The sequence below is a fragment of the Onychomys torridus genome, chromosome 2, assembly GCF_903995425.1.
Source record: "Onychomys torridus chromosome 2, mOncTor1.1, whole genome shotgun sequence".
Taxonomy (NCBI): Eukaryota; Metazoa; Chordata; class Mammalia; order Rodentia; family Cricetidae; genus Onychomys; species Onychomys torridus.
Genome location: NC_050444.1, coordinates 21,574,375 through 21,845,049, shown reverse-complemented (window position 1 = coordinate 21,845,049; position 270,675 = coordinate 21,574,375). Strand labels below are relative to the sequence as shown.

General features: G+C 38.8%; 3 protein-coding genes and 1 pseudogene across 8 annotated transcripts; 1 reads left to right on the top strand and 3 right to left on the bottom strand.

The window, feature by feature from the left end:
* Positions 1-28,732: 28,732 nt before the first annotated feature.
* LOC118578101 (zinc finger protein 431-like) lies at positions 28,733-60,068 on the bottom strand. Of its 3 annotated transcripts, none has more exons than XM_036178755.1 (4): positions 59,913-60,068; positions 31,852-31,978; positions 31,597-31,657; positions 28,733-30,477 (listed from the first exon to the last, which is right to left on the bottom strand). In XM_036178755.1, the coding sequence occupies exons 1-4, from the start codon at positions 59,913-59,915 to the stop codon at positions 29,436-29,438; spliced, it is 1,233 nt and encodes a 410-aa protein (XP_036034648.1). In that variant the 5' UTR covers positions 59,916-60,068; the 3' UTR covers positions 28,733-29,435. The 3 variants fall into 3 exon arrangements, with proteins under 3 accessions (XP_036034648.1, XP_036034649.1, XP_036034650.1); XM_036178756.1 differs by having other exon boundaries at positions 28,733-30,465; XM_036178757.1 differs by lacking the exon at positions 31,597-31,657 and having other exon boundaries at positions 30,226-30,465.
* A 23,992-nt stretch (positions 60,069-84,060) lies between these two features.
* LOC118578098 (zinc finger protein 431-like) lies at positions 84,061-230,629 on the bottom strand. 3 transcript variants are annotated; one of them, XM_036178752.1, is made up of 8 exons: positions 230,477-230,629; positions 205,999-206,111; positions 202,398-202,513; positions 199,299-199,425; positions 90,727-90,763; positions 86,971-87,097; positions 86,719-86,779; positions 84,061-85,664 (listed from the first exon to the last, which is right to left on the bottom strand). In XM_036178752.1, the coding sequence occupies exons 4-8, from the start codon at positions 199,376-199,378 to the stop codon at positions 84,299-84,301; spliced, it is 1,671 nt and encodes a 556-aa protein (XP_036034645.1). In that variant the 5' UTR covers positions 199,379-199,425; positions 202,398-202,513; positions 205,999-206,111; positions 230,477-230,629; the 3' UTR covers positions 84,061-84,298. The 3 variants fall into 3 exon arrangements, with proteins under 3 accessions (XP_036034645.1, XP_036034646.1, XP_036034647.1); XM_036178753.1 differs by lacking the exons at positions 90,727-90,763; positions 199,299-199,425; positions 202,398-202,513; positions 205,999-206,111; positions 230,477-230,629 and adding an exon at positions 146,884-147,473; XM_036178754.1 differs by lacking the exons at positions 90,727-90,763; positions 199,299-199,425; positions 202,398-202,513; positions 205,999-206,111; positions 230,477-230,629 and adding an exon at positions 120,036-120,080.
* Positions 144,107-149,538, bottom strand: LOC118578099 (annotated as a pseudogene).
* Positions 230,630-243,927: 13,298 nt separating the features above from the next.
* LOC118578703 (signal-regulatory protein beta-1-like) lies at positions 243,928-270,206 on the top strand. Of its 2 annotated transcripts, none has more exons than XM_036179870.1 (5): positions 243,928-243,967; positions 256,566-256,919; positions 261,978-262,295; positions 262,743-263,057; positions 268,070-270,206. In XM_036179870.1, exons 1-5 carry the CDS (start codon positions 243,943-243,945, stop codon positions 268,180-268,182), a joined length of 1,125 nt encoding a protein of 374 aa, XP_036035763.1. In that variant the 5' UTR covers positions 243,928-243,942; the 3' UTR covers positions 268,183-270,206. The 2 variants fall into 2 exon arrangements, with proteins under 2 accessions (XP_036035763.1, XP_036035762.1); XM_036179869.1 differs by lacking the exon at positions 243,928-243,967 and adding an exon at positions 253,231-253,350.
* The last annotated feature ends 469 nt before the right edge of the window (positions 270,207-270,675 follow it).

Sequence of the window (270,675 nt, the reverse complement as noted above, 5' to 3'; positions counted from 1 at the left end):
CCTCTCTCAGGTATTACATTATTGGGATCCAACAATGGACCTGACTTCATCTCTGAGGTGATACAGTCACATGTTAAGGTTATGGCGACAGATTGGAAACTCCATTGTACATATAGTCCCCAAGGTTCTGCACAAGTAGAACATATGAATTGGACCTTAAAGGAGACCTTAACTAAATTAACCCTAGAAAGTGGAGGTGACTGGATAGCCCTCCTTCCCTATGCCCTATATAAGGCAAGAAACAACCCCTATAACACTCCTCCATTTTTGGTGGGAGTGAAAACTTGTACAGCCACTTTGGAAATTAATATGGCAGTTTCTCATAATACTGGGAATCAATCTACCTCAAGAATTAACGATACCACTCTTGGGCATATACCCAAGGAATGTTCAATCATACAAGGACACTTACTCAACTATGTTTATAGCAGCATTATTTGTAACAGCCAGAAACTGGAAGCAACCTAGATGGCCCTCAATCAAAGACTGGATAAAGAAAATGTGATATATATACACAATGGATTATTACTCATCTGTTAAAAAACAATGGCATCAATAAATTTGCAGGCAAATTGATGGAACTAGAAAATATCATCCTGAGTGAGGTTACCCAGACTCAGAAAGACAAACATGATATATATTCACTCCTAAGTGGATACTAAATGTAAAGCAAAGGATAACCAGACTACAACCCACAGCTCCAGAGAAGCTAGGAAACAAGGAGGACTGTAAGAGGGATGTATGGATCACCTTGGGAAGGGGAAACAGAGGAGATCCCGATGAGTAAACTGGGGATGAGGAGGGGTACAATAGTGGGTAGGGGGTGGGGATTAGAACATGAGGGAATGGGATGGTCAAGCTGGGGAGGGATGGAGTGGGAGGGCAATGGAAGAGATATCTTGATAAAGGGAAATATTATAGTCTTAGGGAGAAACCGGGTGCTAGCAAAATTCCCAGGAATCTACAAGGATGACCCCAGATTAGACTACTAGCAATAGTGGTGAGGGTGTTTGAACTGACCTGGTAATAAGATTGGTGAATACCCTAACTGTCATCATAGAGCCTTTATCCAGTAACTGATGGAAGCAAATGCAGAGATCCACAAGCAAGCACCAGGCCAAGCTCTGGGAGTCTGGTCAAAGAGAGGGAAAAGGGATTACATAAGCAAGAGGGGTCAAGATCATGATGGGGAAATCTACAGAGACAACTGAAGTAAGCTCAAAGGAACTCACAAACTTTAGACCAACAGTTGTGGAACATGCGTGGGACCAGACTAGACCCTCTATGTATAGGAGACAGTTGTGTAGCTGGGTCTGTTTGAGGGGACCCTGGCAGTGTGATCATGATCTATCCCCTAGTACGTGAGCCAGCTTTTGGGATCCCAGTACCTATGACTGGACACCTTGCTCACTTCTGATAAAGAGGGAAGGATCTTAGCCCTGCCTCAACTGAATGTACCAGGCTTATCTGTCCCCACACAGAGGAACTTATGCTGATGGAGTTAATTTCAGAAAAAAAAAATTAAAAATGCACAGAAGCACCTATGGTGAAGGTGGCTGACTTGGTTTGTTGAGATTGTAGTAAACCAAAGGCTGAGGGCTTGGCTTTCCTTTGGTTGCAACATGCCATGAGCTGACCGGCAGGATTCTGCTGTTATGATTGCCAGCAAGCTATAGGGTTGGGGGTGAGACAGAGCACAGGGCAGTTTATTAGTCACAGTGTTCCTGCAGAGTTGCTGCAGATGTTTGGATGACCAGAAAGTGGAAGGGAAAAGTCTAGAACTGTAATTAGAAGTAGACAGAGACAGTCAGGGCTGAGTAGTAGGCAGGAACAGGAGGAGGCATAGGAGTTCTCAGAGAGAGGAGGCAGAAGACAGAGACAGATAGAGATCTGAGAAGTCTCCAAGAGGGGAAGGGGGCTATATCTCCTTGTTTCAGTCCTTGTGCCCATAGAATTGTAGATGTTTCTATGTGTTTGGGAGCACGATGATCATTTTTAAGTGTTAGGATATACCAGTAATTTTGAGTTCATATTGGAATTTTCAGTTGGAATTGAGAGGATGAATTCCCTGTGCTGATGGTGTCCTTGGGCAAGGGTTGAGAGCCTAGGGCTTCCTCTGGTCTGGAAAAGCCCTACAGAGACCTCTGGGAGGGAGACCTGTCACAAAGAGGAAGACAGTTCAGGAACTGTCAGACAGAACTTCCAGAGGGTTAGGAAAAGACTGGATTCTGGCAGTGTGGCCCTCAAAATAAAAAGGACAACTTTCAACCAAGGCAAACTGAACAGAATGTGCCTATTGGCTGTCCAAGAGAGTCCACCATAACCAAGGAAGTCTCCTGAATCCCACAGGAAAGAGCAGGGACACTGGATACTCCATGGTTGTCACTTGATAACCTGGAAATTATTTACCACAGCAAGAGAGGGGGAATTTACAAATCTACTGCTATTAGATGAGATTGGGCATCAGGAGGTCAAAATGTGCTAAAACTATGTTGGGGGAGCTATGGGAGTCCTGTAGACAAAATCCTGTGTTTCAGCACCAACAAAAGGAAAAGTATTGGCTCAGGACCTTCATGACTAAGTTCTCAGCACTTTATTTGCCAAGATGGCATAGGAGATTTATTTGTCCCAGAGGGTCAGATGGTAGGAATAAGGGAAAAGGGACAGGAGACAGAGTAAGGGGGAGAAGGGGAAGGGAACCAGGGAAAGGAGGCAGGGATATTTGTCCCAGAGAGATAAACAGAAGGGAGACAGATGTGGGACATAGAAAAATGGCAATTTATAAAGGTATAATGGGAAAGCCCATGTTAGGATGAGGTGCTTAATTTTCATTGGGCATGTTAGTTAGGTGAGTCAAAGAGGAATTTGGTTGCTGGATTTCAATATTTTGATAGCTAGGCCTTGGAAGTTATCCTCAGGAGGAAGGATTGTCCAAACAAGTGAATAGGTATTAAGAGGTAACTTCAGAAATGTAATCTGGTGGGTTTTTTTTTTATTTTTGTTTTTGTTTTTTGTTTTTGTTTTTATCAAGGCAGAGGGAATTTGGGAGAAGGTCAAGGTCCACCAAGGCCACATGCTCCAGTGGGCTAGTGCCCCTTCACTATGAATAGAACTAAAGGACTCCAGGCAAACACCAGGACTGACAAGGGAGAGAAGCTCAGAAAATTGTTCATTTTTTTAATTAAGAAATTTTTTATTCATTTTACATATCAATCACCAATCTCCCTCTTCTCTCCTTACACCCCTCCAGCCTTTCTCCCTAACATACCCTCCATTCTCTCTTACAAGAAGATAAGGTTTTCCATGGGTGGTCAGCAGAGAGTGGTATATTCAGTAAAGGCAGGACCAAGCCCCTCCACCTGCCTCAGGGCTGTACAAGTTGTCCCCCAAAGGTAGTGGGCTCCAAAACGCTAGCTTATGCACCAGGAATGAATGCTGATTCTACTGCCAGGAAGCCTCATAAGCAGATCAAGCCACACAAATGTCTCACTTATGCAGAGGGCCTAGTCCAGTCCCATGGTGGCTCCACAGCTGTTGGTATAAACGTCATGAGTTCCCACTACTTTGGTTTGGTTGTCTCCATAAGTTTCCCCATGATGATCTTAGTGCTCCTTGCTCACTGAATCCCTCTTCTCTCTCTGGACTCCTGGTGCTTAGCCTGGAGTTTGGCTGTGGCTCTTTGCATCTGCTTCCATCAGTTACTGGAGAAAGGCTCTATGATGACAGTTAGGTTATTCACAGATCTGATTACTGGGGTAAGCCAGTTCAGGCACCTTCTCAACTATTGCTAGTAGTCTAAGCTGGGGTCATGATTGTGGATTCCTGGGAACTTTCCTAACACTCAGTTTCTCCCTATCCCCATGATGTCTCCTTCTATCATGGTATCTCTTTCATTGTTCTCCCATTCTATCCATGTTCCAACTCGACCATCTTATTCCCTTATGATCTCATCCCCCATCCTCTACCCTCCATTACCCACCTCATGCCCAGTTTGCACATTGAGATTTCATCTATTTTCTCTTCTCAAGGAGATCCATACATTCTTCTTTGTGTTCCCCTTGTTAGCTAGCTTCTCTGGAGCTATGGGTTTTAGTCTGGTTATCCTTTGCTTTACATCTAGTATCCACTTATGAGTGGGTACATACCATGTTTATCCTTCTGAGTCTAGGTTACTTCACTCAGGATGATATTTTCTAGTTCCATCCATTTGCCTGCAAATTTTATGATGCCATTGTTTTTTTACTACTGAGTAGCACTCCATTGTATATATGTACCACATTTTCTTTGTCCATTCTTTGGTTGAGGGGCATCGAGGTTGTTTCCAGGTTTTGTCCATTATGAATAATGCTGTTATGAACATAATTGAGCAAGTATCCCTGTTGTATGATTGAGCATCCCTTGGGTATATAATCAAGACTGGTATAGCTGGGTCTTGAGGAAGACTGATTCCCAATTTTCTAAGAAATCACCCTACTTGTTTCTAAAGTGGCTGTACAAGTTTGCACTGCCACCAACAGTCGAGGAATGTTTCCCATCCTCTTCAACATAAGCTGTTATCAGTGTTTTTGATCTTAGCCATTTTGACAGGTGTAAGATGTTTTCTCAGTTATTTTGATTTGCATTTCTCTGATGACTAAGGAGGTTGAGCAATTCCTTAACTGTGTTTCAGCCATTTGAGTTTCTTCTGTTGAGAATTCTTTGTTTAGGTCTGTAGACCATGTTTTAATTGGATTGTTTGGTATATTGATTTCTAGTTTCTTGAATTCTTTATATATTTTGGAAATCAGCTCTTTGTCAGATGTGGGATTGGTGAACATCTTTTCCCATTCTGTAGGCTGTTGTTTTTTTCTTATTGACTGTGTCCTTTGCTCTACAGAAGCTTCTCAGTTTCAGGAGGTCCCATTGATTGATTGTTTCACTCAGTGTCTGTGCTACTGGTGTTATATTTTAGGAAGTGATCTCCTGTGCCAATGCATTCAAGACTACTTCCTACTTTCTCTTCTATCAGGTTCAGAGTAACTGGATTTATGTTGAGGTCTTGAATCCACTTGGACTTGAATTTCATGCATGGTAATAGATATGGATCTATTTGCAGTCTTCTACATATTGACATCCAGTTATGCCAACACCATTTGTTGAAGATGCTTTCTTTTTTCTACTGTACAGTTTTGGCTTCTTTGTCAAAAATCAGTTGTTCATAGGTGTGTAGGTTAATGTCAGGGTCTTCAGTTCAATTCCATTGGTCCAAATGTTGGTTTTTATGTTAATAACAAGCTGTTTTTATTACATAGCTCTATAGTAGAGCTTGAGGTCAGGGATGGTGATGGCTCCAGAGGTGGCTTTATTATATGGGGTTGTTTTAGCTATCCTGGGTTTTTTGTTTTTCCATATGTTCTTTCCAGGTTTATGAAGAATTTTGTTGAGATTTTGATGGAGATTGAATTGAATCTGTAGATTGCTTTTGGTAAGATTGCTATTTTAACTATGTTAATCCTACCTATCTATGAGCATGGAAAATCTTTCCATTTTTTGATATCTTTTGATTTCTTTCTTCAGAGACTTAAAATTCTTGTCATACAGGTCTTTCACTTGCTTAGTTAGAGTTACTCCAAGGTATTTTATATTATTTGTGGCTACTGTAAAGGGTGATGTTTCTCTGATTTCTTTCTCAGCCCATTTATCATTTGTATATAGTAGAGCTACTGGGTTTTTTTTTTTTTAAGTTAATATTGTATTCTGCCACATTACTGAATTATCAGCTGAAGGATTTTTCTGGTGAACTTTTTGGGTTCACCAGCCATGACAGTGCACTATCATATCACCAGCAAATAGTAAAAGTTTGACTTCTTCCTTTCCAATTTGTATCCCCTTGATTTCCTTTTGTTGTCTTATTGCTCTAGCTAGGACTTTGAGTATTATATTGACTAGATATGGAGAGAGTGGACATCCTTGTCTTGTTCCTGATTTTAATAGAATTTGAGTTTCCCTCCATTTCGTTTGATGTTGTCTGTTGGCTTGCTGTAGTTTGCCTTTATTATGTTTAAGTATGTTACTTGTATTCCTGATCTCTCCAAGACCTTTATCATGAAAGGGATTTGGATTTTGTCAAAGGCTTTTTCAGCATCTAATAAGATGATCATCTGGTTTTTCCTTTCAGTTTGTCTATATACTATATTACATTGACAGATTTTTGTATGTTGAACAATTCTTACATCTCTGGGATGATGCCTACTTGATCATGGTGAATAATTTCTTTGATGTGTTCTTAGATTTGATTTGCCAGTATTTTATTGAGTACTTTTGCATCAATGTTCATGAGGGAGATTAGTCTGTAACTCTGTTTCTTTAATGTATCTTTGTGTGGTTTGAGTATCAGGGTAACTGAGGCCTCATAAAAAGAGTTTGACAATGTTTCTTCTGTTTCTATTATGTGGAACAACTTGAAAGTATTGGTATTAGCTCTTCTGTAAAATTCTGGTAGAATTATATACTGAAACATTCTGGTCCTGAACTGTTCTTGGTTGGGAAACAATATTTTTTTCTCATTTCTTAGGGATTATGGGTCTATACTTGTCCAAAACATTTTCCATTTCTTTTATGTTTTTCAATTTTATGGAGTATAGATTTTTGTAGTATGACCTGATGATTCTCTGGATTTCCTTGTTATCTGTTGTTATATATCTCTTTTCAGTTTTGATTTTCTTAATTTGGATGTTCTCTCTATGCCTTTTGGTTAGTTTGGATAATAAGGGCTTGTCAGTCTTGTTGATTTTCTTAAAAAACCAACGCTGTTTCATTGATTCTTTGTATTGTTCCTTTTGTTTCTATTTTATTGATTTAAGTTCTCAATTTCATTACTTCCCAGATGCTATTCCTCCTGGGTGAGTTTACTTCTTTTGTTCTAGAGATTTCAGGTGTGCTGTTAAGTCACTAGTATGAGATTTCTTCATCTTCTTTAGGTGGGCATTTAGTTTATGAATTTTTCTCTTAGCACTGCTTTCATTGTCTCCTATAAGTTTGGGTATGTAGTACATTCATTTTTATTGAATTCTAGGAAGACTTTAATTCTTTCTTTATTTCTCCTTGACCCATTGGTGATTCAGTTGAGCATTATTCAGTTTCTGTGAGATTGTAAGCTTTCTATAAATTTTGTTGTTGTTGAAATCTAACGTTAAGCCATGGGTGTCTTACAAAATACAGGAGGTTAGTCCAATTTTTTGCATCCGTTGAGATTTGCTTTGTGACCAAGTATGTGGTTGATTTTAGAGAAGGTTCCATGGGGTGCTGAGAAGAAGGTATGTTCTTTTTTGTTAGTGTGGAATATCCTATAGATATTTCTTAAGTCCATTTGAGTCATAACTCTCAAATATTATTATGGATCAGCCTTAATAATATTCTTCCAAGGGGCTCAGAAGAGAGGCTAAGATTGGTGAGAATTATTTTTGGGAAATGAATCCAAGTACACTGAGCTTTTAGTCTGTCTAATTTATTCCTCTGGGATAAGATCCTATCTACAAAGCTTGAGTTCTGTTCTCATGTCTAGGTCCATTCCTGCCTGATTTCTGTCTACATTTATCTGCTGTTCCCTCTATGTTCTATCTTAGTTCTCTCATCTTAGTTCTCCCCTTTCTTGTTCTTTCTCATCTCATTCTTACCTATCTTGTTCTTACCCATCTGGCTCTTCCTCATCTTCCATTTCATTTTTCTAGTTCTCCATATAGTTCCCCAGTCAAAATCTTCTCCAGTACAAATCCTCAAAAATCCTAAGTCTCTGAGGTTTACAATTATATACCCATGCAATAGCAGTGCTCTAGCTAAAGCAAGTTCACCAGGCTTGAATTCTTACAGGGTCATAAAGACAGACAAGAGTTTTTCTCAGACAGTGACTGTCAGACTTTCTTTTGCAACATAAAAAGGGAGTGGTAAAGGAGGAGGTCAGCTGAGAGCTAAAATCAGTTAATATATAAGAAAAAGAAAATTTATGTGCTCAAAGTACATTCCTAGAAGTGGTTAAGTAAATGTTAGGAATCTATAATGTTAGTATAAATATCACTAAGGCTATAAAGAAAAGAGGGTCTGAGCTTAATTTACCTTAATTCAGGGGATCATTTGACCTTGGATGCTTGACAGGTATTTCAGAAAACATACACTGTTAGAAGTTCTTAGAAGCATACATAGAATACCAGAAAATCATTGTAGAAACCTATATATATATATATATTTATATACATATAAAAGCTAAAATATCATCAAAACTTCTTCAGCCATGGCTTGTCCATCAGAAATGTCCTTGATCTTTCCAAGTAGTAGCTTTTGTGATAGCAGTTGGATTCCAATACATTTTCCTGCAGCTTGCAGTACATAACATCTGTTAGCCCCCTTATTTCTATTTTAAGTTGCTGTTTGGCAGACCTGTCCAGTGATGAGAGTGGGGTGTTGAAATCTCCCACTATTAATGTCTGGGGTTTGATGTGTGATTTAAGCTTTAATAATGTTTCCTTTACATGTGTGGGTTGTATTTGAGGAATAAATGTTCAGAACTGAGACTTCATCTTGGTGGATCTTTCCTGTGACAGTATGTAATGTCCTTCCCAGTCTCTTTTGATTGATTTTAGTTTGAAATCTATTTTGTTAGATTATTACAATAGCTATACCAGCTTGTTGCTTAAGTCCATTTGATTGGAAAGTCTTTTCCTAGCCTTTTGCTCTGAGGTAGTAGTGTCTATCTTTAAAGTTGAGGTATATTTCTTGTATGCAGCAGGATGGAACCTGTTTTTGTATTCATTCTGTTGGCCTGTATCTTTTTATAGGTATATTGAGTCCATTGATATAATGGGCTATTAGTGACCAGTGTTTGTTAATTCCTGTTATCTTTTGGTGATAGTGTGCATGTATTTCCCTTCTTTGGGATTTGCTGCTGTGAGGTTATCTATGCCTGTGTTTTCATTGTTGCATTTGTCTTTTCCTTATGTTGGAGTTTTCCTTCTAGTACCTTCCCTAGGGCTTTATTTGTGGATAGCTATTGTTTCAATCTGGTTTTGTCTTGGAATGTCATGTTTACTCTGTCTATGGTGATTGAAAGTTTTGCTGGGTATAGTAGTCTGGACTGGCATCTGTGGTTTCTTAGTGTCTGCATTACATCTGTCCAGGACCTTCTGGCTTTCAAAGTCCTCATTGAGAAGTTGAGTGTAATTCTGATAGGCCTGCCTTTATAAGTCACTTGGCCTGTTCCTTTGCTGCTCTTAATATTCTTTCTTTATTCTGTATGTTTAGTGGTTTAATCATTATGTGGTGAGGGGACTTTTTTGGGGGGTCTAGTCTGTTTGGTGTTCTACAAACTTCTTGTATCTTCATAGGTATTTCCTTCTTTAAGTTGGGAAAGTTTTCTTCCATGATTTTGTTGAATATATTTTCTGTGTCCTTGAATTGGTATTCTTCTCCTTCTTCTATCCCTATTATTCTTAGGTTTGGCCTTTTCATGGATTTTCTGGATGTTTTTTGTTATGACTTTTTGGCTTTGGTGTTTTCTTTGACTGACAAATCTATTTCCTCTATTATATCCTCTAAGCCAGAGATCCTTTCTTCCATCTCTTTTATTCCTTTGGTTATGCTTGCATCTATAGTTCCTGTTCTGTAAGACAAATTGCTAAACAGTTTTATTAATAAAAAATCTGGAGACAGCTATTGTGGTGAAAACTGAAGGATCAGAGGAATAGAACAAACCACAGCCAACCTCACCATACCAACTCCTCAGCCTCCAGAGAGAGCCACTTCCTGTATATCCATGCCTGTAAACCTTTCTGTGCCCTGCCATCTTACTTCCTCTCTCTGTCCAGCTTCATCAGTTCATATTTCCATACAGCTCTATCACTTCCTGTCTGTCTGTCTAGACCTCCAGACCTCTATGGTTAACTAGCACTTGCTCTGTTCCCAGTATGGCCTTGAACTCTCAGAGATCTGGATGAATCTCTGCCTCCTGAATGCTAGGAATAAAGGCCTGTACTACCACTGCCTGGCTTCTATGTTTAATATGGTGGCTGGCTTATTCCTCCAATCCCCAGATAAACTTTATTGCACAAATAAAATATCATCATATTTCCCCTTTTTTGTCTAAAATAAAAAGTCATAACTAACATAAGAAAAACTATATACAATAAGTACAATAACTATATATAATATATACAGGCAATAAATACATCAACAATGTCTAACGCATTTGCATTTGACAAATAAAGCAGAATTATTTCATTATCTATCCTATCTTTCTTTCTTTCTATCTTTTGTTTTGTTTTTTGAGATAGGGTTTCTCTGTGTGACTTTGGAGCCTGTCCTGGAACTCACTCTGCAGCTCAGGCTGGCCTCAAACTCAACAGAGATCTGCCTGCCTCTGCCTCCTGAGTGCTGGGATTAAAGATGTGAGCCACCACCACCCAGCTATCTATCCTATCTTGGTGAGTCCAAAATGTACCTAATTCATTTTTTATCCTAACTTGTATTACCAACCAAAAACTATCTTTTGATGTCTTTCCAACTTATATACTTTATACCTCTTTAGTGACTTTCTTTACTGAATTTCTTAACAAGGAAAACTATAACTGTAACTATCTAATCTTCAACTCCCTCAGAGACCTGAGAAGAAAATAATATTACCTAGTTAAACAGGAAGTGCAAATAAGTGTCTTCCCCAAAATGTCAGTTTTGATAGAAACAGCTGGCTGCATGGACAGTTACTGAGGTTTCTCTGAAACATTGGGGCACCCATCTTTGGCCTACAGGCCTAGTATATCTGACAGACTCATCTTGAAGCTGGATTTTCTAAAGAGCCTTCCTATCTTGTCTTGGCAAAGGTCAGAAGTCCTTTCTTTTGGTTCTGCTTGCCCATTTTGGACAGCATACTGTCAGCAGTCAATGCAAGGGCACTTTCTTGCCCAGTGGCTAACTTTTGCCACCATGAAAGTAAGCTTTATATGGAGTTTCTTCAACACCTATCATCTTGTCTGATTTAGATTGGTGCTGCCAGGAGCAGACATGTCTCATTGTCATTTAAAAAAAAAAAGAAAAAAATCTATATTATTAAAACATCTAAAATGCCATATTCTGTAGATCTCTGAAGTGTTTGAAGATGACCTATCTAAAATATATTTCTGTTTGATAGTAAAAACATATCTAATATGACTACAAGTTTGATTGGAATGAGTAACTACTAACCTGTATTTCTTTATGTCCTAAATAGTTGGTAATAACTTTTAAGGACTAGAAATTTTCATTAAATTGTTAATTAAACTGTATAGATACAATACCTTGAACAAGATTAGAAATATATGTACAGTATTTTCTAACAAAATCAATCTCAAATTTATATCATTATACATAATCCAATCCAATGTAAAATATTTAAAACTTGCAGTTGCCTTCTAAAAGTAGATTCAACAATCTACCTTTTTATCTTGTAAATCAATCTCAAATGTACAGCAATATAAGTAATTTGTGTATAATATACAAAAATCCCATCTAATGTAATTTAAAGTTAGTAGATGCTTTTAAAAGCAGATTCAAAAATCTACCTATTGATCATATCCATATTCTCTCTTTTTTCTTTTCAGAATAGATTCAGTAATCTACCTTTTATTCTATTATTTATATATCTTTTTTAGAGTAGATTCAATAATCTACCTCTTTTCTAATCCTCTTTTTTTAAAAAACAAGAACCAGGAATCTAATTTGTTTTGTTTAACTTTTTCCTGACCATTAACAATAACAACTTGTAACTAACAATTCTAAATAATGACAATTATTCATAACCCATTGAATAACCAAAAAACCACCCTCCCCACATCTTGAGAATGTGGGTGTCAGGTTCTTAAAATTACTTCCTGATGTCTGAGGGCAAAAGCATCTGAAGGGGTTCTTGAAAAGAAAATTTTTGAGTGAATTGTCAAGTCTTTGGAGAGGTAGCTGTATCATTTGTTGTCTAGTCTCTGTATAATGTGAAATTGCAGGGCTTGTCTCAAGTCCTTGCTCAAGTATTCTATGAGGCTGGATAATCCCAGCTAGCCATCTCAAAATTGTCCTGAGCAGTTTGCTGTCTAAAGCTGATCTTTGGGTGATATTTGTCAGTTTAGAGGTATTATCATTGTCCTAATGGAATCATCTTTGTGGAGCCCCATCATCTTTTTGGAGACTTCAAATTTGCTGTTAGGCATGGTCATGATTCCCTGCAAAAACTGATAGAGACTCAAACACAAAAACATATACAGGCAGCTTGATGAAGCCTTTTCAAGAATTAGTTAGTACTCTATGTGACCATTAATAGCATGACAAAAGTTTTAAATATATATATTACAAATTTTAATATAATATTCATACCTTAAGAAAAGTTTTACAGAGTCAAAATACCACCAAAGAATTATGAATTAGTGGCAGTAGAATAGTACATTAATTTTGGTTTTTGTTCTGTCCCATATCAGGTGGCTTTTCTGACATGATACAGAGATTTTGCATTTTCTTTTGACAAGCATGCTTGGGTTTAGAGAAGGAGAGATCCATGCTCCAACTCCAAAGCCAGCTTTAATTTTTAATTGAACTGGGACTACATAAAGACAATTTGTGTTATGTGTCTGTAGAGAACAGCAGAAACAAACATTTAGGAAGATTTATGAAATTTTATCCTGCTAAATATGTGATATACCAATTGGCCAATTTATTCTTTCTCTTGGGATATTTTTTTTTCTGGATTATTTGTCCTTTTCCTTCAGATGTCTCATTTGTCTACTGTCTTTTAGATTCCTTATCATTAATTCTCCTGAAAAAAAAAAGCAAAAACCCTTCACCAACCCTAACTTTGGGGAAGTTTCCTTTTGGTAAGTTATGTCTGATTAAATGAAAATCATTAGTTAGTGGTATAAGTTAGCTTAAATTGAACGGTCATGCTGGTTTATAAACCATCACCTCTTTTAATGAAGAAGTCTCTCTTGTTCAAATAGAACCTTTATCAATTTTGATGGTATCCATAGCTTTTCTTCTCCTGTAGAAACAAAAGCAAAACCTTGTTCCCAATGTAGTACATATCCTGTTTTCCATTATGAGGTCAGCACATCCTTACAGTATATAGGCTGATTTAATTCTGTAGTTTTTTCTATTATCCAATATCTCTCGGCAGCTGTTGTTCCTGTCTCATTAGCACTGAGAAAATTCAAAGTTAAAAGAGAATTATGTAATCCATTTCTGGGGGTTTTGTTACACCTTTCTGTTTATTTAGCATATCCTTTATAGACTTGATCTTTCTATGACTGCTTGGCCTGTAGGATTATGTGGTATACCTGTAATATGCTTTATGTTGTAATAAGCAAAAAAATTGTTTCATTTTACCAGAGACATATGCCGGAGCATTGTCAGTTTTAATTTGTACAGATATACCCATGATGGCCATAACTTATAGCAAATGCATGATTATAGAATCAGCCTTTTCAGAACTCAGAGCAGGTGCTCATTGAAATCTTGAATAGGTATCAATGGTATAGAGTACATATTTCAAATTTCCAAATTCTACAAAGTGAAGCACATCCATCTGCTAAATTTCATTTTTCTGAGTACTCTTTGGGTTACATCCTGCTTGTAGTGTAGTTTGATTTTAAATGAACAAGTAGGACATGTCCTTATAATTTCCTTGGCTTGTTACCAGGTTATCAAAAAATCATTTTTTAAACCCTTACTATTGACATGATTTTTTTAATGAAATTCTGAGGCCTCCAGCACATTTTCTATCAACAGTTTATTGATCTTATCAACTTATCATAAGCTTTAAAAAGACTTACTACTGATAAGATAAAAGCCTTATAAAGACTAACTAATAAAAATAAAAATATGACTTATAAGATATATGCCTTAGAAAAGCTTTCTAATGAAAATAAGAAAAAATATTCAGACACAAAGGAATTTAGAGCAGAACCTACTGTACCACCAAAGAGGAGCAGCCCAAGGTTATTATAAAATCAGCTTTAATTTACCCAGGTACCATACAAGAATATCACCAGATAATAGACACCCCCAAGGCAATGCAGAAGTTGATTGGAATCCTCTAGAAGTTTTAGATTTGAAGAGATTTAAAGAAGCATCATTTCATATAGTGTGCATTCACCCTATGTGAAAATGATTTAAATTCATGGTCAGCTCAGAACAGAATTATTCCATAAGACTAGAAAGATGTAGCTATAGCAATATATGAACCTAGCCCTCAGTTACAATGGAAAACATGGTGGAAAGAGAAAGATAGGGTCATAGAACAAGGAGGTAGAGCTAGAGGTATGAAAATTTCCCAAGATCAGCCTCCAGGTCAAGTCCAGTATGCTAATTGGCAAAGTAGTATAGATTTGACTATCCCACCTTGGTGCTATATAATATAGCACCTTTGAATGTTTGGGACACAGTGGAAGAATCAATAAAAAGGACTGAGTCATTTACTAAAATTATATAAAGCCCAAAGAAGCCTAAACTGATTTTTTGTAAGATTAATTTCAGCTTTAAATAAAATGATATCAGATACAGAAGTTACACACAAATTAATTAAATCTTTGGTTTTGAAAATGCTAATTCAAAATGAAAAATGTAAATAGGCCTTTAAAGGCAAGATCATCACCTATATATGAATGAATGCAAAATACAGGTGATATTGGATCTCACACTTATGATGACACTTGAATAGGAGAAATGATTTATAAAAATTTTTTAAAAATCAAAAGTTTAGACGTTTTCATTGTGGTAAACAAGGTTATGTGAAAAGGGATTATAGGCAAGGTATTCCTAGAAATAATCTTTTTTTTCTAGTGATAATTCAAACAGAAGTTACCAGCCTTCTGAAATATACAAAAGGTATAGTAAAGACTGAAATTGGACTAATGAACGAAGATCAACAAGGGACAGGCAAAGTAACACTTTGCTATCTGGAAACACCTTAGGAGGTCACTCACAGGCCCCATTGTCCAATTTTGCTCAATCACCATTGGTGAAACTCCTCCACAGAGTGCTTAACAAATCTAATGCCTATTGTTAAAAACCATACTGCTCTGGATGACAGAACAGCTTCAGTAAACAAAACAAGAATTTCAGGAGAGACAATGACACAGGTGTTTTGGCAAACATCTATGAATGATCAAAGACTGAAGCTAAAGACATGAAAAATGGCATCATAGTTTAAGGTTTGTTAGACACAGAAACAAATACAACATTAATTTCACTGAAATATTGGCACCAAGATTGGCCTCCTCAGGAAGTAAATGTTCAGCTTCTAGGAATTGGAACTTAATCTCAGGTAAAACAAAGCACAAAGTGGACCAATTGTAAGGGGACAGAAGGATAAGTGGGAAAATTAAATCCATGTGTGCTTAACAGCAATGAATATATGGGGACCTGATTAGTTGCAGCAATGAAAAACACAGATTAATATTTCTCCAATCTCAGAAACAAACCATAAAATAAAGAATGCTTCTGAGAAAAATAATAAAAAGTACTATCAAGAATAGTCACCTACCGTTCAGGTTGTACTTATGCAGGACACAACAGATGGTGATTTTTCAAAGGTACCAATAGCCCTACCTTTGAAATGGTAAACTGACAAACCAGTCTGGGTGGAACAATGGTCTTTGACACCAGAAGAGTTACAGGCACTAGAGCAGCTGGTACAAAAACAGTTAAATGTTCAACATATTGAAGAATCAACCAGTCCTCAGAATTCTCCTATATTTGTCATTAAGATAAAATCTGGAAAATGGACAATGTTAACAGATTTAAGAGCCATAAATAAGGTGATCAGCCAATGGGCTCTTTACAGCCTGGGATTCCCTTGCCTTCCTTATTACCTAAAAGGTGGTCTACTATAGTGAATTATTTAAACAACTAATTTTTTACTTTCCCATTACAAGAACAGGATAGAGACAAACATGCTTTCATAGTGCCTACTTATAATTACCAGCCTGTTAAAAGGTATCAGTGGAAAATTCTTTCACAAAGGATCTTGAACAACTGCACCTATGTCAAAATTTTATACAACTGCCATTAGAAATAATTCATAAACTTTTCTCTCAATTTATGATTTACTATTATATGGGTGACATCTTACTAGCTGATTCATACACACATACCTTAGGAAAAAATGTTTAAAGAAGTAAAGAAAAATTTGCCCTGTTGGGGATTACAAATTGCTCCTGAAAAGTTACAAAAAGGAGATTCTATTATTTTCCTAGGATATAAGATAAGTTTACAAAAGATTCAATCACAGAAAGTACAAACCAGGAAAGATTAATTACAAACTCTTAATGACTTTCAAAAATTGCTGGGAAATATTAACTGGATATGGCCCATATTTGGATTGACAACTCCTGAACTAAGTAATTTATTTCAAACATTACAAGGTGATAAGGACTTAAATAGTTCAAGGAAATTATCAGCCAAGGCTGAAAGAGAATTGGTTTTGGTAGAAAAGAAAGTATAGGATGTATATGTGGATTGGTTGAATCCAGGACTTGGTTGTACCTTGAAATACAACCTTCTATGCATTCTCCCACAGGATTTCATAGGCAGAGAGGATATCTTAGAATGAATATTTTTACCACAGAAACAGAATAAAAGTTAAAAATGTATGTAGAAAATGTTTCTGAATTGATTCTGAGAGGAAAATTGAGACATTGTGAATTAACAGAAATAGTGTAAGTATTAGAGCTGGGATGGAAAGGTATCCTGGCAGTCGGGAACCAAAAAATACCACAATAAGCACATAGCACAAGAAACCTCATGCAAGAGATATATTGGGAAGAAAAAAACAGAATGATGGCTGCCTCTGCTCAGGTGAGAAACAGCAGTAAACTGAACAGGATATATGGCTTCTATAGAGTTTCTTGGGAAGATGGTAGAACTTTTCAAGGTGGAGCTTGGTGGGATTTCATGTCCATAGATTAGGCTTTTTACTCTGCAGGAAGGGGTCAGGGTCCAGCAAATAGGGCAGTTAAAGTATTCTGTGGGTGGAACCTGTGAGTTGGAGGTTCTCAGGGGAGGAGCCTTGCTAGTCATGTGACTCAAGGAACTTAACAATAGACCCAGCAGAAATTGTGGTACCTTTTGCTAATGTTGAAATTGCCTCATTATGGACAGAAAAATGAACACTGACAAAAAGCTTGCAGTAATTTTTTGGAAGAGATTAGCAACAAATATCCCAAGAGCAAGAGACTTCAGTTTATAAAATTGGATCTTTCCTCACATTGTATAGGATACACCACATTCTGGAGCTCCTACTTTCCATACTGATGCAAATAAATCAGGAAAGGCAGGTTATAAGTCAGGAAAAATAAGCAAAGTGGCCCAAAGCCCTTATGATTTAGTACAGGAATTAGAATTATATGCTATTCTCATGATACTATTAGATTTTCCATAACCTCTTAATATGGTTACTGACTCTCAATATGCAGTGTTGTTTTAGATACTGAAACTTCTGCACTTATGTTTTAGAATTAACTTTCTTCAATTACAAGAAAAAAAAGCAGAAATAGAAATCACCCCTTGTATATACTTGTTATACAATACATAGTAGATCCCATATGGGTCTACCATACCCTCTAGTATAAGGTAATGAAGAAATTGATCAGCCATTGGTAGGAAATGTGCTAGAAGCCTTAGAATTTCATAATAAACAACATGTTAATAAAAGAGGTTTGAAGAAAAGTTTTTCTATCACTTGCCAACAAGCCAAGGAAATTATAGGGAAATGTCCTACTTTTCCTTTGTATAACAAAACTGCACCACCTGCAGGAAGTAACCCAAAGGGTACTCAAAAATGACATTTTGCAAATGGATGTGTTTCATTTTGAGGAGTTTCAAAAATTAAATTATATGTGCCATACCATAGATACTTGTTTAGGATTTCAATGGGCAACATCTTTGAGTTTGGAAAAGGCTGATTTTGTAATTACACAATTATTAAAGTATGGTTATCAAGGGGATACCTGCACATATTAAAACTGACAATGCTATAGCATATGCCTCTAGATAAATGAAAGTTTTTTGCATATTATAATATAAAGCATATTGCAGGTATACCACAATCCTACAGGACATGCAATTATAGAAAGATCTAATTGCACTTTAGAAGGTATGCTTAATAAACAGAAAGGGGTAATAAGGGCCTACAGAGATAGATTGCACAATACTTTATTAGCTTTAAAATTTTAAATGCTAATGAGGAAAAAAAGATAGTTGCTGAGAGACATTGGATAGTAGAAAAAAATACCTGCTGAATTAAATCAGCCTGTATAGTTTAAAGGTGTGTTAACTTCAGAATGTATTATATTGAGGAAGAGGTTTTGATTTTGTTTCTACAGGAGAAGAAAAGTTATGGATACCATCATGATTTTAAAGATTAGAGTCAAATAGGGAAGACCTCTTGATTAGAGGAGGCGTTATTTCATCAAACTGCATGGCCATTCCACTTAAATTAACTTATAAGGCTAACAAATGTCTTTCATTTAATCAGACATAAACTTCCAAACAGGTAAACTTCCCAACATTTGGGTTGAGGCTGGGTTTTTGTCTTTCCAAGAGAATAAAATAATTCAACCAAGGAACTGGAAGGCTACAGAACAAATGAGACACTGGAAGAATAAATTATCCAGCGAAAATGTACCAAGATAAAGAGTAAATTGGCTTAATGGTATAACACATTTCCAACAGAAAAAAAATGCATAAATCTTCCTAAATGTTTTTTTCTGCTGTTCTCTATGGACATATATGGCAAATAATCTTGTTGTAGTCCTAAATCAAATAAAAATTAAAGCTGGCTTTGGAGTTGGATCATGGCTCTCTCCTTCTCCAAACCCAAGCATACTTGTTAAAGTGAAATCCATAGTCTCTATCTCATGATCATATGGGATTTAGACTCAGAATGACTAAAAGAGCAAGAAGAAAGGGAGAATGGTAGCACACTCCTCATGGGTTCCTTTACATAAAAAAAAAGGAGGAGACATATGGGAGAATGAGAGAAAAAGAGGGGAAGCAGAGGAGGAGGAAGAAAAGTAAAAGACAGAACATTCAGCTGGATGAATAGGAAGAACTGTTGGTGAGCCAACCAAGAATTCCAGAGACAGTTTTCAAGAATTGTCACATTTTTTAACATTAGATCTTTGATATTAAACAAGTAAAGATTAAGAGCTCCATGAAACAGTAAGGGAATTATTTGGAAGTAATTAACAATTTCATGAACTGCAGTTAACTTTAAGCTCCTAGCATACAGCCCACGATAATATGCCATTAGTACCTGACATTACATACAGTCTTAGAGTGTTTTGCGTGTCTATTACAAAATAGCCAAGGCAAGGACCTCACTGACAGTGCCACAACAGGGCCAAGACACAGAAAGAGAGGCATCTCTGTTCAGGAAGGTCTTTGTACATGAAAGTAAACAAAAACTGGAGAAGAACCAGACTCACTAGTTTACAAAAAAAAAAAAAAAAAAAAAAAAAACAACTGTTATGAGAACTAATAGACTGTGGGATCTTAGCCACTCTTCAAGACAACTATGAATCCTGTCATGAGTAGTGATACTGTCATGACCTACATATATTATACTAGATGACACTTTTGCCAAATTATACTACCTGACCTATAGCAACTTGAGACCAAGCTTCTATCATATGCACCTTCAGGGACAAACCACATCCAGACCACAAAGTACACTCCTTACCATGACTACTCATTGTCCTTGGGAGTTGGCACTTGACTCATTAACATAGAGATACTGGCTGATCAAAACATAAAAAGACAGTGTTTGGAGGAAGCTGGACTTGAGTATTCAATTTTCAGTGGAGGATAATAGGAAAATGTAGTTAGGTGTTTACCCCTTTCTACATAAATCAGGTTCTGGGTGGAAACTGAAATAAGACGTGGTAAAAGTTTCTTCATCAAGATGAGGATCTAGAAATCTGAAAAATCAGAAAGCACAAAACTGGGTTTCAGATCACAGTGTGTTTCAGACATGGACAGTGATGATGTATGTCTTATTGGCCTTCCCTGGATCTGTAATGAAATATCCTTATAAAAGTAATCTAAAGAAGAAAGTGCTATATGATGATGCACAGTAGAAGGGTATGGTGCATTGTACTGAAGAAGTCAAAATAGCAGGAATGTGGAACATGTGATCATATAGTATTCACAAAGTCTGGAAGAAAAGAGCAATGAAAGTTTCTGCTTTGGTACCTGTCTTTATGTAATTTAGTTCAGGATCCAGGACCAGGAAAAGGTGTCTCCCATTTTGGGGGTTTGTCTTCCTACCTCAAATTGCCAAATGATAGTAATATGTAACATGCGTGACTATGGTCAAAGCTAAAACAACTCCTCATCTGTGTGTCTGGAAGCCTCCCTCCTAGTGAATGTAGATACTGCCAAGCTGACAAGATTAATCATCATACCTCTTCTCATTCCATATTACCATATACAAACCTAGTCACTCACAGATGATGTGCTTAGAGATCCAGGCACAACACTGGCATCTTCACCTTTAACCTAGATGTGTCTGATTGAAATGATGATGACATGTGTTAACCATAACACAAAGGACCCATATGATGTGGCTGCCAACTCCAAGGGTTAATGAAGACTAAGGACAAAGAATCCTAGAGAAGACAAAAGATCTCAAAAGTCAGGGGCAATCCAGAGTGGCACATAATTAAGTGTCTGGAGAGGAGAAGAATGCCCCTGGTGTGGAGCTCACTCTAGGAGGTAGGGTCTATTCAATAGTGAAATTGGTTTTTCTTGTTTTCTCCTGGTAATAGGAGTACCCATTGGTTTTTCAGGTCAGCTACAATCTGTTTTGTCATTAATTCCCACTGAAATACTACACCAAACACTTCTTAATCCCTTGCATGGAGAAGGAAAATGTGACTTTAAGGGGCTTGATTGAATTGCCAAAATCCTGGGCATATACTCTTGGTTGGTCAGGGAAACCATCCTTCTCTCCCAGATCCCCATCTCTGCAGTGGGGGATAGAATAGAAGCTCTTGATACAGAAGCATTTAGAAATAAAAAAATACAGGCATGACATTCCATAAGAAACTTTCTACCCTATGTCCATCCCATTTGTGGTGGTTTGAATGAGAATAGTGAACTAATATGTTTACATAATTAGTCCCCAGTCAATGGAACAGTTTGGGAAGAATTAAAATGTGTATCACCAGGGGTGGAATTGAGAATTCAAATACTGATGTCATTTCCAGCATGTTCTCATCTTTTGCTTGAAGTTCTGACATGGGAGTTCTTAGTTGTTCCTGCTACTATGTCTTTGATGAACCATCATGGACCCTAACTCGCTGTAACCATATCCCATTTAAATTATTTCTTTTGTAACTTGCCTATGTCATGGTCTTTTAAACAGCAATAGAAAAGTAAACAACATACAAGTATAACCCTCTAATTTCCCATGCCCTCTATTACTAACTCCCATTATCTACATGCTTGTCACAGTGAAAATTTGTTCTCTGGAAGATGGCAGGAAGTGATTGCTGTAGGTGGACTTTTCTTTCCTGTCCCCCAATACCCAACCCAAAAAACAGAGACATTGCTAATTATGAAAGCTCTGGCAATAGCTTAGCCTTGTTACTAATTAGCTTTTATAACATAAATTAAACCATATCTATCTTTTATAACATAAATTAAACCATATCTATCTACCAAAAAGGCTTATGACTTTTACCTATCATCTAGCATGTCTTGTCTCTTTGCATCTGCTAGCAACTCCTCTGATTCTGTCCTTTTCTTTCCCAGTGTCCTAAGCCTGCTGCTCCTGCCTAACCTTATACTGTCAAGCTATTGGCCAGTCAGCTTCTTTATTAAATTAATCTTAGTGAAATTTATACATACTTACACAGTATAAAGGAATATTCCACATTTCCCCCCATTTGTCTAAATGAAAAGGAAGGTTTTAACTTTAACATAGTAAATTTACAACAAAAAGAATTATTAAGTAAGAATTAGTTATAATATCCAGTTCTTTTGTATTTGGCAAATTTAGAGACAAAATACTTTACTATTTATCTTACCTTTGTGAGTCTAAAGTTTTATATCTAATTTACCTTTTATCATAACTAATGAAAATGTTAACTATGACTATCTAGTCTTCAACTCCATCAAAGGCACCAGAAGGGTGAAATGTTATGTAATGATACAAACATTTGGGTGCCTAGACAGTCACCCATGGTCCTTCTGCAATGTTAGGGAATCCATCTTTGGGCTATGGGTCTAGAATATCTGACAGACATTAATGAGAATCGGGGAATTTTGCAGGACTGCACTACCTTGTCTTGGCAAAGTTTGGCAGTCACTTTCTTCTGTGTCCTGCTGATTCAGTTTAGACAGTATACTGTCAGCAGTTGAGGTAAGTGCAGTCTCTTTGCCAAAATGGTTAGCTTTTCTCATAAAGAAAACAAACTCCATATAGAGGTTCTTCAATGCCCGTCATCCTTTTTTAAGTAAATTATTGCTGTCAGGAGCAGACATGTCTCACTGTCATAAAAAGTCTTATGTTATTACAATATTTTAAATTTCATTTCTGTAGGTCTTTGAAGTGTTTGGAGATTACAAAATATCTAAACTATATCTATTTGACCTTGAAAACACACCTAACATGACTACAAGTTTTATTGTGATAGGTGAGTAACTACTAATCTGCATTTCCTTATTATCTTAAATAGTTCATAATAATAACTTTCCAGGACTAGAACTTTACATTTTTAAATGAACTGCATGAAAACAATATCTGAAACAAGGATAGAACCATATATACAATGTAACAAAAATAACCTTAAATTTGTATAAATATATAAAAGTCCATACCAATGTAAAATATTTGAGGCTAGTGGTTGTCTAATACTAGACTTAGCAATCCACCCATTTATCTCATTTCTATATTACATCCCACTTTTTTCCTTCAGAAAGAGATCCTTAAATCTGACTTCTTTGCTTAGCGTTTTTCCTGACCATGACCAATAACAAATTGTAACCACCACCCTGGAAATGATGACAAATACCTATAACCCACTAAATGACAAAAATTCATCCACCCTACCTCTTACAAATGTGGACTTCTTATTGTATAGACTGCTTCCTGTTGTCATGGAGTGCTGGAATATTTGAGAGACCTTGGGAAACTGAGATAATGATCAAGTCCTGGGAGAGTTAGCTGTATTAGGTGTTGTCCAGTCTCTGTGCAATGGGAAAATTCAAGGCCTATCTGAATTCCTTGCTGGAATAGTCTAGGAGGCTGGACCATCTCACCCAGCAGCCTTGAAGCTGTTTTGAATATTATAATTCTGAGGAAACTGCAACAGAGGCAATCTGGATGCTGAATCATCTGGGTCATCTGTTTTCATTAGTGTCTCATATCCTTGTTCAGAAAAGACATAAACTTTTAAAGGTAAAATGCATGCCTATATTAATACAAATATAGACCACCGTGCATTGAACACAAGTTAGTCAGAGATGATTTTTTGTTTTATGGTTGAGCAGATAAAATATACATTACATGTTTTGTTCTTTTCTTTTTTTTTTTTAGGTTAATTTTTTTATGTTTTTAGTCAGGATTTTCAGGGGTCTTCCTCGACCAAACCTGATCCATATCAATCTGGAATGAATCCACACCCTCTCATTTTCTGTGCAAATAAAAGCACAACCTCCCCTACAAAGCAACACACCCTTTGACTTCCATTTTGAAGTCAAGATTTTTTTTTAAATATATATGTTGGCTTAATCTAGCAGCTTTAATAATCCAGTGTCACTTAGCAGTCAAAACATTTAAAGACAGCACAATAACATACAGAATCCAGACTGTCTATTTCCCATCCTTACATGGCTCTTTTATATTACTTTACTTCCTATTTAAGGACTTTGTTATTTTAAAACTATAATTTTTAAAGACTGTGTATACCCTTTTTCTTTTCTCTCCCAAGTCTTTGTACATTTTTAAACACACTGTAACCCATTTAGAGGTTTTATTTTCCATCTCGATCTGTCTTTACTGAGGATCTGTAACCCTTTCTGCCTGCATGAACATAATTGCAAACCATCACACAGCACACTGGTAGGGCCCTCATTGGCAGCTCATGCTCACAGGCAGTGGTTGGATAGACACCTACCTGTACCACACCCCATGTAAAAGACTGTGAGAACCTACCATGCTGCTTAGTTCATGGCATGCTGACAGCTTCATTGAGAAGTGTCTCTATATTGCAGCCTGGCATGAGAGACACAAGACTAGGAATCTACATCTGGCTCAGTTTTTGTGTGTTTAGAAACCTTTTTAAGCTTTCTCAGGTCTTATGTTGATGTAGTTGCTCCACATTGGGTGCCATCTGTAGGTGTACTTTCCTTTCCCACACACCAGTTCATAAATCATGACACAGAGACTTATTATTAATAATGAAAGCTTGGCCAATAGCTTAGAACAGTTCCTAAACAGCTCTTGTAACATAAAGTAACCCATATCTTCAATCTACATGTTGCCACATGGGACATGGCTTTTACCTGTACTCTGGCATATCTTGCTCCCTCTGCATCTGCTGGTCACATCCCTGACTCCACCCCCTTTCTCACTGTCCTTAGTTTGGTTCTTTTGTCTAACCTTATCCTGTCCAACTATTGTCCAGTCTTTATTAAACCAATCAGAGGGACATATATTAACACAGTGTAGAGGAATATTGCACAAATTGTACTTGCTGGATCTAGGATTATGGAGTCCAAGTATCCTGTTTGACTATACTTCAATTAAATTTATAAGTATATCAGTAAAACATTGCCAAAGGGGGTCATTTTAAGAGTAGAACTTACTTCATTTCCAGCACTAACAATCTATCAGGAACTTAACTGAATATATCATGACTTAACTGGGAATCTCCAGAAGAGATATGGGAAGAATAAGCCACAAGTCAGGAACATCTAGACTCCAATGGTTGGAAATCATGGAAATACACCTATTTAAATCTGTCTCTAATTGGTGAGTTACTTAGACCTCAAGATGTCTTGAAGGGCCAAAGTGGATTCAAAGGGAACCACAGAAGGGAAGAAAGGTAATCTCTGCAAAGCTCCTCTGAGTCCCTTCCAAATTCACCATGAGTAACCTCTCCCTTGCAGCTTCCTCTATTAAATATTTCTCTTCCATAACCATGTATCTAACTGTTGTATACTTCTAAGACAGACACTCACTCCCTTTATACTGAAGGAGCCAAAGCATCCGTTCTCTCTAAAGGGCTAAATCTCGGATTCCAGAAGCACTGACACTGGACAGAAGATTCCAAAAGCTCCATGATACTGGCTGCTAATTCTTGGCTACATGCTTTTCACAATGTACTGTTATTGGATAATCCTACTGGAACTCACAGATGAATATGTTCCAGGAATAGAATCTTATATCCCCTTCCCTAGGCCAGCATGACTCATGGAATGGAGGGACTACCTGTGAAGAGATGCATAGAGAATAGAACATAGAGCCAGAGTCCAGAGCACTGGCATTATACATCAAATGTCTGTAGCAGGGGGCCAGAGAATTCAATCAGTTGATGCTTCAAATAACATTATTTCATTATATTCTCTCTCTCTCTCTCTCTCTCTCTCTCTCTCTCTCTCTCTCTCTCTCTCTCTCTCTCTCTCTCTCACACACACACACACACACACACACACACACACATATACATTAACACACATTTCATCTTGAAAATATTTCCCAGAAGAATTGTGTGTAAATTCTGCAACTTTGGGGCCTGAAGCCTTTAACCAAGCTCAAAACAGCTGATGAGGTTGCCTGGCTCTAAGCTCAGCACTCTCTGTTTACTGACTGAGGATGTCAAGTCTGACTTAAAGCCCCTGTGATGCTGGCAGAGGAGTGTTCTTTGTAGTACAGTCCCCATTACTCATCAGTTGGGTTATTCACTATTTCCTTTATCCTGCTGCTTGGTGTCCATCATGCTCTGAGTGAGTCTTCTCACCAATGCTTCCTCTTTGAGAGTTTGCAATTTTTTTCTTGCTGATACCTGTTTCATTGCTAGTTGCTATAGAGCAGCAGATATTAATTTGCTCACAATCCTGGAGCCTAGAAATGCAGAGTCAAGGAGTCCACAGAGCTGCTCTCTTCTGTGGCCCCTCTCCTTTCATTGTTGTTCACATCTTCTCCCTCTGTTTGACATATGAGCCCCCACAGCGTATATAGTCTCCACTTCATGCAACTCAACCAGTCATGTTAGATTGAGACTCACCCTAATGATCTCAATTGATCTTACCCTCCCCTATAAAGATTCTACAACTAATAGTCACATTTTGAATATTGGAGTTTGTGACTCTGACATATGACCTGGATGTTGTTCATCTACATGTCCACATATATGCTTGGTCCTGTTAACTTCCCCTGGGATCCTTTATTTCCCTGCTTCTTGTGGCAGGCAAGATTGGCCACATTCCAAGCCTACTCATCCTTCCCTAATACAATTCACTGTGTGTAGTCCTGTCCTGAATCCAAATCCGTAGCCTTATATCTGTACCTAACAACTCTCAGACTCCTCAGTTTCATCAGAGGGCCAGCATATACCTTTTAAAAACATTAACATTATTATTTTCATAGCACACAAGGCCACCCCTAAATGATGAGTTCAGATGAATTTAGAATCTTTTACTCCTTACTTGCCAAAGCACCTTCACCTCCCTGCAATAGCTTTTACTATTATCCTGTTCATTTGAGGAAGGACATTGAGACAGAGAGAGGGACTGCCTACCATTACTGTCTTTGTCACTAAGGAAGTTCAGAAGTAAATCTATGCTGCCCAACTTGAGATGTTTTTTCCTCTGACTCCTTCCTTCATGCCTTGTTTCCTTACTTTGACTTTAGAGTTGGGGCTTGAAATCATTGCCTCACACATGCTAAATTCATGCTTACTATTGGGTTACAAACCCAGCCCCATCACCACCATAGGTTTGTTTTTTGTTTTGGTTTTGGTTTTTTGTTTTTGTCTTTTTCTTTTTTTAAAGTATGCTACTAGGCTTTTTGGAATAAGGTAATTGCAGAAATAATTGTAAAAATGCATGAAAGCAGACAGAAATATTCACCCCACACCCACACAGGCTTTGTGTGTGAGGAACAACTGAGGTTCCAGGTTTAAAAAAAAAAAGTCTTGGCTCACTAGCTGTGCAACATGATTTCTGATTTCTAATACAAAGGAAGACTCAGAAATAGATTTACTAAATTGCAAACAATTGTCATTACAATCAGTTTGAAAACTGTGATTAACCATTATATGACATCAGTCAAACTTTAGTGTGCATACTCACATTCTTGTAAATGATGTGTTGTTTTTCTCTTAATGCATATACTTTAACAAGATTTCCATAGTGTTAAAGTTTCAAGTACTTTAAATGGCCTTATATAGTAGCATGGAAGGGTGCAATTTTACATGTTTTGTGTGTATAGAATCATATGTGTACACATAGACAGGGCTTTAAAAATATCTTTCCTTACTGTTACTTTAATTTTTCAATTCATACATTTACATAGGACTGTAGGTTCGAGTTGTTTCACTCAGAATTGTTCCCTATCCACTTCTCCTTTTCTTCTAACTCAAAACTCACCTAATTTTTACAGTAAGTAAACTCTCTTCTTGGGAAAATCATTTTTTTCTCAAGGCTGAACTTCTCTTCATTACTACCTTGGTCCTCCCCTTGCATTCATGGAAGGAGAGGAGGAATTAATAGACAAAGAATACAAATGTAATAGTTTGGATATGTCCCCTAATGGTTCATGAGTTTTAATGGGTTGGTCCTTCGTGTAGATTTCCTAGAATATTCTGAGACCTTTTAGGGAAGAGAGTGGAAAGGTCTTGTTATTAGGAGCTTCAACATCTCTCAACAGCAACTACTAGAGCTGAGTTCAAATTCAGTAGTCTGACTGTGGTCATAAATTCACCATTACTTTTTTTCAGATAATTTGATCTTTCCTATGAGCTTTCTCCAGTTCTCTCACAAGGTATTAAGAAGAGTGGACTGAGCATGGAGATTATTTTTCTTCTGGACTTTTTCAGTTTCCTCTCTATGTGAAAAATTATTTTCCTTCACAAGGCCATATACATAGAAACTGAGTTTTTGACAAGTTCCACATGATCATCAATTTAAAACGTACTTCAATGGCAAGGGGAGATGTCACTCTGAGCAATAAATACATGGTGCAAACATTTATTGGATACTTACTATGAGCCAGAGGTTATTATAGGAACATGTGTATCATTGTGGATAAAAGAGATAACATTGTTTCCCATATGGATCTTAGCTGCTACTAGGGGAAATGACAGTAATCAATAAATATGTAAGTATAATACTACCTTAAAAATGATACATGATAAGAAAAAGTGTCCAGATGGCTAGAGAAGTAAGGAAAATCTGTTGGTGAGTTAGATCCTGAAAACAGACAAATGTGTGTGAGCATAACTAGAAGAGAACCTTTGAGTAAAGACTAAAATAAGGTCTAAGGCTGAGCCATGTGGACATAATATAAGCAGGCAAAAAGAATTCATGCCCACCAAACCATCAATCAGTACAGAGGATATTGGAAGTGACACTTCAGATTGAGGAAAGGGATAAGTATATAAAGAAAATATATTATGAAAATAAAACTATAATTACTGAAGCACAAAATAGAACCAAGAAAAAAAAAGACAGCAATAAAACCACAAACAACACATGCTTTTCAACAGTTAAACATTTATCTTTTAGACTTCTCAGAGTCCAGTACAATTATTTTAACTAACCATCCAATTCTTTATTTTTTATCTACATGAAGTTTTTAAAGCTTTGTTTTTAGCTATGATACACACTGATACCTGTGAATAAATTTCCCAATATCAAAAAGAACCTGCCCAGCATCCTGACCATGTCATCTTATGTAAAGCCCCTTTTAAGAAAAACAAAAACCCTCCCTCTACTTCTATCTTCCTTCCTCTCTCTCTAGTTATAAGGTAGTGTGCATGTCCTCTCTTCTTTTATTACCTTTTTTCTTCTCTTCTTCCCTCTCTTCCCTACTCCCTTCCCCCAATATAATTTTCCACATGGATGCCATGTGTGCAAGGTGTATCTTTCCCAGAGGTTCCCAATAGCTGTGACTTCCACATGCTGTTTTAACATCCAGTATGTGTTCTTTTATGCATTGGAAGATCACTGTAGTGTGTAAAGGCTTTCCAACACTGATTACATTAATAGGTTTTCTCTCCAGTATGTGTTGTTTTATGCCAATGAAGAGTACAGTGATGAGAAAAGGCTCTACCACAATGATTACATTCATAGGATTTCTCTCAAGTATGTGTACTTTTATGCCTTTGAAGATGACATTGATGTGCAAAGACAGTCCCATATTGAATACATTCATAGGATTTCGCTCAAGTATGTCTTCTTTTATGTATTCGGAGATTACTTTGACATACAAAGGTTTTACCACACTGATTACATTCACAAGGTTTCTCTCCAGTATGTGATCTTTTATGTATTTGGAGACTTCTTTGTTCTGCAAAGGCTCTACCACACTGATTACATGCATAGGGTTTCTCTCCAGTATGTGTCCTTCTGTGCATTTGGAGATTACTATGACGTGCAAAGGCTTTACCACACTGATTACATGCGTAGGGTTTCTCTCCAGTATGCGTTCTTTTGTGCATTTGAAGACCACTCTGACGTGCAAAGGCTTTACCACACTGATTGCATTCATAGGGTATCTCTCCAGTATGTGTTTTTTTATGCCTTTGAAGAGTACAGTGATGAGAAAAGGCTCTACCACAATGATTACATTCATAGGGTTTCTCTCCAGTATGTGTTCTTTTATGTGTTCCAAGACTGCTGTGAGAAGCAAAGGATTTACCACACTGATTACATTCATAGGGTCTCTCTCCAGTGTGTGTTCTTTTGTGCACTTGAAGAGTACTGGGACGTGCAAAGATTTTACCACACTGATTACATTCATAGGGTTTCTCTCCAGTATGAGTTCTTTTATGCATCTGAAGATGACTGAGTTGTGAAAAGCCTTTGCCACACTGATTACATTCATAAGGTTTCTCTCCAGTATGTGTTCTTTTATGTATTCTGAGACTGCTGTGAGAAGTAAAGCCTTTACCACACTGATTACATTCATAAGGTTTCTCTCCAGTATGTATTCTTTTATGTATTTGAAGAGTACAGTAATGAGCAAAGGTTTTGCCACACTCATCACATTCATAGAGTTTCTGTCCAGTACACGTACTTATATGGATTTGGAGACTACTGTGATGTACAAAGACTTTATCACATGCATTACATTCACGGGGATTCTCTCCAGTATGTATTCTTTCATGCCTTTGAAGATGTTTGTCATATGCAAAGGCTTTAACACATTGAGTATATTCAGAAGGTTGCTCTCCAGTATGACTTCTTTCATACCTGTAAGGATAACTGACAGATGTAAAAGATTTATCACATTCAATTCACAGTTGAATCTTTATATCTGAATGAATTAATTTTACAATTTGGTCCAGTTGTAAAGAGGAATCAGATCTTAGGGTTTTATACTGTGCTTACATTCATGTTGTTCCCCTTCATTAGGGGTTGTTTTGAATCTCTGAAGATACCTGTGATGGTAAGTGCCTTTATTACATGGTTCACATTTAAAATATCCTTTTCTATATGAAAATTTTCACATATTTCAAGAGAACTGGAAAAACTCTGCTTTACCATACATATTGCTTTCATAAATTTTCTTATATGATGAGTCATATACTACATTTTCTAAGTGAACTATGTCAAACAGAACTATTCACACATTCCTAGTACTCATAGGGCTTTTCTGTAGTATAAGATTACTGATGTGTTAACAGTGAAGCTGAGAGTCCAATTACTTGTATACTTAAATCAAATTCAACATGTCTAGTCAACATGGGAACTGCTACATATATTCTAAATATTCTTAGAAGTATGTTACATCCTTCCATATCCATGTTTATGTGGCTTGTATTCAGAGTGACATATGATATACATGGTAAAGGAAGAATGACAAGAAAGTTTCCACATTGAATTCACAGTATAAATTTGTTTCTCACAGACATGTGGTATAGGTATTAATGTTTCTCCACAATGGCCCTTGATTCTTGATTCTAAGTGCCCCTCTCACTAAATTTAGCAAAGTCACAAATATATGATTAACACTAGCTTTACTATGGACTATTTGCTTATTAGAAGGTTTGACATATACCTATTACCTCTTCATTGTGTGTACCTTTTATAACATATGTGGAACAAAACTAAAGGGATTGGCAGTTTTACAGCATAGCACTCATGGGACTTTGATTCAAATGGTGACATGTGGTAAGGCTTTGCTTTCTTGTCTTCTTTCTTAAAAGAATGTCTTGTAAATGTAATTCACCCACCTGAAGTTGAGGTTTATAGTGCTGAGAATTTAATAACCATCAATGCATTTTAAGCTGTGCTTATTTACACTGTTGCTTTTCTTTGAAACTTTCAGGACACATTAGTTTCTTCAAAGGCATATTTGTTTCATTTTGCAAATGAAATTACCTTTCATGTCTTCTAGAACTTTTATAATATTCTTCAAAATTATGGTCTTCCCAGCTGTATCCTAAAATATAGTTTCAGAAAATGTATGGTATATTATTAAAAATTGCGCAATATTTACATTACTATCTTCAAGGACCCTTTGAACCATGCCTGATTTATTCACCCCATTCTTCTTTCTCAATCAAATTACAGGAGAGAATAAATAGTCAAGAAATAGTTGTCCCCTTACTTACATGAAAGAAAATTCAGTCTTACCTATAGTACTAAGGTTCCTGTAGGTCTCCAACATCACATCTTTGTAGAGATTCTTCTGGGAAGGATCCAGCAAAGTCCACTCTTCCCAGGTGAAATTGACATGCACATCATCATAGGTCACTGCATTCTGAAATATCCCATACATGTGTACAAAGGAAAGCATGATAGTGAAAATATTGCAAATGTATACTTCTTTAGTATACATAGTATATAATTCTGGTGCTCCACACACTTATTTCATGACACAGACATTATATTTGAATCACCAAGTCACTCTATGACTATACTGAATAGGAGGTTCAATTCTGTCATTACTATACTTTTTGAATGGGATAGCATCTTGCAACAGAAATGTCTATTAACAAACACTGAGAAACAAGTAAACACATCAACAGTACAGACTATGCATAAGAGAAATTACATTACTAAGCACAAAAAAAGAAAAATAAGAAGGACAAGCTGGGTATATTGGCTCATCCACTCTGAGTTGAGTGCTAGCCTAGTATATGCAACCAGTTCTTGGACAGCCAGAAGTACATATTGGGACCCTGTCTCCTATGCAAAAAGCAGTCAAACAAATAAAAAATATAGAAAGAACTCAGAGATTATTTACTGAGTCTCTACAAAAAGTTATGCATTCATTTCACTTCTGTATTCATATTCCAGAAAGCTGAAGTACCCCCACTTTAATCTGTAACATGAATAAGATCTTTCTAAAAGGAATTGAATGTTTAAACAGTTACCAATAGACAGATAAAAACATTAGCAATAAAATGCTGATAATAGGGCAGGACAGAAGGCTCTGTAGTAAAGAACTCTTGCTGGTCTTGCATGTAGGTGCAGTCAATTGCCAACATTTACATAGGGAATCAAAACTGCCCATTATTCTCAGTTCAGGGTTTCTGAGACCATCTTTTGATTAATGTGAAGACGAGTTACCCATATGATGCATATCCAAGCACACAGGCAAAATGCTCACATTCATTAAAAAATTTCAAAACAAATTCAACAGGCAGGAAGAATGTTGTGCATCTGAAATCCAATGACAGAAGTCAAGGGCAGTATTGATGTCATGCATACAATACATGCCATCATGGGAAACAGAATGATACCCTCTACAAAATTTCAAAATTCAGTATAGGGATGAAGCTCAGTACAACAGCATATGCTTGCCATGTACAAAAACCTGCTTTTCAGACCCATCACCCAATAATATAAAAACAAAAAAACACTAGGAATTTCAGCCCATGTTTAATCCGAGCACTTGGAAGCAAGAGTCAGATGGATCTTTGAGATCAAGGACAGCTGGGTGTACAGAACTGCTTTCAGGACAGCCAGTGTGACACAGACAAACCTTGTTATCAAAAACAAACAAACAAAAAAATTAAAACAGTAGGCTAGCAAACTGGCTTAGCACTAAATAGCAACTGCTTCTATTGTATCTTATGTGATTTAGGCATAGTCTATAATGGTGGTGATGGCATTATAGCACAAGAAAAATGCTGACTGATGAGTTTCAACCACAATAGAGTTGAAACAAAGAACAGGAAATCAGCTAAGTCTATAAATGCTCATAACCCATCCCCAATGAGGAACTTCATCCAGAAATAAAATCCCCAAGGAGAGAAACATGTTCAAATACATCATCCTATCTGGAAGGTTTTTCCTTCAATCAACTACATTATGACCCAGGACAATATAGGCTCATGGCCATTCATGAAAAATAAATGCATTTTGTCACTTCAAAGACACTCATAGCCTGCAGTAGCCTCTACAATGTTCATATGTCCAAAATCTACTCTAACATTCAAGATAATCTCTTGATGGTGACTTTTTTTAAATCAAAAAAATAAGTTATATCAACATACAGTGGCACAAAATATCATTTACATTCCAAAAGAGAGAAAAGGAGACATATTGAGGAAAGAATGAAGAAATGCGAGAGTGAAGCACAGAGGAAAACCATCAAATCCTGTAGCTCTCTCTCAGACACATGGGGTTCCAGTTTCAAAGGCTTAGTTGGCCCTAACCCTGCAACTTCTCATACATCTCTCTCTGAAACAACAGACTAAGGGTTCACTACCTGAAACTTTGATGTTTCCTTTTTTCCAGGGTCATGATGAGTGAGTCTGCAAAGTCTGACTTCTTAATTGTGATGGACACTAACATGCTTAGACCACAGGTGCAGCAGGTTTTGTATGAAGTTGCTTCCTGGGATTAGGAAGCACTTTGCTTATTTTCTCCATAAATTGAAGCGTTAGCTAGATGGTGTCTTACCCTTATGGTATCTTGCTAGGCTTCCATTGAGAGCAAGGGCCTTCTGTATAATGGTGATAAACTCCTTGAAAATTCCTGACTGTTTGAACACTTAGCTGCCAACTGAAGCTATCTTTTCATTTTCATTTTATTATCCTGAGTGAGGCAACCCAGAAGCACATAAACAAACATGGTATACTCACTTCTAAGTGGATATTAGCAGTTAATAAGGTATAATCACAATAATCACAGTTAATCATATAGAGTCCATATATGAAGAGGGGCTAAGTAACAAGAACAACTCTAGAGGAGAGATATGGACCTCCCTGGGAAAAGGAATTAGATTTTGTGAGTACACTGGAGGCAGGTGAGGATGGAAACAGGAAGGATCAAGTGAGTACAGAAGGGGCATGGGAGAAAATACAGGGAGAGGTGAGTGTAATAGGGTAGCTTTCAGCATGGGCTGTGGAAATTTAATGCATTGCAAACATCCTGGAACCTATAAGGGTGACCCTTGAAAGCACTCCTACTAATCAAGAATATGGATGCTGAGTCAGCCATCTTCTTCAACCACATAAGGCTCCCCATGGCAGTACTGGGACACCAAGCTAGCCACAAAACATGCAACTCACATTTGTCCTGTCTGTATGATATGCTGGGGCAATGGTGGCTCAGAGCTTCCTCAGTGGCCACCCAATGACTGGTCTAACTTAACCAAGTTGTGAGAGGAAGCCCAAGCCTAACATTGCCTGGATGGCCAGGAACCAGTATTTGGATGGCTCAGACAAGTAGGACAGAACCAAATACAAGAAACCAAGAAAAAAAAAATCAGTGAAATGATATGTAACTATATTCTGCTGTAAATATATACAGGTGCCTAGCCCAACTCTCATCAGAAAGGCACTGATGGGAACACATGCAAGGCTACCCAAACATTAGCTTGATCTCTAGGTATCCTGTGGGAGGAGGGGTGAAGATTGTAGGAGCCAGAGGGGTTGGTAGAACATGGCCCACAGAATCAACTAAGCAGGCCTCATAGGGTCTCAGAAAAACTGAAGTGGCAATCATAGAGCCTGCATTGCTCTGTGCCAGGGCCTCTCCATACCTGTTTTGATTGTTTAACTTGGAGTGTCTGTGAGACTCTTAATTATAGGAGTCGAGGTGTCTTGAACTCTTTTGCCTGTTCTTGGGACCCTTGTCCTCCTATTGGGTTACCTTGTCTAGCCTTGATATGAGGTATAGTATACCATGTTATGATGTGTTTGGTTGAAATCCAAGGGAGGCCTGTTCTATTCTGAAAGGAAACAGAGTAGCAGTGGATCTATGGAAATGGGGATGGGGGTTGGGGAAGCTGGAAGGTATGGAGGAAGCAGAGGCAGAAGTCAGAAAGTATTATTTGAGGTAAGAATTAACATAAAGAAAAACAACAAAAATGAAAAGGCATTCAGTCTAACTTCAATGATCCTCACAATCTCAAACAGCCCAAACAGCCCAAATATCAAGTCTCTTCTGAAACTCAAAACATTCCCTTTATTGTCACATCTTTTAAAATCAAGAAACAAATTAAGGATTTCCAAGATATAATGGCACAGGATATAGCTCCATTCAGAAAAAGAGGAATACGGCTGTATTCTAGCCCCCAGTTCATGAAGACATGCCCTGCTCGTGTGTCACAACAGCCAGAAGAACAGGTAGGCAGGCTACCAGCTCATAAAACTTCCACACTCCCTACATTCTCACAGACAGAATCCCTAACAAGTCATACATTTGCCAACCCCAAAACCATGTACACACCCCCAAATTGGATGGATATCCTCTGCTCAGGTGCAAGCCACACCAGCCAGAAGAATAGGAAGGCAAACTGAGGCAAAGATTCCCCTACTGGACCAGAGACCATGCCAACCATCAGAAATCCACATAGGCTGCTTACCTATGGACCTCCTCCATTCATTCAATTACCTTAGCATTATCCCCAATCCCACTTCCCTCCTCATCTCTGGGTTGTAACTTTTAACTTGGGTGAATACCCCTTGCTGAAGCAAAGTATACACCATCTGCCAGAAGTCCATGTAGGCTATCTGCCCACAGAACTCCCCACTCTCTCAATGGCTCCTCAACACTATCCTCAAGTTCCCTCCCCCTTCCCTTTTCAGTCCCAGTTTGGGGCAGATACTCCTTGTTGGAACAAAGGACACACCTACTGAAACATTTCTAGCCCCCAACTTGGGGTGAGAACCAATGTTCAACCATAGGCCACACAGATCAGAAGACAAGAGAACAAACAGAAACCAAGGAACAAAACACCCATCCAACAAAGACAAACTGAGAAATTCACACCTAGACCCACAATCACCACAAACCCAGATACCTGCACACAAATATAAGAACACAATCAACATAAGTGAGAGCAATATGAACTACCAGATTCCAGCTATCTTACTATACAGGAAACCCTGATTATTACAACACAGTAGAAGTACAATTAAGAAACCTAAAGACCAACTTTATAAAAATGATAGGAGTGCCTAAAGAGGAGGTGAATGAACCCCTTAAAGAAAGCAGGGAAAGGATTAATGAAACATTAGAGAAAAAAAAATCCTTAAAAAAAGCTGAAAAAAAAAAAAGAAAAGAAAAGAAAAACCAACCAACCAACCAAAGAAACAAAAAACAAGTGAAGCAAATGAATGAATCTGGTCAAGGACTAAAAATGGAAATAGAAGCAATTAAAAAATGCAAATTGAAGGAATTATGGAAATGAAAATCTAGGTAATCAAACAGGACTTACAGAGGCAAGCTAAAACAAACGAATACAAGACATGGAACAGAGAATTTCAGGCTTTGAAGATATCATAGAAGAAATGGATATACTGATCAAAGAACATGCTAAATCAAAAATATTTCCTAAAACATAACATCCAGGAACTCTGGAACATTATGAAAAGATCAAACCTAAGAATAACAGAAGGAGAAGGAGAAGATCTCAGTTCAAAGGCCCAGAAAATATTTTTTAAAAAATTAATAGTCAAAAATTTTCCTAACTTAGAACACAGGATAATATACCCCACAGAACCAACTAATCAGGGTTCATAGGTGATAACAGAACTGAAACGGCAATCATGGAGCCTACAAGAGTCTGTACCAGATTCTCTGCATATATGTTATGGTTGTATAGCTTGGTGTTTTTGTAGGACCCCTAACAGTGTGAACAGGGGTGGTGGTGTCTCTGACTATTTTGCCTGATTTTGAAACCCTTTTCCTCCTACTAGGTTGCCTCATTTAGCCTTGATGTGTGGGTTTGTGCCTTGTCTTTTTTAGACTTGTTTTGTACATAGCCCTAGGAGGCTTGCACTTTTCAGAAGTGAAATTGAGGAGTAGTGGATCTGATAGAGAGGGGATCAATGGAAAGGACTCGGGGGAGTGGAGGAAAGGGAAACTGAAGTTGGGATACATTATATGAGAGAAGAATAATAGTTTAAAAAAGAAAGAAAGCAAAGTGGAAACAGTGAGGAAAAAACTGGACCAAGGCAAGACTAAAACTTAGGACAGCAAATAACAAATCCTGTAGCTCAGTCTCAGACAGGTGTGTCATCATTCGCCAAGTGCTTAGTTAACTCTATTCCTGAAAAATACCATACTAGTTTTTCCTTTGCTACTTCCATCACTTTGTACAGCTTTCCAATGTATCATAGCTTGGGTATCTCAAGATCTTCTGATTTCAAAATACAACAGTGGCTTAATCTTCCAAGCTTCATGCAAAGACCTCTCACAGTCTCCTCACTGGGTTTCTGACTCCGCCTAACATAGATGGATGCAACAGTGTTCAACTTAAACCACAGAGGAAGAACCTATGACCTATAAATTTTGCATCTTTCTTGTTTCCAGAATCAGTACAACAGGAGTTAACCCCCCAAATTTGGCTTCTAAGTTGTGATGAATGCTACCACACTTGGACCAGAGTTGTAGCAAGTTTTGTATGAAGTTGCTTTTGGGGATTAGAAATCAACTTGCCTATTCCTTCCATAAATTGAAAGATTATATGGAGTCTTACCCATAGGGTACCTTACTAGTCCTCAAATTCTGAGAAGGGCCTTCCATTTAATGGTGCTAAAAATTTTTAAATTTCCTGCTTCTGCTTCACCACAGGACTATTTGAAACTACCTAGTTCTGTTTATCTCTACAAAACTGACATTTTCTTTCTTTTTTTCTTTTTCTTTCTTTCTTTCTTTTTTTTTTTCCGAGACAGGGTTTCTCTGTGTAGCTTTGCACCTTTCCTGGAACTCATTCTGTATTCCAGGCTGGCCTCAAACTCACAGAGATCCGCTTAGCTCTGCCTCCCAAGTGCTGGGATTAAAGGCGTGCGCCATGACCGCATCACTTGTTTCTTTTCCACTATAGAACTGATTGATTTATCAGTAATAAAAACCCAAACGAATCAATACTTTGTCCAATAAATCAGCCAATTACTTTTTAATTCTGCCTTACTCAATTTCTCCGGTAATGCACAAAATAAGATGATTTGTGGCCAAAATATTATACATATTACACCTAGCTGAATTTTTAATGGAGTCTACTTCCCACTGAAATCCTATGGCCTCAAACTCTACTGCCTGCATTACTTTCAACACTCCCATATTCCTAGTCCTACAAGGATAGTTGATTAAGGTCTGTGTGTAGCTTTCTATGGTATTTACCATCTAAAATCCTAATATCTTCAACATTACTCCAAAAGACAACATTCCCATAGTCTACCTGGCAACAAGATCACTTTTGGTGTACCACATTTTGTTTTAACTTTTTTTGTTTCTTGCTGTGATTAAATTGTCTAACCAAAAGCATCTCAAGTAATGAACAGTTTATTTGGGTAATATTGCCAGATCACAACCCACATTTGTGTGAGCTTAGGATAGAAACTCAAGCTAGGAACTAAAGGTAAAAACAACAGGGAACCTCAGTGGAAGAGCCTTTTCACATCAATCATCTATCAATACAGTTTCTCAAAAACATAATAATTAGCAGTTCTGATCTGGTCCAGTGCCTCAATTGGTGTTCCCTCAGATGAATCTAGGCTACAGCATTTTGACAGCTGAAGCTAACTAAGACAAAGAGACAGTAACACATGAAAAGGTTTTAAAAACACAAAAATAATGTATTAGCTATATCAATCACTTAAGCAGAACAAACTCAAACATGAAGATAGCAACAACTGGAAAACACAGATTATATCAAGAAATGAGGAGCAGTGAGCCTCTAAGATTAAAAAAGAAAACTAAAACTGTCTCTCCACAGAAACTTCCCAAACTATCAAAAGCTCAAAGAACACAAAGCAAAATATGTAAATTTTCTAAAAAAAAATAGGTGAAGTTTCATTTTCCAGAGAAACAATAAATTTAGATGACATTTAATAAGTTTAGCAACATAGATGACACCACTTACCAAACAAGACAAAAAGACATACCTACAAATACATATCACAATCTCTTAAATAAGACCTATAAGATTCTAATCAAAATTTAACCACAAGAAATCACTGGCCAGCATTCATCCTGTGCATTCCCATACTCTCCTTTGATAACAATAGAAAATGAATTCAGTGAGGATAGCTGTTCCAACTAAATTGGAGAGATCTGCTTGAAGTTTTCTGATGCTTTGACTTTTTAGAAAATAGTTTTGATTACTAAAAGGATTTCATTCTCTTATAATAAACAAAAGAATGTTTATTAGGGTCATTTAGGAATCATTTTGTTTCCTATAATTGATGATTGTCTATAAGTCTGCATCAGGCTAAGGAAATTAAAATTTTTCCAAACCAAATGCAAGATAACAGATTTTTAAGGAATAGTGTATGATATAAATCATACACCTAAAGCAACTTGTCTTGCTCTAATTGCTTTATAAGTCCCAAGAACTTTGAAAAGAAAATATATCCTCATATTTTGTGTTTGTTTGTGTGTGAAAGAGAATGTGTTCCATGTATATAAAAGTGACATACAAGAAAAGAAGGTGTCAGATCTCCTGGATCTGGAGCAGCAGGTGGTTACGTGTGGGAGCCCACAAAAGCTTTCCAGTGAGATTTGAGCTTGCTTTACATAGCAAGACTGCATTAGGGGATGGCTTGACTACATGCATGGTCACCAGGTGTCTGGGATGGTCTGAACTTGGCTGTGCTGGGGGGGAGGTCTTTTGTTCTACCCCTTAGCATTCCTTCAAAAGCCCTTTAGTAGAGACAGAAGGGGATGGTGGGTTTTGACCCAGGCCATCCCAAGGTATACTGTTTCTGACTGTCTCTCTCCTCTATATTTCTAACTAAATCTCTTATCTCTCACTCCTCAAGAGTCTGTGGGGTAAATAAATGTGGGAGCTGGTCTCCCACAGATGGTACCACTGAACAGGGAGCCAAGCACTTGGTGAAAGGGTTGACAGGGGCATCACAGTTGTAAGACATGCCAAAAAAGGATTTGATAAAGGTGATGGTATTTTATTCTTGGGTGTGAATGTTAGGCGGTGAAATGCTGAACATTTCAAAAAGCAAGGCTGCAGCACAGATTTCTCTATATCTAGGTTTCTTTCTTTTCCTTTATCTCTTAAAATTCTATCTATGAAAAATAAGGAAGATAGAGTGTAATAATATAGTGTAGAAAAATAAAAATCTGAGAAAAGTAGAATGCAGAAATATAGCATAAGAAAAAAAATTAGGATTAAGAAAAGCAACAAGATGGAGGAACTATGTCCTTAATTTTCCAAGTAGGAGACTATGAACGCAAAATCCTAGGGGAGAATCAGAGATATCTATCAAAGAACAAAAACAAGGAGAAAGATTCCTGTGGGAAGGTTTTGGTCACAAGCAGCAGAGGGAAGAATTTTCACTGAGACATATGCAGATGAAATAAAACTTTTCACTTTGCTGACACTACCACTGTATGGAAACACTTTACCAATAGAAGCAGTTTCCTCTTGACCATGAAGTCAAAAGTTTAGAGAACAGAAGTCTTGGGAAAACTTGGTAGTTTTTCTCTCTCAAAAACTGAAAGTTGTCTTGGAAAAAATCTTAGCAAGTTTTCTCTCTCTAAAAAAGTAAAAAGCCTTTCAGAACTTTCTTTCTCAGATTCTCTTTCTGGAAGGTCAAAATTAGATTCACCTGGAAAAGTACAGGAAACCACCTGTGGTTTGCTCTAAGAAAAAACAAAAAGACCTCTTGGAATTAGATAAATCCCCTGTGCTGATCCCTGTCTCTCTAAGATGGAGAATAACAGCAGCCAGAGTTCTCTGAGGCAAGGGCCAGGTGAGAAAGCAGAGGCAGAAAACAGAGCAGGGACAGATCCTCCCCAGATGGCACAGGACCTGGGGAAGGCTGCTAGTGTAAAAAAGCATGGTCTAAGTTTGGAGAAGCCCCTGCCTCCAGAAGCAGCTACCAGAGGAACAAAGCCATGGCCCAAGACATCTGAGGCTCTGCATCTGAGGGGGAAGGAGCAAGCAGGGATAAGACAAAGATCTATCAGGGGGGAAAGTCTCTCTGAAGGGCTGTGAAAAAGCTTTATCTTAAGTACTTTCATTTTCCCTCGATGACCTGGTAACATAGAAGAGAAAGCCCCAAGGGATTTTGCTGCAGGCACAAAAGGATCTCTGCCTGAATACATGCGAGTGGGCAGGTATGAATTAGTTCTGAGGACAGTATCAGGAAAGAAAAATGCCTAGTAACACCAACTCAGGCAGAACAGAAATCCCTCAATCTCCCATGATGAAAAAAGCAAAAAGCTTGACTCAAACCTCCCATGCTAAAAGCAGAAAGTTGACTTTAGCCATGTAATGAGAAATGGAAGTGGCATACTCAAAAGGAATTATGGGAAATGTAGCCCATAAGGTCATCCATAACATGGGGCTGATATAGAGAAATGCACTATGGAAAATGTAGTTTTTCAGATAAAAATGGTGGTACTGCCAATTTTAAGCTGAAAATGAAGTTTCTTTTCAAAGCAATGTTAGAAAGCTCAATCTTACCTGCCTCTAAGAACAGGAAAACAACTTGCCTCTAAGGAGATAATTAAAGTGCTAGTACCATTTTTCAATAAGTCACTTTGAAATCCTTAAGAAACCAAGGGAAAGCAGTTTGTACACTGGAAAATTGTGTTGTAGATGGAGATCAAACTCAAGAAAATCTAACTGTCTAAAGGATGAAAAGCTACAACTACAGTTTAGGTTAAATAACTCATGGTCAGAGTATATCACAGCTGCTAATAAAATTGGCATCAGGGGTTGAGAAGCTAATAAATGAAGTAAAACTACTAAATCATGAAAATATTCTTCCTCAGAGTAAACTAATGAAGGATGTGTTTCATGAAACAACATCTATGTTATTGACTCCTTTAAACAGTAGCAGCTTTGGTGAACAAATAGCCTTACCAGAAATATTGGGCTAATAAAAATCTAGAAGAAACATCAGAATTGTTAAAAGAACTCATGGCAAATACAGCTTTAAAAAAAATTAAGAAGGGGGAAAATTGTCTGAGAGTTTCGTGAGGAGTATGGAACAGAGGAATGTCAGCTCCAATGACACTCTAAAGGAACTGGAGTGAAAAGCAGCTAAACCAATACTCTGATATTGATCTTCAATCTTGCAGTTTGGGGATAGTAGAAGAATAAGGAGGCCTCCAGACTGCTGAGGAGTTTGGAATAAAATTTCAGCAATGTTGAAGGCTGCAGGTCTGAAACCCCACTCCAAGTTAGGCAATTATCTTCTCTTGATGGGAAATTGACTGTTGTGGAGTTACCAGCCAAGCAATTCAGAAACAGAATGTTCTTTAGGAAGTTTTTTGTCCTCATTCTCTTTTTTCCTTTTGGGGTTTGCTGTAAACTGATAGCTCTTTTTTTCCCCCATTTTTCTTCATTAAGAAATTTCCTACTCACTCCACATACCACCCACAGATCCCACCTCCTCCGTCCTCCCATCTCCCAGCCCTCCCTCCCAAGCCACCCCATATCCTCACATGCCTCAAATCAAGGTGTCCCATGATGAGTCAGCAGAGCCCATCACACTGAGCCTAGGCAGTTCCAAGCTCCTTCCCACTGTACCAAGGCTGAGCAAGGCACCAACACTACGGGCACCGGATTCCCAAAAGCCTGCCTATGCACCAGGGACAGATCCCAACCTCCCTGCCTGGGTGCTTCCCAAACAGTTTGAGCCAAACAACCATTTTCCGTATCCAGAGGTCCTAGTCCAGTCTTGTGGGGGCTTCACAGCCACTAGTCTACAGTTTGAGATAACTGTTAATACAGTTTTTATAAAACATCTGGAATGCATAAAGTATTGTTCAACAAGAGCACTCACTAAATCTCAGAGTTGAGAGAGCCAATGACAAATTAGACTTTTGTTTCCAACTGTCAGGAGAACTTTCATAATGACTATAAACTGACTATAAACTCTGAACTTTACTATAAACTCTGAATTTTAGAAATGATTGGTGTACTTCTTGTCTTGTTAACAGCTAAAAAAAATCTCTTCTAGATATTAAGAAATCTCTTAAATATAAGCTTGGTAAATAGTTCTTTTAAGAAATCTCTTCTAAATATGTGCTAAAGAGTGTAAAATAGTTTTCTTATTAATATAAGTTTGCAAAATAGATCAATAAGCTTGTATAAGGCGAATAAAATAAGCTTGTAAAGAGTTATAAATATGTATAGTGATGTAAGTTTGTAAGAAGTGTAAATATATATAGTAAACTGCAATGCTAGTTGTAAATACATATAGTAAATATTCATGATAGTTGTAAATATGTCTAATAACATTTATACTAAAATTGTGTTGGTGTTAATGAACCAGAGTTTGGTAGAAACTAAGGGAATCTGTAGTGGGCAGCCATTCCAGCCTTGGCCTGGAAGTTCCAGTCCCCATTGAGGCTTTGGTAATGGTCATGCCTACACGGCGGGGCTGAGAGAGGACACTGAAGACCCAGGATCCAAATGAGAGGGATCTCTGTGTGCCTGGACCCTGGACACTGGAGGTAGACTGAGCAGAGTTCTCCAGAGAACACTGCCAGACTGCGCCATACCTTTGCCAGACCCTACAAGCTACCTATCCCTTCATTTGTAAGTTAGCCCACAAAATAAACCTCCCTTTTAACTACGTGGAGTGGCCTTAATAATTTCACCAATAGGAATCTTTAAATTTGATGTAATTTATCTGATGCAGTTTGCATCAAGAGTTTATTGATTTAAAAAGGGCTTGGCACAGCTAAGGCTGTTACAGATACACATCTTAAGACTCATTTGAAAAAAGATATGCTATCTCTATCATCCTCTACTCCTGCACTGGGAGGTGTGGCCATTATAGAGATTGCTGTGGAGGTTGTAAACTCAATAGGAACCTGGGCCAGAGCTGAGTTAAGCTCAGTACCCCCTCCTGCCAGAAGCTGAGAGTCAAGATTGGGCACCTTTCTCCTGCCAGCTTTGCAACCTAAACCACAGGGCACTTGATGGAAAGTGTACCCCCAAGATGGGTAAGGGTTGTCTGGATGACAGGGATGAACTAAGACAGACCCAGCTTATCTGCGGGGCCTGAGGGGCTCTTTAAAAAAATTAAGAGAGACCTGTGGGAGTCTCCAAAAGCTTTCTAATGAGATGTGAGCTTGCTTTACACAGAAAGGCTGCACTAGGGGATCGCTTGACTATGTGCATGGTCACCAGGTGTCTGGGATGGTCTGCACTTGGCTGTGCTGGGGGAAGGTCTTTTGCTCCATTCTTTGGCATTCCTTTAAAAGTCCTTTAAAAGAGACAGAAGGGGATGGTGGGTTTTGACTCAGGCCCTCCCACACTATCCTGTGTTTCTAACTGTCTCTCTCCTCTATATTTCTATCTCAATCTCTTATCCCTCACTCCTTAAGAGTCTGTGGGGTAAATAAATGTGGGAGCTGGTCTCCCATACTTATGAGCCTACCAACGGGAATACTGAGATATGAAGTCAGGTCATCCTCAAAAAGAATACATGCTGGGCCACATGCCTAGCAACAGAACTTTTTATCCAATACATTAAAAGTCATTCACAGATTACAAACAACAACAACAACAACAACAACAAAACCTAAATAAGCACAGGAGTAAATAAATGATCCATGGGAACATGGTGCATCAATATTAAGATGTTGTATATGTAAATCTGTAGCAGGAAATGAATACAATCCAAAGAAAATCCCAACAATTTATAACAGGATACCCAAATCCAAAACTATATACAAAGAATATGCCCAATAGGATTATGAAAAAAAAATAAACATATTGATACAATCTGACTTCTATATTTCTCACAAAGCTAAAACAATCAAGAATATTTACAGTATTTGTGAAAGAATAAAGGAGTGGGAAAAAGCCAAGAACAAAAGCCGAAAAATATAGTCAACTTTTAATCAAAAGACCAAAAGAAATTCAGCCACAGAAAGTGTGATCTTGACCAATGTTACCAAACTTCATATAATTTTATGTATATAGAAATTAACACAAACTTCAAATTCACACAAAATTAACTCAAAGTAACCCTTACACAGTTATGTTTCTGACCCTCTAGCTACTGATCTTTCTTCAAAACAGAGAGGTCTCTGTTGTATAATATTATTTTAATATGTCTTACATTTGTTTATGCTGTGGAACATTTGAGTAATGATGCAAAGATGCATTGCATTCTTTTATGTTGCATTTGTTTACCTGTGTGAAGCCAGGCTTCTGCCTGGCTAAAACACTTGATAACCTAATAAAGATTGGAATGGCCAATACCTAGGCAGGAAAAAGGGTCAGAAGGGCTGGCAGGCAGAGAGAATAAATAGCAAGAGAGAAAAGAAAAAAGATCATGAGGTAAGAAAAGAAGTTGCCAGCCACTCAGCCACACAGCCAGCCATGGAGAAAGAGTGAAAGTAAGATTACAGAAGTAAGAAAAGGGGAAAGCCCACAGGTAAAAGAAAGATGGGATAATTTAAGTTAAGAGAAGCTGGCTAGAAACAAGCCTAGCTAAGGCCAGGCATTTATAACTAATAATGAGCCTCTATGTGTGATTTCTGTTGGAGCGGGGTGGTTAACACCCAAAAGAGCCAAAACAGCAAAGAATTGAAACAACCGACAACAGGCCCCATGCTCTAGTGCACTCTCAGCAAATGAAGGTAATCTCCTGCTACGGCTCTGCAAACTCTCATGTCGCCTTGCAGTTTCAGGAAAACACAGCCCCATTGATGCCCAATCACATGAGTGTATAAGAATATAATGCATATTTCCTTCACCTTGTGTTATAGCACATGTGGAATCTGCCCTATCCACCTGCCCAACAACATGCAAACCTGAAATATGTCTGCAGATTAGAAACTTTTCTCCCCTGAAACTGAACTTCCCTGAATCATGTCAAGCCTAGTATCAGAAATTTAAAAACATTCCAGTCATGTATTGCTGAAGGATGCCTGAACCACTTCTTTCTACCAGTTTCTAAATCACTTGTAACATTTAAGACAAACCTGAAACTGGAGTGCAGTGTTAAGAATTTCTAGAAACCAGATTTTAGTTATCCAATCCATCTTCTCACTTCCCACTGAAAGCAATGCCTGTGTGTGCACACTGGACACATATATTAAAAGCATCATATCCAAGAGGTGGTGGTGGTGCATGCCTTTAATCCCAGCACTCAGGATGCTCTTGAACTCTTTGTGAGTTCAAGCCCAGGCTAGTTTGCAGAGCTAGTTCCAGGACATCTAGAGCTGTACACAGAAAGACCCATTATTGAAAACAACAACAACAACAACAACAAAAAGCAGCACATCCTCCCACAGCCATTCAGCAGAGTCTCCCACTCCCCAGGGAATCTGCACTCAAGGAGTCTCAGAGGAGAATGGCAACAGCCCAGGTCACATCATATACCAACAAAACCAGTCTGGTCTGGCTTAGGATCCATATCAGTCACATCAACTGTGACAGCTCAGCAGAACTTCTCCTCTTGGTCTGGTGTCAGTTGTCTCCACACTCACTTATGGTCTCCCTCACAGCTCCCTACAGCAGAGACAGAGAAGAATCCTGGAAAGAACCTGCAAGCTACTTCCCACTGGTACTTCTAATAGCTAAGCCTTCCCAGAGACCCACATTAGCTAACGCCACCCTGCTGGGACTCAGGAAAGTAGCAAATTCCCTCCTGCGTGATCAGAGATTAAATGACAGACAACAGAGGTCTTCCCAGCTCTGCCCTTCCACTCTAGAGGCAGACTGGGCCCTAATCTGTGAAGTTGTACTTTAGAAGAAAGACTTCCAGTCTCCCAGAGCACTTCCTGTTCTTCTTCAAAGGTACACAGCGTTTTCTGTACAAATTTCGTTACACACTGATTTTTCCTGGGAAGCCCTGCAGCCAAACACAGGTCACATTCAAAGAGTAACTTTTATTACTGTGTAACTGTTGTTAAAGAAAAATGGGCCATAATTTAAAAAACCATGGCCCACACCTGTTAGGCTGGACTACACCATTTTACCCAGATCTTCTACTTTTAGATTTCACAATAAGGTCATTACTTTATCCAGATGATTGATTGCTCTGGCCTATCAACCCCAAAAAATGACCTGTCAGGACATTTATGGATCATCTAAAATTGATTACCTTACTCCACATTTGCTAATTTCAATTACTACTGAAGCAGGAAATCATTCACCTTCTTTCCTGCCCCTCCTTTGTGCATTGTCACTACAGCAGCTTCAAAGTTGGTCAATGAATTCAATTCTTGCACAGTTCCCTCTTCATTTCTAAGTCCCCCCACAAAAAGCTCGAGACTGGTAGACACTCATTAACAGAGACCTATCAAAGTAAAAGCATACAGAATACAAATAGAATGAACTAGAAAAAAAAAGTCCCCTCACCACATGATAATCAAAATATCCTCAAAGGCACACTAAAATCCAGAATTGTATTTTATTCTTAGTTCAAGGAGTCTGTTTATACAGTGATTATCCAGGTACAGACTCCGCTAAAAATATATAAGTATAAAGGTATATACTTTGATACTAATATCACTGCATTATCGCTACTTTTTACAGTTTGCCTCCATTTTATCATAAAAATACAAAGCCCCAACAAAATGTACCTCTAAAAATAATAGCAAGTACCTTGTAAGGTAAAAATAAAAAATTGCTATTAATGTATTATATGTACATGTACTGTAATTGCTCTAAATATGTAATGACCAAACATTAAAATGCACATTATCCAGAAAGAGATCTTAGATTTTATGAGCAGAGTGAGAAGCAAATGTGGTACAGTTGATATTACTGTACACCAGAAATAAGTATCACTGCTTTTAATAAACACACAGAAATGGAATTCATTCTCTTGAAAAATGTTTAAGTGTCTCCACAATGACCTATAGAAGAATGTTATTAGAGAAGGCAAAAACAGAATTATGTCATAAGCAATAATTTCAAAACAGTTTGATTCTGAAATTATTGAGGATATTTCTATGTATATATGATCACCAAGGCACTTGTATATGAGTACACAAATAATAAAACCACCCAGAAGCAATGTACAAGGTTATAAACTGTGGAACTCAATAAAAGTTAGCTGGACTACATTAAGTCCTGGAAAGGCATGTGAATCTATATATGCTTAATGCTTTAAGGATAGACAGGCAAGACCATCTGAGTCAGATCCTCAGACACACATGCAAATTATCCTGACAAATAAATAAAAGTAATAAAAGCATACGAGAGCTAAGGAGTTACCTCAGACAATAAAGGCAATTGCAACCAAGGCTAAAGACCTAGTTTGACCCACAAGACCCACATGTCAGAAGGAAACAAATTCCCTATAGTTGCCATCTGGCTTCTACAGAAGCACTGTGGAGTCTGTGTGTATGTGAACAGTAGAACATTGAACACATGTATTTACATTAACGATACAGGTGGTATGCTTTTGTTCTTTCATTCCTCTAATGATAGGACACTTTCTGGTACCCTATAGACATCACTCCTAACTAACTTCTGCCCCACTAATTTACACTTAAACATTCCTACTAAGGCTCTTAACTGAAATGGCTCCTCTGAATCTAATTCCTCTCTAAGACTTCAATCAGCCTATTTAAGTTACAAAATTCAACTTGCCTTCTAGGAACTAAAGTCAGTCATATTAACAAACTCCTAGACATTTTTACTTCTCACTATTCTAATCTTTAATTTGTGTGTGTGTGTGTGTGTGTGTGTGTGTGTGTGTGTGTATTCATATGAAGGTGCACATATGTGTATGGGGCGCAACATTCATGAGGAGGCCAGAGGACAACTTTGGGTGTTACTTAAGTGTCATCCTGAAATTTGCTTCAGGAATAAAGATAAAAATGTATGACATCTGGAGAAGGCCCTACCCACATCCAAAATTTCTGTTTTATAACTTTGAACAAAATCATCAAATTGGTTAAAAGCCAAATTTAAAAACAGGCAAAAATACTAGGTGCTTTCATAACTACATCTTGTGAAATCTCAGGAAGAGGGTCAAATTTTTTGAAAAGAGTAATGTTAAAACATAAGCAAATCATGAGGTTTATTTATTTATTTGTTTACATATTTTGTTACTTGGTTTTATTTTCAGACAGGGTCTCACTACACACCCCATGCTGGCCCTAAAGTCACAGTCCGTTTCCTGCTTGGGTTTTTTTCAACACTGCACAAGATAGGAATATTTGGGAAGAGGAACTTCAACTATACGGTGTTTTCTTGATTAGTAACTTCTGAGGGAGGGTCCAGCCCACTGTGGAGCTGCATTTTGGGCAGGTGGTACTGCGGTGTATAAGAAAGCAAACAGAACTTTTGGTAGACTGTTTGCTCTTGAGAGGGAGAAAAAAAGGATGTGGATCTGGATAGGAGGGGGAGATCTGGGAGGAGTTGGGGAAGGGGAAATGATAATCAAAATATATTGTGTGGAAATCCACTTTCAATTGACAAAGTAAAGAAAAGAAAAAGGAAAGAAAGCTGAATAAGCCAGGAAGAACAAGCCAGTAAGCAGCGTTCCTCCAGGGTCTCTATTTCACTTTCTGCCTCTAGACTTCTGCCTTGAGTTTCTGACTGACTTGCCTGCATGATGGACTGTGAACTGGACCTGGAAGCCAAATAACCTCTTTTCTCCCCAACCACTAAGTGAACTCAGTGAGTCTAAAATTAGCCCATGAAGTAGAGAAGAGGAAACAAAAGGAGGAATGGGTGCAGAAGGGGAAGAAATAAGGAGTAGATTTGATCAAGGTACATTATATTCATATGTGAAATTCTCAAATAATAAAAGGTGGCTAATGTAAGGCTAACAAACCAAAACACAGGTGTCTGTGAGTCAATAACACTAAATTTCTCAACATGATTTTGGTCAGTTATGAGCCTAGGTAGGAGAAAAGCAACTGTAACATGGTACACCACCCTAGCACCTATAAAGTAGAACGCTTCTTAAACCCAGAGCTTTCTCAGCAAGGAGCACATGTTCTCAGGGTCCTAAAAGAACATAGACTGACTGGGACTTAAGGAAACTTCATTCCTTACTTAGTATATGTCTGGACATTCCTGGTACATTGTTACTGTTATAGGAAAAAAAAAATAGCTTCACTTAGCATAAATATTCAAATGTCTCCATAATTCCAAAGGACTGAAATGTATCCTGCATTTAAGTAATCTGACCTCATAAATCCTAACTTCCAAATGAAGAATAGGAAACGTCTTTCCCAATGATTATCTACTTGTAAGCAGGAGCTACATTTGTTATCAGATTGCACATTTGCTGCACTACACAATTATTAATTTAGAAATATATTAGGGAAAAAATAAATGGAAGATAAATGAAATTTTACTCGGCACACACCTATAATCCCAGTTTTTGGGAGGCAGCAGGATTACCCTAGTATAACACCAGCCTGTTCTACATAGATGAACTCCAGGAAAGCTACCCAATAAAATTAGCTGAAATATATTGATTAATTCATTAATTACAACTTTAAAAACAGGGCAAATGTAATTTCGCTAAAACATCTATTAAGATTTGTGAAACTAAGAAAGGTAATTCTTTACACGAAGTCTCAATAATGAAGAATACTCAAGAAAAACTTGAGTCTTTATTCAAAGATAGGATCATGAAAGAAAAAAGGCCTAAAAACTCAGAAGTGATGTCATATAAGAATACAATTATCCAACTGTGAGAAAACCCACAGATGAAGTAAAAACTAATACACAGGATTTATTAAGCAAAGGACTTGATCTATTTACTGAAATCATACCAAATATTTTAAACATCAAGCAAGTATTTCCTGCTGGGAACTGCCTAACAGGATGCCTGCCTGGGTTTCACCAGCACAAAAATTATCGAGAATAATGGAGGATCTAAGATATATAAAGAAATCATAATTGAAAAAGCAAATAAGCTTTTTTTTTTTTTTTTGCAGGAAAAGCTGAGTACAAATGATGATTTAGAACTAATTCGTGTACACTTGGGCCAGAAAAGAACAAAACACAAACAGGAATCACACATATATAAAGGAAAAAAATAACATTATTCTTCAACTTTGAACCAAAACCTATGCAGTATAAACAGAGGAGCAACATTTTCACAGTTTACATATTTAAATCATAAGCTGGCTTGAGTGTGGGTAAGAACCTCAAGACAAGGTTTCCTCAGGTGAATATGGAATTCAAGGTCACTGTGGCCTACTAAAGACCAGTCAGCAAAATAATTAAGTCTGACAGGGATGGTCAATGACAGAGAAATGGATGAGATTTACATGAACAACTGGACGTGAGTGGGGGTAATGAAGGGCAAGGTTCTAGAGAAAGAGAGCTTAGGGGAGCAGGAGATCCCAGCTGGATCAAGAACAGAAAGGGAGAACATGGAATAACAGACCATGATAAATGAAGGCCACATGAGAACAGGAAGAAGCAAAGTGCTAGAGAGGTCCTCAGAAATACACAATGATACATCCACTGTAGACTACTGGCAATGGTCGAGAGAAAGCCTAAACTGACCTAGTCTGGTGATCAGATGGACAAACACCCTAACTGTCGTGCTGGAACTCTCATCCAATAGCTGATGGAAGTGGATGCAGAGATCCTCGGCCATGCCCCAGGTGGAGCTCCAGGAGTCCAATTGTTGATAAAGAGGAGGGACTGTAAGAGTGTGATATGTTGAGACCAAGACTGGAAAAGCACAGGGACAAATAGCCAAACTAATGGAAATACATGAATTATGAACCAAAAGCTGTGGGGCCCCCAGCTGGATCAGGCCCTCTGGATAAATGAGACAACTGAATAGCTTGAACTGTTTGGGAGGCACCCAGGCAGTGGGACTGGGACCTGTCCTTAGTGCATGAGCTGGCAGTTTGGAACCTTGGGCTTACACAGGGACACTTTGCTCAGCCTGGAAGGAGGGGACTGGACCTGCCTGTACAGAATTTACCAGGGTGAGCTGAATCCTCAGGGGAATCTTGGCCCTGGAGGAGATGGGAATGGGGGGGAGGGGCTGAGGGAAGGGGGAGGTGAGGGTGGGAGGGGGGAGGACAGGGGAACCTATGGCTGATATGTAAAATTAAAACACAAATATCCGTATAAAAAATAAAATTAAAAAAAAAAAAAGAAAAAGAAGACATTTAGAAGATGTTACATGATGATACTTGAAATTAAAATAACTTGGCCACCTTCAAAATAAAATTAAGCCGGGTGGTGGTGGCGCACGCCTTTAATCTCAGCACTCGGGAGGCAGAGCCAGGCGGATCTCTGTGAGTTCGAGGCCAGCTTGGATTACCAAAGTGAGTTCCAGGAAAGGTGCAAAGCTACACAGAGAAACGCTGTCTCAAAAAACCAAATAATAATAATAATAAAATAAAATTAACTATAAAATCCACATTGCAAAGTACTGAAGCTAATTAAGTTCTCACAGTGCATTCTTGGTATGTTATAACTAAAAGCTACAAAGAATTATAAACTTTAAAAATAATATCTTGTTGATGTTTTGATTTGCCTTTCACTGATAAATATGTTGGACATATTTTCATATCCCTGTTGGTCATACATCTCTTTTATTTTGAGAAATATCTGATTCTTTTGCCCAAATAATAATAATAATAATTAAGTCTCACCCAAAATATTTGGTCACATATGTTATTCAACTTTTTCAAAGCACAACAAACATTGGCATTTAGAGGTAATATAAAATAGATCTTAACCAGGTGTGATTTCACATACTTTAATCCCAGGGCACTGGAGTCAGAGGCAAGTAGATCTCTGAGCTCGAAGCCAACCTGCTCTACTCAGCAAATGCAGGCCCATCAAGGATACATACTGAGACTCTTTCAAAGAACCTAAAATGAATGTCAGACAGGTTGGTGTAAGCCTTCATTCCCAACACTTGGGAATCAGAGACAGGAGGATGGATTTGTCTATGAGTTCAAGGCCAGCCTGGTCTACACAGCAAGTTCCAGAACAGCCAGGGTCAAAACAACCCAAACCATAACAAAACAAGGTCTCTTTTCATTACATCAAAATATTAAAGTTCTTTATTACTGAACCACCAAGGGTCTTTACATTTTTAGTGTCTACAGTAGGTGCGTCCTTTTATGTTATTGATACAGATTAAAAATGATTCTTCTGAACCACTAATTTTAAATACAAAAATATTTTATACATCCCCCTCCTCATGGATGCCTAAGTACTTCAAGCATGATACTTTGCAAATATTTCTACTATGGCTACCAAAACAGACTAGTCCTATGAGATCAGAACTCTTCAGAACATACTGTTATATCATGCAAATAGAGAATAACAAATGGAAGAAAAAATTCAATCCTGTGTAACTTATTCACCACACATGTCCTAAATGTTCTTTAAATACTAATACTGTTTTTGAAAGTTTGGGTGTGTGTATATATTTGTGGGTGTGGTGTATGTCTGAGTATGTGGTTTATGTGGGCTTGTATGATATGTGTCTATTATGTTTGTATGTATGCTTGTTTGTTTGTGTATGTGTTGTGTTGGTGTTTGTGTGTATTTGTGTATGTGTTTATTTATGTGTGATGTGTGTGCATTTATGGGAATGTTCTGTCTGTATTTGTATATGTATGACTGTGCGTGTGTGTGAGAGTGAGAAGTGACTGTGAAGTATGTGTCTGTTTGATGTGTGAGTGCAGGTACATGCTATATCTCATGTGTACTGGCCAATGGACAACTTCAGGACTTGGTGCTTTCTACCGTGGGTTCCAGCTTATTGTGCTTGTACAACAATGTGCTGGCACCTAAAGTCAGTGTAAATATACTGTCTTGTGTGATTGTTTTTCAAATATATAAGAACTAACTCAAATTTACTACTAGGTAAACTTTATGAGTGAGAAGATTTTAAGGCTGAAAATAATTTTGCCAAAAGCAATAGTGGCTATATTACCCAAATTCACTATATCCACTGGCCCATGGAGTTGCTAACACCAGTTTAAAATGTTTCTAGTGCTAGATGTGAGCTAGGTGCCTTTGCCACAGGAGAAACTTGGCAATGTAAGACACAAATAAATTATAGTATCATCCATTAGTATAGGCAGGTAACAGGGAAGCCCTAAAACTTTAAAACATACAGAATAGATGTACTAGTAAGTAATTCCTCTAGTGTGAAGATTCCATGTGATGCCACATTGAGAGATCCATCTTCTGTGAAACTCTCTAGAGGTGCAGATTACAAATACCTACATTAAATCATTTTTATTTAAATTTCCATTTTCTAGGATCCATCTCCACCCTTAACAACTCAGGTGTTGTCCTGTAAAGTGTAGTAATCTCTTCTTGCAATCCTGACAAGCAGCCAAATTTGGTTACCATTACTCCACACTTGTTGAGATTTTGTTTTTAAATCCTTCCTATCAACCTCTGCAAATGTGCAAATGGCACAATGGATGTGAACAAATGTCCTCAGTCTCTGAGGCCTCTGTTGTATAGCTTTCTTTGGCTAAACCACTTTCCCCTCTAATGCTACAAGAAATAGTGAACCTAGCTCTTCAGATTTGACCCTAACTTTACCTATTCAGAGGAATACATAACATATCTCCCCAGCACTCAGAAGCTGGGGAAAAAAACAAAACTGCCATGAGTTGGTGGCCAGTCTGCACTAGATAACAAAACTACAACAACAACAACAACAAAATTCCATTCAGGAGAGTAAGAGCAGGCCTAAGAATTCAAGTCACTGAAAAATCTTTTAAACCTCAGACTGGCATGAGCTGAGCAACACTTTAATTCCATCACTCTGGTTCCTATATGGGAAATAACTTTTATAAACTTGTATAGTCACTATGAAAATCAAAATGGCAGTTCCTCAAAAAAGTAAGAATAAATCCACCCCCAAGTTGTCAGTATACCACTCTTGGGCACCCAAAGGATGCTCCATCCTACCACAAGGACACCTACTGAGCTATGTTCATAGCAACTCTATTCTTAATAGCCTGAAACTGAAAACAATCTAGATATCCCTCAACCAAAGCATGGGTACAGAAAATGTGGTACATTTACATAATAGAATATTACTCAGTTATTAAAACAAGGACATCATGAAACTTGCAGACTAATGGACGAACTAGAAAAATATCATCCTGAGTAAGGTAACTGAGACTCAAAAAGACAAACATGGTATCAACTTACATATAAGTAAATATTAACTGTAAAGTAAACGATAATCACGTTCTAATCAACAGACCCAGAGATGCTAATTAACAAGGAGGGCTCAAAGGGGAACATATGGACCTCCCTAGAAAGAAGAAATAAAATAGATTCTCTGGACAGACTGGGGGTGGATAGGGATGAAAACAGGAGAGAGCAGGCTTGGGGGGGGGGAGATACAAGTAGAGAATTTGGGGAGAGACTACTGGAACAGGGGAGGGGCCATTTGGGAGTCCATATGGAAACTAGTACAGTCTCTGATATATAACCCTCATTGGCTGAACCACTCTCCTTTCTAACTCTAAGATAAGCAGTAAAACTCACTCTTTGGATACTCCTTGGATTCTATGAAAATGACCCTAGAGAGGAATCTTAGGAGTGGGGGTTAAAAAGCCTGAACAGATTTCTCTCACTAGGCAAGGCTTTCAGTATTGGGCCTGGGACACCAACCCTGCCACAAAACCCACCACCTACAATTAGTTTTTGGTGGCTCAGAACTTGTGGTAGTGGACAACCAATGACTGGTCTAACTTTAGGCCCATTCCTTAAGGCCCATGCCAAATACTGCTTGGATGAACCTGAAATTCAAAAGTCCAGAGATCTAGAATAGAACTAAACAAGACTGGCAAAAAAAAAGTCAATGAAATGATTCCTAATGATATTCTGCTATACTCATAGAATAGTAGCCAGCCCAGTTGTATTCAGACAAGCTTAATCCCGTAACTGATGGGAGCAGATGCAGAGACCCACAACCAAACATTAGGAGAACCTCAGGAATCCCTGCAGATAAGGGGGAGGAAGAATTGTAGCAGCCAGAGAGATTAAGGACATCAGGAGAACAAAGCCCACAGAAGTGAATAACCCAAGGTTAATGGTGTCATGTTCTCCAGAGCCTAGGTATTTGTATGAGAGCACACCAAGGATTACTCACACCTTTTCTCTCAGCCTGTACATCCTAAATCTGGAAAATAACAGTCCTGTTAGGCAGAGCCACAACTTCTTACAGATTGTCTATTTCAGTTGAACTAATGTAACTGCAGTAATTTGGATACATGATAAGGTCAGTCCTTTCCTCAGATTCTTGGTTATCCTGGTCTGTAGATCTCAAGAAATGGTCAGTCAGGACATTTATGGAGCATCTAAAATTGATTACCTGACTCTATAATGCTAATCTCAACTACTGCAAAACCGGAAAGCTCTCATCCACCTTCCTGCTATTCCCTTTCTGTGCTGTGACTACATCAACTTCAAAGTTGGTCAGTGAACTCAGTTCTCTCATGGGTCCTTCTTCATTTGTAACTGCCCAATAAAAATCAGAGAAATTGGAGGACACTGGTCTCTTATCCTTCTCACTGACCAGTCGAGGCTGAGCCTGGAAGGAATTGCAGGACCGTCTTCCCAGCACTGGGCAGCAGAGGAAGGATTAGGTGTTCAAAGCAATTCTCAACGTCATAGCTCCAGGCAAGGCTGTGCTACAGGAGATATTACTCTAAACAGAAATAAATAAATAGCACTTGTGAAAGAAGGAATGAATTTATAATGACCAAGAAAAATTGGAGTATAGAAGCAAATAGAGATGAGCACTAAGGCACTTTAAAAAAGGTTAAAAAATGCTACCAATAAGTGACTTTTAAAATGATATAAGTGATATATTTTTAAGAGTAAAAACCTTAGCTAAATTGATTTGAAAAAGAATAGGCCTTTTCCTAGTAGAGGGAAGGCCATCAATAAGAGAATGATTTTTCCATATCTACATGTTGGCTCCTGAGATCTGTAACTTGACACAGTGAGTTAAAGTCAATGGCCTGTTCCTCAAAGCTCTAAGCTGACTTAAGTATGTCAAGCAGGATTGAACGTATCTGCACAGGCGACCTCCCTAATTGCAAATTCAATATTCACTGGTTCAAGTTAACTTTCTCAAATTGTACACCCACCAATCTGGTCTGTGTTCATTCATATGACAGGGAAGTACATGCTGGGAAACTATAAATTAACTCTTGCTGCAACAATCTGGTCCTTTTTCATAATGGTGACTCCAGAAGCTGACTGCCTACCCTGTTTCGCTCTGCCCTGTACACAGTAAACTATTCATTCTTTTCTGATCTGGAGGCAGAAGCCATGCTCCACATGCAAATCCTTTTCCTGTAACTGCAATGGACAGTTTACTACAAGACTCAAATGAATAATTTTAAACTGCTGAGGTGGTACAGTCATTTCATTTATGAATTTTGGAAGTGTAAAATAGATGACAACAAGGTCCTTTCCCTGGAGTGCAACAGCCTGAAATCAAGGCCACCTAAGTCACTGAAGAGAGCTTGTCTCAGAAACATTATTCTACAAGACTGGAAATGTATCTGTTCTATAATTCATATGCCTTCCCAGGGGGAAATCACTCCACACACTTAGGAACTTAATAAAAAAATATCTTTAATAAGAGCATGCAGCTAGCTCTGGCTAATACTCAAGTAGGAGCCAGTCTAGAAAGATTTTGCATTCCACATATGCTGTTGTCCTTAAGTGTCTTTTAGGTTCACACTCCAGGTTTCACTTTGGAAAATTTACATAGGAACAGGAGAGTGAGAGTCTAGCCACTTAGGCAGGTGGGAGACATACACTGAAAAGACATTACCAGAATTATTTCTGAAGTACACCGGTGACCTGATACAGCAGGTCATTCTTCAGTGACAGGATCCTCAGGTACAGGTACCAAGGTAGAAAAGATGAAAGCCGGAGTGAAGTGGTTTTTGCACAAGCTATATCTTATGCCAAGTAAGCCTCTTAAGAAAAAGAGCTTCTTGTATGCTACTTCCAGGGGAGAATGGAAGGAAATGGGGGAATTTCTATGAAGTCAGCTGAAACTATCATACAATAGGACAAACTCAGGAGGAGGCTAATAAATAATGCTGTACAGGGGGGACACGGGGTATCTCAAGACCATTACTAAGCCTACAGTGGCCTTACGACTTATTATTTTTTTAATTTTATTTATTTATTTATTTATTTAGAGCTGAGGATCGAACCCAGGGCCTTGTGCTTGCTAGGCGAGCGCTCTACCACTGAGCTAAATCCCCAACCCGGCCTTATGACTTACAACCACAGCTCCATGTGGTGGGAAGGCCCTGGCCCCAGACCATCACCAGCTCTGCAGTCCTGGTTTTAGAGAAGGAGCTCTGTTTTACTCCCAATACATCAAGGCCTCAGGCAAAGCTCTGAAGGTCTAGGCCCCATGCTGTTAACTAGCTATCTCCAAAATGTTCCTCCTACCTGCCTGAGGGTCTAAATGAAAGCCTTGCTTGACCAGACCAATCCTTAACACAACGGTGTTTTACATTTCAAATAGTTGTGAGCTGGTGTCACAGTGTCTCTAAGAACTATCCTTTTCTCTAGGAAAAAAAACTGTAACTTTAAAGCACATCAGGCCTTTAAGGTAGAGTGTGACCATATTGAGCAGTTTGTTAGAGACCTGATTTTTGATATAAGGATGAGCTTAGTGGTTGGTTGTAAGTCAGGGGTGTCTCCTTTGTAATGGTTTGGAGGCAAATGTGTGGACACTCCTGTTGAAAAGAAAATGTGTATCCTAGCTTTCTTATCTGTAAGAGGCCTGGTTAGCTTATACTTACCTTTGGGGTGTTTCAAAGGCAGCCATCCGTCAGCTAAATTCTACTCTGTGAGACTTACTATCTTCTAAGCATTGGTAAGTTCTTTATATCACCAATTCTACTATTCCACTTCACAGCTTAGTAGTGGAGTGCTACCCAACACAAGAGATGCCTTTTACAACCCCCACAAAATTAACTGTAAATAGATCTTAAATGCAAAGTGCTGAACTTCTGGAAGATAATGGAGAAACTGGATCTCTCCAAGTTTGGCAAACAGCCTGCCACAGATGCACCAAAAGCACGTTGTTGTTGACTACAAATGTTTCTACACACACTGCTCCCTTCTCCCAATGTTCTGCACAGATGCAGCCCACAGTGCAAAGTTATTCGAGGCCTGTGCCTGGGTCCACGGAGTTGCATGGACTGTATAGAAATTTACAGGACAGGTAATCTGGCTGCAGGTTCTCACCCAGCCCGGGGGACCCGCCATACAGACTCCCGCACGTCCCCATTCACTCTTCTCCATTTGTGGAAAGCCGCCCCTAACTCACCATGTTGTGGCTTCCCTGCTCGCCAATGGCCCCCTCACAGATCCCTGAAGTAGCACTAATAGCACAGCAAATAAATGCAATGGCGCCAGCTTCGCTGTAAAGCCAAGCCTGTAACCTGGTTCCGGGAAGGGCCCTGCAGCGCTTCTGACTGGCAGTTCAGCTGGGAAGCGCCGATTGGCTATTGCGTCATGCGTCACAAGAGCACCTCCCTTAAGTTTACAGTGTGCTTAAAGACACAGCACAATGGTTCCCGACCCTACCTTACACCCCAGACCCAGACCTTTTCCAGACTGCAGAGATTTGCATTTCAGTAACACTTGCCCCTGGGTCTGATTGCTCTCTTCCTGCATTCCATAGGCACTTCCCATTCGTCCTCCTGGACATAATGCAACTAGCTTGCACAGCCATTTACTCTGGGTGGAGTGCAGTGATTCCCTGTCCCACAGGTAGAAGGGTACCCAGAATATTAACAATTTTAAAGAGAGAATTAAGAACACAAAATGAGATGTTTGTTCTGTAGCTTCACGCTGAGGTCAGATGAACTGAAGATACTTTTTACCTGTTAGTCACAGGCACTCAAGGGAACCATGAGAGAAATGCAGGAACCAGATTTAAAAAACCAAAAACAAAACATAATGATAAATCTGTCTCCCATGAGAAGGCTGGATGATGGCTTCATTGCTTTTTAAGTTTTCTTCTGGAATTAAGGGCAAGCTCTTGACAAATGAATAATAAAAAGAGTAGTCTTCATGTTAAGTTGAACACTTAGAGAATAATGGAGCTAGCAAGAATGTCTTTATGAGCACTATTGTATGCTAGCACATCTTCCTCATTGGGCAGTGAAAAAGAAAACATAGCTGCATAATTAAAGTTTCTCTACATGAGCAGGACTTGTATAAATCGATCTCTCCATGTATGTAGAAAGTGGATGTATTAGAATGTCTCACAAGCTGTGGTCCAGCTAGTCCAACAATGTCTGTCTACCCATGGAAATTTGAAGAATCCAGTAGTTGTTCACTCCATGAGGCTGGATGTCTCACCTGGTCTTCGGTATAAACAAAGTTCCAAAGGAGTAGGCTCTAAGGCTTGTAAAGGAATGAATTTGGTAGCCAGAGCTAGGGCAAGCAGGCAAAAAAAAAAAAAAAAAAAAAGAGAGATTCCTTCTTCAGTATATATAGCCTGCTACAAGAAGGTATGATCCAGATTAAAGGTGGGTCTTATGATTGGTTTGATTACTTTTTGATGTTTTTGTGACAGGGTTTATCTGTATAGCCCAAAACTCATTCTGTAGATCAGGCTTGCCTCAAACTCAGAAAAAAATACTGCCTCTGCCTCTTGCATGCTAGAGTTAAAGGTGTGCACTGCCACCAAGTTGCTAAAAGTGGATCTCATCACATCAAATAATCCAGTTTAAAGATGGGTCTTTAATTTCAAAACCTTATAGAAAAATCCCTCACAGCTGTACCCAACTCCTTGGGTTTTAGTTATTTCCAGCGTTATTCAGTTTAACTACCAATAATAACCATCACAACAGCCAAGGCAGAGAACTGAGAAAGATTTCTTGCTGGCAGGAGGCAAGGAAAGTATGGGAGTCATTTCCAAAGCAATGCTTTTCCTAAACCAGGGAAGCATGGAGACTTTACTTAGGCAGTCTGGACACATTCACCTAGAGTTCTGCTTATATCTAATCATGCTCAGTTAGCAGATTCACTTCTAAACATGATCAAAGTATAAAAGCAGGGACATTTAGGGGCATTCTTACTGAAAGTCATGCAGGAACATATATAAATTATAAAATAATGGAAAGAAATGTCTCTGGCATGTTCATTTTGTACCATAAGGCCTTAGCTGAAAATCAAGTAAATGACATTGTGAAAGCAGATTGTTTTGGAGCCTATGCTACATGTCAACCTTGACGTTTGATCTAAAACATAGCTGTACCAATGCCACAGTTCTCACAGACACAAGAGATAAAGCACACAAGTAGAGAAAACATCAAGAAAAGGTCACCTTACAGCAGTGTATATTCTGCTTTTAGATGAATGTTTATGAAGAGCTGTATTACCCTCAGAAAAAAGCTGAGTTTGTCTCTGAGAAGGCTGGTTAAGAGGAAGGCCATAGCAGCTTCCAGGCAAGACCAGAAGGAACTCATTTTAACCAGCTCTGGCTGCTAAATGTCTCAGGGCTGTGACATCACTGTAGACAATTCCATTCATTCCCTTTTCTACCTTTTTAAAAAATTTTAGTTATATGGTGCTGTTTTTTTTAAATGTGTCTGCGCACAGTACCTACAGACACCAGAAGAAGACAGGAGATGCCTAGGACTGAATTTATAGCAAATGGTTAGCTATCATATGGGTTCTGAAAATGGAACCTGTGTCCCTTGTAACAAGACCCAGTGCTCATAACCACTGAGTCATCTCTCTAGACCCTCTTTTTTATTTAAATTTTCTTCTATATATTTTTAATTAAAACATAATACATCAATTTCCCTATTCTTGTCCTCCCTCTATTTCTGTCCACATACTTTCCTTCCAACTTTCTTCTTTGTTAAGTATGTATGAATAAGTACACTGAATATATGAATAAATCCTGCTGAGTGCATATTTATTATTTGTATATTTATGATTTAAGGACTGACTATGTTGTACTTAGGGAACTCATCCCTGCCTGATAATAATCTCTCCCTGCAGGAGAATTCTACTTTTTAATCATCATCAGGTGTTTGACCCTGACTAGACTGCCTTGTTTAGGAAACATAATCAAGAAGAGAAAATTTGAATTGGAAAAACTTTACCAATTAAGAGTACTGAAGGATCTTACAGAGCACCCACCTTCCATTTCCAGTACATATAGAAGCTCACTACTATCTGTAACTACAGTTCCAGGGGTTCTGACACCATCTCCTGACCTCCATGATCACTGGGCATGAATTGGGTACAAAGACATGAATAGAGGGGAAAAAAACCATATGCATAAAATTATGACTGAAATTAGATTTGTAAAAAAAAAAAAAGCAAAGCAATAAGAAAAAAACGTAAGAAGAGATGAGTTGCACCATAAAACTTATTTTTCAAACTGTATATATGGTAGTGCATTCTTTTAATACAGTTATTCTTAGTTTTTTGTGTGTGTTGGTCTTTTGCCTATATGTGTGTCTGTGCACAATGTTTATAAAGTGCCCAAGAAGGCCAGAAAAGGAGTCTGAATCCCCTGGGACTGGAGTCACAGACTGGTGTGAGCCACCATGCAAGTGCTGGGAACTGAACCCCAGATCCTCTCGAAGAACATCCAGTGCTCTTAATTTCTGAGCTACCTCTCCATCCCCAGAAAAAAAAAAAGGTTTTGAAAGTACCCTTTTATTATGTTCTGAATTTCTTGGTGCCTGCTGTAATGATTCCCTGTTCATTTCTTCTTTTCGTTTGTTGAGCAAAGGTTTGTTCATGTATCTTCTTAAAGAACTAGCCCTAAGATTCATTGCTTCTGTTTATTGTTATATTTGTTTCTATTTCATTAATCTCTGGGCAGGTGAACTTCTTTCTTTGGTTGTGTGCCTAATGTCACATTCTAGACTGCCTTAAATAGGGCCAATAGCAGAGCTGTGTGGCCAGATAAAGCTGGTGCATGAGCTACTAGACTGGACTTTCACTGGTAAAGCCAATGTGAGCCATGGTCTGGAGCTATGCCTATGGCTGTGAATAGGGAGGTGGCAGTAAGGGAGGCACTCACTGGCTAAAGTCAGAGCATTAGGTCCAGAATAGATCTTTGGCTGTTGAGATGGCAGCTGTGGGTGAGGATGTGACTGTTTTCACTTCTTAATGATAGGCCAGTAATTGTGAGTAGCTAAGCATTCATGAGAATATGTAATTATTAAAGATCAGTAGTGTTATGTTTGTGACAATATCTGGGTACTACTAAAAGAAGAGGTGTAGTTTGAAGACATGCACTTCAAAACAAAACAAAGAAACAAACAAAAACCAAGAGTGTAACCAAGGAAATGTATATTCTGTTTTTCCTACAGGCAGAAAATAACTCAAGACCAAGAAAAATGATCTCTCTTCCTAACAAAGAGGCCCCACACTCTAGTGCTCTCAATGGAAATGAAGATGGATCAGTAAGTGTAGCTATAGCTGTACTCTACCTTCTTCCCCCTGTGGTTTCTGGAAAAACCAGTCTAACTGATGGCCACACACAAAACAATGTTGAAGAATAATGTGTACTTCCTGACACATGGATTATGGCACAAAATTTAGAATCTGCCCTGTCCACCTGCCCAACACCATGAACACCCAAGATACCTTTGCAGCTCAGAAATTCCATTTGTCCCTTCAAATTGAATCTCCCTGAATCATGCCCTTGTGGCTGGTTGTAGAGGAAACTTAAGTATTCTAATCAAGTATTTCTGGATGATGACACCCATTACCTCATTCCTATGAGTTTCTAAACTATTTGTAAATCTTAATATGCAAAACTGAATGTCAAATGAAAAGTTGAGAATTTCTACAAACCAGATCTTCAGTTTTCCAATCTGTCTTCCCACTGCACACCAAAGGAAATGCCTATGTATGCACAGATACTATAAGGCTTGTAGAGCCTCCCTATCCCTAGAGAATGCATAGTCTGGGAGGATTAGAGTGCAAGGGCCACTGACCAGGTCAACACATGGTTCAAAAGAACTAATCTGGCTCATGGTCCATCCAAATCCCACCAGATCTGCTAGCTCAGCAAGCATGATGCTCCTGCATAGAAGGCAACACACCCAACACTCACCATATCATGGCTTATGGTCACCTTCATGGCTCCCTAAAGCTTCACAAGAGAAGAACCCTAGAAAAGCAAAATCAAAATATACCTCCCACTGGTGTTACTGATTGGTAGACTTGCCCAGAGTCATTCAATAGCTAGTATCACCCTTCTGGGCCTCAGAACAATAGCAGATCCTCTACTAGATAAGCAGACATTGCAGAACAGTCCTTCTCAGCTCTGCCTGTTTATCCTAGGAGCAGACAGGGCTCTGATTAAATTGGTATTTTAGCAGAAAGTCTTCACATCTCTCAGAGTACTTCCAGTTCCCCTTCCAAGATATGGTGTCCCTTGTGCACATATTCCATTACACTGTCACTGACCAGAGCAGCCAACCCTTTGCTTCCATACTGGGAAGTCCTTCAGCTAAACATAAGTCACATTCAAACAGTAACTGTTGTAAAAGTACAAAGAGGTCATAATTTAGAAAATAATGAGGGGTCTGTGGGAGGGTTTAGAAGCAGGAATGATGTGCAGGCTCACAGAGACTCCATAGTGTGGCCTTACTCCATCTTGACCCAAGGTCATAGAGTCTGAGCTTGTTTTGCCCTGCAAAGCTGCATAATAGGATGTTTTGACCAAAGCCATGGTTAACAGATATCTTATACTTCAAGGCCCAATTATAGGATGTTTTGCCATAAGGTGTGGCTACTAGATGTTTGTAGAATTAAGGAGGTGTTTACACTTGTTTGTACTTTGAACCATTGTGTTCTTGAGAAGGGGAAATCTTTTGCATCTCCCCTTGCTGGTATATAAAATTCCCTAAGGAATAAATTTGTAGTGATTGTGATATTGACCCAGATCCCTCCCAATGATATTCTGTGTCTCTTGTATTTTCTTTTACATTTATGTCTCTGTTTTTTATATCTATTATTTCTCAATCAACATTTCCCTATACCAAGGACTGTCCAAAGGCTGGGCTGGAATAGGCAGAAAAGAAGGGTGGAAATAATGCAATTATAATTCCCAAAAAATACTATAAAAGGTTAAAACAGGGTTTATGGCCATGTGCTCCAGAGACTAGGGATTTGTTTTACTGACACTTAGCATTAGGCATACATTTTCTCTCAGGCTGTACATCTGAAACCTGTAAAATAACAGTTCTTTTAAGAAGGGCAACAACATTTTATCCTATTCTATTTTTGCTGAACTAGTGTAACTGCTGTAACTTAGTTTCATGATGAGTTTAGTTCTTTATCCAGATTCTTGATTGCCTAGTCTGTGGATGTAAGAAATGGCCACTAAGAACATTTATTGATCATCAAAAAATTGGTTACCTCCCTACTTATTTCTAATATAAGTTATGGTCAATGGAGGAAATCTTTCATGCTCTTTCTTTTCCTCTCCTATTGGTTAGATTATTAAGGCCACTCCACGTAGTTAAAAGGGAGGTTTATTTTGTGGGGTAACTTACAAATGAAGGGGTAGGTTACAGGGTCTGGCAAGGGTATAGCGCAGTCCGGCGGTGTTCTCTGGAGAACTCTGCTCAGTCTACCTCCAGCGTCCAGAGTCCGGGAACCAAGAGACAGAGCTCTTCCCGATCCTTCGTCTTCCACTTCCTCCTCTGTCCCGCCTTGTGGGCGTGACCATTACCGAAGCCTCAGTGGGGGTTGGAACTTCCAGGCCAATGCTGGGATGGCTACCCACTACACTCTCCCTTGCTGTGCTGGGTCTACTACACCTGCTTTAAAGTTGATCATTGTACTCAAATCCTTCATAGGACCCTCTTCATCAGTAAATTAGCAAGAAAATCCATAGAAGTCAGAAGACATTTATTTATTGGTCTATTTTTTCTTCTCACTGACCAATCAAGGCTCAGAATAGAAGGATTTGCAGAACTTTGTTTCTAGAACTGTGCAGCAGAGGAAGGATTTAAAGGAAATTCTCAATTGCATAGTGTGACATAAGCCTGAGCAACAGGAGCCATTGCTCTGAACAGAAATAAATAATGAACAGTGGGGGGACCAGCCCCCACTTTTTCCTCAGGGTACTCTTGAGTGGGAAGAAGTAGATAATATTTAGATAGAAATATAGAGGGGAGCAAGATTGATAAAAGCACAAGATAGTCTTGGGAGGACCTGGATCAAAACCCACAAGCCCCTTCTTTCTCTTATAAAGAGCTGCTTATAAAAATGCCAAGGGGTGGAGCAAAAGACCTCCCCCTAGCACAGCCAAGTGCAGACCCTTTCAAACACCTTATAACTATGCATGTGGTTAACCCATGCATCCCCTTATGCAGCCCTGCTGGGTAAAGCAAGCTCAGATATCACTAGGAAACCTCTGGGTTCCCACAGGTTCATCCTTTTAATTTTTTAAAGGTCCTCTCAGATACACTGGGTCTGTATTAGGTTATTCTTCCTGATATTTCTTCCATTATCTGCCATGGAGATATGTTTTCCATCAAGCATACTCTGGGAATCAAGAAGAAAGATTCCCATCTCTGACCACTGCCTCTGGCAGGAGTGGGTACAGACACTAACAGCTCTGCCTGAGTTCACTACTGATCTTGAAAATATCCACAGCAATCTCCTTTGGTACCACATCTCCTTTTAAAGGAGTAGAGGATGATAAAGATGGAATATACTTTTTGGAATGGGTCTAAGGTGATTATAGCCTTAGCCCTGTCAGGCCCTTTTTTTTAATCAAAAAAGGCTTAATGCAAACTCTAGATCAAATAAACTGTATCAAACTTAGCTTCACCAAACTTTGGTTCCCTTAACTTCACCAAACCTTGGTTCATTAATGTCAACATAATTTTAGTATGAATATAACTAGTATATATTTACAACTAGCATAATTATTTGCTCTATGTATTTATACTTCTTACAAACCTATATCACTATTCATATTTAAACTTGCATTCTATCGGACTACTTTATCAACCTTAGCAAATGTCTAGAAGAGATCTCTTAATGGAATTATTATCACTATACATATTTACATGTTTTCTAAACTTATATTAAACATTTAGACTTACATTCAACATTTACAGTTTTCACAAACTCACATTCAACATATACATATTTATACTTCTTACAAACTTATATTCTAAAGGAAACTCTATAGAACTATTTTGTAAACTTATAATCATAAGGAAACTATTTTATAGACTTTAGCACATATCTATGAGATTTCTTAGAAGAACAGTTTACCAAACTTATATTCAAGAGGAAATGCTATAGAACTATTTTACAGACATCTAGAAAGAATCTCTTAACAGAACTAACTTACACTAGAAAGAATCTCTTAACAGAACTAACTTATTCTCTTTCAACAAAATAGAGAGTACATAAATCATGAGCCACCATAGTAAAAATTATAAGTGAACTCAACACTGCTTTATTTCTAAGTTTGGAGTTCATGGTCAGTTTTTATATGAGTCTCCTGTGGTAGCCAGCAGGCTTCATTTGATTATTAAGTGTACAATTTTCCTAAGGATATAATTTTCCCTCCTTTTAATTTTTTAAAGCTGAGTTTTAAGATTACTGTGAGCATTTTTAATGATGTCAATATTTCCATCTTGTATCTTAAGCACAACTGAATCCTGTCAGCTAGGTTTTTTTTTTTTTCACACCTGAAGCAAATTCCCAGTGTAAGGACTATTTATTCTTTGTTTTTTAAAAGATTTCAAAGTAGCTTGTTGACAAATGGTCTTAGCACTTTAATTATCTCCTGAGAGGCAAGCTGTTCACCTGTTCTTAGTTTTCAAGAGGTAAGACTAAGCTTTCTAACATTGTTTGGAAAAGAATCTGCATTCTGAGCATAAAAAAACTGGGAAGTAACACCATTTTGACCTGAAAATCTACATTTCCCAGACTGCCTTTCTCTATAGCATCAAGCTTTTACTACATTTCCCAAGCTGCTTTTTGAGCTACATTTCCAAGGATGCCTTTCAGGTCTACCACAATTCCGTTTCCACTTACAGTTTGTTTTCATGCTTTTCCTTTTACCACAGGAGATTTTGGCGTTGAAATTTTGCTCTTTTACCATGGGAGATATATTTCCTTCACCTGACATTGTCCTCAGAGCAGGGTCACACCCACTCACTTGTGCATATTTGAATATGCATTTTGGTGCCAGAAGCAAAAACCCATTCATAGTCCCACAGTCAGAAATCAAGGATATAGTTCCTCTGTCTTGTTGCTTATTTTATTCTAAATTTTTCTTTAAACTATATTTCTAACCCAATATTTCTATATTCTACCTTACTGTACATTTATTCCCATATGATATTCCTATAGATAGAAATTAAGAGAAAAAAAGAAACTTAGTTAGAAAGAAATATATGCTGTAGCCTCACCTTCCAACTTTGGCATTCTACTGTCTAAAGTGACTCCCAAGTATAAAATACCCCTGCTTTCACTTTTACTACAAAAGTAGATATGCCCAACTGCTTCCCATGGGGCCCTCTCCCCACTTTGGTCAAGTCCCTGGCCTCTTGTTCATGGTGCCATCTGTGGGGGGACCTGCCCCCACTTTTTCCCCAGGATACTCTTGAGTAGGGAGAAATGAGAAATATAAAGATAGAAATATAGAGGGGAGAGAGACAGGTAGAAACACAGGATAGCCTCTCTTCTATAGGGCTATTTATAGAACTGTCAAAGGGTGGAGCAAAAGACCTTCCTCTAGCACAGCCAAATGTAGACCCCTTCAAACACCTGGTAATCATGCATGTGTCAATCCATCCCTTTATGCAGCCCTGCTGGGATAAAGCAATCTCAGATCTCACTAGAAAACGTCTGTAGGCTCCCACAGATCAGCAGTTGAGAAAAATGGAAAAATGATTCTTAATAACTGGAAACAATGGAAAATAAAACAAATAAGAGAATGGAAGAGTTATACATTTAAAGACAAAATTTAAAAGTGGAACTAATAATTAGCTTTTAAAGAAGATACGTGTGTGTGTGTGTGTGTGTGTGTGTGTGTGTGTGAAAAACAAGTTCTATTGATTTTGAAAAAGAGAAAAAAAAAACATTCCCTGGTAGAGGAAATGGCATTTATAAAATATTATTTCACTCTGCCTTTATGTGCAATGTTAGCTGCTGAGGCCTGTGACCTGACAAAAACAGCTACAAGCTCCTGGACTGTGTCTCAAACCTCTGAACTCATGTAACCATAACAAGCAGAATTGGCCATATCTGTATAGGAGCATTTTCTGGTTGGAAATTCAATATTCATTGGCTCAAGCTAACCTTCCCAAATTAGACCCACAAATCTGTCCTGTCTTCATTCACATGACATTGATTAATACACACTGGAAAATTTCAAAATCACTGATCCTGCCACAGTCAGATCCTATTTCATAACAGTGACTCCAACAGCTGTTTGTCTACCCTGTTTCCCCCTACAGTGTACACAATAAACTATTCCTCCATTCTGGTCTGAAGACAGAAGCCATGCTCCAAACACAAATCCTTTGTCTATTATTGAAATGAGCAGTTGACTGCATGACTCAAATGTGTAATTTAAAAACAAATCAGTGGTTAAATTCTTTAATCTAAGAATTTTGTTGGTTTAATTACAAGGACAAGGCCATTGTCCTGGAGAGCAATGGAGTAGGATCAAAGCTACCTGAGTAAACATAAGAAAGTTTGTCTCAGAAACATTTTTCTACAAAATGGAGGAACAGCTATTCTAGAAATAATATGCCTGCCAATCAAGAAACCATTACATACACTTTTGTTTAATAAACAAAAATCTCTTTAGTAACAGCACACATCCAGTGGTGACTAATGATGAAAGAGGAGCCTGGAATAAATTTTGCTTTCCACATATGCTGTCAACTTTTAAGTCTCTTTTAGGTTAAGGCTAGAGGTTGTATTTTGAACAATTTAAATAGGGACAGGTGAATGCAGGTATAGCCATTAAGGCAAATGGAGATTTACATATAAATTTATCTTTTAGATCATCTATTATGATCCTACATAAATAGATCATAATATATAATTTAAAAGATAAATAGATCATAATGGATAATCTAAAGCATAAATTTAAAAGATGTCAATGCCATAATCCTCACACATAAAAGGACATAGAACACAAATACAAAAACAACAACAAAAACCAACAAAACTAGGAAAGTAAGTCACCAATCCACACTGTGAACAATGTTCCTAAATCAACAGCTATTCTGACCTAGTAGTAGGTTAGCTAGTCTAACCTCAGAATAAAGCTTCTCTTGTTCAGAGGAAACCCACAGTTGCTACTATGAAGGACCAGAAAGCATTCATTTTAACTAGCCCTAACTGCTGTCTCTTTCAAGGCTGTGATATTACTGTACAGAATACCATTTTTTTAAACTTTATTTTAGTTTTAGGGGTGTTTGCCTGCATGTGTTTCTGTGCAGTGCCTACAGAGGTGAGAAGAGGAAATCAGATCCCTTGGAACTTGATTTATGTGAAATGTTCAGCTATCATGGTTCCTGGTGTTGTAACCTGTGTCCTCTGCAACAGCATTCAGTGTCCTTAATTGCTATTTCTCAAGCCACATTTTTAAAATTACTTTTTATACATTTTAATTAAAATATATTACACCATTTCCCCTTTCTTTGTCCTCTCTTCATTCTTTCTAAATTCTTCCCTTCCAATGTCTTCCTTTTTAAGAATGTGTGAATAAGCATGTGCAAATATATGAATAAAACCTGCTGGGTCCCATTCTGTTGGTTGTGTGTTATGGTTTCAGGTCTGAGCATGCTGTCTTGGATACACAAATTGGGATCATAAAGATCCACGTGCCTTTTCACCATTTGCATATCTGGCACTGTAGGCCAGAAGAGAACCTGGATGTACAGGTAGTTCTGACAAATCTCATGTGGGTGCTGTAAAACAGCCTTGGATACCCAAGAGGAAGAGTTCTACTGAGCCAAATCTCTAGGTCTCAAACATGTCATTATAATGCAGAAGATAAAGTTGCCCCACTTCTCCTTCTGTCACCTATTACTTGAAGGTGATAAAAAGTCTGTGCTAAATTGTTATTGAGGGAATCAATGGATTTCTAGCACTCTGTGAATGGAAGCTTTATATTGCTTCTAATTTCATTGGTAATACAGTTATATTGATGTGAGTAGAGATAACAGAAAGTTTTGTTGAAACAAGTCAGAATCCAGTGTGGAGGTCCAAATGTTGCATAGTGATATCTGAGCTGGCTTTACCCAGCAGAGCTGCATTAGAAGACTGTTTGACCATTTGCATGCTTTCTAAGTGATTGGATGGTTCTACTCTTGGCTGAGCTGGGGGAGGTCCTTTGTTCCACCCCTTGGCATTCCTATAAACAGCCCTTTAGAAGAGACAGAAGCAGCCAGTGGATAAGGATTCAGGCCCTCCTGAGCTATCCTATGTGTCTATCTGTCTGACTCTCCTCTGTAATTCTATCTAAATATTTCTTACTTCTCCTTCCTCAAGAGTACCTTGGGGGAAAATATGGAAGAGGGACTTCCACAGATTGTAACAGGAGCAGTAACCAGGCACTCAGCAAATGGGGTGGAGGGCCCTGGGAAGTTTGGTCTGATGAAGTAAAGTCTGGGGTACTCTATTTTCAAGAGGGAAAGTTAGGTGGTGGAGTGCTGAAATGGAAAAATGAAGTTGAAGTATCTCTCTATCTAGGTTTCTTTCTTTTTCTCTTGCTCTTAATCTCTATCTATAAAAATTAAGAAAAAGGTAGAATATGGGAAAATAGTGTAGAAAGTTTAAGGCAGACTATAGGAATATAGTTTAAGAAAAATTTCGGAAAAGATAATCAGCAAGACAGAGAAACTATGTCCTTGATTTCCAACTATGGAACTATGAAGGTAAACTCCTAGGGAAGAATCAGGGAAAAAGTCTAACAAAGATGAGAAAAAACAGATGGAAAAAGATTACTGTGGAAGATTTTGGCCTGGAGACAGATTAGAATCAAGCTCTGAGATTCAGGGGCAACTTTCCTTGAGGCAGATATGAATGAAACAAAACCCTCCACTCTACCAGAAAACATCATTATGACACCATACAACCAAAATTAATTTCCATATGATCATGAAGTCAAAGTTTAGGGAACAGAAATTTTGGGAAAGACTTAGTAAAATCTCTCTCTAGAAATTAAAAACATTTCAGGTTTTTTCTTCTCTCAGATTTTTTTTTCTCTTTCTGTAGGGGCAAAAATTAAATTCACTTGGAAGAATCATATATCAGAATGGGAGAATCACTCATAACTGCTCTAGTATAGAAAAAATTCTCTAAAGCATTGCTAATTTTTACTGTTAGTGTTTTATTCCTATTTCTAATGAGCATTCAGAAAGCAATTAGGAAAGGGCCAAGGAGCAAACACTTTCAAGTTTGAGTGCATTCTGGGGATACTAGAGTCACTGCAGTGTCAAGGAGCTTCCTTGAGCATGGAGACAAGGCAGAGGTGGTGCAGGACTGGGGAAAAACTGCTAGCATAAAAAAGTGAGGTAAATTTGGCCATAAAATAAGACAGGTGGGAATGGCAACTGACTGCAAGCCCTGAATGAGTAGGTGGGGCTACACAGTGTCCACAGCTGTGAAAAAAAATCTCTCTTTTCTGGCAGGTAAAAGATATTTCAGAAAGAGATTTTATTCCAGGTGCTTCATTTTGTTTCACTGACCTGGTAAGGTGGAAGATAAATGCTTGTCTGGGCACACACAGATAGATGTGACCTGCTCTGGGAACAGTGTCAGGTGAAAAATCCAATTAGGGAAGTACACCTGTCAAACGGTAACACAGGTGTCCTAAGGCAAGCTTAGGGAAAAAATATCTCCTTTGGCAAAAGCAAAACCACAAGTACAGACCATGTGATCAGAAGTTTTGTCCCAGACTCAAAAGGCAGTATGGAAAATGTAGTTTGTTAATCACAGCATGATGACATAGTGAAAGGCAGATTGGGAAACTACAGCTGTAACAGAAATAGCAGTACTGCCCTGCCCAAAATGTTTTTTCAGCTCAAAATGCCATTTCTTTTCCAAGTGATGTTAGAAAAATTAGCCTTACTGCCTGAGAAATAGGAACATGTGAAAAGCTTGCCTCTCAGGAGATAATTAAAATATTAATACCATTTCTCAAAAAGCTCCTTTGAAATCCTTTATAAAACAATGGAAAATGGTCCTTACACTGTGAAATTGCTTTGGGTGTGAAAAAATTTACAGGATTGAGTTGTGCTAAAAATGCAAGAGGGAAATATTGACATCATTAAAAAGGTAATGGCAATCTTTTAAAAAAGCAGCTTTAAGAAATTAAGAGGAGGGAGTTTTACCCTCAGGCAAGCGTAGATGAATTAGGCTCTGAATTCAAACTCTCAGGAAAACTTTCAGAATTATATTAAAGTTGACTATAAACTCTGAAATTTAAAAATGATTTGTGTACTTTCTGTCTTATTAATAGTACAGTTAAGAAATCTTTTCAAGTTGTTTGTTAAGAGTTTGCTTTTGATATGTTAGTTCTGTTAAGAGATTCTTTTTAGATGTCTGTTAAAGATCATAAAATAGTTCTCTAGAGTTACCTTTTGAATATAAATTGTGTAAAATAGTTCTATAGAGTTTCCTTTTGAATGTGAGTTTTTAAAAAGTGTAAATAAGTATATGTTGAATGTGGGTTTGGGAAGGATGTTAATGTTGAATGTAAAGTTTGTAAAAAGTGTAAATATTTAATGTAATTTCATAATAGATTTGTTTTCATATTCCATTCATCAATGTCTGTCTAGTCTGGACAAATTAGATAACATTAATTTATGAAGAATAAACCAAATCAATCACATTAGAAGAATTTTGAAGTTTTTATTATATATTTACCTTCAGATGTATTTGAACATTTTTTTTTTAATGATAGCTTAAAACATAATCTTCTGATCTCAGAGGTCCCTGGAAAACTAAACTGAAGGTGTCATATTTAGGATAATTTTTCTGACTTCTTCATAGAAATTTCCACTCCTGTTTCTGTTTAGAAAGGGATAGGCCTCTCACAAAGGGATTAGCCTCCCACAATTGAGTTAGTTTGTAAAAGTGGCTTTATAATTAGCATGGGTTTTTGTTTACTTGAGTGAATACTTTGAAATAATTTCAAATTACTGTTTTCTCCTGGGAATCAAAATAGTCTCTTGAAAGTTTTATTGAACATGTTAGCAGAGATTTTTGATCAAGGAAAAGGCATGGTGCAGCTGAGACTTCTGTAATCACCTTAGACTCATTCCAAAAAGGATAATCCATCATTATTATCATCTATTCCTTTACTGGGAGGTGTGGTAGTTATGGAGATCTCAGTGGATGTTTGCAAGCTCAACAGGGACCCAAGTTAGAGCTGAGTTACACTCTGTATCCTTGCCAGAGGCTGGTAGTCAAAAACAGGCAACTTTCTTCTTGATAATGTCCAACTTAACCCAGATTATGCTTGATGGAAAGTATATCGCCATGATGGCTAAGAAAGATAATCAGAAGGACAACCCAAGACAGGCAATCTATCTGAAGGGACTGGGAGCCCCTTTATTATATCTAGAAAGGGGAATTGTAGAGGCCAACAAAGGTCTCCTAGTGAGATCTGAGCTTTCATTAGATGACTGACTGACCATGAGCATGGTTTCTAGGTAACTGAAAGGATCTACACTTGGCTGAGCTAGGGGGAGGTCCTTTGCTCCACCCCTTGGCAAGCCTATAAATAACCCTTCAGGAGACACAGAAGGGGCCTGTGGATAAGGATCCAGGCCCTCCCAAGCTCTCCTGTGTTTCTGTCTCTCTTCCCTCTATATTTCTATCTAAATTCCTCATTTCTCCTTCTTCAAGAGCACTGTGCAGAAAAAGTGGGAACAGGGTTCCCACAGTCCATCCAGAGTATATTACAAAAATTCAATAATTTTGAAATTTTGTTGAGACAGGATATGTCTACATATCCATGGTTGACCTCAAACTCACAGAGATTGCCCTGACACAGTCTTTCAAGTGCTCAGATTACAGGTATGTACCTTTAGGGTCAGCTGAGATATGTTTTTTAAATGACCTATCTTTCAATCAGAGAATGAAAGAATAAAATAAGATTTAAAAAGGGACCATCATACTTTTGGTGCAGAGTATTGCTATTTGAAATTCTATAATAACTGGAAAATTGTTAAATGAAAATGTTTTCAATAATTGGGTTATTTTTTCACTTTGTTAATTTATTCTTTTTAAAGATGTTTAAACTGTGTTTGTGTGCATACACAAACTTGGAGATGTCTATTACTTACCTACCATCTGAGTTTTTCATATTGAAACCAGGGGAATCATATGGTTACAAGTAGCCTCAATGGCACTTATTTAGGTTTAAAAATTATTCATGTGCTGATGTAGGAGTGTGCATATGCCACAGCCCAAGTGTAGACATAAGAGAAAAACTTGTAGCAGTAATATTGGTCACTGATAGATAAAAATCAGCTCATCAGGCTTAGCAGCAGCCAAATTTACTGACTGAAACAATTCCCTGGCATTCAACTGTGGTTCTGAGAAAGTGTTAAAAACAAATGTTTAGTTCTCAGAATAAACAAATTTTGAAAAATGAATCATACTGTACTTTCATATACAAAGAGGATTTGTTATTCAAATTGTCCTGGATTCCTCTATCCTTGCATGAAAATATGTTTACACTCTGAAGAGACAATAGTTTACTGATGTAACATTTCTACAAATCTTATTACAATATCAGTGAAATGGCTCATTGGGAAAGGTATGTGGTGTGCAAAGCTGGAAACCTGACCTTGATCATCATATAATGAGGACCATAAGTAGATATATACATATATATGTACATATGTATGTATAACTTTATAAACATACACACATATATAATGTATGTATATATCTCCATAGCTCAACAATCTATGGAGTTCGATACACACTTGGTTGCTATTCATCCTACTCTGTTACATCTCTACCAGATAAATGAAAAAAATCTGCTTTGAAATATACATGAGGTATTTAATGTTTCTTATAGTCTTATCTACTCAGCATTGTTATATAGTATAGACAAAAAAAGTACTCAATGGGAATACAACATCTATCCTTGGACTGGGTAATTAATGCTATCCCAGCTAGGCTGAATAACAAATAAAAATATCTCAAGGGAATTTGTGAAAATATGAAAAACAAAAGGAGGAATAACAACTCACCACCCTTTCATACACACCCTTACTGGAAAAGTCTGATCACACATTCCCTGATATTTAAATAAATAATGAACCACTTAGATGATGGACATCCCATTCTATCCATTAAAGTGGAAAATACCTATTACTAAGTAAATGAATGAGAGAGGATGAAAAAAACACATAGAAAGCATACAAGGACAACAAAATAAACTTCACTAAATTGATTTGCCACACATGTAGCACATTTTAGTAAATACCTCAAATATTTCAAAAGAGAAATCACAACGCAGTGATCTCTAACACCAGTCTTGAGTGAACATGGCAATTTACTTTCTTCAAGACTACGATGAAAAAGAAATGAAAAAAGATTTTTTTCCCTCGAAGCTGAAGACAACTGTGATGTCTAGTCTTTACCAAATCATTACATAAATAGGAGTTTTCTCTTGTATGAGTTCATCTGTATTTTTCACCTTCAAAATGATATAAATATGTTTTAAAATATTTATTGAGACCACCCAGCCTCTAGACTTTGACCCAGCGGAACAGCCCATGCCTCCATATCCCCACCAATTGCAGCACCAGTTGCAAGCCAGCAGGAACAAACTCACCCAGTTCCAAGTGGACCAAGAGTTGAAGGCCAGCAGGCAGGACTCCTACAGGCTGGTCAGACTGCCACCATCCCCCACCAGCCCCTGTAACCTACAAGTCCCACCTCATCACCATCCCCCACCAGACCCTGTAACCAACAAGCCCCACCTCATCACCATCCCCCACCACACCCTGTAACCTACAAGCCCCACCTCATCACCCAAACCCATCCATTCTCCAAGATCACAGCTGATCACTGAGACACAGACTCCGCCAGTTCTGAGTGGACCGAGAGCTCTGAGTGGACCAAGAGCTCCAAGTGGATCACGATCTGCTTCCTAAGACACAGATTCCACCAGCTCTGATTAGACCTAGAGCTTTAACTGGAACAAGAGCTCCCATTCAAACAAGAGGACCAATTGGACCTAAAGAGGTATCCTCAGACACAGACACCATTAGTACTAATTGGAGGAAGAGATGGGTAGATGCCACTACAAAAATACATTCAACAGCATAAAGACCAATATAGCACCACCAGAACTTAGTGGACCTACATCAGCAAGACCTGAAATACAATGTAGAAGAAATTGACCTTAAAAATAGCTTTAAGAAGATGATAGAGAAGTTTAAAGAGAAAATGAAAAATTCCCTTAAAGAAATCAAGGAAAAGATTAACAAAACCTTGGAAGGAATCAATAAATCCCTTAAAGGAAGCCAAGAAAACAAATAATAAAACAATTAAACAGATGAAGGAAAAAAGTAGTTCAAGGGCTGGAGAGATGGATCAGTGGTTAAGAGCACTGGCTGCTCTTCCAAAGGTTCTGAGTTCAATTGCCAGCAACCACATGGTGGCTCACAACCATCTGTAATGAGATCTGGTGCCCTCTTCTGGCCTGCAGGCACACATGCAGACAGAACAATGTATACATAATAAATAAATAAACCTTAAAAATATAGTTCAAGACTTGAAAACTGAAATAGAGGTAATAATGAAGACACAAACTCAGGGAATATAGAAATGGAAAATCTGAGTAAACAAACAGGAACTACAGATGAAAGCACAACCAAGAAAATGCAAGAAATAGAAGAGAGAATCTCTGGCATTGGAGATACAATAGAGGAAATAGATTCATCAGTCAAAGAAAATATTAAAGCCAAAAGAAAAAAAAAAGAAAAAAACATCCAGGAAATCTGGGACACAATGAAAAGACAAAACCTAAGAATATTAGGGATAGAACAAGAATACCAGCTAAAAGACAGAGAGAATATATTCAATAAAATCATAGAAGAAAACTTTCCCAACATAATAAAAGAAAAGCCTATGAAGATAAAAGAAGCATACAGGATACCAACTAGACTGGATGCCCCAAAAAAGTTCCCTCATCACATAATACTCATATCACTAAACACGTATAATAAAGAAAAAATATTGAGAGCTACAAAGGAAAAAGGCCAAGTAACATATAAAGGCAGAGGCATCAGAATTACACCTGACTTGTCAAGGGAGACTCTGAAAGTCAGAAGATCCTGGACAGATATTATGCAGACACTAAGAGACCATGGATGCCAACCCAAACTATTAACAAGCAAAACTCTCAATCACCATAGATTGAGTAAACAAAATATTCCATGATAAAACCAGATTTAAACAATATCTATGAACAAATCTAGCCTTACAGAAAGTACTATAAGAGAAAATCCAACCTAAGGATGTCAGATACACACATGAAAACACAGTAAACAGACAATTAATTCCACAACAACAAATATGAAAGAAGGGAAACACACAACACTACCATCAGATTATAACAAGAATTAACTATCACTGTTCATTAATATCCCTTAATATCAATTGACTCAATTTTCCAATAAGAAGACACAGGCTAGATCACCTGCAACATCAGTGACTGTTGGGGTCATAAGCCAACCCTGCAACATTGGAAAGGATTGAGAAGGACATTACATATTTATCACAGGGAAATCTACCAAGATGAAGTTTCAATTCTAAACATTTATGCCCCAAATACCAGGGTACAAGATACATTACTAAAACTTGAATTGCACATCAAACCCCACACAATAGTAATGGGAGACTTCAACACACCATTCTCAACAATGGATAGGTCTGCAAGACAGAAACTTAACAGAGAAATAAGGGGACTAACAGACAGTATGACTCAAGTGGACTTAATAGATACCTACATAACATTCCATCCTAATACAAAAGAATATACCTTCTTCTGAGCACCCTGTGGAACCTACTCTAAAATTAACCACATGCTTGGTCACAAAGCAAATCTTAACAGATACAAAAAAATGGGAATCACCTCCTCCTGTATTACACCAGACAACCATGGCTTAAAGTTAGATTTCAACAACAAAAATTATAGAAAGCCTCATGGAAATCTCATGGAAAAGGAGTAAAATTCAACTGAATCACCAATGGGTCAAGGAAGAAATTTTAAAAATTAAAAAATTCCTAGAATTCAATGAAAATGCATGTACAACATACCAAAACTTATAGGACACTATGAAAGCAGTGCTAAGAGGAAAAATCAAAGTGCTAAATGCCCACATAAAGAAGTTAGAGAAATCACACACTAGTGAATTAACAGCACATCTGAAAGCTCTAGAACAACAAGAAGAAAAACTCACCCAGGAGCAATAGATGGCAGGAAATAATCAAATTGAGGGCTGAAATCAATGAAATTGGAACAAAGAGAACAATACAAAGAATCAGTGAAACAAAGAGTTGGTTCTTTGAGAAAATCAACAAGAGAGAAAAGTCCTTATCCAAATTAACAAAGAGAGAGAGAGAGAGAGAGAGAGAGAGAGAGAATCCAAATTAGCAAAAAAAGAAATGAAAAAAGAGACATAACAACAGACAATGAGGAAATCCAGAGAATCATCAGGTCATATTTCAAAAACCTGTACTCCACAAAATTGGAAATTTTCTGGATAGATACCACATACCTAAGTTAAATCACCAGAAAAACTATTTAAATAGAACAGTAACCTCTAAGGAAATAGAAATAATCATTAAAAGTCTCCCAACCAAAAAAAGCCCAGGACAAAATGGTTTCAGTGCAGAATTCTACCAGAATTTCAAAGAACTAATACCAATACTCTTCAAATTGTTCAACACAATACACACAGAACTCCTTTTATGATGCTACAGTTACCGTGTTACCCAAACCAAACAAAGATGCAACAAAGAAACAGAATTACAGACCAGTCTCCGTCGTGAACATGGATGCAAAAATATTCAATAAATACTGGCAAACCGAGTCCAAGAACACATAAAAAAATTATCCACCATGATCAAGGTTTTCAAGGATGGTTCAATATATGAAATATATGAAAATCTGTCAAGATAATATACCATGCAAACAAACTGAGAGAAGAAAACCACATGATCATCTCATTAAATGTTGAAAATGCCTTTGACAAAATCCAACAGCCCTTTATAATAAAGGTCTGAGAGAGATCACAAATACAAGGAACATAATTAAACATAATAAAGGCAATTTATAGCAAGCTGACAGCCAACATCAAATTAAATGGAGAGGAATACAGAGTGATTCCATTAAAATAAGAATGAGACAAGGCTGTACACTCTCCCCAAATTTATTTAATATAATATGTGAAGTTCTAGTTAGAGCAATAAGACAACAAAAGGGGATCTAGGTGATAAAAATTGGAAAGGAAGAAGTCAAACTTTCATATTTGAAGATGATATGATAGTATACATAAGTGACCCCAAAAATTCTACCAGGGAACATTTTCAGTAGCCCTACTATATACAAATGATAAATGAGCTGAGAAAGAAATCAGAGAGGGTTGGGGATTTAGCTCAGTGGTAGAGCACTTGCCTGGCAAGTGCAAGACTATGGGTTCAGTCCTCAGCTCTGGCACAAAAAAGAAAGAAAGAAAGAAAGAAATCAGAGAAATATCACCTTTTACAATAGCCACAAATAATATAAAACACTTTGGGGCAACTCTAGCTAAGCAAGTCAAAACCTGTATGACAAGAACTTTAAGTCTCTGAAAAAAGAAATTGAAGAAGATATCAGAAAATGAATGATCTCCCATGTTCATGGATAGGGAGGATTAACGTAGTAAAAATTACAATCTTACTAAAAGCAACTTCTAGATTCAATGCAATTCCCATCAAAATCCCAACAAAATTCTTCATAGACCTGGAAAGAACAACACTCAACTTCATATGGATAAAAATAAAAAATGTAGGATAGCTAAAAACAATCCTGCACAATAAAGCCACATCTGGAGACATCACCATCTCAGACTTCAAGCTCAATGATACAGCTATACTTCTAAAAACAACTTGGTATTGGCATAAAAACTAACATGTAGACCAGTGGAATTGAGTTGAAGACTTTGACATTAATCCACACACTTGTGAACACCCAGTTTTTGACAAAGAAGCCAAACTTGTGCGATGGAAAAAAGAAAGCATCTTCAACAAGGCATAACTGGATGTCAACATGTAGAAAATTGCATATATATCCATATCTATCTCCATGCACAAAACTCAATACCTAGTGGATCAAAGACCTCAATATAAATCCAGCTACACTGAACTTGATACAAGAGAAAGTAGATAGTCTTGGCAAGGAGACCGCTTCCTAAGAATAACACCAGTAGCACAGACACTGAGAGCCACAATTAATAAATGAGACCTCCTAAAACTGAGCTTTTGTAAGGCAAAAGGCATGGTCAATAAGACAAAACAACAGCCTACAAAATGGGAAAAGATCTTCACCAACCCCACATCTGACAGAGAGCTGATCTTCAAAATACGTAAAGAACTCAAGAAAGTAGATGAGATCTTCATGAGCAAACTGGGAGCAAGGGGGGTCAATGGAGGGTAGGGGATGGGGGATGAGAACATAAGGGAATGGCCTTGTTGAATGGGAACAGGGACAGTGTGGAGAACAAGTAAAGAGATACCATGATAAAGGGAGACATCAAGGGGACAGGGAGAAACAGTGCCCCGGAACACACAAGGATTACCCAAGTTTAGTCTACTAGCAATATTGGAGAAGGTGCCTAAACTGGCCTACTCCAATAATCAGGTTGGTGAATACCCTAACTATCATCATAGAGCCTCCATCCAGTTAAGTGATGGAAGCAGATGCAGAGATCCACAGCCAAGCACCAGACCAAGGAAAGGAGTCCAGTTAAAGAGAGAGAAGAAGGATTATATAAACAAAGGAAATCAAGATCATGATGGGGAACATACAGAGACAACCAAAACAATCTAGTGGGAACTCATGAACTGTGGACCAATAGCTTTGGAGCCTCCATGTTACTGGACTAGGCCATCTGCATAGCCGAGACAGTTGTTTAGCTTGAAGGACCCCTGTTAGTGGGTCAGGATCCATCCCTGATGCATGGGCAGGCTTTTTGGAGCCCAGAGCCTATGGTGGGACACCATACACAGCCTTGGTTCAGGGGGAGGTGCCTGGACTGCCTCAAGTGAATGTAACAGGCTCTGCTGATTCTCCACAGGAGTCCTTGCCTTAGAGGAGTAGGGAATGGAGAATGGGCTGAGGGATAAGATTAGGGGGCAGGAGGAGGGAGAAGAGGGGCCCCTGTGATTGGTATGTAAAATGAACAAAAAAATTCTTAATAGTTAAAAAAAACATTATAAAGCTAAAGACAAAGCTGCGCAGTTAAGAAAAGGTCTTTTCCAGGACCAGGGTCCAATTTTGGACAACTTCCTATAACTTCTGCTATGGGAAAATCCAAAGGTCTAACCTTCTTGGGCACCAGCATGCACATACATACAGAAACACACACTGACATTGCATAATTGAAATTTAAGCAGTTTTTAACAAATGAAAGTTTTCCTTGTTTAAGCATTCATTTCTATAACTCATTTGTTGAAACATCTACAGTTATCTACAGAGCTTTTCTTCTATATAAATAGTTCATGTAACAGAAAGCAAGAATGTAGGATTAAAGTCAGAAATTCCAATCATTTTCAGCTGCTATTGTTATTTGGGGAGATTTATGAAATGCTGCCCTGCTGGAGGAAATATATCACTGGGGGAAGGCTTTGAGAATTTACATCTGCACAGTTTCCAGTTCTCACTCTCTACTTCATCTTGCAGGTGGAGGATACGAGTTTTTAGCTTCCTGCTTAGGCTTAGGCTGCCATATCTGACACCTGTTGCCATGGTACTTTCATGGTGATCTTTTATCCCTCTGGAACCAAGGACCAAATTAAACTCTTTTAATAAGTTGACCTAGGCAATATATCACAAAAACAGAAAAGGCACTAATACAAATCTATAAAGTTTTAAACCTGAGTCAGTTATTTCATGTAATTGAAGAGAAGTATAAAATCTAAAAGGAATAAATTATCATTGAAATAATGATAATTATTCACAGGGCTTCATAAATTCATAAATTCATTTTCCCATGAATTTGAAGTTACAACAATATAAAGTTGTACATCATAATGTTTAACCAGATTGTTGACACTTTCAATTTTTTTACAGAACAAATATTCTTGTGTAACTGAATGTAAGGGTGTTGGCTAAAGATCTTAACAAATACTTTATAATAAGAAGATCTCAATATTTTTTCAGGTATTCAAAGACTATTGTAATATGCAAAAGCTTTAACACATTGATTGCACACAAAGTTTTATTCCTGTATAAAATGCAAAATTTTACAACACAGACTACATTTATAGGCTTTCTTTACAGTATGATTTTTATTCATGGTTTTGTAGACTATTGAAACATGCCAAGGCTTTACCACACTTATTACCTTATAGAGTTTTGTTCAAGTATATGTTCTTTTATGTACTCAGAGATTACTATAATATGCAAAGCCTATACTGATTACATTCATAGGGTTTCTCTCAAGTATGTATTCTTTCATGCCTTTGAAGAGAAGAGTAATGAACAAAGACTTTACCGCACTGATTACATTCATAGGGTTTCTTTCCAGTATGTGTTATTTTGTGCATTTGAAGACCACTGTAACAGGCAAAGGCTTTACCACACTGATTACATGCATATGGTTTCTCTCCAGTATGTGTTCTTGTATGCCTTTGAAGATGACTTTGATATGCAAAGTTTTTTCCACATTGAGTACATTCATAGGGCTTCTCTCCAGTATGTATTCTTTTATGTATTTGGAGATGACTTTGACATACAAAGGCCTTACCACACTGATTACATTCATAGGGTTTCTCTCCAGAATGTATTCTTTCATGCACTTGAAGGTGATTGAGTTGTGAAAAGCCTTTACCACACTGATTACATTCATAGGGTTTCTCTCCAGTATGTGTTCTTTTATGTATTCCGAGACTGCTGTGATAATTAAATCCTTTACCACACTCATTACATTTATAGGGTTTCTCTCCAGTATGTGTTCTTTGGTGCATTTGAAGACCACTGTGACGTGTATAGGCTTTACCACACTGATTACATTCATAGGGTTTCTCTCCAATATGTGTTCTTTTGTGCATTTGAAGACCACCACAACGGGCAAAGGCTTTACCACACTGATTACATGCATAGGGTTTCTCTCCTGTATGTATTCTTTTGTGCATTTGAAGACTACTGTGACGTGCAAAAGCTTTACCACACTGATTACATTCATATGGTTTCTCTCCAGTATGTGTTCTTTTATGCCTTTGAAGGTTACTTCGAAGTGCAAAGGCATTTCCACATTGAGTACACTCATAGGGCTTCTCTCCAGTATGTGTCCTTTTATGTATTCGAAGATGACTTTGACATACAAATCCCTTACCACACTGATTACATTTATAGGGTTTTTCTCCAGTATGTATTCTTTTATGCACTTGAAGAACACTCATTTGTGAAAAGCCTTTACCACACCATGTACATCCATAGGGTTTCTCTCCAGCATGAGTTCTCTTATGTATTTGAAGTCTTCTTTGCAATGCAAAGGCTTTACCACCCTGATTACATGCATAGGATTTCTCTTCATTATGTGTTCTTTTGTGAATCTGAAGATTACTATAATATGCAAAACCTTTACCACACTGATCACATTCATATGGTTTTTCTCCAGTTTGTGCTTTTTTATGCCTTTCAAGATTACTGTGATATGCCAAGGCTTTACCACACTGATTATATTCAGAGGGCATCACTACAGTATATGTTCTTTCATGCCTGTGAAGAGTACAGTGATGAACAAAGGCTTTAACACATTCAGTATGTTCAGAAGATTGTTCTCCAATATGAATTCTTTCATGCCTGCAAGGATAATTGACACATGTAAAGGCTTTACCACATTCAATAATACACTGTTGAATCTTTATATCTGAATGAATTAATTTTACAATTTTGTTCATTTATAAAGAGGAATCATATATTAAGGTTTTATCACTGTCTTTACACTCGTGTTATTCCCCTCGATTAGAGGCTGTTTTGCATCTTTGAAGATACTTATGATGCTAAGAGCCTTTATTACATAGCTCACATTTATAAGACCTTTTTCTACATATTCTCACATATTTCAAGAAAACTGGAAAAACTCAGAGCTTTACCACACTTATTGCTTTCATAGATTTTCATACACTATGAGTCATACTACATTTTCTAATTGAAGTATGACAAACAGAACTATTTACACAGTCCTAGTATGCATAGGGCTTTTCTGCAGTGTGAGATTGTTGATGTACTAAGAGTAAAGGTGGAAAGCAATTACTTGCATACTTGAATCAAATTCAACAGGTCTACTTAATGTGGGGAGTGCTACAAATATTCTAATACTTCTAAGAAGTACATTACATCATTCTATATTCCTATGTTCATGTGGCTTGTATTCAGAGTGACATATGACATACATAGTAAAAGAAGAATGACAAATAAAAGGTTTCCACATAGCGCTCACACAGTTTGAATTTCTGTTTCTCATAGACATGTGATATAGGGATTAATGTTCCTCCAAAATGGCCCTTGATTCTTGACTCTAAGTGTCCACCTAACTAAATTTATCAAAGTCACAAAAAGTATAAGAGTAACACTAGCTTTACTATGGATTATTTGCTTATTAGAAGGTTTTTGACATATACTTAGCACCTTTTCATTGTGTTTCCCCTTTGTAAGATGAGTGGTATAAAATGGATTGGCAGATCTATAGCATAGTACCCATGGGGCTTTGATTCACATGGTGACATTTGTTAAGGCATTGCTTTCTTGTTTTCTTTGAGCTTTATTATTACATTGTTGCCTTTCTTTGAAATTTGCAGAACACATTACAGTTTCCTCAAAGGCACATTTGTATCAGTTTGCAAATAAAAATTACCTTTCACATCTTGTAGAACTTTTACAATGATCTTCAATATTATGGTCTTCCCAGCTGTATCCTAAAATACAGTTTCAGAAAATGTATGTTATATTGTTGAAAATTGTGCAAAAACTAAGTTACTTCAAGGAACCTTAGAACCATGCCTGATTTATTCACCCCATTCTTCTTTCTCAATCAAATTACAGGAGAGAATAAATAGTCAAGAAATAGTAGCTCCCTTATTTTACATGAAGGAAAATTCGGTCTTACCTATAGTAGTGAGGTTCCTGTAGGTCTCCAGCATCACATCTTTGTAGAGATTTTTCTGGGAAGGATCCAGCAATGTCCACTCTTCCCTAGTGAAGTCGATGTGCACATCATCATAGGTCACTGCATTCTGAAATATCCCATACATATGTACAATAGAAAGCATGATATTAACAGAATTGCAAATGTATACCTCTATGGCAGCACAATCATAAAATTACAGTGCTCCACACACTTAATTCCATGACACAGACATTATATTCAGATCACCAAGTCATTCTGGAATGAAACTAAATAGAAGGTTCAACCCTGTCATTTCTATATGCTATGAATAGATATGACCTTGCAACAGAAATGTCTATTAACAAACATAGAGAAACAAGTAAACAGATCAACAGCACAGACTACACATAAGAGAAATTATATTACTAAGCACAAAAAATAAAAATATAAGATGGACAAGCTGGGTATATTGGCTCATGAGTTTAACCATAGCACTCAGTGGCAGTGGCAAGTATATCTGCTTCTGGTTTGCATGCTAGCCTAGTATATACAATCAGTTCTTGGACAACCAGAAGTACATATTGGAACCCAAGGAATGCTCAATCATAGCACAGGGGCATTTGCTCAGCTATGTTCATATCAGTTTTGTTTGTAATAGCCAGAACCTGGAAACAACCTAGATGCCCTTCAACTGAAGAATGGATAAAGAAAATATGGTACATATACACAATGGAGTACTACTCAACAGAGAAAAACAATGACATCATGAGGTTTGCAGGCAAATGGATGGATCTAGAAAAAATCATCCTGAGTGAGGTAACCCAGACTCAGAAACACAAACATGGTATGTATTCACTCATAGGAGGATACTAGATGTAAAACAAAGATGAGTAGACTGCTACTCACAACTCCAGGGAGGCTACCTAAAAAACAGGACCCTAAGAAAGACACAGGGATTGCCCAATGACAGAGAAATGGATGAGATCTACATGAACAACCTGGATGACAGTGGGAGTAATGAAGGGCAAGGTTTGAGAGAAAGCGTGCTTAGGGAGCAGGAGATCCCAGCTGGATCAAGAACAGAACGGGAGAAGAAGGAATAACAGATGATAAATGAAGACCACATGAGAACAGGAAGAAGCAAAGTGCTAGAGAGGTCCCCAGAAATCCACAGTGATACATCCACTGTAGACTACTGGCAATGGTCGAGAGAAAGCCTAAACTGACCTAGTCTGGTGATCAGATAGCCAAACACCCTAACTGTCGTGCTGGAACTCTCATCCAATAACTGATGGAAGTGGATGCAGAGATCCTCAGCCAGGCCCCAGGTGGAGCTCCAGGTATCCAATTGTTGATAAAGAGGAGGGACTGTAAGAGTGTGAATTGTTGAAACCAAGATTGGAAAAGCACAGGGACAAATAGCCAAACTAATGGCAACACATGAATTATGAACCAAAAGCTGTGGAGCCCCCAGCTGGATCAGGCCCTCTGGATAATTGAGACAATTGGATAGCTTGAACTGTTTGGGAGGCACCCAGGCAGTGGGACCAGGACCTGTCTTTAGTGCATGGAGCTGGCTGTTTGGAACCTTGGGCTTACACAGGGACACTTTGCTCAGCCTGGAAGGAGGGGACTGGACCTGCCTATACTGAATCTACCAGGTTGAGCTGAATCCGCAGGGGAATCTTGGCCCTGGAGGACATGGGAATGAGGGGAGGTTCTGGGGGGAAGTTGGGGGTAGGGGAGTACAGGGGAACCCATGGCTGATATGTAAAATTAAAACACAAATACAATAAAAAATAATAATAAAAAATTCAAAATAAAGACAAAGGCAGGAAGAATGTTGTGTACCTGAAATCCAATGACAGAAGTCTCAGGCAGTATCAGTATCATGAATACATGTTATCATGGGAAACACAATGATAGCATCTACCAAATTTCAAAATTCAGGATAAGGATGAAGTTCACTACAATAGCATAGGCTTGACATACACAAAAACCTGGTTTCCAGGCCCATCACCGAATAATATAAAATCAAAAAAGGCCAGGAATTTCAGGCCACCTTTAATCCTAGCACTTGTGAGCCAGAGTCAAGTGGATCACTGATATCAAGGACATCTGGGTGTACAGAACTACTTTCAGGATAGCCAGGGCTACACAGAAAAATCTTGTCAACAAAAACAAACAAAAAATTAAAGCAGTAGGCTAAGCAAACTAACTTAGCATTGAACAGCAATTGCTTCTACTCTATCTTATGTGATTTATGCATAGTCTATAATTGTGGCAAAGGCATTACAGCACAAGAAGGATGCTGGCTGATGAGTTTCAACCATAATACAATTGACATAAAGAAGAGGAAATGGATTGAGTCTATAGATGCTCATAACCCAAGCAAGATGCTCTTATTGGTCACTGTCTTGTGCTCAGCTAGCTTTGTAATCCATCTCAGGCCCACATGATTAGGGTATTGCAACCTAAGTAGAAGATTCTTTCAACATCAATCATCAGTCAACACAGTTTCTCAAAAACACAGTAACTAGCAGCTCTGATCTGGACATAGCCTCAGTTGATGTTTCCTCAGATGACTCCAGGCTACATCATTTTGACAGCTGAAGCTAATTAAGACAAAAACACAATAATACATGAGAAAGTTTTAAAAACACAAAAATAATGTAATAACCATATCAATCACTAAAGCAGCAAAAATCCAAACATGAAGATTGCAACAACTGGAAAACACAGATATATCAAGAAATGAGAAATGAGCCTCTAAGATCAAGAAGAGAAAACTAAAATTGTCTCTCCCCAGAAATTCCCCCAAACCAACCAAAGCTTAAGGAACTCGAAGCATAATATAGTACACTTTTTTTTAAAAAAAAATGATGAAATTCCATCATTTTCCAGAGAAACAACAATAAATTTAGGTGACAATTAATAAAGTCAATACAATAGTACCACCGATCAAACAAGACAAAAAGACATACCTACATATAGGTATCACAATCCCTTAAGCAAGAACTACAAGATTCTAATCTAAATTTAACCACAAGAAATCACTGTCCTACACTCATCCTGTACACTCTAGTACTTTTCTTTGATAATAATAGAAAATTGATTTTTGAGGATGGCTGTACCAACAGAATTGGACAGATTCACTTGAAGCCTTATGATGTTTTAACTTTGTAGAAAACAGATTTGATTACTAAAAGTATCTCATTCTCTTATTATAAAGAAAATTTCATTTCCTCAGGCTGAGGAAATAAAAACTATTCCAAATCAAATGCAAGATAACAGATATTTAAAGAAAGAGCATATGATTTGTTTTGCTCTAATTGCTTATGAGTCACGAGAACATTATAAAAAAGTTTTTCCCCACATTTTATGAATGTTTGTGTGTGAGAGAATGTGTTCCATTTGTATAAAGGTGGCATACAAAAAAATAGTGTGTTAGATCTCCGGGATCTGGAGTAGCAGGTGGTTATAAGCCTTCAAACTTAGATACTGATATGTGAGCTCAGGTCATACCCAAGTAGAATACATGCTATGTCACCTGAAGCAACCATATAGAACTTTTTATCCAATACAATAAAAGTCTTTTACATATGAACAACAACAACAAAACTTAAACACACACAGAAGTAAATAAATGGTCCATGGGAACATGGTGCATCAATATTAAGATGTTGTGTATGGTAAATTCAAACTATGAATTGAATACAATCCAAAGAAAATGCCAAACAATTTATAACACAATACCTGATTCCAAAGGTATAAACTGGAAAAACTCAGAAGGCTAAATAGAATCATGAAAAGATAATACACATATTAATATAATCTGATTTCTGTATTTACCACAAAGCTAAAACAATCAAGAATACATACAATATTTGTGAAAGAATAAAGGAGAAAGAAAAAGGAAAGAACAAAGGCAGAAAAATATAGTCAACTTTTAATCAAGGAAACTCAGCCAGAAAAGATGTATTCTTGACCAATGTTACCAAATTTCATATAATCCTATATGTATAGAAATTAACACAGGGTTGTGGATTTAGCTCAGTGGTAGAGCGCTTGCCTAGCAAGCACAAGGCCCTGTGTTTGAACCTCAGCTCAAAAACAAAAAACAAAAAAATAAAAAATAGAAAGAAATTAAAACAGAGTTCACAATTCCCACAAATTCAAAGATAGACACTACCTAAGAATAAAAGGCTGAGAAAAGACTTTCCAATCAAATGGTCTTAAGAAGCAAGCTAGTGTAGCCATCCTAATATCCAGCAAAATAGATTTCAAACTAAAATCAATCAAAAGAGATCAAGAAGGACATTACATACTCATTGCAGGAAAGATCCACTGTAGTTGGAGAGCTTCTCTCCAGGTTCCACCAAACCCCGTGGTCCCACAACCCACGAATAAAATAATCATACAGACATTTACATTATTTAAACTGCTTGGCCATTAGCTCAGGCCTACCATTGTCTAGCTCTTACACTTATATTTAGCCCATTTCTGTTAGTCTATACTTTGCCACATGGCTTGTGGCTTACGGGTGTCTTTACATGTTGCTTCTCATGGCAGCAGCTGGCAGTGTCTCCTCCCAGCCTTCCTGTTCCCAGCCTTCTCCTTTTCCTTATCCCGCCTACCCTATCCGTCCTGCTTGGCTACTAGCCAATCAGCACTTTATTTATACAGAGTGATATCCACAGCACTTCCCCTTTTCTTTTTTGTTAAAAAAGGAGGGTAAACTTTTACATAGTTAAATTACAGATAACAATTCAATTATCAAGTAAGAATTATAGTTACAATATTAAAGAAAATATCCTATTTATCTTATATTTGTGAGTCTAAGGTTTTATATCTAACTTATCTTTTATCATAACTGAGGAAATTATAATTATCTAGTCTTCAACCACATCAAAGACCTCAGAAGGATATAATATTACCTGAGAACCAGGAGAAGGATGCAAGCAACTTTTGGGAGTCTTGCAGGGTAGACAGAGATAGCTGGCAGCCTGGACAGTCACCTAATGTTCCTTTGTAAAGTTGGGACATTTGTCTTCAGCCCACAGTGCCACGCCCACGACGGTGTCGCCCGCGTGACAAATGCCTTGGATGAGGTAGTTACGTGGGAAAGGGGGGCTCGCGGCCCTCGGGTCTATGCCCCTGGCGACCCCTCATCAATCTGCCTGAATCAAGGTGCCAGGCTACACGGAACCACGCAGATCTACTTGCAGAGGCTGGCTGGCACTCTGCCTTCTTCTCTTGGCAGCTGTGACTATTGCTATTTCCTTGTGTATTAATTCCAGGAAGTTAACTCTTAATGTTCCTGATGTGCCCCATAAAGAAAGTAATGATTCCTCAAAAGTGGCTTCAATACCCCCACCTATGATTCAAGCTTTTAAGCAAACAGTTCAAGAGGGTCCCTAAAGTTTGGGGGAATTCATGAATAATTTAGAGCAAAAAGAACTTATGATTCAGAAGGATGAAGATTCTAGTGAGGAGAAAATGAAAGTAAAGGTACAGGCACTCATAGGCAATTCACACGCACAGCCAACAGCAGCTGCAAGGAAGCAGTTACAGGAATTAGTCATTCCTACAAGAATTATCCAGGGACAAATAGAGTTTCTCATCAAGGGTCGATGGTGGCAACCTCCTAACTTTAATCCTAGTCATAATAATTATTTAGAGCCATTAACTTTTACGGGAGCTTATGACGTACATGGGAACCGATGGGTGAATCATAATGGTATGAAAACAAAATGGCATAAGTTACAGTTCAGGGAAAGATTAGTTAGGTACCGACCCCGCTGGTGCCTTCTCACCCACAGGCAAAGGATAAAATATTTTCACAAAAATGAGACCATGGTTAGAACAATGATGGAAAGGGTTTAATTTTGATATAGAATAAACGTTTAATGATTATGTAGAAGGAAAACTACAGCTAGGGCCATAATGTTCTCTATCTGGATGAGGAACCACAAAAGAAAAAGTAAAGGCTATACTCATGAGATCTGTTAATCATTCTGACAAAATTGTGTAACTACATTGTTGATTCTATGTCTATCACCCTACTGGCCGATTGCCATGTTTCCTCAAGTAACTGTATAAAATTCACTGCTTGGTCTGAGTAAAATTGCAGCAGCTTCACAACATACTCTCGTGTCTGTGGCTGTCTGTCACTAGCCGAATCCCACTTATCCTGAGTACCTTCACCCCGTTCTCCCTCAGTCTGGTGGTCCCACTGAGATCCAGTCCGTGGCACCACAGGGCTAGAGTCTCTCGGTCACTTCTCTCAGTGTCCTGTAGAATGTCTGGCAGTTTCCTTTGTGAAGCAGGAACCTGAAGGACCATTTTGTCAAGCAAAGTTTAATGGTCACCTTTCTATGGGTCCTGCATGTCCAGTCTATCAAGCAGTCCAGGCAAGGACAGTTTCTTGCCCAATGGCTATTTTTGCCAAGGTGAAGATAAGACATGAAGTGTCTTTAATGCCCATCCTCCTCTCTGAAGTAAATCAGTGCTGCCAGGAGCAGACATGTCTCACTGTCCAGAAAGTCTAAATTTTAAAAATATTTTAAATGCCATATTCTGTAGGTCTTTGAAGTATTTGAAGATTACCTATCTATCTGAAATATCTCTGTATATACCTAGAAGACTTAACTAACATGGCTACGAGTATGATTATCATAGATGAGTAATTATTAATCTATTTTTAATTATCCATTACAATTTTAACTGAGCTATAAAAACATAATACCTTAAACAAGAGTAGAAGTATACACAGTATAACAAAATTAACTTTAAGTTTATATCAATAGACTAAAATCTATACCGATGTAAAGCATTTTAAACGAGTTGTTGCTCTTTAGAAGTAAGTTCCTTAATCTACCCTTTCAGACTATTATATCTATATCAATCCACCAAGATGAAGTTTCAATTCTGAACATTTATGCCTCAAACACAAGGGCACCCACATATGTAAAAGAAACATTACTAAAGCTTAAATCACATATAAATCCCCACACATTAATAGTAGGAAACTTCAACACCCCACTTTCACCTCTGGTCAGATCTCCCAAATTGAAACTTAACAGAGAAATAAAGGACTTAACTGATGTTATTACTCAAATGGACTTAATATCTACAGAACATTCCATCCGAACAAAAAAGAATATACCTTCTTCTCAGCACCCCATGGAACCTTCTCTAAAATTGACCACATACTTGGCCACAAAGCAAATCTCAACAGATACAAAACAATTGGAATAACCTTCTGTGTTCTATCAGACCACTGTGGTTTAAAGTTAGATTTCAACAACAACAAAAACTACAGAAAACCTACAATCTCATGGAAACTGAATAATGCTCAACTGAATCACCAATGGGTTAAGGAAGAAATAAAGATATTAAAGACTTCCTAGAGATCAATGAAAATGAATACACCACATACCCAAACTTATGGGACACTATGAAAGCAGTGCTAAGAGGGAAATTCATAGCACTAAATGCCCACATAAAGAAGTTGCAGAAATCTTAAACTAATTACTTAACAGCACATTTGAAAGCTCTAGAACAAGAAGAAGCAAAGTCTCCCAGGAAGAATAGATGCCAGAAAATTATCAAATTGAGAGCTGAAATCAATAAAATAGAAACAAAGAGAATAATATAAAAAATTAATGAAACAAAGAGTCGGTTCTTTGAGAAAATCAACAAGATAGACAAGCCCTTATCCAAACTAAACAAAAGACAGAGAGAGAGGATCCAAATTCACAAAACCAGAAATGAAAAGGGGGACATAACAAGAGACAATGAGGAAATCCAGAGAATCATCAGGTCATATTTCAAAAACCTCTACTCCACAAAACTGGAAAATCTAAAAGAAATGGATAATTTTCTGGATAGGTACCACATACCTAAGTTAAATCAAGAGCAGATAAACCATTTAAATAGTCCAATAACCCCGAAGGGAATAGAATCAGTCATTAAAAGTCTCCCAACCCAAAAAAAAAAAAAAAATTCTCAGATCCTTGAGCTGGAGTGCATGGGGCTGCTGCATTGGTCCAGGCACCCAAGTTTCTGTGTTAGCAGTCTAGACTCCAAGGTGTCTAAAGTGGCAGGGTGGGGTTGGACTCTGTGACTCGCAGTCTCTCCTAAGTGAAATGAGAGGCTTGGTTTTTGGTTTATTGCTTTGCTGTTCTGAAAGCCCTGGTTTGGAGCCCATGTTCACTCAATCTAGTCAGTTGTGATATTGATGTGGGGACCTAGCTGCTTCCAAAGCAGAGGCCAACAGAGGAAACAAGTACTTCTGAATGAAGTACTCAATTAAAAAGAAACAATTTATGTCTGGAAAAAAATAAAAATAAAAATAAAAATGAATAAGCTAGTAAGAACAAGATAGGAAGCTGCATTCCTCCAGGGTCTCTATTTCAGTACCTGTCTCTAGGCTTCTGCCTTTTGTTCCTGACTGACTTGCCTGTATGATGAACTATGAATTGGATTTGAAAGCCGAATACTCTCTCCCCCCAAACACTAAGCGACTTCAGTGAGTCTAAAATTAGCCCATGAAGTAGAGAAAAGGAAACAAAAAGAGAAAGGGGTACAGAAGGGGAGGAAATAAGGGGTGGATTTAATCAAGGTACATTATATTCATGTGTGACGTACTCAATAATAACAGGTGTCTTGTGTAGAGCTAACGAACCAAAACATAAGTGTCTGTGAGTCAATAACACTGAATTTCTCAACTGATTTTGGTCAGTTATGAGCCTAGGTAGAAGAAAAGCATCTGTAACATGATATACCACCCTAGCACCATAAAGTAAATAAACGCTTCTTAAACCAGAAAACAGCTTTCCCAGCAAGGAGCACATTCTCAGGTGCCTAAAAGAACACTGACTGGGACTGCAGGAAACTTTATTCCTTAGTTGATATTTCTCTGGACTTCCTGGTCCATTGTTACTGTTATATAAAAGTCATAATAGCTTCACTTAGCAAAAGCACACATAATGTCTCCATACTTCCATAGGACTGAAAATGCATCCTGCATTTAAGTAATCTGAACTCAAAAATCCTAATTTCTGTCAGGAGGTAGTTGGCATGCCTTTAATCCCAGCATTTAGAAGACAGAGGCAGGTGGATCTTTGTAAATTGGTCTACAAAGCAAGTTCCAGGACAGTTAGAACTGTTACACAGAGAAACCTTGTCTCCAATAAATAAATAAATAAATAAATAAATAAATAAATAAATAAAATTTAAAAATAATTTTTAAAAAAACAACCTAAAAAAAAAAACCTAATTTCTAACTGAAAAATAGGAAACATTGATGCTAGTGATTATCTACTTGTAAGCTAGAGCTACATTTGTTAGACTTCACATTTGCTGCAACACACAATGGTTAATTTAGACATATATTAGGGGAGAAAATAATTGAAAGATAAATGAAATTTTACTAGACACACACCTGTAATCCCAGCACTTGGAAGGAAGCAGGATTACCCCAAGTGTGAGACCAGCATGGTCTACATAGGTGAACTCTAGGAAACCTACTAAGCAAAACTAGGTGGAATATATTGATTCATTCATTAATTAAAACTTTAAAAACAGGGCAAATATAATTTAGCTAAAACATTTATTAGGCTTTGTGATAAAAAGAAAGATAAATCCTCACACACAGTCTTAATACTGTCCACAAGAAAAGCTTGAGTCTTTATTCAAGGATAGAATACATGAAACAAAACAGGTCTTAAAAACTCAGAAATGAAGTCATCTAACAGTGCAATTATCCCACAGTGCGGAAAACCCACAGATGAACAAAAAACTAACACAAAAGATTTATTTAAGAAAAGGGTTTGATCTATTTACTGAAATCATATCAAAGAAAAATATTTTCAAACATCAAACAAGGGAAGGAATCAGCTCAGTGGTAGAGCAACTGCCTAGCATGTGCCCTGCCTGACTCTCCTTGCCAGCATAAAAACTATCTAGAATAATGAAGAATATACAATATGTAAAAATATCATAATTGAAAAAACAAATAAACTTTTTAAAAGAAAAACTGAGTATAAATGATGACTTAGAACTAATTCATGTACATTCATGCCAAAAAGGACAAAAAGCAAAGAGAAATCTAAGTGAAATCACTTAGTGGTTCTAATGTGGTAGATTTTCTAAATGAAAAACAAGATTATTCTTCAAAACTGAATCAAAACCTATACAGTATGAACAAAGGAGCAACATTTTTACATTTTACATGTTATATTATAAGCTGGACAGTGGCTTGTAGGTGGCTAAGAGCATTAACACAAGGCCCTCCTCAGGTGAATATGGAATTCAAGGCCACCCTGGCCTACTAAAGACCTGTCTGCAAAATAAGTAAGTCAGACCCCAAATTTTTGGCCACATATGTTATTCAACTTTTTGAAAGCACAACCAACATTGGAATTTAGTAGTCATATAAAAAAGATGTCAGCCACGTGTGGTTGCACATACTTTAATCCCAGGGCTCTGGAGTTAAAAGCAAGCAGATATCTGAGCTTGAAGCTAGTCTGCTCTACTCAGCAACTCCAGATGCACCAAGGATACATACTGAGACTCTTTCATGGAACCTAAAATGAAGGTCAGGCATGATGGTATAAGTGTTCATTTCCAGTACCTGGGAATCAGAGACAGTAAGATCTATCTGTCTGTGAGATCCAGGCCAGTCTGGTCTACACAGCAAGTTCTAGAACAGCCAGGGCTACATAGAAAGAATGTTTAAAAAAATGAAAGCAAATCAAAACAAGGTCTCTTTTCATTACATCAAAATATTAAACTACTTTATTACTTAACCGGCAAAGGTGCTTAAAATTTAAGCGTCTCCAAGAGGCACAGACTTTGTTATTGAAAAAAGATTCCAAATGATTCTTCTAAACCAATATTAAATGCAAAAAAAAAAATTTTTTTTTTGAGAACTTGTAGGAACTTTATTTCCCTTCCACCTTTTTTTTTTCCCTTTGCTCAGGTGTCTGCAGAGGAGCTCATGACCACTCAGTGGTGCCTCCAGCCCACTCAGTGGCCTGTGCTGTGGGAGCTGCTGACCAGTCCTCAGTGGCTGGCTGGGCACTCCAGCCTTCAGTAGGGAACTTCTGGATGGGCACAGAGGGCACCTGCACACCCTCGGACCAGTCTGCCACCTCTGGCTGAATAGCAGTGAACTCAGGAGCTGGTGCGGTCCATTCACCCTGGAATTCCTCCTTGGTCACAGCCTTCTCAGTCTTTTTTAATGACTTCCTCAAGATGCATGTACTGTAATTCACTGTGTCCATGCTCTACTTCCTTCACTCTCTTGTTAGCAGGCTGCTCTGGATGTAGGGTCTCGCTGTCATATTTCTTTTTTTTTGTTTGTTTGTTTGTTTGTTTTTTTGTTTTTTTTTTTGAGACAGGGTTTCTCTGTAGCTTTGGAGGCTGTCCTGGAACTTGCTTTGTAGTCCAGGCTGACCTTGAACTCACAGAGATCCACCTGCCTCTGCCTCCGGAGTGCTGGGATTACAGGCGTGCACCACCATCGCCCAGCCTCCATATTTCTTTCTTAGTTTTTTTTTTTCTGTAGATATTTTCTGAATATGAGAAGTTGGAATGTTTTCAAAATGACTCTATCCTTACATATTACAGTATATGGAAGGAGAAAAAGAAACAACTATTTAATAATCAGCTAAATATCTTCATAAATGCCCTGCTACTCACACCATCACTAGCTTTGATAAGAAGTGAAACCAATTTACTTTCATCTAGAGTAGGAACAAACATGAACCAACATACATAGTATTAATAACAGTGTTGATTACAATAAACACTTCTTACTTGGTAAATCTTCAAAGAAATGATTACTTGACTTTTAACATCACAAAGGATGACTTGTGTAAAAGATATTACCTTGCATTACCTAAAAATGTTGAGCCCCAACAGTACATTTAAGGCTTTCTTACATTTATCAATAAATAGCTAGTAGTCAAGCCTAAGTTACTGAAAACCTAAACACCATTAAAAGGCAAAACAAATTGCTAAATTTGACTTTATATATTTTTTTTTTCAAGACAGGGTTTCTCTGTGTAGCTTTGCGCCTTTCCTGGATCTTGCTTATTAGACCAAGCTGGCCTCGAACTCACAAAAATCCGCCTGCCTCTGCTTCCCAAGTGCTGGGATTAAAGGCATGCGCCACCACTGCCCGGCTCTATTATATTATATACTTTGTAGTTTATAGTTATATGATATAATGTGTAGTGTGCATTAAAAAATCATAAATTATGAAAATTAAAAATGAACCTGTTTCTTCTAAGAGGAAAAACAGACAGTAGTAAATATTTAATGATTGAGAGGAAAAGCCACAGAAAACTACTACATAAACAGCTTTTAGAAAAGCAGATGACCATGGAGACATAGATAAAATAGAAAAAAAAAAAAACTAAAGAAAAGCTCAGGTTATGAGAAAATCACTCTTAAAAGGTTCAAGAGGGAAGAGAGACAAATAAGACCATCTTGCCAAAGGGATACCAGCTGTCAGGAACAACAAAGTCAAAATTGTATTTCAGAATATACAATATGAGATGGTTTGCATACATGTAGTCTATCCACACTGAGTCATGTTCTAACATGCTGCAATGTTGATATGAGATAACGAATAAGGTATCTGATGATCCTTGCCAGTTTTCCTCGGTACAATAAAATAAGAAAAATGCTATGGTGTGAGTCCTTAAATGATTATGTGAATCTGTTCTCTGCAGAAAGAGACATACCTTGAAAACAGAACTTTGTGACTGGTTGGTGTTTGGAAGGAGGACCGGAGTCCAGGTCTCTCCTACTTCAGTGTTTCAATACAATTTACCAGCTGCTATTTATGAGAATGGAGATAAGAGCAAACAGCTGCTGTGGGATATCATTCTATATGCTATGAATATGTGTTGCTCTGATTTGGTTGCTAAAACACTGATTGGCTAGTAGCCAAGTAGGAAGTTTAGGCAGAGGAAGGGCTGAATCAGGAGTCTCCAATAGACACAGAGGAAGCAAGATGTGAAGGCAGAACTTAGAAAAGGTACCAAGCCATGTGGCTAAACATAAATAAAAATTATGGTTTAATTTAAGTGTAAGAGCTAGTCAGTAATAAGCCTGAGCTAATGGCTGAGCAGTTATAATTAATATATGCCTCTGTGTGCTTACTTGGAAGATGCAAGAGGGAGAGATTTGTCCCCGACCACCAGCCAGCAGGGACACATGAAAACTTCCAACTACAGACAGCTCTGTCAATAGTCAGCCAAAACACAGGAAATGGTGAAAAATATTTTCAGTTTGTAATATGAAATTTAGGTACACAGAAGCCTCGAAAGACAGACAGAACAAACATGGACAGCTAAGAAGGACATGACCTATTTAAAAGCATATAGATTCAAGAAGATGAATATTCATAAATATAATTAGGCTTAAAAATTCAAGCTTACACAGACTTAAGAAATATTTAAAGAGAATATCAGAGGCAGAAAAGCCTGGGGATTAAGTTGCCTGGTGATATAGTGCTTTCCATTAGAATCACATGCTGTTGTCTGAATGTGACTGACAATGATATTATAATTTTTAGTCCCAGGGAATAATTTTTTAACTCATCCTAACATGATTGGTTATTACAGACACATTGTGCATAATGCCAATCACTTAATCAGGAAGCTTAAACTTATACATTTATCATTAAAGGACATTATACAAATGAGAGTGTGAAAATTTTTCAGAATGAAATTTACCTTAATTGTAAAGATAATCTAAAGAAAGTTTTCACAGAAAATGACTAGATTCTAAGAGTCTGTGTTTATTTTAACTTGTTTATGTACATGTATGCCTCACTGTCTGCATGTGTACCATGTGTGGGCTGGAGCACTTGAAGATCTGCATTAGATCCCTTAGAATTGGAGTTACAGGTGGTTCTTTGTTACTATGTGGGTGCTGGAGACTAATCCCAGATCATTTTGAAAAAACAGTAATGGCTTTAAATACTGAGGAATCAGCCCACCCCTTTTATAAAAAATAAGTTTTTAGTTTATTTATAAATATTTTATGCTTTATTATATATTTCTAGATAAATTTTAGGCAAAATGTTATAAATAAAGACACAATGGTTTATGAAGGAAAATTCATATATGATTGACATGGGTTGATTATAGAACAATAAATCTACCAGATCATGTACAAATTTAGGGGATAAGAATGAAGAGTGGGTTATAATATGTTTGATGGTAATGCATAACCTGAAACCTACCCATCCTTTGATAGTGCACCTGTTCCCTGAGACAAAGCCACCAGCACTGATTGGACTAAGAGGTGAGTCTTTGTTTTCATAGCTGAACACACCAGCCTCTAGGCTTTAGGCCCATGGGCACAAACTGTGCTCCGATATCACCACCCATTGCAGTCCCAGTTTCAGGCCAGCAAACTTGACTCCTGCAGGCAGGTTGAACTATCACCATTCCCCAAGAGACCCTGTATCCTATAAGCCCCACCCTTCTCAATCCCACCAACCCTCTGAGACTACAGCTGATCCCTGAGACATAGAGTCCATCAGCACTGATTGGACCAAGAGTATTGATCACACCAAGAGAGGCTCCCTCAGACAAGATACCTATTGCAATGAGTGGAGAAAGAGATGGGTAGATGACAGTACAAAAATATAGTCAATAACATGAAGACCAATATGGCACAATCACAAAATAGTGGTTCTACATCACCAAGAACTGAAAATCCTAACACAGAAGTGGAAGGAATTGGCCTTAAAAATGACTTTAAGAAGATGATAGAGGCCTTTGAAGAGAAAATGAAAAAAATCCCTTAAATAAATCGAGGAAAAGACAAAAAAAATTGGAAGAAATCAATAAATCCCTTAAAGAAAGCTAAGAAAAAGCAATTAGACAGGCGAAGGAAACAGTTCAAGATTTGAAAACTGAAATAGAGGCAATAAAGAAGACACAAACTGAGGAAGTGCTGGAAATACAAATCAGTAAATGAACAGGAACTATAAAAGCAAACATAACAAACAGAATGAAAGAGGTAGAAGAGAGAATCTCTGGCATTAAAGATACAATAGAGGAAATAGACTCATTAGTCGAACAAAACACTAAAGCCAACAAAGTCATACCAAAAAATGTCCAGGAAATTTGGGACACCATAAAAAGATCAAACCTAAGAATAATAGGGATAGAAAAAGGAGAAGAAAACCAACTCAAAGGTACAGAAAATATATTCAACAAAATCATAGAAGAAAACTTTCCCAACCTACAGAAGAAAATGCCTATGAAGATACAAGAGACTTACAGAACAACTAATAGACTAGATCCAAAAAACAGTCCCCTTGCCACATAATAATCAAACCACTAAACATACAGTAGAAAAAAAAATTAAGAGCTGAATAGGAGCACCCTCCGAAACTGCGGGTGCTCCCTGAGACACAGCCTGCTAGCACCCAACTGGACTAAGAGGTGAGTCTTTATCCTCATACCTGAACACCCCAGTCCCCAGGCTTTGGGCCCAGGGGCACAACCCTGCACCCCTACACCTCCACCCATTACAGTTCCAGTTTCAGGCCAATTGGCAGGCAGACCTCCTGCACATAGGACAGACTACCACCTCCCTCATCAGACCCTGTAATCCAAGCCCCACCTCCCGCAAATCCACACTCCCCCCTGCCCCAAGACTGCAACTGTTTCCTGATACAGAGCTTAACAGCATCCAACTGGACTAAGAGGCCAGTTGGCAGGCAGACATCCTGCAGACAGGTCAGACTACCACCATCTACCACACGGTAAGACTGCAGCTAATCCCTGAGACAGAGACCACTAGCACCAGTTGGATTAAGAGCTGCTCCCTAAGACAAGAAGTCCATCAGCATCGACTAGACCAAAAGCTCCCATTGGATCAAGAGTATCATTCAGACCAAGAGAGGCTCCCTCAGACACAGACACTACTTGCACCAGGTGGCGAAAGAGATGGGTAGACACCAGTGCAAAAATACAGTCAACAACATAAAAACCAATATGACTTCACCAGAAACTACAACAGCAAGACCTGAACATCCCAACATAGAAGAAACAGAAGATATCTACCATGAAAATGACCTTAAGAAGATATTAGAGATCTAAAAAGAGGAAATAAAAAATTCCCTTAAAGAAATCAAGGAAAAGACAAACAAAAGAAGTCAGTAAATCCCTTGAAAGCCAAGAGAGAGCAATAAAACAAGTGTAGAAAACAGTTCAAGATTTCAAAACTGAAATGGAGTCAATAAAGAAGACACAAACTGAGGTAATGCTGGAAGTGGAAAATCTGAGTAAACAAACAGGAACTACAGATGCAAGCATAGTCAACAGGATGCAAGAGATGGAAGAGCAAATCTCTGGCATTGAAGATACAGTAGAAGAAATAGATTCATCAGTCAAAGAAAACACTAAAACCAAAAAAGTCATGACCCAAAATGTCCAGGAAATTTGGGACACCATGAAAAGACCAAAACTAAGAATGACAGGCATAGAAAAAGGAGAAGAATACCAACTCAAAGGCACAGAAAATATATTCAACAAAATCATAGAAGAAAACTTTCCCAACCTAAAGAAGGGAATGCCTATAAAAATACAAGAAGGTTACAGAACACCAAATAGATTGGATCCAAAAAAGAAGTCACATAATTATTAAACCACTAAACATACATAATTAAGAAAAAATAGAGCTGCAAAAGAAAAAGGCCAAGTAACATATAAAGGCAGACCCATAAGAATAACACCTGGCTTCTCAATGGAGACCCTAAAAGCCAGAAGGTCCTGGACAGATGCTATGCAGATACTAAGACACCATGGATGCCAACCCAGACTATTATACTCAGCAAGACTCTCAATCAACATAGACAGAGTAAACAAAATATTCCATGATAAAACCAGATTTAAACAATATGTCTCCACAAATCCAGCCCTACAGAAAGCACTTGAAGGAAAAATCCAACCTAAGGAAGTTAGATACACCCATGAAAACACAGGCAATAGATAGTCCCATACCAACAAATACCAAAGAAGGGAAACATACAACACTATCATGAAAAAATAACAGGAATTAACAATAACTGGTCATTAATATCCATCAATATCAATGGTCTCAATTCACCTATAAAAAGACACAGGCTAACAGAATGGATATGAAAACAAGATCCATCCATTTGCTGCATAAGAAACACACCTCAACTTCAAAGACAGACACCACCTCAGAAAAAAAGGCTGGGAAAAGACATCCAATCAAATGGATTTAAGAAGCAAGCTGGTGTAGCTATCCTAATATCCAATAAAATAGACTTCAAACTGAAATCAATTGAAAGAGATCAGGAAGGACACTACATATTTATCACAGCGAAAATCGGACAAGATGAAGTCTCAATTCTGAATACTTATGCCCCCAAAACAAGGGGACTGACATTCATAAAAGAAACATTACTAAAGCTTAAATTGCACATCAAACCCCATACACTAACTACTAGTGGGAGACTTTAACACCCCATTCTCACCAATGGACAAGTCTACCAGACAGAAACTTAACAGAGAAATAAGGGAACTACAGACATTATGACTCAAATACACTTAATAGATATCTATAGAATATTCCACCCTAACACAAAAGAATATACCTTCTTTTCAGTACCCCATGGAACCTCCAAAATTGACCACATGCTTGGTCACAAAGCAAATCTCAACAGATAGAAAAAAAATGAAATAACCTCCTGTGTCTTATCAGACCACCATGGCTTAAAGTTAGACTTCAACAACAACAAAAATTACAGAAAGCCTATAGTCTCATGGAAACTGAATAATGCCCAGTTGAATCACCAATGGGTCAAGGAAGAAATAAAGAAACAAAGATTTCCTAGAATTCAATGAAAATGAATGTACAACATACCCAAACTTATGTGATACCATGAAAGCAGTGCTAAGAGGAAAATTCATAGCACTAAATTCCCACATAAAGAAGCTGGAGAAATCTCACACTAGTGACTTAACAGCACAACTGAAAGCTCTAGAACAGGAAGAAGCAAACTCACCCAGGAGAAACAGACACCAGGAAATTATCAAATTGAGGGGTGAAATCAATAAAATAGAAACAAAGAGAACAATACCAAGAATCAAATTGTTTACTCAGATTTTCTATTTCCAGGACTCCCTCAGTCTGTGTCTTCTTCATTGTTTCTATTTCAATTTTCAGGTCTTGAACTGTTTCCTTCACCTGTTTAATTACTTTTTCATGGTTTTCTTTAAGGGATTTAATGATTTCTTCCAATTTTTTGCTTTTTTCATCAAATTTTTCAATCTCTCTTTAAAGGCCTCTATCATTTTCATAAAATAACTTCATAAAGTTATTTTTAAGGTTGCTTTCATCATCTTATTCTACATTATGATGCTCAGGTCTTGGTGTTGTAGAACCACTAGGTTCTGGTGGTGCCATATTGCTCCATATATTGTTGTATGTATTTTTGCGCTGGCATCTACCCATCCCTTCCTCTTATAGGTGCAAGACCTGTGTCTGAGCAAGCTGCTCTTGGTCTAATCTGTGCTTGTTGTGTCTGTGTCTCAGGCGGCTGGCTACTCAGGGTCCAGTCTTAGCTCTTGGTCTAATTGGAGCTGATAGATTCTGTGTCTCAGGGAGCTGCTCTTGGTACAATCTGAGCTGGCTAAGTTGTTGTCTCAGGGAGCCACACTTTGTCCTATCAGAGCTCTTGTTCCAGTCAGAGTTGGTGGATTCTGTGTCTCAAGAAGCCACTGGAGTTATAGGGAGATGTGTAGGTTTAGAGTAGGGCATTGGTCTTGTAGATTATAATGTCTGATGAGGGGTTTTGTGGGGGAGCTTGCCCACAGGAGTCTTCCGTGCTGGCCACCAACTGGGGAAGTGATGGGTTGAGACATTTTTTTAAAAAATCTATTTTATTTATTTGTTTAAAAAAATGATCTTTCAATGTACTCATGGCTGTCTTGGAACTCACTGTGTAGGTCATGCATGGCCTCAGAGCAACAGAGATCTTCCTGCCTCTGACACCAAAGTTCATGCCTAGCTAAAATTTATAATTATTATGTCATTATAAAACCATTATTATTAATGTGCTTGTACATGTAACATGTAATGTGGTATGTGTGTGGAGATCAGAAAACCACTTTAGTGTCAATTCTCTCCTCCAACTATTGGCTCCCAGAAGAAAACTCAGGGTGTCAGGCTTTCAACGTGAGCATTTTAACACTGAGCCATACTGTTAGCCTGAGAATTTTTTTTCCTTATTTTGTGCAAATGTATGGATCACCAAACTCCTAGCCTCAGGCCTCTCTAAGTGAAGAGATTATAGAGCCACCACAACAGGCAGGCAAGTGTTGTCAGGCATGTACCCTTTTGACGTTAGTCAGTGTGTGTTGCTTGGTGGTGGAGCACTGTTTAGCTTTGTAGTCAAACTGTGTTCAACTGCTGGCACCAAAGAAAAAGATATCCAAAATTCTGTATGGCTGTTTCTTTTGAGTCTTCCTGTGAAGTCAAGTGTAAATATTGACTTTAAAAAACAAAACAAACAAACAATAACCACCTCAACTCTTTGCACTCTACTGTCCTGGAAAACCACCAGAAATTCAGGGTGAGCCATTATTTGAGCATCTTAGGTGGATAGATGCCTGTTGCATTCAGGAGAGAATTCTTGGGTATAGATGTAAAAACCCAGTGTTTTGCAGGGCTTTTATTATTGTTGTAAAGGTTAAAATGACCTAGTAAACTTCTGCAATGAGAAGGGATCCTCGAAATTTTCTGTGGTTGGGGAGATGGTTCAATGGGTACACAAGTGTGAGAATGTAAGTTCAAACACTCAGCAGCCATATAAAAAGCCATGCATTGCCAAACATATCTGTAAGCCCAGGACTGTGGGAGGCAGAGGCAGGAAGATTGCTGGGCTTTGCTGGCTGCTATCCTAGCCACAGGTTCACTAAGAGACCCTTTCTCAAAAGACTAAGGTAGAAAGTAATAAATATATTCTACAGAGGTACACAGAAACGTACATCAACACACACACACACACACACACACACACACACACACACACACACATACACACACACACACACACACACACACACACACACACATATATATATATATATATAGTTGCTCCTTTATAACTGTAATTTTGATACTGTTATGAATTTTAATGTGAATTATCTAATAAGTGACCCTTATGGGAATGCCATTCATCCCCAAAGGGCTCTCATGGCACACAGGTTGAGAACTGCTGTAGTCTAAACCAAGATCCTTTGCTGGAAAAACAGGCTCCTACCTCTCTAGATCAGGTTCCTGAACTCAAGTGATCACAGGTACTCAAAACCTTTGTAATAAACTTTACATACATTTTTATCCACAAGCATAACAGATCTCCTCAGCTGATACCTCCTTTGAAGATTTATACCCCTATTAATCCTTGAGTTTAATATCCAATTATTTTGCTCAAGCACTGTTATCAGGGAAAATGTTCCTCCTTCCTTCCTACTTTTTATTGCTTCTTACTTGCTTCCAGTCTTGAGGGCCGCAAGAATATATCATAGAGATTCAGCTGTGTTTATTAAGGCTGAACTTTGACCAGCCAAGGGTCTGTCAAAAGGCAAAGCCATTTATTATGAATATTTGGTAGTACCCAGCCTTTAATATTTCATCTGTCTTCTGCTATGAAATCCTTGTGTGCCCAGACATATTGGTAAACAATTCAGTTCCCCAGACCTGCTGAACTAACTGAGTTTAGGAGACAAGCTGGCTGGACATGCATAGCTTTGTTTCCTGTGCTAATGAATCTCAGACCATGCCCTTGCCTTGAGGTGGCCCAGTGGTTCTCCAGAGCACTTTGACTGAAAACAAAAGATGTTTTTACATATCAAGGTGAGAGATAAAACAACATTCCTGGGGAAGTAGGGAAGGAGGTATCCAGGGAAAGAAAAGGCAGGCATTTTCTGTAGAGAGAGGACAGGATGGGAGAGAGAAGAGAGGTTCGGTAGAGGGCAAGCAGATCTCGAGTAAAGTTTTCTGAGTGCCAGCAGTAGAGAGTAGCAGAGATGGAGAAAGAGGACACAGAGGATGAAGATGAAGCTGAAAGCATAGAAGTTAGTTATTAGCGGGACTATACTAGGGAACTGGACAGAACTGTAGTTATGTAGACAGGCTTTCCTCCTAGAGAAATAAAGTAGACGGATACAGAGCTTGGTATGTCTAAAATTGTTCCTGCCTTGAATGCCTGGTGGAACTATAGCTGAATTGATAGAATTTTGTCTTAGAGGAATAAAGTTAACAGACATAAGAACATAGTGTACGTAGATTTTTTCCCCCTAATATCCCATACCAGATATAGCAAAGCCCCCTGGACCCTAGGGATTCGATACTCCAGTTCTTCATTATCCCACTGAAAGCACTGATACAGCTTAATAGTAAACAGCCAGTTCAATTCTCTTGTATGCACTGTTCTGGTTTTAAAAGCCTTATTGTTTTACAACTGAGTAATACTCACTGCATTGTGTAGATGTACCACATTTTCTTTATCCATTCCATTCTTTTGTTGAGGGCCATCTAGATTGTTTCCAGGTTCTGGCTATTATGAATAATGAGGCTATGAACATAGTTGAGCAAGTGTCCTTGTGGTATGATTGAACAAGCCTTGGCTATATGCCCAGAAGTTTTACCATTGAGTCTTGAGGTAGATTGATTTCCAATTTTCTGAGAAACCATCATACTGATTTTCAAAGTGGATGTACAAGTTATACTCCCACCAACAGTGGAGAAGTTTTCCCCTTGCTCCACATCCTCAACTAAAGAATGGATAAAGAAAATGTATTACATATACACAATGGAGTATTATTCAGCTGTAAAAACGATGACATCATGAAATTTGCAGGCAAATGGATGGAACTGGAAAATATCACTCTGAGTGAGGTAACACAGATTCAGAAAGAAAAACATGATATGTACTCACTCATAAGTGGATACTAGATGTAAAGCAAATTTAACCAGACTATGACCCAGAGCTCCTGAGAAGCTAGGTAATAAGGAGGACCCTGAGAGGGATGCATGTATTGCCTTTGGAAGGAGAAATAGATGAGATCTCCATGAGTTAATGGTGGGGGGATTAAGGGGAGGGGATGGGGAAAGAGAACATGAGGGAACAGGATAGTTGAGCTGAGGGAGGGAAGGAGTGGGAGAACAATGAAAGAGATATATTGATACAGAGAGCCATTATGGGTTTAGGGAGAAGCCTGGTGCTAGGAAAAATCACAGAAAACCACAAGAATAACCCTAGCCTAGACTACTAGCAATAGTGGAGAGGGTGCCTGAACTGTCCCACTCAGTAATCAAATTGGTGATATGAATACCCTGTCATCATAGAGCCTACATCCAGTAACTGATGGAAGCAGATACAGAGATCCACAGCCAAGCAATAGCCCAAGCTCTGGGAGTCCATTCAAAGAGAGGGAAGAGGGACTTTTATGAGCAAGGAGAGCCAAGTTAATGATGGAGAAATGTACAGACACAATTGAACCAAGCTTGTAGGAACTCACAAACTTTAGACCAAGCCAGACTAGACACTCTACTTATGGGACATAGTTGCATAGCTTGGTCTGTTTGAGGGGCCTCTGGCAGTGGGATCAGGATCTATCCCTGGTCCATGAGCTGCGTTTTTGAAGCCTGTTACCTATAGTGAGATACCTTGCTCAGCCTTGATGTAGGGGGAGGGGCTTGGTCCTTCATTAACTAAATTTACCAGGTTTTGCTGACTCACTATGTGAGCCCTTACCATTTTGGATGAGGGGTAAGGGTCTGAGTCAGAGGGGGAAGGCTGGAGGGGAGCAGAAGAAGGGATGATTGGGGGATCTGTGATTGTTATGTACAATGAATAAAATAATCTTAAATTTAGAAAATAAAAGCCTCATTTACTGAAAAGCACAGGCATGCCCATCCTCTGAAAAATTAGTCCAAATCAATGAGTGAATTTTTTAACAACAGAAACATATTTTTCTGATAATGTTGGTGCCTGATATGACTCAACCTGTTGAGTTGGTTTTTGTGTAAATGGTTTCAGAGCTGACCACTCTGCACCGGAAAACCAATAAGGAGGCTCTTCCCTGTGAAAGGTAAATTCTCCTTCTCCTAGCAGTCACTAGCTGCCTACACTTCTTTGTCTAGGGGTAGACCCCATAAAAATTTCTCTTTCCATGTTAACATATTCATTGCTCTTGCCAGTGACTGGTCTTGTTCATGCAGCCAGTTCTAGTAGAGACTGTTTCCCACTTGGCTTCCTTGTTTTCTGGCTCTTTCCATATTTTTGTGACCCTCTTCTACAATGTTGTTGAGCCAAAGATGCAGGAACTGTCTAAGTAGACATAAAATCCTGTCAAAAAGTGGGAAATTATATCTGAAATCTAGTCAATTTCCTAAAGCTAGTGAACACATGGACCTTAGTACTTAACCATATACATAACCACATGGCCTCTAGCTTGACCAGCATAATCCCTAACTACATTCTAAATCTTATCCTTATACCAACAAGTAAAAACAGCTCCCACTCCATTCTCAAAGAAGTCCCTTTGTGGTCAATGGAGACCATATGAGAAACTATGACTGGACATAATGATAGGATCTCATATGTAGCCGAGCTCCAACACATATATCATGCAGGTTTTGGTTGTTGTGCTTTTCTTTTTTGAGGCATAATTTCATGTAACATATAAGCTGGTTTTGACCTTTCAATGTAGCACAAGATGATCTTGAACAGCTGATTCTCCCACATTTATCTCCCCAGTGATGACATTACAGCAAGAAGACACCACATCTAGCTGCAATGTGTTTCTGACAGTATTTCAATCATTCCACATAAGACCTTTTGAGTCAAACAGTGAGACCTCATTTACACCTCAAGTGACCGAACAGAGTAGGATTTCAACTCCATAGCAGAATCAGATCCAGATGTGGTCATTGTTGAATGTGGACAGCTAACTGCACCTGCTGAGGGTTAGAGGCAAGTTCTATTTTGAAAAAAAAGATAACTCAGTGCATTCTAGCCATGTATTAACATTTGTTCTTTATGTGTTTATGGCTATCTTGTGGCCTTAGTATAATATAATATTTGTAGGTATGTTATCAATATGTTAAGATGCATTTCATAAATGACAAGAATAAAAAGCAATAAGTTTCATAACACCAAAGATATTTATCTTACAATATACTAACAGAAAATCCTAAATGATAAGTGTAAATAATTATTAGCCTTGTTGCAAAAGAACAAATTAATAATGGTATTATGTGAGTAGTAACATTTGGAAAATTGTGATTTTTAGTTAAAATATTTACTTATGTATCCTTTACTTATGCTTATTTTTCATATTATGCCAGATTTATCAGGTAGGGTAATAATTATCTTCAAACATTTAAACTAGGTTTTCTTTTTACACATTAAAATTGACTAAAGAATTTTAGATATATAATCCTAATTGTATCTCTTTGTGAAACATCAAATTAACCTTGAGATCCATTAGAAATATGCATTTCTCAAGAAACATGACCAGCCCTAATAGTTATAATTAATTCAAGAGTCTGGGCATAAAGAGAACAGGAACCCTGGTTTTTGTATTATTTTCTTACAAGCCTCATTATTTGGAAGCAGGCCTTCTCAGAGTTTTGAACAGTTCTGCCTTCCCCAATAGTAACATTTGCAACTTGAAAAGATCCTACACGGTTCTCAGTGCATTTTCAGCAAGCCAGCTAACCCTTAAGGTTCTGCTATGTAACAAATGGCCTGCTCTATAGCTGTTTCCTCTAAGATAAAGCATCTTCTTCTGAAGACAAAAGGGAGGCTCTTTTGTTAGAAAGCTTAAAAAAGTTGCTAGTCTCTGAAAGTTGCCAGAGTCACAGGCATCTCTACAAGATTAAATGAGTGGTAACATTGCTGGAGAGAGAAGGCTAACTGGACTAGCTCCCTCCAAAATCGACAGGGAGTTCCAAGGATTCCAGCTTCATAAATCATCATGCATAGTATCATGGACATTTCTATAAGGGGCTCCTGTGAGTCACTGGTCACGGGTGTTATTGTAAGTAATAACAGTATAGTCACTGGCTCACTAAGTGAGACTTAGATGGACTTGTTTCTCTGCATTGTCATCAATACTGGAGCTTTGGTGAACGGATATATTTATGTCTTTCAATGAATATACTATACAGAATGGCCCTTAGGATATATTTGCTAGCATCAAATGCAGTACAAATAATAGGATCTTTCATCCAGAAAAAGCATGGAAAAGAGTCAGAAATAATATTGTTAGTAATCTGTATATATACTTAACTTAGAGTCAGTTAACATTCATGACATCTGTTCATTAGTTTGTAATATCTCTATCTATCCATCTATCTATCTATCTATCTATCTATCTATCCATCTGAATGAATAATAGGGAAAGAAGTTACAAGAGACCATAAATACACATAATATGCAATGTTTGCTCAATTTTAATCTGTATAGTTGATAATGTAAATTAAATAATGGTACATGTTATCGACATTAATGCCAGCCTCTATAAAAATGATTAGCTCAATACAGATCAAAGCAGAATGGCTGCTAATATTATTTTTAAATAAAGGATGTTTTCTAGACCAATTCCTAAATTTTGGTAAGACTGAGTGCTTAGTGTTGAGAGTACTGAAAAATGCCTTTAAGGAAATTGTCGCCAAGGTTAATAGTTGGAGCTATTGTTGTGCTGATTTTACTAACAATGAACCTGTGCTGAGAGTGTTAACAGATTATTACCACAATCCCACTCGGTAAGTGGGTATTTAGTCTCAGTGCCTTGCAGGCTGTGTTTGTACTGTAGAGGATTGCTGTATCTACATCACTGCTGTATCCCAAGGCAGTTTCCCCCTCCTTTCTCCCTCTGAGTTCTTAGAGACCACATCTGTACAGATCTGATTACTACATCTGTAGCATTATTTACCTTCTCTCTAAATGAAAAACTCGGCAAGTGACAGTTTTAATCATCTATACATTTGAATGTTGTCATTTTTCTTTTCTATAATCAGGCATGCTGACTTAGGCTTGAAATCTCAACACTTGAAAGGATGAGGTAGGAGGTTCAGGAGCTCCATATCATGCTTAGTGATGTAACTATTATTTCAAGGGAAGCCTGAGATAAATAGGACCTTTTCTTTAAAATAAGAAAATATTTTTCTGCAGATAGTGATATTTTCTCTTGCACTTCCTTTTTAAACAGTACTTCAAATACATTTAGTGTAAGCAGAATGCATAGTGGTCACTACTTTTTTTATTTCTTGCATTTATGACATTGCTCCTTGGCCATTTTTACTTGCATTTCACAGTTAAATGTCCTTTTCTCTAATTTAGTTTGGACTCAGCATCTAGCCAGTTCAGAAATTCTTTCCAAAGCTGTAGTCACTTGAGGATCTGCAATCTTTTCACAGTTCACTTAAAACTTCACCATGTCTCACCCTGCATTATTCAAAATCTTGGTGACTTGCTAAGAGTGGTGGGATATCTTAGATTTTTCTTAATTGTCAAATTTCATTGTTCATTGTTATTAATTCAAATAGAATATTTTTCATATTTTCTGAGCCTTCCCAATCATATTGTATCACTATTTATTAGATATCTTACCTATGTAAAAAAAATTTATCACTGTAACAATTTAACAGGAACAAAACCATATATTGGCTTATGGTTTTAGTGGGCTTAGACCATGGTTACTTGGGCCAGTGCACTTGGGCAGAACATCCTGCTCGCAGAGTATATGAGAAAAGAGAGCTGTTCACTTCATGGTATTTATGGAAGTAGAATGAGAGGTGACAGGCATAGGATTATTTGCTGAATGATGCAACCTTAGAGACCTACGTCCTCCAGTTATGTCTCATTTCCTAAATTAGGATTTATAACATCCCAAAGCAGTGTCACCAGTATGGGAACAGGCACTCAAAACATGAAGTTTGAGAAAAGAATACTCTTCAGAACACAATGACTTGTACTGCAGAGGGTATTAGGTATCTGTGTATCATTCAATAATTAGCCCAAAATGTAGTGATGCAAACCTAGTAGACTTGCAGATTTTTACAAGCCGACAGATTTACTAAGATTTCTGGATTATATTGTGAGGATCTCACTGATTCCCATGGAATCAAAACATCTCTAATCTCTGCCAACACAATTTAAAAAATGGAAATAGAAATAATAAAGAAAACATAAACCAAAGCAATCCAGGAAATGAAAATTTTAGGACTATAAACAGAAATTTCAGAGGCAAGCTTCACAAACTGAATACAAGCAATGGAAGAGAAAGTATCAGGCATTAAAGATACAATAGAATAAATGGATATATTTGTCAATAAAAATATTAAATCTAAAAAGATTTCTGACACAAAACATCCAGGAAATCTGGGACACTATGGAAAGACCAAACCTAGGAATAATAAGAACAGAAGAAAGAGAAGAATACCAGCTCAAACTCCAAGACAATATTTTCAACAAAATCAAAGAAGGAAATTTTCTTAATCTAAAGGAGGAGCCTATCAAGGTATAAGAAGGAATACAAACCCCAAATAGTTTGGACCAGAAAAGAATGTCCTCTCATCACATAATAATCAAGATATTAAATATACAGAATCAAGAAATAATATTAAAGGCTTCAAAGGAAAATGCAAAGTAACATATAAAGGCAGACCTATTAGAATTAACCTGACTTCTCAATGGAGAATCTGAAAACCAGAAGGGCTTGGAAACTTTTGATACAGGCTCTTAGAAACCTTAGATGCCAGTCAAGATTACTATACCCAGCAAAACTTTCAATCACTGTAAATGGAGAAAATAAGATATTCAATGATAAAGTCAAGTTTATACAACATTCATCTACAAATGCAGTACTGCAGAAATGACTAGAAGGAAAAAGCCAACCCAATGAGGTAAACTACACACATGATAACACAGAAAACTAATAATCTTACATTATCAGGAAAAAACAAAAAAGGAACACCCACACTCACACTCACATACACACAAACCACCATCACTACCACTACCACCAACAAAATCACAGGAATTGGCAATCATTGTTCATTGATATCTCTCAATATTAAAGGCCCCATATCCCCAATAAAAAGACAAAGATTAGCAGAATGAACCAAAATACAGAATCCATCCTTCTACATCATACAATAAACACACCTGAATATCAAAGATAGCTATTACGTCAAGGTTGTAATAAGATATTTAAAGGAAATAGACCTAAGAAACAAGCTAGTATAGCCATTTTCATGTCAAGCCAAATAGACTTTCAACAAAAAGTAACTCAAAGATATAGGGAAAGACACTACATATTCATCAAAGGAAAATTCCACCAAGATAACATTTAAATTCTTAACATCAATGACCCAAACACAAGGCCACCCACCTTTATAAAACAGACACCTCTGCAGCTTAAGTCATACATTGATAGATGCAGACTTCAATCTGACTCTCACCAATGGACTATCCTCAAATAAAGGAGAAACGTGGAAGTTACCTGATATAATAAACCAAATGAACCTGATTCTTACAGAACATTTCACCCAAACGTAACAGAATAAACCCTCTTCTCAGCACCTCCTGAAGCTTTCTCCAAAATTTAGCAAATATACCTCCTGAAAAGACCAATTTTGATGCCAAGATTCTGTTGCAATTATTGTTACATCTGCAATTGTATCTACAATACTCTCCATGAGAATGTCATTTATTCATGTTTGTAATTTTGGTCTTTGTTCATTTATAGAATTTGCCAAGGAAGATGTTTATGTTTTCTCCTGATTTTTGGTTCTCTCTGCTTATAGCTCTTTTATCACTCTGAGTAGTATGGTTTTTTACAATAGGCATTTGGTTATTTAATTGCTCTGAGAAGTTTTTTCTATAATGGCAGGAAAGGACTGAACTGAATTTGCCATGGAGACCTGTGAGAGGCCCCTCTGGGAGTTTCCTGATGGCAAGACAAAGGATTACCTTGTCTGCCCTTTGTTGATCTACATTCATTAGTCCAATATTTCCCTTTACCACACCTTCTGCATAATCCAGAACAAGGTTGCCATTGTTCCTTGAAGAAACATTATTTCTAGGAATGCCCTGTTTAGGTTGCGTTATTTACTGCAATGAAAGAATCTGACATAATTATTTTTCTTCAGATCTCTTGAAATCATCTCTCCTACCCACATATCATCATGGTCATGAGATTCAATATTAATTGTATCCTAGATCCATTCCTCCAAGGTTGCTGATCTTGTTTTTAATAGCCTAATTATCCTTCTGCATGCTGCACTTGGGATTTTCAAAAGCCAGAGATTCAATTATTATCTGTCTAGCTTCTGAATTTGGTATCATTCCATTTACTCCTGAAGACAGCCTTTGTTAGAAATTTATGAAGGTTTCTTTTGGGCCCATAACTTTTGTAAATGACTCAATTTTCTTCCCAACTTCCTCAATTCTGTCCCACACATTCAGCAAAAAATTAGGGTGTGGTCATCATATAAAGACTGTCTTTGTATATCAGAAAAATCACCTTCTCTAAAAAGTTGATCCTGAGAAATTTCCATCCCTTTAGTCCCACATCATTGTTCTATAATTTTAGCCTCCTCTTTCCACCAGGTTCTGCACTGTAACTGTGGCCATGCCTCCAGGACTGCTGTAACCAAATCTTTCCAGTCCTGAGGGATAATCCGATTACAAGTTGACCATGAGTTTAACACCTGCTTTACAAATGGAGAATGCATACCATATGAGACTAGAGCTTGTTTAAATCTCCTGAAATGTAACATTTCCACTTGAGTACAGTTAGCTCATATACACCTTTGAGCATTTGGCAGTTCCTGTAAGGTTATGGGATAGATAAAGTTTGGTTTTGAAACAGGCTGTTTGTCTGTAACCATATAATTCAATGCTGAGATAGGTTCACCTTTAAATTTTGTCTGGGTCTAAATATCTCTATAATTTGTTTTATCAAGATTTTCTAAATCTTTTTTCTTGGCACTCAAATTAACCAACCTTTTTAACACTAAAATAAAAATGATCAAACTAATAATATTTATAATTGATGTTATGTAAATCCCATCAATATTAACTATCCTCTCATTTAATTGTTCCATTTTCAAACTGCCTAATGCATTATCAAACGGAGATCAAATTCCCTTTGTGTAAAAATGTTTCCCATTTTTAATGTGGGAAAAAGTTCTCTTTTAACTAATTCTTCCTTTTAAGATATCTTAATTGACTTACTAATTCTGCTGAGTAGAACAGAAGTCTGAGGGAGTTTCAAGGCACCTACCTAGTGTGGCAGCAGTCAGAGATGGAAATCCAGAGAGAGTCCACAATTCACCAGGAGAGAAGCAGCCAAAAGACTCCAGCCCACATGGAGTGGAGACTCCTGCCACATGCAGCTCAGGCTTGAGTTGGGGGCCTGTGAAGCCGCAAGCAGCTTTTTAGTGAATTCATGATACAGATGTTAGGGTGCCAGATATAAGATGAATTGCTTAATCATCTTATTAATAAAAACCTGGAACCAGATATTGGGGTAAAAACTGAGAGATCAGAAAAACAGAAAGAAGCCATCCACATTCTTAATACTTGGAAATCCTCAAAGTGACTTTCTTCCTGTATACCCAAACCTATATGCCTTTCTGTTCTGCATCTCACTTCCTCTCTCCACCCAGGTGCATCACTTCCTGTCTGTCAGTAGAAACCTTCAGACCTCTACGATTAGTGTTGGGATTAATGGCATGTGCCACCATGCCTGACTCTTTCCCAGTGTGTCCTTGAACTCATAGAGATCCAGGTGGATCTCTGCCTCCCTAATGCTAGGATTAAAGGCATGTGCTACCACTGCCTGACTTCTTTGTTTAATATAGTGGCTGACTTTTTCCTCTGATCCTCAGATAAGCTTTATTAGGGTGCACAATTTATTGGTGAACACAATATAGCACCACATTTTCTTAATTCAATCATACTTACTGGGACATCTTTTATGGGAATATAACAATATATTCTGTGTCACTCAACTATACTATAGTCATATTCCTATGTCTGCATACATTATTTCAAATCAGTCTCACTGTCATAATTTTACAGTAGTTTGCTAAACAAATAACTATGTAGAATAATATCATTTACCCTTTTATATTCTGTAAACAGTGTGGTGGGTATTGTGTTCCCTGAAATACTGTGTGTTCCCCGAAATAAACATATCTGGGGTCAGAGAACAGACAGCTACTAGAACAAAGCCAAAAATGGTGGCTAGAAAATGGGAAGAGTAAGCCCTAACAGACGTTGGGTGGTGGTGGTGCACGCCTTTAATCCCAGCAATTGGGAGGCAGAGCTAGCAGGATCTCTGAGTTCAAGGCCACTTTAGAAACAGCTAAGCATGGTGACTCACGCCTTTAATCCCAGAAACCCAACCTTTAATCCCAGGGAGTGGGGGCAGAAAGAGAAAGGTATATAAGGCGTGAGGACCAAGAACTAGAGGAGAGAAAAGCATGTAGTTAGTTAAGCATTTGGTTGGTTAAGCATTCACGTTTTGGAGCAGTACAGTTCAGCTGAGAGCCATTGGGATGAGGACTCAGAAGCTTCCAGCCTGAGGAAACAGGATCACCTGAGAAACTAGCAAGGTGAGATAGCTGTGGCTTGTTCTGCGTCTCTGATCTTCCAGCATTCACCCCAATAACCTGCCTCAGGTTTGATTTCATTAATAAGACCTTTTAAATTTCCTACTATAAAACAGCACCATTAAAATTATGTATTTTCAAAAACAACAAAAAGATGCTAGGTATGTTCAATTTGCAGCACAAATCCAATACAATCCACAGAAAATTCCCAACAAATTATAACAGGAAAGCTGATTCCAAAGCCATGTGGAAAAATTCAGAATTCTCAATAGGGTTAAGAAGAAATAGTACACAGTGACACAGTGTTACTTCTGTATTTATCACAAATCAACAACAATCAAGCATGTGTACAGTATTTTTGAAAGAATAGAGGAATGGAGAGAAAATTCCAGGATCGACAGCACAAAAATGTAGTCAAGTTTTCATCAAAAGACCTAAGGAAACTGAACCAGGAAAAATGTGAACTTGACCAATGTTACCTATGATTTTATGTGTACAGAAACCAAATAAACACAGACTTCACAACTCCCACAAAAATAACTCAAAGAACATAGACTTTACAACTCCCACAAAAATAACTCAAAGTGACCCTTAAATGCTGTATTTCTCACCCTCCACCTTCTGTTCTCTCTTACAGAGAGGCCAAATGCCCTAGACATCTTTCTGGAAATGGAGATGATCAGAAAGGTCAGCTGTAGCACAGCTTTCCCTCTTCTTCCTTGTGTTTTCAGGCAAACCCAATTTAACTGATGCCCACACAAAACAATGTTGAAGATTAATTTAATGTCCAATTCCTACTACATGTATTATGGCACAGGATGTAGAATTTACCCTATCCACCTGCCTAACACTAAGCACATCCAAGGAACCTTTAAAACTGGGAAACTCCATTTGTTCCCTGGAATTTACTTTCCTTGCATCATGCCATTGTGGCTGGTGGTAGAGGGAAATTAATAGCATTCTAATAAAGGATGATCCCCATCAGCTACGTTCTAACAGTTTCTAACCTATTTATAAAACTTATCACACAAAACTGAATATGGAATGCAATATTGAGAATTTCTAGAAACTAGACCTTCTGTTTTTTAATATGTCTTTCTACTGCACACCAAAAGCAATGTCTGTGTGTGCACAATGAACAGTGATATTATAAGCACCACAGCTCCCATGGCCAGGCCTGCAGAGACTTCCTGTTCCTAGGGAATACACACTCAGGGAAGCATAGAGGCTAAGGGCCACAGCCCGTGTCACCATATGGACCAACAGAACCACAAACTAACTCATGGTCCATTCAACTACCAACAGGTGTGACAACTCAGTCAATCTGCTCCTTCTGCCCAGAAGGAAATGCCCCAACTCACCAAGTCATGGCTTATGGTCTCCCTCACAGCTTCCTAAGCCTGCATCGGAAGAGAACCCTAGAAAAAACACAATATACTTCTCATTGGTACTTCTGATTTCAAGACCTGCCAGGGGTCTCTAAACAGCTAGGATAATGCAGCTGGGACTCAGGACAGGAGTACCTCCTCCACTGGATGAGGAGAGGCAAAATGACTTAGCAGCTTTGTTTATCACATTGTTCAAATTCTGAGACTATTAATGATATTCTGGGCTATTGGAGACTGTGGAAGCTCCATGTTTCAGGCTTTGTTATCCGAGGCATGTACATTTTTCCTACAATTGCTGATCAACTCAACATCTGGAGCTCTCCTTGGCCATCCTAAGGTTCTAGAATCTATGACACTTCCAGATGTCCACTGCAATCATCCACTGCAATCAGGCCCTCTCAGTAGGTGTTTGAAATCTGTTACAGGCCATCATTAAATATTGGATTGGCAGTCAAGACATTCAGGCAGAAGAATCCCAGCAAATTCCCAAACAAACTGGGCTTTATCCAGATAAACAATGATATAGTTTCTGTTCTTTCAATGTACTGTATGTTGATTCTACTATTTATCTGACAACTTACTGAAATTGAGGAGATGCACAGGGGGAAAGAGGAAACCCAGTACATAGGAAGAGACCTGAAGGAGATGAGGAAGGATAGGAGGACACGAGAACACCTGTGTAGCTCTGGGCACTGGAGCTGCTGGCAGTTCTCTGAGTCCCAGTATCAGGTCGTTGGAAACTCTAATGTCTGAGCCATCTAGTCATGACGTCCTGGAAATGGTGCACTGGAAAGAGCCTGATAAACTGCTCCTGTTCCCACCTTTTTAATTACTGTTTTTGTCTCAAACCAGCCTGGCTTATTTTTTGTCAAGTAACAAGGACACTGAGATGTGAGTTGGAAAGGGGCAGAAAGACATTAGCTGCATTCAATCAACAGCCTGATATATATATTATCCTCCCCATTCCTTATGCCCACACATCCTGAGACCCTGCCATTACAGAGATGTTGTGATCTTGGAATTCAAGGCAACTGGGACTCACATCTCCCACAGCTCAGAACTTTGAGTTCAAATGCTAATTGAAGAATACACCTTTAGCCTTGGGAGTGAGATTATCCAGAGGCCAAGACTTGCTCTGGTCTGGGGAAGACAAGGGACTCTTGCCTGAGCCCATCATAGCCACATCTGTTCCTTCAGGCCTACTTCCATATCCCATTGTAGAACTACTCCTTGGATGATATTGGAACTCTTTAACTCTGGCCTCTGCCTCCTAAGTTCTTTGATCTCAAGACTGTGACACCATGTTCGGGTGACTACTTATTTAGCTTTACTGAGTTCCATAGCATCAACAAGTGGACACTCAAATATTACCTATTTATTTATTTGTTTATTTTTATTCTTTTGGACACAGCATTTCTCTGTGTAGTTTTTGTGCCTGTTCTGGATCTCACTCTGTAGATCAGGCTGGCCTCGAACTCACAGAGATCCTCTTGCCTCTGCCTCCCAAGTGTTGGGATTAAAGGCATGTACAACCACCACCACCAGACTCAAATATTAACAATTTAAAAGTGAGTAAAAAGAATATTTATAGAAAGTAGTCATTGGGACAGGTAATGGTGGTTGATCACAGCAGGAAACAGACTAAAAAATATTGGTCCTTATTACACAATCTAGTACCATGACAATGGAATGGAATGGTGCTATCACTTCTGGAATGAAGAAGAGCCTTCTCATTCCAATGAACTTAATATACAAACTAATCTCTCATAAGCACACCCTAGAGAATAACATGATCTAGATAAGCCCTGACAGGTATGCCTGGAGGATTGTCCCTTGGCTGATTCTACAACCTTATGAAGTTAAAAATCAATATTAACCATCACATAAAATTTGCTGTGTAGATTGCCTATGTAAACAGAGAAAACATTCCTCTTTTTATTGATATCTCAAATACCAATAAGCATGTTTGAGGCTAAAGTGTATAAAAATATTTGAGTATGTACTTACTTCTTTCCCATATGTAAGCAGCAATTCTCTGGTGATCTCCAGGACAGAATTTATGAACCTTATATAGAATAAGGCACAGTGTAGAACTCTTCTGACCCATGCTTTTACCTTATTAATACAGATTCCCACACAAGCACCTCAGAAACTGACCTATGATCTTATTACCAAAAAGAAGTAGAGAGAGGGAGCGAGGGAGGGAGGGAGGGAAAGAGAGAGAGAGAGAGAGAGAGAGAGAGAGAGAGAGAGAGAGAGAGAGAGCGAGCTTAAGAATCCACCGAAATGGAACTTTGGTCACCAAAACAGCATACATGGCTTTGTATAATTCTTAAGTGTGGTTCTCCCTCACAAGACCACACTTTCCCAAAGTCCTTTCTTTCTACTAATATCTGTGCTATTCCCATGATAAACAAACATTCCTTTTAGCCAGGTATTGTCACATGAGGCTTAGGCAGGTAGATCTCTACAAAATCCAGGCCATGCATATGTACTACCTAGTGGTTTCTAGGCCAGAAAGGGTTAGAAGTGAGACTGTGACTCAAAACAGACTTACTTATCAAAATCTCTACTTAATAAACTTCAGGGCTAAGAAAATGGTTTAACAGAAAAAGTACTCCCCTTGCAACTATCCATTTAGTTCTTCATTATAAAGTCAGTTGCTAACAGTGCATGCCTATAATCCAGTGCTTTTAAGGCAAGATAAAAGCAGAAAGAAGAAATCTTACAAGCTATGACTTTGTGATGGCAAATGAGAGCCCCTGTCACAAACATGCTGAAGGGAAAGGACCAACACCCAAGGTTGTTATCTGACTTTTACACCCATACCATTGCACACATGCACACCTTTCCACACATAAATGAGCACACACATAAGGACAGTCATTAGTAAATAAATAATAAAATTAAGAGTTGGATGATGTGGCACACAACTTTTATTCCAATAGTTGGAGGCAGGAGCAGGTAGAATTCTGGGAGTATGAGGCCAACTTTGCCTACATTCTGAGTTCAAGTGCAGCTAGAACTATTTAGAGAGACCCTGTCTCAAAATCAAATACAATTCCAATTCTGATTTGTATGGATTCATGCTGAAATCCTTTTCTGAAATGCACTGAACTGTCCCAGCTTAACTTCGGCAGAGATCCCTATAAACAATTAGTTCCCACAACACCATTGAGACTGTCTCTGACTCTTTCATCTTTCCACAGAACTGCTATTTTTGTTTAGCCATTCCAAAGTCCTACTAAATAGCTTTAGAGGAAGCCACTAGAGCCATAAATTGGGTGCAAGGCTGTAATAGTAGCACTCTAGAAGTAGAGGTGGGAAGATCACTGTCAGTTTAAGAACCTGTGCTAGATAGTCTCTCTTCCTACCTCTACACACACACAAAAAAACAAAAAAAGTATAAGAAGAACAAAATTGATTAATAAAGAACACAGGAGATTTGGGAGAATATCTCTTAAGGTTATTTCAGGTGTCAGCCACTGGTCCCTGTCAAATCATTTTCAGAAATGAATATAGCTGACCAAGGCAGCAGAGCCAGTTAGATCCCCTTCCAGAATTCCAGAATTCCAGCCTGCTCAGTCTACATAGTGAGGATGATAATAGAACATATCTCTATAACACACACATGCACACACACACACACACACACACACACACACACACACACACATAGTTAAATATAATTTTTCTCTGTTGTTATACACAGGGTTTCATAAGAAAGCTCCAGCTGGCCTAGAACTCACAATGTATAGTTTAATGTATATTATATATTGAATATTTTAAAACAAATTCCAGTAAATGTTTATTTCTATACCATTGGCTCATTATTCAAAATGGGACAGTTTTCTATACTAGAGAGAGCTTCCAAGTAATTTTCTTTATATTTCCTTAAATTTGAAAAGAACGGGAAGTGAAAATTTTTCACACTGTTTATATTCCTGGTGTTTTCCTTCATCCACTCATTCTATGAAATCAATATCAATCTCCTCTTGAAATCTATTTTATAAACATTTAAACTATATTGTTTATAAATTGATAAGACTCCAAATGTGGAAACTCAAAAAATGACTATTTAGGTAAATAAATATCCTAGCTACCCAATGAATTTGTAAGGATGTTTTTCTAAAATTGTTAAAAAAAATTTTCAGGTATTGAATTGAAATTTTTGGAAGACCACTCTTTTTAAAATTTTCCTGGGTTCCAATAAATAGCAGGAGGTTGTTGAAATATAATTATAGTAGTATTTGTTGTGCTATTAACACACTGAGTTAAATAGAAGTTATTGTATATTATGAAATAAAAATGACTATACTGCATTACTAGGCTTTCTATAAATTATATGAGAAGCAACAATGTAGGCTTGTGTGTATGAGGATTCATTGTTCACTGTATCAGAATTAAAATTTGCAGTGTTTCTCATACTGTTCCTCTCAGAAAGGGTAATGAATCATGTTCTAAATATTAATGTTCACAGGAAGTATGACATGTTCCCCTGTATTGTAACCTAGGTGAAGAAACAGTGAAGCCTTACAGTTAAGAAAGGCTAAAAGTATGTTGGTTTCCATACCATAATTTATTAGACCATGAAATTTTTGGTGGAGATCACCCAAGGCCCCATGATTATATGAAGTATTCAGTTTACATTTAACCCAATGTAGGTATAATTGATGAGGTTGCTCCTTGTTCTCCAATTGGACAGGGCAGCAAGTGAGACACTTCTTTAATACTGGTAATGTGTTTTGAGATGCCTGTTTTAGTAACTCTGCTTCAACTAACAGTTACAGGTAAAACTTTTATTTTTCCCATTTTTTCAGTTACCCATTGAAAAGCCATACCATTTTTAATTCTAAGACATCCTGGTGTATTACTTGTTATTCATAGCCATACATATAAGCATATCAGAAGCCTTATTGTAATAAGCAAAGTAAAAAAAAAAATGGCTTTTAGACATGTAAAAATAGCTTAGTCTGGAACTCCACAACACTCAAGGCTGCAACTGATAACCAGAACTCTGTGACATCACTCAATGAAGATTACCAGAAACAGTACTAAAGCCCATTATTCCAACTGGACAGTATATAAGTGGAGAGCAGAAGCAATGCTCTGCTGTGCACATCTATGGAGATATCACCTTGATCTTCCCTGTAGCTGGAGAGTCTTGCCCAGAATCCTGACCCTTGAATCAGAGACTTCTGTTAGAGACTGGACCTGACCGTCTCCTAAGATTTGTCACATAGCTGAGCAACCTTGATGACATAGGCTTAGGATGACAGTTGCAAATATCGAGTGTGAACCTTCTCTGATGACCATCAGCACAGTAAAATATAACTTTTGTTAAACTAACTATGTGTATCTACCTTCTTGGGGTGACATAAGCTATATGAGGATACTAGCTGAATGTGAGCCTTGCAAGCAAGTCGGTATGCCCCATTACTCCATAGTTTCTTTTGTGCTTCCTGAGTCCTGAGTGAGATTTCCTACCCCGACTTCTCTCAGCAGAGGAACTGTGAACTGGAACTATAAGGAGAAATATACCATTTTCCCCTAAATTTACTTTCAGTCATGGTATTTGCCACATGGTATTTGCCACAGCATCCGAATAAAATTGGGGACCTTGTTCACTCACAGAATCCCAAGCTTTGTAAACACAGACAGATCTTCAAATAGTTTTGCTCTATCTTTGGGACTGATATTGTGTTATAGAAGTCTTAAGGAATAAAGCTACCTTGCCCAACCCAGAAAACAAATTTTCACAAAAAATGTTGAGATTATTTCAGCACTTCAGTGACTCTGTTGAACTTCCTCATGAAACCACAGCTGAGAACCCCTGGTCTTATGCTCTTTCCATTCCTTTTCCCATAAGGAAAAAAACAGGTAAGCAAAAGTAATTGGTTCTGTTTTTCCTTGAACATCATTCTGAGACATGGGACAACTTAAAAGCACAGTACTCTTGTTCTAGTCTCTACAGAGTGTGTTTCCCACAAATAAACAAGGATTTTCTCAAAGAATTGGAACATTTAAGGTGCTTTCCTTTGAGTGACAGTGCCACATAGCTCTTGGACAATCTTAGCGAGTCAACAGTGGTAATGCCATGGTTGCAATGTAGATATAACTTCAGCTGCTGCTCTGTCTCTACCTGAAGGACTTCTTCAGGCTGCTACATTCTGACAACAGCTCAGATAAGTAGCAGCTCTGTGAGGCTCCTCCAGAGTGCCTGAGGCCCTTCTCTTTGTAGCTCACTAAACTGAGTGAGGATCTGGTCATGGCTTCTGCTCTACCTGTATGGTAAGAGTGATAACTTCTCAGCCTGTGAAGGAATGAACCAATGCCTGGAGCCCGATTCACATCTATGCCTCTGTCCTGAGGGTCTCTGGAAACAATAACCCATTACCAAATGCCCTATCTTCCCTGTTGTAGTTGCCACTGCTGCAGGGTCTTCAGGAAGTCCACATTCTGGTAGCAGATCAGAGGTTGGAGGAAACCTTTGAAGGAAGTGAGTCACCATCCCCTTTTCAAAGCATCTCACTCTTTGTTAGACCTCTGGGAGTCAGAGGTTGCAATCAACAAGAAGGGAATCTAGGCCAGAGGTACAAAGCCTAAGTTTTAATCTCTGTCACACCATTTTAGAATCACAAGTGCCTTTTCACTTTGTGGCTGTTTCCTTCTCCCTTCCTGGAGCTCATTCTATAGCTGGCCCAGATTTGTTGTGATTTATGCACAACAATTTCTTAAGAAATTAATTGCCCAGGAAATTAAAGGAAGTTCAATTGCACCATGGGAAAAACCTAGTAGTGGTTGGTGAGGCTCAATTCCCCTAACTGACAGCTGAGTGCCCTCTGGAGGAGAGCTGGTGACTTATTCCTCTAAGTGGTTGGTATCCTTTTTTCTTACTGTTGGAAGTGACTGATATGTAAGTATAATTAGGGGAAGAGGTAAAAGCAATAATAGTAATAGGCTTGTTCTTACTGAGCTGGGGAGAGAAGCCAGCCTTTTAGACAAGCAAAAAGGCACAGTGCAGAGGAAGGATAAAGGATGCATGTATGGTGTCTGTTGTAGCTAGAATTCTAACTCATCACATAGAATTGCTATTAACAGCATGTGCACTATCCCTGCTTTTCCAGAGAGAAAACGGTGGTTGCAATGCTTAAGATACACAGGCTTGCCATGAGTTTTGATGTATTGTTTTTCGCTAACACATTCAGAGCCTGGAAATAGTGTGCATGTCTTGTATTGGTCCTGCCTTTGTTTTAAGTGAATTAGTAAACATAACAAAATCAATAAAAACACATGTATAAAAGGAAAGACAAGGAAGAGAGCTGTGAAAGACAACAAAAATATTCTTAGCAACTTGTGGGCCATATTTCAAAGAGACCAGTGATTGTGGCTGATTACAAAAAAACATAAACAAATCAAGTAGTTTTCTGCACTTTTTTTTTTTTTTTTTTTTGTAGAGCTGAGGATCGAACCCAGGGCCTTGCGCTTGCTAGGCAAGCGCTCTACCACTGAGCTAAATCCCCAACAATGAAGTAGTTTTATAAAGTGTCCCTGGTGGCATATCTCATGTTCATGGGTCATCTAAACCAAATTTTCTCTGGCTGGAGGAAACTGACACACAGAAAGGCTAAACTGCCAGCCACACACCAGAGAACTGCAGTATGGGGCCTCTGGCTGTCTCCCTCCTTTGGAATTGTCACTGTTGCACTGTTCCTCAGATCTACATCCTATCCCCATAAATGTGGTTATTGGGGTTCCTGGGCAAAGTCGGTAATCTCCTTGGCTAGCCCTTTGAGTTGCTCATAAAGGGCTATCACATGCAGGCTGGAGGATGAGGACCACATCAGAATGACTTCTATTCTAATTGTTTGTATATATTTTTAAAGGCAAAAGTTTGTCAAAGATCAGTTTCCACAGATCTTTCTGTGGAAGCACAGAAGTTAGAGGTCAGCCTAGAACTAAAGACACTAGTGGACAGATTGCCACTTACTATGTCTACCCACCACCTGTCAGGTAAAGTGCCCCTTTGGTTTGACCTTTAAGGTGTTTCTGCTGACCTCCAAGGAATGGTACACCATAAGGGTGAGATTCATCTTTAGGGCTGTGATTACAAATTCATTTCCCTACATTTCAAAGTTTTTAGGGTCAGGAAATCCATAGAAAAAAATAAATTCCTATGAAGTTAAACCTGTTTTATGTAATAGAAGAAATTATGGTAACACTTGGTATGGCAGGACACTATGTAGAGCAATTTCTGGATAGGATGATAGGCTGTCTGAGTCAATGGGTCTCTATGTGGTTTTGTAATATAGTGACTTGAGAAACACAGGGTAGAGCTCAGAAGGAAGAAGGATCTCTTGCTCTGGTAGTGATGCGCTGTTGCTAAGCATGGTATTCATTACTTTCACGTCTCCCTGACTTCTGGAAACCCCAGTGTCACAGACTGGTGTCTTAGCATCTTCATTACATACAGGTTCTAGGCTCAGCAACTTAGGAGACAAACAGTATCTGCTCATTACTATTTCTATACTAAACCCAATAGAACTTAAATATTTCCTTTTAAGAAGCAATATCCAGAAGTCTATCTCCAGCATTGTTGGGAAACTCTCCTTTGGTGCATTCTATCCTCTTTTGTTCCCTTATTTCTGGGACACAGATGGAGCCAGGATTTGTAGTGAGTGCCCACTGTGCACAGAGAACTGTCAAGAAAGGGACTGAGATTACCCTGAACACCCTGAGCCTCCATGAACATCACCCTGGGTATTCCTCCAAAGAAAGAGATCATTCACACTTACAAGGTCATCAGGTTCTCTGACTTGTTTCTTGAGGACCAGTGCTCCTTGTGTTCATGAATGTCTGTGATTTGATAATGTGTGGTGTTCAGAGGGCAGGTTTGCTGTATTGATCAGAGTTTTTTAAAGTTACTAAAGTCAAAACTAAATATACTACAAATTAAATATGTGGTCTTCATTTAGGGCTATCAATAAAATGACTGAGAAAATATTAAAGGTGCTAGAAATATTGAGCCGTAACTGTGGTGTAGCTATTTCATTACTTGGTGTCACTGTTCATTCCCAAATAGCCCTATTTCATATTTCTCCAGCTTGGTTTGAAGCCATTCCCTTAAGCACCTAGGGATTTAGTTGAGTTTTCAAGAGACCTGAAATTAGAACAACTAGAGATATGTCTCATTGCTTTAGGGTTAAAAATCATTTCACCCATTCTCTAAGTCCTTATGAAAGGACATTAAATGAAAAATCTCTGCTGCTGCACTGTTATCAATCAAAACATTCCTCTGAATTTCATACTTAATTTTCATTGTTTTGTAATTGCCTTCAGGTTTTCACTATCTCACTGAGGGAACCAATGCAGCTTAATAGTATCTAGCCAGTTCTATTGTCCTTGTATGCACTGCTCTACTTAAAAAACCCTTATTTACTAAAAAGTACACAACTGCCCTTTATCTGAAAAATTCTTCCAAATTAAGGAGTGACTGCTTGACTTACACTGTAGAACAAGAGCCTTCTCTTTAATGGTGATTATCTTGAAAATTCCTGCCCGATTCACTAATGGATTTCTACCTGAACTACCTAGTGCTGTTTTCCTCTACGACCACAGACTTTGCTTTTCATCTCACTTGTTGCTCATGTTCACTGTAGACCTAAATGATTCATTAACAGTAACTATCCAATAGAATCAATATTCTGTCTAAAAATCAATTGCTTTTGAATTCTGCCTCACTCAATTTTGCAGGAACTGTGTAGAATAAAAAACATTTTGGGTCAAATATCACACAAATGACTGCTAGCTTAATTTTTCTTGGAAACTATTTCACAATGAGATCTTATGATCTTGACCTCAACTATATGGATTAATATTGACCCTCCCATTTTCCAGGTCCTACAGCAATAGCCATTTAAGCCCCATGTACACTTTCCATGCATTCGCTATCAAAACTCCTGATATATTCAACATTCTTTCACAAGACAATTATTTCCAGGTTATTTGTAGTAATAAAATGACTTTTATGGTACCATTTTTCATTCTAATTTGTTTCTTTGTTGCTGTGACTCAATTCTCTAACCAAAAGCAACTCAGGTAATGAACAGGTTTATTTGCTTGATACTTTCAGGTCCAAGTCTATCACTGTGGGAGCTTAGGATATAAACACAAGCTAGTAACTGAAGGCAAAACCTTATGGAAACATGGTTTCCTTGTTTCCTCTTGCTTTGTGATTGTCTCATGCTCAGCTAGTTCTCTTGTCCAGCAAAGCCAATTATACTGCCCTGCCTGCAAGATATGCAAAAACATGATGAAACAAAACATGTGAGAGGGCCCAACCAATGATTGGTTTCACTTTAGGTCTATACCATGGGAGGGCACCCATGCCCTACATATGGATGACCCCAAACTCAGAGACTCAAATGGCAATTATGGGGTCTACATGGGCCTGCACCAGGCACTCTGCATATGTATTGACTGTTAGCTTAGTGTTTTATGGGAATCCTAATAGAAGTAGCAGGTATCATTTTGAATTTTTCTTGCTCTTGAGACTTTTCCTGCTATGGCCTTGCCTTTTCCAGCCTCAATGTGAAGGTTTTGCTTTGTTTTGGATTTTACCGTGTCTTGTTTGGTCATGTTTGTATATTCTCTCTTGGAGATCTGCTTTTATCCAGAGTAAACAAAAGAGGGTAAGTAGATCTGGGGAAGAGGGGAGGTAGACAGGTGATAGGAGTGGAGGGAGGGAAAACTGATTAGAATGTATTGTGTGAGAGAATAATCTATTTTCAATTAATAAGAATTAAATATTTTCTAAATGAAAATGCAAACAAGGAAGGAATCAACCATAGAAAAAGAAAAGTAACGTAGTAAAGAAAGGGACAGATGCATCCAGTTCTTGTTCTGTGTGTGTAGATGGTGACCGTGACATAAGAGCTTATTTCAAGCTCATTATTAGGCCTTGTCCAGATTTGTGAAATGAGAATATTTATTGTCAGCAATGTGAAAGATATATCATGCAGGAAACAAACAGAGATCAATCTTGTGTTATACATTAAAATGTTAAATGTTTAAGAACATTCTCCAATGTAAAAATGAATGTGTTACCATTTAAGGAAGGTTATTTGATAAGAAAATAAAGAGATGAGTCACTTGTCTAAGCATATTACATATTTGTTAAACTATAATTTATTGTCATTATTTTATTTTTAAAAAGTCAGTCTGTTTCTTAACCTCATTTTTACATTTTCATGTAGTATGAATCACTGGCAGAAAGCTCTCATTCCATTGAAATAAAGCAAAATTTTGCATTTTTACAAATTTCCATAATAGCACAATTGCATCTCATCTCTATAACAACTCTTGCTACAAAAAGCTTGATGTTTAATACTTCTCCAGTTACTAACTAAATAAATGTTGGGAAAACCCTCTGAAGGAGATTGTTTTCAATAGATTCTGTCTTCTTGCTGCCCTTAATTTTCATTTGCTACCTGTAGCATAGACAAGATGCCTGGAGCTCACATCACCTTGACCACTGAGAGTGCATTAAAGATGAAAATCAGAAAATCAGGTGGGACTAAGAAGTAAGGTGACATAGCATAAGTTGTTATTATTTGCAGTTTCATGACCAATAGAGCACTGACTGAGTCCTTTATAAGTGTATAATCCTTTAGCCATTGCTATTGTCTTTATTCATTTAGCACTTTGTCTTCTTGAAGCCCCAAGCTTGTCATCAACAAGTTAAACTTCAGGTTATTTTCATATTTTGACTGCCATCGATATAATAGCTATGAGCATGAGAATTCTGGTACTTCTTAATTCTAACTTCCATAGAAATTATACTGAGAAGAATGCTGGGATCCATAGCAATTTTGTCATTTTATGAGAACTCTCTATACTGTAAACACCCATGACCCCTCGGAAAGACAGAAAATGCCTGAAGAATATGGTTTTCTGTTTTTTTTTAGTAACTGGGTTCCTTGGGTATAGGTAATGTGTCCAAGTGCATGAGAATACATACACAAAATACGTGTGATTTTGTATCAACTATTGCAATGAAACATGATTTTAGCTAATTTTAGTTGATATCTGTAGAAAATCCCAAACTATTATTATCAAAATTTACTTTGCATGCTACTATATAATCACGTCAATTCATATTCATTGACAAATTCTGGAGCACGTTTCACTTTCACTCTTTTTGCTATCACAATTAAGTTATAGCTAGTAGGATATCTTTTATATAAACATAACAATGCATTCAGTGTCATGAAACTATACTGTAGCCCACTTTCTATGTCTTTGTTCATTGTTTCAAATCAGTTTCATTGTCAGAGTTACTGTAGTTTGCTAAGCAAATGATTATCTAGAATAATATCTTTTGCCATTTTATAATTTTGCAAAGGACACTATTATATTGTCAACAACAACAACAAAAAGATGTTGGGTATGTTCAATTTATAGCCTAAAGTTAATGCAATACACAGAAAATTCCCAACAACTTATAACAAGAAAGCCAATTCCAAAGCTATGTTCCTTGAAAAACTCAGAATTTTCAATAGGATTAAGAAAAAAAATGGTACACATGTTGACATGTGACTTTTATACCTAACACAAATCTACAATAATCAAGAATGTGTACAATATTTCTGAGAGAATAAGGAGATAGAGAGAAAAGGCCAAAAACAAAAGCACAAAAATATAGTCAAGATTTCATCAAAAGTCTTAAGAAGCCAGGCGGTAGTGGCGCACGCCTGTAATCCCAGCACTCGGGAGGCAGAGGCAGGTGGATCTCTGTGAGCTTGAGGCTAGCCTGGTCTGCAAACTAAGTTCCAGGACAGCCTCCAAAGCTACAGAGAAACTCTGTCTCGGAAAAAAAAAAAAAAAAAAAAAAGTCTTAAGGAAACTGAACCAAGAAAAATAAAAAAAATAAAAAAATAAAACAAAACAGGAACTTGATCAATGTTACTTATGATTTTATGTGTATAGAAACTAAATAAACATATACTTCACAACTCCCATAATAGTAACTCAAAGTGACCCTTAAACTGGTATATTTTTAATCCTCCAGCTACTACTGATTCCTTTTCCAAATAGAGAGGTCCCATGCTCTAAGAGCTCTCTCTGGAAATTGAAGTGGATCAAAAAGGTTGGCTATAGTCATGCATCCCCTTATTCCCCCTTGTGGTTTTAGAAAAAAACTAATCTAACTGATGTCAAAACAACAAAACAAATTTGAAGAATAATGTGTGCTTCCTGACATACAGATCAATACACAAAATGTGGAATCTGGCCTATCCACCTGTATAGTGATATTTTATTTGTATTGAAATGTGATTTTATTTGTATGTCAATAAAGTTGCTTTGAGGTCAGAGCAAGCCAGAGCAGAAGCCGAGCAGTAGTGGTGCACGCCCTTAATCCCAGCACTTGGGAGGCAGAGCTAGGCGGATCTCTGTGTGTTCAAGGACATAGCCAGCATAGCAGACACACGCCTTTAATTTCAATACCAACCATAGAAGACCTGGAGGTCTGTACAAACAGGCAGTGATGTGGCTGGGTTACAACCAATGAGGGAGGAGAACAGAAAGTCTTTAAATAGACAGGACGCACAGAAGTAGGTCTCGGGCGGAGAAGAGGAACCGCAGAAGCAGTGAAGGGTAAGGTTTTCCGCCTTGGCTCTGACCTCGTGGTTTTTAACTCTGCAACTGGCTCTGTGTTTCTTATTTAACAAGCAGGATACATCTACAATTGGCGCCCAACGTGGCAAGAATTCATTAAAAAACCGCTTGCCTTGGCAGTGGGTCCAGCTTCCCACCTGGGCGGGCCTGGCTCCCTAGCTCCAGCTTAGCCCCGGTCTAACCCAGGCCTAGCTCAGCTTAGGACTCAGGCCCAACCTATCTTAGCCACAAGCGGTTACAGCCGCAGCTGGAGTTACTTGCTTAAAAAGCCGGTGCTACAAACAACTCAGGCCTGCGGGAGCTACCGCTAATTGCAGGAGCTACACGCAACTGCAGATAGGCTGCTTTTGTCTGAAACGCCAGCGCACGTGGTCCGGCGGAGCTTAAGGAAGCCAGAGCCCAGGCTCGACTCGGCTCAGACCGGAACATTGAAGCGGTTGGATTCCCACCTCGGACGCTAGGTAGCTGTTTGGAAATTCCCTCGGATTTCTACTGTTCTACGCAGAATTGGTAAGTCATTTATATCAGATATTTTAAAGGAAACTATTTAAAAGAGATTTTTTTCCACATTAAAAAAAAATGGGTTTTATGTGTACATTGGAAGAAAATTGGGCTTTGTTTGAAATTTTAGGCAGTATGGTAATGGAACAACTATATGAGATTAATGTTGATCGAATTATGTACATTGTTATTCTTCTTATCCATATTTTACACTTTAAAAAGACAGTCAATTTAAGTGCCAGGATAAAAATTTTAGAAAAACCTGTTAAACCTGATAAAATGAATTATAGAGAAATTCAGATTCAGACAGAAGAAATTAACAGTGAAGTTGTTTCAGGATTGGATTATAAGGTTACAGAAAGAAAGCCTGTTTTCACACAATCACCCTTAATTTATCCGGTAACCATACAACAGCAGCCTGGTCAAATGACTACACAAAATATTTGGACTCCAGTTGAAATGTTAGACTTACAAAGGTTTAAGGAGGCAATAGTATCTTATGGCATGCATTCTCCATATGTAAAACAAATGTTAAACTCCTGGTCAACTTATAATAGAATTTTACCACAGGACTGGCGGGAGCTGGCACAGGCTGTTCTAGAACCCGGACAGCAGCTCCAGTGGCAAATGTGGTTCAAACAGGAAGCTAAAACCATAGCAAAACAATGTAGTGATCGAGGTATACAAATCTTCCAGGATCAGCTTGTTGGAGAAGGCCAATATGCTGCAGTACAAACACAATGTTTATATGATATGCAAACTCTAATTCTATGTCGAATGGCAGCCATGAATGCATGGGACAGAGTTGAGGAACCAGGGAAGAAAACTGAGTCATTTACAAAGGTTATACAGGGCCCAAAAGAATCTTTCACAGATTTCTTACAAAGACTGACTTCAGCAGTAAAGAGAATGGTCCCAAATTCAGAAGCTAGCCAGATAATAATTGAATCTTTGGCTTTTGAGAATGCAAATGAAGCATGCAAGAGAATAATCAGGCCGTTAAAGGCGAGATCTGCACCCTTGGAAGATTGGATTAGAGACACGGTTAATGTTGAGGCTCATGATCATGATAATATGTGGGTAGGAGAAGCAATTTCAAGAGGTTTGAGGAATGTTAGATGTTTTGGATGTGGAAAGCAAGGACATTTGAAAAGGGACTGTAAACAGGGCACTTCTAGAAACAATGTTTCTTCAAGGAACAATGGCAACAGAATGCCCCTTCCTTCAGAGTATGTAGAAGGTGTGGTAAGGGAAGACATTGGACCAATGAATGTAGATCAACAAGGGACAGACAAGGTAATACTTTGCCTCAGTCTTTGGGAAACTCCCAGAGGGGCCTCAGGCAGGCCCCTACAGTGAATTCAGTTCAGACCTTTCCTGCAATTGTAGAGGAGACCCCTACTCAGAGCAGTTAAATGACCAAATGCCTATTGGAATAAACCAGGCTACTCAGAGTAATGGAACTGAGACAGAGAGAACAGAAAATTCAGGAGAGACCATAAAGAAAAATTTTTGGCAAACTTCTATAAATGAACAAAGACCACAATTAACAATAAAAATAAATGGTGTTTTGTTGTCTGGTCTGGTAGACACAGGTGCTGATGTTACCAGAATTGCACCAGAATTTTGGCATCCATCTTGGCCTCTTCAGGAGGTAAATGTTCAACTGTTAGGAATTGGAACATTATCTCAAGTTAAACAGAGTGCAAGATGGCTCGAATGTATAGGCCCAGAAGGACAGAGAGGCAGATTAAAACCATACGTGGCTAACATAGCCATGAACCTGTGGGGTCGAGACCTATTACAACAATGGAATACTCAGATTAACATCCCTCCAACCTCAGAAATAAATAATAAACTAGCACATGTTTCTGAGAGAAATATTAGAAGGTATTATTCTAATGAGTGGTCACCAGCCATCCATATTATACAAGAACAGGGCAGAAAAACTGATGATCTTCCAAAGGCACCAACAGCTCTACCTTTAAAATGGTTAACAGACAAGCCTATATGGGTTCATCAATGGCCTTTAACAACAGAGAAACTCCAGGCTTTAGAAGAGCTGGTAGAAGAACAGTTAAATGCTCAGCATATTGAAGAATCTACTAGCCCATGGAATTCTCCTGTATTTGTTATTAAAAAGAAATCTGGTAAATGGAGAATGGTAACAGACCTTAGAGCAATTAACAAAGTAATTCAGCCAATGGGCTCTCTACAATCTGGAATTCCTTTGCCTACTCTGTTACCTAAAGGATGGCCTCTCATAGTTATTGATTTAAAAGACTGTTTCTTTTCAATACCCCTACAAGAAAAAGACAGAGAAAGATTTGCTTTCACGGTGCCCACTTACAATAATTCTCAACCAGTTAGAAGATTTCAATGGAGAGTCCTCCCACAGGGAATGTTGAATAGTCCAACCCTGTGCCAATATTTTGTACAACAGCCCTTGGAAGTGATACATAAAAAATTTCCTAAATCTATAATTTATCATTATATGGATGGTATTTTACTAGCTGACTCAAGTGCAGATACTTTAGAAAGAATGTTTGAAGAAGTAAAGAAAATATTGCCTGGCTGGGGATTACAAATTGCTCCTGAAAAGATACAAAGAGGAGATTCTATTAATTATTTAGGATATAAAATAGAGCTACAAAAAATTAGACCTCAAAAGGTACAAATTAGGAGAGATCGCCTACAGACTCTTAATGACTTTCAAAGATTATTTGGGGACATTTCTCATCTACGAACTATTGTTGGGGTAAAAAATGATGAACTGAATAATTTGTTCAAAACCTTAGAAGGTGACAAGGACTTAAATAGTCCAAGAGAATTATCACCTGAAGCTGAGAAAGAATTGGCCTTGGTAGAAAAAAAAGTACATGAAGGACATGTAGATCGTATTGATCCAAAGCTGGATTGCATTTTGGTTATTTTACCTTCTAGGCATTCTCCTACAGGAATATTAATGCAGAGAGAAGATATTATATTGGAATGGATATTTTTACCAAATAAACCAAATAAAAAATTAAAAACTTATGTGGAAAAAATCTCTGACTTAATTTTGAAAGGAAAATTGAGACTTCGTCAATTAGCAGGAATACACCCAGCAGAAATTGTTGTACCTTTAACTAAAGAGGACATTGAAAAATTATGGACAGAAAGTGAACCTTGGCAAAGAGCTTGCAGTAATTTTTTGGGAGAAATTAACAGCAAATATCCTAAAAGCAATAGAATTGATCTTATAAAGAGAGCTGATTGGATCTTGCCTCAAATTGTACGTGAAAAACCCATATCTGGAGTTCGGACATTTTATACAGATGCCAACAAACAAGGAAAGGCAGGTTACAAATCAGAAAATTTAAGTAAAGTGGTTCAAAGTCCTTATAATTCAGTTCAAAAATCGGAATTGTATGCTATTCTGTTGGTATTAATGGATTTTTCAGAACCTCTCAATATAGTTACTGACTCTCAGTATGCTGAAAGAGTGGTATTACATATTGAGACTGCAGAATTTATCCCTGATGCTTCAGAATTAACTTCACTATTTATTCAATTACAAGATACAATCAGGGAAAGGAGTCATCCTTTATATATAACTCACATCCGATCCCATACTGGTCTGCCAGGCCCTCTAGCACAAGGTAATGATGAGATTGATAAATTATTGATAGGAAATGTGTTGGAGGCCTCAGAATTTCATAAGAAACATCATGTCAATAGTAAAGGTTTAAAAAAGGATTTTTCCATAACCTGGCAACAAGCCAAGGAAATTGTAAAGAAATGTCCTACTTGTTCCTTCTACAATCAGACACCATTACCAGCAGGATGTAACCCAAAGGGTACTCAGAGGAATGAAATCTGGCAGATGGATGTGTTTCACTTTGCAGAATTTGGAAAATTGAAATATGTACACCATACTATCGATACTTATTCAGGATTTCAATGGGCAACTGCTTTGAGTTCTGAAAAAGCTGATTCTGTAATCACTCATTTGCTAGAAGTTATGGCCATCATGGGTATACCTGCACAAATTAAAACTGACAATGCTCCAGCATATGTCTCTATTAAAATGAAACAGTTTTTTGCTTATTATAATATAAAGCATATCACAGGTATACCACATAATCCTACAGGCCAAGCAGTTATAGAAAGATCCAACAGAACTCTAAAGGACATGATAAATAAACAAAAAGGGGTAACAAAAACCCCCAGAAATAGACTGCACAATGCTCTTTTAACTTTGAATTTTCTCAATGCTAATGAGAAAGGAACAACAGCTGCAGAGAGACATTGGTTAATAGAAAAAACAACAGAATTAAGTCAGCCTATATACTTCAAGGATGTGCTGACCTCAGAATGGAAACCAGGGCATGTGTTATGTTGGGGACGAGGTTTTGCTTTTGTTTCTGCAGGAGAAGATAAGCTGTGGGTACCATCAAAACTGATAAAGGTTCGATTTGAACAAGAGAGACCTCTTAATTAGAAGAGGTGATAGTTCATCAACCAACATGACCATCCAGTTTAAACTCACTTATACCATTAATACATGCCTTTTCATTTAATCAGATGTAACTTGCCAAAAGGGGACCTCCCCAAAATTAGTCTTGGGGAAGGGTTTTTGTTTTTGTCTTTTAGGAGAATGAAGGCTAAGGAATCTGAAGAACACTGGACAAATGAGACAACTGAAGAAAAAAGGACAAATCATCTGTCCCAAGAAAAAGAGTAAAATGGCCTATTGGTATATCATCTACAAAATTTCATAAATCTTTCTAAATGTTTGTTTCTGCTCTTCTCTAAAAAATTAATACTCTTAGTCTTCTTGTAGTCCCAGTTCAATTAAAGCTTCAAGCTGATTTTGGAGTTGGAGAATGGCTCTCTCCTCCTTTAAACTCAAGCATGTTGTTAAAAAGAAAATGAAAACTCCCTGTATCATACCAGAAGAAAGAGCCATCTTCTGACATGGGACAGGAGAAAAACCAAATTAATTAAGGGACTATTCTATTACTAATCTCAATTCTTTGACTCTATTCTGATTCTTTAAACTTTTCTTAAAGTATGAATTTTATATCAGAATTCACAAGATATATATATATATATATATATTTTATATATATATATATATTTTAAACTTTGTTGAGATAATAATGGTCATATGAATACTAATTAATTTAGAGAAAAGGCTTCGATTAGCTGCCTATACATGTCTTTGTGTTCGAGTCTCTTTTCAGTTTTCTGTAGGAAATCACGGCCAGGCCTAACATCAAATGAAATCTCCAGGAAGAAGATGGGGCCCCACAACGACAATTCCACGTGGAAAATAATATCACTAAGCTGACAAACATCATCTACAGATCAGCTTTGGACTACAAAGTGCTTAGAGCAATTCTGAGATGGCTAGCTGAGATGATCCAGTTTCAAAGACTGCTTGAATAAGGACTTGAGATAAACCCTGAACTTTGGCATTATGGATAACAAAGAATATAATTATCTTTCCTAGAATTTGTCAATTAACCCAAAATTTTTCTTTTCAGAATAAAGATAACTTCGCCCATACCCAGCAGGAAGCAATTTTAAGAATTTGACGCCCACATTCCCAAAGGGGTGGTGTGGGGTGGGTGGTTTTTTGGTCTTTTTATGGGTATTGGGTCTGGGATAGTTTTCATTGTTTAGGAGGGTTGGTTACAAGTTGTTGTTAAGGGTTAGGAAAAGGACTAGGCAAAAGGTGCTTGTTTAAAAAAAAAAAAGAAAGAAAAAGACAATTACTAGTTTTAAATACTTTACATTCAATTGGATTGTTTTATATTGTATACAAATTATTATTATTGAGATTGAGATTGTTAGAATATACCATATATGTATTTCTAATCTTGTTCGAGATATTGTATTTATACCATTCATTTAACAATGTAATGCAATTTGCTAATCCTTGAATGTTAGTAATTACCAACTATTAGGATATATAGAAATGAAAATTAGTGGTTAGACATTACAATTGAACTTGTAGTCATATTAGGTGTGTTTTCAAGATCAAACAGATATATTTTAGATAGACAGGTCATCTTCAAACCCTTCAGAGATCTACAGAATATGGCATTTAAAATGTTTTAATAACTTAAGAATTTTTCTTTTTTGCTATGACTATGAGACATGACGGCTCCTGGCAATACCAATCTACTTCAGAGAAAATATGGGCATTGAAGAAACTGCATATGGAACTAACTTTCATTGTTGCAAAAGTCAGCCACTGGACAACAAAGTATCCTTGAATCAACTGCTGACAGACAGGACATGAAACCAAGGACTACCAATTCTTGCCAAAACAAGTGTGGTTGTGGCTTTAACAAAAGGCATCTTCTGAAGCCAGGACAATATGGCACCATCCCTGAAGTGAGTGACCTTTGCAATCTGTAAAAGGTACCGTGCCCTTTTCTTCAAAGGCAGCTGAACAGGGAGTGGGCCAATGGCTTCTGATATGCAATGTAACAGCAGATGAAACAGTTATTCTTGAGGAATAACTAAGCTCACCTCTCTCAATAGTAGACTGGCGTTTAATAGAGAGATGTGGAGAAGAACAGGATGCCAAGATGAAGCCACATATACACAGCCAAGAAAAATGGACAGCTGAATTGAAAAGACATCAATAATTTCCAGAATTTAAAATCCTGAATCATGACATGACACTAATGGAATTCAGGTGTTTCTGGTACCTGGACTGCTCTCACCAAATGTGAGGTCAAACTGTTGACCTTGTATACATCTTAGTTCACAAAAGAGTCTGTCAGATACGCTAAGCCTGTAGGCTGAAGATTATGCCCCAACACTGTGGAGAAACCTCAGGTGACTGTCCAGGCAGCTGGCTGTTTCTGTCAACTCACATTTTTTTTTGAAGCTGCTTGCATGCACTTCTTGTTTTTATTTTTTATTAGGTAGTATTATTTCCTTCTTGGGTCTCTGAGGGAGTTGAAGATCAGTTAGTTATAGTTATAATTATCTTTGTTAAGGATTTCAGAAAAACTCACTAAGAGCTGTAAGTGTATAAATTTGAAAGACGTTATAAGACAGTTCCGTTAGCTATATAAGTTAGGATAAAAAGTGAATCAGGTACATTCTGGACTTACCAAAATAGGATAGATAATGGAATTATTTTCTCTGAATTTGTCAATTACAAATGTTTAGGTATTTATTGTTTGTATATATGGTATATATAGTTATTGTACTTTTGTATATAGTTTTTCTTATATTAGTTATAACTTTTTCCTTTTTTTCTTTTTATTAAAATAGAAAAGGGGAAATATAGTGATATTTTATTTGTATTGAAATGTGATTTTATTTGTATGTCAATAAAGTTGCCTTGAGGTCAGAGCAAGCCAGAGCAGAAGCCGAGCAGTAGTGGGGCACGCCCTTAATCCCAGCACTTGGGAGGCAGAGCTAGGCGGATCTCTGTGTGTTCAAGGACATAGCCAGCATAGCAGACACACGCCTTTAATTTCAATACCAACCATAGAAGACCTGGAGGTCTGTACAAACAGGCAGTGATGTGGCTGGGTTACAACCAATGAGGGAGGAGAACAGAAAGTCTTTAAATAGACAGGACGCACAGAAGTAGGTCTCGGGCAGAGAGGAGGAACCGCAGAAGCAGTGAAGGGTAAGGTTTTCCGCTTTGGCTCTGACCTCATGGTTTTTAACTCTGCAACTGGCTCTGTGTTTCTTATTTAACAAGCAGGATACATCTACACACCTGCCCAACCAACCCCATAAACACCAAAGATACCTTTACAGCTCAGAAATTCCATTTGTTCCCTGGAATTTAATTTCCCTGAATCATGCCATTGTGGCTGGTGGTAGAGGAAAGTTAAAGCATTCTAAACAAATATTTCTGAATGATGACCCCCATTACCTCTTTTCTACCAGTTTCTAAGCTATTTGTAAAGCTTATAATGTAAAACTGAATGTGGAATGCAATGTTGAGAATTTCTACAAACAAGACCTTCAGTTTTTCAATCTGTCTTCCTACTGCACACCAAAGGCAATGCCTTTAAACTTTACTTTAAACAACACATCTTACATGGACAGGTTTGCATAGCCTCCCTGTCCCTAGGAAATACACACACAGGGAGTCTTAAAGTTCAAGGGCCACTTGCCAAGTCAACACATGGACCAACAGAACCAGACTGTCTCATGGGCCTTTAACTCCAGTATAACTGACAGGGCAGCAAACATGCTTATCCTGCACAGAATGCCAAGTACTCCCCACTCACCATATCATGGCTTATGGTGACCCTCATGGCTCCCTAAAGCAACACCAGCGAAGAACTCTAGAAAAAAAAAATCAAAAACAAAGAAACAAACAAACAAAAACTCAAATATACCTCCCACTGGTGTTCCTAATTGCTAGGCTTGCCCAGAGTCATTTAATAGCTAGTATCACCCTGCTGGGCCTCAGGACAATAGCAGCTTCTCTACTAGATGAGCAGACATCTAATGATTGAGTCAGTATGAGCCTTCCCAGCTTGACCCTTCCATTCTAGGGGCAGAGAGGGCTCTAGTGTGATTAAATTTGTAGAAAGTCTTCCAGTTTGTCAGAGCAATTCAGTTTCCCATCCAAGATATGGTGTCCCTTGTGTTCATAATTCATTTACAGAGTCACTGACTAGTGAAGCCAACCCTTTCCTTCCTAGTTAGAAAGTCCTTCAGCTAAAAATAGGACACATTGAAACGGTAACTGTTGTTAAAGTAAAAAGAGGCGATGAATTAGAAAACAGTGATCGCAATACTTGAGGGCTTAGAGACAGAAATGATGTAAGGGCCAACAGAGCCTCCATAGTGTGTCCTTGTTTAAACTTGGCTCAAGATCAGAGATGCTATGCTTGTTTTGCCCTGCATGGCTGAATAATAGGGTGTTTTGGCCAAAGGCATGGTTACCAGGTGTATTATACTTCTAGGCCTAATTACAGAATGTTTTTCATTAAGGAGTGGCTACTAGATATTTTGAGAATTAAGGGGGTGTTTACACTGTTTGTACTTTGAACCACTGTGTCTTTGAAAGGGGGAGGTCATTTGCCTCTCTTCTTGCTGATGGATAAAAATCCCATGAAGTGCAGGGTAGTGGTGGCACACGCCTGTAATCCCAGCACTTGGGAGGCAGAGGCAGATGGATTTCTGTGAGTTCAAGGCCAGCCCAGTCTACAGAGCTAGTCCAGGACAGACTCCAAAGCTACAGAGATACCTTTGAAAAACCAAAAAAAAAAACCAAAAAAACAAAAAACAAAAAACAAAAACAAACAAACAAACAAAAAAACATGAAGCATAAACTCAGGGTGACTGCTTTATTGACCAGGAGCCCTCCCAATGCTATTCTGCCATGGCTCACAAAGCCATAATCACATTACACACATACTATCAATGTTTGTTAAAAATATATATCTTATTGCTATTATATTATCTGGCATCTCTCAAGAAATCCCTTAGAAGGCAAAGGCAGTACTTCAAGATGAAATACCAAATGGTTAACTAATGGGGATAGGAATAAGAATGGAATATACATTTATATACATACATATATATACATACATATAAATAAATGTATATATCTGCATAGCACAACAATCTATGGTATTCGATACACATTTGATTGATTATTCTACTTTAATACATCTCTACCAGATAAAAGAAAATACTGCTTTGAAAACACATGAGGTATTTAATGTTTCTTACAGTCTCATTATAACATTAACACTGTTACATACAAAAATAGCACTCATTGGGAGTATATCATCTACCCTTACTTAGACTGTGTAATTACTGACATCCAAGCCAGGCTGAAAAACAAACAACAAAATCTCAAGTAAATTGGTGAAAATATGAAAGAAACAAAAGCAGAAACAACTACCCACCAGCCTTTCACACACACACTAACTTGAAAAGTATGATCAAACATTGCCTGATATTTATATAAACAATGGACCACATAGATGATGGGCATCCCATTCCATCCATTACAACAGAAAATACCTATTACTATGTAAAAGCACAATAGAAATTTAAAAATTCCACAGAAAAAATATAAGGGCAACAAAATACACTTCATTAAATGGAATTGCCACACATATAGCACATTTCAGTAAATACCATAAATGTTTCAAAATAGAAATCACAAGGTAATGGTCTCCACTGTCAGTCTTGAGTGAACATGATAATGTACTTATTTCAAGACTATGACAAAAATAAAATAAAAAAGGATTTTTTTCCATGATGCTGAAGACAACTGTGATGTCTGAAGTCTTTATCAAATCTATTACACAGGTATTTTCTCTTGTTTAAGTTTGTCCCTATTTCCTGACATCAAAATGAGGTAAATAGGCTTTTAAATGTTTGCCATGCTAGAGACCTGGCTAGGAAGTTAAGAAAAATTCAATCCCAGGATCAGGGTCCAATTTTGGACACCTACCTATAATACCTGCTACAAGAAGTTCCAAAGGTCTAATCTTCTTGGAAATAAGCATACACACACACACACACACACACACACACACACACACACACACACATACACACAGGCACACATTGGCATCACATGATTGAAACTGAAATGTCAATAAAAGGATTTAAGCATGACAGTTTTTCTGTTTTAAGCATTCATTTGCTTAATTTAGATGTTGAGGCATCTAAAGGGTTATTTACAGAGTATTTTGACTATATAAATTGGTTCATTTAACAGAAAACAAGAATTCAGAATTCAAGTCAGAGTTATCAATCCTTTTCAGCTGCTGTCATCATTTGGGGAGATTTAGGAAATGCTGCCCTGCTGGAGGAAATATATTGCTGGTGGAAGGCTTTGAGAATTTACATCTGCACACCATTTCCAGTTCCCAATGTCTACTTCATACTGCAGGTGGATGACATGAGTTCCTAGCTTCCTGCTTAGGATGCCATATCTAATACCTGTTGCCATGCCACTTTCATGGTGGTTCTGTATCCCTCTGGAACCAAGGGCCAAACTAAACTCTTTTTATAAGTTGACCTAGACATTATATAACAAAAGCAGAAAAGGCACTAATACAAATCCATAAAGTTTTACAACTGAACTACTTATTAAATGTAATTGAAGAGAAGTATAAAATCTAAATCTAAATCTAAGAGTTACGTTATCATTGAAATTCATGAGGCTTCACGAATTCATTTTCCCATCAGTTTTCAGGTTCAACAATATAAACACAGACATCATAATGCTTGACCAGATTGTTAACACTCTCGATTCCTGTGTAATGGAATGTAAAGATGTTGGCTAAAGATATTACCAAATAATTTATAATAAAAAGCTCTCAGTATTTTTTTCAGTTATTCAAAGACCATTGTAATATGCAAAGGCTTTAACAGATTGATTGCAGACAAAAAGTTTTACTCCTGTATGAAGAGCAAAACTTTATCATAATGACTACACTCATAGGGTTTCTATATAATATGATTTTTACTTGTGATTTCTAATACTACTGAAACTGCTTTACTATACTGACAACCTTCATATGGTTTTGCTGAACTCTGTGTTCTTTTATATATTGTATTACTATGACATGCAAAGCCTTTACCACACTGTTCCCATTTATAGGGTTTATCTCTAGTATGGGTTCTTTTATGCCTTTGGAGATCACTGTGATGTATAAAGGCTTTAACACAGACATAAAATTCATACAATTTCCCTCAAGTATATGTTCTTTCATGCCTTTGAAGAGAACTGCAATGAGCAAAGGCCTTACCACACTGATTACATTCATAGGGTTTCTCTCCAGTATGTGTTCTTTTGTGCATTTGGAGACCACTCTGCTGTGTAAAGGCTTTGCCACACTGATTGCATTCATAGGGTTTCTCTCCTGTATGTGTTCTTTTATGCCTTTGAAGAACACAGTGATGAGTAAAAGCTTTACCACAATGATTGCATTCATAGGGTTTCTCTCCAGTATGTGTTCTTTTGTGCATTTGGAGACCACTCTGCTGTGTAAAGGCTTTGCCACACTGATTGCATTCATAGGGTTTCTCTCCTGTATGTGTTCTTTTATGCCTTTGAAGAACACAGTGATGAGTAAAAGCTTTACCACAACGATTGCATTCATAAGGTTTCTCTCCAGTATGGGTTTTTTTATGCCATCCAAGACTGTTGTGAGTAGCAAAGGCTTTACCACAATGTTTATATTCATGGGTTTTTTCTCCAGTATATGTTCTTTTGTGCATTTGGCGACCACTGAGGCATGCAAAATCTTTACCACACTGGTTACATTCATAGGGTTTCTCTCCAGTATGTGTTCTTTCATGCCGTTGAAGATGACCAAATTGTGAAAAGCCTTTACCACACTGATTACATTCATAGGGTTTCTCTCCAGTATGTATTCTCTTGTGTATTTTGAGAGCACTGGGGTGTGCAAAGACTTTACCACACTGATTACATTCATTGGCTTTCTCAACAATATGTGTTCTTTCTTGCAGTTGAAGATGACTAAATTGTGAATAGCCTTTACCACACTGATTACTTTCATAAGAGTTCTCTCCACTATGTGTTCTTTTGTGACTTTGAAGATTAGTGTAATACACAAAGCCTTTACCACACTGATCACATTCATACTGTTTCTCTCCAGTATGTGTTGTTTTATACCTTTGAGAAGTATAGTGATGATCAAAGGCTGTAAAAGATTGAGTATATTCAGAAGGTTGCTCTCCAGTATGAATTCTTTCATGCCTGCAAGAATAATTGGCAAATGTAAGGCTTTGCCACATTCAATACCCTCTTGAATATCTATATCTGAATGAATTAGTTTTATAATTTGTTCCAGTTGTAAAAAGGAATTAGGCCTTAAAATTTTATCACTATGTTTACACTCATGTTGTTCCCCATCAGTAGGAGTTGTTCTGCATCTTTGAAGATATCTGTGATGGTAAGAGTCTTTGTTACATGGTTCACATTTACAGGACCTTTATCTATAGGAGAATTCTCACACATTTCAAGAAAACTGGAAAAACCCATCTTTAACACACTTACTGCTTTCATGAATTTTTCTATACTGTGAGTCATACTACATACTACAGTGAAGGTGGAAAAACAAATACATGAATCAAGTATATAAGTGTATTCAATGTGGAGACATCTACAAATACTGTAATTGTTCTGAGAGGTATGTTACATCTCTCCATATCCCTATGTTCATGTGGCATGGATCCAGAAACATATGATATACATAGTAAAAGGAGAATGAAAAAAAAGGTTTTCACATTGAATTCACAGTTTGAATTTCTGTGTCTCATAGACATGTGACATAGAGATTAAGGTTTCTCTACAATGGCTGTTGACTCTTGCCTCTTTCACTAAATTTAGCAATGTTACAACAAGTATATGAGTAACACTAGCTTCACTATGGTCTATTTGCTTATTAGGAGGTTTGTGATATATACTTATCACCTCTTCATTGTGCTTAACTTTTGTAATATGAGTGGTATGAAATGAAATGGATTGGCAGTTTTACAAGCATAGCATTCATGGGGCTGTGATTCTAATGGTGATATCTGTTAAGGCATTGTTTTCTTGTCTTCATTTTTAAAAGAATGCCTTGTAAATGTAATTCATCTGCCTGAAGTTGGGTTATATGGTGTTGTGAGAATTTAATAATCATCAACGCATTTTAAGCTATGCTTATTTACACTACACTACAGCTTTACTTTGAAGCTTCCAGGAGATATTGCAATTTATTCAAAGACACATTTGTATCCGTTTCCAAATGAAAATTACCTTTCACATTTTCTAGAACTTTTAGAATGTTCTTCAATATGATGGTCTTCCCAGCTGTATCCTAAAATTTAGTTTCAGAAAATGTATGTTATATTATTGAAAATTTTGCAAAAGTTAAGTTACTATCTTCAAGAAACCAAAGAACCATATCTGATTAATTCACCTCATTCTTCTTTCTCAATCAAATTACAGAAAAGCACAGATAGCTAAGGATTAGTTGTCCCCTTATTTTACATGAAGGAAAATCCAGTCTCACCTACAGCAGTAAGGTTTCTGTAGGTCTCCAACATCACATCTTTATAGAGATTCTTCTGGGAGGGATCAAGCAAAGTCCACTCTTCCCAAGTGAAGTCGATATGCACATCATCATAGGTCACTGCATTCTAAAATATCCCATATATGTGTACAACAGAAAGCATGATACTGACAACATCAGTAAATGGATATTTCTTTGACAGTGTAGTCACATAATTCTGGTGCTCCACCAACTTATTCCATGACACAAGCATTATAATCTATTCACCAAGTCACTCTAGAATGAAACTGAATAGGAGGATCATCTCTGTCATTTTTGTATCCTTTGAATTGGAACAGAAATGCCTTTTAACACAGAGAGACAAATAAAACAGATCATCAGTACAGACTACTAATAATATGAGAGAAGTTATTTTACTAAAGACAAAAAAGAAAAATAAGATGAACAAGCTGGGTGTATTGGCTCATGTCTTTAACCCTAGCACTCAGAAGGTAGAGACAGGTATATCTACCTCTGAGTTGAATGCTAGCCTAGCATATGTAATCAGTTCTTGAACAGCCAGAAGTATATATTGAGACCCTGTGCAAAAATCAGTCAAACAAACAAAAAAGTGAAGGAACTCAGAGATTATTTACAAAAGTTTCTACAAAGAGTTATGCATTCACTCCACTTTTATTTATCTTTGAGAAAACTGAATTGTCCCACTTTAATCTGTAACATTAATAAGATCTTACTAAAAGGCATTTAATGTTTAAACAGTTACAAATAGACAGATAAAAACATTAGCAATATAAATGTTGATAATAGATCATCAACACAGGGCAGGAGAAATGGCTCAGTAGTAAAGAGCTCTTACTGGTCCTGTATATAGGTGGGATCGGCTACCATTATTTATGTAGGGGATCAAAACTATCCATTATTCAAGTTCAGGGTTTCTTAGACCATCTTTTCATCACTGTGAGAAGCAGGTACAAATGTGGTGCATATCTGTGCATACAGGTAAAATACATACATTTAAAAAAATCAAAACCAATACAACAAGCAGGAAGAACATTATACACCTTCAATCTGATGACAGAAGTCTCAGGCAGTATTAATGTCATGAATACATGCCATCCTGGGAAGCAAAATGATACCATCTTCCAACTTTAAAAATTCAGGATAGGAGGTGAAGCTCAGTACCACAGGATTTGCCTGACATGTACAAGAACTCCAGGCCCATCATCCAATATATAAAAACAAAAAATCTAGGAATTTTTGCCCATCTTTAATCTAAGCACTTGGAAGCCAGAGTAAGGGGGGTCTCTGAGTTCAAGGCTAGCTGGGTGTACAGAGCTACTTCCAGGACAACAGGGGCTACACAGGCAATTCTTGTCATCAAAAACAGCCAAACAAAAAGTTAAAACAGTAGTCAACCCTTCTGGCTTACCACTGAATAGCAATTGCTTCTTCTGTATATTATGTGATTTAAGCATAGTCTAAAGATTTACTTATTTATTATATATACAATGTTCTGTCTGCACATATTCCCTGCAGGCCAGAAGAGGGCACCAGATCTCATTACAGATGGTTGTGAGTCACCATGTGGTTGCTGGGAGTTGAACTCAGGACCTTTGGAAAAACAAGCAGTGCTCTTAACCTCTGAGCCATCTCCTCAGCCCTTAAGCATAGTCTATAATGGTGGTAATGACATTACAGTACAAGAAGGAAACTGGCTGATGAGTGAAACTGAAACCACAGATGAAAAACCTATAACCTATAAATTTTACATCTTTCTTGTTTCCAGACCAGTACAATAAGGGTTACTGCCCCAAATTAGACTGCTAAGTTCTGATGGACTCTACCATACTTGGCCAGAATTATAGCAGTTCCTGTATGAAGTTGCTTCTTGAGATTAGGAATCAAGTTGTCTATTACTTCTATAAATTGAAGGCTTAGATGGATGAAGACTTACCCTTATGGTACCCTCCTAGGCCTCAAATGCCAAGAAGGACATTTCAAGATGTTAAACATCTCTTTAACAGTGTTTAATTTCTTGAAATTTCCTGCTTCTGTGTTACCAGAGAACTGTTATTTGAAACTACCTAGTCCTGTTTATCTCTATAAAATTAACTTTATTTCTTTCTGCCCTCACGTGTTTCTTTTCCACTATAGATGTCACTGAGTCATCAGTAATAATTACCCAACAGGGGCTGGAGAGATGTCTCAGTTGTTAAAGTCTAGGCTCACAACCAAAAATAATTACCCAACAGAATCACTACTTTGTCTAAGAAATCAGCCAATTACTTTTCAATTCTGCCTTACTCAATTTCTTAGGGAATGGAGAAAATAAGAATGATATGGGACAAAATATTATAGAAATTACCTCTAGCTAAATTTTTGATGGAGTCTATTTCCCACTGAAATCCTAATTCCCTCAACCTACACCATCAGCATTACTTTCAACACTCTCATATTCCTAGTTCTACAAGAATAGCTGACTAAGCTCTGGGAGCAGCTTTCTATGGCTTTTCCATCTAAAGTCTAATATCTTAAACATTACTCCAAAAGATAACAGTCCCACATTCTACTTGGCAACCTTATCACTTTTGGTGTACCACATTTTGTTCTAACTTGTTTTTCTTGCTGTTATTAAATTGTCTAACTAAAAGCATCTCAAGTAATGAACATATTTAAGTGGCTAATATTGCCAGATCACAACCAACAATTGTAGCATCTTAGGCTAGAAACTCAGGCAAGGAATGGAAGACAAAAACCACAGGGAAACTTTGTTTACTAGCTTTCTCTCTTACTTGGTCACTGCCTTGTGCTCAGTTAGCTTTCTTACCTATCTCAGGCCCACTACTTAGAGTACTGCAACCTAGTGGGAGAGCCTTTCCACATCAATCATCCATCAACACAGTTTCTCAAAAACAATAACTAGCAATTCTGATCTGGGCATAATAACTTCAATTGATGTTTCCTCAGATGACTCTAGGCTACATTATTTTGACTACTGAAGCTAATTAAGACAAAGAGACAATAATACATGAAAATGTTTTAAAAACAAAAAATGATATAGTAACCATATCAATCACTTGAGCAGTAAAACCCAAATGCCAAGATAGCAACAACTGGAAAACATAGATAGATATATTAGCAATGAAGAGAAGTGAGCCTGAAAGATCAAGAAGAGAAAAGTAAAACTGTCTCTCCACAGAAACTTCCCAAACCAATGAATGCTCAAAGAGTCACAGCATAATATAAAAAAATGTTCTGGGGGAAATAAATAAATAAATAAATAAATAGTGAACTTCTATCATTTTCCAGAGGAAAAACCAAATTTAAGTGACAATAAAGTCAACAGCATAAGATGGCACCACTGACCAAATAAGAGAAAAAGAAATACCTACAAATATTATCATAATCCCTTAAATAAGAACTGCAGAATTCTAATCAAAATGGATCCACAAGGAATCACTGGCTAGCCCTCATTCTGTGAACTCTTTGGTAATAGAAAATGGATTAGATGAGGATGGCTTTTCTAACTGAATTTGACAGATTCTCTTGAAAACTTCTGATTTTTTTTTTCATGTTTTTGAGACAGAGTTTCTCTGTGTAGCTTTGCACCTTTCCTGGAACTTACTTGGTAGCCCAGGCTGGCCTCGAACTCACAGAGATCCACCTGCCTCTGCCTCCCAAGTGCTGGGATTAAAGGCATGCGCCACCATCACCTGGCCCGATTTTTTTAACTTTATAGAAAATAAAATTGATTACTAAAAGTATCTCATTCTCTTATGTAAAGAAAATGTTAATTGTTAGGATCATTTAGGAATCATTTATTTCCTGTAACTGATGATTACCTATAAGTCTGCATCAAACTGAGGAAATGAAAACTTTTCCAAACCAAATGCAACATAACAGATTTTTAATAAAATAGTGTATGATTTGTATTATACACCTAAAGCAACTTGTTTTGCTCAAATTTCTTATGATTCACAAGAACTTTTGGAAAAAAGTTTGTCCCCACATTTTATGTATGTTTGTATGTGAGAAAGAGTTTGATCTATTTCTACAAAGGCGGTATACAAGAAAACAGGGTGTCATAACTCTGGGATCTAGAGTAGCAAGTTGTTATAAGCCTCCAAACTTGGATACTGAGATATGAACTCAGTTCATCCCCAAGAAGAACACTTGCTTTGCCTCCTGCCCAGCAACATAGAACTTTTTATCCAATAAACTAAACAGCTTTTCCCAGATTCATTGCAAAGTAGGCAGTCTGAATGGTTTCAAAAGATCCAGAAGCCACTAAGAAGCTAAGAATGGTGGATGCCATAACCACAAGGCATCCACAGCTGAGATCTGTGGAAAATCAACACAACACAGAAAAAACTGAGATAACATCAAAAACGGTGCAGTTTAGAATACTAATGTAACTAAATAGATCTCTGTCCATGAAAACAAAAGTTACAGAGATGCTTGTTTGAACTAAATTGTTAACTGCAGAAAGTTTTGGTTGTAAAACATCTCTTCATATTTGGAAGTGAAAGCCTGATACAAGAATTTTTTTGAACATTTTGAATGTAAAATAATGAGATAAAACTACAAAAATATTTTGGTTAAAGATTTCTTAATATTTGGAAGGCTAGTACCAGAATGTATTTGAATTTGGGGACTTAAGGAATGAAATGAACAATAGTGATTTCATTGCACTGGGATAATTTTGAATTTACTAAAGTGATGTCCTGGGAACTGTTTTCTGGGATTATCTGTGTTAAAAATGAAACTGTTAAAATGAAGAAATTTATTGTTTCTACCTAGACTCAAGATACAGTTTTGTGTATGCATATATGCTGGTGATTCATGAATTGTTTTCTGCTAAAAGTGGAATTATTTTATGGAAAAGTTCATGTAAAAGTAATTACTTTGGGGGGGGTTCAAGACAGGGTTTCTCCGTGTAGTTTTGGTAAAAGTAATTACTTATGGAAGTGGTTTTATGGTACAAATGGTACTGTTTAAATGGAAAATTAGGATTGAGATTTTGCTTAAAGAATATAGAGAAAGGGGAGAGTTAATAATATTCCTTAGCCTATTTAATGTAAAAAATATTTTCTTGTTATTTGAGTGGATTAATGTTATGTTTTGCTAGTAAGAAATGTATATCATTAAACTAAGATTACTTTAAAGTGTAATGAGTTTTATTATAAAACTGCTTTTGGATTTTTTTTTTTTTTTTTGGCTTTTTGAGACAGGGTTTTTCTGTGTAGCTATTGTGCCTTTCCTGGAACTCTCCCTGTAGACCAGGCTGGCCTCGAACTCACAGACATCTGCCTGCCCTGCCTCCCAAGTGCTGGGATTAAAGGCTTGCACCACCACCCACCTGGATATTTTGCTAAAAATTTTCAAAGTGTTAATGGTTAGATTGAGAATATTGCTTGTCAATATGGACTTGTAGGAAAATGTGTAAGTTTGGGTTTTCTAACTAGGTTTGAGTTTGTTTAAAAAATTATAAAGAAAAGGAGGAGTTATAAGAGAATTAAGGTTGAATTATGTTTGCAGAAATTATGTTTAACCTATTGATATTAATGTACCCTGGTTTTGTAGGGTTAAGGAACTATTTAAGTTTGACATAAAAACATCAAAAGTTTTTCCTATGTTCTGTTAGCAAGAAATTCAAATGATTCTATTAAGAGTTAAAGTTGTAAGACTAAGAAAATTGTTAATTATATACAGCATCATTTATGTTAATTCAAATGGTTCTATTAAGACTTGGCTTTGAGTTGTAAGATTGGAAGAATTGTGACTGTGTATAGGAATATTTATGTTAACCTATTGATGGTAATGATGAGGCTAAGGGATTCTTTAAGTTTGCAATTGCATTACGTTTTTGGTTTAGAAAGGGCTTGAGGCAGCTAAAGACTGCTGTAGTAACCTTGGACCTAATCCAAAAGATAAATGCCATCTTTATTATCCTCTACTCCCATACTGGGAGGTAAAAGCTATGGATATTGCTGTAAGCCATTATTAATTATATATATATATATATATATATATATATATATATATATATATATTAAGAAAGAGGGACCTGTGGGGCCCGTTTTCAGGCTCCTCTTGGATTTACCCAGCAGGTACACATAGAGAGGATGATTAGGACTACAAGCCTGAGTGCAGGTGTCTGAAATGGTCTGCACTTGCATGGGCTTGAGTCAAGGGGCGGGGCGAGGTCTTTTGCTCAACTCCTTGACATCTCTATAAATACCCTGGGGCAGATACAGTCGGGGCCCTATGGAATAGGTTCCAGGCCCTCTGAAGGCTGTCCTTTATTTTCTATCTGTTCACCTCCACAGTCTAAATCCTACTAGCTAATATTTCCTGCTACTCACACTCAAGAAAACTCTGGGGAGCTGTGGGGTTGGTGGGTAAATGCCCCGCAATCCAAATGTCTTGATGGTTGATTTTATTTTCCTGGAAAGACTAAAACAAAACCTAGCCCAAACCCTAACTTTGATGTGTTCCTGTTTGGCAAGTTATATCTGATCAAATGAAAAGTACTTGTTAGTCTTAGAAGTTAGATTAGATTGAATAGTCATGCTGGATGATGAACTATAACCTCTTCTAATCAAGGGGTCTTTCTTGTTCAAATCTTATCTTCATAACATATGCTTTTTTAATTCTCCTACAATTTTTGTTTTATTTTCTAAAGCTCTTCTGTCATCCAGACAGTATGCTTTTTTGCAATAGACAACGGGTCTTTAATTGCTCTGTAGAGGAGTTTCCCTCGTAGAAAATGAATGAACCAAATTTGACATGGGAGGCCTGCAAGAGACCCTCAGAGGCATTTCCCAAAACAGCAAAGGTCTTGTCTGTCTCTTGTTGATTCAGATTCATTGGCCCAATGTCAGCTTTGGCCTCACCTTCTATATACTCCAGAAAGAGGCAGAGGCAGGCAGATCTCTGTGAGTTCAAGTCCAGCCTAGTCTATAATGAATCCTAGGACTGGCCCCAAAGCCATACAGAGAGACCCTGTCTCACAAAACCAACCAAACAAACAAACAAACGTACTCCAGGAGGGAGAAAACTTCTGCTTGGATTATTCCTAGAAAAAAACATTGTTTCTAGGAATGCCCTTTCTACAATCCCTGTTTAGGTGACTTGACTTGCCACAATTCAAACACGTAACATTTTTAATTTTTCTTCAAGGCTTGGGATATCATCTTTCCTATTCAAGCATCATCATGTTATGAGATTCAATATTGACTGTATCTCAGATCCATTCTGCTATGGAGGCTGATCTTGCTTTTAAAAGCTTAATTACCCTTCTGCATTGTAAATTAGCATTTTCTCAATCCAAAGATTTAATTACCAAATGTATTCCTTCTGAACTTGGTATCATTCCATTTACAGCTGAAGTCAATTTTTATAAAAAAGTCAGTGAAGTTATTTTGGGGCCCTCTAGAACTCTAGTAAATTACTCAATTCTCTGACTTCTTCATTCTATGACGAGCATTCAAAGCTGTTGCACAGCATAGAGCCTGGGTGTGGTCATCATACAAAGAATGTTTTTGTACATCAACATAATCACCCTCTCTAAGAAGTTGGGAGATTTCAATACTTTTAGCCCTACTTGAATGTTCAATAGTCCTAATCTCTATTCTCCACCAGGTATTCCACTATAATTGAATGAGGACCAGGTTCCAATATCACAGTAACCAAGTCTCTCTAGTCTTGTGGGACAATTCTGTTACTAATTGACCATGAATTTAACATCTGTTCACAAAAGATGAATGCATATCATAGGAAACAATCACTTCCTTTAATCTCCCCAAATCAAACATTTCCACTGGAATGCAGTCGACTCTTATGCAGTCTTAGTGATACCTGTCATTTTGCAGTTGTTCTGTAAGGAGAGTAGATAATACATTAAGGTTGATTGTTTGAAAACCTAGGGTTGTTCCTCTCTAATTTGATAGCATAATGCTGAGGTTGGTTCTCCTTTAAATTCCTCTGTCTGCATCTGAATATCTCTATGATCGTTTTTAATAAGTTTTTCTAAGGCCTGCATCCTGGAACTCACATCAACCAACTTTTTTAGAGATAAACCAAGAATTATCAAACCAACAATAAGGGTTATCAAAATGAAAATTAACATTATATATATCCCAATAAAGTTGTTACCCCTTCATTTAGCTGTTCTATTTTTAAACCACTCATTGTATAACCATACAGACACCTCCTTCCATCATAATAGTCTTTCCCATTTTATAATGTTAAAAAAAAAAACCTCTCTCTTTTAACTAACCCCCCCTTAAGAATTCCCAACTGTGGCACCAAATCTGCTGATGACCACAGTGAAGATAACAGTGAAGTGTGAGGCTGACTTCTGCTGCATAGAATAGCAGAAGCCAGAGTGAGTGTCAAGGCAGCTACCTAGTTTGGCAGCAGCCTGTAGTAGGAATCTTAAAGAGTTCTTATTAATGAAATCAAACCCGAGGCCAGGTTATTGGGGTGAATGCTGGAAGATCAGAGAAGCAGAACAAGCCACAGCTATCTCACCTTGCTAGTTCCTCAGGTGATCCTGTTTCCTCAGGCTGGAAGCTTCTGAGTCCTCCTCCACATGAATCTCAGCTGAACTGTGTTGCTCCAAAGCCTGAATGCTTCTCCAGCCAAAATGCTTAACCAAATGCTTAACTAACTTAGTTCCTGGTCTTCAAGCCTTATATACCTTTCTCTTTCTGCCCCCACTCCCTGGGATTAAATGCTGGGTTTCTAGGATTAAAGGCATGAGTCACCATGCTTAGCTGTTTCTAAAGTGGCCTTGAACACACAGATATCCACCTGGCTCTGCCTCCCAAGTGCTGGGATTAAAGGCGTGCACCACCACCGCCCAACTTCTGTTATGGCTTACTCTTCCCATTTTCTAGCCACCATTTTTGGCTTTGTTCTAGTGGCTGTCTGTTCTCTGACCCCAGATATGTTTATTTCGTGGAACACACAATATTTCAGGGAACACAATACCCACCACAGCAGCCCAAGGAGAAGTGTTAGAGACCAAGATGTCAGGAACCAAACATGAACCATGGAAAGTACTAGCTAGGCCAGAGAACAAATCATAAGCCCACTGCCCCTTCCCAGAGCAGTATCACCCGTTTACTAATCAAAGGCCCCCAAAGATAAGAGAACATCCCACAGTCAGGTGCCATGACAACTGAACATAAAGAGCATTCCATGGTCAGGTAGCCTAGCAACAGAACAAATGGCCCCTGACCAGTGACCTTAGCAGACATCTTGCAGTTGCACGACCTGCACATCTCCCACGTCTTGCACCCCTTCCACATCCCTTCCCCTTCCCTCCTGCCTGTCCCCTCCCGTCCTGTGCTATATAAGCCTTGCGGAGAAAAATAAAATCTGCAGCTTGATCAGAATCCTGTCTTGCTGTCATCTCTCGTGTCCTCTGTTACTTCATTTGCTCCCACAGGTGGGTCACCCCCCCTCATTGAAACCCTGCTGGCCGGGGCAGAGAAGGTCCAGTGAAAGCCCACAACCCACCTTGAGAGAAGAAGTCAAAGAGCCAGCTGTCTGCACAGGGGAATGTGCAAGAGCAGCTAATTCCTGTGGCATCTGGAGCCCAAGCACATGTGGAGTTCAGTGCAGAGAGGCTGCAACCAAAACCTCCCAAACTCACTCAGGGATTTGGGGGGGGGGGGGACCTAGCTGGTGTGACAGTGGCTCAGGTGTGAGCAAGTGCCTGCAGCTCTGTCATATGCTGGTGGCTACACAGCCACTAGCAAGTGGTTTTTGTGAACTCATTCTCTAAATGTTGGATGCCTGATGATAACAATCCTAATAAGTCTTGACAGTAAAAGCCTGGAGTCAGATGTTGAGGGTGAAAGCTGAAGAGAAGAGAGAGAAGAGAAGAAGAGCAGACAGCCACCAGAAACCTCATATCTCTATGAAATTTCAGACCGAATGGCTGGTTGAGATCCTGACTCAGCAAATCTTATATTCCTGTCTCCACCTCCCAATTATGCTGGGATTAAAGGCATGATCCTCCTATGTGCTTGGATTGAAGATGAATCCCACCACCACCTGGCTCTGTTATGTTCAATCTCATGTAGTCCAGGGTGGCCTTGTACTCCTGATCTTGCAGCTTCCTCCTCCCAAGAGATAGGATTAAAGGTGTGTGCCACCACTTCTGACCTGTATGCTTAACTACTGGCTAGCTCCACCCTCTGATCTCCAGGCAAGCATTATTTGTCAGAACATGAACAAAACATCATATAACATCCCAACCACACACAGATTTCCTACCATACAAGATCTACTCCACACCTGGAGATGTGCTCTATTATCTTATGGCTCTAGAATCTACCACAACTTCAGGTGTCCGCTGTAAGCAGTGTCTTCACAGGGTCTGTCTGCAGGTGTTTCAAATCTTTTACATGGTCATCACCTCACCCTGAGCCCTTCAATCTTTGATTGGAAATGCAGATACCAAGGTAGAAAAATCTCAGCAAATTCCCAGTCTGAGCTCCAGTCAGATAACAAGCAAGCAAAGTTTCCATTATTTTTTTTCAGTCTACTGTATGTTGATTCAACTACTAACCTGACAACTTACTGAATTTGAGAAATGCAGAGGGGGAAATAACAAGAGGAAACATGAAGGGGGTGGGAAAGGACAGGAAGAGACAGGAGAGGACCTGAGTGGCCCCAGAATACTGGAGTTGCTTACTGGCAGGTCTCTGAGTCCCAGTATGAGCTCACTGGAAACTCTACTGTCTGGGCAGAGCCTGATGAACTCCTTCTGTTTCAATCCTTGTAATTACTGTTTGTGCCTCAAACCATCATGAATTTTCCCTACATAACAAGGACAGTGAGATATAAGCAGGGAAGGGGCAAAAAAGTATTAGCACCAACCAGTCAGATGCCTGGCAAAGACCCCATCACCTACCCCCACACATCCTGAGACCCTGCCATTATAGAAATGTTGTGGTCTTGGATTTCCAGGCAACTGGAAGTCACAATTCATACAGCTTAGAACTTGGTGTTTACATGCATTATGGAAGAAGACATCTTGAGCCTAGGGCATGAGATTGTCCAGAGGTCCACAGGCTTGATCTGTCCCTGGGGCCTGTTCCCATACCCCATTGTACACTCAGTCCTTGAATGATGATAAAACTCTTAAACTCTTCTGTCTGCTTTCTAAGTTTTGTGATCACAGGGTAAAGAAACCCTGTATTGCTTTGGTGGCTTCTTAATCAGCTTTATTGTTTGTCATGGCATGAATATGTGGACACTCAAAAGTAAAAATTTTCAAGTTAGTAAACATGAATGCTTATAGAAACTAGCCACAGTGGCAGGTGTCATTGTTGATCACACTGTATGCATAGTTAGGATCCAGAGAATGATCATTGTTACATAACCCACTAACAATAGAAGTGCTACCACTTCTGGAAGTGAAAAGAGTCTTCTCATCACAATGAAATCAATAAACAAGCTAATCTCATAAGCACACCCCAGAGAATAATGTTCTAGATAAACCCTCAAGGTAAGCCTAGAATAGTGTTCTTTGGCTGATTCTAGATCTTATGAAGTTGAAAATCAGTATTAACCATCACACAAAATTAAGAAAATTTGTTGTGTAGACTGAGAAAACATTACTTTTTTACTGGAATCTCAATTACCAATGAGTAATGTTTGAGGACAAAGTATATAAAACCTTTTGAGTATGGACTTATTACTTTCCCAGATGTAAGCAGCAATTTTCTGAGGATTTCGAGGGTGGGATCATGAAACTCTTCTAGAGTAAGGCACAGTGCAGACCTCTCCTGAAATATGCTTTTACCTTATTGAGTCAGAATCCTACCCAAACCTCCTCAGGAACTGACCTAAGATCTCCTTTTATTACCAAAGAGGATAGAAAGAGATAGACAGAGAGAGAGAATGAGACACAGAGAGAAAGAAAGATACTCCCCAAATACCCATTGAAAAGGAATTTCATGGTTACCAAAAATCTAACATGGCTTTGTCTGTCTCTCTCATAAGACTACACACTCCCAAAATCTTTTCTTTATACTAATATCTGTGAAATCCATGAAAAACATCTCTTTTTAGCCAGGCGTGGTCACATGAGGCAGAGGCAGGTGGATCTCTTCAAGTACCAGACCTAACCCATCTACTACATAGTGAGTTCCAGGTATGATAGGGTCAGAAAGTGAGACTGTGAGTCAAAACAGACTCACTCCAAAAATCTGTTTTTAATCAGTTTTAGGGCTGGGAAAGTGGTTTAACAGACACATCTTGCAACTATCCATATACTTCTGCATTATAAAGCTGGTTGCAACAGTGCATGCCTATATTTCAGTGCTTTGAAGACAAGAAAAACGGCACTCAGGAGAAATCCTGCAAGCCTATGGACAGATGATAGTAAAGTAAGGACCCTGTCATGAACATGTTGAAGGGAAAAGACCAACACCTAAAGTTGTACTCTAACGTTAACACCCACATCATGGCAAATACACACACCTATCCACACTTAAATGAGCACACACATACCGACAGTCATTAAGTAAGTAAATAATACTATTCCAGTTAATGTGGCACACACCTTTTACTCCAATACTTGGGAGGCAGAGGCAGGCAGAATTCTAAAAGTTTAAGGCTAACATCATCTACATTCTGAGTTCAAGAACAGGCAAAAATAAATAGACCCTGTCTCAAAATAAAATTCCAACTCTGATTTATGTTGACCCATCCTGAATTCCCTTTCCAAAGTGCATTAAAAAAATCTCAACTTAACCTCAACAGAGGTTCCTATAAACATCTACTTTCCTATAACACAGCATCGGGGGGGGGGGGGGATATATCTCTGACTCTCACCTTTCCACAGAATTGCTATTTTTGTCTGACCATTCTCAAATCTCCCTGAATAGTTTTAAAAGAGCCCACTAAGGACAGAAATGGGTGTACAGTATATTTTAGTAACACACTAAAGATAGAGGCAGGAGGACCACTGTTAGTTTGAGGAAAGCTTGTGTTATATAGATACACACACACACACACACACACACACACACACACACACACACATACACTGAAATAGAGGAATAAAACTGAGTAACAAACAAAAGGCACAGGCTGTTCAGGACAACATCTCTAAAGTCATTTCAGGTGGCAGCACTGGTCACTGTCACATCATTCTCAGAAATAAAAATAGCCATGCATGGTAGTAGAGTCAGGCAGTTCTGCTTGAATTCCAACCAGCTTGTCTATCTACTTAGTAAGTACGATAGTAAGACATGTCTTAGATAGACACGTCTTAGTAGTGTGCATGGGCATACACACACTCTTATACATATAGCTGACTATAATTTTGATTTATTGTTTGAGACAGGATATCATTAGAAATCTCCAGCTAGTCTAGAATGCACAATGCATAGTTTAATGGATAACAATTATTGAATATTTTTAAACAAATTCCAGTAAACATTTTATTCTATACCTTTGCCTCGTTATTTAAAGCATCGCAGCTTTCTATAAAAGAGGGACCCTCCAAGCAATTTTCTTTATATTTACTTACATTTCAAGAGAACTGCAAGTGAGAGAAATTTCATAATCCTTATATTCCTAGGTTATTTTCCTCCATCCAATCATTCTATGAAATCATTGTCAAGTTTTTCTTGAACTATTTCTAATTTAGAAACATTTTATATAGTTTGTAAATTATGGTGTTTGCACATTTTGTTTTAATGCTAAGACTCCAACCAGGGAAGCTGAAACAATGCATAATAAAGTAAATATTCTGGCTACCAGTAACCCCATGAATTTTTAGGAATGTTTTTCTAAAATAGTTAAATATTTCCTAAATATTGTATTGGATTTTTGGAATACTCCCCTTGTTTTTAATTATTCTGGGACCAAAAAGAAGGTTGTTAATACACAATTGAATTATACTATTACTTATTATGCTATCAAAACATTGAGTTAAGTAGCTATTATTGTATGTTGCATGAAATAAAGAATGAATATACCAGATTACTAAGTTTTCTTTTAATAACATGAGGGGCAACTACAGAAGCCTATGCATAATATGATTTTATCAAAATTAAAATTAATAGTCTTTCTTATAATATTTCCTCTCTAAAAGGTAATGAATCGTGTACTGCCTTAGTTAGGGTTTCTCTTGCTATGAGGGGACACCATGACCATGGCAACCCTTATCAAGAAAAAGCATTTATTTTGAGAGGCTTACATTTTCAGAGGTTTAGTCCATTATCATCATGGTACAACATGATGGCCTGTGGGCAGACATGGTGTTGAAGGAGCTGGGCATTTGTACATCTTGACCCACAGGCAACAGGAAGTGGTCTTTGACACTGGGTGTGGTCTGAGCATATATGAGACCTCAAAGCCCACCCACATAGTGACACACTTCCTCCAACCAGGTCATACCCACTGCAAAAAAGCCACATCTCCTAATAGTGCCACTCCCTTTCAGATTATGGAGGCCAATTATATTCAGACACCCACAGGTACTAAGTATTAATGTTCACAAGGATGTATGATATGTCCTCCTGTGTGAGAAAACAATGAAACCATACTATTGAGAAAGACTAGAAGTATAAGTTTGTTTCGAAACTAGAATTTATTAGACAATGAAATTTTCAGTAGTGCCCACCCAAGGGCCCAGACATGAAGTACTCAGCTTACATTTAACCAAATTGGGAATAATGAAAAGGATACTCCTTCTCTTCCAATGGGACAGGGAGACTGGTGAGGCTCTTCTTCAATACCAGCTATGCTCTTTGAGATGCCTGTTTTAATATCTTTGCTGGACAGCTATCCTCTGCAACTGCAGGGCCCTGGAAGAGGAGACTTGGTTCTACAGGAAGACATCACACAAAAGCTGGGAACCCAAAGCCACAGCTAGCAGGGTAGACAGACCCTGATCCCTGCCAGTTCTCAGGTGAAGGAGAAAGCATGGCCAGCAGACATATTAACATAAGGTGAAGGGTCTAATGAGACCCTAACCCTAGACAAAGCTCTACACAAAACTAGTAACTGTTGAGAGAGGGAGTATTAATCTTTCCCAGACATGAACCTCCTAGATGGTTATCTAAAACCAAGTGGTCTGCCCTGAAATCATATAAATACATGAAATACCAAATGGACAGAGAAGCTTCTATTTAATTATTTATGTGCATAGATATATAAATATATGTAATAATAATAACAAAAGAAAGAAGGACAACCAATTTGAGACAGAGTAAGTAGGGCATGAAGTGATTGGAACGAGGAAGGAGAAGGGAGTTGCTATGTGTTTATATTTTAAATATTAATCATGAGGCATAGAGCTAAATACAGAACTCTCAGAAAATAAAATACAAATGGCTGACAAACAATTAAAAGTGTTTAACATACTTCACTATTGGGGAAATGCAAGTTACAACTTCTGTCCCTGTGGAAGTTGGTGTTAAATCTTCAGATATGTGTTTCAATTGTAATACCCAAAATGGTCACAGAATTATAGAATTCCATGGGAATGGCTATGAATAGAAAAGAGTTAGAATGCATAGAGAAAAAGGGAAAAATGGCCCAAGTGGGGTAAAGTGTGATGGGGGAGTGGAGGTAGACCTCAAGAGTGAGAAGGGAAAGAGATTAACGAAAGAAAAGATCTTTTGAAAAAGACATAGGAAATTTCTGTATTTAATGTCACTAACTCATACTCAAATGCAGAGAAACACAAACACACACTAGAAAGGAAAACAGGGAGAGACGTGAGAGACACAGAATTAAAATGCAGATACTCTGAAACAGACCAAAAATGTCCCTACTAGACACCAGAGTGCAACAAATAAAACTCTATGCCATGTACAAGTTCCTTCTTTTGGAGTTCTTGGCAATCGTGTACCAAAGAAGCCTCAAACATTACACTGTATTGTTATAGCCCTTGGTCATTCTCAAGAAATTGATGGTAAGACTCTATTTCTGAAGACACCATATACTTGAGTCATAGAGCATGGCAAAATCAAAATGGTAAAGACGCAAAAGCTTTATCTCTACCAACTTGCATGTATAGTCCCAGAAGGTATGATTCAAGCAACTGGAGGAGACAAGTAATTATCAGTCTTGTCCAACTACAAATACTTCAAGCTACAGTAATGACTGACCTGGCAAGACCTGCCAACTTTTGCAATAGAAGCACAAATATCATGGGGGTAAACAATGACTTCCACAATAGCCGGGCAGTGGTGATGCATGCCTTTAATGCCAGCACTAGCAAGGCAGAGCCAGGTGGATCTCTGTGAGTTTGAGGCCAGCCTGGTCTACAAAGTGAGTTCCAGGAAAGGCGCAAAACTGCACAGAGAAACCCTGTCCCCAAAAAACAACAACAACAACAACAAAAGTCTATACTTTGATATCAATAACACTGCATTATCAGCACTTTTTACAATTTGCTTACATTTAATCATAAAAAAAACAAAGCACCAACAAAATGTACCTCTAAATATAGTAGCAAGTGCCTTGAAAGGTAAAAATTAAAAATTGTTATTTTATGAGCAAAGCAAAGCAAATGTGGCACACTTAATGTTACTTCACACCACAAATATCACTGTTTTTAATTAACATGCAGAAATCGAACTCCTTCTCTTGAAAAATATTTAAGTATCTACACAATGACCTATAGAACAATGTGATTAGAGAGGGCAAAAGCAACAAAATTATGTCATAAGCAATAATTTCCAAACAGGTTGATTCTAAAATTTGAGGATATTTCTATTTACATATGATCACCAAGACACCTGGGAGTACACAAATAAAAAAACTACCTAGAACCAGTCTACATAGTATACAATATGGAACTGAATAAAAGTTATGCTGGACTGCATTAAGTCCTTGGAAGAAAAGCAAATCTATGTATGCTTAATGCTTTAAGGATAAACAGGCAAGACCATCTGAGTCAGATCCTTAGACACATATACAAATTATCCTGCCAAATAAATAAAAGTAATAAAACATATGAGAGAGCTAAGGAGTTACCTCAGACAATAAACACAATTGCAACCAAGGCTAAAGACCTAGTTTGATCCACAAGACCCACATGTCAGAAGGAAACAAATTCCCTATAGTTGCCATCTGGCTTCTACAGAAGCACTGTGAGATCTGTGGGCATGTGAACAGTAGAACATTGAACACATGTGTTTACATTAACGATACAGGTGGTATGCTTTTGTTCTTTCATTCCTCTAATGATAGGACACTTGCTGGTACCCTATAGACATCACTCCTAACTAACTTCTGCCCCACTAAACATTCCTACTAATGCTCTTAACTGAAATGGCTCTTCTGAATCTTATTCCTCTCTAAGACTTCAATCAGCCTATTTAAGTAACAAAATTCAACTTGCCTTCTAGGAACTAAAGTCAGTCACATTAATGAACTCCTAGACATTTTCACTTCTCACTATTCCTAAACTTGAATTTTTCTTTATATTTTGCATGTGTTTTCATATGAAGATTCACATGCGTGTATGGGGTGCAATGTTCATGAAGGGGCCAGAGGACAACTTGTGGTGTTATCCCTGACATGTCATAATGAGATTTGCTTCAAAAATAAAGATCAAAGTGTATGACACCTGGAGCAGGCCCTACCCACATCCAAAATTTCCCTGTTTTACACCTTTGAACAAAATCATCAAATTAGTTAAAAGGCAAATTTAAGAAAAGGCTAGATTCTTTCATAACCAAATCTTTACAAGACTTCAGAAGAGGGTCAAAGTATTTAAAAAGAGTAATGCTAAAAGATGAGGGTTATTTATTTATTTGTTTACATATTTTGTTACTTGTTTTTATTTTCAGATAGGGTCTCACTACACACTCCATGCTGGCCCTAAAGTCACAGTCTGTTTCCTGCTTGGCTTTTTTTCAACACTGCACAGATAGGAATATTTGGGAAGAGGAACTTCAACTATAGGGTGTTTTCTTGATTAGTGACTTCTGAAGGAGGGTCCAGCACACTGTGGAGCTGCATTTTGGGCAGGTGGTACTGCGGTGTATAAGAAAGCAAAGAGAATTTTTAGATGACTGTTTTCTATTGAGAGGGATAAAGAAGGGATGGGGATTTGGATGGGAGGGGAAGATCTGGGAGGAGTTGCGGAAGGGGAAATGAAAATATATTATGTGAAAATCTACTTTCAATTAAAAAGAAAAGAAAGAAGAAAGAAAGCTGAATAAGCCAGGAAGAACAAGCCAGGAAGCAGCGTTCCTCCAGCGTCTCTATTTCACTTTCTGCCTCTAGACTTCTGCCTTGAGTTTCTGACTGACTTACTTGCCTGCATGATGGACTGTGAACTGGACCTGGAAGCCAGATAAACTCTTTCCTCCCCAATCACTAAGTGAACTCAGTGAGTCTAAAATTAGCCCATGAAGTAGAGAAAAGGAAACAAAAGGAGGAAGGGGTGCAGATGAGGAGAAAATAAGGGGTGGATATGATCAAGGTACATTATATTCATGTGTGAAATTCTCAGATAATAAAGGGTGGCTAATGTATGGCTAACAAACCTAAACCTAAGTGTCTGTGAGTCAATAACATTGAATTTCTCAACTGATTTTGGCCAGTTATGAGCCTAGGTAGAAGAAAAGCATCTGTAACATGATATACCCTCTAGCACCTATAAAATAAATGAACACTTCTTAAACCAGAAAACAGCTTTCCCAGAAATGAGCATAAAATGTTCTCAAGGACCTTAAAAGAACATAGACTGGGACTCCATGAAACTTTAACGGTCCCAGGCGGTGGTGGCGCATGCCTTTAATCCCAGCACTCGGGAGGCAGAGGCAGGTGGATCTGAGAGTTCGAAGACAGCATGGGCTACAAAGTGAGTGAGTTCCAGGAAAGGCACAAAGCTACACAGAGAAGCCCTGTCTTGAAAAACCAAAAAAAAAAAAAAAAGAAAGAAAGAAAGAAACTTTAATCCTTATTGATATTTGTCTGGACATTCCTGATACATTGCTACCGTTATACAAAAGTAACTTCACTTAACATAAACACACATAATGTCTTCATACTTCCATAAAATGTATTCTGCATTTAAGTAATCTGAACTCAAAAATCCTAACTTCCAAATGAAGAATCGGAAAAGTCTGTCCCAGTGATTATCTACTTGTAAGCAATATTTGTTAGCAGATTGCACATTTGCTGCAATACACAATTATTAATTTAGACATATAGTGGGGGAGAAAATAACTGGAAGATAAATGAAATTTTACTGGGCACACACCTGTAATCCCAGTTTTTGGAAGGCAGCAAGATTACCCAAGTGTGAGACCTGCCTGGTCTACATAGATGAACTCCAGGGAAGCTACCCATCAACACTAGCTGAAATATATTGATTGATTCATTAATTACAACTTTAAAAACAGTATAAATATAATTTATCTAAAACATTCATTATTCTTTTATTTTTTTTTCATTTTTATTTTTTATTTATTTATTTATTTATTTATTTATTGGTTTTTCAAGACAGGGTTTCTCTGTGTAGCTTTGTGCCTTTCCTGGAACTCATTTTGGAGACCAGGCTGGCCTCGAACTCACAGAGATCTGCCTGCCTCTGCCTCCTGAGTACTGGGATTAAAGGCGTGCAACACCAACGCCTGGTGAAGACAATTTCTTACACACATGCAGTCTCTCAATACTGTCTACAGGCAAACCTTGAGTCTTTATTCAAAGATAAAATACATAGAAAAAAGGGGGCTGAAAAACTCAGAAATGAAGTCATCTAACAACACAATGATCATCCTACTGTGAGAAAACCACAGATGAAGTAGTAAAAGCTAATTCACAGGATTTATTAAGCAAAGGACTTGATCTATTTACTGAAATCATACCAAATATTTCAAACATCAAACAAGTATTTCTAAAGAAGGAGCAGCTCAGTAGTAGAGCAACTACCTAGCAGGAGCCCTGCCTGGGTTTCACTCCCAGCAAAAAAATTATCGAGAATAATGGAGAATCTAAGATATATAAAGAAATCATAATTGAAAAAGCAAATAAGCTTTTTGCAAGGAAAGCTGAGTAGAAATGATGATTTGGAACTAACTGTACACTTGGGCCAAAAGAGACAGACACAAGTAGAAATCATACAGATCTCAATGAAAAACAAGATTATTCTTCAACTCTGAATCAAAACTTATGCAGTATGAACAAAGGAACAACATTTTCACATTTTTACAGGTTTAAATCATAAGCTGGACAGTGGCTTGTGTGTGGATAACAGCATCAAGACAAGGCGATCCTCAGGTGAATATGGAATTCAAGACCACCCAGGCCTACTAAAGACCTGTCTGTAAAATAAGTAAGTTTGGCCCCAAATTTTTGGCCACATATGTTATTCAACTTTTTTAAAACACAATCAACATTGGCATTTAGTGGTCATATTAAAATAGATCTCAGCCAGGTATGGTTGCATATACTTTAATCCCAGGGCACTGGAGTCAGAGCAAGGAGATCTCTGTGTTTGAAGCCAACCTGCTCTACTCAGCAACTCTAGCGCCACCAAGGATACATATAAGAACCTAAAATAAAGGTCAGACATGCTGGTGTAAGCTTTTATTCCCAACACTTAGGAATCAGAGACAGGAGGATATGTCTGTGAGTTCAAGGACAGCCTAGTCTACATGGCTACATCCAAGGCAACATAGAAAGTGTCAAAAACCCAAACCAAATTAAAACAAGGTCTCTTTTCATTACATCAAAATATTAAAGTTCTTTATTACTTAAACCCTCAAGGGTCTTTAAATTTCAAGTATCTATAATAGGTGTGTCCTTTTATGCTATTGACACAGATTTAAAATGATTCTTCTAAACCACTAATATTCAATACAAAAATATTTTATACATCTTCTCCTCATAGTAGCCAAAGTACTCCAAGTATCAAACATTGCAAATATTTCTGTTAAGGCTACCAAAACAGACTAGTTCTATGAGATCAGAACTTTTCAGGGCTTACTGTTATATCATACAAATAAAGAATAATAAATGGAACATGAAAATCAATCCTGTGTAAATTTGTTCACCACACATATCCTAAACATTCTTTAAATACTAATACTGTTTTTGAAAGTTTCATTGTGGGTTTATGAGTTTTGTTTGTGTGTGTGTGTGTGTGTGTGTGTGTGTGTGTGTGTGTGTGCATGAATATGTGTTTGTGGGTGTATTTGTGTGTGTGGTGGCTGTGTCTGAATATGTGTGAGGTATGTGTGTTTGTGTGATGTGTCTATTGTGTTAGTGTGTATGCTAATTTGTATGTGTTGGTATTTGTGTGTCTGTGCATGTTATTGTGTGTGATATGTGTGCACTCATGGGAATGTAGTGTGTGTATTTGTGTATGTATGACTGTGCGTGTGTGTGAGAGAGTGAAAAGTGATTGAGATGTGTGTGTCTGTTTGGTGTGTGAGTGCAGGTGCATGCTATACCACATGTGTACTGGCCAATGGAAAACTTCAAGACTTGGTTCTTTCTACCCTGGTTTCCCAGGAACCAGCTTATTGTGCTTGTACAACAATGTGCTGGCACCTAAAGTCAATGTAAATATACTGTCTTGTGTGATTGTTTTTCAAACATACAAGAACTAACTGAAGTTTATTACTGAAGCATCCTAGGTCAACTTCATGAGTGGGGAGATTTTAATGCCTAAGATTATTTTACCAAAAGCAATAGTGCCTACGATTCCCCAAACTCACTATATCCACTGGTCTTTGCAGTTGCTAACACCAGTTTCAAACTTTTCCAACTGGGTGGTGGTGGTGCACGCCTTTAATCCCAGCACTTGGAAGGCAGAGGCAGGCGGATCTATGTGAGTTCAAGGCCAGCATGGTCTACAGAGTGAGTTCCAGGAAAAGCGCCAAAGATACACAGAGAAAGCCTGACTTGTAAAAAAAAAAAAAAAAAAAAAAAAATTCTTAATGCTAGATATCAGTTAGATTTGCCTTTGCCACAGGACAAAGCTGACAATGTAAGATAGATACAAATTATAATATCATCCATTAATATAGGCAGGTAACAGGGAAATACTAGCTCTTTGGATCTGACAGTAACTTTACCTATTCAGAGGAATAGAAAGCATATCTCCCCAGCACTCAGAAGCTGGGGAAAAAACTGCCATGAATTGGTGGCCAGACTGGGCTAGATAACAAAACAACAACAAAATTCCCTTCAGGAGAGTAACAGCAGGCCTAAGAATTCAAGTCACTGAAAATCTTTTTATCCTCCAAACAGCATAAGCTAAGCAACACTTTAACTCCATTACTAGGGTTCTAGTTTGGGTAATAACTTTTAAAAACTTATATAGCCACTATGAAAATCAAAATGGCAGTTCCTCAAAAAAGTGGGAATAGATCTCTCCCCAAGATTCCACTATAACACTTTTGGCCATATACCCAAAGGATGTTCCATCCTACTACAAGGATACTACTACAACCCTGCACAGCTATGTTCATAGCAACTCTATTCTTAACAGAAACTGAAAACAATCTAGATATCCCTCAACCAAAGAATTGATAAAGAAAATGTGGTACATTTACATAATAGAATATTACTCAGTTATTAAAACAAGGACATCATGAAACTTGCAGTCATTTGGATGGAACTAGAAAAAAATCATCCTGAGTGAAGTAACTTAGACCCAAAAAAACAAACATGGTATGTACTTCAATATAAGTAGATATTAGCTGTAAAGTAAAGGATAGTCATGCTACAATCCACAGAGCCAGAGAGGCTAATTAACATGGACGGCTCAAGGGGGAACACATGGATCTCCCTGGAAAGAAGAAATAGAATAAATTTTCTGGATGGACTGGGGGTGGCTGGGGAGGAAAACAGAAGTGAGTAGGCTGGGGGGGGGGAGATACAAGGAGAGAGTATGGGGAGAGACTACTGGAACAGGGGAGGGGGCATTTGGGAGTCCATATGGAAACCTAGTGCAGTCTCTGATATATAACTCTCATTGGCTGAACCATTCTCCTTTCTAACTCTAAGATAACAGTAAAACTCACTCTTCTGATATTTCTTGGATTCTATGAAAATGACCCTAGACAGTACTCCGAGGAATGGGGGTTAAGAAGCCTGAACAGCCTTCTCTAATTAGGCAAGGCTGTAGTGGGTAGCCATCCCAGCATTGGCCTGGAAGTTCGAACCCCCACTGAGGCTTCGGTAATGGTCACGCCCACAAGGCGGGGCGGAGGAGGAAGCAGAAGACCAAGGATCGGGAAGAGCTCTCTCTCTTGGTTCCCAAACTCTGGAGGCTGGAGGTAGACCGAGCAGAGTTCTCCAGAGAACACCACCGGACTGCGCTATACCCTTGCCAGACCCTGTAACCTACCCCTTCATTTGTAAGTTACCCCACAAAATAAACCTCCCTTTTAACTACGTGGAGTGGCCTTAATAATTTAACCAATATCTGGCGCTCACGTGGGGCAAATTCCAAAGGCCTAGGCGGCTCCCTCCTTCAGCCTCCTCCCCAGCTGGCGGGTACCTAAAACCGCCTGCAAAGTTCCATTTAACCAGGGGACACCTACACAGTTCCATTCCCGGAAAAAGGGAGCAGCTAGTCCAGTCTCAGTTCCCTAGCTTATCCCCCAGACCAGCGAAAACCGCTGTGAGTGAGATCTTCCCACTCCTCCGAGTGCCGTTTCCCCGCCATCTTGGCTCCTGCCTTCAGCTGCCGCCAGCCAAGGTCACCAGCAGGCCTTGCTTTAGAGCTATACCAACGCCTCCTGCTGGCTGAAAAGTGCTATTGCACCCCCGAAAACCACGGAAAGGTAAGCTTCTTTCAAGTAAAAGTACTTGATAATTTTACACCTTAAAACTGACTAACAAATTTTGAGTAATTCTTGTAATATGGCTGACAACATTACCTCACAAGAATTTAATAACCTTTTTGCCTGTATGCTGAATGACATTTTCCTGGAAATATATGACCTCCCTAAGACATATCTGGCCTGTACCATTTTGACATTCATTGTAATAATTCACACAGTGTTCAAACACTGGTTTAATAATAAGAACAAAGATGAGTCATTATTGGGACTGATACAGGCTTTAAAAGATAACAATGAAGGCTTACAGAAAAAGATTCTGTCTATGGAATCTGCTGACCAGGACTTACATAAAAAGATTCTCTTTCTGGAATCTGCTAACCAGGAATTACAGGTTTTAAAAGATAGCAATGAAGGCTTACAGAAAAAGATTCTCTTTCTGGAATCTGCTAACCAGGATTTACAGGCTTTAAAAGTTAGCAATGAAGGCTTACAGAAAAAGATTCTGTCTATGGAATCTGCTGACCAGGAATTACATAAAAAGATTCTCTTTCTGGAATCTGCTAACCAGGAATTACAGGTTTTAAAAGATAGCAATGAAGGCTTACAGAAAAAGATTCTTTCTCTGGAATCTGCTGGCCAGGACTTACATAAAAAGATTCTCTCTCTGGAATCTGCTAACCAGAATTTACAAAACAAGCTTGTACCCAAAATTGCTTTTATTGATAATAAATATGAGTATTTAATGGATAGAACACTAACTCTCCAGAGTGAAGTTGTAGCTACTCAGACAATATATAAGGAAGAAAAATTATCATTACTTGATAGGATAAGGTCCATGGAATCATGTGTTTCAGAAGAACATAAAAACTTCCATGATTCCATGAAAAATCTGGAATCCCTTACAAGAGAGGAGGTTTACTCCCTGGAACAGACCCTAGGTGCTCGTTTACAAGCCCTGGAGGAAACTCTAAATAAACATGATAAGGGACCTAATAAGCAGAAGGGCAAGACCATACACGTTGTAACATCTCCAAATGGCTCTCATACAATGGCTTATCCTGTTATCATCCATGAGAAGCCAGCAGATGACACACACCCCGAGCCATATACGACATATACATTACAACCAATTTCAACAAGGGACTTTAAAAATATAAAGGAAGCAGTAGTTACATATGGGATACACTCCACATATGTAAAACAGATGTTAAATTCGTGGTCTACCTCACATAGAATCATTCCAGATGACTGGCATCAGTTAATTTCAGCTGTTCTAGAATATAGCCAGCAGTTACAGTGGAAAAGCTGGTTGAGAGAAGAGGCAAGAAATTTAGAACAACAAGGTAAACTCAAAGGTTTTGAGATCTCCCAAGATCAAATACTTGGTGAGGGATGTTTCACTGACAGGAATGTACAAGCCATTTATGATGAGCATACAATATCCCTATGCCGTACAGCAGCTCTAAATGCTTGGGAAAAAATTCCAGAACCTGGAAAAGCAACTGAGGTATACACAAAGATATTTCAGGGACCACATGAACCCTTCACTGATTTTTTACAAAGGCTGAACACAGCTATAACAAAAGCTGTATCAGATAAAGAATTAAGAAAAGTATTAACTGAGTCCTTGGCATTCGACAATGCTAATGCAGAATGCAAAAGAATACTTACACCATTAAAGATCAGATCAGCTCCTTTGGAAGAATGGATTCAGTATACTAATAGTGTTGAATCTCTTAACTACAGTAATGAGGCTTGGATAGGAGAGACAAATCCCAGAGGTGTAAGAAGGCCCCGTGGTACCAAATGTTTTAAATGTGGTACACCAGGTCATATAAGTAAAAACTGTACATGGGGTAATCCTAGAAGTAATACTCCTTCTAGGAATAGCCTAAACAGAAGACCCCAACCACCTCCTGGATTATGTAGAAGATGTGGCAAAGGCCGACATTGGACCAGTGAGTGCAGATCAAAAATAGATATACGAGGCAACCCTTTAGTAGCGGGAAACGCCTCAGGGGGCCTCTTGCAGGCCCCAAAATCAAATGTGGTAAGAACATTCCCAGCCACTGTGGAAGACATTCCTCTCCAGGACAACTGAATAAACCAATGTCTAATGTAAAAACTGATACTGCAATGGATGATAAAACAGCTCTGATAGATGAATCACAGTTTACAAAGAACACAATAAAACAAATATTTTGGCAGACTTCCATAAATGAACAAAGGCCAAAGCTTAGAATTCGAATTAATGGCTTGGTTCTGGAGGGCCTGGTAGACACAGGTGCGGATGTGACTGTAATTACACCAAAATCATGGCATCCAAATTGGCCTCTTCAAGAGGTAGATGTCCAACTTTTAGGAATTGGCACCCTATCTCAGATAAAACAGAGTTCGAGATGGGTTGAATGCATAGGGCCAGAAGGACAGAGAGGAAGGCTGCAGCCATATGTAGCAAATGTAGCAGTAAATCTATGGGGCCGAGATCTGTTACAACAGTGGAATACCCAGATTAAAATTCCTACACTCTCAGAAAAGGAATACAGGTCAATGCATGTTTCTAGGAATAATATCATAAAATGCTATAAAAAACAGTCACCAACTATTCAGGCTATACACAAACAGAGCACAACTGCTGTTGAACTCTCAGAAGTACCAACTGCCTTACCTTTAAAATGGCTAACTAATAAACCTGTCTGGGTTGGACAGTGGCCTTTGACAAAAGAGAAGCTACAAGCTTTAGAACATCTGGTTCAAGAGCAGTTAACTGCTCAACACATTGAAGAATCTACCAGCCCTTGGAATTCTCCTGTATTTGTTATTAAAAAAAAGTCTGGTAATTGGAGAATGCTGACAGATCTGAGAGCTATTAATAAAGTAATTCAGCCAATGGGCTCCCTACAGACTGGGATGCCCTTGCCCTCTCTGCTACCCAAAGAATGGCCTATAATAGTTATTGACTTAAAAGACTGTTTCTTTACCATACCCTTACAAGAAAATGATAGAGAAAAATTTGCCTTCACAGTTCCTAATTATAACAATTCTCAGCCAGTCAAGAGATATCAATGGAAGGTCCTCCCACAGGGAATGTTAAACAGCCCTACCTTATGCCAATACTTTGTGCAAAAACCATTGGAGTTAATTCGTGTAAAGTTTCCACAATCCATAATTTATCACTATATGGATGATATCCTATTAGCAGATCCAAAGTTAGACACATTAGAAAGCATGTTTGAAGAAGTAAAAAAAGTTTTGCCTCGCTGGGGACTGCAAATTGCTCCTGAAAAAATACAAAGAGGAGATTCTATTAATTACTTAGGATATAAGATAGAGTTACAAAAAATTAGACCCCAAAAGGTACAACTGAGGAGAGATCGATTAAAGACTCTTAATGATTTTCAAAAGTTGTTAGGAAGCATTTCCAACTTATTGGGTATCATGGGAATACCCAAAGATGGACTACAAAATTTGGCTAATACTCTAGAAGGGGACAAAGAATTAAATAGTCCAAGAGAATTATCAGCCGAAGCTGAGAAGGAATTGGCTCTAGTAGAAAAGACAATTCGAGAAGCACATGTGGATCGTGTGGATCCACAACTTAAATGTATTCTTGTCATATTCCCCTCCAGACATTCCCCCACAGGTATTTTGATGCAGAGGGAAGATATTATATTGGAATGGATATTCCTACCACGTAAACCAAATAAGAAATTAAAGACTTATATAGTAAAGATCTCTGAATTGATTCAGAAAGGTAAATTAAGACTTCGTCAGTTGACAGGAATGGACCCAGCAGAAATTGTAGTACCTTTAACTAATGAGGAAATTTCGTCACTATGGAAAGATAATGAATACTGGCAGAGAGCCTGTAGTAACTTTTTGGGAGAGATTAACAACCATTATCCCAAAAGCAAGAGAATAGAATTCATAAAGAAGACTGAATGGGTCCTTCCTCACATTGTACGACACAAGCCAATTTCTGGAGTCCTCACATTCTATACAGATGCAAATAAATCAGGGAAAGCAGGATACAAATCAGGAGACTTAAGTAAAGTAGTACAAAGTCCATACAGCTCTGTACAAAAGGCAGAACTGTATGCCGTTCTTATGGTACTGATGGACTTCACAGAACCCCTCAATATAGTCACTGACTCTCAATATGCAGAGAGAGTTGTTTTACACATTGAAACTGCTGAATTTATTCCTGATAATACAGAATTAACTTCATTATTCATACAATTGCAGGAAATCATCAGAAAAAGGGAACATCCTATATATATAACACATATCAGATCCCATACAGGTCTGCCAGGACCTCTAGCACAAGGTAATGATGAGATTGATCAATTACTAATAGGTAATGTGCTAGAAGCCTCAGAATTTCATAAGAAACACCATGTAAATAGCAAAGTTTTGAAGAAGGATTTCTCCATTACTTGGCAACAAGCTAAGGATATTGTGAAAAAATGTCCTACTTGTTCCTTCTATAACCAAACTCCATTACCTGAAGGAAGCAATCCAAAGGGTATACAAAGAAATGAAATTTGGCAGACGGATGTGTTTCATTTTGCAGAATTTGGAAGATTAAAGTATGTACACCATACCATTGACACCTATTCAGGATTTCAGTGGGCAACTCCTATGAGTTCTGAAAAGGCTGATTCTGTGATTACACACCTATTAGAAGTTATGGCCATCATGGGAATACCTGTACAAATTAAGACAGACAATGCCCCAGCATATGTCTCCAATAAAATGAGACAGTTCTTTGCTTATTATAATATAAAGCATGTTACATGTATACCACACAATCCCACAGGCCAAGCAGTCATAGAAAGATCCAATCGAACTTTAAAGGATATGCTAAATAAACAGCAACAGGTAACAATGACTCCTAGAAATCGATTGCATAGTGCTTTATTAACCTTGAATTTTCTCAATGCTGATGAGAAAGGAACAACAGCTGCGGAGAGACATTGGACGACAGACAAAACTCCTGAGCTAAACCAACCGGTTTATTTCAAAGATGTGGTGACCTCAAAATGGAAACCTGGATATGTCCTACGTTGGGGAAGGGGTTTTGCTTTTGTTTCCACAGGAGAAGAAAAGCTATGGATACCAACAAAATTAATAAAAATTCGATTCGAACAGGAGAAACCCCTTGATGAGGAGAAGTAAAAGATCATCCACCAATGTGACATCTCTTCAGGTTGTAAGAAAAATTTAACAATCAAAGGTTGGGGTAGGGTTCTGTTTTTGTCTTTCCAGGATAATGGAAATACCCATCTTCAGGAAATCATAAGGCCTTGGATATCCAGATGTTTACAGCAGAAAGAAAGAATCTATTGGTACCAATCTACACAGGGTAAGATATCACTGTCTAACATCTATATCTCTATCAATCTAGAATAGTTGTGGTTCCAATTTAATTATAAACCAAGCTGGCTTTGGAGATGGAACTGGCTCACTCCTTCTCTAAACCCAAGCATATTGATAAAAGAAAAGGTTGAGAGATTTTTCAGTCCCATATCAGAAGAGCCCTCTGGTGTGAGACAGAAGGAAACCAATTATAAGGGACCGTTATCTTCAAGATTCTAATTCTCTCCATGCTTACTCTTGATTTCTTGGAATCCTTTCTTACATGTCATGACATCTTTAAATCCAAACCTTCCATTCTGATAAAAAAATAAGTTTTTTCCAATAGCAATCTCTGAAGTCTCCAGAAGGAAGATGGGGCCCCAACAATAACAACTCTACCCAATCCAGAATGATGCCATGGTAATCATCATCATATTACACTTCTTGCCAAAATTTCAGACAATCTTACCCATTACTCTGAGAGTTGCTGCAGAATCTACAGTTAGTCTAACTGAGATTTAACTATCTGAGCTTTCTCACAATACCCAACAGAGATACCATCGCTTCCTAAACAGCAGGAAGCAATTCTAAGAAAACGACGCCCCTTCTCCCTAAGGTTTCATATTTCTCAGGGTTATGGATAATGGTTCTAGGGTTGGGGGTGGAAGAAACTGTTAAACTCAATACTCTCCTTAAGGAAAGAAAATATGTCTCAAAAAAAAAAGGGGGAAAAGAAATGGAATGGATAGGTATAAGATATTATGGTAGACTGTCATATACATTAGTAAACAAATTTAGTAATATACCAGCCTTTGCACTGTTATGAATTCTTATATGTTGATACAAATATAAACTTTTTACATTCCTATTTAAGATAATTTGTATATTGATAGAAATACAGAACTATGTTTGTTATATTGTACATATATTTTTACTCTTATGTGAAATATTTGTATATTGATACAAATGTGAATTTATATCTGTCATACTGTATGTATGTTCTACTTCTGTTTAAGATATTCTGTATACTGATATATATTTAGGATTATTATCATATTGCATATTTCACTATACATTCCTACCTCTGTTAAAGATATTTTGTGTATTGTCACAATTTAAAGTCATTGTCCTTTTACTGTGCATTTGCTTACAGACTGTTTGCCTTATTTATAGGAAGCTTAGTCCTTAGGTTGTTTAGGTAGACAAGACTTACATAGTTATTGTCACCTATGCTTGTCATCTCTATAATTATGTTAGTTAGGTCATCCAGATTAATAAATACATAGGTCAGATGGACAGGTAATCTTCAAACACTTCATGGACCTAGAGAACATGGCATTTAAATAACTTAGAATTCTGTTGATGTGAGACATAATTGCTCCTGGCAGCACCAATTTGTTCCCGAGAGAATGTTGGGCTTCTAAGACATTTCCATTTGGAAGTTTGTCTTCTTGGCACAAAATGGCCTACTGGGCAAAGAACTGCCCTTGCCTCAACTGCTGACAGTACAAATGCTGTCCTTTCTGGACAAGCGGGACACAAGGAAAGCGACCACTATACTTTGCCAAGACAGGGTAAGACGGTCTTTCAGAATTCCTGCTTCTGAAAATGGTCTGTCAGATACTCTAGGCCTGTAGCCAATTTGAATGCACCAACGATGCTGAGAAACATTAGGTGACTGTCCAGGCTTCTAGCTGTCTCTGTCTACTCTTGCAAGACTCCCGAAAGTTGCTTGCGTCCTTCTCCCATTTCTCAGGTATTATTATATTCCTTCTCAGGTCTTTGATGAGGTTGAAGATTAGCAGTTATAGTTACAACTTAGTATATATACATATATAATATCTTAGATAGGATATATTAAGTATTAGATTCAGGTTCTTTAGGATAGGACACCTTTTGGAATGATCTTTGTAACACGCCACCTACCCATGCCCTAGACTTCCCTGGATTTCACTATGTGTTTTTTGCTTGATATTGTTTGTACTTATTGTAATTCCAACTTATCTAGGTCATTATCCCTCATTACTCCTAGACAATATTTGATAAGCATCTCTTTGTATATAGTCTTGTATTAGGTTAGAGCTTTCTTATTTAGACAAAAGGGGGAGATGTAGTGGGTATCCATCCCAGCATGGGCCTGGAAGTTCCAACCCCCACTGAGGCTTCGGTAATGGTCACGCCCACAAGGCGGGGCAGAGGAGGAAGCGGAAGACCAAGGATCGGGAAGAGCTCTCTCTCTTGGTTCCCAGACTCTGGAGGCTGGAGGTAGACCGAACAGAGTTCTCCAGAGAACACCACCGGACTGCGCTATACCCTTGCCAGACCCTGTAACCTACCCCTTCATTTGTAAGTTACCCCACAAAATAAACCTCCCTTTTAACTACGTGGAGTGGCCTTAATAATTTAACCAATACAAGGATTTCAGTATGGGGCCTGGGACACCAACCCAGCCACAAAACCCACCACCTACAATTAGTCTATTTGCAAGATTCTGGGTTTTTGATGGCTCAGAACTTGTGGTAGTGGACAACCAATGACTGGTCTAACTTAAGGCCCATTCCATAAGGGGAGCCCATGCCAAATACTGCTTGGGTGAACCTGAAATTCAAAAGTCCAGAGATCTAGAATAGAACCAAAGAAGACTGACAAAAAAAAGTCAATGAAATGATTCCCTAATGATATTCTGCTATACTCATACAATGGTAGCCAGCCCAATTGTATTTAAATATGTTTAATCCAGCCGGGCGATGGTGGCACATGCCTTTAATCCCAGCACTCGGGAGGCAGAGCCAGGCGGATCTTTATGAGTTCGAGGCCAGCCTGGGCTACCAAGTGAGTTTTGGGAAATGTGCAAAGCTACACAGAGAAACCCTGTCTCGAAAAACCAAAAAAACAAAACAAAACAAAACAAAAATAATAATAAATATGTTTAATCCAGAAACTGATGGGAGCAGATGCAGAAACCCACAGCCAAACACTAGGAGGACCTCAGGAACCCCTGCAGATAAGGAAGAGGAAGAATTGTAGGAGCTAGAGGGAGTAAGGACACCAGGAGAACAAAGCCCACAGAACTAAAAACCCAAGGTTATCGGTGCTCACACAGACAGAAGCAGCAACATGGATCCTCTAAGGGTCTAGAATAACTCCTTTGCATATGGTGATTATATACTTTGATATTTTTGTAGGACCCCTAAAAGTAGAAGTGTGTATATGGGGTATTTCTTTGACTTATTTACTTGCTTTCAGACCCTTTTCCTCATACTGGGTTGCCTTTTCCACCCATGAAATGGTGTCTAGTCTTATTATAACTTGTTACAGCATGTGTACAGGCTGGTGTTGTGTGTCTGCTTGACACCAAATTAGAGACATCAGAGAGGAGGGAGCCTCAGTTATGAAATGCCAAGGCATTTTCTGAATTACTGAACATGGGAGGATGGCCCAGCCCATTGAGAGAGGTGCCATCCCTGTGCTGGTGGTCTTGGGCTCTATAAGAAGGGAAGCTGGGAAAGTCATTTGAAGTAAGTCAGTAATCTCCTCCATGGTATTTGCATTGGCTCCTGTCTCCAGGATCCTGCCCTGTTCATGTTTCCATCCTGACTTCCTTTAATAGTAAACATCAATCTGGAAGTGCAATCCAAATGAATCCTTTTCCTCCCATCTTGCTTTTGGGCCATGGTGTTTCATCACAACAATAGAAACCCTAACTAAGACAGCATGTCTAGTTGATACCTATGAGAGATGTCCTCTTTTCTAAGGGAAATGGAAGAAGAGGGCTTTGAGTACAAGATGGAGGGCTGAGAGGAGCGCAGTGAGGAGACACAGAGGCTGGGATGAGAGAAGGACAAATGAAACTAAAAGAAGGGAGGAATGTAGACAAACGAGGGAAGAGTGGACCAAGGCGAGACTCCAACTCAGCAGGGCACATGCCAAATCCTGTGGCTCTGTCTCAGACACGTGGGCTTCGTTTTCAAAGGGCACAGATAGTTCTAGGACTTCAATTTCTCATGCAGCTCTCTCTTTTGCTACTTCCAATCCCTATATGCAGCTCTCCTTGGCAGATGTCTCATAGCTTGAGTATCTCAACATCCTGTGGCCTCAAATTCAATCTATCTTCATCTTCACTGCTAAATACAATGAAATCTGATACTCTCCTCAATGGGGCTCTGGCTCTGTCAAACATAGATGGGTACAATAGTGATGAAGTGACCACAGAAGAAGAATCCATGACCTTTAAATTGTGCATCTTTCTTGTTTCCAGAATCAACATAACATACTGCCAAGTTTTGATGGACCAGTCTAGGTAGATTTAACATTCCACATATGTTGTCATCCATAAGTGTCTTTTAGATTCATACTCCAGGTTATACTTTGAATAATTTAAATAGGAACAGATCTCCAATTCTAGGTACTTAGTCAGATGGAGTACTTACACAGAAAAGATATTACCAGAATTATTTCTGAAGTACACCAGTTTCCTGAAAGAGCAGATCATTCTTCAGTGACAGGGTCCTAAGCTGCAGGTGTCAGGGAAAGAGAAAGATAGGAAAAGTAGAAGGTAGAAAAGATAAAAGCTGGGGTGAGGAGGTTTTTGCACAAGCAAAAGGAAGCTTCTTAAGAAGAACACCTTCTTGTATACTACTACTTCCAGGGGAAATGGAAGGAAATGAAAAACTTCTATTTGAAAGTCAGATGAAACTATCATACAATGGGACAAACTCATGAGGATGTCAATCAAACAATGCACACAGGGGGAACACAGGGTATCTCAAGAACATTACTAAGCCTACAGAGGCCTTACGACTTATAATCATAGCTCCATGTGGTGGGAAGGCCCTGGCCCCAGACCATCACCAGCTCTACAGTCCAGGTTTTAGAGAAGGACCTTTGTTTTATTCTCAATACATCAAGGTCTCAGGCAAAGATCTGAAGGTCTAGGCCCCATGCTGTTAACTAGCTATCCCAAAAATGTTCCTCCTACCTGCCTGAGGGTCTAAATGAAAGCCTTGCTTGACCGGAGCTGTCCCTAACACAAGGGTATTTTACATTTCAAATAGTTGTGAGCTGGTGTCATAGTGCCCATCTCTCAGAACTATGCTTTTCTCTAGGAAAAAAACTGGAACTTTAAAGCACACCAGGCCTTAAGGTAGGCTGTGACCTCACTAGGCAGCTTGTTAGGGGCCTGTTCTTTGATAGATAAGTGAACCTAATGGCTGGTTGTGAATCAAGGATGTCTTCTATGTAATGGTTTGGAGGCAAATGTCGGGACACTCATGGTGGGGAAAAAAAAAAAAAAAGGGTATCCTAGTAACCTTAACTCTAACAGGCCTGGTTAGCATACACTTATCTTTGGTGTGTTTCAAAGGCAGCCATCCCTCAGCTAAATTCTACTCTGTGAGACTTACTATCTTCTAAGCATTGGTAAGTTCTTTATATCACCAATTCTACTATTCCACTTCACAGCTTAGTAGTGGAGTGCTACCCAACACAAGAGATGCCTTTTACAACCGCCACAAAATTAACTCTAAATGGATCTTATATGTAAAGGTTAAATGCAGTGGGGCAGCAGTAGAGAATGTCTTTGATCCCAGCACTCGGGAAGCAGAGCTAGGCAGATCTCTGAGTTTGAGGCCAGCCTGGTCTACAGAGTGAGAGCCAAGACAGGCGCCAACACTACATGGAGAAACCGTGTCTTGAAAAACAAACAAACAAACAAAACAAAAACAAAAAAACAAAAAAAAAAGCAAAAAAAAATGTTAAATGCAAAGTGCTGAATGTCTAGAAGATACTGGAGAAACTGGATCTCTCCAATGTGGGAAACCACCTGCCACGGATGCACCAAAAGCATATTATCATTGGCCACAAATGTTTCTACACACAACTCCCTGCTCCTATTGCTCTGCATAGAAGCAGCCCATAGAGCAAAGTTATTTGGAGGCCTTTGCTTGGGTCCAGGAAGTTGCACAGACCACATGGGTATTCACAAGACAGGGAATCTGGCTGAAGATTCTCATCCCCAGGAGGACCCACCACACTGGCTCCCACACCTCCCCATCTGCTCTTCCTCATCTTTGAAAAGAGGCCTCTAGCTCACCATGTTGTGAATTTTCTGCTTGACCATGGCCCCCTCACAGCTCCTTCAGCAGCACTCAGAGTACAGCAAATGAAAACAATGGTGTCAGCTTCTCCACAAGGCCAATCTTGCAACCAGGGCCCACTTCTGACTGGAAGTTCATGCTGGAGTCCCTGATTGGCTAATGAGGTGTGAGTGACAAGAGCACCTCCCTTAGGGTTACAGTGGCACACTGGATCCTGACCCTACCTTACACACCAGACCCAGACCTTTTCCAGAATGCAGAGATTTGCATTTCAGTAACACTTGTCCCTGGGTCTGATTGCTGATCCTGCTGTCTTCCTGCATTCCATAGGCACTTCCCATTCTTCCTCTTGGACATAATGCAATGAGCTTCCATGGTCTTTTACTCAGGGTGGAGTGCAGTGATTCCCTGTCCCACAGGTAGAAGGGTACCCAGAATATTAACAATTTTAAAGAGAGATTGAAGAACACAAAAGGAGATGTTTGTTCTGTAGCTTCATGCTGAGGTCAGGTGAACTGAAGATATTGATATTCCTATATCAGGAGACCCCCTCCCCCAAGCAAGACCATCACAGAGCCAATATCAGGTGCAAATACAAATACAAAGGGGTTTATTGATAATAAGCAAGCTGGGCTTGGTCCTCTCCAACACTCTGGCTATGCAGGTATAGGAGGGGGGCCCTGAGTTCTCAGAGTAAAGGGTTTGGTTTTTAAAGGGAAAAACCACAAGCCAGGAGTTACAAGCCTTTGCATTCCAGGGTCATACTTCAGTTAACAAGAACAGCTAGCCAAGAACAGAACTACAGAAGACAAAATACATTTGCAAACTCTCCCAGAACTATATATAGAGTTTGATGAATTAAGCCTTTGTTTTAGTTTCAAGGCTATTTTTTGTCCATCAGTCTACCCACCCTGGAAGGGTCACCTTGACCAGGGCCCTAGCTAGTTCTCTGAAACTTGGTACAGCATCTATCTTAGTGCTGTTTGGTAGAAAAACTGGAGTTTGTCTTGCTCTCCCATTATTTTTTTTACTTGTTAGTCACAGGCACTTCAGAGAACCAGGAGAGAAATCCAGGAGCCAGAATTTTAAAAATGCAAAAACATACAAACAAATAAAAACATGATGGTAAATCTGTCTCCTATCAGAAGGCTGGATGATGGCTCCATTGCTTTCAAAGTTTTCTTCTGGAATTCAGAAAAAACCCTTGACAAATGAATAATAATAAAAAGAGTAGTCTATAGTAACTTGATTACTTGGAGAATAATGGAGCTATCAAGAACGTCTTTATGAACACTATTGTATCCCAACACATCTTCTTCAGTGATCAGTGAAAAAATATGGCTGCATTTTTAAAAGTTCTCTACATGAGCAGGACTGGTAAAAATCAATCTCTCCATGTATGTAGAAAGTGGATGTATTAGAATGTCTTCACAAGCTGTGGTCCAGCTAGTCCAACAATGTCTGTCTACCCATGGAAATTTGAAGCATCCAGTAGTTGTTCACTCCATGAGGCTGGTCTTCAGTATACACCAAAATTCCGAAGGTTTAGGCTCTAAGGCTTGTAAAGGAATGAATTTGGAAGCCAGAACTAGGGCAAACAGGCAAAGAAAGAGATATTCCTTCTTCAATATCTATATATGTAGCCTACTACCAGAAGATGTGATCCAGGTTAAAGGTGGGTCTTATTCTTGGTTTGACTGATTTTTGGTGTTTTGTCACAGGGTTTATCTGTGTAGCTGAAAACTCAGTCTGTAGACCAGGCTAGCCTCAAACTCAGAATAACAGACTGCCTCTGCCTACTGCATGCTGGAGTTAAAGGTGTGCAATGCCACCAAGATGCTAAAGATGAATCTCATCACCTCAGATGATCCACTTTAAAGATGGGTCTTTAATTTCAAAACCTTAAAGAAAAATCCCTCACAGTTGTACCCAACTATTTGGGATTTAGTTAATTCCAGAGTCAGTTTGACTGCCAAGAATAGCCATCACAACAGCCAAGACAGAGAAGTGAAAAAGATTTCTTACCTACAAGATGCAAGGAGAGTATGGGAGCTATTTGCAAAGCAATGCTTTTCCTAAACAAGTGAAGCATAGGGATTTTACTTAGGCAGTCTGGACACATTCACATAGAGATTGTAAGCATGCTCAATTAGGTACAAAAAAGATTGGAAAGGACAAGTATTGGAATAATCTCTTAAAAATTGTCTATTATCACCGGGCATTGGTGGCGCTTGCCTTTAATCCCAGCACTCGGGAGGCAGAGGCAGGCAGATCTCTGTTAAGTTCGAAGTAGACTGGGCTACCAAGTGACTTTCAGGAGAGGCGCAAAGCTACACAGAGGAACCCTGTCTCAGAAAAAAAAAAAATTATCTGTTATCTATGGGCTGGAAACCTAGAATGTACTTCTTTATAATTTTTCTTGTTATATGTAGTTTCAAATTTTGTTAACATAATTACTTTTCTGTTCCTCTGAACAACACATATTAATCATTCATATTGTATATAGTTTTTATTATGTTAGGATTAGAACATTTCTTTTTATTTTAGACAAAAAAAAGTGGAAATGTACTAATTCCATCATTCAGACCAATGACCAACAAGAGCAGTTTGGCCCCATGGGCATGATTTTCTCTGAAGACACATGACCCTTTAAAAATTCATGAGAAGGGAGGTTGCACTCTCCTCTCACTTGGGCTGGTTGGAGCAGGAGGGAACAGCAGAGAAGCATGGCTGGCAGTTGGGCTCTGTCTCCCAGACTGGGAGGAACAGTAGCACAGCATCATCTGAATCAGCAGCAGTATCTCAGCTCTGTTCACTGTAATGAGTGTACCTATTTGTTCTCCTACCAATAATCTTATTTTTATGCTAGAATTCAGTCTCCCATTATTGTCCCATTAAAATATAGATTGCATTTGCCAGAATATCAATAAAAGATTGCAACTGGGGTCATTTCGAGAGCATAGCTACTTCTTTTCCATCTTTGAATGGCTCTCAAAAACCATCTTTTTATCTCAACTGAAAAGCTCTAGAAGAAACTACTAGAAGCCTAACATGTAGGGCTCAGAGTTGGGAGTTTAAGAATAATCCTTTTTGGACTAGATTCCAACTAGTGAGTCACCAAGACCTCAACATGCACTGAGAGACTAAGTTGAACCAGAGTAGGCTTCAGAGAAAGAAAAAAGGATTATTTCTGCTAGGCTTATCTGAGTACTTTTGAACATATACCATGAACAGCTCCTCCCTTGCAACTGCATACACTGCCTCTTTTATATTTCTAAATAATGAACATGTTTACTGCTTCACACCAACATACACACTGTGTGCGCATAGAACTAAGGCATCTTTTTTTTCTTCAGAGCAGAATAAGTTCTCTCACCTGCACAGACATGAGACACAGAAGACTCCTTAGATCTCAGGATTGCTGTGGATATCGCTCTGTGTAAATAAAGTTCTGATTGGCCAGTGGCCAGGCAGGAAGTATATGTAGAACAAGAGAGTAGAGAATTCTGGGAAGTAGAAGACTAGAGCGAGACACCGCCAGCCACCGCCATGAGAAGCAACATGTAAAGACACTGGTAAGCCACAAGCCATGTGGCAAAGTATAGACTAACAGAAATGGGTTAATTTAAGAGAGAAGAAGTAGATAACAAGAAGCCTGCCACGGCCATAGAGTTTCTAAACAATGTAAGTTTCTGTGTGCTTTCTTGGTTGGGTCTGAGCGACTATGGGACTGGCGGGTAAGAGAGATTTGTCCTGACTGGGCCAGGCAGGAAAACTCTAACTACAAATGGCGTCCAACGTGTTGGCAAGAATTTCCACCTAAAACCTGAGAAAAAAGATTCTAAAACGGAGCTAAAAACAGCTTCCTAGTTGTCTTTCTCAAGGTAGCGGTAGCCTGCCGGTTTGAGCTACTGTGGCAGGTTTCTGGCGTGTGCGTCTGACCTGCAGTGCGGCGGGAATGAGGAGTCTACAAACTGCACTTTACTCTGCTGCATGGTGGATTTAGCCTTTGCTAGTTTTTTTTGTTTTTGTTTATGTTTTTGTTTTTGTTTTTGTTAAAAAAAAAAAAGGGTTTCTGGGTTATGCACTGCTTTGATAGAACTGCTTCTGAGAGTTGATGGTGCACATGGTTCCAGACCCAGAGCTGGAGGTAAACTGTACCACCGCCATGTTGGAAAGCTGAGGTGGGCGGAGCCAGCAGCCATAGCAGTGTTTCAGTCTTACAAAAATGGATATTACACAGAGAATCTGGTTTGTCTTGTCTTTGGGATTTTTAACCACAGAAAAAGATTTGATCATAAAAGCTGTTGAGTTAAAAAAAATGTAAATTTTAAAGGTACCTTGACTTCAAAATTTGGATATAAGGATATGTTGCTTTGGAAAGGAGTCTCTGCTTTTGTTTCCACAGAAAGCCAGAGGCTGTGGATTTGTTCCAGATTAAGATATATCAGGTTTGATCAGCCAAGACCACCTGAAAGGTCTCCAATGACACCATGGCCCAGATGATCCAACATCCAGAATGGTTTCAAGGCAACTGGCTCAGAGGTTTACCCTCATGGACTACTCTATAATCCTAAAATTTTCTTTATGTCCCCATAAGATACAGCGCCCCCCTCCAGCAGGAAGTAGTAAGAGAAACTACGCCCACATTCCCAAAATTATCAAGCTGGCTTTGGAAATGGAATTGGCTCACTCCTTTTCTAAACCCAAGCACTTTGTTAAAAGGAAAAGTTAAGATATTCTTATGTCCCAAATCAGAAGAGCCGTCTGGTGTGGGACAGAGAAAAACCAATATTTTTATTTAAAGCAGGTTGATTATAAATGTGATCTCTTTCTAAAGAAAAAGAGGGGATATGATATAGAAATAATAGGATGAAAGGGTAGATTAAGGAACTTACTTCTAAAGAACAACAACTTGTTTAAAATGTTTTACATTGGTATAGATTTTAGTCTATTGATACAAACTTAAAGTTAATTTTGTTATACTGTGCATATTTCTACTCATGTTTCAGGTATTATGTTTGTATACCTCATTTAAAATTGTAATGGATAATTAAAAATAGATTAATAACTGGTCATCTATGATAATCATACTCATAGCCATGTTAGTTAAGTCTTCTAGGTATACACAAGATATTTCAGATAGACAGGTAATCTTCAAACACTTCAAAGTCTACAGAATATGGCATTTAAAATATTTTTAAAATTTAGACTTTCTGGACAGTGAGACATGTCTGCTCCTGGCAGCACCGATTTACTTCAGAGAGGAGGATGGGCATTGAAGACACTTCATATGGAGTTTATCTTCACCTTGGCAAAAATAGCCATTTGGGCAAGAAACTGTTCTTGCCTGGACTGCTCGATCAACTGGACATGCAGGACCCATAGGAAGGTGACCACTGAACTTTGCTTGACAAAATGGTCCTCAGGCTCCTGCTTCACAGAGGAAACTGACAGACATTCTACGGGACACTGAGAGAAGTGACCGAGAGACTCTAGCCCTGTGGACTGAAGACAAATGCCCCAACTTTACAAAGGAACATTAGGTGACTGTCCAGGCTGCCAGCTGTCTCTGTCTACTCTTGCAAGATTCCTGAAAAATGCTTGCATCCTTCTCCTGGTTCTCAGGTAATATTATATCCTTCTGAGGTCTTTGATGTGGTTGAAGACTAGATAGTTATAATTTCCTCAATTATGATAAAAGATAAGTTAGATATAAAACCTTAGACTCACAAATATAAGATAGATAGAATATCTTCTTTAATATTGTAACTATAATTCTTGCTTGATAATTGTTTTGTTATATGTAATTGTACTATGTAAAAGTTAAAACTTTCCTTTAAAAAAAAAAGAAAAGGGGAAGTGCTGTGGATATCGCTCTGTGTAAATAAAGTTCTGATTGGCCAGTGGCCAGGCAGGAAGTATATGTAGAACAAGAGAGTAGAGAATTCTGGGAAGTAGAAGACTGGAGCGAGACACCGCCAGCCACCGCCATGAGAAGCAACATGTAAAGACACTGGTAAGCCACAAGCCATGTGGCAAAGTATAGACTAACAGATATGGGTTAATTTAAGAGAGAAGAAGTAGATAACAAGAAGCCTGCCACGGCCATAGAGTTTCTAAACAATGTAAGTTTCTGTGTGCTTTCTTGGTTGGGTCTGAGCGACTATGGGACTGGCGGGTAAGAGAGATTTGTCCTGACTGGGCCAGGCAGGAAAACTCTAACTACACAGGATGTCTGGCCCTGACTCTTGGCCTTAGACTCCTCACAGAGTCCTGCTGCTGGCTTTCCTGATGCTCACAGGTGAGCACCTCTTGGTAAAATCCTTCCCTCCTGCCTTTGAGTCAACACTGCCTATAGAATTCAGCAACTCCAGAAAAACACAGCAATTATACAGAAGGGGAGGTGAGGGCATTATCTGTGAACCCTTTGAATACTGACTCCATAGGTCCATCAGCTGCATCTGGTAGCCAGAATGATCCAACCAGATCATGCTTCATACAGCAATGACATTTTAATGCTTCATTTAACAAACCTTTTTCAGAATAATCATATTTATATCCCTCAAACTCTGAGCCCCTTGAGAAAGATGCTGAGCTGCCTCAGAAGCAGCTGATGGGGCTGCCTAACCCCATTCTCAGCACTCTTTGCTCACCCCACTGAAGCTGTGAAATCTGAGACAGAACTGGTAGATATGGGCACTAATGCATTGTCCCTAGACACGCTCATTTCTTCAATGGGCTATACACAATGCTCTCTGTCCCATTCCTTCCTTTTCCATATGAGGTTTGCTTAATGATACCTGACTTGCTAGGGCTGTGATAGTCATGTACAAGCTGAGTAGCTAAAGCAATGCTCAAGCATGTCCTCACAATTTCTTTTTTTTTTTTTTTTGGGAGCTGAGGATTGAACCCAGGGCCTTGCACTTGCTAGGCAAGCGCTCTACCACTGAGCTAAATCCCCAACTCACAATTCTTTAGGCTGGAATCCTAAATAGAGGATGTTGACTGGGCTGTCCTCTTCTTAAGCAGCTCTCCCTGATTTGTAGGTAATATTTTTCCCTCGGTGTTCACCCATGCTCCTCCCTGTCTCTCTCCATGTATATCTACTTCTGGCAATTCACCAGTCATGTTTGATTGAGTCCTGTCCCTGTTTTTGTTAGTGAGAAATTTATTGATAAAACTTCCCTCATAGTGCTTTTATTGTGTCTCCTAAGAGTCAGGCTGTTTCATTTCCCTGCCTATTGATGTTAATAAATTTGTGTATTCACTCAGTTTCTCATTGTGCATTCAGTAGCAGTTTGTGATATCTCCATGAATTTTCTGAAGGCTCCTTTTATTTGGTTATCTTTGGATCGGTGTGGTTTTGTAAACAAGATCTCACTTTGCAATCCTAGGTGTTAGTTAGTACGGAAGTCACTATACAGATCAGGATGATCTTGAACTTACAGAGATCTGCTTGTAAGACAAATTGCTAAATGGTCTTATTAGTAAAAAAAAAAAAAAAAACAAAACCAAAAAAAACCCAGAACCAGATATTGGGGTGTAAACCAAGAGATCAGAGGAATAGGACAAGCCACAGACAAACTCACTTTACCAACACACAGCCCCCAGAGAGCCACTTCCTGTATAATCACACCCATATCCTTTCTGTGCCCTGCCATCTCACTTCATCTCTCTGCCCACCTACATCATTTCCTCTTCCTGCCCAGCTCTATTACCTTTTGTCTGTCTGTACAGACCTCCAGACCTCTATGTAACTAGCACTGGGATTCAAGGCATGTGCCACCATGCCTGGCTCTGTTCCCAGTGTGTCCTTGAACTTTCAGAGATCCTGATGAATCTTTTCCTTCCAAATGCTAGCATTAAAGGCATGTGCTACCATAGTCTGACTTCTGTGTTTAATATAGTGGCTGGCTTTTTTCTCTGATCTCCATGCAAGCTTCATTTATTAGAGTACAAATCAATAAAAATCACCATATCTGCTTGTCTTTGTCTCTAAAGATTTTGCTGTCGCAATGATTATTGTTTGGTTTCGTAATGGTCAAAGAGGCACATTACCTTATTTCAGTAATTGCAAATGTGTAAGTCTGTTGGTGACATCATAATGAATATGCTACAGTGTTAAAGAGGGAATGTGTACCTATGTATAAGGACATCTGCTTCTAAACTTATCACTAGGTAAGTTAAAATAGGGGATTATTAGTTCAAGACCAGACTGAATGAAATGGTTAGACCATGTTTCAAAAAGAAATGAGAGGTGGGGTAAATTGTTCATTAGATGAACCATGAAACCAAAATTTGGATCTCCAAACCCATATAAAAGCTGGGTGGGTGTGGTGACCAGCCTGTAATGGCAGCTCATTAGAGGCGGGGACAGGTAATACATAGGCAAGCTAACTAGTGAGACTAACCTAATTATGTGCTCTGAGTTCAGCAAATGACCCTGGCTCAGTACATAAGGTGGAGTGTGATTGAAAAAAAATGCCAAATGTCTATCTATCTCTTGCCTCTACATGCACATATAGTTAAGTGCACTGGAAATTACATACATGTACTCACGTGTATGGGACCACTGAGGCTCCCTGATAATGTCATATTCAAGGTCAGAGAATCTGAGCTGGCTTTACCCAGCAGGGCTCCATAATAGGGTGATTTGACCAAGGGCATTGTTACCAGGTGCTTAAAGGGCCTACATCTGGGCGTACCTAGTGAGGGGCTGGAAATCTCTGAGAGTTTCATACATTCCATAGATTATGAGAGGGAATTGGTGACTATGAGGACAATAAGCAGACGTATGTTCAATAACAGCATGTGGTCCTCAGGACACATAGTCCTTGGGGCTTTGCCTCTCCAAGTCTCATTTGACAAAGCTTTGCTGACTGCCAACACATGTTCCGTGAGTTCCAGTGTTGCCTGTTGGTCTTCTGGCATGACCCCTGACACATTTTATTTGAGACCCTTCTGTGAGCATAAAGCAGAAAGCACAAGGACAGGAATCCTAAGTCTTGGAGGAAGCTGTGGACACAATCCTATGACATGATATTCTCATCCACTCAGAACATGAACACTCAGAGGATACAGCACCAGGAACATGAAAACTTTAAGACCATTCAAAATTGATGAGTATTGCAGTGAGCTCCGTGGCATTTGCTATCTACCTCCTTCCAAGTATATTATGATCTAGAAGAATCCTGCCAATAAAAATCTGTTAAAATAGTTTCTTCCTCAAGATCAGAAACTGAAAATCTCAGTTCATGGGCTAGAGAAATGGCTTAAAAGATGACACTATTCCAGAGGACCAAGGTTCAATTCTTGGCACCCACTTGGCAGCTCAAATCTTTCTGTAACTCCAAAACAATGCAATCTGCAGTCATCTTCTGGTTTCCGTGGACATTGCATGCACATGTGGCACAGACAATTCAGGCACCCATGCACATAAAATAAAAATAAATCTCAAAAAATAAATATGAGGTTCTGTAAGAAAAAATATCCCATCAGAATTGAATAGTTTCAGACACATGGATAGGGATGAAGAATTTCAAGCACACCATAACTGGGTTTTAGATTCTGATGTGGTTTAATCACAGATAGGTCCAGCCTCCTCACATTATCTTCACTCTGCTACAAAAACCTAGACATGCATAGAAAACTTTACTTAGAAAATCATGTACACTTTGGTTTCTTTAATTTATCCCAAAATGCATCATACTCAAGTGATGCTACCAAGTAGGTTAATGGCTGCCTCTTCACATAATGAATGAGGAGTAGAGGGATGTAGAATCCAAGTGAGGGCAATTGATTTCAGAAGTAAGAGGCAATCCAGGGATAGCACATAACCTGGGACCTAGGAACTTCAGAGAGTGAAAAGGCCACAGAACAACATTTGCACTATTTACTATTATATCCAAGGAAGACTGGAATAGGAATTATTTCCAAATCAGAAAGGATTCTACTGCACTGGTAGGCTGACTTCAGGAGCACTACTCTGGAATCAGTTGAGTATTTTTACTTAAGACAGAGATGGAAGAGGTCAGAAATCCTCTACTTCTTGGGTTACAGAGTTGAGTTTGGGATACATAACCAACTTACAGGTGTCTATTACATTTTTTTCCTATGTGAAATCTAGTGATGAAAACAAGGGAGTCACATGGCTGCAAGTAACCTCTGTGCATTTATTTAGTTTTAAATATTACCTATGTATTTGCTGATATAGGAGTGTGCATATGCTACAGCCCAAGCAGAAATATTTGATAAACTTGTAGAAGGAATATGGGTCACTTAGAGATAGAACTCAGGTTATCAGGCTTAGCTGCAGCCACCTTTACTGGCTGAGGCAATTGTCTGGCATTCAGTTGTGGTTCTGAGAAAGTGTTATAAACAAATATTTAGTCCTCAGAATAAACAAATTTAGAAAAATGAATCATAGTACACATATTTTCATATGCAAATAGGATTTGTCTTTCAAATTGTCCTGTGTTCCTCTATCCTCATATGAAAATACGTTTACAATCTGAAAAGACAATAGTTTACTCATGTAACATTCCTACTAATCTTATCTGAATATCAGTGAGATGGCTCAGTGGGAAAGGTGGTGTGTAAAGTTGGAAACCTGACCTTGATCATCATACAAAGTAGATACCACAAAGCTGTCTTCTGGTCTCCACAAATCTGCCTTGGCCTACAAAGCCATAATCACATTATACACACACCATAAATGTTTGTTATAAAATAAATCTTATTGCCATTATATTATCTGATATCTCTTGAGAATCCCCTTAGAAGGCAAAAGCAGTACTTAAAGATGAAATGCCAAATGGTTAACTAATGAGAACAGGAATAAGCATGGAATGTTGAATTTTATATATACACATATAAATACATATCGATATATGTATATATCACCATATCACAACAAACTGTAGTATTAGATACACAGCTGATTGCTGATTATCCCACTTTATTACATGCCTACCAGATAAATAAAAATATTACTTTGTACATACACAAGGTATTTAATGTTTCTTATAGTCTCTTCTACTAAGCATTGTAACATTAACATTATTATATCATACTGAGAAAATTGTACACTTTGGGAGTACATCATTTACCCTTGGGAAAGGAGGCTCATGAGTTAAACACAGCCCTCAGTAATTACTGACATCCAAGCCAGGCTGAATAACAATCAACAAAATCTCAAGCAAATTTGTGAAAATATGAAAAACCAAAGCAGGAACAACCCACTATCCTTTCACAGATACCTGTACTTGATCACACACTGCCTGATATTTATTTTATTTTTTCTTTATTAAGAAGTTTTTATTCATTTTGCACACCAACCACAGAACCCCCTCCTCCCGCTCCCTCCCAGCCTTTCTCCCAACCCTCCCCCCATCTCCTCCTCCAAAAATGTGAGTCTTCCCATGGGGAGGCAGCAAAGCCTGATTCATTCAGTGGAGGCAGGACCATGCCCTTCTCAATGGCATTAAGGCTCTGCAAGGTGCATGACCTGGCTTTTTGGAGCCCACTGCCTGATACTTAATAAACAGTGGACCGCTTAAATGAGGGGGATCCCACTCTATCCATTACGATAAAAAATACCTATTACTAAGTAAAAGCACCAAAGAAGATGAACAAACCCCACAGAAGAAATATAACAACAACAAAATAAACTTCACTAAATGGACTTGCCACACATATAGCACACTTCAGTAACTATCTCAAATGTTTTGAAATAGAAATCACAATGCAGTGATCTCCACCATCAGTCTGGAGTGAACATGGTTAGTAATTACTTCCTTCAAGACTATGATGAAAAAGAAATGGGAAAAAAGGGCATTTTTTTTCTTGAAGTTGAAAAAGGCTAAAGTCTTTACCAAATTATCTAGATGAATAGGGTTTTCTCTTGCATAAGTTCATCCCTATTTCCTGACATCAAAATGATATGTCAGAGCCAGGTGGTGGTGACGCATGCCTTTTAAACCCAGCACTCAGGAGGCAGAGCCAGGTGGAATTCTGTGAGTTCGAGGCCATCCTGGTCTACAAAGTGAGTTCCAGGAAAGGTGCAAAGCTATACAGAGAAACCCTGTCTCAAAAAACAAAACAAACAAGCAAATAAACAAAAAGATATGTCAGTTTTAAAATATTTAGGAGGCTAGAGACATAGCTGGGCAATTAAGAAAAGTTCATCCCCAGGACCAGGGTCCAATTTTCGATGACTTCCTATAATTCCTGCTACAAGAACATCCAAGTGTCTAACCTTCTTGGGAACCAGCATGTAGATGCATATATGCACACAAACACACACAGACATCACATAATTGAAAGTAAAACAGATCTTTAAACAATTTTTACTCATGACAGTTTTTCTCTTACAAGCATTCATTTCTATAACACAGGTGCTGAGGCATCTACAAGCTCACTTATACAGTTTTTCTTCATAAATCTGTTTGTGTAACAGAAAGCAAGAATGTAGGATTGAAGTGAGAGAAATCAATCCTATTCAGTTGCTGATATCATTTGGAATGATTTAGGAAATGCTGCCCTGTTGGAGGAAATATGGCCCTGGGTGGAAGACTTTGAGAATTTACATCTGCACCCCATTTCCAGTTCCCACTCTATAACATGTTTCAAGTTGATCTGAGTTCTTAGCTTCCTGCTTTAGCTGCCATGTCTAGCACTTGTTACCATGCCACTTTCATGGTGATCCTATATCCCCCTAGAACCAAAGGTCAAACTAAAATCTTTTATAACTTGACCTAGACATTACATCACAAAAACAGAAAAGGCACTAATACAAGTCCATAAAGTTTTACTCCTGAGTTAGTTATTTCATGTAATTCAAGTACAAAATCTAAAAGGGTAACATTGCTGAAACTCATAGGGCTTAATACATTCATGAATTTACTTTTCCAATGAGTTTTCAGATACAACTATATAAAGACAGATATGAAATGCTTGACCAGATTGTTGACAATCTTAATTTTTTTGTAGATCACTATGATGTGTAAAGTCTTTACCAAACTTATTAAATTCATAGGGTTCCTGTCCAGTATGTGTTCTTTTATGCCTTTGAAGAGAACAATGGTGAGCAAAGACTTTACCACACTGGTTACATTCATAGGGTTTCTCTCCAGTATGTATTCTTTTATGTATTTGGACACATCTTAGTTCTGCAAAGAATTTTCCACATTGATTGCATTCATAGGGTTTCTCTCCAGTATGTGTTCTTTTATGCCTTTGAAGATGAGAGCTATGTGCAAAGGCATTTCCACACTGATTACATTCATAGGGTTTCTCTCCAGTATGTGTTCTTTTATGCGTTCGGAGATGACTTTGACATACAAAGGCCTTACCACAGTGATTACATTCATAGGGTTTCTCTCCAGTGTGTGTTCTTTTATGTATACGGAGAATTCTTTGTTCTGCAAAGGCTTTACCACACTGAATGCATTCATAGGGTTTCTCTCCAGTATGTGTTCTATTATGTATCTGAAGACGTTTTTGTTCTGCAAAGACTTTACCACACTGATTACAAGCATAGGGTTTCTCTCCAGTATGTGTTCTTTTGTGCATTTGGAGGTTACTGGGACGTGCAAAATCTTTACCACACTGATTACATTCATAGGGTTTCTCTCCAGTATGGGTTCTTTTATGTATTCTAAGACTGTTTTGAGAAGTGAAGGCTTTACCACACTGATTACAAGCATAGGGCTTTTCTCCAGTATGTGTTCTCTTGTGCAATTGGAGATTACTGGGACGTGGGAAGACTTTTCCACACTGATTACATTCATAAGGTTTTTCTCCAGTATGTGTTCTTTTATGCATTTGAAGATGACTGGGTTGTGAAAAGCCTTTACTACACTGATTACATTTATAGGGTTTCTCTCCAGTATGCGTTCTTTTGTGCATTTGGAGATTACTAGGATGTGCAAAGCCTTTACCACACTGGTTACATTCATAGGGTTTCTCTCCACTATGGATTCTTTTATGTCGTTGAAGATGACTGACTTGTGAAAAGCCTTTACCACACTGATTACACACATAAGGTTTCTCTCCAGTATGAGTTCTTTTATGCACTTGAAGAATACTGAGTTGTGAAAAGCCTTTACCACACTGATTACATACATAAGGTTTCTCTCCAGTATGTGTTCTTTTATGCACCTGTAGAACACTGAGTTGTGAAAAGCCTTTACCACACTGATTACATACATAAGGTTTCTCTCCAGTATGTGTTCTTTTGTGTTTTTGAAGATTACTAAAATGTGGAATGCCTTTAGCACACTGATTACATTCACAGGGTATCTCTCCAGTATGTGTTCTTTTATGCCTTTGAAGAGTGCAGTGATGAGCAAAGACTTTAACAGATTCAGGAGGTTGTTGTCCAGTATGACTTCTTTCATGCCTGCAAGGATAGTTGGCACATGTAAAAGCTTTACCACTCTAAATACACTGTTGAATCTTTATATTGGAATGAATTAATTTAAATTTGGTCCAATTGCAAAGAATCAGATATTAAGGTTTTATTACTTTGTTCACAGTCATATTATTCCCATTTATTAGGGTTTGTTTTGCATCTTTGAAGATACCTGTGATGGTAAAAGTATTTATTACACACTTTACATTTACACATTTTTTCCTATATGACATTTTTCACATATTTGAAGAGAACTGGAAAAATTCAGCTTTATTACACTTATTGCTTTCATAAATTTTCCTAGAGTGTGAGTCACATTACATTTTCTAAGTGAATTACAACAAACAGAACTAGTACTTATAGGGCTTTTCTGCAGTTTGAGATTTTTGATGTATTTACAGTGAAGGTGGAAAACCATTTACTTGTATACTTGAATCAGATTCAACAAGTCTACTCAATGTGGGGACTGCTACATATATTCTAATAGTTCCGAGAGGTATGTTCCATCATTCCACATCCCTGTGTTCATGTGGCTTGTATCCAGAGTGACATATGACATACATAGTAAAGGAAGAATGACAAATAAAAGGTTTTTGCATTGAATCATAACAGTCTGAATTTCTGTTTCTCATAGATATGTGATATAGGGATTAAGGTCTTTCCACAATAGCCCTTGACTTTAAGTGCCTCTTTCACTAAATTTAGCAAAATCACAAGTATATGAGTAACACCAGCTTTACTATGGACTATTTGCTTACTGGGAAGTTTTCAACATATACTTATCACCTCTTCAATGTGTCTACCTTGCTTAATATGAGTGTTATGAAATGAAATGGGCTAGCAGTTGTACAGTACAGCACTCATGGGGCTTTGATTCAAATGGTGACATCTGGTAAGGCATTGTTTTCTTGTCTTTTTTCTTAAAAGAATGCCTTGCAAATGTAATTCACCTACCTGAAGTTGAGGTATATGGTGTTTGTTGTGAGAATTTAATGACCATCAATGCATTATAAGCTATGCTAATTTACACTGTTGCTTTTCATTGAAACTTCCAGGACACATTATAGTTTCTTCAAAGGCACATTTGTAATAGTTTGCAAAAGAAAATTACCTTTCATGTCTTCTAGAACTTTTACAATGTTCTTCAATATTATAGTCTTCACTGGTGTATCCTAAAATGTAGTTTCAGAAAATGTATGGTATATCATTAAAAACTGTGCAAAATTTAAGTTGCAATCCTCAGTGAACCTTAGAATCATGCCTGATTTATTCACTTCATTCTTCTTTCTCAATCAAATTACAGAGGATCATCAATAGCCAAAGAAGAGTTGTCCCCTTATTTTATATGAAGAAAAATTCAGTCTTACCTATAGTAATGAGGTTCCTGTAGGTCTCCAGCATCACATCTTTGTAGAGATTCTTCTGAGAAGAATTCAGCAAAGACCATTCTTCCCAGGTGAAGGCAACATGAACATCATTATAGGTCACTGCATTCTAAAATATTCCACAGATGTGAAAGCATGATACTGATAACATTGTAAATCTATACTTCTTGATGGTATAATCATATAATTCTGATTCTCCACATACTTCCTCTATGACACAGACATTGTAATGTAATCACCAAGTTACTCTAGAAGGAAACTGAATAGGAGGTTCACCTCTCTTATTTCTGTACCCCTTGTATGGGATATAACCTTGCAACAGAAATGCCTATTAACAAATATAGAAAAGTAAACAGATCAACGGAACAGACTACACATTAGAAAAATTGTATGAACAATTACCAAGTATAAAAAAGAAAAATAAGATGGATAAGCTGGGTGTATTGGATCATGCCTTTAATGCTAGCACTCAGAATACAGAGGCAGGTATATTTGCCTGAGTTGAATGGTAGCCTAGTCTATGCAATCAGTTCTAGGACAGTCAGAAGTACATTTTGGGACCCTGTCTCCTGTGCAAAAAAATCAGTCAAACAAACAAAAAGAAATAACATAGAGGTTATTTACTTTAGTTTCTACAAAGAGTTAGGAATTCACTCCACTTCTGTATTCATCTTCCAGAAACCTGAAACATCTCACTTTAATGTGTAACATCAATAATATCTTTCTAAAAGGCACTGAATGTTTAAACACACTTTCAAATGGACAGATGAAAACATTAGCAATATAAATGTGATAATAAATAATCAACACAGGGCAAGAGAGATGGCTCAATAGTAATGAGCTCTTGCTGGTCTTGCATATAGGTGGGGTCAACTGCCAATATTTACAAAAGGGATCAAAACTATCCATTATTCAAAGTTTAGGGTTTCTGAGGCCATATTTTGATCATTATGAGGACCAGATACTCACATGGTGCATATCCATGCATACAGGTAAAATATTCATATTCATTTAAAATATTCAAAACAAACACAGCAGGCAGGAGGAATGTCCTGTACCTGCAATCCAATGACAGCAGTCTCAGAAATATTAATGTCATGAATACATGTCATGCTGGAAAACAAAATGATACCATCTGCCAAATTTCAAATTTCAGGATAGGAGTGAAGCTCAGTATAACAGCATTTGTTTGACATGTACAAAAACCTACATTCCAGGCCCATCACCCAATAATATAAAAACATAAAAGCCAGGAATTTTGGCCCAACTTTAATCCCAGCACTTGTGAGCCAGAATCAGGTGGTCTCTGAGTTCAAGGCCAACTGGGCTTACAGAGGTACTTTCACTTCAGCCAAGGCTACACAGACAAGCCTTGTCATAAAAAACAAACAAAAAATTTAAACAGCAGGCTACAAAATTGGCTTAGCAATTGTTTCTACTGTATCTTATATGATTTAGGGATAGAGTCTATAATGGTGGTGAAGGCATGGCAGCACAAGAAGGATGCTGGCTCATGAATTTTAACCAAAACATAATAAGCGGAAACAAAGAATAGGAAATTGGTTGAGTCTATGGATGCTCATAACCCATCCCCACTGAGAAATTTCATCCAGAAAGGCTCCTCCTAATCGAAAGAAAGTTCCCAAAAGAAAAACATGTTGAAATACATCATCATATCTGGGAAGTTTTTCATATAATCAACAACATTCTGATCCAGGTCACTATAGACTTATGGTCATCCATGAAAAAAAAAATGCATTTAGTCACTTCAATGATGCTCTTGGTCTACAATAGCCCCTATGCTGTTCAAATATCCAAAGCCTTTTCTGACACTCAAGAAAATCTTGACAGTGACATCTTGTAAAATCAGAAAACAAATTATATCTTTCCAACATACAATGGCACAGAATACCATTCACATTCCAAAAGAGAGGAATGGGAACATAGTGAGTGAAGATTGGACCAATATTCTATTTAAGAAATTAGCCCATTGTTTGTTAATTCTGCCTTATTAAATTTTCAGAGCATAGCCAAAATAAGAAAGATTATGAAGCTTCAATATCATCCAAATGATCTCTAATATATTTTTTCATTGAGTCTACCTATATCTGTCTGAAATACTATGATCTCAACCTACACTTTCTCAATAATCCTATCTACCTGGTTCTACAACTATAGCGAATTATGTTCTCTGTAAAATTTTCTATTTTTTTTTTTTTTGCCACCTAAGGTGTTGATATCATCCACATTCTTCCAAAGGACAAAATTCCCATATTCTACCTAGCAACAAAACCAATTTTGGTGCTCCATTTTTTTTGTTCCTACATTCTTTTATGCTGTTGTTTAAAAGACTTCTAACCAAAAGTATCTCAGGCAATGAATGGGTTTATTTGGCTGATTCTGTCAGATCACAGTTCATCATTTTAGGAGCTTAGGATAGAAATTCAAGCTAACATTTGAAGGCAAAACCCATGGGCAAACATTTTTTTCCTGGGTTTCTCTCTTGCCTAGTCACTGTCTCATGCCCAAATAGTTGTCTTTTCCATCCCAGGCCCACTTTTTTAGGAATACAGCCACCCTCAGTGGAGAAGCCTCCCCAGATCAATCATCAATGAACAAAAATCTCTCACAGACACAGCAGTTTATGTCTATTATGAACAAAGCCACTATGAACATAGTTGAGCAAGTGTCCTTGTGGTGGGAGGGAAAAGCATCTTTTGGGTATATGCCCAAGCATATTATAACTGGGTCTTGGGGTTTGCACTTGCAACAGCAATGGATCCCCTTGTTCCAGATCCTTTCCAGCATTAGTTCTCACTTGTGTTATTGATCTTAATAATTCTGAGAAGTACAAGAATAAAATCTCAAAGTAGTTTTGATTTACATTTCCCTGAGGGTTAGGATGTTGAACATTTCTTCAAGTATTTCTCAGCTATTTTAGATTGTTCTACTGAAGATTCTGTTTAGAGAGGTACTCCATTATAATTTGGGTATTTGGTTTGTTGTTTTCTGGTTTCTTAAATTCTTTATTATCCTGAGTAAGGCAGCCCAGAAGCACATAAACAAACATAGTATACTCACTTCTAAGTGGATATTAGCAGTTCAGTAAAGTATAATCTCAGTTAATCACATTACATTCCATAGATGAAGGGTGGCTAAGTAACAAGAATAGCTCTAGGAGAGCTGCATGGATCTCCCTGGAACGAGAAAATTGATTTTGTGGACACACTGGAGGGATAAGGGTATGGAAAGAGGAAGAATCAAGTAAGGAAGGAAGAGACATGGGGGAAAATACAGAGAGAGATCACTGGAGTAGAGGAGCTTTTAGCAGGGCATGTGGAAACATAATGCAGTGCAAGCTTCCTGAAACCTATAAAGGTGACCCTAGAGAGGACTTCTATTAATCAAGAATACAGATACTGAATCAGCCATCTTCTGGAACAACATAAGGCTTCCAGTGGCAAGACTAGGACATCAAGCTAGCCACAAAACATTCAACCCACACTTGTCCTGCCTGCAAGATATGCTAGGGCAGAGGTGGCTCAGCGCTTCTGTAGTGGCCAAATAATGACTGGTCCAACTTAATGCCAAGGCTCTGAGAGGAAGCCCATGCCTGACACTGCCTGGATGACCAGGAACCAGAACTTGGATGTCTCAGAGAACTAGGGTAGACCCAAATACAACAGAAAAACAACAAAAAATATGAAATGATTCATAACTATCTTCTGCTATAATATATATCAGTGCCTAGCCCAACTGTCACCAGAGAGGCTTCTTCTAGCAGCTGATGGAGGCACATGCAGGGATCCCTACCCAAACAACAGCCTGAGCTCTAGGAATCCTGTGGAAGAAGGGGATAAGGATTGTAGGGGCCAGAAGGGTGGAGAAAACCAGGAGAACATGGCCCACAGAATCAGCTAAGCAAGGCTCATAGGGGTTCAGAGAAACTGAAGTGGCAGTTATGGAGCCTGCATGACTCTGTGCCAGGTCCTCTACATTGTGTGCTATGGTTGTTTAACATGGGTGTTTGAGGGACTCCCAACTATAGGAATCAAGGTGTCTTAGACTCTCTTGCCTGCTCTTGGGATCATACCTTGTCCAGCCTTGATATGAGGGTCTGTGCTTAGTCTTATTGCACCGTGTTATGCTGTGTTTGGTTGATATCCCTGAGAGGCCTGCTCTTTTCTGAAGGGAGACAGAGGAGCAGTGGATCTGGGAGAACAGGGACTGGGTAGGGATTGGAAGGACTGGAGGAAGGAGAGGCTGTAGTCAGAACGTATTGTATGAACGAATAAATACAAAGAATAAAGAAAAAAATGAAAATGCATTCAGTCTAACTTCAATGATCCTCATAATCTGAAACAGCCAAAACAGCCCAAATGTGCAAAGTCTCTTCTGATACTTAAACCAATCTCTTTATTGTCACATCTTTTAAAAATCTAGAAACAAATTGAGGATTTTCAACATACAATGTCGCAGGATATGTTCCCATTCAAGAAAAGAGGAATATGGCTGTGTTCCAGCATCCAATTCAGGCAGACTCATGTGTGTGTCACAACAGTCAGAAGAATAGGTAGGTAGGCTACCAGCCCAGGAAACTTTCACACTCCCTACATTTCCACAGACACAATCCCCACAAACCCTACAGTTGCTACCAGCAAAGTCATATCCCTACCCCCAAATCGGACAGATAGCCTCTGCTCAAGTGCAGAAGAATAGGTAGGCAAACTGAGGCAAAGACTCCCTGCTGGACCAGAGGCCATGCCATCCATCAGTAATCCACACAGGCTGCTTAGCTGTGGACTCCTTTACTCATTCAACACTACCCTCAATCCCACTTCTATAATCATCTCTGGGTTGTAGCCTTCAACTTGGGTGAAGGAAGACCCCTTGCACAACCAAAGGATATACCATCTACCAGAAATTCTTGTAGGTCAACTGCCCATAGCTTCCCCAACTCTCGCAGGGCCCCCTCAACACTATCCCTAAGTTCCCTCCTCTCTTCACATTTTATCAGCCCCAAACTTGGGCAGATACTCCCTGCTGGAACAAAGGCCACATCTACTGCAACATTTCTAGTCCCCAACTTGGGATAAGAACCATTGTTCAACCACAGGCCACACAGAGCAGAAGACCAAGGAACAAATAGAACCCAAGGAACAAAACACCCATCCAACAAAGACAAACTGAGAAATTGGAACCTAGACTCACAATCACCTCAAACCCAGATACCTAGACACTAGCATCAATCAATAACATACAATCAATAGCATACAATCAATAACAGCCACTATAATAAATAACTACCAGATTCCAGCTACCTTACTACAGCAAGCCCTGACTATTCCAACACAGTTGAAGCATAATTAAGAAACCTTAAGATCAACTTTATAAAAAAGATAGCTCTTAAAGAGGAAGTGAATAAATTCCTTAAAGAAAACAGGGAAAGAATAAATGAAAAATTGGAGAAAATTAATAAACTTCTTTTTTTAACCTTTCTAGAGCTTTATTGGGAGAGAAGGGGAGAGAGGGGGGAGAGAGAGAGAGAGACCATGCGGAGGGGGAAGTACAGAAGGAGAGAGAGTGGAAAAAGAGCATGAATAAACTTCTTAAAGAAAGCCAAAACAAAAACAAACCAAACAGGTGATAAAAAATGAGTGAATCTAGTCAAGCCTGAAAATGGAAACAGAAGCTATTAAAAAATACAAACTGAAGCAATTTTGGAAATGAAAATCTGAGTAATCAAACAGGACTTACAGTGGCAAGCTTAAACAAAAGAACACAAGACATGAAACAGAGAACTTCAGGCTTTGAAGATATGATAGAAGAAATTGATATTGATCAAAGAAAATGCTAAATCTAAAATTTTCCTGAAACATAACATCCAGAAAATCGGGAACACTTGGAAAAGATGAAACCTAAGAGTAATAGGAATAGAAGGCAAAGAATCTCAACTCAAAGGCCCAGAAAACATTTCTAAAAGCAACTGATAGTCAAAATTTTTCCTAACTTAAAGAAAACAAGAGAACACAACCCATAGAATCAACTAAGCAGGTCTCAAAGGTGCTCCTAGAGACTGAAACAGCAATTATGGAGCCTGCAGGAGTCTGCACTAGTTTCTCTGCATATAAGTTATTGTTGTGTAGGTTGGTGTTTTTGTGAGACTCCTAAAAGTGTGAGTGGAGGGGTGTCTCTGACTCTTTTGCCTGATCTCAGAACCCTTTCCCTCCTACTAGGTTGCCTCATCCAGCTTTGACATGTGGGTTTGTGTCTAGTCTTATTTTAACTAGTTATGCACATTTTTCTGAAGGGAAATGGAGGAGGAGTGGATCTGATGGAGAGGGGAACAGTGGAGAGGGATGGGAGGGGTGGAGGGAGGGAAAACAGCAGTTGGAATATATTGTATGAGAGAAAAACACATTTTTTTAAAAAAAAATTGAAAATTTTTAAAAAGAAAGCAATGTGGACAGTGAGGGAAGATTGGACCATGGCAAAACTAAAACTCAGCAAGAATTAACAAATCCTATAGCTCTGTTTCACACAGGTGAGTTTTTACTACCAAAGGGCTTAAATAACTCTACCCCTGAAAATTTTCATACATGTTTTTCCTTTGCTACTCCCACTCACTGTATACAGCTCCCCACGGCAGATGTCTTATAGCTTGGGCATTTCAATATCTTACCATCTCAAAATACAACACTGGCGTAATCTTCACAGCTTCATGTGATGACCTCTCACAGTCTCCTCACTGGGTTTCTGACTCTGCCAAACAGAGATGTGTGCAGCACTGCTGAACTGAAACAACAGACGAAGAACCTATGACCTGGACATTTTACATCTGCCTTGTTTCCAGAACCAGCACAGCATGAGTTACTCACCACCAATTAGCCTTCTAAGTTGGGATGGATGCTACCACACTTGGAAAAGCTTTACAGAAGGTCCTCTATGAAGTTGCTTCTTGAGATTAGGAATCAAGTTGACTATTCCTTCTATAGATTTGAAGGCTTAGATGGATGGATTCTTACCCTTAGGGTACCTTTCTAGGCCTCAAATGCTGAGAAGAGCCTTCTCTTTAATGGTCCTAAACTTCTTGAAATTCCCTGTCTCTGCTCCACCAAAGGACTACTATTTGAAACTACCTAGTCCTGTTTATCTCTACAAACTGACTTTTTATTTCTTTCAGTACCACTTGTTTCTTTTCCACTGTAGATCTGATTGAGTCATCAGTAATAAACAACCAAGAGAAGCAATACTTTGTCTAAGAAATCAGCCTATTATTTTTTAATTCTGCCTTACTCAGTTTCTTAGGGAATGGAGAAAATAAGAATAATATGGGGACAAAATATTATTCAAATTTCCTCTAACTAAATTTTTAATGGCATCTGTTTCCCACTGAAACCCTATTCCCTGAAGTGCCACTGTGGCCATTACTTTCAACACTCTCATATTCCTGGTCCTACCTACAAGAAGAGCTGATTAAGTTCTATGTGCAGCTTTTTATGCCTTTTGCCATCTAAAGTCCTAGTATCTTAAACATTACACCAAAAGACAACATTCCCACATTCTATCTACCAACAAATCACTTTTGGTGTACCAAATTTTGTTCTAACTTGCTTGTTTCTTGCTATGAAACCACAATTGTAGGTGCTAAGGATAGAATCTCAAGCTAGGAATTGAAGACAAAAACCACAGGGAAACTTTGTTTACTGGCTTTTTCTCTTGCTTACTCACTGTCTTGTGCTCAACTGGCTTTCTTATCCATCTTATGCCCACTTGTTTAGGGTATTGTAACCTCAATGGAAGAGTCTTTGCACATCAATCATCAATCAACACAGTTCCTCAAAAACACAGTAACCAGCAATTCTGATCTGGGCATAGCCTCAATTTATGTTCCCTCAGATGTTTAAACATATCAATCCCTTAAGCAGAAAAAAAATGCAAATATGAAGATAGTAACAACATGAAAACACATATATACCAAGAAATAAGAAGTGAGCCTCCAAGATCAAGAAAACTTAATCTGTCTCTCCACAGAAACTTCCCAAACTAACAAATGCTCAAGAAACTCAAAGCATAATATAGTAAATTTTCTGAAAAATAAAATGGTGAAGGTCCATCATTTTCCAGAGAAACAACAATAAATTTAGATGATAATTAATAAACTCAACAACATAGATGGTACCAATGACCAAACAAGACAAAAAGACTTACCTACAAATATATATCATGAGCCCATAAACAAGAACTACAAGATTCTAATCAAAAAATTTAACCACAAGAAATCACTGGCCAGTACTCGTCCTGTGCACTCTGGTACTCTCCTTTGCTAATGATAGAAAATGGAATGTGTGAGGATGGCTGTTCTAACAGAATTAGACAGGTACACCTGAAGCCTTCTGATGTTTTAACTTTGTTGAAAACAGACTTGGTTACTAAAAGGATCTCATTCTCTCATGACAATGTAAAGGATATTTGTTATGATCATTTAGGAATCATTTTGTTTCCTATAACTGATGATTGCCTATAAGTCTGCATTAGGCAAGGAATTGAAAACTTGTCTAGACCAAATAAAATAACAGATTTTAAAAGAAACAGTAGTGTATGATTTGTATTATACACCTAAAGCAACTTGTTTTGTCTAATTGCTTTATGAGTCACAAGAACTTAAAGAAAAAAGTTTATCCCCACATTTTATGTATGTTTGTGTGTGAGAGAGAATGTGTTCCATATGTATAAAAGTGACATACAAGAAAAAAGTCAGATCTCTTGGATCTGGAGTAGCAGGTGGTAAAGTGCCTCCCAACTTGGATACTGAGATATAAACTCAGGTCATCCCCAAGACGAATATGTTCTTTGCCACCTGACAGCCACATACAATTTTTGATCCAATAAACTAAAAGTCTTTTACAGATTAACAACAACAAGAAAACCTAAATAAACAAAGAAGTAAATAAATGATCCATGGTGCATCAATATTAAGATGTTGTATATAGTAAATCTGCAGCATGAATTGAATACAACCCCAAGAATTTATAACAGGATACCCAATTCCAAAGCTACATACAAAGTAGAAACACTCAGAATATTCAATAGGATCATGAAAAAAAAATACATATATTGACACAATCTGACTTCTATATTTACCACAAAGCTAAAACAATCCAGAATATGTACAATATCTGTGAAAGGATAAAGGAAAAAGAATAAGCCAAGACAAAAGCAGGAAAATATAGTCAACTTTTAATCAAAGGACCAAAGGAAACTGAGCTCTGAAAAGTGTGATCTTGATGAATGTTACCAAACTTTCTATAATTCTGTATATATAAATTAATGCAAACTTCATAATTCTCACAAAATTAACTAAAAGTGACACATAAACAGTTATGTTTCTGACCCTCCAGCTTCTGAGTGAGGTAACCCACACTCAGAAAGAAAAACATTGTATATACTCATTCATAAGTGACTACTAGATGTAAAGCAAAGGACAATCAGACTACAACCCACAGCTCCAGAGAAGCTAGGAAATAAGGAGAGATGTACAGATCATCTTTGGGAAGGGGAAACAGAGGGGATCTCCATTAGTAAACTGGGGATGAAGAAGGGGAATAAAGGGGAGGGATGGCGTGGGAGAGAAATGAAAGAGATATCTTGATAGAGGGAGACATTATGGGGTAAGGAAGAAACCTGGTACTAGGGAAATTCCCAGGAATCCACAAGGACAATCACAGATTAGACTACTAGCAATAGTGGTGAGATGTCTGAACCGGCCTACCCTGGTAATCAGATTGGTAAATACCCTAAATGCCATCAGAGAGCCTTCATCCAGTAACTGATGGAAGAGATGCAGAGATCTACAACCAAGCACCAGGCTGAGCTCTGGGAGTATAGTCAAAGAGAGAAGAGGGACTCTATAAACAAGGGGGGTCAAAATAATGAGGGAGGAATCTACAGAGAAAACTGAACAAAGCTCATAAGAACTCATAAACTTTAGATGAACAGCAGTGGAACCTGAGTGGGACCAGACTAGATCCTCTGCATACAGGAGATAGTTGTGTAGCTGGGTCTGTTTGTGGGGTCCCTGGCAGTGTGATCAGGATCTATCCTTGGTGCATGCACTGGCTTTCTAGATCCCATAACATATGGTGGAACACTTTGCTCAGCCTTGATGCAGGGAAGAGGCTTGATCCTGCCTCAACTGAATGTATCAGGCTTTGTTGTCCCCCCATGGGAGAACTTATCTTTTTGGAGCAGAGGATGAGGGGTAGGTCAGGAGTGGGGTTGCGCAGGGGAGAAGGGGATCTGTGGTTGGTATGTAAAATGATTAAAAAAATTTAATAAAAAAGACATTAACATAGACTTCACAATTTCCACAAAATTAACTCAAAGTAACTCTTAAAAAATTATGTTTTTAACCCTGCCACTAATGATCTTTCTCCCTGAGAGCCCAATATTGTGGAATATTATTTTAATGTGTTATATTTGTGGAACATTTGTTTAATGATGCAAAGATACATTGCATTCTTTTATGTTGCATTTTGTTTAACTATGTGAAGCTATGTTACTTTGCCCGTCTAAAATATCTGATGGTCTAAAAAAGATCTGAATGTCCAATAGCTAGGCAAGAAAAAGTATAGGCGGGTTTGCCAGGCAGAGAGAGTAAATAGCAAGAGATAAAAGGAGCAAGATCTTGTAGTTAGATTTTTCCTGCCTGGCCCAGTCAGGACAAATCTCTCTCACCTGTCAGTCTCACAGTCGCTCAGACCCAACCAAGAAAGCACATAGAGACTTACATTGTTTAGAAACTCTATGGCCGTGGCAGGCTTCTTGTTATCTGCTTCTTTTATCTTAAATTAACCCATTTCTGTTAGTCTATACTTTGCCACATGGCTTGTGGCTTACCAGTGTCTTTACATGTTGCTTTTCATGGCGGCGGCTGGCGGTGTCTCTCTGCAACCTTCTACTTCCCAGAATTCTCTTCTCTCTTGTTCCGCCTATACTTCCTGCCTGGCCACTGGCCAATCAGAACTTTATTTACACAGAGCGATATCCACAGCACTTCCCCTTTTCTTTTTTTTAAAGGAAGGTTTTAACTTTTATATAGTACAATTACATATAACAAAACAATTATCAAGCAAGAATTACAGTTACAATATTAAAGAAGATATCCTATCTATCTTATATTTGTGAGTCTAAGGCTTTATATCTAACTTATCTTTTGTCATAACTGAGGAAATTATAACTATCTAGTCTTCAACCATATCAAAGATCTCAGAAGGATATAATATTACCTGAGAACCGGAAGAAGGATGCAAGCATTTTTGGGGAGTTTTCCAAGAGTAGACAGAGACAGCTGGCAGCCTGGACAGTCACCTAATGTTCCTTTGTAAAGTTGGGGCATCTGTCTTTAGCCCATAGGGCTAGAGTCTCTTGGTTATTTTTCTCAGTGTCCTGTAGAATGTCTGGCAGTTTCCTCTGTGAAGCAGGAACCTGAAGGACCATTTTTTTAAGCAAAGTTTAGTGGTCACCTTTTTATGGGTCCTGCATGTCCAGTTAATCAAGCAGTCCAGGCAAGAACAGTTTCTTGCCCAAATGGCTATTTTTGCCAAGGTGAAGATAAGATATGAAGTGTCTTCAATGTCCATCGTTGTCTCTGAAGTAAATCGGTGTTGCCAGGAGCAGACATGTCTCATTGTCCAGAAAGTCTAAATTTTAAAAATATTTTAAATGCCATATTCTGAAGATCTTTGAAGTATTTGAAGATTATCTATCTATCTGAAATATCTCTATGTATACCTAGAAGACTTAACTAACATGGCTATGAGTATGATTATCACAGATGATTAATTATTAATCTATTTTTAATTATCCATTACAATTTTAAATGAGCTATACAAACATAATACCTTAAACAGGAGTAGAAATATATACATAGTATAACAAAATTAATTTTAACTTTGTATCAATAGACTAAAATCTATACCAATGTAAAACATTTTAAACAAGTTGTTGCTCTTTAGAAGTAATGGGCGCCATTTGTAGTTAGATTTTTCCTGCCTGGCCCAGTCAGGACAAATCTCTCTTACCCGCCAGTCTCACAGTCGCTCAGACCCAACCAAGAAAGCACACAGAAACTTACATTGTTTAGAAACTCTATGGCCATGGCAGGCTTCTTGTTATCTACTTCTTTTATCTTAAATTAACCCATTTCTGTTAGTCTATACTTTGCCACATGGCTTGTGGCTTACCAGTGTCTTTACATGTTGCTTTTCATGGCGGCGGCTGGCAGTGTCTCTCTGCAACCTTCTACTTCCCAGAATTCTCTTCTCTCTTGTTCCGCCTATACTTCCTGCCTGGCCACTGGCCAATCAGAACTTTATTTACACAGAGCGATATCCACAGCAAGATCTGGGAGCAAGAAAAGAAGTTGGCAGCTACCCAGCCACACAGCCAGCCATGGAGTAAGAGTGAAGGTAAGATATAAAAGAAGGAAAAAGCCCAGAGGCAAAAGGTAGATGGGATGATTTAAGTGAAGAGAAGCTGGCTAGAAACAGGCCTTGATAGGGCCAGGCACTCATAAGTAATAATAAGCCTCTCTATTTGATTTATGTGGAAGCTGGGTGGTGAACACCCCAAAGGACCAAAACAGCAAAGAATAAAAACAACCAACAGGCCCCATTCTATAGAGCTCTCTTGGCAAATGGAGAATTCTGAGATGAAAAGGCACAACATGCCAGCAGACCAGTAATGCCATGACTATGTGGCAATACATAGATTAATAGAAATGGGTTAATTTAAGATGAAAGAGCTAGCTGGGAAGAAGCCCGAGCCATAGACCAAACAGTTTGTAATTAATATTAAGCCTCTGAAAAATAATCACATTTTATAAAACAGCTGCTTCCCTGGGCAGGACCGTGCAGGACTGAGAAACTTAAGTCTACAATTGGCGTCATATGTGTGACATTGATCCACATAGACCAGAAAAAGCTTAAAAATATTCTGAATGCACATAAACAGAACCACACTGGGCTTCCTAGTCTCACAGTCTCTTGCTATCAGCAGCACAGAGACACATCTCCCAACAGCTGCCTGCAAGATGGAGCTGGGCTTCAGACACCATGAGCTAAGTGGCATGATGAATATCTGCAGTCTCTCCCATAGGCCATGGTACAGAAAGGCTTCTCCCAGCCACTGCCTGCAGGACTGAAAGCACAGCTGCAGAATTAAGAACACAGTTTCACGCTGCTTAATACTGCTTCTTAGAATTGGGGAGGTAAGCATGACTCATTGGTACCTGCACCATGTTGAAAAGCCTGGCTTTCATCCTAGCTGTGCAGTTTAACAGTTTAAAAACTCTCCTGGTCAGAGAAGGGATAAAGATACACAATAAAGACAGATTCAGATGGAAAATACCTCTAAATATGTTACAAGATGTTTAAAAATATACATAGGCTTTAGAGAGAAAAGAAAAAAGGTAGAAAAGTCCTTAAAAAAGAAATAGTTAAAAAGAAAAAGCCATATACATATGGCAACTACACAGAGAGTCTGGATTCTGTATATTATTTTGTTGTCTTTGGGATTTTTAACTAGAGAGAGAGAGATTTGATTATGGGGACTGTGCAATTAAACCAACATATATATTTGTAAAGGTTATCTTGGCTTCAAAATTTGGGTCTAAGAATACGTTGCTTGGGAAAAGAGATTCTGCTTTAATTTCCACAGAAGATGAGAAGCTAGTTAATTCCAGGTTAATATGGTTCTATCAAGGAAGACTCCTGAGAGGTTTCCAATAGGAAAGATGAGCCAAATGAGCCAACATTCAAAACTACTTCAAGGCAACTGGCTGACATGATGCAGCATCACAGACTACTACAGCCAAGATTTAACCATAATTTTAAAGGTTCTCAGGTTCTCAGATTACCAGTCCAACATCGGCAAGAAGTAGTATGAAAAGATACACCCAAATTCCCAAAATATTGTTTATGAATGTTTATTTTATTTAAAGAAGGTTGATTATAAATGCAATCTCTTTCTAAAGAAAAGAGGGAGCCAGATGATGGTGGCACACGCCTTTAATCCCAGCACTGGGTATGATAACCAAACTTATACTCATGTTACTTAAGTTTTCTAGATATACAGAGATATATTTCAGATAGATATGCAATCTTCAAACACTTCAAAGACCTACAGAATATAGTATTTAAAATAATTTAAGAACTTAGACTTTTCTGGACAGTGAAACACATCTGCTCCTGACAGCACCAATTTACTTCAAAGAGGAAGATGGACATTGAAGACATTCCATATGCAGTTTATTTTCTTCTTGGCAAAACTGGCTATTTGGGCAAGAAACGGCCCTTGCCTGGACTGCTTGACAATACATTATATAAACTAGACATGCAGGACCCATAGAAAGTGACCAATGAACTTTGCCAAATCAATGTGAGATAGTCCTTCAGGTTCCTGCTTCACAGAAGAAACTGCCAGACATTCTGCAGTACACAAAAGAAAGCAGTTAGGGATTTAGCTCAGTGCTAGAGCACATGCCTAGCAAGTGCAAGGCCCTGGGTTCGATCCTCAGCTCAAAAAAAAAAAAAAAAAAAGAAAGAAAGCAACTGATGAACTTTGCCATTAGGCAGAACAGTCCTTTAAATTTCCTATTGCATTGAAAAATATGCCAGAGACTCTAAGCCTGTAGGTTGAAGATGGATGTCCCAACGTTGGTGAGGGACTTTGGGTCCCAAATATAGGCACCAGATGTCTCTGTCATTTCTCGATTTTTAGAAATTGCTTACAATGCACTTCCTGTTTACTTATATAATATTATATCCTTTTGAGTTCTTTGATGGAATTGCAAACTAAATAGTTACAGTTTTCCTTTTCTATTAGAAAGTAAATTAGATACAAAACTTTAGACTCACCAAGATAATTAATAGTCTCTAATTTTATCAATGCAAATGGATTATATATTGTTACTGTAATACTTACTTAATAACTGTTTTTGTTTTATTTAAAACCTTCCTCTTTAACTAGACAAAAAAAAAAGTGGAAATGCTGTGGGGTAACGTCCTTTATCACTGTAAAGATCTGTCACTTGAATTGAATTAATAAAATGCTAACATAACTTTGTATCAATTCTTAAGTGTAGCTCTCCCTCAAAAGACCACATGTTTCTAAAGTCCTTTCTTTATACTACTATCTGTGTGAAATCCATGATAAATATCTCTTATTAGCCAGTTGTGGTCACATGAGGCAGAGGCAGGTGGATCTCTACAGTTCCAGGCCTAACCTATCTACTACATAGTGAGTTCCAGGCCAGACATGGTTAGAAAGTGAGACTGTGATTCAAAACAAACTCACTCCAAAAATCTCTACTTAATAAATTTTAGGGCAGAGAAAATGATTTAATAGATCAAGCACTCACCTTGCAATGACCCCTTTACTTCTGCACTATAAAGCCAGTTGCAATTGTTCAGGCTTATAATCCAGTGCTTTTAAGGCAAAATAAAAGGCAGACAGAAGAAATCCTAAAAGCCTATTTTCACATGACACTAAACCAGCAACCCTTTCTCAAACATGCTGAAGGGAAAGGACCAACACCTAAAGTTGTACTCTAATGTTAACACCCACATCACGACAAATACACACACCTATCTACACATAAATGAGCACACACATACCGACAGTCATAAGTAACTAAATAATATTATTGCAAGTTGATGTGGCACATGCCTTTTATTCCAATACTTGGGAGGCAGAAGCAGGCAGAATTCTGGGAGTTTAAGGCTTACCTTGTCTACATTCTGAGTTCAAGGACAGGTAGAAATACATAGAGACCCCGTCTCAAAACAAAATTCCAACTCTGATCTGTATTGACTCATCCTGAATTTCTTTTCGAAAGTCATTGAAGGATCCCAACTTAACCTCAGCAGGGGTCTCTACAAACATCTAGCATGGGACTGTGTCTCTAACTCTTATCTTTCCACAGAACTGCTATTTTTGTCTGAACATTTTTAAAATCGCACTAATAGTTTTAGAAGAGCCCACTTGAGCCAGAAATGGGTCTACAAGTCAGTAATAGTAACACACTAGAGACAGAGGCAGGTACACTACCATCAATTTTAGGAAGGCTTGTGCTGCACAAACACACACACACACACACACATACACACACACACACACACTCTGTAATAGAAGAATAAAACTGAATAACAAAGAGCACAGGTCGTTCAGGACAGTATCTCCAAGGTCATTTCAGGTGGCAGCACCAGCCACTGTCATGTCATTCTCAGAAAGGAATGTAGCAGATCTCCTTGAAGTCCAACCAGATTGGTCTACAGAGTGAGTATGATGGTATGACATGTTTTAGTATAGCACGCGTGCACACACTTTCATAAGTATAGTTGAATATAATTTTGCTTTGTTGTTTGAGACAGGATCTCATTAGAAAGCTCCAGCTGGCCTAGAACTCACAATGCCTAGATCAATGGATAATATGTATCTATCCTTCCAAGTCCCCTAAATATCTTCAAGGACAGACTAAAATCCAGAATTGTATTTTATTCTTAGTTCAAGTAGTCTGTTCTCACCCACATGATCCAGGCATAGACTCTGTTAAAAATATATAAATATAAGTATAAAGGTATATACTTTGATATTAATATCACTGCATAATCACTACTTTTTACAATTTGCTTACACTTTATTATAAAAATACAAAGCATTGCCGGGCAGTGGTGGTGCACGTCTTTAATCCCAGCACTTGGGAGGCAGAGCCAGGGGGATCTCTGTGAGTTCAAGGCCAGCCTGGGCTACCAAGTGAGTTCCAGGAAAAGGCGCAAAGCTATACAGAGAAACCCTGTCTCAAAAACAAACAAACAAACAAACAAAATACAAAGCATCAACAAAATGTACCTCTAAAAATAGTACCAAGAGGCTAGTAAGGTTAAAAACAAACAAACAAAAAAACCAAAACAAAAAAACCCCTGCTATTAATATATTATATGTACAGTATACTGTAATTGCTCTAAGTATGTAATGACCAAACATTAAAATGCGCATTGTCCAAGAAGAGATCTTGGGGCTGGAGAGATGGCTCAGTGGTTACGAACACCAACTGCTCTTCCAGAAGTCCTGAGTTCAATTCCCAGCAACCACGTGGTGGCTCACAACCATCTGTAATGAGATCTGGTGCCCTCTTCTGGCCTGCAGGGACACATACAGGCAGAACACTGTACACATAATTAATTAATTAATTGAAAAAGAAGAGATCTTGGATATTATGAGCAGAGTGAGAAGCAAATGTGGTACAGTTAATGTTACTGCATACCACAAACAAATATTGTTGCTTTTAATTAACACGAAGAAATGGAACTCCTACTATGGAAAAATGTTTAAGTGTCTACACAATGACCTATACAACAGTGTGGTTAGAGAAGGTAATACCAAAATTATGTCATAAGCAATAATTTCCAAACAGGTTGATTCTAAAATTTGAGGATATTTCTATTTACACATGATCACCAAGACACCTGGGAGTACACAAATAAAAAAACTACCCAGAACCAATCTACATAGTATACAATGTGGAACTGAATAAAAGTTATGCTGGACTGCATTAAGTCCTCGGAAGAAAAGCAAATCTATGTATGCTCAATGCTTTAAGGATAGACAGGCAAGACCATCTGAGTCAGATTCTCAGACACACATGCAAATTATCCTGCCAAATAAATAAAAGTAATAAAACATATGAGAGAGAGCTAAGGAGTTACCTCAGACAATAAACACAATTGCAACCAAGGCTAAAGACCTAGTCTGACCCACAAGACCCACATGTCAGAAGGAAACAAATTCCCTATAGTTGGCATCTGACTTCTACAGAAGCACTGTGGAGTCTGTGTGTATGTGAACAGTAGAACATTGAACATATGTGTTTACATTAACGATAGAGGTGGTATGCTTTTGTTCTTTCATTCCTCTAATGATAGGACACTTTCTGGTACTCTATAGACATCGCTCCTAACTAACTTCTGCTCCACTAATTTACACTTAAACATTCCTACTAATGCTCTTAACTGAAATGGCTCTTCTGAATCTTATTCCTCTCTAAGACTTCAATCAGCCTATTTAAGTTACAAAATTCAACTTGCCTTTTAGCAACAAAAATCAGTCACATTAATAAACTCCTAGACTTTTTCCAATTCTTACACTATTCCTAATCTTTAATTTTTCTTTATATTTTACATGTGTATTCATATGAAGATGCACATGTATGTATGGGGTGCAATGTTCATGAGGAGGCCAGAAGACAACTTTGGGTGTTACTTAAGTGTCATCCTGAGATTTGCCTCAGAAATAAAGATCAAAGTGTATGACACCTGGATCAAGTCCTATCCACATCCAAAATTTCCCTGTTTTATACCTTTGAACAAAATCATCAAACTGGTTAAAAGCCAAACTTAAGAAAGGAAAAAACAACTAGGTGCTTTCATTACCACGTCTTTCTTTCAAAGTCTTAGAAAGAGGATCAAATTATTTGAATAGATTAATACTAAAAGATGAATAAATTATGAGGGTTTATTTATTTATTTGTTTAAATATTTTGGTACTTTATTTGTCTTTATTTTTAGACAGAGTCTCACTACACAGCCCATGATTTCTCTAAAGTCATGATCCTTGTCTTGCTTGGCTTTTCTTCAACATGACACAAGATAGGAATATTTGGGAAGCAGAACTTCAGCTATCAGGGTTTTTTGGATTAATGACTTCTGAGGTCTAGCCCACTGTGGAGCTGCATTATTCCTGAGCAGGTGGTACAACAGTATATGATAAAGCAAATAGAATTTCTAGATGACTGTTTGTTTTCTAATCAGGGAGAGAAAGAAGGGATGTGGATTAGGATGGGAGGGGAAGATCTGGGAGGAGTTGGGGAAGGGGAAATCATAATGAAAATTATTGTGTGGAAATCTATTTTCAATTAAAAAAGGAAAGAAAGCTGAACAAGCCAGGAAGAACAAGCCAGGAAGCAGCGTTCCTCCAGCGTCTCTATTTCAAATCCTGCCTCTAGGCTTCTTCTGCCTTGAGTTTCTGACGGACTTGCCTGCATGATGGACTGTGAACTGGACCTGGAAGCCAGATAAACTCTTTCCTCCCCAATCACTAAGTGAACTCAGTAAGTCTAAAATTAGCCCATGAAGTAGAGAAGAGGAAACAAAAGGAGGAAGGGGTACAGATGAGGAGAAAGTAAGGGGTGGATTTGATCAAGGTACATTATATTCATGTGTGAAATTCTCAAATAATAAAGGGTGGCTAATGTAGGGCTAACAAATCCAAACCTATGTGTGTGAGTCAATAACATTGAATTTCTCAACTGATTTTGGTCAGTTATGAGTCGAGGTAGAAGAAAAGCATCTGTAACATGATATACCCTCTAGCACCATAAAGTAAATGAACGCTTCTTAAACCAGAAAACAGCTTTCCCAGCAAGGAGCACATGTTCTCAGGGGCCTAAAAGAACACTCACTGGGACTGCAGGAAACTTTAATCCTTACTTGATATTTGTCTGGACATTCCTGGTACATCGTTACTGTCATACAAAAGTAATTGTAACTTGACTTAACATAAACACTCATCTCCACACTTCCATAGAATTGAATATGTATCCTGCATTTAAGTAATCTGAACTCAAAAATCCTAACTTCCAAATAGGAAATGTCCATCCCAATGATTATCTACTTGTAAGCAAAAGCTACATTTGTTAGTAGATTGCACATTTGCTACAATACACAATCATTAACTTAGACATATATTAGGGGAAAAAACAACTGGAAAATAAATTAAATTTTACGGGGCATATACCTATAATCTCAGCTCTTGGAAGGAAGCAGTATTACCAAGTGTGAGACCAGTCTGGGCTACATAGATGAACTCTAGGAAAGCTACCCAGCAAAACTAGCTGAAATATATTGATCAATTCATTAATTAAAAATTTTAAAACGGTAAATATAATTTAGCTAAAACATATATTAGGCTTTGTGACAAAAAGAAAGACAATTCCATACATGCAGTCTCAATATTATCCACAAGAAAAGCTTGAGTCGTTATTCAAAGATATGATACATGAAACAAAAAAAATGCCTTAAAAACTCAGAAATGAAGTCATTTAACAGCACAATTATCCCACACTGAGAAAACCCACAGACGAACAAAAAAAAATACAAAAGATTTATTAAGCAAAGGGCTTGATCTATTTACTGATGCCATACCAAAGAAAAAGTATTTCCAAACATTGAAGTATTTCTAAGGAAGGGAGCAGTTCTGTAGTAGAGCAACTGCCTACCATGAGTTCTGCCTGGGTTTCATCACTCCCAAAACAAAATTATCAAGAATAATGGAAAATCTAAAATATGTAAAGAAATCATAATTGAAAAAGCAAATAAGCTTTTTAAAAGGAAAGCTGACTAGAAATGAGGATTTAGAACTAATTTGTGTACACTTGGGCCAACAGAGACAAAAAGCAAACAGAAATCACATAGATCTGAATGAAAAACAAGATTATTCTTCAACTCTGAATCAAAATCTATGCAGTATGAACAAAAGAGCAATATTTTCACATTTTACATGTTATATCATAAGCTGGACCTTGGCTTATTTATAGATAAATCATCAAGACAAGGCCATCCTCAGGTAAATATGGAATTCAAGGCCACTCTGGCCTACTAAAGCCCAGTTTACAAAATAAGTCTGGCCCAAAATTTTGGTCACACATGTTATTCAACTTTTTCAAAGCACACCCAACATTGGCATTTAGTGGTCATATAAAAAAGATCTCAGCCAGGTGTGATTGCATATACTTTATCCCAGGGCACTGGAGCCAGAGGCAAGCAGAACTCTGAGCTTGAAGCCAACCTGCTCTACTCAGCAACTCCAGGCCCACCAAGTATACATATAAGAACCTAAAACAAAGGTCAGGCATGATGGTGTAAGCCTTTATTCCCAGCACTTGGGAATCAGAGACAGGAGGACATATCTGTGAGTTCAAGGCCAGTCTTGTCTACATGGCAATTTCTAGGACAGCCAGGGCTACATAGAAAGAATGTGTCAAATAACCAAACCATATCAAAATATGGTCTCTTTCCCTTACATTGAGAAATTATTTATTATTATTATTATTATTATTATTATTATTAATATTACTATTACTATTTTGGTTTTTCAAGACAGGATTTCTCCATGTGGCTTTGCACCTTTTCTGTTACTCACTTTGGAGACCAGGCTGGCCTCAAACTCAGAGATCCACAAGGCTCTGCCTCCCGAGTGCTGGGATTAAAGGCATATACCACCACTGAATTAGGAGGAGCTCAGGAATGCCTACAGATAAGGAGGAGGAAGAATTATACTAGCCAGAGTGAATAAAGACACCAGGAGAACACAGCCCAGAGAATTGGACAACCTAAGGTTGCTCACACAGATAGAAGCAGCAATCATGAACCTTGTAGGGGTCTGTGCTAAGTCCTTCACATATACTTTATAATAACATACTGTGGTGTTTTTATAGAACTCCTAAAAGCGGGTTGCCTTATCCAGCCTTGATATGATTGTTTATGCCTAGTCTTATTGTAACTTGTTATACCATGTGCATAGGCTGGTTTTGTGTGTCTACTTGACACCAAGTTAGAGATATCAAAGAGGAGGGAAAGTAAGTTGAGGAAATCCTTCCATGAGATCCATCAGTGAGGCATTTTATCACTTCTTAAACAATGGAGGAGGGCCCAGCCCACTGAGAGTGGTGCCATCCCTGTAATGGTTGTCTTAGGCTCTATCAGAAGGGAAGCTGAGAAAGGCATTTGAAGTAAGCCAGTAAGCGGCACTCCTCCTCCATGGCATTTGTATCAGCTCCTGTCTCCAGGATCCTGCCCTGTTCATGTTTCCATCCTGACTTCCTTTAATAGTAAACATCAATCTGGAAGTGCAATCCAAATGAATCCTTTTCCCCCCATCTTGCTTTTGGGCCATGGTGTTTCATCACAACAATAGAAACCCTAACTAAGACAGCATGTCTAGTTGATACCTATGAGAGATGTCCTCTTTTCTAAGGGAAATGGAAGAAGAGGGCTTTGAGTACAAGATGGAGGGCTGAGAGGAGCGCAGTGAGGAGACACAGAGGCTGGGATGAGAGAAGGACAAATGAAACTAAAAGAAGGGAGGAATGTAGACAAACGAGGGAAGAGTGGACCAAGGCGAGACTCCAACTCAGCAGGGCACATGCCAAATCCTGTGGCTCTGTCTCAGACACGTGGGCTTCGTTTTCAAAGGGCACAGATAGTTCTAGGACTTCAACTTCTCATGCAGCTCTCTCTTTTGCTACTTCCAATCCCTATATGCAGCTCTCCTTGGCAGATGTCTCATAGCTTGAGTATCTCAACATCCTGTGGCCTCAAATTCAATCTATCTTCATCTTCACTGCTAAATACAATGAAATCTGATACTCTCCTCACTGAGGCTCTGGCTCTGTCAAACATGGATGGGTACAATAGTGATGAAGTGACCACAGAAGAAGAATCCATGACCTTTAAATTGTGCATCTTTCTTGCTTCCAGAATCAGTACAACATAGATGATCCCGTCAAGTTTTGATGGACCCTACCAAGCTTGGACCACAGTTGCTGCAGGTTCTGTATGAAACTGCTTTCTGGGACTAGAACTCACCTTGCTTACTCCTTCCATAAATTAAATGCTCAGCTGGATGGGCAACTTCCTAGTCTTCTAATGCAGAGTAAAGGCCTTCTATATAATGGTGCTTAACTCCTTAAAAATTTCCTGCCTCTTTTTAGCCACTTAACAGCCATATGAAACTACCTACTGCTGGTTTTCTCTACAAAATGAAGACATTTCATTTCTTTCTAAGCCCACTTTTTTTCACTGTACACCTGAATGAGTCATCAGTAATAATCATCCAATAGAAGCAATATTTTGTCTGAGAAATCAGCCCATTACTTTTTAACTCTACCTTACTCTCTTTCTTGGGGCATGGAGAGAATAAGAAAAATTTGGGACCAAACTATCACACAAATGACCTCTAGCTAAATTTTCATGGAGTCTTACAATTGTCTGTGTTTACTTAACAGGTCAAGGTCACCAGATAGGCCACAAAGAAGGAAATCAGGCTTTGGTTAGAAGGGGTCACAGCAAGATGAGGCTGAGACTGTTTTATTGATAACAATCAGATGTCTTATGCCTTTATCAGAAATAGAAGATAATGGCAATTTCCAGGATCAATAGTTGTAGTTTCCATGACAAAAGGAAGTTTGCAAGCTGTACAGGGTACACAACATTAATGTCTAAGACCAACTGTCCTGTTAAGCTTCCATGCTTCCTTGACTATTAAGGGATCTTACAGAGAGAAAAGCAGCCTGAATGCTCTACTGCCTGTGGGGTGCATTGATCTCTCAGGAACAGGAAGGCACATTGTGCCCCAGGAGTCATGGACTTTAACCTGATAAACTTATGACACTTCTCTCCAAGCAGGTAGGCCAGGCCAACTCCATGGTTCCCTGCAGGGCCTATTTGCCCACTAAAATCCTATGACCTTGACTTCCACTGTCTGCCATTATTCTCAACATTCCAGTCTTTGAGGTCCTACAAGAACAGCTGATGGCCAGGTGGTGATGGCACATGCCTTAATCCCAGCACTTGGGAGGCAGAGCCAGGCAAATCTCTATGAGTTTGAGGCCAGCCTGGTCTACAGAGCGAGATCCAGGACAGGCACCAAAACTACCTTGTCTTGAAAAACCAAAACAAACAAACAAACAAACAAACAGCTGATTGAACTCTGTGAACAGCTTTCTATGGCTTGTGCCATCTAATATCTTCAACATTCCTCCAAAAGTCAACATCCCCACATCCTTTGCAGCAACAAAAACACATATGAGGTATCATTTTTTTCTTCCAACTTTCTTCTCTGTTGCTGTCATTAAATCCTCTAACCAAAAGCATCTCAGGTAATGAACAGGTTTATTTGGTTGATACCACTAGGTCACAATTCCTCATTAGGGGAGCTTGGGATAGAAACTCAAGCTAATAACTGAAGGCAAAACACAAGGAAACATTGTTTACTGGCTTTCTTACTTGGTCACTGTCTCCTGCTCAGCTAGCTCTCTTATCCAGCCCAGGCCCACTTCCTTAGAGATATTGCCAACTCAGTGGCAGAGCCTTCCCATATCAAGCATAATGAACACAATCTCTCTCAGACACAGTAACCAGATATTCTGATTTGGCAGGCCCTCAACTGCTGTTCCCTCAGATGACTTCAGGCTATGTCATGTTGACAGTTGAGGTTAATTAGGACATGAAGACAATAATATACAACAAGGCTTTAAAGATTCAAAGTCAATGTATTAATCATACTAATCACTTCAGCAGCAAAAAATGCAAACATGAAGATAGCAACAAATGGAAAATACAGATATGCCAGGAAATGGGAAGAGGCAAGCCTCTAAATAAGGAAGAGAAAACTAAAACTGTTTATCCACAGAAAGTCCCCAAACCAACAAAAACTCAAGGAACTCATAACCAGAAATTTTCTGAATTGGTGAAGGTCCATCATTTTCCAGAAAATAGACAATATAATTAGATTACAATTAATAAAATCAACAACACTGATGAAACCACTGACAAAACAAGACACGAAGACAGACCTACAAATATATATTATGGTCCCTTAAACAAGAGCTACAAAATTCTAATCAAAACCAAATTCCAAGAAATCACAGGCTACCACTCATCCTGTGCACCACAGTTCTCTCCTTTGCCAATCATAGAAAACTGGTTGGGAAAGGAGGTTATTCCACCAAAATTGGAGAGATTCACTTGAAGCCTCTGATGTTTTAACTTTGTAGAAAAGAGTTTTGACTACTAAAAGGATCTCATTCTTTCTCTCTCTCTCTCTCTCTCTCTCTCTCTCTCTCTCTCTCTCTCTCTCTCTCTCTCTCTCTCTCTTTGAGACAGGGTTTCCCTGTGTAGCTTTGCGCCTTTTCTGGAACTCACTTGGTAGCCTAGGCTGGCCTTGAACTCACAGAGATCCACCTGCCTCTGCCTCCCAAGTGCTGAGATTACAGGCGTGCACCACCACTGCCCGGCCTCATTCTCTTATGATAAAGAAAAGGATACCTGCTAGGATCACATAGACACCATTTTGTTTTCTATGATTAATGATTGCCTATAATTCTGCATTGGAGTGAGGAGATGAAAACTTATTAAAACAAAATGCAAGATAACATACTTTTGTAAAAAAATCAGTGTATACCTAAAGCAATTTGTTTTGCTCTAATAGCTTTATGTCACAAGCACTTTCAAAAACAAGTTTACTGCTATGCTTTTTGTATATGTTTGTGCATGAGAGAGAATATCTTCTATATGTATACAGGTGACACACAAAAGAAGAGGATGTCAGATCCACTAGGTCTAGAATAGTAGATAGTTATGAGCCTCCCAACTTGAGTGTTGGTATCTGAACTCAGGTCTTCCCCAAGAAGAATATGTACTGACCCCGCTACCAAGACACATAACATTTTTTATCCAATAAACCGAAAGTCCTTCACAGAACAACAAAACCTAAATAATTAAGAAGTAAATAAATGATCCTTGGGAACATGATGCATCAATATAAGATGCAGTATATGGTCAATTTGCGCCATATAGTGAATACAATCCAATGACAATGCCCAACAGTTTATAACAGGAAAGATGATTACAAAGCATCATTCACAGTGGAAACACTCAGAATGCTCAATGGGATTCAGAAAAATAGTACACAAATTAACACGATATGACTTCTGTACTTACTACAAAGCTATAACAATCAAGAATATGTACAATCTTTGTGAAAGAATAAAGGGGATGAAGAGAAAAGGCCAAGAAAAAGGCTAGAAAATATACTCAACTTTTAATCAAAAGACCAAAGGAAACTAGCCAGAAAAAGTGTGATCTTGACAAATGTTACCCAGCTCCCTATGATTCTATGTGTATAGAATTAATTAAACACAGACTTCAAAACTTCCACAAAATTAACTCTAAGTGACCATCAACCTGTTGTTTCTCACTCTGCAGCTACTGATATTTCTTCAAAAGACAGAAGCTTCATGTTCTAAAGTTCTCTCTGAAAAATGGAGGTGATCTCTTGCTATGGCTCTGCAATACTTTACGGCTCCTTGCAGATTCAGGTAAACCCAGCCACAATGATATCTAATCCCAAAACAACAGAATAATAATTTAAAATCTGCTTCCTGCCACAATATGTGGAATCTGCCCCATCTACCTGCAAAATACCATGGACACATAAGGGATCTCTGCAGATCAGAAACCCCCTCTGTCCTCTGAAACTGAACTTCACTGAATCACACTATGGTAGCTAGTGGTAGCAGAAAGTTAAAAAAATTCTAACCATGTGTTGCTGAAGGATGATCCACATAAGCTCCTTATATCAGTTCCTAAACTATTTATAACATTTATAAGACAAACCTGAATGTAGAGGGAAATATTCAGAACTTCTAAGAACCAGAACTTCAGTTTTCCAACCACACCCCACAAGAGTGCTTTCATGTGCACTATTGACAGTGATATTACAAACAACATGTCATCCCCTGCTAAGGCTGCAGAGCCTCCACCTACCCAGGAAATCCCACACAGGGAGACTTGGAGGACAAAGGCCACTGCCCAGGTCACCAACCACATCAACAACAGAACCACAATCTGGATAATGGTCCAAGTCCCAGCATAAATGATAGTGCAGCAGACCTCTAAACAGCCCACATGGCATGGTTTGTGGTCCTCCTTACAACTTCCTACAGCAAATCAGAGAAGAATTCTGGAAAGAACCTGCAAGCTAGAACTCCTATTGCTAAGCTTTGCCAGAGTTCCTCATTAGCTAGGACCATCCAGCTGGGCCTCAGAATATTAGAACCTCCCCTACTGGGTGAGCAGAGATTAAATGACTCAGCCAGCACAGGCCTTCCCACCCTTCCAGCTCAGCAGACAGAGGCCTAGTCAAGAAAGTTTGAATTTTAGTAGACATTCTTCGACTCTCCCAGAGCATTTCCAGTTCCTTGCCCAAGACACAGGGTTCTTTGTGTGCGCATTCAATAACACATTCAATGTCCAGTATAGCCAACCCTTTGCTTCTTAGCTAGGAAGTTCTGCAGCTAAATATAGGTAACACACAAACACTGACTTGTTAAAGCAAAAGAGAGGCCATGAATTAGAAACCAATGAAGGGTCTTGGTAGGGCTGAGAGGCAGGAATGAGACTGGGGATATGATATATTTTTCATCTTAAATAATAATTTTGAAAAGTTGAAACAGGCTTTAGGGCCATGTTCTCCAGAGACTAAGGACATGTATGAGAGCACACCAAGGATTACTCACACCTTTTCTCTCAGCCTGTACATCTTCAAACTGGAAAATAGCAGTCCTGTTAGGGCAGGGCCACAGCTTTTTACAAAGAGTCTCTATTTTGGTTGAAGCAGTGTAACTGCAGTAATTTGGATACACGATAAGGTGCTGCAGCCCCTTACTCAGATTCTTGATTGTCATGGTCTGTAGATCTCAAGAAATGACCAGTCAGGAAAATTATGGAACATCTAAAATTGATTACCAGGGTTGGGGATTTAGCTCAATGGCAGAGCGCTTGCCTAGCAAGCACAAGGCCCTGGGTTCAGTCCTCAGCTCCGGAAAAAAAGAAAAAACAAAAACAAAAATAAAATTGATTACCTGACTTCACATTGCTAATATCAACTATTTCCAAAGCAAGAAAGCTCTTACCATCCTTCCTGCCCAAGTGACTACATCACTTTCTATGTTGGTCAGTGAACTCAATTCTTGCATGGGTCCATCTACATTTGTAATTGCCCAATATAAATCAGAGAAATTGGAGGACACTCATTCACTGGTCTCTTATCCTTCTCACTGATGAGTCAAGGCTAAGCCTGGAAGGAATTGCAGGACTGTCTTCCCAGCACTGCGCAGTAGAGGCAGGGTAAGGTGTTCAAAGCAATTCTCAACTTCATAGCTCCAGGCAAGGCTGTGCTACAGGAGATATTACTCTAAACAGAAGTAAATAAATCAGTAGCACTTGAGAAAAAAAGGAATAAAATTGGTAATGAACAAGAAACATGGGAGAATAGAAACAAATGGAGATAATGCCCTCATTAAAAAAATATTAAAAAATATGAATCAAAGTGACTTTTTTAAATGAGAAAAATGATATATTTTTAAGAATAAAGACCTTAGCTATATTGAATTTGAAAAAGGGCAGACCCTTCTGTACTAGAAGGAAGGCATTAATAAGAGATTGATTGATCTTCCGTATGTACATATTGGCTGCTGAGATCTGTAACCTGACACACTGAGTTACAGTCAATGTCCAGTTTCTCAAACCTCTAAGCTGACTTAAATTTGTCAAGCAGGACTGAACTTACCTGCACAGGAGAGTTCCCTAATTGGAAATTCAATATTTATTGCCTCAAGGGAACTTCCTCAAATTGTACACCCATCAATCTGGTCTGTCTTCCTTCACATGACATGAATTAATACATGCTGGGAAATTAACTCCTCTTGCCACAATCAGCTCCTTTTTCATAATGGTGACTGTCTGTCTACTCTGTTTCCCCCTGCACTGTACACAATAAACCATTCCTCCTGTTCTGGTGTGAAGGAAGAAGCCATGCTCCACATGAAAATCCTTTTCCTGTAACTGCAATGGACAGTTTACTACATGACTCAAATGAATAATTTTAAACTGCTGAGGTGATACAGTCATTTAATTTAAGAACTTTGCAGGTGCAATATAGAGGACAACAAGGTTATTGCCATGGCATGCAACCATCTGAAATCAAAGCCACCTGAGTCAATGGAAGATAGCTTGTCTCAGAAACATTTTTCTACAAGGCTGGAAATGCAGCTGTTTTAGAATTAGTATGCCTTCCCAGGAAATATCACTCTACACATTTATGAGATTAATAAAGAAAACTCTCTTTAATGAGAACATACACGTATCTCTGTCTAATGCTCAAAGAAGAGCCAGTCTAGATAGATTTTGAATTCCACATATGCTATCATCCTTAAGTGTCTTTTAGGTTCACACTCCAGGTTACACTTTGAACAATGTAAATCAGGACAGGAGAGTGTAAGTCTAGCCACTTAGGCAGATGGAGGCCTTATACAGAAAAGATGTTACCAGAATTATTTATGAAGTACACCAGTTTCCTGAAAGAGCAGATCATTCTTCAGTGACAGGGTCCTAGGCTGCAGGTGTCAGGGAAAGAAAAAGATAGGAAAAGTAGAAGGTAGAAAAGATAAAAGCTGGGGTGAGGAGGTTTTTGCACAAGCAAAAGGAAGCTTCTTAAGAAGAACACCTTCTTGTATACTACTTCCAGGGGGGAATGGAAGGAAATGAAAAAATTCCATAAAGTCAGATGAAACTATCATACAATGGGACAAACTCATGAGGATGCCAATCAAACAATGCACACAGGGGACACAGGGTATCTCAAGAACATTACTAAGCCTACAGAGGCCTTATGACTTATAATCACAGCTCCATGTGGTGGGAAGGCCCTGGCCCCAGACCATCACCAGCTCTGCAGTCCAGGTTTTAGAGAAGGAGCTCTGTTTTATTCTCAATACATCAAGGTCTCAGGCAAAGCTCTGAAGGTCTAGGCCCCAGGCTGTTACTAGCTCTTCCAAAAATGTTCATCTTCCTAGCCTAAGAGCCTAAATGAAAGCCTTGCTTGAACAGACCAGTCCTTAACACAATAGTATTTTACTTTTTATATAGTTGTGACCTGGTGTCGTATTGCCTATCTCTCAGAACTATCCTTTTCTCAAGAAAGAAAACTGGAACTTTAAGGCACAGCAGGCCTTATGTTATATTGTGACCTCCTCAAGCTGCTTGTTAGAGGCCTATTCTTTGAGACAGGGATGGGCCTAGTGGCTGGTTGTAAATCAGGGTGTCTCCTTTGTAATAGTTTGGAGCCAAATGCCTGGACACTTATGGTGAAAAAAAAAAAATGTGTATCCTAGCATTCTTAACTCTAACAGGCCTGTTTAGCATATACTTATCTTTGGGGTGTTTCAGAGGCAGCCATCCCTCAGCTTAACCCTACTTTGTGAGACTTACTATCTTCTAAGCATCGGTAAGTGTTGTGCCCTCGGTGTGAGACCCAGCCCACCCCCACCAAGAGACCACCAGAGACACAAACTCACCGAAATGCAAAAGCAAGGTTTGTTGAAGCAGTTCAAGCCACATGGCAAGGCCCTAGTCAAGCCGTCCAACCAACAGAGGCTGGAAGAGGTGCCCGCCCCTCTGCAAGCTCAGGTTTTAAAGGTAAAAACCACAAGGTTACATCATTTAGGGGTTCTAGTACAGGTACAATTCTGATTGCCTCAAGTTTTAGGGGCTTTTCAGAAATTCTGTGTTATCTTACTTTGTAGTTTTAACTACAAAGTTTGTTTGTCAAACTTTATTGATTACCTCAGGTATTGGGACATTCTGTGATTAATCAATAGTTACCAGATAGTCCTTCAAACATCCTGACTTTGTCCTAGGACCTATGTCAGCAGCTCTGAGAATTTTGAAACTCAGGCCTCTTTCAAGCTGTGGTAAGGGGCTTGCTTGAAATGGGGGTGCTTTCATTCTTCAGTAAGTCCTTTGTATCACCAATTCTACTCTTCCACATCACAGTAGTGGAGTGCTACTCAACACAAGAGATGCCTTTTACAACCTCCACAAAGTTAACTATAAATGGATCTTGCATGTAAATCTTAAATGCAAAGTGCTGAACCTCGAGAAGGTTCTGGGGAAACTGGACCTCTCAAAGTTTGGCAATCTGCCTGCCATGGATGCACCAAAAGCATGTTGTTGTTGACTATAAATATGTTTCTAAACACAGCTCCCTGCTCCCAATGTTTTGCACAGATGTAGCCACAGAGCAAAGTTATTCAGAGACCTGTGCCTGGGTCCAAGGAGTTGCACGGACTGCATGGGAATTCACCGGAAAGGGAATTTGGCTGAAGATTCTCACCCAGCCCCTGGGAGGACCTGCCTGGCACACCGGCTCCCATACCTCCTCATCCTCTCTTCCCCATCTGGGGAAAGCAGCCCCTAGCTCACCATGTCGTGGCCTCCATGTTCACCCATGGCCTCCTCACAGCTCCCTGTAGCAGAATCCGCAGAACAGCAAATGAAAACAAAGGCGCCAGCTTCTCTGCAAAGCCAGTCCTGCAACCTGGATCCCGGAAGGGCCCTGCACAGCTTCTGACTAGCAGTTCGGCCTGCGGGGCGCTGATTGGCTAATGAGGTGTGAGTGACAAGAGCACCTCCCTTAAGGTTACAGTGTGCTTAAAGACACAGCACACTGGATCCTGACCCTACCTTCCACCAGAGACCCAGACTGCAGAGATTTGCATTTCAATAGCACTTGCCCTTGGCTCCAATTGCTGAACCTGCTGTCTTCCTGAGTTCCATAGGCACTTCCCATTCTTCCTCCTGGACTCAATGCAAGTAGCTTGCACAGCCATTTTACTCAGTGGAGTGCCCTGATTCCCTGGCCCACTGGTGGAAGGGTGCCTAGAATATTAACAATTATGAAGAGGGATTTAAGGACACCAAAGGAGATGTTTGTTCTGTGGTTTCTGGCTGAGGTCAGGTGATACATTTTACCTGTTAGTCACAGACACTGCAAAGAACCAGGAGAGAAATGCAGGAACCAGATGAAAAATATAATGATAAATCTGTCTCTCACCAGAAGATGGATGATGGCTCCATTGCTGTTGAAGTTTTCTTCTGGAATTAAGGGCAAACACTTGACAAATAAATAATAATAAACAGAGTAGTCTTCATGACAAGTTGAATACTTAGAGAATAATGGAGCTAGCAAGAATGCCTTAATTAGCAATATTGTATGCCAGCATATCTTCCTCAGGGGGCAGTGAAAAATAAAATCATGGCTGCATTGTTTAAGGTTCTCTGCATGAGCAGGACTTGTATAAATCTATCTCTCCATGTATGTAGAAAGTAGATTTATTAGAATGTCTCACAACCTGTGGTCCAGCTAGTCCAACCATTTCTGTCTACCTATGGAAATTTGAAGAATCCAGTAGTTGTTCACTCCATGAAGCTGAATGTCTCAGCTGGTCTTCAGTATACACTAAAATTCTAAAGAAGAAGGCTGTAAGGCTTGTAAAGGAATGAATTTGGTAGCCAGGGCTAGGGCAAGCAGGCAAAGAGAGAGAGCTTCTTTCTTCAATACCATTATATATGTTGTCAGATGGTGTTATCTAGATTATAGGTGGGTCTTAATCTTGATTTGATTACTTTTTGGTGTTTTCATGACAGGGTTTATCTCTGTAAACCCTAAATTCTTTCTGTAGACTAGGAGGGCCTCAAACTCAGAAAAATCAGCTGCCTCTGCTTCTTGAGTGCTGAGGTAAAAGGTGTGAACTGCCAAAAAGATGCTAAGGGTAGATCTCATCACCTAAAATGATCCAGATTAAAGATGGCTCTTTAATTTCAAAACCTGTAAGAAAATTCTCCCACCGGTGTACCTAAGTGTTTGGATTTTAGTTAATTCTAGAGTTAGTCAATTTGACTATCAAGAATAGCTCATCACAAAAGCCAAGACAGAGAACTGAGAAAGATTTCTTACCTACAGGATGCAAGGAGAGCATAGGAGTTATTTCCAAAGCAATGCTTTTTCTAAACAATGAAGCATGGGGATTTAACTTAAGGAGTCTGGACATGTTCACATAGAATTCTGCCTGTTCCTAAGCATGCTCATTTAGCAAATCCACTTCTGAACATGATCACAGTGTAAAAGCAGGGACATGTAGAGACATTCTTACATCGAAATAATGCAGGACCATATATAAATTATAAAAATAATGGAAAAATGTCTCTGAAATGTTCATTTTATACAAAAAGGTCTTAACTGAAAATCAAGTAAATGACAATGTGAAAATAGATTGCTTTGGAGCCTATGATACATGTCAATCATGATTGTTCATTTACAAGATAGTTGTACCAGTTATGAATTATGCACATGGGAGGAGCACCCAAGGCTGGCTGGACCAGGGCCTATGTCTGAGGGAAAACATGCTGGGCAGATGCAGCGGGGTGTCAGCACATGGAAAGTCATTCACCCAGGCACTGCATCCACGTGGAGATTTTATTATAATAGAGAGATGAAGAGAAAGATAGGAAAGATGGGGAGAAGAGAATGGGAGAGAGGAAGAGGGAAAGAGGTCAAGGGTGCACACCTCATGAGAGGAAACGTGGAAGAAGAGAAAAGGAGAGGAAGAGTTTTCCTTAAAATGAGGCTTTTGTGTCAGGATGAAGTTAAGGGCAGTCAAGGGGTGTGTCAGAATATCAACATTCCTCTGTTTGATTAGTATAAAAAGAGGTGAGTTATGGAAGCAAGTGGGAGAACAAGGGCTCTGAATTCCCAAGACTGGGGGGAGGGGAGGTACCAGGAGTCACACACGGAAGGAGGTGGAAGTGAAGAAGCATTTAATTAAATGTCATCGTGGAGATCTCAGGCATCTGTTCCTTAAGGTTGCTAGGGAAAATAGATTTTTATCATTGGCCTTATGAGCTAAGCTATCCATGGGAAGAGTAATAACTGACAGAAAGAATGGCATGGAGAAGTGCCCTGGTTGTACAGAAGAGGCAAGAATGAATGAGTGAGATGTGAGAGCAGATATGCCCATTATTGGGACATCTTGGAAAACCAGGTTCCAGTTGCTGGACAGGTGCCTGCCTGGGCCTGGAGAGGTGGTACCAGCAGTTAGTTGAAGGATGATGTGTTCTTTCGGAGTACAGGAGCCATCATATCTGCCATTTCTCTGGAGGTGGGGGTGCATCTGTCCCAGTTGGCATCCTCAGAGCTGGTACCAGCTAGTACAGGTATTGGCATGGTTGTGCCCAGATGGCAACCCCCAGAGAGACCACCAAAGACGAGCATGCCGGAATGCAAAAGCTAGGTTTAATTCTGGATATACAAGCCTAAGCAGGGACTTCATCCAACAGATCCAATGCAGTGGAGGCTGGAGGAAGTGACCACCTCTCTGCAAGCTCAATTTTTAAAGGCAAAAACCACAGGGTTACATCATTTAGGGGTGCTAGTACAGGTAAAATTCTGATTGGCTTGATTCTAGGGACTTTCTAGAAATCATGGCTTAATCTTTACTTCTAAGGGAGTGGTTGCCCACCACCACCTCTCATTGGCTGCCCTCAGGTGGGGGCGTTTTTTTTATGGTCAGTTACCCTGGAAACCAGGGTTGGAACATTCTTTGGTCAAACAGTTACCTAGGGAACCAGGGAGAGGACATTCCATAGTATAGCTGTCATTACCTCGTGACTACCTTGTGACTCAGTACTTTTACATTTCCTGGTTTCTGGAATCTGGACTGACTGGTTTTAGTAACTCATGGCCTATTCCAGTAACTCATGGCCTGTACCTAAAAGGAGAAATCTTAGGCTTTAGTTTTAGGGTGAAAGCATTTTGGTCTTATTTCTAAGATGGCTCATTTTGGTCTCATAGGCATATCTGGAGAGCCACTTGGCCCAGGCAGGAAGAGGGAAACTGCAACATGTACTCTCAAATGGGTGCAGTCAAAAAACGGGCTCTGGAGATTGCTAGTTTTCATCAGACCAGATTTCTTGATACAGTAGCAGAACTTTTCCCAGGAGCCTGTAGCTATCTCTAAGACAGTTGGAATGGATTTGCATCATGGCAAAAGGGTTAAAAATTTTAAGAATCATTTGTTAAAACTTTGAACCTCTGGAGCTATATCTGAAACCAGTCTACCCTGTACCATGAAGTTTGTGAATGAGGCATACCTGTCTGTATAGGTAAATTATGTCTAGACCTAGTATTAGCCCCAGGAGAGGGGAATCTGTGAATTTCATATAGAGAACTGAGAAGGCAGCTAAAGTAAAGCCTTGTCATCAAATGGAATCAGAGATCTGAGAAGGATATTGTTAGTACTTAAGCGGCGCTAGGAACATGTCCCGAACACGACAAGACCACAGAAGAGTTTTATTAAAGAGGATAGAGGTGACAGGCCTGCGTGAAACACACATGAGGGGAGAGACAGACAGAGAGAGACTGAGAGACTCATGCAAGATGGCACTGGCTTTTTAAAGGTTGGGCCGCACATGCGTACAGGAACTCCTGTGGGTACTCCACGCATGCGCGTAGATTACATGGCTGTGCGCGCGCGCTTTACGCAACCACGTAAAGCCACAGAGTCCCGGTCCCTCGAGATGTCTGACCCGGAGATGGCTATTCTGAACCGGAAATAGTTAGGCGGTCCGCCGGGCAAGCCCAACTGTGTGGACATGTAATTATCTATCAGATATATCATATCTAAGTGCAGACTGATAGACCCCAGACTCAGGGTACTACCTTCTCGGGTGGGCACCCCAAGAACCCAGACTCCAGTCCAGTTGATGCAAGCAGCAAGAGGGTTTATTCAGGCGTTTGTACAAACGGGCTATCTCCCCTCCTCAGAGTAAGAGAAGCCCCAAACTGTAGTCACGTCCAATTTTTATAGGCCAAAATCATAAGCTTTACATAAGATTGTGGGGCCCTACAGGATTGGTTACTTTAAAGGTTACCTTAGGTTCAGTTGAGGGTTTTTTGTTTTTTGTTTTTGTTTTTGGTTTTTTTTTGAGAACTTCTTGGGGGTTTACACATCAGGGCATGGGAAAAAGTTATAGTTGTTTTCCCAGAGCATAGTAATTATCTTAACTATGGTTTAGCAACATATCTTAACAGAAACCTTAACTGTGGTTGAACAATGGTTTAGCAATTCTGCTTTTAGTACAGGTTTTAGTTCCTCATTCCCAAAGCGGGGTAGGGGGGTGGGGGGTTAAGACCTGAAGGCTCAGGGTCTTTCACAGACCAAGCAGCTTTCAAATCTATTTAAAATGACAAGGACTAGTCCATACCCAGTTAGTATACCCAGGTCTCCAAATCATTGGCAGAAGTATCAGAACAGCATCAATCTTTGACCCATAAGGACCATTGAGGTGAAAGTTTTTCCCTGAGGGACATAGGGAAGACTGATCTTATTTTGTCTGTGCAAAAGGGTGTGTCAATTCCCTGATGTCCTGCTGTTAGTGGCAGGTGTTGGTTGCATTTGGGCAACTTGTCCAGAGATCAGTGTTGCCATCATCCAGACAGAGACATCTTTTTCAGAGACCTTGGGTCACTGTTGAGATCTGGGAGTCTCTCTGTCTGATGTAATAACCTTTTTTGGTTAACATTTTAAATGCCATACTCTGCAGATCTCTGAGCATGTGAGTACTACATTTATATTAGGTATCAATGGCTGACTATCAACTAGTAATCTCCAAGTCTCCCTTATCTTAGCAGCTTCCATAAGGCTAGGACTTGCTGTCTACTGAGAAAGCAAAGAATAGTGACAGGGGAAAGATCCCAAGGCTGAATGAGAATAGGAGAAAAGGGGCATGTGAGTCAGGGTATGGCCCAACTCTGAGAAAAGGACCCTCTGAGAAAAGGAAAAAGACCCTCTTAGTGGACCAGAAACTCCATCCTGAATGATTTATATAGAAATAATAATTTTAGCCAGGTGGTGGTGGTACACGCCTTTAATCCCAATACTCAGGAGACAGAAGTAGATGAGTCTCTGTGAGTCTGAGGCCAGCTTGGGCTACAGAGTGAGTTCCAGGAAAGGCTCCAAAGCTACAACCCTGTCTCAAAAAATTTTTAAAAAACATTTCTTAAGGTTATACAATACCTCCCTGGTTCTACATTAAAAAGGTCAAGTGTCTTATCTTGTTACAGAATCATTTTAATTAGCAAATATCAATTGACAATATTGGGTTTAGTTTTCTGGTCTGTCAATAGGTATTAGATAGCCAATTTAGTCCCCTAGGCCATGGAATCCATTCTTAACTTAGACCTCCAGCCTGTCCAGGGAATAGAAACAAAGGGTTTTGACTTTCCTCTTCTGGCTGTTCCACCTCCTCTTCACATGCAAATAGCTTCCCTTTCAGAATGCCATTTACTTGGGAAACTCAGTTTCTGTCAATTTCCACATAAATCTTCAGTTTAAAATGGACATCAGGGCATTAGTGGCACACGCCTGTAATCCCAGCACTCAGGAGGCAGAGGCAGGTGGATCTCTGTGAGTTTGAGGCCAGCCTGGTCTACAGAGCTAGTCCAGGACAGGCTCCAAAGCTACAGAGATACCCTGTCTCGAAAAACTAAAAATATAAAATAAAATAAAATAAAATAAAATAAAATAAAATAAAATAAAATGGACATCAGTGATGCAGGAGAGTATCACATTGAGCATGATACTATTGGAGCTGAATAGAAATGTGAAACTTTGGTGAATAAAAGAGGAACAGTGATTGCCTAGGTGGAACTAAGCTTTTACTAGAGGAAATGACAATCATCAATTAATAGGTAAACAAAATATAATTTCAAAGATAAGGGGGAAATGCCCAGTTGGCTGATAAAAGAAGAATCTGTGGGATAATAGATTGAAAATAGGTAGTGTGGGTAAGCAACTGAGAAGAGGAAATTTGAGCCAAAACTAACAGGAGATGCTAGACTGAGCCAAGTGGCCACCCAAGACTTGGGTTTGTTGAAAGGCAGCAGAAGCATGGGCAAAGACATGAGATCAGAGCTCAATGTTACTTTCAAGTACCTGAACTTTCACTCTGAATGAATAAGAGACACTCTGAGTAACAAAAAGTGTTATAAACTGACATGAGTTTTAAATTCATTTCTCTGGCAACTGATTGAACATAAGCTACTCTAGAAAAGATAGAAGATTCACACTTATGTCCAGACAAGACAGAGAATCTAGCACAAGACAGTCATGGGAAGAACAAATAAAAGAGGTCAGTTATTAAACACAAGCTAAAGTAGAGTCAGGGATTTGGGGAAGGAGTGAAACCTTTAAGATTTGGGACTCTAACATTTGGAAGCAGAAACACACCTGACCCAAAACCTGCAGGAATAAGGACTGAGTCAGGAGTTCACTTCTGGACCTGTTCACTGTGAAGGTTGTATTCTTTCAAGGAGCCTCTAGAGCACACAACTGGACAAATTCATAGCCAGTGTAAAAGACTAGGTTCTATTTGCCTTCTAAAATGTATTTAAATTCTCATTTTTGTAATTCAGCTTCCCACCTCTTGTCATACATAAAAGTGTTTCTTTTATGATCTTTCATGTCCTTGCTTTTGAATTATAGGTGGCAAGAACTGCATTTTCCTCTTCATGGACTTTTTCTTTTGAGGAATACCCAAACATCTCCTGACTTTAAAACCAAACCACCTAATTGATGATCAGGATATGACAGCTCCTACCTATAATGGCATGTGCCCTCCTCATTTGTTCACACACATGATTAAATGTTTGCATCTGAAATGCTCACCTATTGTGAAGGTATAACATAGTTTTTCCTTGAAGAATAGTTGAACATTAAAAATAATGCACAGCTTAGGCATGGAACCCTTAGAGCCTAAATTGGGATATGATCATTTCCTTTGATTTATATCCTTGCTGCTAGAATCCATGTCTGTTTTAAAGGACACATCACATATGAAGTAATGTTTTCACATTTTTCTACATTTCCAAAAAGCTAGTATTCAATTAGGTAGCGACAAAATCTGGGACATTATACAGCTGAAATTAAATGGCTGGACCAAAATTGGTCCTCTTGTCCCTTCAGCTACTAAATCATTTTTCACTCAGTAGTGAATTTTTCAGTTTCCATCAGTTTGTAAGATTCCTGTAGTTTCTATTTTTGTGCATATCCAGCATTAGCCCATGGTGGTCTTATAGGATTCATGGTTTTAGTTCAGTTTTCTTGTATCTGCTGAGATTTGTTTTGTGTCTGAGTAAGTGGTCAATTTTGGAGAACGTTCCATGAGGTTCTGAGCATTAGGTATACTCTTGTATGTTTGGGTGAAGAGTTCTCTAAATATCTGTTAGGATCATTTGTTTGATAATGTCAATTAGTTCCAGCATTTCTTTGTTTAGTTTTTGTCTGGATGACATGTCTATTAGCAAGAGTTGGGTATTGAAGTCTCCCACTATCAGTGTGTGAGGGTCAATATGTGATAAATCTGGGTGCCCTTGTGTTTGGGGCATAGATTGTTAGAATTGCAATTTCTTATTCATGTATTTTCCCTTTGATGAACATATAATATCCTTCCCTATGTCTTCTGATTAGTTTTGTTTTAAATCTATTTTTTAAAAGATTTATTTATTTATTATGTATACAGAAAAGGGCACCAGATCTCATTATAGATGATTGTGAGCTGGGAATTGAACTCAGGACCTCTGGAAGAGCAGTCAGTGCTCTTAACCTTTGAGCCATCTCTCCAGCCCTGAAGCCTATTTGTACAGCTATTAAAATGTCCATACCAGCTTCCTTCTTAGATCCATTTACTTGGGTTATATTTTGTAATTCTTTTACCCTGAGATTATAATTATCCTTGATGTTGTAAGGGTTCTGTATTTAGTTACGTCATCAGCCTGGGATGCGGCCCAGTCTAAAAAGCGGGCAAGCCCTCTGTGTGCCTCCGTTTTCTCTTCCCTCCACGCAGTCTCTCTGTTTCTCTGGTCTTTTCTTCTCTCTCTCTCTCTCCTCCTCCTCCTCCTCTCACCCTCTCTCCCCTTCTCCCCTCTCTCCCAATATAGCTCTAAAAAGGTAACTATGGCTCGTGACTTTCCTCCAGTACGCTCCTCTGTCAGCATGGCCACAAGCAGCTCCTATTTAACCAACAGATGTTAAAGTTTGTTTCTAAGATGCAACAGAAGGATGATTCTGATTTTTGCAGTATTGTGTTAGTCTGTGTTTTTTTTTTTTAATTAGGGAATTGAGACCATTGATGTTGAGAGTTATAATCACCAATGATTGTTGATTTCTATTGTTTTGTTACTGTTGTCTTTCTGTCTGTCTGTCTGTCTGTCTGTCTGTCTGTTTCTCTCTCTCTCTCTCTCTGTGTGTGTGTGTGTGTGAGAGAGAGAGAGAGAGAGAACGCAGAGACAGAGTTTCTCTACTTACTTTTATAATCTAGGATTATTTATTCCCTGCTGTTGTTTGTTTATTTGTTTGTTTGTTTGTTTTTGGTGTAGTTAATCACATTAGCTCAGAGTTTCTCTTCTAGAAACTTATAATAGGTCTGGATTTGTAGATCATTATTGCTTAAATTTGTTTTTGTCACAGAATGCCTTATTATCTCCATCTATTGTGATTAAAAAATTTGCTGGATATAGTAATATGGAGTGATATCTGTAGTCTGTTAAAGTCTGTGGCATATCTGTCTAGACACTCTTGACTTTTAGAGTCTCCAGTTAGAAACTAGGTGTAATTTAATATGTCTTTTTTTATACATTACTTGTTTTTTTTTTTCCCTTGTTGCTTTTAACATTGTCTCTCTCTTCTGTACATTTAGTGCTTTGATTAATATGTACCAAGGGGACTTTATAGTTTGGTCCTATTTGGTGTTCTGTATGTTTCCTGTACTTTGATAGGTATCATCTTCTTTAGGTTAGAAATTTTTGTCTATGATTTTTTAGTAAATATTTTCTGTGCCTTTAACCTGGGTTTCTTCTCCTTCCTCTATTTTTATTATTTTCAGATTTTGTCTTTTCATAGTGATAGGAAATCAAACATGGTTGTGCTTGCCCAGTGGACCGCCTAGTTATTTCCAGTTCAAAATAGCCATTTCCCAGTCAAACATCTTGCGGGACTGGGACTCCATGGCTTTACATAGTTGCATAAAGTGCACGTGGCCATGTAATCTACACATATGTGTGGAGTAGCCACATGTGGTCCTGTACGCATGCATGGCCCACTCTTTAAAAGCCGGCGCCATTTTGCACAGGTCTCTCTTCTCTCTCTCTTGTCTCCTCACTCACGTCTTTTCTATCCTATATTAATAAACAGCTCTTCTGTGGATTTGTCATGTTTGGGACGTGTTCCTCACAGGTAAGAGCACCACCTAAATAACTAACATTGGTGCTGAAACCCAGGAACCGGGGACGGAAACTCTGCACTGCACAAACTGGGAACTCTGCTCCGTTTGCGACAGATCACTGTCCATTAGCCTGGTTGCACAAATCCACATGCAACACCACTGCTCTGATTGGTGAGTTTTCCCCTTTTCGGCTAGCTTAAAACGGTTTCCTGCATCCATGAGAATGACCGTTGAGCGTCTGGCGCTTCACTGGTTATTCTTGAGACAGGGGGAACCCCGGCCACGGTCTTCACTGGCTATGGTTGGCCCCTATCACAGGCCCAAATTTCCAGCCACCTCCTACATCTGCAGCTTGAGATATTTTTCACATAGGACCACCACTCTCAGGTGCGATCCGGGACTGTGTGAAGCCGGCACATTCTTCACGCCCGACGGGGAGGCTGGGCATTAAGGGCTCCTGGGGAGTCCTTGCTTCACACAGCCAGCGGGGCCTCCGCTTACCAGCTGATGAGCTGATAAGGCGGCTTGTGCCCGAAATCCATCTGGCCTCCAGGAGGTCTTGGCTCCGGATCATGTTTATTTGTTTTTTTCTGCCTCTCCGCTGCAGACATGGGAAATAAGGCTTCCAACCCAATCAGTCCTTCCTCTCCCTTAGGCTGTCTTCTTGCTTAAAGATTCCTAAGCTTATCCATCTCTGCACTGAGAGATGGCCCAAGTATGCTTTAAAAAATAACAAAAAAATCCCAATCTTTTACAGGAGTTATCTAATTCTGGCCAGCAAACAGGCAAATGGAAAGAGTTGCGCTTTATCTTAGCTTTCTTTCTCTCAATGTTAAACTGTCTCTTCATTCTCTCCTGCTCATGTGCTCCTAGCTATGCCTAAACCAAAAGATTCTCTGTCCCTATCTCTTTTTCTCTCAGTGAAGCTCTAGAAAGGTAACCATGGCCTCTGATTCTTCCGCCAACCAGCACGCATCTCCAGCTGGCCGCCTTGGGTGGTGGCCAGCCATGAGAAGCACAGCTTTCCACTACTGATACCGCCACGATTTTTCACAGTGAGTCTGCTGTTCTAATGGCTGAAATCTGAGCTATATGTTTGCGATGGACAATCCCGGGGGTTGTCCTCAGGCTGTGCTGGCAACAGCAGGCACATTTTTGCTCCCAACGAGAAGGAGCAAAAATGTCGTCTGGGGTCTACTGGGTAGACCACTGCAGCACAGTCACAGCCCATCCCATCCCTTGACTAAGAGGATGGCGAACTTGAGCTGATTCTTAGATCTCTCTCCATTCTTTGGGGATGCCCAAGATTGGAGTCTGATCCTGGTTTGTTACTTTAATTTTTTATTTTTCTCCCAGCTACAGTCATGGGACAAAGGGGCAGATACATTTATCACATACATTGGCGGATAGGGGTGTACATTTACCACCTACATTGGTGGATAGGGGTAGGTACCAGTAAATCTGGCCACTTAACAGCTTTGTGGTACCGGTAAACCTGACTGCATAACAGTGTGGTAGGTACTTCAGCCAGCAAACGGGAAAATAAGAGTTGCTTCATCTCCAAGCTTTCTGCTAAAGCTCTAAACCCTTTCTTTCCTTTCCCACTTCTGTGTCAGCCATGTGCAACCTTTTCTGTCTGGCTTCTGTGCCGGGCAGTGGGCGGGCTCAAATGTGCCGGCTTGGGCGGTTTCTAAGACTCGCCCTAACTCACCTTAACTCCACCCACTCATTCTCCAACTGCCTTGAGAACCACAGACGGGTCTAAAAGCAGCTGAGATCTAAACAATTAAGTTTACAATAATCAGGATGGCTCCTAAGCCCCCCCCCCCCCCAAAAAAAAATCAGCTTATAGCCTCAGGCACGTCTTCCAAACGGATCAGTTTACTGTCTGCCTACTGGCAGATCTTCCAAAAGCTGTCCTTAAGCCACCAATTGTCAGGAAAAAATTCAGGACATAGAGTAAAATCCATCTCTTGTTCCCAGCTAAATATTAAGTATCTGGAGAGCAAGGCTCCTGACCCCATGGGCAAAAGAGTCATCTGTGGCATTTAAGGTGTACCAGGGAAGAGATAAAAGCCCGAAAACGAAATTGCCAAGTGCTGGCACTCGCTGACTCCCGAAAGCTGTTGGGTCCCTGTTTTAAGTGAAAAAGGCCATGGGCTAGCGAGTGCCCTGCCCATCAACAGCCTTGTCCTTGTGCTGCCTAGAAAGACAACCAGTCAGCTGACTGGCCCCAGGCGCCAAGATGCATGGGTACATCAAGCTAAGACCTCCAGCAAACCTAGGCTTGGCTACAGACACAGCAGGGAACCCAGAACACAGCAGGGAAGCGATCAGTTTCTTTCCTTCTGGACACCAGAGCCATTGACTCAGTCCTGGGAGTTTTAGGATGTCACTCCTCCTTTCTATTGTCGGGAACAGAGGATAGCCTTACTTACCTTACCAGATTTAATTGTACTTTCAGCGTTACTTAATGAGAAAGATTTCCAACTAAGATAAGAGCTCATTGTCTCACTTTAAGGTTACCACCTGTGTTTCTCATGTGCATACAGACAGGGCCATGATCTTTGCCTTGTCCCTAATTCAAAAAAATAAGTTCTCTTGTACTCTCAAGCTCCAGAGGACACCAGGATCCACTGCCTTGTCATCAATTCCAGAGGAATAAGGTATCACCCCTTCCTTTCCCAACTAGGGCCACACAGGGCCGGGGAGGCAAAGGGACCATCAAAATATCCAGGCAGTAAGGATATAACAGTCTATCACTGTTCAATACTCAGCAACTGATCCACCTGTGTTTCCTAAATGCTAAACTAACAAAACAAACAGGTGCCTTAAATAAACTACCTTGAATAAGGCCTGTCTCAGATAAAAATTAAGCAGAGTACTAAAACATCACAGCCACCTTTTTAACATGTCTCTGTCCGGACAGTCCAGATCTACCTCAGATAAGTGTCAACTCCAAAAATAAAATAATAATGAGTCTTTTCTCTAAGCGTTTTATGTCACCAGTGTCTTGTCAGACAGAACGTTCCCAGCCACACCATGAAGGACGGACAGTTGCAGGACAAGACATGACAGAACTTCATCCCAGGACCAGCCATACCATGAAGGATAGACACAGCTGCAGGACTTCGTCCCAGGATTTCAGGTGCCAGCTTCCCCATTTCCCCATTTCCCCAAAGTGCTAACCAACATCCAACATTCAGCCTGAAGCAGTCTTTGAGAGAAACGGCGCCCCATACCCACCCATCCACATTTTTTTCTTTTTTTAAGAAGAAATGAGTGGGGAATGATAGGAAATCACAACATGTCCACACAGTTGGGCTTGCCTGGTGGACCGCCTAGTTATTTCCAGTTCAAAATAGCCATTTCCGGGTCAAACATCTTGCGGGACTGGGGCTCTGTGGCTTTACATAGTTGCATAAAGTGCGTGCGGCCATGTAATCTACACACATGCGTGTAGTAGCCACATGTGGTCCTGTACGCATGCGTGGCCCACTCTTTAAAAAGCTGGTGCCATTTTGCACAGGTCTCTCTTCTCTCTCTCTCTTGTCTTCTCACTCACGTCTTTTCTATCCTATATTAATAAACAGCTCTTCTGTGGATTTGTCATGTTCGGAACGTGTTCGTCGCAGGGTAAGTATGCCGCCTAAATAACTAACACGTAGTGTCTCAAATTTCCTGGATGTTTTGTGTCAGGAGCTTTATAGATTTAATATTTTTTGAAAGCTATATGCATTCCTTTTATTTATGTCTTCAATGCATGAGAGTCTCTCATCTCCTGTACTCTGTTGGTGAAGCTTGACTCTATGGTTCCTGTTCTAGTTTCTAAATTTTCGTTTCCAGATTACTTTCAGTTTGGATTTTCTTTATTGATTCTGTTTCCACTTTCAGGTCTTGAATGTCTTTATTCATTTTCTTATACTGTTTGTGTTGTTATGCCCAGATTATGGGTTAGATTGGTGCTGCTGCTCATGGCTGGCTGCTGCCACAGGCGGCCATGCCGAAAGAGGAGTGTGCTGGTCGGCGGGAAAACATGAGCCACGGTTGTTAGTTATTTTTGGCGCTCTTACCCTGCGAGGAACACGCCTGAACACAACAAATCCACAGAAGAGCTGTTTATTAATATAGGATAGGAAGAGACAGACATGACAGGCCTGTGTGAAGCACACACGTGAGTGAGAAGAGGAGAGAGAGAAGAGAGCTGTGCAAAGTGGCGTCGGCTTTTTAAAGAGTAGGCCATGCATGCATACAGGACCGCATGTGGGTACTCCACGCATGCGCGTAGATTACATGGCTGCGCACGCACGTGCTTTACGCAACCATGTAAAGCCACGGAGTCCTAGCCATGCGAGATGTTTGACCCGGAAATGGCTGTTTTGAACCGCAAATGACTAAGTGGTCCGCCGGGCAATCCCAACTCTGTGGACATGCTGTGATTTCCTATCAATGGTTACCTTTTAGAGCTTTATTGAGCAAGAGGGGAAGAGAGGGGGAGAGGAGAGAGACAGAGAGAGAGGGAGAGAGAGAGAGAAGGAGACAGAGAGACACTGCACGGAGGGATGAGAGAAGGGGGGAAGGGGGGGCACGGAGGGCCCGCCCACTTTTTAGGCTGGCCCTTGTCCCAGGATGATGACGTAATTAAGGACAAAACCCTTACAGTGGGGACTCCCAAAAGACTACCACAAATCCTGCATGTAAAAGCAAAAAAACCTTTTATTTTAAGCTCTGGAGCTTTGTCCCTCTGTCTGTCTGACACAAAGGTGAAAGCAGAGAGCCCTGAGCTCAGGTGGGGCAGAGTTTTTATCATAACAGAGGTTGGGGTGAGGGGATTTCCAGGGTCCAGGACCCTGATTGGCTGACAGTTGTCTAGGGGTATCTGTAAAACAAAACTAGGTGTGTGCTAGACTCAAGGACATCTGGTCACCTTATCTAATGGTCGGAATATTTGGGATGTCAGGTACTTCCTCACCCCTGGGTGGATCCCTAGGTGGTATCAGCTTAAGGCTCTTCCTGGATCTGAGTGTTGCCTGGCAGTAAGACTGTCATAGAAGCTGTGTCTAGACCCTAAGCCTGTCATGGCTGCTGTGTGGTCAAGCTATTTTGGGGCCCTTTCACAGTGTTTTCATAAATTTCTGTGCAGAATTTATTTGTTTGCTTGTTAAGGACCTTTATCATATTCATACAGGTTGTTTTATGGTCTTTTACTTGTATGTCAGCTATGTTGGAATATTCATGGCCTGTGGTGGTAGAGCTGCTGTGCTCTAGTGGAGACATATTGTCCTGGCTAAAAAATTCCTGCCACTGCAGAAACATATAGCCTGAAGACTATGCACATGTGTGTGTTCTTGATTACACCAAGAACAGGAAAGTTAGCGATTCACTGGACACACTTGACCCCAAGAATGTAAAACATACAATCCAGATTCAGTGCCTGAGGCCATTAAGGACAAAAGTCCAGTTAATAAGTGTAGAGAAGTCAGAATGGTAAAGTATAATGGAAAAAGAGAAGCCATCAGAACCTTCCTTTTTGGGAAGGTCTGAAGGGATCAGGCTCACATAGTAAGACTAAAACACAAAAGGATGAAATTTGGGAACAACTTACCACAACACACTGCATCATGCCCCTTGAGGAATGAAATTTGTTCTTAGGAGTCCTTTTCCCAAGGTCAGGCATTTCGATGAGGGCCTCCATCCCCTCGGGGCCTTGATGCAAGTTCCTGTTTCCTAAAGCAGTCATTCTCCTTCTCTCTGGCAGGAGGAACGCGTGGCCCTTCCCTTGACGTTAGAGGGCTCCTGTAGAATTAGTGAGCCTTTGAGGACAATAGGCGTTTAGGTACGTGCTGACTTACATCCTTTGTTTTAGTAAAAATGCTACAATGAAGATAATAGCTACTTTCCATCCTTGAATCATTGAGTCTGCTTTCAATCTTGCCTGTGGCTAAACTATTGAGTACCAAAGGTGTTTTCCTTTTTCAATAAATGGTACTGCCAGCCATCCAAGTTCAACCTCAGATCATGTCTATCTCCTCTCTTCCCTTCAAAAACTTCACATATCCTCTTTGGGATATGAAAACCACCACTGCACTCCCCTACTCCCCACCCCATTACTTCCACCCATCTCTCCTTGGCCAGAGCTGTCTCTGGCAATTGTGTGATTCCTGTTATTTTTCTGATGTTGTTTTTGGGGTGTGTGTGTGTGTGTGTGTGTGTGTGTGTGTGTGTGTGTTACTTCTTTTGACTTTACTGGGTCTGTAATTATTCATTCTTTATGTTTTCTTGAGTGGAGTGTAGTTAACTACTTTAAAATAGAGTTTTAGGATGGAGGTTTTTTGTTTTTTGTTTTCCTTCTAGAGCCTTTGGTAGGACTGGATTTGTCAATCATTATTGCTTAAATTTGGTTTCATTGTGGAATGTCATACTTTATCCATCTACTGTAATTGAAAGTTTTTCTGGATATAGGAGTCTGGGGTGCCATCTGTGATTGTTAAGTGGCAGCGCTTGTGGACAGTGGCAGCTGACAGAGGACAGTGCTGCATGTATCGGTGATGGAAGAGTCATGAGCCATGGTTACCTTTCTAGAATTTTATTGGGAGAGAAGGGGAGAGAGAGAGAGAGAGAGAGAGAGAGAGAGAGAGAGAGAGAGAGAGAGAGAATGAGAGAATGCAGAGGGGGGAGAATACAGAAGGAGAGAGTGTGGAAAAAGAACACAGAGAGAACAGATCCTCTTTTTAGGCTGGGATGCCATCTCAGGCTGGTGATATAATTAAGGACATAATCCTTATAATCTGTAGTCTCAAAGTCTGTAGCACATCTGTCTAGGCCCTCTTGCCTTTTAAAGTCTCCAGTGAGATATTAAGGTTTATTCTAATATGTCTGATTTTATATGTTACTTGGTGTTTTCCCTTGTTGTCTTTAACATTCTTTTTCCTTGCTGTATATTTAGTGTTTTGATTATTATGTGCCAAGGGGACATTATTTTCTGGTCCAGTCAATTTAGAGTTTTGTGTGCTTCTTGTACTTTGATAGGCATCACTTCCTTTAGTTTAGGAAAATTTTCATCTCTGATTTTGTTGTAAATATTTTCTGTGCTTTGACCTGGGCTTCTTCTCCTTTTCTTCCTGTAATTCTCAAATTTGGGCTTTTCATAGTATCTCAAATTTCCTGGATGTTTTGTGTCAGGATTTTTTTATGTCTAACATTTCATAAAAGCTACACCCATTTCTTTTATTGTGTCTTCAATGCATGGGATTCTCTCTTTTGTCTCTTGTATTCTGTTGGTGAAGCTTGATTCTGTGGTTCCTATTATGGTTTCTAAATTTTTCAATTCCAGATTTCCTTTAGTTTGGGTTGCTTTATTGATTCTATTACTACTTTCATGTCTTGAATGGTTTTATTCATTTCTTTCCACTGTTTGTGTTCTCATAGGTTAAGAGGTATTTGTTTCCTCATTAAAGACCTCCATTATATTCATACAAATTGTTTTAAGGTCTCTTCCTTGTCCTTCAGCTATGTTGGAATATTCAAAGACCATGGTGTTAGGGTTGGGCTCTAGTGGAGACATTTTGTCTTAGATATTAGTGATTGTGTTTTAACCTGGCATCTAGGCATCTGGGATTGGGACAATTATAATTCTAGGTTCTAATATCTGGTCTTGTCTCTGTTGGATAGGTGATTTGTTCCTTTGTTTTTGTTTACTCCATGTTTTTCTGAGAGTGCAGTGGCTGTGTAGTGTTTGTAGGAAAATCTTCTGAGGCCCTGATAGGTGTGGGTACAGGGGCTTCCAGGTAAAATATATTTCTGGGTATTGGGACCTGAGACACAGAAATGGGGAAGGGCCTGGGGGTAGTAGAGGGGCTTCAAAAGAGGTAGGAATGTATGGTGTTTCTCTAGGATATGCTTAGTTAGTCCCTTCAATATGGCAGTGGGTGGTGAGAAGAAACCACATCAGAAGGTTTGCTAAAGTGCTGAGGAGGAAACTGGGGGATTGGATTTACAAGAGCTGAGGAAGAGGTTACAAAAATTTTACCAGAGGCCAAAAAGGTCAGCAGCACATAGAGGCTAACATGCATCAGTCCTATAGGTTTGATAGAGGTGGTGACTGAATCTCATCCCATTGCTGGGGGAGATCATTCAAAATCTAAAGCAGTTGATTAATTGCACAAGGGGGAAGCAGAGGGTTCAGCAAATATAAGTTCTTGCAGGCTAAGTTTCTATAATTAAAAAAAAATTACTTGCATTCCACAGCCATTGTTTCTGATTTTCTGTGAAGCCCTGACTAATATTTGTGGCTTTTCCCAGTTAAAGAAGATTCCCTTTCATTGCATGCTAAAGAAAATTCTTTTGTTAAACATCACTCAATTTTAATCAGTAATATATGCAAGCTGTCTGGACAGATACATATATTCAAGTCATAATATTTCCTAAGAAGGTTGTCCATGTAGGTCTGGGAGGCAACATTAACCTCACTTGAAAACTTCACTTCATTTGTACAACACCTTAACTCTTCTTTTCCAGTGGACTTTCAACATAGTATGTTGCAAAAATAATTCTTGAGCTTAGTTCCATTGAAGATATTTTATGTAGACTCAAGATCAGAGCTGCCTGATGTGATCACCTGCATTGTAGATGTCCAAAGCAGAAGTGAAAAAGATCCACATATGTGACTGATATCAAAATGAAAAGAAAGCTTGTATATCTACAGCACCTCCACAGAATAACTCACCTACCTTTGCTTGCACACTTTCCGAGATGAGGGAATGATTACTTGTTTAGAGTGTTCTTCCTATCTTTGGGCAGTGCTGCCTTTCTCTTAGATCTATCTACATGAAGCTGCAATGTAAATAACATCTAATATTTCTTCATAAGTTATCCCTTCAGATACTTGTTGACATCTCATGGCTCTCTGTTTCATGTGCATCTCCATCAGAATAAAGTTCTCAGTCTTCAGGAATTGCTTCTAAAATGTTCATCTCTAAATCATGAAGTCTTTATAGATATGGTCTGACTCTGTCAGAGTACAAGATAGCTACAATTAGCCTTTTTCAAAATATTATTATTCTAGACACTGTGTTGACACTACTATATGCCCATACCTATGTCTTTAAAATAAAGTAAATGCTGTGATAGAACAGAAGCATGAGATGAGGAAGTGATGCTAAAGGCAAATTAGGTTTGAGCAGAGTCAGATCACAGTATATTTGTCAAGCACATTCTAGATAAAATAAACCTCAGGGATACAGAATCTGAAATGTCCTGAGAACTAGCTCTAATGTGCTAAGCAATCTAGCCATTAGCAATGTTACCTTGTAGCAGAAACCACCTAAAACTCTTCTTTTGTTGGATTCTCTCTTGGTGCAACCTTTTTAAGAATCCACTTTTGTTTGTGAGAAAGAACATGTAGAGAGACAGGGAAAACTTATGATTATCTCAAAGCTTTTCAGCCTCACTGGTTAGGATAAAAAATTTTTAAGTGAGTACAAAAATGTTCTGCATGGACAATTTTGCATAGAGTTATAGAATTTGCTTTTGAAGATATTAAATTTTAACTGACTTTTCAAAATTTAAGTGAAGTTATTAGATAGGAGGCTCTGTGAATCTGTAGTCTTGAGAACTGGGATGGGGATAGGTAGAAATTTGGGAGGCACTGGCATAGAGTGAACTAGGAGAATTATGATGATGGTGTCTTAAGATATAAGGCAGAGGTCTGTGTATGGGGTGTCTCAATATCACTACAGACTATTTCTTAGTTATCAGTTTATAAAACTGACATAACATTCAGTCACATACAATAATAAGAATATATCATTTTACTAGAAATCTATAAGTTGACTAGAATTCAACAAATTAAAGCAAGACCTCTTGAGCATGACTCTAAGTTTATGGTGTACCCTTGCTTCTTAGTCATTTTGGACCATTGTCATATGATATTCATTCTCCTTTCACCCATGCAACATCTACTGACAATTGTTTTGACAGAGCATGTCACATGGATGAGCCCACTAAGATTTGGCAGGCAACAGCACTTTTCTATAATGTTAGCAAAAAGTAATAGGTATTTGCCAAAAGGTAAGATAGCGCATTATACTATACAATCACTTCTTTGGAGATAATACTGTGTTTCATGAAAAAACAAATATTTAAATTGAAAATTTCACTGGGTAATTTTCTACCTTCTGGGGGATCATAGGGGATAGCTGTGCAATTTAATTCACATCTTGATGAGATTCCAATTTCCTATGATATTTCATTTACTAGCTAGAATCTAGGCCCACCGTTAGTGCTATCTGTTTTAAGTTTTCACTTAACAGAAGCCCAATAGTGTACACTAATTATTTGATTAGTAATCTATTACTACAGAATATTACTTACAGTGGATTGGACCCTCCTTAGTTAGTAGTGGAGAAAAGACTTCACAGATTGTGGCCTTGAGCCAATCTGAAGCAAGCAATTATTCAATTGAGGTGCCTATTCTCAGGTGTCAGCTCCACAGCCAAGATTAGTCATCATGCCCACTGAAACTCCACAGCAAACAAATTCTTCTGTCTTTTTTTGTCAATGTTATTTCACTTTTATTTGATTTCATGGACAACAGATTCTTTCACAAAGGAAGGGAAAACAAAAAGCAATCTGTTGCCCCTTCTTCTTAGCATGGGCGTTTTATAGAAAAAAGGAAGCCCATTGGAATAGGGGACAATGACCTGGGAACCCACCTTCCCTGGTCCTAGCCATGTCAGCAAGCCTGTCATGTACCCTCACTCTATCAAGACTGGAGGGGTAAGAGGAGAGAGTTGTTATTAGATCCCAAAGAGAGAGCGAGAACGAGGTGGGGGACTGAGACTAGGGCTGTTTCTAAGCTTTGTATGACACTGTTGCAGCCCACCCTTCATAACACCATAGTCAGGGCCAAGAAAAAATTATGATTGCCTCCTCTCTTCTCTCCTTCTTATCTTCACCAATGCTCACTAATTTTCAGGGATGCAGGCAACCAGCAACCTCGAGAGCCAGAGCCTAAAGTCTTAGTGTCGGGGAGAGTGGATGAGGAAGAGCACATTTCAGCCTCCCAGGTGGTGATAGAGTTGGGCAGTTAGTGCAGGAGGTACGTGCCAGGCAGCCAGATTGTTTACCTGTTCAATAAAATCCAGTGATGTCATTAGATTGTAGGCATGAGACTAGATGCAGGAAATGGGAATGCCCAAGTTCTCTTCTGCTCTGCTGTGTAAGGTGCTGGCTCAATTTTCAGACTACATACAAAATCCCAAGACCCTGAGTATATAATCTTCGTTCTACCAGCTCTGCAACTATGTGGAGAGACAAGGTAGGTCTTCCAGCCTGAAATGGGTCTTACTTCTCTTTGGTAAATTATCCTCACTTAAGTATTCTGAGCCTCAATTTCCTCATCTTTAAAAGGGAAGCAGTACTACCTTCACCTTTAGAAAGGAAAAGATAGCAAGGGCTTTGGTATTGCATGACCTGGTGTCTAGTCCCAGATCACCCACATACAAGTGTCCTACTGACCTCACAGCCCACACGTAGAGGCAAGGATGGTTAAGTGCAGCTTCCTGGTAAGGAGATTAGATGATATATTATATGAAACAATACAAACACTTCTTATACCTGGATTATTGAGGAGAAAAGAGGGTCTTAAGCATTTGGCTCCTTTCTTTGTTTCCTAGGTACACATCTGTGGTCAGTGAGGTCACTTACCCTTTCTCTCTCCCCAATTCCTAGCTATACAAAGCAGGAAATGGAATGTATACTTTAAATCTAGAACATACACTGGGCATCATTGTGTCACCCTGTTCTCCCTGCCTTACGTAACAGTCCATACTCTCCCCTTCTCAACATAATGGTATTTCCTTTCATGCTTCATTAAAGTGTTCTCACTTGCACTCTGGAAGAAGTCGCTATGTTATGATAAAATGCCGTGGCAAAGAAAACTTAATAAAGCAGGGGTTTATTTGGCTCACATCTCCAACTTACAGTTCATTGTTTCAATGAATTCAAGGAGGCCAGATCTTGAGACAGAGTCACAGTATATCCATAGACAAGAACAGTGGGGAATGAATTAGTGCATAAAAGGCTAGTATTCAGCTGGTCTTCACCATTTTAGAGTTCAAATATTATTTGCTTAGGAAATTATTCTACCCAATATTTCTGTGCAGCTTCTACTAATCCTGGATGATTTGTTTAAGGAATTTGTTTCAGTACTGGAAAATTCTCTGGCACAGTGTTATACTTTCAGTCTGAAATGGATACTAAAATTAAGATGTGTTTTCTAAAATCAGTTAACTAATGGAAATCCCTCACTGACAGTCAGAGACATTCTAAATTGAAATAGCTCTCACTGATGTTTCTGGAAGCCTGTGTCTCCTGTGTCAATTTGACAAGTAATATGAACCATAACACATTCCAATAGATTTGTATAAACTTATAGACTCTTGATCTTCACTTTGAATACATTTATTATGATATAAATGAAGTTTTTCCAAAGATCTTTCCCACTGGTTTACTCCATCACTGAGGTATTCTCACAAGCATGTAATATGTGCTTAAGTGAGAATTCTCAAGTAAGACTGGAGAGAATGGACATCAAATCAACAGAAAGGGTCTTAGAATTAGGTGTTTGGAAAAAACCCTTTGGTGATGTACTAAAACAATATGTTTTGAGACCAAGTGGATCTAGTATAGGGTCCAGAAAAGGAGAAAGGTATAATTTTCTTAGGCATATCTGACTCCCTCTAAAAATGCATGATAAATAACCTCACCCCAGCAGCTGCCTGAAACACTGTGTCTCTATTTCAAAATAACCACTATGGTTCCTGTTTCAACATAACAGATACATCCTTTATTCAGAATAAGGCACAGTACCTCTTACCTCTGAAGAACTGAACCTGGGATCTCACCAGCACAGACACTGAGCTGAGAAAACTCCTTAGCTCTCAACATGCTTGACCTTGACACCTGGCCACACACTCCTCACAGTGTCCTGTTACTGGCCCTACTGCTGGGACTCACAGGTGAGCATATTCCAGGAACACGGTCACCTCTCTGCATCTGTCTACCTCTGCCAATGGAACTCAGGGACTCCAGGTAAACAGAACTGCCACAGGAGAGAAGGTCAGAACACTGTCTGAAGGTCTTAGAAACAGAGTCCTATGCAATGCTCTGAGAGTCCATCAGTTACAATAGATGACTAGAAGCATCCTGTTAGATAATGCTTCAAAAACAGTAATTTGTAATATGTCAGCTAACAAAATTCTTTTCAGCAGAATCCCACTTAAATCACTGTAACGCTGATGCTATCAGTGCCAGTTTCAAAGCAGCTGATGGGACTGCTTGGCTCCCAGCACTGCATTCTCTGCTCACTTCCTGAGACACTGAGGCTGACATGCAGGCCAGTGATGTGGCTAGAGGTGAAGTGTCTCTGCCAAAGCTCATCCACAATTAATTATTATGTGGCTAGGGGACTTTTTTGGGGGGTTCTAGTCTGTTTGGTGTTCTATAGGCCTCTTGTATCTTCATAGGCATTTCCTTCTTTAAATTGGGAACGTTTTCTTCTATGATCTTGTTGAATATATTTTCTGTGCGTTTGAGTTGGTATTCTTCTCCTTCCTTAATCCCTATTATTTGTAGGTTTGGTCTTTTCATGGTGTCCCAAATTTCTTGGACATTTTGGGTCATGACTTTGTTGGTTTTAGTGTTTTCTTTGACTGATGAATCTATTTCTTCTAACATATCTTCTACATCAGAGATCCTCTCTTCCATCTCTTGCATTCTGTTGGTTATACTTGCATCTGTAGTTCCTGTTCATTTACTCAGATTTTCTATTTTCAGCATTCCCTCTGCTTGTGTCTTCATTTTTTTCTCTTTCCCTTTTCAGGTCTTGAACTGTTTTCCTCATTTGTTTCATTGCTTTTTTGTGATTTTCTTTCAGGTACTTATTGTTTTCTTCTGCCTTATTTGTCCTTTCCTCTAGTTTTTTATAGCGTTCTTCCCATTTTTTTTGTTTGTCTGTTCCTCCACTTCATTTTTGATTTCTTCTTTATAAGCCTCTAGCCTCTTCATGATTTTATTAATAAGGTTGTTTTCTTCTGCTTCTTGCATTTTGTGATGTTTAGGTCTAGCTGTTGGAGGAGGGCTAGATTCTGATGATGCAGTATTGCTGTTTATTTTGTTGTATGTACTTCTGCCTTGACGTTTGCCCATCTCCTTGTGCATTTGTTCTTGGTCCTATCAGCGCTCTTGGTCCAGACAGAGCTGACAGATTCAGGAAGCCTCTCTCTGGTCCAGATGGAAGCTCTGGGCTGGATGGGAGCTGGGAACTGGCCTCTGAGTCTCAGGCAGTGGCTGGGGTCTTGATTGGATGGGTGTCGGGGCAGGGCATGGAGATTGCAGGGTCTGCTGGGGGTCTTGAAGAAGGGAAACCTTCTCAGTGTGTGTGGGGGGTACTACCTGATAGCCAGAACCTGGGACCAAGTTGGGCATGTCTTTCCTGGAATGGCTGGTGCCTAGGGAGGGGATCTAGGGGCAGGCCTCTCTGGGTATGACCCCAGGCACTCCTCTAATGCAGATGGGAGTTCCAGGCCAGATGGGAGCTGGGGGCTTGTCTCTAAGTCTCAAGAAGTGGCTGGGATCTTGGGTGGATGGGTGTGGGTGCAGGGTGTGGAGATTGCAGGGTCTGCTGGGGGTCATGGAGAAGGGGAACCTTTCTGGTGGGAGTGTGGGGGTCCTTCCCTATGGCCAGAACCAGGGGCCAAGTTGGGCAGGTCTTCCTGAAATGGCTGGTGCCCCGGGATGTGACCTAGGGGTAGGCCTCTCTGGGTATGACCCCAGGTACTCACCTCTGGTCCAGATGGGAGCTCTGGGTGGGTCCGGAGCTGGGGGCTGGTTTCTAAGTCTCAGGAAGTGGCTGGGGTCTCGGGTGGATGGGTGTGGGGGCAGGTTGTGAAGATTGCAGGGTCTGCTGGGGGTCTTGGAGAAGGGGAACCTTTCCAGTAAGGCTGAGGGGTAGTGTCCTGCCCTATGGCCAGAACCTGGGGCCAAGTTGGGCAGGTCTTCCAGGGAATGGCTGGTGCCTAGGGAAGGGACCTAGGGGAAGGCTGCTCTGAGTATCTTCTTTTCATATCTTAAATGAATGTTGTACAGTCTTGGTCCAATAGTGTAGTATAGTGCAGAACAGTGCAGTCCTCCCAGATCAAGAAGGGGTCAGAAGTGTCAGGGTTGTGGGACTCAGAGTTACTGAGCAAATAAGGGCTGTGATGGGAAGACAGGTAACAAGGGACAGTACCCTCGGGTTACCACACCATTTGCAAGGAATCAACAGGCGTCCTGGAGGGTGGGGTGCTGTGACCCTGTGATATTTGCCTTGTGACACCAAATTAGAACTTCTGACCTCCAAAGCATGAAATAAAACATTTATTTTGTGTCAAACCATTAACTTTATAGGAATCTGTTATATCATCCTTAAAGTCAATATAATGCTGGGGTTGGAGAGATGGTTCAAGGAGTAAGACCACTTGCTACTTTTCCACAGGACCCATGTTCAATTCTGAGCCCCCACATCATGACTTATAACTTTGTATCATTTCAATTCCAAGGGCTCTGACACCCTCTTCTAGCTTCCTTGACCACCAGGCATGCGTTTGGTGCACAGACATTCAAGGAAGCAAAATACTCATACACATAAAATTAATTAACTAATTAATGTGATTATAATACATATTTTAAGAATTGGTAACTTAAAGTGAGGTTTTATTTCTCTAATTAAGGTGTATGTTATTCCATATTGGGATCTATCTATGGCATAATCAATCCACTTGATAAAGCAACCCCATAGAGGCCTGACCTAGAATCTGGTAATCAAATGTATATCTCACTAACTATACCTAGCTCTTAGGTTTACCTATCTCTGGTCTAAAAGAGTCAGGTAATCACTTCCCATACTATTACACAAGAGGTGCTCATGCCATGTGCACAGAGGGTGAAAACCAGTAGATACTGGATGAAGCATGAGAATTCCAAGCAGAATTGGGGCTTCAGTCAAAATATTGCCAAGTTCTCAGAGTCTCTGTGATTCAGTTTCCTTGTCTGTTGCATTCTTTTGTTAAGAGGCCCAAGACAGGGCAACTGTGATCACATCATGCTGAGCTCTAATAAGTAGCAGTATATGATTATGAACTAGAGGAGCCTCTGGGTTCTCATCATGATGAGCATTAACTGATGTTTCCTGCAGGAGCAGCTACACAGAAGGAGCTGAAGGTGATTCAGCCTGAGAAATCAGTTTCTGTCTCTGCTGGAGACTCAGCCACTCTGAACTGCACTGTGACCTCCCTGCTCCCTGTGGGGCCCATGATGTGGTTCAGGGGTACAGGGCAGAGTCGGCACCTAATATATAGCTTCACAGGAGAGAAGTTCCCCAGAGTCACAAATGTTACAGATACTTCAAAGAGAAACAACCTAGAGTTTTCCATCCGCATCAGTAATGTCACACCTGCTGACTCTGGTACCTACTACTGTGTGAAGATGTACAGTGCAGACTCTGACAGGGAGCTTCAGTCTGAGGGAGGCACAGAGCTTTATGTGCTTGGTAAGTACTGCATTGTCCTCCTTATCCCTGATTTCTCCAACAGGTCAAAATGTGTCCAAGATTCTGTGAGCAGCAAGGAATAAGCAAGCCCGTAAGTGACTTTCATGTTCATAGGGTGACTTAACACCAGCTGTGGACCAAAAAAACAGAAGAAAGAACATGCTATTTGCTAGAGGTCCCCTTTCTGGTAAACAGAGGTAAATCCATGCCCTGGTCTGCCTCCTCAGCAATCCTTACCTTTCTCAATCTTTCCCAGCCTAGGGGCTCCATAAAAACCCTGAGAGATGACTGCCTTGTTCAGCGACAGAGTCAGGCCTGGCCTACTGCCTCCAGAGTATATTTCCTTTATTGATTAAGTCTTCTCTTTCTGGCCAAACAACCTGGGCCTAGTGTACACCAGGTTCCACTCTAGATGTCAAATGAGATGGCAAGTAGCAGCCTAGCAGGAGCTCTTTACCCAAGATGTGCGTCTCCTCCTGCCAAGAGGAAAAGCACATCAAGGCAGAAAGTGACAAGGTCAGAGCACAGTGCTTTTCTCATTTTCTCTTCATCCACAGCACACTGAGATCCTTTGGTACATGCCCACATTCACTGTGGAATCTTTCACCCTTGGTTTGGATCTTTGTCTTGGGTCTGTCTGGAAAGCTTTTATATCCTACTTCACAGGCACTGAAGGTTCTGGGCAATGTAGACTTGTGTCCTGGAAGTGGTCTCCATGTAGATCACCAGTGTAGGCATCAGGACATTCACTTTGAACTTCCTGACAGAGGCCTGAAGTCTTATTCCTTGGTCTTGATTCTGGCAATTTTACAGCATGAAGGACAGCCAGACTATCCGGTCCAGCCATATTTGATATGTGAGCCCTGTCCATAATCACATAACTAGCTAGTGCTGGGACCTAGCCTTGAACCCACATCTGACTCTGGGCTAGCTTCTTCTGTCCAAGCAAGGAACATCATCACCACACAGGAGCCTGGTGTATAAGAGATGCTGAGTCAGAATTTCTCAGATTCAGGCAGCATTTCCATTCATCATCAGCTCCCCAAGGTTTTCAGATGTTCCTCACAATCGGATGCTAATAGCAGTAATGGGAAATCTATCCCAATGTCAGTCATACCCTTCACTCCATATCAGAACTGAGAACTGTTCCCCTGTGTAAACAAAGTATCATAGTCCAACAGCTAGAGATACACTAACTCAGACCCCAGATCCTGAATGTTTCATTTGTTTTAATTTGTGCCACTAAAGCAGTGCCACAGTGGGTGAACATGTAGAGCCACAGTCTTGGCAATAAGGCACATGCCCTGTGGAGGAGGCCTGCTGCATTTGAGGGTAAATTATTTTTAAAGATGTTGCTGTTTTCCTACCTGGCTATGGAACAGCAAGTCTTCTCACAATCCCTCAACAGAGAGAGACAAAAGGAGTGGCTTCACCCTGACACTATAGATGTCATAAATAAAGACACCATGTTCTGTAATGCAATGCCCAGACAGCTCCAACCAGCAAGTGCCTCAGTCAAGATGCAATCTATAGACCTCCAGTGTCTACATTAATCTGGCATGTCATTTTCCCTAGGATTCCCTTGGTGAGAAAGCAGATGGAAAGAGGGCAGTTAAATAATAGTGTGCTATGTGCCACATGCCTGTCATGTCGTTTTTACCTAACCATGTGCTATAGGGGAGAGATCACTTCTTCCCTTTAGAGAAGAAAACCCTGAGGATTATAGAGGTGAGCAGGTGAGAAAGAATCAAGTTTGACTACAGCACTCTGCCTCCTAGACTAACATAGTATACATGGTATTCTTCCTACATAGCTTATTCTCTCTGAGCAGCAGACACAGAATAAAGCTGCCTCCTGTGTCCAGTCTTGATAATGTGGTCTGTTCATGGAATAAGGAAAAAGGCAGGTTCTACAGGAGCCCTGGAAAAAGAGACTCCTTTCTGGAATTACCTGGAAAAGATTTGGCCTAGAATTCCTCTAGTTAGATTCTTAGAGAAGAGGCAGAGTCAGTGGCAGGGTCACAGAAGTGGGGACAGTTGCTTTGTTGTGGTAAATGAAAGTGAGGACACAGGAAATGGCCTCTGAGACACAGAGGGAAGTGGGGACAGAGTCTCTGTTTCAGCCTCAGTGTCCTTATCTATGGTGATGACCACAGACCCTTTAGAGGGAAAGGCTACTCCTTCTGTATAGCACCTGTCAAAGCAGCACCCCAAAACCAAGTGACACCATGGTTGAACAACCTTTGATAACTTACTGAATTTGAAGGACATTTTCCCTTACTGTAGAATGTATACACCTGAGCCCACTTTCCTGAGTGCTATGACTACCCAGAGAGTTGCTGAGAGACTGGCGTCAGGAAGCCATGGGAGAGAAAACCTTGCTCTCTGTGCAGTCCTCAGTTTCCCTTTCTGTGAAGATGACAGCCATGTGTTATGAATGAATCCCAGATGGCGGGTCATTATAGGGCATCAGTAGTGCAGTGGTCTGCAGGACAGAGTAAGTGCCTGAATATGCATCCCAATCAGCATCCCAGCACTGCTGCTTTCAATATGTGCCCAGGACAACCATCCACACAAGAGCCTCACATGACAAATTCTCCCTGCTAGCATAGTGTATAGACAGGCTATACTAAATGAATGAAGTCATGTAACATATTTAGAGAAACTGCTGACATGGAGGACATATTTCATCTTGTGAGCTTTGTTACCCAGAAACCATGTGAACTTGGATTTTCACTTTCCTTCTCTAGACCTTAGTTATCAATTAAGAGGGGATGGGTGTTGGTGGCTCTCAACCAGGCTTCATTTTTCACTTTGGACTAACGTGGGACACTGAGAAAAATCCCAGATCCATGTTCCTTTATTGGTCTGATATGGGTTTTGGCATCTGAAATATCAAATGATTCCAGAATGTTCTAATACTCAGCTTGGGTTTAAAATCCCCTGAGATACATTTTCTGAAGCAGGAGATATTTGTGATTTTTCTCTTGATAGAAACATTAGGTCACCAAGCTGAGGCATGAAAACCTCTTTTGCTTTAGAGTAGCAGTGTCTAGCTTGCTGCACGCAATACCCTAAAGCCCAAGTAATGTGCCAGGGACATTTTTCAGGGAAGAGATCTCAGGATCCCCAAGATCCAACCAAGGCAGAATGCTGTTCAACTCCAGCCTCAGGTACACAACTTCCCTGCATTGCACAGGACTGCAGGAGAACAATTTCTGAGGCCAGACATTTCTCACTATCACTCAGAATTCTACCTTAATGACACAGTATGTCACTGAGTTCTGTCTTTCCACCTTCTCATGGTCATCTACTCTCTATAATTAGCCCCTTTGAAGGAAGTGCTTGTGGTCCTAAATGCACAGTAAAAGCCACTGGCCAACTTAGTAAGAAGATCGCTAAGAAAGAGGATGATGTCAGAGTATGAAGGTACTTCTCAACCTGGGGGTCATAAAACCTAGGCTAGTTGAATAGCATATCCGATATTTATATCATGGATTATAATAGTAGTGAAATTACAGTAATGAAGCAGCAACATAAATTTTTATAGTTGGGGGTCACCACCACAGGAGGAATTATATCAAAGGGTCTCAGCATTAGGAAGGTTGAGAACTACTGGAATAGAGGCTCTGCTCCTTACATAGGTTTTTCAAAGGAGGGGCAGGAACAATCTAGAGACATGCCATCTTGGGCCTTTATGGATTTTGCTGCGCTAATAGTGGCAAAGAATAAATATATGATCTCACATGTAGTAACAACTGCAGTGATATATAGGATTTGTAAGTACATACTTAGGCATGGAATTCTACCTTCATTTTAATCTTTCTATGGTGATGTTTTTATTCAGTTTTCATGAAAGGGGACATTGATGCTCATTAGATAAAGAATAGGATTCAAATTAATCACCTCTTGGGGTTGAGATGAGCTTTGTCTGTGTTACTTGTCCACCCAAATGCACTCTGATATTAATCCCACCAAAGGTTTGGTCACTGGAAACTAGGAAATGTCAAGGTGGACAGAAACACCCGATAAATAATGACTGGGTATAGCCCCTCAAGCCCGTAGGGACATCAGGTGTCAGATGTGCTTGTGTTTAGATAGCTTGACTTCAAATAACACTTGTTTACACTCCTGGTTTGATGCACATTTGCAAAGGAGTCACGTATATACAAAGACACATGTGTATGATATTTCCAAGTGCAGCCTGTTACACATAATAACTAACCTCAATGTAAAACATCTACACAGCACACTGCCTTCCTCCTGCTAGTCCGCCCATATGTGTGCTTTTAACCAGGGAGTGTACTCTGTGCTCAACAGGCTCATATCTGTTCTCTTAAGATTAACAGTTAGGAAATGAACCACCTTTAGCTTCTTCTGCAGAAGGTAATCACTGTTTTCAATCTCAAATTAAGCCCAACTGAAGCCCACTTGGAGATGCACACTATTGAGCTCTCAATGTTAAATATAGACTTGACACAGACAAGACCTACTAGCATGTAGTTAAGGAAAGGAAGCAAACAACTGGGGGAAGCAGGAAGGGCTCCAGCTTTGGAGTACCTCTGTGACATCTTTTATTTCCTGGGTTATGATAGATGTGAATCTCCATATATATCCCCTAGATTTGCTAGGTTTCCTGAGGAAGCCAGCAGGAGCAGATCACAGAAAATATAAAATACACTAATAATTGCCTTCCTTTGCCCAGGACAAGAATTCTACCTGTCCTTGCCTTTCCTCACTTACTGGTGGGGATATTTGCCAACCTCTGGAGATAAAAGAATAAGAGACACCCAAAAAAGACCAGGAGGAACCCTGCCAAACCAAATCTCCAATAATCAAAAAACAAAAGGAGGAGGATAAACAGTTAAGGTCTGTGTCTAGGACACAGCTGTCATCTTGAAGTACAGCAGGTCCTCAGTGTGGCTGAAGCTCTGGTATTGATCCCAACCACCACAATAAACAGTAACAGTGGGAATAATATTTATGAAGGTACCTTACAATGTTATGTCAACAGTGGTGGCCATCACAATCACATCCTTGTCTGCATGCTCCTTTGTAGCTAAACCGTCTCCTCCTGTGGTCTCGGGCCCTACAGTCAGAGTTACTCCTGGGAAAACTGTGAGCTTCACATGCAAGTCCCATGGCTTCTCTCCTCGGAACATCACACTTAAGTGGTTCAAAAACAGAAATGGGCTCTCTCACTTCCAAACTACTGTGGACCCCAAAGGAGAAAGTATCTCCTACAATATCTCCAGCACAGCCCAGGTGGTGCTAAGCCCTCAGGATGTCTACTCTCAGATCATCTGTGAGGTGGCCCATGTCACCTTGCAAGGAGGCCCACTCTGTGGGACTGCCAACTTGTCTGACATCATCCGAGGTAAATGACTCTGAATCCCAGCTCAAGCTCATCTCTTCAGAATGGTTTGTTCCATAGTTCCCAGCAAGCATTTGTGTACACCGCATGGGGATGGGAATCATAGACTATGGTCAGCACATAAAGGAAACTGTATTTATTTTAACAGAAGAAATTACAGCTGTATTGATTATGATCCACAGCCCTCATTCCTGGCATTTTTATGTATTTTACTGATGTTGTCATTTTCCAAGTGTGCTTGGGAGTTGTGCTTATTGATTTCACTTATGACACTCACCCTGTGCACCTATGTGTCAGGAGTTGTGTTTAAGGGTTCTACTCTGGCACAAATACTCATCCTGTCCCATGATGAACTTGCAAGGGGGCTGGTTCATCCATACTTCAGTCTCTTCTCTGGGGTCTGTCTGTGCTTAGGCTCTGAAGTCTCAGCTTCTGCTTCTGCTCTTTCAGTTCCACCCACTGTGGAGATCAGCCAGCAGCCATCAGTGCTATGGAATCTGATAAGTGTCACCTGCCAGGTGCATAAGTTCTACCCTTCAAGCCTTCGCTTGACCTGGTCAGAGAACGGAAAAGTATCCCAGATAGAAGAGCCTTCTATGTTCACAGTCAACAAGGATGGAACCTACAGCTGGACCAGCAGGCGCTTGGTGAATGTATCTGCCTATGAGGAGGACATGTTACTCACCTGTCAAGTTGAGCATGATAGACAGCCAGCAGTCCTAAAAACCCACACTGTGGTGATCAGTGCACAGCAGAGGGAACAAGGTATTTGCACCATGTCTGGTGAATCTCCACCCAAGCTTCTTGGCTGTTGGCAAATTTTTTCCTTTTTTTTTTTTTTAATGTCAAAGGTAGCATTTTGTTTATTGTATGATAATTCTGATATCTACAACTGAGTAGAATGTTAAAGTTAGCTTTCATTACTAGCTTCTCCAGGGTCTCATACATCTCTCCATTTATGTGCTGACATTCACAGATATTAAATAAGGGAGACAGGAAGGCATCATTTTACCCTAGAATCCTGTCTCTTGCCTTTTTTTAACCTAAAATTTGTTATATCCTCATTTCTATATTCTTCCTTTTCAATATCTTCCTTGTCTCCTTTCCATTTTACCCTTTTCCATGAATATCTGGGTCCTCACTCAGCGTCCTATGCTACCTCCTGAGTGTAACCTCAGTGTGCCTCCTGATGACCTGTAGACTTAGTATGGATCAGGAACCCAAATGACTATGACAGGGGCCTCATTTCCTCCTGTTTTGTTATAATGGGCAAATGTCTTATCTAGACCCTGACTCCACACTTAATACATGCAGCTTTCAATTTGTCTGTCATCTCTTGCCTTCATCAGTCACCTAATGAGTCATCAGTTTTACAGACAAAGACTCTAGGGATGGGGAAGCAATAGGAATGTTGAGTTCTTGCCCTGAGATCATGTAACCTAGTCTAATACACTAAAGGAAAATCTAACATCCTTGGGAACAAGGTCATCAACAGTATCCAAGGCAAATTTTGCTAGTAAAGTCTTTCCCCTTATCTTGTTAATATGCTAGGACTTACAGTGCAATACAGACCACTCTATATGAATTTGTTTTATTTTTTCTTTCATGAAACACCAGTTGTGACACTCAACTCCCATGACTTTTTAAAAACTCTGGTTCCTTGTCATACATCCTTTGTTGTGAGCCTCATCTGTTGGATAAACAATGGGTCAGCCAATTATCCATTACATCACCATTAAAAGAGTCAAATTTAGCAAGTATCAGCTCTCTTAGAGTATGAACTATGTAGATGCTGCATAATCATACCCTCTGATGGATCTGTCCTGTGTGCTTATACACTTCCAAATGCAGTCCACCAATAGGTGCTCATATAAAAAGGGATATTTTCATTCAAATCTAATACCATCATCACATTCAATAAAATTATTGATAGTATTTCAAATAGACTGTATTTTCAAAATTACTTTATAGATTTTCATGTACCACAAAATTAGGTTCTTCAAAAAGTGTCATGCTCCTCAATTTTCCCAATAACAAATAATTTAGAACTAGAACTTTAAATTTTGTCCATTTTAGCTGAATTTTCAAACTTTTGGTAGAGAATTTCTTAGATAATCATAGTGTCCTTTTTAGGTCTAAGTGAATATGTGTGTAATTATATAGTAATGCTCCTCTATAAGTACTAATGTGGAAAACTTGTCATATCTCTTTCATTTCATCAGTCTTTTTGGAAGATTTCCAATATTTTCCTTTTCCAAAACGAACTTCTTTTAGTGGTCATATCCATAATTTTAGTCTCTATTTCATTGATTTTCTACTCTCATCTCTTCAATATCTTACAAGAATTTGTGGAAATACCTCATGGGTCACCAAATGATGTAAAGGGAATTGGGTCCTGTCTTGGGATTCTTAGTGCCATTTATTAAAGAATGGACTTTCAGGACAGGAGGCACAATTTGAATTTTACTAGAGTGTTAATGTAAAAAATCCCTTAGACAGGCAAAGTCTAAATCTCATCAGACTCCCAGAGGTTGATAATGTAGAAAAGAAAGGGAAAGCAAAAACAGAAACAAATAAACAAACAAAAACTGCCATAATTTTCTAGCCAGCATAGAGTCCAGACACATGGTGAGCAACTGGTGGGGAGGGAGCTGTAGAAAAGTACTGCTGCGGCCCAGAGTACCAGAGAAGCAAGCTTGGGTTCTGGCAAGCCCTGAAAGGAATATAGGAAAAAATAAAAACAAAAACAAACAAACAAACAAAAACCCCATTGTCCCTTCCTAATCAAGCCCCAGAAAGGTGAACTTCACTGTGGCTCAGCTGGGAAGAACTGTACTGGCAGAAGGAATGCTGGGAAGAAAAAGGGCAGCATCTCATTAAAGGAACAATTATTCCACCCCTTTATCATGACTTAGGTTTAACTTGCTTTCCTAGGGCCCAAGTTAAGATTCTATTCTCTTGACGTGAAGTTTACTTAGGCTCTGTTGCTACTCTCAGGATAGTATTTCTTTCCTTCTCTTTGCTCCTTGTTTAGTTTGGTCTTGTTGGTTTCCTTGAGGTGGGAGATAATTCACTTCAATGCTTGATGCAAAAGAATTACCTTTCTATGGATAACTATTGTCTGCCATTTAACTTAAACAATTACATCTCTACCACAAGCCCTGGGAACAATGACCATTAGTGCTGCGATCTTCAATGCCGGACATTTCAGTAATCAAATTACAAAGTCTCCTGTTTTTTTTTTTGTTTTTTTTTAAATATTTCATTTATTTATTATATAGTTTTCTGCCTGCACAGTAGAAAAGGGTACTGCATCTCATTATAGATGGTTGTGAACCACCATGTGGTTGTTGAGATTTGAACTCAGGACCTCTGGAAGAGTAGCCAGTGCTCTTAACCTCAAGCCATCTCTCCAGCCCCCACAAATTCTCCTGTTTGAGTGTATTTCCCATACTGCTCTTCCATATCAGAATCACAAGAAGGTAGTCTATGGTGAAAATGGGAAGGTGAATCTTTTCAGAACACTGGATATCAACACAGATAAGAAAGAGCCTGTGTTGCAGAGGGAGCCATGGGATCACAGTGCAAGGACAACAAAAGACACAGCAACTCCTCAGAGAGCTGGAACATGGGATGGCCACTGAGAATTCTTTCAGGCTGAACAGGAGGGAAGAGGCAATAGAATCTGTACTCTGCTGCACCAAGTTGGGTGTTTGCTTCTTCCTAAGGCCCCATCAAGACCAATTTGATTCCTGTTTGTTTTGTCATTGTTGTTGTTTGTTTGTGTTTTCGGGCAATGTTATAGTTTTGTTTTAAACCCAGGCAAAGAACTGTATTATTCAGCTTGCTATACAAGGAAAGTCAATTCAGGGACTCAAACATCACACCCAAGGTCATAAGCACCCATCACACTCACACACACACAAAATGCAACCATACTATCTGTGGTGTGATGTTCACCTTGCTTTGTTTACACTTCTTAAACACTGTGAAGCCCTGTGTCTAATGAAATGGTGCCACCCACACACAGAGTGGTGCTTACCATCTCAATTAGCAGCCAAGACAATGCTCCACACACCCACCAACAGGTCAACCATATCTACACATTTCCCTAGATGAAATGCTCTTCCTAGAATTCTAGGTTGCAGGTCATGGACATTTAAAACTATTATTAACAGAGTCTCAGAAAACCTGGGCTCTGATCCTCTTGTTTCTACCTAACTAGTGTTAGTAATATAGGCATTGGCTACAAAGATTTTTGTTGTTGTTATTGTTGTTGATGATGATGATGTTGTTGTTGATGTGCTAGCTATTGAACCTAGTAATCTAAGCTTACCTTACATCTTAGGCAAACACTACAACCAATACACAACCTAACCAGACTCTTTCTGTTCCAAAAACCAAATTTTAATTTTTGATTAATTTCAAAATTAGTACTACTTCCTGAACAACAGAAAAACTTTAGAAGGCATCTACACTGGGGTGGACTTGAGCTGTATGATGGCTGAGGCACCAAACCATGACATCTATTCTGATAGACTCTCTATAGGATTTTTTTTTTCCAGAGCTGAGGACCGAACCCAGGGCCTTGCGCTTGCTAGGCAAGCGCTCTACCACTGAGCTAAGTCCCCAGCCTTCTCTATGGGATTTTTGTTCCTCATCTGCATGTTTTCAGCAAGTGGCTTGATCAAGCTGTTGGCCACTTCAGCAGGCTCCTTTACCCCAAGAACCTGGATTTTTCCAGGATTCTTTTATCTAAACAAGGCACTCTGTAAACTCTTTCTCTCAATGGATCATCTTTATGTGCATGTCTTCTGCACAGCTATTCCTGGGTAATTGGAAGACTGAACTTGTCTTGTCTAAGGACAGTGTTCCAGGAATCTTCCTAAATACCAGCAGTGAGGAGCATCTCTGAATCCCACTAACCTTGTGACCATACTTACAGATCAGATTTCCTATTGAAGAGGAAATAATAGTCCTTAAACCCCAATAGTTCATTCTAGATCAAAATATGGGTGGTCATGGCCCAGGAACACAGATTTAGATCATATCTAAGGCCACTGTGTAACAACTTTTACACAATTTTTCCAGGAACTGAACAAAGGAAGTCATAAGTCAAGACACTTTTGCAATACGTTGGTGGAAACACAGAAGTGGGTTACAACACAGCAGAGAACCCTAGTAGAGGCTTTAGATGCTATCTGATGACACACTTAATATCTAGGTTTGTAGAAACTCGGGGTCTGCTAAGTTAATATTAATGCATTCTAAAGGAAAACTTATATTCTGCTTGTACATTCCAAATTATTTACTTAATGGTAACATAGCTGTTATGTCAAGTACAGAGGAAGCTAATTTATGGCTATTAAAAAGTTTGTATATGGTCCAAGATAATTTGGCTCTGGACCTACAACATGCCAGGCTTTCTAATTCATTGAATTTCAAGACACTAATAATCATTACAAAACGTTCAGTTTGAAGGCTCAGCTTCTTTGTGGGAACTTATGTTCATAAAACCAGGTGCTATGTGGCACTGGGCACAAATTTTTACCCAATCTCTCTAGAAGGGAAACTTGGTGACTTATGGCAGGGCCAATGGAACTCAAAATCTCTTTACCATATCTTCTGCTTTGAAGTGTTGAAGCTGGGATAGGGCACAGATGCAAACTCCTCAGAGCTTTAATGTACTTGGGAATCTACAAATGGGTCAGGTGAAGATCCCTGAGGATGAACTCTTTGTGTCCTCTCTAAAGTTTTTCCTACCATTTGTTTTGCAGAACAGAAGTCATCAGATACTGCTGAAATCCTTGTAGCTCTGCTCCTTGGACCCAAACTGCTACTGGTAATTGGTGCCATTGCTATCTACATGCATAAGAAACAGAAGGCCTGACTGTAAGTTAGGAGGGATGGAGGCTGTATTAGTTACTATTCTTTCAATGTGACAACACACCCTAAGGAAATTAATTTATATAAAAAAGATTTATTTGGCCATACTGTTCCCAAGGCATGAGTTTATCAATCCTGAGGGGCATGAAGACAGATCAGGGAGCTAAGAGCTCACATCTTCAGTGGAGAGCATGAAACAGAGAATAAACTGAAGATAAATGCTCACCTCCTGTGATATACTTTCTCTGGCAAGGCTGCACTACCTAAACCTCTCCAAAGAGTACCACCAACTGGGAACCATGTGTTCAACTATCCTAGAATGTAGAGAATATTTCTTATTCAAACCACCAGGGGGATGTCAGTCTTTGGACTAACAAAGAAGGGTCAGGATCAGTAGGAGCGCCAAAGTACTTATGAAACAGTTTTACCATCTGTTGTGATGACATACTGCTGAGGATCCTCAGGAATCTTGTAGAACCCTTTGAGACATCCCCATTCCAAGCTCCCAGGAAGTGTGTGTTCTGCAGGAAGCTTTCAGTCAAGGATCAACAAAGCCATCCAAAGAGGCCTAAAGGATTGAAGGCCCTGATTAGGATGTGGGGTATTGTCCTCACTGCCCCTGATGGAGGTCATCACAGTAAGTGGAAGGCTAGGATTCATGGAAAACAGCTATCTACACTATGGACCAACTTTTAGAAGTACCAAAGACCCTTTATAAGGACTGTTCCTGCTTTTGTCTCTCTGTGATCACAAAGAATAGAAATAGACACTCAGAAAGACTGTGTGTCTTAGTGATTAGGCTTAGATGGCACTTTTATGACCTGGGCATCTCATCCACTCAGGACAGGAAGAGAGCAGAACGAGGGACATTGTAGCACTAAGGTACAATGTGTACATTATAAGAATTTTTTTAATGAGAGGTGATTCTCCACAGCTCTTCCCTCATCCTCTGCCATTGATATCTCAGAGTTGTGATTCTTTAGTTATTGGATTCTACTCTTGGGGTTCTTAATCTTATTAATAAAAGATTTTAATAATGTGACTCAAGTGAAATAGAAGTCCAGCTGTACATTATAAGGGTCAGTCGAGTGGGAAGACAATTGGCATGGAGCATTGGTAACATAACGGCTTAATATTCAGTTGTGCCTTGCTATGAATTCCTTGTGCTCATAATTCTCCTAAAATGTATATGTGTGTGTGAATCTCCATTTCAAAGTACCTGGATAGCCATGTAAACATGGCTCTAAGCTCTAGCCCCGCTCTTTAGCATTTGTTTTGGGTATCTGCTTTCTGCAAATACCCTCCCTGAGCTTCTTCCTAAGATAGAGCCTACCCCCAACAAAGCTTTAAAAGACAAGCAAGGAACAGAAAGCTACCAGGCCATCTATTAGACACCTGAACACCCTCTCATCCTCCCCACCCCTGCCCTGAACTAAGGTAAAGCATCCTCTCTGAGACAACCTGTCTCACAGGCCAAGTGACTGCCTTCTAGATGAACAAGCTTTGTTTCTTGTGCAAATTAAGGCCTCCCCCTCTTTCTCACTGCCCCAGAGAAACTCTTAGATCAAAAAGGACTTTCCTCTTACCAGGCATTTCAAGCTGTGATGCAGACTGACTAGCTATCAGTTCTCCTCCCCTGTCCTGTCAAGAAACTGGTGGCGGGGGGAGGCGGGGGGGTCACAGTTTTAACTTTTAGTTTTAGTGACCTACAGACTTTCCCTACCCTATCACCTGTAAGTTTATAGTTGAACGCATTTATGGCAGACTCGTAATGCCTTCACTTAACCACAGTAAGGATGTGTTTCTAGCACATAAATTCCTTTTCTGATATATTCCAACTGCTAACTGACTCCACTCTTATCTCTCCCCTTTTGGGTTGCAAATAAAGTTGCCAGGAAGCCTCTGGTGGAAACCGGCTATCTTGTGTTGTATACAAAACATGAGATGTTGCTGCTTGGGATAAGATATAGACTAGTCCTGGAAAAAAAAGAGAGGAAATTAAAAGAATTGAGAGAGTTGAGCTGGTGACTAAATGATGGTAGCAGATGAATAAAGGAATTGGACGAAAGAGCTTTGTGCATCTGGATTCATTCCCGCACCGAATGGTAGCCTCTCTCCTGGGCCCCTGGGAAGGTATAATATTAAGGCTAGATCCTTAAATACTAAACAAAATCAGAAAAGGTATATACTTAGATTCAGCCAGCATCTTAATTCCAAAAGAAAGTGTCAGAAAGACAAAGGAAAACTTGTTCCTGTCTAATGTGACCACAGTGAGGTAGGCAGACCCAATTGAACCTCAACATAGAATGAAGAGACTTCACAGGGTAGGGAGACTTCTGGGAAGGGAATGGGTAGTATATGAATTCATGGGAAATTTTGTTTTGTTTTGTTTTTTGACACAGGGTCTACTTTATAGCCTTGACAGCACTGTATAATGCTAGGTAGACAAGGCTGACCTTAAACTCATCAAGATCTACTTGCCTCAGTTTCTTCAGTC

Bases quoted from the DNA above. Each gene is read 5' to 3' on its own strand.
- LOC118578703 (XM_036179869.1), top strand. From the start codon at position 253,278: ATGCTTGACCTTGACACCTGGCCACACACTCCTCACAGTGTCCTGTTA. The intron at 253,351-256,565 runs GTGAGCATATTC...TGTTTCCTGCAG, and splicing joins CCTACTGCTGGGACTCACAG to GAGCAGCTACACAGAAGGAG. The intron at 262,296-262,742 runs GTAAATGACTCT...CTGCTCTTTCAG, and splicing joins CTTGTCTGACATCATCCGAG to TTCCACCCACTGTGGAGATC.
- LOC118578101 (XM_036178755.1), bottom strand. The intron at 31,658-31,851 runs GTAAGACTGAAT...ACTATATTTTAG, and splicing joins CAGGAACCTTAGTACTATAG to GATACAGCTGGGAAGACCAT. The intron at 30,478-31,596 runs GTAATTTCATTT...TACATCTGTCAG, and splicing joins AGTTCTAGAAGACATGAAAG to TTATCCTTACAGGTATGAAA.
- LOC118578098 (XM_036178752.1), bottom strand. From the start codon at position 199,378: ATGGTCTTTGCTGAATTCTTCTCAGAAGAATCTCTACAAAGATGTGAT. The intron at 90,764-199,298 runs GTAAGACTGAAT...GATTCTATTTAG, and splicing joins CAGGAACCTCATTACTATAG to CCTTCTGAGTTTTTCCAGTT. The intron at 86,780-86,970 runs GTAAGACCGAAT...ACTGTATTTTAG, and splicing joins CAGGAACCTCACTACTATAG to GATACAGCTGGGAAGACCAT.